Below are 265,851 nucleotides of genomic sequence, written 5' to 3' on the forward strand. Positions count from 1 at the left end.
CCAGCTAGCCTAGAGCTATTTATTTGCCCTACTTCTGTTCCTCAGCCCCTGTCTAAAGACACCGAATCCCATGTTTGGTATTCTGTGTAACATTTTCTTCAGAATAAGACCTAGAAAATAGAGACTTTTTTGGGGGGATGGGGAGAATGGGGGAAGGAGTATGTATATGAGTAAGGAAAGCACCATAGATGTGGGTATTTTATAGCTTATCTCAGACTCTAATATCCAAAGGAAGTCTTCCCTGCCTTCCTAGTGCAGGGACAAGATGATACATATTAATGCCCCATCATTACCATCCTCTTTGCTTATTATTGCTTTCTTCTGCTTCAGTGATCCTTAAGGAATTCTGGTTGATTGATTTGTTAAAATCAGAGAGGTGTTCTCTAGTTATTATCCTGCTGTTTATTTCAAGGGACAATTGTTTCCTCTTTAACATCACATCATAGCAGGGGGGAAAGGCTCCCCATTGCTTTATAACAATGTAATAAGTGAAAATTTTGGGCAAGGATAGTTTGCAGCTCAATTTATACAATAGTCCAAAGAGACTTTTTTGGAACATGATGATAGGCAGGGACCTTTCCTACATGTTTCAGTACCTACATACCTATTGCAAGAAGACAGTAGGTGAGACATTTCCTAAAAGTTGAAGCAGTAGCTTCATAGAGTCTTGGTTACTTTATTTTTTTTAATGCTTTACATTTGATACAACTATTAAAGATCAATTTTAAAAATAGCTTTCCAGTAATATATTTTAAGTAATATATATTTTAATATCTATGTAAAAAAGCAACAGTGGAAGACTGAATTTGTCATAGATGGTATGTCTGATGTAGGGCTTCACTGTTAAGGCACAAATTATTTCAAAGGAAATTACTCTAAAGACACTTCATTATTTCAAAAAAATGCAATAAAGGGGGATTGTTGGGGGGGGTGGGTTATTTTTTATTTTAAAAGAAAATTGACTTATTTACCAAAAGCTATATTTTCCCCTCTGGTGATAAGGTTTGTACAGACTGGTTTGGTAAATGCTAAACTTTTGTGTCTTTTGCCTTTTTTTAAGAAATTGTTAACATTGGAATTGAGGGTGTGTACAGAGAAGTTGGTGTCAACACCATTTAATAAGTCATATTTTTTCACAAATATAGAATAAAATCATTTTACATAAGAATTTTAAGTATTTGCAATAAATATATGTATATAGATTGTATGTATTCATATATTCTTATTTTTCATTTTATTATTAAGTAAAAGATGATTAAAAATGAAATTGAAACTGTGGAGTTTTTGGTGACTCTCAAGGTCTGCCGCATACAGTGGCATGGGAACGGTGTTGCGCCATGTGGGAAGGTTTCCAAAAGACAAATGAGGGATCTGGTGATAAATCAAGGTAGTGCAAATTAGCATATTGAATTCTCCTAGCTGGTGTGTCATCTTTTCTCTCCTTCTGCTGTCTCCTGACCACCTAAAGGTTCTGGGAAAGTGAAGAGAGCATTGTCTCTCAGTGTACCCATTGTTGTTTCAAAACAGAGAATTGTAAGGAGGGCTTGCTTTAAAGGGGAAAAAAGCTTCCCTCCCCCCACAGGGATTTCATTAACAAACATTCCCCCTCCAGCCCCCCCCCCATCCTCCAGCCCTAGAGGTATGTGGAGAAATAACCTCTTGAAGACACAGATTATTTGTCTCCTGTGTACTAACTAGTCCCTTTCTGAGAAGTGAGTTTCATAGAACCACGTTCCTGCTTGTTTGATCTGGGGAGGCCAAGAGGTAGGAGAACAGTGTGAAGAGAAACATTGATGTCTTGATTAGATTGTGTTTCAGCATTTGACTCCTGCATTTCCAGCACCTTTTTGTCAGGAAGGACAGTTATGAATATGAAGGTCAAGCCAGATGTTAAGAGAAGGTCACTGTAAAGAGTATGTTGGGGGGAGCAGAATGATACCTAGACGGCCCTTTCAATAAAGGCATATATCCTGGTTTTTTTTGTTTTTTTTTTAGGATAATACAGGGCTGAGGATGTTGTAGTTCAGTAAGAGTGCCTACGGAGTGTACAAAATAAAATTGATCAGGTTAGCTTTTCAAAAACATGTCTCAGTGACCCATGAAACTGACTATAGTTAGCTCCTCAAAAATACTCAGCTGGTTACTTTCACTGGAAAAAATGACATACTTTGAAAATGAGCTTCTGGATGCATACTTGAAGACACAACTGAGGTAGGGCACTGAGGTGTGGGGGAGGAGAGAGACTTTTTTGAAATTTTTGAGAAGTTTCAAACATCTGAATTACCCAACAGCCTTGGACACAGTTAAGCCATCCAAGAGAAAAGCACTGGAGATCTTAGACAAAAGCCAGTTACTTCTAAAGGAAATTGCTTCAGTCTCAGGGAACATCCACATCATCATAGTTCCCATGTATAATAGGCATAAAGGTGAAATGTGTTATGGCCATTTACAAAAATGGACTCCCCATTACTAGCACATAGTGCTATTTAAATGGGCCACCTGCTTCATGGGAAGTTCATATTGATGTGATGACATTTGTGCCTACAGGACCCGTTTGGTCTGCAGTTCAATGAGAAAAAACAGCATACTAGAACAAGGACAGGAGGGCTGGGCTGTAGTTCAGTGGCAAAAGCCCTTGCCTAGCAAGTACAACATCCTGGGTTTGATCCCCAGTACTAAAAAAGAAAACAAAAAAATAGAACAAGGACAGCTTACTTGTGGACCCCCAACTATCTCTTCTTCACAGTTTTAAGAACCTGTATTTGTTGGGGTTTTTTTTTTTACACTCTAGTCTTCAGCTGGTTCTCAGAAGTCAGACTTCCATCTGACTTGTTGAAACCAGTTTGTGCAACTACTTAAAAAAATTGCTATAATGTTTTATCTTGATCTACAAATGTTACTTTCCTAGTTCCCATACTTCTTGGCCTCCTGCTGAGTGCAGAGCACTAGTAAGCTCTGATAAGGCAGCCTAAGTAGAAGCTCAAACGGAAATTCAAAGAGTTTCCTAAGGTAATAAGCATACAACACATACTTAATTCGCGGCTCAAGGTGTAATCAGTGCTACATGTTCCCCAAAATTTCAGGCACTAGGCAAAACAGCAAAAGTGAAGAAGGGAAAGGCAGTGTCCCTAAATTAGAAACAGGCCATGTGGAAGTGAAGAACCATGTTAATAAGACCTACCTTTCTTGACAGCTGTCACTGGGATACATGCATAGGGGAGCAGGCCAAATGCAATCCTAAAATTAATTCTGCTCAGTATTCTGTTCAGTCAAACCTTCCACATAGCAGCTGGGGTGAGTAATGAAGCTTTCCTGTAGCTATTCAAAGCCAAAAGAAGTTAGGGGGGAATGGTTTGTTTTTAGGGTGTTTGTTTTGTTTTGTTTTGCCAGTTGTGGGGCATGAACTCAGTCTAGACACTGTCCCTGAGCTTTTTTTGCTCAAAGCTAGCATTCTACCACTAAGCCACATTCCCAGCCCAGTGGGATTAATTTATTACAAATCATCATCTTTGTCTTAGAGGTCAGAAGGAATTAGTTCCCTTTGAATTGTATCCATTTTTTTCCTCCATGTCTTGCTTTTCTATTCCAATATTGTAGGACTAGCCCTCTTTGCTCTCAAGTCAAAATTAGAAAAGCCTTTAGCATGACTTTCCCTTTTCACTTTAGTGGCTCAAATTCTAAATTTTGCTTTTCCAGACCTAGGCCTTGAACTTGGGGCCTAGACCCTATCCCTAAGCTTGTGTTTTGCTCAAGACCAACTGCTCTACCTGAGCCACAGCTCCATTTCTGACTTTCTTGGTTGTTGCTTAGAGATAAGTATCCTGGACTTTCCTGCCAGTGCTGGCTTCGATTTAAGATCCTCAGATCTTAGCCTCCTGAGTAATTTTAAATCACAGGTATAAGCGGCCTAAGCCACTGGTGCCCAGCTTTAAATCCTAAGTCTTGAGACTGAATAGGGAAGTTTTAAAGGGATACCTCATGGTAGATTGTCAGTGCTTACTCTTGATTTTTCTTTACCCGTTGTCTTTAAGTTGGATTCCCAACTTGGTTTCTGTATGCTGAAGTATCTATTTACCTTTCAAAGGTGCTCACTCAATGTATTTCACTTTCATGCAGTCTTGGCTCTGTCCTGGAAAGTAGGAGGGAGGAAGTCCTCTCTTTTCCTAATAACTTGGTGTCCTTCAACACAAGATTGGGTTTCTTTCGTAGAGGCTATGGAGACCGAGGAATGTATCCTCACTGTGCTTCCATGTCGCTTTCAGCCTTAACCCAAAAAAGAGAATCCCTGGCAGGTCGTTATGACAGACATGATGATCCTGAAAAGGCCACAGATGAGGCGGGCTGGAGCTACAGAGCGGTGCTGTGCAGCAACTTCAGACCCAGAAGAAGCTGATGGGTAGAAGTTAATTACTTAACCATCCTGATGTTCCTCTTGTAAAGCCTAGAGGATGCTTTAGGGAAAAGAAAATAAACCTGAGAGGACTGTGAATTGAGTAACATTTTTCTTTGTTTTTGTTTTGGGCCCACCTTACAGTGTTGAATGTTATATGGGCTTGAACTATCTCTTTCCATGAGTGCAATACAGAGTTTGGCTTGAGGTATCTTATGAGCTAAGAAATCATTTTCTGTTGCATGGTGACAGCTTTTTGCCACTAGTCAGTCAGTTGTACACTTGCCATCCGTTAAGTGATCCTGGAACTCATTGTTATGGACATACGTTAGGCCAACTTGAGGCAACACGTAATATCTTTATGTTTAATCAGGAATCAAATTAGCCCAATAAAGCAATGCACTTAAGTCATTATCTGAGGCTGCTGCCTTTGGCACACACCTGTAATCCTAGCTACTCAGGAGGCTGAGATCTGAGGATCACAGTTCAAAGTCAGCCCTGGCATGAGAGTCTGTGAGACTTTTATCTCCAGTTAACCACCAGAAAACCAGAAGTGGTGCTGTGGCTCTAAGAGGTAGAGCACTGGCCTTGAGCTGAAGAGCTTAAGAACAGCACCCAGGCACTGAGTTCAAGCCTCATGACTGAAAAAAAAAAATCTGAGGAGGGCTGAGAATGTGGCTTAGTGGTAGAGTGCTTGCTTAGCATTCATGAGGCCTTAGGTTCAATTCCTTAGTACCATGTAAACAAAAAATAATAAAAAATTGTAAACTTATCTGAAGAAACTTTAGGACTTATTTGCCACATAGCTTATGTCCTTTCTAAGGAGAGTATGGTATATAAAAGCTTGTCTTGAGCCAATTCTTTAAACTGATGAGTTTATTTTCAGATATGTAGAACTTGGGAATGATGATGTTGGATTTTTTTTAAACATTAAATATGCAATTCTTTTCATGTTAGGTTTTCAGGCAACAGCATTGTGAAAATTTCAGTAGTGACCCAAGCTGAATCTGTTTGTAATCACAGGAACAAGCTGAAGTTGAGCAGATGATTCTAGAGTCTCCTTTTTTTTAGGTGAGGAGATAAGTTCCAGGTTAGTTTATTCTCTGATAGTCATATACTGATTAAGGAGCAAGTTTGTTCTTGAGTAATTCACAAAACTTAAGGAATCCATAAAAGATCTAAAATGCACAGCAAAGGGAAATCTTGAAATTAAAGAGCTTTTCCTTAGCCATAAGTGCTTTGACCTATTTTGTTTTTCAGAATACATTTTAGTTCAGTGAGTCACTCCAGCCCACATTTCACCAGCACCAGAAGCAATCAGGACGGAGGAATGACTCCTTCCAGCAGTCTCGTTCACGTCGAAACCTCTGTGCACATAGGCCTTAGCACGTGGCAGAGGAACCTCTGCCTTTCAGCGCCTCGCTTCCTCCTTTCTTCCACTCACTTTCCGTTGTTCCTTTTAGTGCTCATATAGAGACTGCCTTCTTCACAGTTGAATGTATCATGTTTCTGCACTTGGATAAATTGTGTTTAATCTTAATGACTAGGTTTTTTTTTTTGTTGTTGTTGTTGAATAAAGGCATACAGTTTTGCTCTAAGGACTATGCCTTTTCTTTGACAAACCATACACCTGGCAGATGACTTAACTGCTTGTTGCTGGGCTGTCTGTGAGTCGTGGCTAATGTTGATTATTATGGAGTGTGCACATCCCCTTAATGAACACTGGAAGGGGATTCAGTAACTCAACCTGGGCCAAAAGATTTATCTTTCAAAAACAAAACCAGGTGCCACTGGCTCATACCTGTAATCTTAAGTTACTCAAAAGGATGAAATCTGAGGGTCATGGTTCAAAGCAAAACCATGCACAGAAGTCCATGAGACTTATCTCCAACTAACGAGCAAAAAACCCAAGTGTGGAACTGTGGCTCAAGTGGTAGGACCATGCTTGAACAAAAAAAGCTAAGGGACAGTGCCCAGACCAAGTTCAGATCCAGTACTAGCACTTAAGAGAGAAGGGCTGGAGTTATGGCACTGTTATAAGGACAATCGAATAGCCCAGAAGTTAAACCCTCATAGGTATGGTCAAATGATTTTTAATAGTCACTGAGGAAAGTGCAGTTTTCAACAAATGTGGGGAAAACTAGGTGGCCACATGAAAAAGAAGAAAGTTTGGTCCTGAATAAATGGCATACAGAAAAAAAATAAGTCAAATGGAAACAAGTTATAAAACTTGAAACAAAGAGCTTTATTACTGGGTTTGATGATAGTGGTTTCTTAGATATGGTGCCAAAAACAGTAAAAGAAAAATAGTCTTAACTTTTTTTATATCAGAAGATATTATCCACAGAGTCAAGACCCAACTCAGAATGGAAGAAAATATTTGAAAATTGTGTCAAATAATTCTGAATGTATAAGAACAATCAACACATACACAGGCCCTAGGGTGTGAGTAGATACTTTTCCAAAGTTGACATACAAAAACCAAAGTGTTGGGCTAGGAATATGGCCTAATGACAAGAGTGCTTGCCTAGTATACATGAAGCCCTGGGTTCGATTCCCAAGCATCACATATATAGAAAACGGCCAGAAGTGGTGCTGTGGTTCAAGTTGGCAGAGTGCTAGCCTTGAGCAAAAAGAAGCCAGGGACAGTGCTCAGGCCTTGAGTGAAAGCTCCAGGACTGGCAAAAAAAAAAAAAAAAAAAAAAAAAAGAATATGGAGAAATTAGAACATTGATCTCTGGTGGTGGAAATGCAAAATAATATGACTTCATAGTGTGTTCTCTCTCTGTGTCAAATGCCTGAGAGGAATGGGGGATTTGTTTTGGCTTATAACTTCAGCGTTCAGTCTGGGTCCATTGCCTCAAGACCATCATGAGGCGGAACATCACAGCAGAAACAGTTGCTGAGGAAGACGGCTCACCTCACAAAGGCCAGGAAACGTAGAGAAAGGAAGCTGTGGACTGTGGGGAGATACCCCACTAACCTACTTCCTCCAACCACACATTATGTCCTACCACCTCCCAAAACAGAGCCAGCAGCTGAGGGTCAAACCCTGAGGGCAGGGACTGGTGGGGGCTGCCCAAGTGTCAACCATAGCAGCCTGTGAGTGAGCTGGAAAAGAAGTTACACATAGAATTACCCTGTGGTTCAAAAACAAGGTTTTATTTTGTTTGTTTCTTATTTATGTGCCTTTTTAGGTGGGCTAATGGGGATACAAATGGAGGGACAAAGGGTGAACGAATACAACAGTGGTGTGCATTAGACACTATGTTGAAAATGAACTATTCAGGGCTGGGAATATGGCCTACTGGCAAGAGCCCTTGCCTCCTACACATGAAGCTCTCGGTTGGATTCCCCAGCACCACATATATGGAAAACGGCCAGAAGGGGCGCTGTGGCTCAGGTGGCAGAGTGCTAGCCTTGAGCAGAAAGAAGGCAGGGACAGTGCTCAGGCCCTGAGTCCAAGGCCCAGGACTGGCCGAAAAAAAAAAAGCAAAAAGAAAATGAACTATTCAATGTGTGGATGGGTATTGGAGGGGGAAACTGGGAATAAGGGAAGGGGTGACATTGTCCAAAGTGAAATGTACTCATTACCTGACTTACAAAATAGCAACCCCTCTGTACATCACCTTAATAGCAATGTAACAAAAGAATTATCCTGTGGCCCAGCAATTCCACCTCTGAGTGTGTGTGTGTGTGTGTGTGTGTGTGTGTGTATACATACACACACACATATATAGTGAAGGCAGGGACTCGTTTGTGCATAGTGTTATATATAAAATCACTCAGAGGAAAAAACAACCCAGATATTCAGGTTGAGCTCCTGCCTAACAGGCCCAGGACCAGAGTTCAAACCCCAATTCTTGTGTAAAGAAACTTCAGCAAAGTTTATGTGAGCATCTTTGCTGGTATAAAGGGGAAAAAGTGATCTTAGAGCATTAGGACTTCAATTTTTCTGCTGGAGTGTTGGGGTGGGGGAAATTCCCCCTTAGTGACGTATAAGTGATTATATTCTTCTTCCAGGAAAGACGTTAATTTTTGTCATGTATTGACTTACATCTGTTTCCCTAGTTTTTAGTTGTTGTGTTTTTTTGCCAGTCCTGAGGCTTGGACTCAGGGCCTGAGCACTGTTCCTGGCTTCTTTTTACTCAAGGCTAGCACTCTACCTCTTGAGCCACAGCACCACTTCTGGCTGTTTTCTGTATATGTGATGCTGGGGAATTGAACCCAGGGCTTCATGTATGGGAGGCAAGCACTCTTGCCACTAGGCCATATTCCCAGCCCGTTTCCCTAGTTTTTATGTCCTGCATTCTTGTTTGTAGTCTATTTTGGCCACACCAAAATGTTCCAGTTTTTTAAAGATTGTTTTGTTTTTTTAACAAAGAAGAAACCTCTTGTTTCCATTTCCTGGAACTTTCCAGTTTCTTTGTAATTTATCATTCTACATTAAGATTTTTGTTTTAGTGATAGTAGTAGCGGTAGCAGCAGCAATATTAGTAGTTTTTGTTTTTGTCGGTCCTGGGGCCTGAACTCAGGGCCTGGGCTGTGTCCTTGAGCCTCTCTGTGTCCAAGGCTAGTGCTTCACCACTAGAGTCACAGCTGCATTTCCAGCTTTTTCTTTTTATGTGGAACCGAACCCAGGACTCCATGCATGCTAGGTAAGCAATCGATCACTAAGCCACATTCCCAGCCCCTAATACTAATTTTTTGTTTGTTGTTTGTTTTGTTTTGCCAGTCCTGGAGTCTGAACTTTGGACCTAGGCACTATCCCTGAGCTCCTTTTTGCTCAAGACTAGCACTCTACCACTTGAGCCACAGTGCCACTTTGATTTTTTTTTTTTCTGTGACTAATTGAAAATAAGCATTTCACAGACTTTCCTGGACAGGCTGGCTTTGAACCACAATCCTCAGATCTCAGCCTCCAGAGTAACTGGGATTACAGATGTAAGTCTGGCTTAATGATATTCTTTAAGAAGCACTTTAGTCACAAAATGATTATAAGAATTTTAAGCCCGGGCTGGGGATATGGCCTAGTGGCAAGAATGCTTACACGAGGCCCTGGGTTCGATTCCCCAGCACCACATATACAGAAAATGGCCAGAAGTGGCGCTGTGGCTCAAGTGGCAGAGTGCTAGCCTTGAGCAAAAAGAAGCCAGGGACAGTGCTCAGGCCCTGAGTCCAAACCCCAGGACTGGCCAAAAAAAAAAAAAAAGAATTTTAAGCCCTTTTTCTGTTTTGATGGCTTAATTTTAGTTTTAAACAGCTCTCTTAAAGAATAATTGACATTTAACCAACTGCACAAGGTATACAATTTAATAACTATTCACGTGTTACCACCACAATCAAGGGAGTAAAATAAGCATGACTGCCAATATATCCTATGGCCTTTCCTGGCACCATCCAGTAATTCCTGGCATCCTTCAGTAATCGTTGGTCTTATTTTCTGATTGTATATGAATGTAGTCATTCATTATGTACTTTATGCTTTGCTTTCCCACAGCTCATATTATTTTGACATCCATCTGTGTTGACCTGTGGGTGAGCATTTCATTCCTGTTTATTGCTGGGTGGCACTGTATGAATATAGCTTACTTTATCCACTCACTTGTCAATGGAGTTGTTTTTAAGTCTTGCTTGTACAAATAAAGCTGCTTTTAAGTCTTTGAATAGACACGTATTTCCATTTCTCTTGGACAAGACTTAGGAGTAGAATAGCTGGATAATGTAGCAGACGTCTCTACTTTTTGTCAGAGTTAGCCCTATATGTTACTGTTTTTTTGTTTGTTTGTTTGTTTATTTGTTTTTTGCTAGTCCTGGGCCTTGGACTCAGGGCCTGAGCACTGTCCCTGGCTTCTTTTTGCTCAAGGCTAGCACTCTGCCACTTGAGCCACAGCACCACTTCTGGCCGTTTTCCATATATGTGGTACTGGGGAATTGAACCCAGGGCTTCATGTATACGAGGCAGGCTCTCTTGCCACTAGGCCATATTCCCAGCCCTATGTTACTGTTTTTACACAATATTGAAAGTGAATTTGTTCCCCCTTCCAATTGCAAAATTCAGCCATCATTGTCTGTTAATCTATGGATATATAAATATTAGGTTTATATTTTATAGCAGTTTTGTTCCCTTCTATCTTACTAAACTCAGTCATTTATGGCTTCTTTGAAAATTCCATTGGAATTTTTTTTTTTGGTGTGGGGAGGAGGGCTGAAGTCCAGGACTTTGCACTCTCTCAATTTGCTTGCACATGGCTGGTGCTCTATCCTTTGACCATGCCTCCAGCCAAGCTTTTGCTGGTGATTTGGGATGGAGTCTCTCAGACCTTTCTGCCCAGTGTGGCTCTGAACCCCCATCCTCCAGATCTCAGCCTCCTGAGTAGCTAGGATTACAGGCGTGAGTCACTGGTGCCAACTCGCTGTACTTCTGTTCACTAGCCAGGGCCAGTGTGGTAGGCAGAAGAAGAACCATTATGCAGAGTAACGCTTTCTGTCTTTGGAGATGACATTGTTATTTAAACAGAAAATCGAATGAAGGCAGGCACTCTGACTCATGCCTGTAATCCTAGCTACTCAGGAGGCTGAGACCTGAGGATTGCAGTTCAAAGCCAGCCTAGGCAGGAACGTCTGGGAGACCCATATCTCCAGTTAACCACCTGACGACAGGAAGTAGAGCTGTGGCTCAAAGTGGTAGAGTGCAAGCCTTGAGCCAAAAAAGCTCAGGGACAGCACCCAAGCCCCAAGTTCAAGCTCCACAATCGACATAAAAAGAAAAAAGATACACATACATGCCTGTATATAACACCTTTGAAAACCACGCTGGAGTGAGCTTGCTCTCTTCCGCCCTTCCATCTTGTGAAGATATCAGAGGCCCTGCCAGATGCCAGTGCCTTGAGCTTTGCCTTCCCTGCCACTAGCACTGTGAGTAAAATGCATTTCTGTTCTTGATTATTTACCCTATCTTAGATGTTTTGTTATAGTAACACAAAATGGACTAAGACAGCCCTGTCTCTTTCCTGTGTGCTTCACCACTACTTCTTTTAATATTTAATTGCAGATAAGGGCATTAGCTGGCAAATACATGCTGAGCATCAGCCATGGGCTTGGAGACCGGAAGGCATCAGGAAGAGGAAGAGGGGAGAGAGGGTGACGGCAAGCTTCCTTCAGTGTGACGGTTTCATGTGTCAAAGTCCAGCAGGTGCTTGTCCCTTGAGAAAGTAACAGCGCTAATTATTTTTGACAATTCAGTGGCATTTGCACGAAGCACCCGCAGCTCACAAAGCACATTAGTAAAGTTGCCACATCTCAGACGACTGTAGCTCAATCGCATTGCACCTGCCTTGTGTGTGAAAGGCCTTGGGTTCGATCCCACGCCTCCTGTAGAGACTCTCATCATGCTGATTGGGGATCAAGGGTCTGCAGTCACTCACATAGTCAGTGGCAGGGTCAAGGGCTGAACTCATCCCTCCACTCCGAGCAGGGGAGAGCCTGCCCGCTGGCCGTGGCCAGGGCTGGCCTGTGTGATGACCCCCCACTTCTGGTACTTCCATGTACCAGGGAGAAATCCAAGATTCCTCCAGGGGAAACAAAGCTCTGCAATTAGACTAAATATAGCTGGGAGAGGCTGCATCTCATTTGGACTAATTATCCTGTCACCCATCAGAAGAACAAAGAGTGAAGAAATTTCAAGCCTCATCATTTCCATTCCTTGTACTACTTGGGCTTTTATGTAAGCTGCCTGACCCCAGGGGCCTGGAGAGAAATGTTAACCGAGCAGACATGCTGGCTGCCTGAAAAATGTCTGGCTTGAGGCCGAAGACCAAGTTGATATTTTTGTGGATGATGATCATGCTTGTGTCTCTGGCACAAGGAATTCCACTAGAACTAGAGGGAGACGGGCCTGGTGTGAGCCCTCCATCCTTGCAATGCCCAGCTCAGAGGTGGAGGGCAAGGATAACAGATGGCCAGTTATGTAATACATCAATAACCCATTTTCCAAAGCCCTTCTTTCTTTTTTCTTTTTGTTTAGGTCCACTATGGAGACTCAAACTGGCTACCTGACGCTTTCACTCATTGGCTAGCACTCTACCAACTGAGCCATGCCTCCAGCCCCCCAAAGCTCTTCTTGTTTGTCCATCTACCAAATATTGAAGGCCGGGCTGGGAATGTGCTTAGTGGTGGAGTGCTTGCTTTGCATGCACGAAGCCCTGGGTTCTATTCATCAGTACCATATAAACAGAAAAAGCTGAAAGTAGTGCTGTGGCTCAAGTGGCAGAGTGCTAGCTTTGAGCAAAAAGAAGCCAGGGACAGCGCTCAGGCCCTGAGTCCAAGCCCCAAGACTGGCAAAACAAAACAAAACAAAACACATATTGAAAGCCTACTACGTTTAAGGCATGTGGGCAGCTATGATGCTCTAAGGAAACCAGAAGAGATTCACTGAATCCATATAACTTGAAACCCAAAGCCCATGCTAGAGAAATGCAGCAGAAGGAAAAGTTAAGCTATGACGGTTTGGGATCAAGAAGAGTTTCACCATTGAAGGCCCTTCCCTTGTGGCTGGCTCTGTATAGACATAGCATCTGCGCATGGGGCCAGAGGTGGTTGTACATGTACCATCAGAATCTTGGATGCTTAACAGCTGCTACAAGTTCTAACTAAAAGATTGCACTGGAAAAAAATGTTTGGCACAGTTTAGATCTGTTGTTGTTTTGTGTGTGTATGTGTGTGTGTGTGTGTGTGTATGTGTGTGTGTATGTTGCTACTAGGGCTTGAACTCAGGGCCTGGCACTCTTGGTCAACTTGTTTTCTTATGGCTGGTGCTCTACTACTTGAACCATGTTTCTAGTCCTGCATTTTGCTGGCTAAGTGGAGATAGAACCTCACAGACTTTTCTGCCTGGGTTGCACCAAACCACAATCCTCTACATATCAGCCTCCTAAGTAGTTAGGATCACTGGGAGCCACTAGCACCCAGCACGGTTGGTGCATAGTCAAAATCAAATCTCATTTCCAGCCAGTGAGGTGAACCAGCAGGAGAAATCACGGTGAAGTGCGTAGGACGTCCTCCCTACCTTCTGAAGGTATACACTGCATCCAGATGGCAGCTGCTTCCCAAGCCAGCTGAGAGACAAGCACTGCCTCCCCCAGAAGCTGGGAGGCGAGATGTGAGCTCGAGCCCAACGCGGCCCTTCTGGAAGGCAGTGGCGAATGAGAGGAACCCGCGCCAGAAGCCCACATGAGGATGAGCATCTGTGTTCTGTGAGAATCTAATAGCATACTTAGCATTTTTCATCATTTTTTTCCTTTTTTTCATTTGGTGGTGGAGTTTGAACTCAGGGCCTGGGGGCCGTTCCTGAGCTCTTTCGCTCAAGGTTAGTGCTCTGCCACTTTGAGCCACAGCTCCACTTCCACTTTTCTGGGGGTTAATTGGAGATAAGAGTCTTACGTCTTACAGATTTCCCTATTCAAGCTGGCTTCAAACCACTGTCCTCAGATTTCAGCCTCCTGAGTAGCTAGGATGACAGGTGTGAGCCACTAGTGCCCAGGGGTCATTTTCCTTGTTTCTACACCTTTGGTACATTCATTATCTCTTTCCATTCTCCCCTCCCTCCCCTTTCTGGCTTTATCTTATTTTACCTCATTATTTCTGATCCTTGGCTTTGTCCAAAACGTGATTGCTTTGCTAAACGTATGTGAGAAAAGCACCAATCAAAACAAGTCACTCTCGAAGTCTGGCCCACACCAAAGACCCAATTGGATCAATTATGCTCGCATTAAACTTTTAGCATTCTGCAGAAAGAAAAGAAAATCAAATGAACTGAAAACATGGGTTCAATGGCCTTGAGATGATTTGGGCTTATTTGCCTGTATTGGTAGACTTTTCTAAGGGTAGAAAAGGTCAGGTCTTTCTTTGGTTTGAATAACTTGTTTTTATTAGAGAATCAGCCAGCTATCATGAGTGAAGTCAGTGTGTAAAACACAGATTCTCAGCTTGATTCTCTCTGGGCCAGGAACACTGTGGTTCTGAATCCACGGGGTAGAAAAGCCCAGTCCACACGCCTTTTCTGTCGTGGGCATTGTCATGAAATTCAGAACAGAAAGACCAGTATTCTGAGATACTGAGACTTTCAAGCATGAAATGGGTTTCAGTCCTGTGGTGGCCCCAAACAGACGACTATGGACTACGCAAGCACCTCAGTTCATGGTTTCTGAGCCGTGGCCCAACTGGAATTGGGGCTTGGGAAGTCTGTGTAGCAGAGCTGCTGTGCAGTCTAGGATGTCTAGCTACTTCCTGTGATTAACTCAGCCTACAAGATGGCAGACACACCTCCAAGTTATAACAACCACATGTGTCTCCAGACATTGCCAAATGTCCCCTCGGGAACAAAATTGACACCTGATGACAATGATAGCTCTAGAGAAGGGGATGCAATATTACGCTCCAAAATAACATATGACATCTGGGGTGTGCGTGTGTGTGTGTGTGTGTGTGTGTGTGTGTGGGTGTGGGTGTGTGTGTGTGTTTGATGGTACTAGGGCTTGAATGAAGGGCCTCATGTTCTTTCTTGACTTTCCTGCTTAAGCCTGGCATTATTGAGCCACACCTCTACTTCCAGCTTTTGGTGTGGCTAATTGGTGATAAAAGGCCTACATTTGTCTTCCTGGGCTGGCTTTGAACTGCAATCCTCAGATCTCAGCCTCCTGAAGTAGTTAGGGATCATAGACATGAGCTACCAGTGCCTGGATGAAATCTTGAGTGTTTTAAACTGTTTAGGGAAAAATGATGTTTTAGAAAAAAAAATAGCAGGGTAACTCAGCCTTCATAGTTGCCAGAGCACTGTTCCAAGCTGTTATTTCTGCCCATCTATAAGCTTCAAAAGGGCAAGATCAATGTGTATGTTCTTTACTACTAGAATCAGAAGACCCGGCATAGCTCCTGAAACATAATGGGTGCTTACAGACATTTGTGGTTATTACTATTTAATTAGCAAACACTCCATTGCCAAGTACTATGACATGTGCACATATTCTCCCTAATTCTTTTTTTTTTTCCAGCCCTGGGGCTTGAACTCAGGGCCTGAGCACTATTCCTGGCTTCTTTTTCCTCAATGCTAGCACTCTACCACATGGGCCACAGCGCCCCTTCTGGCTTTTTCTATATATGTGGTGCTGAGGAATCGAACCCAGGGCTTCATGATTGCTAGGCAAGCACTCTACTGCTAAGCCACATTCCCAGCCCCTCTCCCTCATTCTTACAGCACTAACAGGAGAGGCATTGTCCTCACAATTCTCCCAATTTCCCTCCTTCCAAAAGACCCAGTGGCCAGATTACTTGGAGGTTTCTAGAATTATTGATGCTGCCCCGGAAACTCGATTCAGCAGCATGGCTCATCATTTTTCCCATCGGTGTTTGTTTACTTATGGTGCCAGCTCTGGGGCTTGAACTCGGCCTGGGCGCTGTCCCTGAGCTCTTTTGCTCAAGCCTAGTGCTCTGCCACTTCGAAACATAGCTCTACTTCTGGGTTGTTTTTGGTGGTTAATTGGAGATGAGTCTCAGGGGCTTTCCTTCCCAGAATGGCTTTGAACCACAATCCTCAGATCTCAGCCTCCTGAGTAGTTAGGATTACAGGTGTGAGACACTGGCACCCACCTCCCCATCAATATTTAAACCAGAGTAAGCAATGCCCAGGCAGCACAAATCCTCAGCTAAGATGGAAAAGGATTTGACTCACATAGCTAGAATCCTGCAAAACCAAGTCCTATCATTGGTTTCTCACTGAGGAATGCCTGCAGAGCGTATGATTTAGCTCACAGGGTGGGTAGTTTTACTGTATCTTCTCCATGACATAGATAGGGAAACTGAGGCCCAATGAGGCCAAAATCACATAGCAGCTATAGTAACCTAGGTTTGGCCCTTATGAGGTTGTTCTGACTCTGTATAGAGGCTGCCAGCCTGGTCTGCAGTAGCCCTGCTCAGTAGCCCAGTGCTACAGCAGTGCCCTGGGGGGAGGGAGGGGGAGGGGTCTGCGCTTTCCTTTGTGTAGCCTTGGAGGGGCCTTGGGAGGAGCCCAGTGTGGAGCCAACAGCAAAGGTGCAGCAGGAACACTGGAGTGAGGGGTGAACGGCAGGCAGGCAGGACAGGACAGGACTGGCCAAGTAGGAACAAGCAGAGGCCACACAAGCAAGACCAGGCAGAACCCAGAACCCAGGACGATCACCTCCCAAGGGGCCTGGTATGTGATAAGGCAAGGGCGTGGCTGGCGCCCTCCCCCTACCAGAAGAAGGTGGTGTGTGGGAGCATGTGTGTTGTATGTGCATACAAACACTTGTGAGGCAGAACTCTAGCTAGGCATAAAGGAATAAGCTAGTGTTCGTGCACAAATCCTTTTATTTTTTTTGTGTGTCAATACTGGGGTTTGTTGGGCTGGGGATATGGCCTAGTGGCAAGAGCGCTTGCCTCATAGACATGAGGCCCTGGGTTCAATTCCCCAGCACCACATATACAGAAAATGGCCAGAAGTGGCGCTGTGGCTCAAGCGGCAGAGTGCTCGCCTTGAGCAAAAAGAAGCCAGGGACAGTGCTCAGGCCCTGAGTCCAAGGCCCAGGACTGGCCAAAAAAAAAAAAAAAAATACTGGGGTTTGAACTCACAGCCTAAGAGCTGTCCCTTAGAGTGTTTTCTTTTTGTTTGTTTGTTTGTTTGATTTGGTTTGGTTTGGTTTGGTTTGGTTTTTTTTGTCGGTCATGGGGCTTTAACTCCAGGCCTGGGCACTGTACCTAAGTTTTTCTGCTCAAGGCTAGTGCTCTACCACTTTGAGCCACAGGGCCACTTCTGGTTTCCTGGTGGTTAATTGGAGATAAGTCTCACAGGGGGCTGGGAATGTGGCTTAGTGGTAGAGGGCTGGCCCAGTATGCATGAAGCCCTGGGTTTGATTCCTCAGCACCATATACACAGAAAATGCCAGAAGTGGCGCTGTGGCTTAAGTGGTAGAGTGCTAGCCTTGAGCAAAAGAAGCTCAGGGATAATGCCCAGGCCCTGAGTTCAACCCCAGGACTGGCCAAAAAAACCACCAAGAGTCTCACAGAATCTCCTCACCAAGGCAGGCTTTGAATTTCAATCCTCAGATCTCAGCCTCCTGAGTATCTAGGATTATAAGCAAAAGCCACCAGCACCTGGATCCCTTAGCTTTGTTTTGAGAACTTTTTTTTTTGGCCAGTCCTGGGGCTTGGACTCAGGGCCTGAGCACTGTCCCTGGCTTCTTTTTGCTCAAGGCTAGCACTGTGCCACTTGAGTGACAGCGCCACTTCTGGCCATTTTCTATATATGTGATGCTGGGGAATTGAACCCAGGGCCTCATGTACACGGGGCAAGCACTCTTGCCACTAGGCCATATCCCAGCCCCTTAGCTTTGTTTTGAAAAACATATTTTATTGTTGTTATTAAGGTGATGTACAGAGGAGTTACATAAGTCAGGTAAAGAGTACATTTCTTTTCTTTTTTCTTGTCAGTTGTGGGGCTTGAACTAAGGACTTGAGCACTTTCCCTGGCTTCTTTTTGCTCAAGGTTAGCCCTCTATCACTTGAGCCACAGGGCCACTTCTGGCTTTTTCTGTTTATGTGGTACAGAGGAATCGAATCCAGGGCTTCATGCATGCTAGGCAAGCTCTCTACCACTAAGCCACATTCCCAACTCCAACTCTTTCATTCTTTAAAAGATGGTATGCTCTGAAGCTGAGCATTGTAGTACATATCTGTAATCTCAGTTCCTGAGGAAGCTAACGCAGGAGATTCCTTTGAACCGTGGAGTTTGAGACTAGCCTGAACAGCATAGCAAGAGCCTGTCTCAAAACAAAAGCAAAACAGAAGCGGCAATGCATACAGTTGCATGGCCACTGGCATTAAGTCAGTAATGGGGCCGGAGGGGGCAGAGCAGGAGGCAGCCGGTTAGAGAGGCCAAGGCGTCTAAAGGTTTGTAACACAGATGGCTGGAGCCAAGATGCTGTGTGATTCAAGGAGAAAGAAGCCTGTGGGCACAGTGACCCCACTTTCTCTCCAGCGGGCAACCAAGTTTGGCTTGGGAGATCAAATGGATCTAAAACTATGTCCAGCCCTGTTTTTTTGCTAGCTGTTTTGAGATGGGGTCTCATTTCCTGCCCAGGTACATATCTGGGTACTTCCTGTCATGACTAGGGTAACAGGCATACGCCATCACACCAAGCCCTTGGTGGAGAAGGGGGGGGTCTCAGGAATTTTTCTGCCTAGACTGGCTTCAAACTATAACCCTCCCAATCTTGGCATCCCAAGGATTTAGGATTATAGGTATGGATCACTGAACCCTGCTCTCCCCTTTTTTCTCAGTACTAGGGTTTGAACTCAGGGAAAGCAGATTCTCTATCATTTAAGCCACTCCATGGCTCCTGCTTCCCTCCCTCCCTCCTCTTTCCTACTGTCCTCTTCCTTCCTTCCTTTCTCTCTCTCTGCATTTATAATATTCTCTTATGAGTTTATTATTATCTTAGGCTACAGAAACCAAAAGTCTAAGTACAGCCATTTAGGCAATACACAGGTCCAAGCTGAGGAGACAGGGCTGCACTGCTGGCCGGGGCATGCCCATGGGAATTCCTCAGCCTAGGGGACCACCATAGTCTTGTCATGACTGGAGGAAGTACCCCCCCCCCCATGGTGAGGGTGGGCCCCAACAGCCCAGAAGGCTCTGGGTTGAAGTTCTTGCAATACTAGTGAGTACTTCCCAATGCGTTGGGATGGTCCACTCTACAGACTGCAGGGCCTGGGGTCTGGGCACCCCAGCAGGACTCCTCTGCCAGCAGCCTTGCCAAGTCCTGTGCAAGTCCAGCAAGTGGCATTGGGGCAGTGCGGGGCGTTTGGGAGGAGTTCCTTCTACAGTCACTGGAGCAAGGATCTCTCCTTGAAGCAGCACCAGACCAGCCAGCGTTCACTTGACTCCCAGCTGTTGGAAAGTCTCTGTGTGAGTGTGACCCTCATGAATATGTGCCCTGATGGACAGCTCTCCCTTTAGCCTTCCACGAAGGGCACTTCTCCCTCTATACTTCCTGAAGGGCATTTCCAAAATGATGAGCACAAGAAATTGTGTGGGAGAGAAAAAATTTGCTATACATGGTCGTCTATGCCCATAATCCCAGCACATCAGGAATCAGGACAAGAATTGTGAGTTTGAGGCTAGCATGGGTCACGCAGCAAGAATATGTCTCAACAGAACAAAACAAAAAAGACACAAACAACAAAACCCAAATACCTGCCTGGCAAGCCCAAGGCCCGGAGTTCAAACTCTAGTACTACAAAATGAAAGAGAGAAAGAGAGACAGAGACAGAAAGAGGGAGAGAGGGAGGAGTTAAGGAGGGAGGGAGAGAAGGAAGGAAGGAAGGAAGGAAGGAAGGAGGGAAGGAAGGAAGGAAGGAAGGAAGGAAGGGAAGGAAGGAATTAAGTTAATAAATGCGCATCTTTCTGGGATTTGTCGGTGCATATTTTACTATGAATGAGAACACACACATTACTCTATTTGCTTTCTACTTTCTTCCAGTTGCAATGGACAGGCTTGGAAGAGAAGCTCAAATGAAGGCCCTTGTAGAATGCTAACGGCACTGCCTGGGCCCAGGACATATCCCAGCTGAGAGGCCATCTGCCCGCCCTGAGAATCTCCCCCTCCTCTCCAGAGTAAACGTCCTTAAAGTTTAATTTCATATTAAACCACTAGGGTCAGAGTGCAGATGAGCAGAGAGAAGGAAGGAAGCAAGATAGACATCCAGAGAGAAGCAAAAGAGCACCAGTGAGAGGCACTGCCCCTATGACGCTCCAGGTCTGAGTCCTAGTTCTTCTAGAAACCTGGGGCTTAGTTGCTTTGGTTGCAATTCTGTCCTCAAAAGGAAGCAATCCCGAACCGAAGCAAATCACACTGCCTGTGTCAACACAGAGCGCATTCTTGTCATTTTTAATGGTTAAGTGGCCATTTCCAAATGTTAATGTCTCAGAGCTCCGGCTCAACGGCTTGGGTTGTGGCCATACTATCAGGCGTTGGTAGGGTTGCTGAGGATGGAGCCTTTATTTTTCCTGCTCAGATAAGATCAAAGGTACACTGAGCTTTCAGCTCTTATGCTTTTTGCCAGATGCTTCTTCAGCTAATATGTAGGGCATTTGTCTCTCCCAGCCCCCACCCCACACTGAAACTGGCTTTTTATTTTTATTTACTTTAGCTTGTGCAATGGTTCACTGGAATTACTAGCAAAATTCTATGCAAATTAAATTGAGTCATGTGATAGGAGAACTGGCACAAAGTTAATGGTTATTTTCATTATTCTTTGCTGTGACTGAGTTAAAATGTAGGTAATTACGTATATTAAATATATATGCATATAGATGTGCACATATGTATATTACGTATGCATTTGTTTTTCCTTTTTTTTTTTTCTGAGGTTTTTAGTTTAGTTTTGGTGCCAGTTCCAGGCCTTGCACTTGATCTCATTTGGCTTTTTCTACTCTTGGCTGACATTCGACACTTGAGCCACACTTCCAGTCTGACATTGTGCTGGTTCATTAGAGATAGAATCTCTCAAACTGCCCAGGTTGGCCCCTAACCTTAGTCCTTAGATCTCAGCCTCCTGAGCAGCTAGGATTACAAGGGTAAACCATGGCTGTCCAGCCAGTACAGGTGAATGAAATCAGAGCCTTATACTACTCCTGAGCCACACTCCCAGCCCTGACTTTTTCATTATCTGCAGGGTGGCTCCTTCTCAGTCAGGCAGCTCCCCTAGGGTGGGTCCTAGAGCCATTCTCTCTTCTGTACTCACTGGCAGAGATGTTCTATAGTCTTGTGACTTTACTGTATCTGCATGCTGGGCGCTCTCAGACGCCTACAGGAACCTCTCCCCTGTACTCCGGATGCTGCCTCCTGGACATCTTCACTTCAAGATGGTCCCTTATCAACCCAATATGAATTCCTGTTCCCCTCCCCTCCTCCAAACTAGCTCCTCCCATTGCCTTTCCCACCTCTGTGACTGCTGACAGCACTCTTCCAGGAGAGAGGAGTTGTTACCGATCTCCTACCCTGTGCATCCAGCCCTCACACTGTTTTGGCATGGCTTTAAAACACACTAGCATTCTTACCACTTTCATCCTCACCACCTTGGCCTCCACCTCACCTCACCACCATCAAAGCCTTCTAACATCTGCCTACATGTACACACGGCCAGCTTCAGAATTTCAGGTAGGGCCTTGGCTGTCCTGGTCAGGAAGGTGTGCCCCACCCAGCCTTGTGGAGCTACAATAGCATGCAGCAGAAAAGAAGCCATGTCCCACAAAGAGAAGGAAGCCATGGATGGTGCCCTCCAGCAGAGCGCTTTGGTTTGCCCATCCCTTCCCATCACCAGCAAGAGGAGAGGATTACCTGGCTGCTTCTGAGTGATCAGGACTCCCACTGGACTGGAAGAGGGTCATCTGTGTGCTCAGTGCCTGTAATACTCGCTACTCAAGAGGCTGAGACCTGAGGATCAAGGTTCCAAGCCAGCCTGAGCAGAAAAATCCATAAGCTTCATGTCTCCAATGAACCACCAAAACCAGGAAGTGGTACTGTGGCTCAAGTGGTACCATGCCAGCCTTGAGCACAAAAGCTAAGAGACACAGCCCAGGATCCTGTGTTCAAGCCCCAGTACCAATGCACGTGTGCACATGCGTGCATGCACACACACATGTGTGTGCACGCTAAGTTGGTCACCAATGGCTCATGACTATAACCCTAGCTACTTAGAAGGCTGAGATCTAAGAATCATGGTTCAAAGCCAGCCCAGGTAGGAAACTTAGACTCTTATCTTCAGTCAGCAAGCTGAAGTGGTGCTGTAGCTCTCCAGCACAAAAGCTCAGGGACAGTGCCTAGGCTCTGAGTTCAAGCCCCAGTACTCACACACACACACACACACACACACACACACACACACACACGCTGTCTTTACCTTTTTCCAGTTCCTTCCTCCTCAATGACCCAAGTTGCTGTGGCACTAACCCTCACGCAGTCTCTGAGCATTCTCCTATGTATTCCCCCCCCCCTGCCTCCCCCTCCACCAAAATGCCCCCAGGCTCTTATCTCCCATGGCCCTCTTCCCCCTCCCTCCTCTTGAAGGACGATGGGGCCCTCTCATTGAGTTCACAGGATGAAAACCTGCCCCGCAGGCTTCATTTCCTTGTATAGCCTCCCCAGTTCTAGCTGCATCCGGAGTGGAGTGGAGTGGAGCGAGGCCAGCCATCTTCACCTCGGGTATTTCTGGACTGTCATCACACTTCCCCTCACTGCTCAGGCTGCGCTTCTCAACCCACAGAGGCTGTGAGCTGCCATTCAGGGGTGTGGCACAAGCCACGGCGTGAGTCTACCAAGTTCAGCCACATCTAGCCATAGACAGAGCTGGATTTGCTTGTGCATGGGTGTGCGGGTCCTGGGGCTGGAACTCAGGGGTTGCCCTTTAACTCTTTTGCTCTTTTTTGTTCTACCACTTGAGCCACTGCTCCACTTCCTGCGGTTTGGCGGATCATTGGAGATAATAGGGTCTCATGGACTTTCCTACCCTGGCTGGCTTTGAACCACAATCCTCAGATCTCAGCCTCCTGAGTATCTAGGATTCCAAGAATGAGCCAACGGCACTCAGCCATAGTCGGATTTTGAGCTATTCACCTCTGACAGCCAGACTTCGCCCTCTCCTGCTGTCAAGGGGGCCTCCCCCAGCTGCTGTCCTGACAACTGAGTGTCAATCTCCTCCGCTTGCATGCATCTGACTTAGGCCTTGAACACAAAGCTCAGGCTCAGGCTGCTGAGAACAAACAGAGCCCAGAGGTACCAGATGGCGACTACTGTAGACCTCATGGGTGATATATATATATATATATATATATATATATATATATATATATATATATGTACATATATATGTATATATGCCTCTCAAAATTAGTGAATACTGTGTACTTATGTAGTTGTTATTGTGGGTTCTAGTCTCACATTGGCTTTTGAGTTTGGTTGGTGTTCTGAAACAGGATCTCAATATGTTGCTGCCTTAGGCTGGCCTTGAACTCCAGGAAACAAGTGCTCTTCCTGCCTCAGCCTTCTGAGCAGCCAGGACTGTAAGTGTACGCCACTGCTCCTCGCTTATCATCTTGTAATCCACAGAAGAGAAAGGACCATAGAAAGATAGCTTTCTAATAACTTTTATAGTTTTTAATACATTTATTTTTTTTAATTGAAAGCTTGGGGCTGGGAATATGGCCTAGTGGCAAGAGTGCTTGCCTCGTATACATGAAGCCCTGGGTTCGATTCCCCAGCACCACATATATAGAAAACGGCCAGAAGTGGCGCTTAGCTCAAGAGGTAGAGTGCTAGCCTTGAGCAAAAAGAAGCCAGGGACAGTGCTTAGGCCCTGAGTTCAAGACCCAGGACTGGGAAGAAAAATAAACATTGAAGGCATATTAGTTGGGTGGCATTGTGCAGGCCTGTACTCCCTCTGTGGAAGATCAGGAGAAACACAGTCCAGACCAGCCTAGGCCTAAGAGCCCATGTGAGTCTATCTGCCCACACTTGCCTGCCGTGGATCCCTCAAAACCCTCTCTCCTCTCCTGCTGCCAAGTCGCGCCCGACAGCCACCTCCACACTACCCCCAAGCTTTCCTCCCGTCTCATCTCCCGCTTCCCCTTAGCAGTGTCTCCAAACTGCTTTCCAGTCAAGGCAGACGGGACTGGAGCACCACCTCGGCAGTTGCGGAGGCCTCTTCCAGCTCCTGCTTTCTCTGGCTGCTCTGAAACAGCACTGGTGTCTCACCGGCCACTGCTTGGCTTCGTCGTGGCCCACCTTTCCAGACCCCTGCTGGGCTGGATCTGTGCCCCATTCTTGCTCTGCTAGTGGGCTGTGACATGCCTGGCCTTAAGGAGTCCACACTGCACGACTCAGGGACCTCTTGTGGTATGCAGTCATGTGTGCTTTACCCCTGGTCTGCTATTTGTGCAGAGTTAGTGCTGCAGCCAGTCTAACCAAGTGAAGTCCACTTGGTTAGTAGCTCCCAGGGGCTGAAGAGTCTCCTCCTCCTTCTTCTTTTTTATGCCAGTCCTGGGGCTTGGACTCAGGGCCTGAGCACTGTCCCTGGCTTCTTTTTGCTCAAGGTTAACACTCTGCTGCTTGAGCCACAGCACTACTTTGGGCTTTTTTTCTGTGTATGTGGTGCTGAGGAATCAAACTCAGGGCTTCATGCATGCTAGGCAAGCACTCTACTGCTAAGCCACCTTCCCAGACCCTGAAGAGTAGTCTTATTTAAGGGGTGCAGAGTTTCAGCTAGAGTTGCTGGTGAAGTTCTGGGTATGGGCAGTGGTGAGTGATGGTTGCACATCAAGCAAATATTCACTTAGTGCTGCACATAAATGTTATGTTTGTATAGCTTGCCACCACTTTTAAAAATACTGAAAATGTCAGTGCAAAGTTGTTAACAAGGGCTGGGAATTAGTGGCTTAGTGATAGACTGCTTGCCTAGCAGGCATGAAGCCCTGGGTTCAATTCCTCAGTGCCACATAAAAAGAAAAATCCAGAAGTACTGCTGTGGCTTAAGTGGTAGAGTGCTAGCCTTGAGCAAATGAAGCTCAGGGACAGTGCCCAGGTCCTGAGTTCAAGTCATTGGACTGGGGGAAACAAAGAGTATGTTGCCCTTAAACTGGTGATAATGTAGAAGACAGTGGTTTTCTTTTTAAAATTAATTTACTTTATTGTTATTGTAGAGGGATTACATGAGTCAGGTAATGAGTTCTTTTCCTTTGGTATAGTGTCTTCTGTTCCCTCATTCTCTCCCTGGTCTCTCCCTCCTGTCTCTACCCATGAATTGTATAGTTCACTTTCATCAGTGTCCAGTGAGCTCCACTGCTGTACTTTTCCACCTTCCCCCCCAGCTCTGTACTCCCTCGACTCTTCCAAAGATGCACTCTTGAATATACCATACATAACGTAAAGAAGACAGAATCATCAACAACTAAAAACTAAGAAAATTGGGGGTGGGGGGATAAAAAGAAGTGTCTTGTTTCCATATCTCGGAGTTTGTTTTAGTATGTCTATTATTTTATATACTTGTGAAGAGGCACTTAGGCATTGTGCCTTTGTGTTTCTCACCTAAGCATATCCTCTGTTGATCTCACTGTGTGTGCATATCTAGAATCCTGTGTAATTTATATCCCAGTGCATTTTAGATCTGATTTCCACAAATCAGAGAGAACATGTGCCATTTGTCTCTGTGAGCTTGGCTTACCTCACTTGACATGATTTGCTCTAGTTCTATACATTTTCCTGCAAATGACATTATTTGTTCTTTCTAATGGCTGTGTAAAATCCGCATTGTATAGGTACCACATTTTTTTTTTTTGATCCACTCATCTCTTGTGGGCATCTGGATTGTTTCCATATCTTGGCTGTTGTGAATAGTGCAGCAATGAACATGGATGTGCAGGTGTCCTTATCTTATCCTGGCTGAGGGTAGATGCCCAGGCGTGCTTCCATAGGTCTTTTGAAGCAGCCTGTCTGCTCTCAAATGGAAGGTTCACATTCCTGGACATAAGCTCTGCTATCTGGCTTGACAAGCAGGGGCTCCAAAACAGGCCAGCACTCTTCAGTGAGTCCTTGACAGATCCCCGAGGACCCCATGTCCCAATCTCCTATTACATTTGCTATGTCAGTCCCCAGCCTAGATAATCACTGTCATATGCTGCTTCTGCTTGGTGCTGCCAATGTCGCTGGAGGAAAGCAACATGCCAGCTGGTCGCACTTTAGATTCATGCTCCTGACTCAATGGAGACTTTGCTTGGAAATCGCATCTTTTTCCCAGCTCACTTTGGATCCATAGTTCATTTTTGACTGTAATTCTTACAAATTATTTCTGCTTTCTAATCCTCCTCCTCCTCCTCCTCCTCCTCCTCCTCCTCCTCCTCCTCCTCCTCCTCCTCCTCCTCCTCCTCCTCCTCCTCCTCCTCCTCCTCTTCCTCCTTCCTTCTTTCTTCTTCCATGCTGATCTGGGGCTTGAACCCAAGACCTGGGTGCTGTCCCTGAGCTTTGTTGCTCAAGGCTAATGCTCTACCACGTGAGTCACAGACCCACTTCTGGCTTTTTTGTGGTTAACCCGAGATAAGACTGCTTCTGCTAGCTTCAAATTGTGTCCTCAGATCTCAGCCTCCTGGTTAGCTGGGATTACAGGAGTGAGCCACCAGCACCCAGCTTCTTTCTGCCTTTGTTAAGCATTGTTTTTCACCATCCTGATGGATGAACTCACAGCAGACAGCCTTCTCTTCCTACCTGCTAACTTCACAGTGGGGTGGGCCATCTTGTAATGGTATCTCCCCTCTTGTTTTGCTACCAGCTGATGGCCCAGTAGAACAAGGGCCTTTCATGTCCTTCTCATTTCCTATTTCAGCTCAGCATCAATGACCTTATTTTTATTTTTTTGCTAGTCTTGGGGTTTGGCTTCTTTTTGCACTCTACTACTTGAGCCACAGCACCACTTCCAGCTTTTTCTGTTTATGTGGTGCTGATGAATTGAACCCAGGACTTCATGCATGCTAGGCAAGAACTCTACCGCTAAGCCACGTTTCCTCATCAATGACTTTATAAGCTGGGGTTGTGAATAAAGTTTGCTTGAAAGATTTTGTTAGAAATTTTAACAACATTGCCTTGGAAGCCCTAGTAATGTCTCCTGCTAAAGTTGACTGTCCCCTCTTCTGCATACATTGATGTTCATCGTCCTTATAGCTACCAGCTTGGTGCTGTCTCTCTCCCCCTCTCTCTCCCTCCCTCTCTTTCCCTCCCTCCCTCCCTCCCTCCCTCCCTCCCTCCCTCCCTCCCTCCCTCATCCCCCCTCTCTTTGTGCATGCCAGTACTGGAGGGAGTACTAGGGCTTTAGATCTCACATGGAATTTTTGCTCAAAGCTGGCGCTGTACACTTGAACCACACCTCCACTTCTGGCTCTTTGCTGATTGACTGGAGGTAAGAGTCACATGGGGGCTGGGGATATGGCCTAGTGGCAAGAGTGCCTGCCTCGGATACACGAGGCCCTGGGTTCGATTCCCCAGCACCACATATACAGAAAACGGCCAGAAGCGGCGCTGTGGCTCAAGTGGCAGAGTGCTAGCCTTGAGCGGGAAGAAGCCAGGGACAGTGCTCAGGCCCTGAGTCCAAGGCCCAGGACTGGCCAAAAAAAAAAAAAGAGTCACATGGACTTTTCTGCCCGGGCTGACTCTGAACCACAATCCTTAGAATTCAGCCTCCTGAGTAGCTAGGATTCCAGACATGAGTCACTAGCTCCTAGCTAGCCACCAACTTCTTCCTTGCAAATATGCTTAATGGTGGGTGTACATCCTATACAGCACACACTTTGGCCTTGCTAACCTGCTCAAGTTGTCATCTCAACTCTCCTGTCTTTAAACTTTCCAAATACATCTCACTTTGACCCTGTGCTCTCAGCTTACTATCTGACCCCAGCTTACCTGGGCTCTTTCTGAGACCTCCCACCCTACCCCCACCCCCACCCCCAGTATGATCTCTGCACCATCCAAGTCTTTAGGGCATTGCCTGCCTTCTGACTGCCTCCCCTCCCCCACACTGGTCTATGATTTTTCTCCATCATTTGCTTCTCCTTCCCATGCCTATGCTTTCACCTACACATCGTGCTTTGTTCTCAGCCTGCTTTTCAGGTACATCTGCCTCTTCTCACCCGCAGCCTTCTCAGGGGAGAGCTCTCACATCTTCCCAAGCTTGAAGCCCTGGACAAGTCAGTCACTGAATTGTCCTCGCCTTGCCCCTCCCCCTCCTCGTCCTTTCTGCTCAGCTGCTGCCGCCCCCTGCCCCTCCCCCCCCCTTCCTGCTTCACTGCTCTGGGTTGGTCCCTAACCTCTGCTGCTGTGCGTTCTGCTAAAGCACAACCAAGAAGAACCATCACGGCGTGATCCCTGTGTCTTTGGCTCTCCTCCCACAAATCTTTCCCTGTGCACACGGTGTGCTGTTCTCTGGCCTGCCCTGGCTGGACCAGGGCTGGACCAGTGCCTGAGCACTCCAGAGGTTTCCCAGCTTGCCTCGCCTTCCCCATTGCCATCGCAGCCTGGGATCCCACCCTTCTCCACCCAGCGAAAGCAATGCACAGCAGGACACTTCCCTTCCTCGCCTGATGACAAGGCTTTTCCCCCCCTTTCAAAGGTCCTTCTGTTCCTCTGTGTTCTCTCTCCCTTGCTCTGCTCCATGCCTTCCTCCCACCTGGCACTCATGGAGCCTTGCTGTGTCCTCTGGTCCTCCTTCCTGTGGCACTCAGGCAGATGCTCAGGAAGCGCTGCGGGTCTGGGGAGAGAAGAGCTTTTCTCTTCAGATGAGGTGAGGAGATATGTCCTCTGTCTGGTTTCCAGTGACAAAAATTACCTTGGTCAGGACACTTCTTGGCAGTACAGGATCTTTGTTTTCCTTGGTTTCCAGCTAGCAGGCAACAGCTAGGGACCTTGGGGTCTCTGAATTGTTTTGCCACTCTTCCTGGCTGTCCCGGTATGGGGTTGTCCTCCACAGCCACCTTTTTACCCTTGCCTGGTGAAAGGAGTCCTGGCTAGCCCCTGTTGGTCCAAGGTGAGCCGTTTCTTCTTCTTTCTTCTTTTGTGTTGCTTCTAGGGCTTGATCTCAGGGCCTGAGCACTGTCCCTGTGGGTCATGGTGCTCAAACTCTGGGCCTGGCCACTGTCCCTGAGCTCTTCAGCTCAAGGCTAGTTCGCTACCACTTGAGCCACAGTGCCACATTCAGTTTTCTGGTGGTTCACTGCAAATAAGAATCTCACAGACTTTCCTGCCTAGGCTGGCTTTGAACCGCCACCCTCAGATCTCAACCTCCTGAGTAGCTAGGATTATAGGTGTGAGCCACCAGTGCCTGGCAAACTCCTCATCTTCTTATCTCAGCTTCCTGAGTTCTAGGATTACTGGCATTTCCCATTATGCCTGGCTCTTGTTTCTGATAGTTATTCCATGAGAGATGATGCATATAGATTTAATCTTATATTTAGTTTTATCTTAGGATAAAGCTCTCAGGATACAATTGGAAAGTCAAGGACATAAACATTTTATGACTTAAAAACTAGTAAAAAAAAAAACAAAAAAAACTAGTGTTGAAGCTTTAACTCAGTTCCTCATACTTACTCAGCTTGTGCTCTACCATATATATATAAAATGTAGTGCCGAGGAATCGAACCCAGGGCTTCATGTATGTGAGGCAAACATTCTACCACTAGGCCATATTCCTAGCCTGGTGCTCTACCATCTGAGCCATACCTCCAGCCCAGTATTTTGCTGGTTAATTGGAAATGGAGTCTCTTGGGCTTTTCTGCCCGGTCTGGCTTCAAATCATTTTTTTTCCCCTGTATTAGTCCTGAGGCTTGAACTCAGTGCCTAGGCACTGTCCCTAAGCTTCTTTTCCTCAAGGCTAGCACTCTACCACTTGAGCTACAGCTCCACTTCCAGCTTTTTCTGTTTATGTGGTACTGAGGAAATTAACCCAGGGCTTCATGCATGCTAGGCAAGCACTCGACCACTAAGCCATACTCCTAGCCCTGGCTTCAAATCTTGTTCCTTTATCTCAGCTCCCTGAGTAGCTAGGATTACTGGCATGAACCACCAGTGCTGGGCTACAATTTTATGACTCTTGATTCTTATCCCCATATTGCTTTCCTGAAAACATTGTCGAGATTTATAGATAGCAGAATTTCACTCCATTTTATTCCTAATTCCTATTCATGTTCAACAAATATTCACTTGCTGATAATGTGGGAGGCACCATTTATTTATGCTCTGAAGTCTCTTTTTAGAACTTGGCCCTTCAGAGTTTGAAGACATTAGCCCCAGGAAACAATGTACATCATTCATGACAGGATAGTTTGAAAACAGTATGTGCATACACACATGCACATGCACACACACACACACACACACACAAACACACATACACATACAATTGAGCTCTCTACACCTCAAGTCCTATATACTTTCTACCTGCCCAGCTGGTTCAGTTTGTATGTTTATTTTTTGGTAAATGCCTAGCTTAGAAATGACAGTTTATGCTTGTCCTTGACCCTTAAACATCTCTCTCATGACACATTTGGGCAGTAGAAGTGTGTAAAAGCTCTAGGACTTTATGACCTCCACAATTACACCAAATCCTGTTAAACAGTGAAAGGCTCAGTGGTGCTAGAGTTGTCCCTGCAGACTGTGGTATAATTAATAAGTGTGCAGTGGGTGGAACGCACTGCCCTTCCCTCAGGCTTTTCCTTATACTTCCTATCGACATTCCATACTGAGGATACCACTTCCCTTACTCTCCTGGTACCAACTCTCTCTTCTCTTTGACTGACTGTTAGCTCCTGCAAGAAGCTTTTTCAATCATCCTATATGTTGGTTATTTGTTACTGCCTAATAAAACCATCTTGAAAATGTTTAATATAAATTAATAACTTAAGGGCTGAGAATGTGGCTTAGTGCAGAGTGCTTGCCTAGCATGCATGAAGCCCTGGGTTTGAGTCTTCAGTATACCACATAAGCAGAAAAAGCCAGAAGTGGCATTGTGATTCAAGTGGTAGAGCATTAGCCTTGCACAAAGGAAACTCAGGGACAGTGCCCAGGCCCTGAGTTCAAGCACCAGGACTGACAAAAAAAATTTAATAATATCAGGCTGCCTCAAACCACAATCCTCTCAGAATTTGTCTCCTGCGTGACTTGGATTACAGATGTGAGCTAACATTGATTTATAATTTCCTATGAGTCTGGGGCTTATCTGGGATTTGTTTTGCTTTTCCTTTTTTTGGTGCCAGTCCTGGGGCTTCAACAGGGCCTGGGTGCTGTCTTTTGCTCAAGGCTAGTGCTCTATCAGTTGAGCCACAGCACTACTTCTGGCTTTTTCTGAGTAGTTTATTGGAGATAAGAGTCTCACAGACTTTCCTGCCTGAGCAGCTTTGAACTGCGATCCTCAGATCTCATCCTCTTGAATAGCTAGGATTATAGGCATGAGCCACTGGCACCCAGCTTATCTGGGTACTTTTTAAAGTGTAGGGTAACCTGGGTTGATGGTGTAAGATACCTCTTTGGCAGCTGCTTCTGGCTAACCTCTAGGGGCACACCAATTCTTCCTAATGGTGCCAGAATGGCTTCCTTCCATGGCAGTCTGGTGGCAAAGTTCCAAGATGGCAAGCTCTAATGTACAAGTGCTCGTCAAGCCTCGGCTTGTATGATGTGGGCCACTGATTCACTGGCCAAAGCAAACCACCACCAGGTCGAGGTCAGAGTCTGAAGTAGGGGCTGGGAATATGGCCTAGTGGTAAAGTGCTTGCCTCGAATACATGAAGCCCTGGGTTTGATTCCTCAGCACCACATATATAGAAAATGCCAGAAGTGGCGCTGTGGCCCAAGAGGTAGAGTGCTAGCCTTGAGCAAAAAGAAGCCAGGGACAGTGCTCAGGCCCTAAGTCCAAGCCCAGGATTAGCAACAAAAACAAAACAAAAATCAGAGTCTGAAGGAGAGGAAGCTATGTGAGTCATGTGATCATTACTCTAATGGGGTCCTGAAGTTGCCAAATGGATCTCATCCCTTCCACAAGTCAGATGCACACCACCCCTTGGCCCCCAGTCTTTCCCGGTCCCATCCAATCATGGCCCCAGGATCTCATAATCTGCATCGGGTCCCTGTGTGACCTTGGGGTTGTCTGATGCAGGTACTAAGTTGGCCAAGGACTAGTAGACTGACAAGGAACAAAGGAGATGCACAGCAAAGCTGCAGTGAGTCAGACACAGGTTGCTTTTTGGCTTCTGTTTGGGGAAGGAATGCTCCTGCCTGAGGGCGCTAGCAGCACCTTGAGACCAACACATTGCTTTCTTTGGTTCTTGCTGTTGCCCTGCAGACTTTTGCCTCCATGTTCTGAGAGATACATTTCATTCCAATAGGAAGTTGCTTCATCTATAGGAAAGCAGCATTTTCATTTTACTTTCTGTCTTGAGGAAGTTTGAGGCCCGCAGGGCACTGGTGGCTCACACTTGTAATCCTAGCTACTCAGGATACTGAGCTCTGAGGATCATGGTTTGAAGCCAGCCAGGGCAGGAAACCCCGTGAGACTCTGATTTCCAGTTAACCACACAAAAAAGTTGGAAGTTGGAGGTATGGCTTAAGTGACAGCCTTGAGTCCAAAAGCTAAAGGACAGTGCCCATGATCTGAGTTCATGGCCGAGCAGTGAAAGAAAGAAAGGAAGGAAAGAAGGAAGAAAGGAAGAAGGAAGGGAGGGAGAGAGGGAAGAAGGGAGGGAGGGAGAAAGGAAGAAGGGAAGGAAGGAAGGAAGGAAGGAAGGAAGGAAGGAAGGAAGGAAGGAAGGAAGACAAAGAAAATAGTTCACCTGATTTGTACTCAGAACAAGTTGAGAGATGGTTTTTCAAGCAGCATGTTGGGAGCTGAGGCAGATGACCTTAAGATTCTCGGCAGCCCCTTTTTCTATCTGCAGTTTCCAGCATGCCCCTCCTAAATCTCTCTGAGGTCTGCACAGAGGTGTCTAGCCTCAAACTTCATTTGCTCATCACCCGGAAGCCATGTCTTACTTTGAACCTCTTTCTTTTTAGACTTGGAGAGTCTCAAAAGATAGGAAACATTTTATTTTGCAACCCAGAACATCACAGACCTTCCAGGTTTCTTCTATATCTCGTTTACAAGCTGAATAGTTCCTTTTCCTTTCCAGTGGCTAAAGCTGCTAAGAAAACAAAAACAAAACTGTTTCTGTTTTTCTCCACTCTGCCTGGAAGCTTCCCTAGCTGGATTCCCACGTTCAGTACATCTGCTCCTGTCTTCCCAGGTACTGCAGGTGACATCTTGACCGCAAGGAGTTTACCCTAAATGCTCTCCCCAAGTCACTGTCTCTCCAGCCCTCTGCAGTGGCTTCCTCCTGCCTCCTACATCCTGCCTGCCGTCAGTGCTCTTCATCCCCACCACTGCCCCCCCCCCCCCCCCCGCTGCCCTCCTACCTCCCCAGCCCTGCATGCCAAAGCCAAGAAACGCCTACAACCGTGTTTGCTGTAGCTTTGGTTTCTTCTACACACCAACTTCTATATGGAATCTACTGCTGCCTAACAAATTACCCAAAATGTTTAGTCTTAAAGTGAGATTAGCAATAAATTAGAGCAATGACAACAATATTTGGACTCTGTCTCTGTCTCTTTCTCACACACACAGGTAACAAGTAAAGCATGGATATACTGGACAAACATGATATGAGATCATAGAATGACCATTTCAAGCTTAGGAATTATTTCTGAAAATTTCCAGTAAGTGTTGAATCATCGCTATCTGTGAGTAACTGAAATCTTGGACCATAAAACCACACTACTGTGGGAGGTCAACCGGGATAGAGTGGCCGTGATGGGCCTCTTCGGGCCTCTTGGGCCCGCCTGGAAATTGGAGCTGACCATTGGTGATTCATCCAAAGGCTTCTGGTCCTCTATTAGGCTTGGTGGGCTTCCTTGCTTGGCTTATTTGCCAAGATAGCAATGCTTACTGGTCCCATCACCCAGCCTGTGTCGTCACGTGTGCTGAGGCTTTCAGCTCAGTTACTGTGGGAACACACAAGGCATGTGTCCTGAGAGCTGTGACCCTGAGACCACTGTGGTTACAGTTGCCTCCAAAGACTCTTTTCTTCCCTTCTCCTGGGTTCCTGCAGCCCTCCGGGGCTCGGTTGTAATGCACTGCATGAACTCTCTCAACAAGCATCAGTTCTGTCATCATTCAACATTTTTTTTTTTTTTTTTGGCTGTGGGCTTGAATTCAGGGCCTGGCGCTGTCCCCAAGCTCTTCAGCTCAAGGCAGCTCGAGGCTAGCACTTACTTTGGGCCACAGTGCCACTTCTGGTTTTCTGGTGGTTAATGGGATTTAAGAGTCTCATGGACTTTCCTGCCAGGGCTGGCTTTGAACCGTGAACCTCAGATCTCAGCTTCCTGAGTAGCTAGGATGACAGGCATGAGCCACCAGCACCCTGTATCATTCAATTTCTTTTTGTGGAAACTGCTGTGTCATTGCCTATCCTATTTCCTATTTCCTAGCCTAGTACGAAAGGTGCTCCTTAAACCTTACTTACTACTCCGAGAGTCCAAGCAATACAGCCCAGAGCCCTGTAGTTTGTAGACATTGCAAGGGCTTCCTCCTTGGTGTTTCCTCTTCAATAACCTGAAGTAATGCATGGGTTGTGACTCTCAGGACTTTGACATTTTCAGGTTTCTTTTCTTTTCTGGCCAGTTCTGGGGCTTGAACTCAGGGCCTGAGCACTGTCCCTGGCTTCTTTTTTGCTCAAGGCTAGCACTCTACCACTTGAGCCACAGCACCACGTCTGGCTTTTTCTATATATGTGGTGCTGAGGAATCGAACCCAGGGCTTCATGTATGCAAGGCAAGCACTCTACCACTTGGCCATCTTCTCAGGCCCACATTTTCAGGTTTCTGAAGTCAGGAAAGGATGTTGGTAGGTGGGAATCTGGTTTATGGTGCCTTCCTCTATGTAGAGAGGAAGCCTATGTCCATGACAATCACACATAAAAGCTGCACCACTGCACCATCCAGCTCAAGACTGCCTCTCCTCACCTGTTACCAAGCTCATTAATTCATGTTCTGACGATGAGCCCTGGGTTTGAGGAAATTGTGACCTGATTGAGGAAACAGAAACAGCACATCTGAAACTGCCAACATACCAACAAATGCAAAAACGAATCAACACCTGCAATCGGGTGAATCAGGCTGTGGACAGGTTCGGATGGAGACACGGGAGGGTGTTCCAGATGGAAATGAGGTCTTGTGATGGTGAGAAGACCAACGGACAGGGTGAGCAATAAACACTTTGTGTGTGGCAGAGAAGTTCAGGGAAGAAGACAGAAATGGAGGAGCTGAGTTGGAGATTGTATGTGTACGTACATGTCTGTGTGCATTCGTGTGCATGCACACCGGTCCTAGGTCTTGAACTCAGGGCCTGGGCAGGGTCCCAGTTTTTTGCTCAAGGCTAGCGCTCTATCTCTTGAGCTACAGTTCCACTTCCTGAGTTGGAGAAATAAAGGAAGGGACAGACCTGGAGACCCTCAGCCAAACAAAGCCAACTGCAGCCAGAGCATGGCCTGGGCGCCTGGAATAGCCTAGCCCACTTCCTGTGAGGTGATTCCGGGAGATCCAACCGCTATAGCCAAGAGGCTGTGCGCTATGGAAGCCTTGTGTGTGTGTGTGTGTGGCGGGGGAGGGGGGGGGTTATGTGGTATAGAGGTAGAAAGGAGGTGGGATCCCCAAGTGCTCATTGTTATCAGGGAACGTTGGGGCTTGCGTTTCCCATGTGATATGTTGTGTGGTCACATCTATGGTGGTTCTTCCGGTCCCAGCTGGGACTCTGAATAATGACCAGGTAGCTGTCTCCTTTGTGTAATGCAGGCTCTACAGTAGCGTGGTGACCAGGCCAGGGACAGATGAGTGAGGGGAACCCGGAAGAAGGCCCTGCTGTGTGCAGGCTGAGTGAGCCGGGAGATGCGGAGACAGGCACAGACATGCTGAGGCAGGAACAGAGGAGGCGACCCCAGCAGATGCAAGGCAGTTCCTAACATAGAGAAGCAATGGAGGCAAACAAGGCCAAGTCAGCCAGCTCAGCCCCAGCCACCGGCCAACTCTCTCTTCTTTCCTCAGGGATAACAGGCAGCTGTTATTGCAAGGCCGTCCAAAGCTGTCTGGGAACATTCTGGAGTTAGAGCAGCTGAGTCTCCCCTTCCCCCAGCTCTGTACTAGCGGTAGGGGCAGCATGGTTGGTATCTAAGCCCCTTTACTCCCTGATTGGCAGAATTCCTTCACCTCCACTCCAGCCTGTTCTCTCTCCTGTTCTGACCTCCTCCCTCAACCAGAGCCTCCTCCAACAATTAACCTCCACAAATGGAAGACGTCTGAGTTTCCTACTCTGTCTGAACATTTAAACAAATTTGGTTTGTGTAAGTTGGGGTTCAGGTGTAGGCTTTTTTGTTGTTGTTTTCCAAATCAGATGATTAATGTGCAGATAGCTTGAGGCTAACAGTCCTCTTGAGCCAGCTCAGAAAGTTAGTCACAAAGAACGTGTTGATCTTTTCAGGCATCTGCAGATGCCACCAAGCCAGCCTTCATTAGTCTGGCAGGACTCCTGAGACATTCTTCTGTGGATACCCAGGCCTCTGAGGAATCTTTTGGGGTGCCACTTAGCCTCTGGCTTCATGAGATCTGCAGTGAGTGACAGCTACTATGTTATCCCAGTATCTACAAAGTTCTTGGCGGTAATAAGCCTTGCTTTCTATCCAGTCAAGCTCAACTTTCAGCTTCACACGCATGGACAGACTAGTTGAAGGACAGGGCTGCTGTTCAGAGTACTTTTTTTTTTTTTTTGCATTGGTCCTGGGGCTTGAACTCACGGCCTGGGCACCATCCTTGAGCTTCTCTGTGCTCACGGCTAGCATACTACCACTGGAGCCACAGCGCCACTCCCAGCTTTTTCTGAGTAGTTTATTGGAGATAAGAGTCTCACAAACTTTTCTGCCCAGGATGGCTTTGAACCCATAATCCTCAGCTCTTGGCCTCCTGAGTAGATAGGATTACCATTGTGAGCCACTGGCACCCAACAAGTTTTTATTTTTTTCTTTCTTCTTCTTTCTATAGTCTCATCCTTAGCTTGCTTTGAATTTCTAGAAAATGCGACATCACTACTGCCTTGCTTAGTATGATGCTCTTAAGATGTCTGATGCCATCTGTTTTCATTAACACTCCATAAGAGACTGCCCTAAAAGGAATGACTTAAAGTAAGAACCATTTTGATTTTTGTTGTTGTTGTTGGTGGTGGTACTGGGGTCTGAACTCAGAGTAGTGCTCTAACAGTTGAGCCACAACCGCCCCTCCCCTCAGCCTTTTTGGTTAGGGTTATTTTTAGACAGGGTCTTGCTTTTTGCCCAAGCTGGCCTGTGCCAAAATCCTATTAATGCTTCCCTCCTAGCTGAGGTGACAGACATACATCACCATGCTCAACTTTTCTTTCTTTTTTTTTTTTTTTTTTGCCAGCCCTGGGGCTTGGACTCAGGGCCTGAGCACTGTCCTTAGCTTCTTTTTACTCAAGGCTAGCACTCTACCATTTGAGCCATGGTGCCACTTCCGGCTTTTTCTGTTTATGTGGTGCTGAGGAATCGAACCCAGGGCTTCATGTATATGAGGCGAACACTTTACCACAAGGCCAAATTCCCAGCCCACCATGCTCAACTTTTCTTACTGGTTGAGATGGAGGTCTCTCAAAACCTTTTTGTTGTTGTCGTTGGTTGTGGTGCTTGAACTTTGGGCCTGGGTACTGTCCCAGAGCTCTTCAGCTCAAGGCTAGCGCTCTACCACTTGAAGCCACAGCACCACTTCCGGTTTTCAGGTGGTTAATTGGAGGTAAGAGTCTCATGGACTTTCCTGCCCAGGCTGGCTTTGAATCTTGATCCTCAGATCTCAGCTTCCTGAGTAGCTAGGATTACAGGCATGAGCCACCGGTACTTGGCTTCAAAAACTTTTGCCCTAGGTAGCTGTAAGGAAATACTTAAAGTACCAAGAAAAGAGCTGAAGGGCAAACTCTATAAACCAACAAGTTTTATTTGGGAAGAAACTTGAGTAAGGCAGCCAAATTGCTTTCAGCCTGGCTGAAGAAAAAGTGGTGCATGGGGCTGGGAATATGGCCTAGTGGCAAGAGCGCTTGCCTCGTATACATGAAGCCCTGGGTTCAATTCCCCAGCACCACATATATAGAAAATGGCCAGAAGTGGCGCTATGGCTCAAGTGGCAGAGTGCTAGCCTTGAGCAAAAAGAAGCCAGGGACAGTGCTCAGGCCCTGAGTCCAAGCCGAGAGACTGGCAAAAAAAAAAAAAAAAAAAAAAAAAAAAAAGGGGTGCATGCCCTGTCCCATTACAAATAGGGCCCTTTAAATATTAGGCAGAAAAAGTAAAGTCAGGTGGCAGATGGAATTGGGGTGAGATGGAGATGGGGTGGGTGAGCAATGTTATTTTGACTGAGGAGTTTCAAGGTCTTAGTACCATCTGTGTCCACCCTGGGTATCAGTGGCAGACATAGCCTTGGGCTCAGGCTTTCTTCCCAAACCACTGGTGTACTTCTTCAGGGGGCAGGGGTGGGGAGATGATTCAGCCAAGGTGAGCAGAGCAGCCATCAGGGGGAAAGGTGAGTACTTTCAGTTCAAGGCATTTTCCATCTCTAGCCTCTAACCATTATCCTCTTGATCTCTGCCTCCCAAGTGGGTAGAGTACAGGTGTGAGTCACTGTGCCCCTTCTTGGTGGTTATAGTTTTATGAGCTTCAGGGCCAGGTATTTGGGTGGGGTTTGACTGGATGGTTCCTCTGTTCTATCTGGCTTCAGCTGAGATCACTCAATAGCACTGATATCTGGACTGATAGCAAGCCAGATGTCCCACCATCAGCTGGAATCATCTAGGTCCTTTCCCTCGGTGCAGTTTCTAGACCTTTCCACCCAGAGAGGTTTTCCTCAGCAGCTTGGGCTTTAAAGCTAAGTGCATTCCTACAGACACTATAAGAGTTCTTAGGACCTAAGCTTGGAAGTCTCAGGACCTTAACACATTCTACTTGTTAAGTAATGTATTAAGGCCAGCCATGATTAAAAAGAGGGCTAAAAGAATTTTCACCATTTTTAATGTACTGGACTCCAATTTTCTTAACCTTTTAAACAATTTGAACTTATTTTTTGCCAGTCCTGGTGCTTGCACTCAAGGCCTGAGCACTGTCCCTGGCTTCTTTTTTTCTCAAGGTTAGCACTCTACCTCTTGAGCCACAGCATCACTTCTGGCCTTTTCTGTTTATGTGGTGCTGAGGAATCGAACCCAGGGCTTCATTCATGCTAAGCAAGAACTCTACCACTAAACCACATCCCCAGCCCTACAATTTGAACTTTTTATCTGAAGGCCTTGAAGAATATTATTATTTTTACTGTCAGTGTTATTTTTGTGTTCTTTCTCCGAGATGGTCACACTCTGGCAACTTGCCCAGGTTCATGTGGGCCCTCCATTATGTAGGTTTCTGTGCTCTTATTTTCATAATGTTTTGGATTACAGTTTCAAGGTGTGCGGGACCTCAATTATATGTATACTGGACAGTCTTTGCTTGTATTCAAATGACATTCCACACAGACAAAAAAAGCACTGAGGCCTGGAGACACCAGGAGGCAGAAACATTCCAGAAGTTTGGGTGGTATGTAAAGGTTGGAGATGCTAAGAGAGAGTAGAGATAGGCCAGGGCAAGATTAATGGATAGTCACACCCATGTGCAATACAGAGGATGCAATTTTTGAAGCTTTCTCCAAATGGAAAACAGATCAGAAGGAACAAGAGCACAAGAGGGTTACCTAAAAGGCTGTTGTATTAACCTAGGTGAGAGCAGCTAAGAGATTGTAAAGTCATTTATGAAGTAAAATCAGTGAGACTTAAATGATTATTGGATGTGGCAGGTAGGGAGAGGAAGGTTTCTGGATTGATCAGCTGGGTAGACAGTGGTGGTGAAATGTTTTTGACACGCAGTGCTTGAGGTAGCTCTAGGATATCCTGGTAGCCTTTGGGCTATGTAGAACTCAGGGAAGTGGTCCAAGTTGGAGATAATGCATTTGGGACTTGCTGATACAGGTGGTAGATGAAGACAAGGACGTGCAAAATGGCTGAGGGAGAAAAGAATGTGTGTTGAGGCAAGCTGAGGACAGGAACCTGGAGACTGATGGGCAGTGAAAGGGGTGAAAAGCAGAGTTCAAGCTAGGAAGCTAAGAGGGTTTCAAAATGTCACTGAAAGATGGAGTCATATGAGGAGGCAGAAATGGACTGAGGCATTTAGGATCAAATAAGCCCATTGACTGGTCATCATGGGTTGAGGAGGTGAAGATATGTATAGATGACTTTCAGGACGTTTGTGAAGGAAAATAACAGAGTAGTCGTCACTGGAGTACAATCATCTTCCTTTGTCTTTAGGGCAGGTCAAACTTGGACATGTACAGGTGACTAGGAAAATGACAAGTAAAAGGGAAGTGAATGGAAGATGTTCGAGAAGTGTTCTGAGGATTGGCAGTGATGAAACACAACAGAAATGGAGAGAAGCTAAGACAAGTGTACTTGCAGTAGTTAATTCCTATTCTAGCCCATATGGAAATGATGGTGTTTTCAACCAAGCAGGCAAACATGTCAAGCAATATCTTTTTTTTTTTTTTTTTTTTGGCCAGTCCTGGGCCTTGGACTCAGGGCCTGAGCACTGTCCCTGGCTTCCTTTTTGCTCAAGGCTAGCACTCTGCCACTTGAGCCACAGCGCCACTTCTGGCCGTTTTCTGTATATGTGGTGCTGGGGAATCGAACCCAGGGCCTCATGTATAGGAGGCAAGCTCTCTAGCCACTAGGCCATATCCCCAGCCCCCTCAAGCAATATCTTATTTTACATTTCTTCTTTTCTCTCAAGGACAGTGTTAGCATTTCCCTAGTCTCAGGTCCTCAGCTCCTCCCACACTAGCCCCCAGATCCACCCATACCTAAGGAGCCACTCCTACTCACTACCTACCTACTTCCCCTTTACCCTCAGAGAAGCTGCCACCTGGATAAGGTGCAGACGCCATGTAGCTCCCTCTCCCGTGGGAACTATGGCCCCACTAATAAACCTCCTTATGAACCTTCTCCTGTCTGTGATTATCTCCGCATGGTCCCCTGGGATGGCTGGGACATATCCTTTCAGACAAAATCAATGTTTTAGCCTTTCAATGCCTTCCCTGAACTGGATGCTCAGCAAATGGAAAAAGAAATAAAATTAAAAAAAAAAACTAGATGTCTTATACCTGTCTTCTGAGTATCTTATAGCATGGTCAGAACATAGTTACAATACTGCAACACATTCACACAATTCATGTGTGAAAGGTGATACAGGACTTAAAAAAAAAAAAAGAACCTGTTAAAGTTGATTATCAGCATTTCCTGTACCATATGCATTTAAAAATAGGGAGGGAGGAGGGAGGAGGAAGAGGAGGAGGAGGAGGTGGGGGAAAAGGAGGGGGGGAGGAGGAGGGTGTTCTAAAAACAGGCAGGCTGGCTGAATGCAGCAGGTGGCACGATCTGCCTTACCATAAGGTGCTAAAAAGCTGTGAAAACCAGACTCAAAGAGCCGCAGTGGCCCACTGTGGCGGTATTATCTGTTTCCCTGCGCTTCAGTGGTGCAGGACGGTACCGTTTTGAGTCTTTAATAATCTTGAGAAAAATGATCATTGAAGCCATTTAGCACTATCTCCTAGATTTCACATGGTCTGGAACGGTTCTATAAAAACTGGATCGTATTAAGGCCAAACGTACAGGTGCTGAGCTGCTAAACCTTGGTCACTCCCTGGCTCCTTTGTCCTAGCCGCTTACCTCCCAGGACTTTGCATTTTTTCCCCCTTCTACGAGGCTGAACACGATGCAGGCCCCCTCTCCCAGGAACCCCTCCGCGCGTCCCAGCGGAAGTAATCTCTCCTCTAATCCCCGCGCAGCATCCAGCAGGCTGCGGCTTAGCTCCGCACCGGTCGGCGGACCTGGCTGTTTACTCGGCTGCCTTCCCTCCTCAGTCAGGCGCTCCTCCCGGGTGGGTCACGCCCGGCCACGGACGCGCGCTCACCCGGCACCTGGGCCCAGTGACCCGCGGGGCGCAGGGTCGGGTGGCGCGCCCTGGCCCAGTCCACCTGGAAAGCCACCCCGGGCGGGATCCCGCGCCCCGGGCGCACCGGAGTGGTTCGCGCGGGGGTGCTCCTTTGCATTCTGTGCCCCGTGGTCACGACGGGCCGAGCGTCAACTCCAGCGGATACCTGTGGAGTTGAGTTGCGCCTCGGCCAAAGGAGGCTGGAGAGCCGCAGAGGCCCGGCGGGGGCCACACGCCGCGCGCGCCAGGAACCGGTGGGCGAGCCGGGGGCGGGGCCCGCGCGGGCCCGGGGGGTGGGGCCGCGAGGGCACTCGGCCCGCCTCCCGCCCCCTTCCTTGCCCCCGCCCCACCCCCGCTCCGGCGGAAGCCCCGCCCCCGCCGCGCGCTCGCCAGCGGCGCGCGCCCGCCCCTCCCGCGCCCTCCGCCCTCGCGCCCTCGCGCCCTCGCGCCCTCGCGCCGGGGGCGGGCTCGCTGCGCGTGCCGGGCCGGGAAGCGGGCGAGCGGAGCGCTGGGAACCTTCGCGGGCGGGGGGGCGGCTCCGGGGCCTGAGCGGGCGCCGCCGCCGCCGCCGCCTCAGCCGAGGGGGCCGGGCCGGGAGGAGGCGGAGGAGCCTGCGGCCGCCGGAGACCTTCCCGACGCCCCGGGCTCGGGCCGGGAAGAGAGCCAGGTGGGGATCCCGCGGGGGCCGCCGGGGCTGCGGGCGCGGAGAGCGGGGCTGGAGCCTCGCGCCCGTGGGGAGCGGGAAGGGAGCCCGCGCTGTGCCCGCGGGCCGCGGGAGCCCGCGGGGTGTGGGGCCGGGGGAGGCGGGGACGGCGCATGGGGAGCGGGGGGTCGCTGCCCCGCGTGCGGCCCTGGAGCCGCCAGCCGACGGGGCTCGGGGGGCGGGGGGTGTGTGGAGAGCCCGGGCGTCGCTGCGGGGCTCCGAGTCCTGGCGGGAAAGTGAGGGGGTGGGGGCGTCCGGGGCAGGGGGCGCGGAGCCGGGGTGCGGGCGCCGGGCTGATGCTGCCCGTGTGCGGCTCGCGGGGAAGGAAGGAGGTTCTCCGTGTTAGGGGCGAATGAGGCAGGTCCTGGCAGAGGGCAGGTGAGGCAGGCAGGCCCTGGCGGACGAAGGGAATTGACTCCAGGTCACCCCCCAAAACAATGTGTCCTGGGGCACCTCCTAGCGAACCTGTCCGCCGAGGTCACCCTGGAAAAGCGTCGCGTGCCGGGGTGAGGGAGGATGCAGCCGAGGGGTGAGTGATCGCGGTGAAGTTCCCGTGCCAGGCCTCGGGATTAGGGAGTCCTTCCAGCATTCTCAGCAAACCTTCATTGATTCGTCAAGGTGCTTGGAGAACCACGGGCAGCCTCGGGGCCAGGACCTATCCTCTGACACCCGTCACGCACTGTTGAGATGCTGACGATTTGGCTGTGTGGGCACGCGTGTAAAATACGAGGCAGCGTTGAGTGTTACATCTCATGCCCTATCCAGGTGTCTCCTTCATGGTTTTCCAGTACTGGGAAACTGGAGCCGTGAGTTTGCTTGGTTTGAGGATAAACCCAGAAGGTCAGAAGAAAGCGGAGAGGAGGAGTTTGGGAGTTTTGAAGGCTTCTTCTCCTGGTGACATTTAAAGGCGGGGATGGGGGAGTCCACAATATGAAAGAGAAAGTTCTTTCCCAACTAGAATCAAGTCTGTTCACTGCGAAATCCTCAGGACCGCCACAGCGGTCCAAGAAATGCCTATTCCGTGAATGAATGAATGAATGAAGCAAGGTTTTGCTACATTTTATACTGATGGCCATCAGTCACTCTGCCGTTGGAATGGTGCATGGACTTCCCCTGTTCCTCAATGAATCTTCAAGGTAATCCAGGGTTTTAGGACTAGGCATGTTAAAGCATTGCCTTCCACTTTCAAAGCTTGGACAGTGGATGGTTGCTTGGCATCATTCTGTTCTGGCCCCTCTCTGCCTTTCACTGTTCTTTCTCTAGGAAGAAGAGTTCTTTTGCCTAGGGAACACTTCTTTTTTTTTTTTTTCCATTTTTTTTCTGGTTCTTGGATCTTAGGTTTGTAGCCAGGTAATCTTTGTGTCTCTGTGCTTCAGAAAGGTCTGGAATTCTACCTGTCCTCTGCCTTGGTTGGACTTTCCATGCTGTTGTATTCCCTTGGTTGCAGTGCCTGTTGGGTTACTTTGTCTGCCAAATTAAAACTTGACCTTTTATGAGTTCTCTGAGGATTTTTATCAGACATAAGTGGAATTACCTTTGAAGGGGGTTGTGTACACAAGGTACTGCTGGCAAAGGTTTTCCGTTCTAAATTTTGCCTGAAACAGTTTCTACTTATAGTTAGAAATTAGAATTACAACATTAGAAATTAGAATTTTGAGTTGCCATTTTTTGTTCTCTCTCTCTCTCTCTCTCTCTCTCTCTCTCTCTCTCTCTCTCTCTCTCTCTCTCTCTCTCTCTGTTGGTTATAGAGCTTGAACTCAGTGCCTGGGCATTGTTACTGAGCTTTTGGCTCAAGAATAGCGCTGCAACTCCATTTTTGGTTTTCTGATGATTAATTGGAGACAAGAGTCTCATGGATTTCCCTGTCCTGGCTGGCTTTGAACAATGATTCTGAGATCTCAGCCTCCTGAATAGCTAGGATTAAAGATTTGAGCTTTCAGTGTCTGTGTGTGTGTGTGTGTGTGTGTGTGTGTGTGTGTGTGTGTGTGTGTGTGTGTGTTGGTACTGGAGGCTTGAACTCTGGGCTTTGTACTATGCTTTCTTCTCACAGCTGACACTCTGCCACTTGAACTACATCTACATCTCTCCCTTCCCTCCCCACCCCTTGGATTTTACTGGCTAATTGACAGTGGAATCCCATAGACTTTCCTACCTGGCTGTCCTTAAACCTTGATCCTCCAGATTAGTCTCCTAGTAGCCAGGATTGTAGGGCTGAGCCACCAGTGCCTTGTTTGCCATTTGTTTTATGTCTTTGACATCAATTTCTCAGGGCTTTTATTTTCTTGTGCAAAAAGTAAGGGTAATATGAATCCAAACTTGTCATAGTTAAGAAAGCCTTAAACAAACACATTCAGGGTTGGAGGCATGGCTCGGTTGATAGAATGCTAGCTAGTGAGGGAAAGTGTCAGGTACTGAGTTTGAGTCACTAGTCTTGGACACAAGACAAAACAACAAAAAAACCCCAAATAGACTCATTTGAATACTTTGCACTTCAAGGAAAAACCATTGTGTGTCTTCTAGTTCATATTCTGTGGATGTCTGGGGTCTGAAATCTTAGGTGCCTTGTTTCAGCCTCTTCAGTAACATTTTATTTAGATATTTAATTTACTTCAAAAGTTGACACTTGGAATATGGTTTACATATGTCCAAATGCCCAAATTTCCCAGTAGAATTTGGTGTTTTGAAAAATGTATATACTTTGTAACCACTCTCTAAGCCCCCAAGTAGAAACTTTGTATCACAAGAAAGTTCCCTGGACTGCCCCCAACTCTCCTCTTACTTATTCCTAGCTATACAAGCTTCAGGGTGGTGGTGTGTGTTGCACTGGTGTCCGGTGCCTCTGGTTCCTGGAGTTGTAGTGTCCTCTGTGTGGCTTGGAATCACACTTGTTTGTAAAATTCTCAACCAGACTAGAAGCCTCCTTGACCTTTCTTGTTTAAGGAAACTGCAGTAGTAGCTGTCTGTCTGTTATGCTCTCTGCAGAGCCTTCTTTATGCATAGGTGATACAGAATGAAAGGCATTAATGTCCCATTGTATTAATTACATTGTACTATCCATATTCTGCAACTTTTTCCTAACATTATTATTATTTATTTTTTTTTTGCCAGTCCTGGGCCTTGGACTCAAGGCCTGAGCACTGTCCCTGGCTTCTTCCCGCTCAAGGCTAGCACTCTGCCACTTGAGCCACAGCGCCGCTTCTGCCGTTTTCTGTATATGTGGTGCTGGGGAATCGAACCTAGGGCCTCGTGTATCTGAGGCAGGCACTCTTGCCACTAGGCTATATCCCCAGCCCCCTAACATTATTTTTTAATTGTATCATTATTTACATACATTGGTTGTACAAGGGTCTTTTCTTTTTTCTCTTTATTTGTATCTTCAAGTAATTGTACAAAAGAGATTCCATTTAGCATGTCTATGTGTTTGATGCATCTTGACCAGTGCTATCTATCCCTACAAAGGGGTTTCATTGCAACATTTCCATACATGAATACAATGTATCAGGATCAGTCTTACCACTTCTTAAAAAAAATCAACAGGGGGCTGGGGATATGGCCTAGTGGCAAGAGTGCTTGCCTCCTATACATGAGGCCCTGGGTTCAATTCCCCAGCACCACATATACAGAAAAAAACGGCCAGAAGTGGCGCTGTGGCTCAAGTGGCAGAGTGCTAGCCTTAAGCAAAAAGAAGCCAGGGACAGTGCTCAGGCCCTGAGTCCAAGACCCAGGACTGGCCCCCCAAAAAATCAACAGGTTTCATTGTTGTATTTTCATACATACAAATAAACTACATCAAAGGTTTTCATTCTCATTCGCTCTTCTAACAGATCCTTTTGAGATCTTTTCATACTCGAACATGGGCTCTACCCCAGTTGTCTTCACAATTTCCTACATTGTGTATATTATACTATATTGTAGTTTATTTAATTCTCTCTTTAATAATGGCCATCGCTCAGTGAATGGGAAGTAGAATTGCTAGGTTAGAGGGGTGCACATTTTAAAATTATAATTGAAGGAGATTTAACTATATTGCTGCCTAAGATATGGTCCATTTATTTTTTACTGCTGAACATATTCAATTGTAAACTTCAGTCACGGTTTGTGTATCTTTCACTTAGCGAGGAACAGGTTTCCTTGGACGCTAATTCTTTGGTAGGTGTATGTGTTGCAAATGCATCCGACTGGCCCTAGGCATTTCCTTTCCCTTTTGTTAACGCTATGTTTTGATGCATAAAAGTTTTAGTGTCATACTCATGAAAAACTTCTCGTAAGTGGCATATTTGTATATGTATGTGCTTTAAGAAAAATGTTCTCTAGTTCAGGGTAAGAATTATATATTCTTGTGCATTCTGGATGCTTTTCCCTTAGCAATATGCATTTAAGGTATATGTTTATGTTTATGGCTGGATAATTCACTCATTTCTTTTTCCTCACCTCTTTGAATTTCACTTTTTCTTCTGTCTTTTTAAAATTATCTTTAGTAGTACAGAGAGGTTACCATTCAGCACGTCATTTTATAAGTGCAAAGCATCTTGATCTCTGTCACCCCTGTCATCATTCTCTCCCTTCCCTCCCAGCCCTGGGACAGCTTATTTCTTTTTAGCACTGAACAATATTCCATTGTATAGAAGTACCAGTTTGTTCATTCATTCATTTACTAAAAGACATATTGGTTGCTTCTAGTTTTTGGCAATTTAGAATTAAGCTGCTATAATCTTCTGTGTGCAGGTTTTTTATAGACATTTTTAACTCACTAAGGGTAAATACCTAGGAGCACAATGCCAGATCATATGGCAAAAATATGTTTAGCTGTGTAGCAAACTGCAAAACTGGCTTTTAAAGTGACTGTGCCATTTTGCATTCTCGGTGCCTTTTAGGATTTGTGTCCAAGTACCTTAAATATACTTGTAAAATAAGTCTTTATCAGACTGTTCACAAACAGTTCATCTGGATTGAATTCGTATTCAACTTTTGTAGTTTTGGCTGTCTTAGTATTGTAGCAATTTTGATTTAAAGGCTCACCTGAGTGTACTTTTTTTGTTTTTGTTTTTTGGCGGTCCTGGGGCTTGAACTCAGGGCCTGGGTGCTGTCCTTGAGCCTCTTTGTACTCAAGGCTAGCACTCTACCACTGGAGCCACAGTATCACTTGACTTTTTCTTTTTTTTCTTTTTTTTTTTTGGCCAGTCCTGGGCCTTGGACTCAGGGCCTGAGCACTGTCCCTGGCTTCTTTTTGCTCAAGGCTAGCACTCTGCCACCTGAGCCACAGCGCCCCTTCTGGCCGTTTTCCATATATGTGGTGCTGGGGAATCGAACCGAGAGCCTCATGTGTAGGAGGCAAGCACTCTTGCCACTAGGCCATATTCCCAGCCCCTCACTTGACTTTTTCTGAGTAGTGCATTGGAGATAAGAGTCTCATGTACTTTCCTGCCTGAGCTGGCTTTGAACTGAGATCCTTAGAGCTCAGCCTCCTGAGCAGCTAGGATTTTAGGTATGAGCCACCAGCAGCCTGCTTGTACTTTTGATTTATTTTTGATACTTCTGAGGTTTTAACACAGGGCCTTGCACTTGCTAAGCAGGTGTTGTACTGCTGAGCCACTCTTTTTTTTTCCCCTACCGTTTTTGAGCGAGGTCCTGCTTCTTGCCTGGGCATGTGCCTAGTGTGTGTGAGATCCATTTAATTTAGGCTTCATTTTGTTGGTAGGATGTAGGTGTGTGTCACCACACTCAGCTCTCAGTTGAGAACTTTTTCTGCTCAGACTGGCCTTGAATGGCCATCCTTCCAACTTCAGCCTCTCAAGTAGGCAGGATTACAGGTGTGAGCCATTAGTGCCCAGCTTCTGATTTTGCTTCCTATATCTGTGCTAACCCTCACCTTCTGTATGTGGAGGTACTACAGGTGTGCCACTAACCTGTGAGACCTCAGTCTAGAATCAGAGATGCTAATGGTGGGCTGGAGGGTTGCTTTTGCAGGCCACTGGGTTAGTTTAGACCTATACGTAGACTGTACATCTAGGCTCTGGTCTTGGTTGTGAGTCTGTCTATCTTCCCACTCTTGTAAGTTCAGTGCATTACATAAGCTGTCGTTGTAGGCAGAGACTGGTAGCAATATATTTCAGCTTGCTTTCAGCTGCAGCCTCATGTCTGGCCTTCAGCAGCAAGTCTGGCTCAGATAGCTCTGGTTCTCTATCCTCCTTTGCTTTGTGATATTATTGCCTCACAGAAACTACTGATGAATATACTTGGTTCTGGACTCCGAATCCAGCAAACTTAGAGCTTCATCCTGCTCACAGTTTGTCAACCTGTCCTGACTCTGATTTAAATGGAGGCTTGTTTTTGAGCTTTATGTCTTTGATTTTTAGCTTAAAAATAAGTCTTTCCAAAGGGGTGACATTATCTGAAAAAGAAATATACTCATTACTGACTTATGAAATGGTAGCCCTTCTGTATGTCACCTTAGTTACAACAATACAGGAGGTGAGAATGTTGAGGGAATGACACTCATCAAGATGCATTGTATTCATAACCTGCTTTGTTACATGCCACTTCCTGTGTACCTAAAGAAGATTAAGAATTTTTAAAAAAGTCTTTCCACTAACATGTATTTGGAGTTCAGGGATGCCTCAAAGTGTCTGCTTCCTGGTTACATTGACTAGGAGACTTAATTGAGGAGGCTCCCTTTTCAACTTTATAGCCAGATTTTCCTCCCTCTTGCATTGGCCAGCCAGTGATAATCATGACATTTTACTCTTTCCCTGAGTGGAAATGCTTCCAGTGTTTTACTAGTAGATAGAGAGCTTCCTGAAGGTTTCTGGTAGATGTCTTTTGTCAATTGAAGGAAGTTTTCTTCTGTTCTCAGTTTGTGTTTTTTATTGAGTTTGAAAAATTTTTTTGGACAGTGAGTTGTTTTTATTTTTATATTTGTTTTCTATTTTTTGAGGGAAATGCTAAATCCTACTATAAAAGAGGAAGGAACAATGACAACCCAGAGTCTTTGGGGAAAGGGAAGAGACCTTCATTTATTTTTCTCATCTACCCCAACCCAACCACACAGCTGGGAGTGGGGAAGCATTGTGTGGACCTCTGTGAAGGATTAAGAACAGGCGAGTATTGAATTTTATCAAGGGAATTTGGGAGCATTTGTTGAAATTACCATTATTTTTATGCTTACAGTGTTAGAAGTAGAACAGACCTTTCTGTGTTGTAATTATCTGAGAAAGACTAGGATTTACTTGTGGATTCATTTCTAACAAAGCCTTTAAAGAAAACATATTTTGGGTTTGAATTTTTGTATAGCACTGTAAATAAGAGAAAACAAGAACAAAATGCTAGCTGAGTACCCATGGCTCATGCCTGTAATCCTGGCTAGTGAGGAGACTGAGACTTGAGGACCACAGTTCAAAGCTTGGGTAGGAACATCCGTGAGACTCCTACTGCTGATTAACCACCAAAAACCCTGAAGCGGAGCTGTGGTTCATGTGGAATTGTGCCAGCCTTGAGTGAAAAAGCCAAGCGAGAGTGTGAGGCCTTGAGTTCAAGCCCCAGACAAAACAAAACAAAGCAAAAAAAAAAAAAAAAGAGAGAGAGAGAGAATAAAGTGCTGCGATAATCAGGTAATCAGGTTTGAACTGTTCTTAAAACTGAGCTTCACTACAATCAGAGTGCTCTATACTTATTAGCACACTGTAATCATATGGTGCCTGATAACATCAGTATTGATAGCTATCATTTATTAGGCTGGTTTTGGGACAGGTATAGTGCTAACGCTTGATATGATTTATGTAATAGTTATACCAGCCTTGTGAACTCTGGGCACTAGTGAGGTGCAGAAATTGAATTAAAAAATTTATTGGAACTTAGAAACTGCTTCCAAAATTGTAAAAAGAAAATCTGGATTTCACATATATTTTTCCTGGTATTTATTTTTTAATCTAAAAGAGAGGCTGGGGGCATGGCTCAGTGGTAGAGCGCTTGCCTAGCAAGTACAAGACTGAATTCTAACCTCTAGTACTGAGAGGGGTAGGTGGCATATTGGAGGAAGGATATTGGAGAATTTTCCTTAAATAAGCAAGGCAGTTTTTCTTCTAGCAAGATTGGCTCCTATAAGTATTTGTTAGTGACTGTCTTAGCCTTCTATGTTAAACATCCAAGGAAGAACTTGGCAGAGGCTTTTTGCTGATTGGACTGTGAAGGATCTTTCCATGTAACCTGGAGCTGCCAGGGTTAAGAAGCTAGCAAACCGACTCAAAGGAAAGGAAGGGTGTCTAGCTCTTGGGTGCAGTGGAGGGAAATGGAAAGGTTCCCAAAGCTTCCTCTGTCTCTACTTGCCTGCCTCCACTGAGTTGTCTTCCTAGAACAGGACAGACCTGAAGGGACATCTTGTACTTTCCTTCAGACCCCACTTGCTGCACCAATCTTGGGACCTACCTTCTTTCCTTCTTCCTTGACTCCTGCACCACAGAGAGGGTGATGTGGCATTCTGGGGTGATAATGGGTTTTGGAGCCACATCATTGGCTAGCCATACACGTCCCTAGTTCCTTAACTGTGGGTTAAGTTACCTACCCACTTAGGCTTTCAATCTTATTTTCCCTTTTTTTTCTGTTGTATGGGGCTTATATTCACTGCCTGTCATTTGTTAGGCGGGGGTGCTCTACCACTTGAACCATACTTCAGCCCTTTCTTTGCTTTAGTTACTTTTTGGGTAGAGTTTATATATGTGTATTTATGTATGTATATATGTATGTGTGTGTACATACATACATACATATATATATATATTTGCCTGAGACCAGCCTTGGACCATGATCCCTGTGCATCTGAGATGACATGTGTGAACTACACCTGGCTTATTGATTGAAATGGAGTCTTGCTAAAATTTTTTTTCCAGGCTGGCTTTGAACTGTGATCCTTCCTATTTCTGCCTCCCAAGTAGCTGGAATTACAGATACAGATCACCATGCCTGACCTCTATCTAATTCTAATATCCATAATCCTGATTCAGTCCTTATGCCTGACACAGTCCGTGTGTGTGTGTGTGTGTGTGTGTGTGTGTGTTTAAAGTAGTGGTCTCAAAAATGAAAAGCATGCAAAATGTCCCTCTAGACAAGGTGTAGCAAGAAAGTATGAGCAACTAAGATTTCTTCCTATTTTATCCAGATGTTACACTTCATCTGTATGTCTGGATGAGTTGCAGTAGGCCAGGCACCTGCTTACTCTGTACTAGAACATATCACAGCTCATCTACACCTGGCCTAGTGTTGTTTCAAATTATATATATGAGCTGAATGAATGGTTCTTGCTAAATAGATAAGTAGCTTAATGAAATTCCCACAAAAAAACTGCACAGTGAAGTTTCAGGGTTGACTGAGGAATGAAGTGTAACACAAACACATTTGAAGAGCAAGACAGGCAGAGTGGAAAGTTCCATTATTTATGAGCTTATTCCAGTCAAATGCAAAATACAGGAGTGATCATCTGATCAACTGATATGCAGTCCAAAAACAAAAAATCCTTACAAGGCTGGCACCAGTGGCTCACACCTGTAATTTTAGCTACTCAGGAGGCTGAGATCTGAGGACTGTGGTTTGAAGCCATCTGGGGTAGGAAAGCCCCAGAGACTCTTTTTTTTTTTTTGCCAGTCCTGGGGTGTGGACTCAGGGCCTGAGCACTGTCCCTGGCTTCTTTTTGCTCAAGGCTAGTACTCTGCCACTTGAGCCACAGCACCACTTCTGGCCGTTTTCTGTATATGTGGTGCTGGGGAATTGAACCCAGGGCTTCATGTATATGAGACAAGCACTCTTGCCACTAGGCCATATCCCCAGCCCCCCCCCCCCCCCCCAGAGACTCTTACCTCTAATCACAGAAAAAACCAGAAGTGGCTCAAGTGGTAGAGCAAAAGCCTTGATCAAAAAGGAATTCAGAGACTGTGCCCAGGCCCAGATTTCTTGTCCCAGGGACCTGAAAAACAACCACCAACAAACCCAAAACACAACCAAAAACCCAAACAAAACTCTTACAATTATCAAAATGCTACCTATTTATGTTCATTGTTGAGTATATTCTTAAATTATTTGCTCTTGATTTTGTTTATTTGTTTTGTTTTTGTTGCCAGTCCTGGGGCGTGGGCTCAGGGCCCGAGCACTGTCCCTGGCTTCTTTTTGCTCAAGGCTAGCACTCTGCCACTTGAGCCACAGCACCACTTCTGGCTTTTTTTTTTTTTTGTCAGTCCTGGGGCTTGGACTCAAGGCCTGAGCACTGTCCCTGGCTTCTTCTTGCTCAAAGCTAGCACTCTGCCACGAGCCACAGCGCCACTTCTGGCCATTTTCTGTATATGTGGTGCTGGGGAATTGAACCCAGGGCCTCATGTATATGAGGCAAGCACCCTTGCCACTAGGCCATATCCCCAGCCCTGGCTTCTTCTTCTTTTTTTTTTTTTTTTTAAATCTATATATGTGGTGCTGAGGAATTGAACCCAGGGCTTCATGTATACGAGGCGAGCACTCTACCACTAGGCCATATTCCCAGCCCAAGTATTTGCTCTTGATATCATGGGCAAATAGTATCAATTGAGTTAAAAGCTAAGCTGCAGAAAATGAAGACAAACATGTTGATCTTTTTCAGTAATGTTTCAAGTTACATGCTAATTAATCTAATACTTCTTAAGCTTAATGATGAATTTTCAGAAGTTTCTTTTGAGATTTCTTTAGAGATAAGAGACAGAAATACCTAATTTTTGTTCTTCCTATTTTGGTAAAAGTAACTAAATAATACACAGACAATTAACTAAATAATACACAGACAATACCTTGGTGACAAACTACAGTGCTTTTGTTGGGGTATTGATAGAAAACTGAAAATTTCAAGTATTGACTGTTCTACCAAATTAGAGAGTCTGTGAACATTTCTGTATGTTTGGATAACATCACAAAGATTATAGTATTGGTACACTGTGTCTCAACAGTGAACTGTATCAAGAACTGCCTTTTCTCCCAGGCCACTTCTGGCTTTTTATGGCTAATGGAAGATAAGTCTCACTGACTTTCTTGCCCAGGCTGGCATTGAATCATGATCCTCAGATCTCAGTCTTCTGAGTACCAAAGATTAAAGCATGAGCCACCAGTGTGGGCTAATTTTATGCTAATACACTTTTATGTGTATGTATATAGGCTGACACTGAAGCCTGAACTCAGAGCCTCATGATCTTGCTTGACGTTCCCACTCAATGCTGGTGCTCTACCACCTGAGCCACACTTCCCATCTAGCTATTTTGTTGATTAACTAGAGATGAGTTTCTTGCATTTTTTCCGCATGCGTTGGCTTCAGACCATGATATTCATAACTCAGCCTCTTGAGCAGGTAGAATTACAAATGTGAGCCACAGTCCTACTCTGTTAATGTGCTATTATTATTGTGCTATTATTACTATTATGTGTTGGTACTGGGTCTTGATCTTGGGATTCTGCTCTCTTGCTTAATTTGTTTTTCATTCAAGGCTGGTGCTCTACCACTGAGCCACAGCTTCACTTACCAGCTTTTTGCTCATTATCTGGAGATAAAGTCTCACAGATTCTCCTGTGGGCTTGGAACCATAATCCTCAGATCTCAGACTTTTGAATAGTTAGGCTTGTAGGCAGGAGCCACTGGAGCCTGGACTGTTAATGTACTTTTGTTTATGTCAGTAATACATTTTTGTATGTGTACCCCTTATTTCACTTGGCATTGTGCAACTGCCCCATCTCAGTCCATGTTGTTTTTCTGTATAGTATTCTGTTATGTGACTGACTACACTGCACTTGCATTTTTCCATTCTGATGATGACATTTGGGTTGTTCGTAAATAGTACTCTTGTATGCGTCCCTTCAGGACATACAGTTTGAGTAGGGACATATCTGGGTTGGCTGTGTTTGTACATTTAAATTTATTAGACATTGCCTTTGCTATGCAAAGTGTGTCCTCATTGCCCCTTCACCAGCGATATTTGGGATTTCAGGTTACTTCATGCTTTTGCCAGTCTAATTAATGTTTCACACTTTTCCTCATTTGATGGGTGTGATTGGGTAAATTGTCATCTTTTGGTAAACTTTTTGTTAGAGAATAAAACAAATACTCGAATGTATACTGTATTGAATTATTATATGGCAAACACTCAGGTGAAATCAGCCCCTGGGGGGAAAATAGAGTCTGCCAGTATCTTGAGAAGTGTAGTCCCAGCCTTGGTCCCCCTTCTACACTGAGGGTACAGTAATCACTTTCTTTGACTTATTTATGTTTTTCTTCTTTTTGTTTTTGCCAGTCCTGGGGCTTGAACTCAGGACCTGGGTACTGTCCCTGAGCTTCTTTGGCTCAAAGCTAGCACTCTGTACTTGAGCCACAGCTTCACTTCCGGCTTTTTCTGTTTATGTGGTACTGAGGCATTGAACCCAGGGCTTTATGCACGCTAGGCAAGCACTCTACTACTAAGCCACATTCCCAGCCCTTATTTATGGTTTTATGTTCAGACTTGAGTTATGATCTTCAGCTCTTTATGTGTTTTCCGTTTTTGTTGCTGCTTCTGAGACTCACTCATGTGTTAAGTCAGACCTGAATTGTGGAAGTGCTGTGCGTGTCCTGGCACAGGTCCTGTGATGGCATGCTCGCAGGGCTTTTGCCTCTGACTTGTCTCTTCACCTTTCTAAAGCATCTTTTTTTAAAAACCAGTCCTGGGGCCTGAACTCAGGGCCTGGGCACTGTCCCTGAGCTTCTTTTGCTCAAGGCTAGCACTCTACCACTTGAGTCACAGCTCCACTTCCGGCTTTTTCTGTTTATGTGGTGCTGAGGAATCGAACCCAGGGATTCGTGTATCCTGGGAAAGCACTCATTCCCAGCCCTAAAGCATCTTCTGATAGAGGTTTTCTAAAACCTAGGTTAACTTACAATCTATTCTTTTTCGTTGTGCTTTTAATTTTTGGCTTGGAAAATCCTTCCTTTAAAATGCATTTTATGACCTCTCTGTACATTAGTTTGACAATAAAAATTAAAAAAAAAAGACAAAAAATGCATTTTATGGGCTGGGGGTTTGGCTTACTAGTAGAGCATTTGCCTAGCATGCTAAGACTTTGAGTCCAAGAGTACACACAGTCATGTAGCTGGGTATGGTGGTTTGTACCCAACTATTCAGGAGGCTAAGGTAGGATTTTAGGTTTGAGGCCAAGCTAGGCTACGTAGGTTTCAGGTTATCGAGGACAATATAGCAAGGTCTGCCCCAAACAAATGAACACACACAACACACACTAAGTGATATAATTACTGCAAACTGTAATAGAATCTTACTGTAAAAGCCATAAATAGGCACTTCACAGAAAAAGCACACATGGCCACCAAATGTTTGAAGAGATCACATTGTCTCTAGGAATCGAAGAAACACAAATCAAGACACAGTGAGATGACATCCAATACTCATGGAATCTGCAAAACCCAGTGTTGGAGGGGAGGCAGGCCGTCTCAGAAGCCCTGCTATGTCACCGACAGCAGCGAGCTTAGTTGAACTTTGAAAAAACAGATCTGCAGTTCCTCTTCTGTTGTAGACAAGGATAAACTTGCTCCAGTGCAAGGAGAGACAAGAAGAAAAGTGTTTGTAGAAGCCCTATTCCTTGTAGGAAGAAACTAAACAAAAAATCCACCCCCTGGAAGCCACCTCGATTCCATCAGCAGGAGAGTAAATGACTAAAACATCGTTTACGGCAGTCACAATGAATGAGCAGCAATGGGGAACAAGCATTTATTTTACTCCGCAATTTCTTGGTTTTTACCTCTCCAGCCATCACTACTACATGGTTTTGGAACATTTTTATCACCTTTAAAAAATAACTCTGTACCCATTAGTAGTAACCTCCTTGGAACTAATGATTTATTTTCTGTTGCTATAGATTTGCCTGTTCTGGATATTTCATATAAATAGGATTATTGAACATATGCCTTATTTTTTTTTTAGTACTGGGTCTTTAATTCAAGGTCTTGTGCTTGCTAGACAGATACTTAACTAGTGAGCCATACCTTCAGCAGGTCTTTTTTTTTTTTTTTGCCAGTTCTGGGGCTTGGACTCAGGGCCTGAGCACTGTCCCTAGCTTCTTTTTGCTCAAGGCTAGCACTCTGCCACTTGAGCCACAGCGCCACTTCTGGCCGTTTTCTGTATATGTGGTGCTGGGGAATTGAACCCAGGGCCTCATGTATACAAGGCAAGCACTCTTGCCACTAGGCCATATCCCCAGCCCTACAATTGTTATTTTTGAGGTAGGGTCTCACTTTTTGCCTGGTCTGGCCTGGACTGCAGTCCTCCTATTTTTGCTTTCCACTGAACTTGGATGATAGGAATATGATATGTGATCCTTTGTGATTTCTTCCTTTTATCACAGTGTTCTTACAGTTCATTCTTATTGTGCCATTTTATTCCTTTTTATGTTTGGGTAGTATTCCATTATATATACATATATTTATCATGTATGCATTTCCACAGCTGATTTGAAAATATTGTAACACAAATTTTTGAAAACAACTTTTTCTTTTTTAAATAACTTTTAATGGTTACTTTTTATTTATTTTATTAATTTTATGTTTACTTGTTACCAAGAAATCGAGCCCAGGGCCTCATGCATGCAAGGCAAGCACTCTACCACTAAGCCACATTCCCTGCTCGAAAAATGACTCTTTTTCAACTTGGCACATTTATTAAAACTGTATTCACCATAAATGTAAATATCTCTGGACTTTCAGTTTGTTTCATTAATTCACTTTATGTCCTTATACTAATACTATATATGATGTGGCTTTGTGGTAAGACTTAGTACATTCATGGATTTGATTTGCTAATATTCTATTGAGTTCTTTTGAACTTACCTGTGTTTATAACACTGGTTTGGAGGTTTTATTTTTTTGGCCATTCCTGGGCCTTGAGCTCAGGGCCTGAGCACTGTCCCTGGCTTCTTTTTGCTCAAGGCTAGCACTCTGCCACTTGAGCCACAGCGCCACTTATGGCCATTTTCTATATATGTGGTACTGGGGAATCGAACCCAGGGCTTTATGTATACAAGGCGAGCACTCTACCACTAGGCCATATTCCCAGCCCCGGCGGTTTCTTTTTTGTGCTGCCTTTGTTTGATTTTGGTATCTGGTGATGGCTGGGAAATGCTTCCTTGTGTTTCATTTTCTGAACGAGATCTTAGAGATTTGGGTCTAGATACTCCCTTTCCAAAGTTAAAAAAATAATTACAAATTCAATCTGTTTATTAGCTATAGGGTCACTCGGTATTACAGATGTTGACTCACATCCGTAATTCTAGCTACTCAAGAGGCAGAGATCAAGAGGATCCTGATTTGAGGTCAGCCAGGGCAAAAAGCCCGACTCTCAAAAATAACTGGAGCGAAGATGGCTGGGCACTGACAGAGCACCTGCCTACAAAGTGTTAGGCCTTTAATCAAACCCACAATCCCACTCCCAAATTAAAAAGTTATGTTTTTTTAGCTAATTATTTAAGCTTGGGTAATTTGTGGTTTGTTTTTTTTTAACAATTGGTTAGCTTTATATAACTTGCTATATTTATGGCTTTTGATAAGATTTTTCCATAGTCTATATATTGTGATGTTAGTAGGTTCTGTACCCTTTCAGTAGTGACATTAGCAATTCAGACCCTTTGTTTTTAACCCTTATCTTGCTTATCACTTCCACTGATCTTTATTGATTGAAGAACCAGCTTTTGGTTTCTTTGAGTGGTCTCTTTGTGAATCCTAGTTTAAGTACTGTTTGGTCAGTTCCTATGAACCTGTTGATGTTTGTTTGCTCTAAGATAAGGTCTTTCTTGGTGTTTGTTTCAGGTGCCCTTGAAAAGAAGGTATGTTTTGTCACTGTTAGGTGAAGTGTTGCCGAGTTAGTTATTTACGTGGTTGGAGGGACTGTTCCCCCATGTCCTTGTCTCTGCATTTTCCCCCTCCCCTCCCCGCCCCGCCCTCCCCCCCCCCCCCCCCCCCGCACTCTGCAGTGAGGTTGTTTCACATAAAATGTTTCTAATATAATTTGATTGTTTGGTCATTTTTAGCATTTTACCCTGGAATCTTCTGTTGTTGTTGTTTATTTTTTCCAGAGCTGAGGACTGAACTCGGGGCCTTGCACTCACCAGGCTCTTCCGCTGAGCCAAATCCCCAGCCCCTACCCTGGAATCTTCTGTTTTGGGAAAATTGGGGAAATTTGCATACAGTAAGGTGAATGCAGTGCCTTGAATCTACCATTAGCAATGGTTTCTGTGTCCTGAAAATGCCTCTGTGCTCCATCTACTCAGCCCTTATCCCATGATCACTAAACTTCTAACAACCACCTACACTTCTGCTGTCATAGATTTGCTTTCTCTGCAAGGTCACAAAACTGGGATCATGCAACATGTAGCCTTTTTCAGATTTTTTTACGCTTAGCAATATGCATTTAAACTCCCTCCGATTTGTTTTACGCCTTGCTACAGTCTTACATGTCTGGAAGACATGTCTTACATGTCTGCTTTATTATACATTCACTTACTGAAGGGCATCTAAAAAGAAAGGGCACTTAAGAAGAAAGCTAAGTTAAACAAGGTTTGGCGTGGACATACATGTTTAGTTCAGTTGGGGAAATGAGTAGCATTGCAGTTGCTGGAGCATGTAGAAAGATGACGCTCAGCTTTGTGATAATCACCTGGAGTCTCCCCTGCGGCCCTCAGTGCATTCTCACCAGCAGCAGTCCAGTGTTCTCTTCTTGCTCTACATACTTCTCGCTTGATATAATCAGTTTTTAGGATTTTTGCCATTCTGATATAGATATGTAGGTATCTCTATATTGTTTTAATTAGTGATGTTGAGCATCATTTCACGTGCTTAATTACTATCTCTATATATTCTTTGGTGAGTTATCTGTTCAGATCTTTTAATCTTTTTTTTTTTTTTCTTTTCTCTTTGGACCAGTCCTGGGGCTTCAACTTAGGGCCTGGGTGCTGTCCATGAGCTTTTTTGCTCAAGGGTAGTGCTCTATCATGTGAGCTACAGCTCCACGCCTGCCATTTTTGGTTGCCTATTTGGAGATAAGAGAGAGGTTCACAGGCTTTTCTACTCTGGCTGGCTTTGAACCAGGATCCTCAGATTTCAGCTTCCTGAGTAGTTAGGATTTCAGGTATGAGCCATCGGCACCTGGCCTTTTTGTTCTTCTTCTTTTTTTTTTTTTTAATTAGGCTTTCTCCTTATTAATTTTTTTGTTTTGAGATCCTTTCCATAATTTTAATACAGGTTCTTACTGGATACATGTTTTAAAAACAGGTTCTTTCCCCATGTGATCTTTTTCATTCCCCTCATACGCTCTTTCCAGAGCAGTTAATAAGTTCAACTTGGGCTTAGGACTTTCAGCTGACTCGTGGGAAATTCCAGGTTCAGTCTCTCAGATTTAAGATGCTTTGCTTACATTCTAATAGCTAAGCTTGTGTTCTTTATGTTTTGTAAACTGAAGTCTGTGCTGTGGCTCTTTAAGTTGGGTGGAAAGAAACAGCTGCCTAAGTGGGGTGATCCATTAAAGATCAATGTTTAAATAAATATGCCTAGTGGATCTATTTCTTTGTATGTCTGCAGGATGACCTGCAGGAAAAGGGGGGTGGAGAGTTCTGAGGTCATGAGGTCATAGGATTTTATTTGTTCATTAATGTGGACAAAGATTTTTGGCAGTAAAATGGGAAAAAAGGGTGGATATGAGAGTGATTGTGAGGAAGGAAATGGCAGGGCTTGAGTTAGTGTATGAAGGGGATGATGAGAGGTACTGGTTTTCTCTGGATTGTGGCTAAGAAAAGGCAGAGTGCCAGGGGTCCACGTAGAAGGAAGTAGGAAGTGTTGATCTTCAAGGTCATCTTCAAGGTTAAGAGTGACCTGGGCATATAATCCTCTGTGGTAATAGTTTTATATTCTTTTTTTTTTTTTTTTTTTTTGGCCAGTCCTGGGCCTTGGACTCAGGGCCTGAGCACTGTCCCTGGCTTCTTCCCGCTCAAGGCTAGCACTCCGCCACTTGAGCCACAGCGCCGCTTCTGGCCGTTTTCTGTATATGTGGTGCTGGGGAATCGAACCTAGGGCCTCGTGTATCTGAGGCAGGCACTCTTGCCATTAGGCTATATCCCCAGCCCAGTTTTATATTCTTGTATGTGGAACTGTTAAAAGCATAATTACAATGATGTAGATATTGGGATACATAAAGCATTGGCCTAGGAAATCATTTATAGTCATCTTAGTTTATGTGTGACTGTATGAGGATTTATGCAAGATGGATTACAAGATTGGTTGAAATGAAAAGACTTGATATCTTAATTCCCCCAGGACCTGACCTTAGACAAAGATTTGAGTGTGCGTGTTATATTTCAGAGGTTATCCTAGATAAAACTGGTAGAGGAGTGGGAAGTGAGATAGGAACCTGAAGATAGAAAATAAGACATTTGTTATCACACTTGTTACCAGTGTGGTAACTGGAGTTTAGTCCCACTAGGAATCTTGGACGCTGGGCAAAGCATGTGTTTCAGAGGGCTGAGGCAGCAATAGTACATAATACATCCCTATATACATACATATACATCAGTCATTGCTTAAGACTGTTTTTTAGGGGGGGCTGGTAATGTGGCTCAGTGGTAGAGTGCTTGCCTAGCATGAAAAGCCAGAAGTGGCACTGTGGCTCAAGTGGTACAGTGCTAGCCTTGAGCAAAAGATGCTCAGGGACAGTGCCCAGGCCCTGAGTTCAAGCCCCAGGACTGGCAAAAAAAAAAAAAAAGTTTCTAGGGATGGTAGGTTTATAGTCTAGCAGGTTTGGCATTTGGTAACAAAACAGACTTCAGAGGTTAGAGAAAACCCCTCAGATTAATAAATCAAACAAAAACCTAAAGCAGTTGCAGGTACCGTGTACCTGGAGCTGGTAAAGCCTGAGGGGAGCAGGTTGTGCTTCTCACTCCTTTCTCAACACCCTGCAGGATGGTTCCAGCATTTCCAACTCATTTCCTACAGGCCATCATTTAAACATTCTATTTCAGACTTAAATGAGTTGATCCTGCAGTCATTAGGACTTGTTCCAGGGGTCCTTTTGAACATCAGCTCCTGATTTATTAGCCAATGCCTTCATACCAACAAACTTCCTACCAGAGGCTGGTATCTTAACCCCAAACCAAACTGAGCAAGTAACTTTTCAGCAACAAACTCATGAAATACTAAAAAAAAAATTTTCCTAAGTTCAACCTTGTCAAAATGCTCTGAAAAGATTCTATGAAGTGAATGAAGAGAGTGAAAGAAACTATTTTCGGAACACAGTTTTGATGAGAACTTGTATCCAAATGATAGAAATGACCTAGGGAAATCAACCAGAAGAAAGCATGAGTTATCTTTTAGTTCTGTTTTGATTTATCAGAGTTTGATAGTTTTTCTTATATTGATCTTGTACACAAAATAGGTAGAGTAATACCTAAGAATTGTGCTTTTGTGCAGTCATTATATATTCAATGTAAATTATGTAGAAATTGAACTATGTAACTTGAGGGTAGGGATGGGATGGGCACAAATGGGGGAGAATGATGGAGGTGACATTGATTAAGAAGCATTGTACTCTTAACTGACTCATGGAATTGTAACGTCTGTAAACCACTTAAATTAACAAAAAATATCATTTTGGGGGTGCTAATGCAAACAGTATTGTAGTTTTACTTTTATTTTTAAAAATGAACTTATTATTATAAAGTGATGTATAGAGGGATGATAATGACATGAGTCAGGTAATGAGTGCATTTCCTTTCCTATAGTGTCTTCTGTTCCGTCACCCTGCAATTTTATTTTTATTCTAGCACTGAACTTCAAATTCCACTTGTTTACTGGTAGTATATAGGAAGGCGAAAGAATTTTGTGTTGTATCTTGAAACCTTACTATAACTGCTATTAAGTTTAAAGATTTTTTTGGGGGGGGGGAAATTTTTTTTTTTTTTGCCAGTCCTAGAGCTTGAACTCAGGGCCTACTCTCTGTCCCTGAGCTTCTTTTTGCTCAAGGCTAGTAGCACTCTACCACTTGAGCCACAGCACCACTTCTGGCCTTTTCTGTTTATGTGGTGCTGAGGAATTGAACCCAGGGCTTCGTGTGTGTTAGGCAAGCCCTCTACCACTAAGCCACATTCCCTTGCCAAATTCTTTGGAATTTTCTGTGTAGATAATTATGTCAACTGTGAACAGTTTTCCTTCCTACTGACTTATATACCTTTGTACAAGTTTTTTTTTTTTTTTTTTTACACTTCTGTTGCCTTCATTATGAGATTGCCTTTTGGATAGGTGGGGAGAATTTAGAAGCAGAGAGGAACATTAGAATTTTCCCCACTGTATCCGTTTCACTTTTCTTTTCTCCTCTGTGAGCAAAGTAGAAGGTTTCTCCTGGATTTTGTGTTGGGTCCCACAATGCTCAACTTGGGGGTTCTGGACTCTGACTACAAGAGAAAAGTGGTAAATCTCCCATCTATTCAGTGGTCCCTCGAATTCTGTATTCTTAGTCCTCCTACTGATGCTTACTTCAGCTTCCTTCTGCACAGACTCTGTAGTTGCATGCAATGTCCATGGGTAAGTTGGTATGTGCTCTGTCTTACCAAGACATTGCATCAGTCAGTGCTCTGCCACTGCTGCCCGGGGACCCTATGAGTGTCAGTAACTTCCCTGGCATTTCTTGGTTACAGAGGTTCATTCAACTGAAGGCAAATCTGCAGGTACAAGTGCAGCTGTGAGAATATAGAAGCCTGCCTTCCGGGGGGCTGGTAAAGGTCATGCTGGGGAAAGGGAGTGTGGTGATGCAGAGGCAGCACCTGCAGCCTCCATAACTGCTTCCTCACTGGCCTCTTGACTGACATGTTTCTAGCATCTTTCCGTAAGCTGGACTCTGGACTCGCCTTCCTCATTGTGTGTGTGTGTGTGTGTGTGTGTGTGTGCGCGCGTGTGTGCACGCGCGCGTGCCCCTACTGGGGTTTGGCATCATGCTCTCACTTGGCTTTCTCAATCATAGCTGTTGATCTACCATTTGAATCATACCTTCAGTTCCAGTTTTTGCTTTTTCTGGATACTTGTTGATAAGCATCTCAAGGATTTGTCTGCCTGGGCTGTCTTCCAACCATAATCCTCAGATCTCAGCTTCCTAAGATTACAGGTGTGAGCCACAGGTGTCCAGCTACCGCTTTTTATTTTAATTTCTGAAATTATACTTGGTGAGATGTTTGTATAAAAGAATAATGATAGAATCCAGGATTCTACAGAGAAAATAGTCAAATTAGGAATAAAGACAGCCTTGTACTTTTAGCATTATAAACATATCCATAAGTTCATTCAGTCCCGACTGTTTAATATTTAAAGGGACAGTGATTTACCTTTTCTGCAGCAGTCTCCCATGTTGATTTTTTTTTTTGACGCTGTCTTGAAATATACACATTTAACCTGCTTTCCTGTTAGTTTTACAACAGGCACTTGGTTGACTTGTGAGATTACAGTGGTTCGTTGTGTCTTCTTGTCTCCAGGATGATCGAGGAAGGTGGGAACAAGCGGAAGACCATGGCAGAGAAGAGGCAGCTGTTCATAGAAATGCGTGAGTCTGGGGGGAGGGGAGAATGAGGGAGGAGGTAACAAACAGTACAAGAAATGTACTCAATGCCTAAAGTATGAACCTGTAACCACTCTGTATATCAGTTTGGCAATAAAAAAAAAAGAATAAACTTTTCAGAAGTTATGAAACATTGGTAAAAGCAAACTAAAGGATGCATGATCGAATGTTCTAGAAACAATATATCAAAGTGTTATATACTGTTAGCTTTGGGGGAAAATGTATGGAATATTATGACATCCATAAATAAATATGAGAAGTTTTCTGATAATCATGGCTTCAACATATATTAATCACAAGTCATCTGTAACACAATTCTGGATATAATTAAGGAAAAGTATTGTCAAATTCCTAAGAAAAAAGAAATAAACGACATTACAGACCAAATGTGGCTAGCCCTAAGGCACTGTAATATTCAGTATATATATATATATTTTTTTTTTTTTAAAAAAATAAACTCGTAAGGATTTTTCCCAAGCGAATAAAAAAAAAAAAAAAGAAAGAAATGCGTGAGTCTGTAGTTCCTGGTCTCCTTTTCCTCCCTGCTGAATGTATATGCTGTTGTTTGTTTTTGATGAAGTCATAGCTTTAATCAGAAGTTTTACAGTTTGAATCTTTAGAGTGGATGAATGGAAGTTAAAGTATCATGGAACTGGAGGACAACCCCAAAGCAGAGGATGTATTTTCATGGAATTGACTTGAGTTACTTCCTTAAGCATGGTCATGCATACTAAGACAGAAATGTAACCTAGAGAAAGAGTGATTTTTTTTTTTTTCCTGGTCCTGGGGCTTAAATTCTAGGTGCTATCCCTGGGCTTCTTCTTCTTCTTTTTTTTTTTTTTTTTTTTTTAGTTCAAGGCTAGCACTCTACCACTTGAGCCACAGCGCCATGTACAACTTTTTCTGTCCTCATATCTCAGCCTCCTCAGTGACAAGGATTACAGGCATGAGCCACCAGCACCAGGTGATTTTTGTTTTTTGAAGTCATACCATTTAATTTAGACCTCTTGGTATAACTGTTGTTACCATGAGCTTGCAGGTAGTGGTAAGTAGTTAATTAATATATAAATTGCCTTCCACTAGATTTCAGTCCTAAGATAGAGGGGCTAAATATCAAGACAATACCTAGAGATATTGAGAAAAAAGAGAATGAACAATGGTACCCAATTTTGAATCTTTTAAAAAATTATATTCTTGGGCCAAGGGTGTGGCTCAAGTAGTATATAGCTTGGAGGCAAAACAAGCCAGGCACTGGTGGCTCACACTTGTAATCTTAGATACTAGAGGCTGAGATCTGAGGATCACAGTTCAAAACCAGCATGGGCAGGAAAGTCTCTTAAGAAACTCTTTATCTCCAGTTAACCACCAGAAAACCAGAGTGGATTTGTGGCTCAAACTGGTAGAGTGCTAACCTTGAGCAAAAGAGCTCAGAGACAGCACCTAGGCCCTGAGATCAAGCCTCATGATATCAACCCTCCCCTCACCCCTCAAAAGAGCCCAAATAAACTCCTCAACGTAAGGGTATTACAAAATTAGTACTGCATGGATTAAGCAGGATAGAGGAGGCAGATTCCAGTCTGGGTTAGTCTTTGAGAATTCTAGATTTCTGCACATCACAGTATGAAAACCAAAGCATAAAGTCCCAGGAGATGTTCACATCTCTCAGTATACTTCAGAGCTGGAGCTGTACAGGCTTAGTCATGGGTGGCAGAGTTGTTGTCCTGTCAAGTATAGACTAGAGACCTACTTGTTAGAGATGGTGGAGAAGGCGTGTTGGCATAATGACTGGGTGATCTTTAAAGACTTTTGTAGTTCTGAGTCTGTAATTGCTAGTCATCTGTGCCAGACACTTACTCTACCTCACTCAACTTCAAGGAAATCAAATCACAGTACAGCTGAGTTCACATCATAAATGAGTGTTGGAGCTGATCCTCAGATCACTGAGGCTCTGAGTCCAGGCTGTGCAGTCAGATTGCCTGGTTTGGATCTTGGTTCTGTCTCTTACTGGCTATATAACCTTAGGAGTCAGTCTCTGTTTCTCTGCCTCAGTGTCCACACATGTTCATACTGCATTCTCACCCTCTTATTCTTCCCTACTTTCTCCAAACAAAGAAGCCTCAACAATTTCCTTGTTCCATTTTCATGAAAACAATTTATTTCATCAATATTCATCTTCCCCACTAGTGTATATTTTTCTTACTTGGGTAGGTAACTGTATCACTTTTACAGACAATTTGGCTCTACCTTTTTCTTAACCCAGTACACTGGATGGAGCCTCAGCTTAAAGGGTTGGGGGGAATGGCAGACTTTCTTGTCTTGCTTTGTATTTAACAGGAATGTGTCTAATATTGCGAAGAATGATATTTGCTCTAAGTTTTGTGGTCTTTATAGGTTTAAGGAACCTGTCTGTTTTAATTTTCTCATGTGTTTCCCTCTTTTTCTAGAATGCTGTGTAGCCCAGGGAGATCTCCAATTCCAGATTCTCTTACCTCCTGAGTGCTGGGGTTACAGAATATATATACCACTCTACCTGGCCATTTACATTATGAATGACATCATTTAAATCATGATGCTCAAAAACTTTCAGGGGCTGGGAATGTGGCTTAGTGATAGAGTGCTTGCCTCACATGCATGAAGCCCTGGGTTTGATTCTTCAGCACCACATAAACAGAAAAAGCCAGAAGTGGTGCTGTGGCTCAAGTGGTAGAGTGCTAACCTTCAGCACAGAGAGGTCAGGGACAGCGTCCAGGCCCTGAGTTCATCCCCAGGACTGGCAAAAACGAAAACAAAACCTTTCAGAATTTAGATTATGGATGTTCAACCTATATAGGCAGCCTCTTTACTAGTATTCTTTTCTTCTGTGGTGTCTATTTTATTGTGTATTAATGTTCTTACAGTAGCTTCTTTCTGGTTGGCATACCTAATATACTATAAATCAATTTTTCCATCTTTCTTTTGTGTTGGCACTGGGGCTTGAGCTCTAGGCCTCTCCCTCAGCCTTTTCTTTTCATTTCTGACATTCTACCCCTTGAGCTACCCCTTCACATTTGGCTTTTTGTTGGTTAATTGGAAATAAGGGTCTCTCAGATTTGTCTTTCTAGGTTGGCTCCCCTTCCTTGCTCCCTTGCTCCCTCCCTCCTTTACTGTATTACTGGGATTGAACCCAGGGCCTTGTACATGCTAGGCATTTCCAGTCTAGTCTTAATTTTAACTGCTAGGACTTCTGGCTTCATCCCTAATCCCTAAGGTTGTTATTCCTACTGCTAAGAAAAAAATAAGGATGCCTTTTATGTTCCTTTTTTTTTTTTTTTTTTGCCAGTCCTGGGGCTTGGACTCAGGGCCTGAGCACTGTCCCTGGCTTCTTTTTGCTCACGGCTAGCACTCTGCCACTTGAGCCACTGCGCCACTTCTGGCCTTTTCTATATATGTGGTGCGGAGGAATTGAACCCAGGGCTTCTTGCATGCGAGGCAAGCACTCTTGCCACTAGGCCATATTCCCAGCCCCTTATGTTACTTTTTTGAGCTAATACTTTTTGAAGTTTTTTTTTTCCCTTAGAAATGCCTTCAAACATTTTCAGACAATTTCAGAAATGTTACAACTACTAAGACTATGTCTTAGTTTATTTTCTGCTGTTATGAGAAAAGGTTTATTTGGGATCATGGTTCTAGTCCAAGGTAAAGATGTCACATTTTGGGATGGTTCTCTTATTGGAAGGGAGCTGAGGTGGCTCAGGGCATCCTGTGGCAAGAGACAAGAAGCTCCTATGTGTATCTTCTGGAGTCTCTGGGCTCCACCTGATGACCTTATCTAGTGATAATCACCTTTCAGTCTAAATGCCATAGTTAGATTAAGTTTATACAATGCTAATACTTCACAGTGAGAATTAAGTTTCAGCCTGAGTTTTGGAGGGGATAGTCCCTATTCAAACTGTAGCAGTCTGTTGGGTCTGCAGTCTCCTCCTCTCGTCCTCACTCTTCCTCCCCAGTTAGAATTTTTTTTCATCTCAATACATTCACCTTGTTCTCCTCTCTCCCATTGGTTCATGGTCACCTCTACTAAATCCTGTGGCTCTCAGAGCATAATGTGGATCCTCTGCCCTACCTGAGGAAGGCTAACGGGGGCTCTTATACACAGGAAAGGAGCTTTCTTCCCCACTGCTTTATCCTTTCCTTGTCACCCTGGCTTTGCCATGTCTAAAATTGTGCCTGTAGTTTGGGTTTATATAACAGTTCTAGTTTCATGTGTTTGTAATCCTCAGTTAAGTATTTCTGGAGCTAGCTTTGTTACATCCTAGGTTCAGGCATGGTTTCTCCCTTTGTGGGACCTAGCTGGAAACAGAAATAGGAAGGATAGAACAGTAGGAGCTGTGGTGGGAGGAGTGGCTGGAAGATGTGAGGTCCAGGCTGTGAACCTGGTGACGAGGTAAACGAAGAGCTGTGCAGAGTTCCCCCAAAGGTCCAGAGGTGAAAGAGCTTGGCACTTGTGGGTGAATCTGGTTATTAGACTGATAGGAATTGAGTATGAGGTGAAATTGGAAAGGAATGCATGAGCTAGACCTTTTAGTTGAGCTGAGTAATTCCTTGTTTCCTAAAACTAGCATGATTATAAAACTCTCTTGGGGCATTTGTTGAAAATGATTACTAGTATCTCTGTCTCCCCCCCCCCCCCCCCCCCGCTTTGAATATGCTCTCACTTTGCTGCCTGCAAAGTGAGGCTCAAGGGAGCTTTCAGTGGCTTGGACTACTGTATAACCCATTGTGTCCAACTTCTCCTTAAGTATTTGATGCAGTAAGTATGGAGTAGGGCTGGCAGTTCAGTGTGTTTAACCTAGCAACCAAGCAGTAGTTATATTAATTAACGCTGAGAGTCGTTATCTTCCATTCTGATTACAGTAGTAGATATTGTGTCATCACCACTGCCTTCTAGCAATACATACACATGTGCATACATTGGCTGATACTGTCTTTTTAAAAACTAATTAATTAATTATTTAACATTAAAGATCTGTGATAAATACAGTAAAAAAATCATACAGATCAGGTTGGGCACAGCAGCACACATTTATAATCTTAGTACTGGGGAGGCAGAGATAGGAGGATGAAGAGTTAAAGGCCAGTCTAGGCTACATAGCAAGGCCCTGTCTCACACACTCCATCAAACCAAAATGTCATCGGTTGCATGCATTCTTTTTTTTTTAAATTTAATTTATTTATTAATTGAACACAATTTTTTTTGACAAGGTGTTGTGCAAAAAGGGTACAGTTACGTAGTAGGGCAGTGTGTACATTTCTTGTGATATCTTACGCTCTGTTTTTCTTTCCCTTCTCTAGGTCAGGTAGACAAATATACAATATACAATGTATCAAGAACATATACAGTAGCCATGTGGCCACGCCCAAGAAAATTTGTCTAGGGCTTTAAATGTAATGTCGATATTAGACAATATGTCGACAGTAGTCTTATATGAACGTACATACATAGCTTTTTTTTTTTTTTGGCCAGTCCTGGGCCTTGGACTCAGGGCCTGAGCACTGTCCCTGGCTTCTTCCCGCTCAAGGCTAGCACTCTGCCACTTGAGCCACAGCGCCGCTTCTGGCCATTTTCTGTATATGTGGTGCTGGGGAATCGAACCTAGGGCCTCGTGTATCCGAGGCAGGCACTCTTGCCACTAGGCTATATCCCCAGCCCCATACATAGCTTTTGAGCTATTGTATTCCCCTGAGAGGTCAATTTTTTTTTTTTTTTTTTTGGCCAGTCCTGGGCCTTGGACTCAGGGCCTGAGCACTGTCCCTGGCTTCTTCCTGCTCAAGGCTAGCACTCTGCCATTTGAGCCACAGCGCCGCTTCTGGCCGTTTTCTGTATATGTGGTGCTGGGGAATCGAACCTAGGGCCTCGTGTATCCGAGGCAGGCACTCTTGCCACTAGGCCATATCCCCAGCCCTGAGAGGTCAATTTTTGACCTTTATATGTTGAGTAGTTGTTTGGTTTTAGTTACATACTGTTGGGTCGCTGCCCCAATCCTGTGGGAAATACCATTTGACAAGCAGTTTTTGGTTTCACAGACCTGGTCTCTACTGTCCCTCCATCTCCCTTTCTTAACAGTCTTATATCAGGGAGATCATGCCCCTTTGTTTTCTGTGTTCTAGGCTTGTCTCGCTCAACATTATTTGTTCGAGTTCTGACCATTTCCCTGCGAATAACAATATTTCACCATTCCTAATCGCTATGTAGTATTCCATTCCATATTTTTTGGATCCATTCATCTGTGGAGGGGCATCTGGGTTGTTTCCATATTTTGGCTATTGTGAATTGTGCCGCGATAAACATGGAAGTACAAATGTCTTTTTGATATCTTGGGACTTGCTGTTTAGGATAGATGCCTAGGAGTGGTATGGCTGGGTCATAGGGTAGGTCTATATTGAGCTTTTTGAGAAACCTCCATACTGTTCTCCAAAGTGGTTGTACTAATTTGCACTCCCACCAACAATGGAGAAGGGTTCCTCTTTCCCCACACCCCCTCCAGCATTTGTTGTTGCCTGAGTTCAGAGTATAGGCCATTCTAACTGGGGTGAGGTGGTATCTCAGGGTTGTTTTTATTTGCATTTCCTTTACTACCAGGGATGTTGAGCATTTCCTCATGTGTTTCTTTGCCATTTTTATATCTTCTCTTGTGAAGTCTCTCTTTAGCTCCTTTGCCCATTTCCTAATTGGTTTATTGGGCTTGGAGGGGCTTAGTTTTTTGAGTTCTCTGTAGATGACAGATATTAGGCCTTTGTCTGTTGCTGTGCTGGTAAAGATCCTTTCCCATATGGTTGGCTGTCTTTCTGTTTTGGTGGCTATGTCCTTAGCTGTGCAGAAACTTTTTAATTTGTAGTAGTCCCATTTGTCGAGTCTCTCCCCTATTTGTTGTGCCCCTGGGACTCTATTCAGGAAGTTCCTTCCTGTGCCTATAAGTTCTAGCGTCTTTCCTATTCTGTCCTTCAGTAGTTTCAAGGATTCAGGTCTGATATTGAGGTCCTTGATCCATTTTGAGTTGGTATTGGTGCATGGTGATAGGCTTGGGTCTACTTTGAGTTTTCTTTTTTTTTTTTTTTGGCCAGTCCTGGGGAGTGGACTCAGGGCCTGAGCACCATCCCTGGCTTCTTTTTGCTCAAGGCTAGCACTCTGCCACTTGAGCCACTGCTCCACTTCTGGCCATTTTCTGTATATGTGGTGCTGGGGAATCGAACCCAGGGCCTCATGTATACGAGGCAAGCACTCTTGCCACTAGGCCATATCCCCAGCCCCTACTTTGAGTTTTCTGCATATGGCTGCCCAGTTCTCCCAGCACCAGTAGTTGAAGAGGCTATGTTTATTCCATTGTATGTCCTTAGCTCCTTTGTTGAATATCAGCTGACTCTTAAGAGTGCGGTTTTATTTCTGGATCTTCAATTCTAATCCATTGGTCTTCCGATCTGTTTTTATACCAATACTAGGCTGTTTTTGTTATGATGGCCCTGTAGTAGAGCTTGAAGTCTGGTATTATGCTACCTCCTGCACTGCTTTTTTTGCCTAGAATTGCTTTGGCTATTCTACGTCTTTTGCTGTTTCATATGAATTTATGGATTGCTTTCTCTATTTCAGTGAAGAATGCGACTGGGATTTTGATAGGGATTGCATTAAATTTGTATAACAATTTGGGCAATATGGCCATTTTCACTATATTGATTCTGCCTACCCATGAGCATGGGAGGTCTTTCCATCTCCTTGTGTCTTCTTTGATTTCCCTTATTAGATTTTTATAGTTTTCATTAAATAGGTCCATCACGTCCTTGGTTAAGTTGATCCCTAGGTACTTTATTCTTTTTTTGGCTACTGTAAATGGAATTGTTTCCATAATTTCCTTTTCTGTTTGTATATTGCTGGTGTACAGAAAAGCTGCTGACTTTTGTGGATTGATTTTGTATCCTGCTACTTTGCCAAAATGGTTTATTAGGTGTAGGAGTTTGGGGACTGAGTTTTTTGGGTCCTTCAGATATAAGATCATGTCGTCTGCGAATAGGGATAACTTGATTTCTTCCTTGCCGATGTGGATCCCTTTGATGTCCTCCTCTTGCCTTATTGCTATGGCTAGGGATTCCAGCACTATGTTGAAAAGAAGTGGGGAGAGTAGGCATCCTTGTCTTGTTCCTGAGTTTAGGGGGAATGATTTAAGTTTCTCTCCATTTAATATGATGTTAGCAGTTGGTCTGTTGTATATGGCTTTTATTGTTTTGAGGAATGTTCCATCTATTCCTGTTCTCTCCAAAGCTTTTAATAAGTATGGATGTTGTATTTTGTCAAAGGATTTTTGGGCATCGATTGAGATAACAATCTGATTCTTGATTTTAGTTCTGTTTATGTGGTGAATTATGTTGATTGATTTACGGATGTTGAACCATCCTTGTGACTGTGGGATGAAGCCTACTTGGTCATGATGTATAATTTTCTTGATCAGTTTCTGGATCCTGTTAGCTAATATTTTATTGAGGAGCTTTGTGTTTGTCTTCATTAGTGATATTGGTTTGTAGTTCTCTTTTTTTGTTGGGTCTTTGCCTGGTTTGGGAATGAGTATGATATTAGCTTCATAGTATGAGTTTGGGATTTCTCTCTCTGTTTCTATTTCGCGGAAGAGTTTGAGGAGTATTGGTATTAGCTCCTCACTAAAGGTTTTGTAGAATTCATCTGGGCCTGGGCTTTTCTTTGTTGGGAGGTTCTTTTTTTTTTTTTTTTTTTTTTTGCCAGTCCTGGGCCTTGGACTCAGGGCCTGAGCACTGTCCCTGGCTTCTTCCCGCTCAAGGCTAGCACTCTGTCACTTGAGCCACAGCACCGCTTCTGGCCGTTTTCTGTATATGTGGTGCTGGGGAATCGAACCTAGGGCCTCGTGTATCCGAGGCAGGCACTCTTGCCACTAGGCCATATCCCCAGCCCACGGGAGGTTCTTGATTACCTCCTGTATCTCACTGTAAGTTATTGGTTTATTTAGTTGATTTATTTCTTCTTGGTTCAGTTTGGGCAGTTTATACTTCTCTAAGAATTGATCCATTTCTGTAAAATTTTTGTTTTTTTACTGAATAGAGGTTCTGGAAATAGCTCCTTATGATTGTTTGAATATCGTGTGTACTTGTTGTAATTTTTCCGGTGGAGTCCCTGATTTTACGTATATGAGTCTCTTCTCTTTTTTTTTTTTTGTAAGTCTTGTGAGGGGTCTATCAATTTTATATATTTTCTCAAAGAACCAGCTTTTAGTCTTATTTATTTGTTGAATGGTCTTTCTATTTTCAATCAGATTTATCTCTTCTTTAATCTTTGTGATCTCTCTCCTCCTAGTCGTTTTAGATTCGGTCATTTCTTGTTTCTCCAGTTGTTTTTGTTTCATCGTGAGGTTATTCACCTGCTCTGCTTCCATTCTTTTAATGTGAGTGCTGAGGGCAATGATCTTACCCCTCAGTACTGCCTTAGCTTTGTCCCATAGGTTTCTTTGTGATGTATTTTCATTGTCATTATGGCTTATGAATTCATTGATTTCATCTTTAATTTGGTCTGTGGCCCATGTGTTGGATAACAGTGTGGGGTTTAGCCTCCAAGAATGTGTATAGCCTCTGTGGTAACTGTTGTTATTGAGGGTTACCTTTAATCCACTGTGATGAGATATAATACATGGGATGACATCAATACTTTTGTATTTGCTGAGGTTCTTTGTGGGGGCTATGACATGGTCTGTTTTGGAGTATGATCCATGGGCTGCTGAGAAGAAGGTGTATTGGGTCTCTGTAGGCTGGAAGATTCTGTATAGATCTGTCAGATCCATTTGGGATATGGTGTTATTTAGGTCCCCAGCTCCCTTGCTGATCCTCTGGGTGTTGGATCTGTCTCTTGGAGAGAGTGGGGTATTAAAGTCTCCCACTATGATTGTGTTTGCGTCTATCTTGTTCTGTAATTCTGTGAGAATTTGCTTGACATATGTGGGGCCTCTTTTGTTCGGTGAGTATACATTTATCATCGTGATGTCTTGATTCTGGATTTTTCCTTGTATTAAAATGTAGTGTCCTTGGGGCTGGGGATATGGCCTAGTGGCAAGAGTGCTTGCCTCGTGTAGATGAGGCCCTGGGTTCAATTCCCCAGCACCACATATACAGAAAACGGCCAGAAGTGGCGCTGTGGCTCAAGTGGCAGAGTGCTAGCCTTGAGCAAAAAGAAGCCAGGGACAGTGCTCAGGCCCTGAGTCCCAAGCCCCAGGACTGGCCAAAAAAAAAAAAAAAAAAAGTAGTGTCCTTCTTTGTCTTTTTGAGTTGATTTTAATGAAAAGTCCAGCTTGTCTGAGATCAGGATGGCTACACCTGCCGTTTTGGTAGGTGCGTTTGCTTGGAAGATCTTGCTCCATCCTTTCATTCAGAGCCTGTTTTTGTCCCTTGCTGTAAGGTGGGTCTCTTGTAGACAACAGATGCCAACTTTTTGTTTGCGGATCCATTCTGCCAGTCTGCTCCTCTTTATTGGAGAGTTTATACCATTTATATTCAAAGAGATCAAGGATAAGAGTGTTTTTTCTCCTTCCTTTTTCTTGTTGGCCTGTTTTTTCCTCTTTTTTTTTTTTTCTTGTCTTTAGTGAGCTGCTCTTTCTGTTTCTGTTTCTATCTGTGTCCTGTATGATCTCTGTTGGGTGGGATTCCCCTCTTAGAATTCGCTGTAGGGCTGGTTTTTTATTCATATACTCCTTTAGATCCTCTTTGCTATGGAAAGATCTTGTTTTCCCTTCAAATGTGAACTCCAATTTCATTGGATATTTAATCCTAGGTTGCATATTGTTGGCCTGTAGAACTTGGATGGTGTTCTTCCACTCACTTCGCACTTGGTAGGTTTGTGTGGAGAGGTCTGCTGTTATTCGGATCCTCTTTCCATTGTAGAAAATTTCTTTCTTCGTTTTGGCTGCATTCAGAATTTGCTCTTTATTCTTGAGATCTGAAGTCTTGAATATTATGTGCCTTGGGGTTGCTTTTCTGGGGTCTGGCCTGCCAGGTGTTCTATAGGCTTCGGTTACCTGGATGGGGTCCCTTGTGAGATTGCGGAAGTTTTCTGCAATAACTTTATTGAAAATATGATGAAGCCCTCTGCTCTGGTACTCGGCTCCTTCTTCTATTCCAATTATGCGCAGATTATATCTCTTGTCTTTGTCTGTTAGTTCCTGGATTAGTCTGCCCTGAAGCTTCACCGTTTCTTGGAGTGTGGTAATTTTCTGGTTGTTATTGGCTGCTTCATCGTCCAAGAGAGAGATTCTGGATTCCATATGGTCAATTCTTTGTGCTGTGGATTCAATTGCGGAGTTTATGGATGTCAAAGAGCTATTTATGGTTGTCAGATCAGCTCTGATCGTGGAAATTTCTTCCTTTAAGGAGTTGTATTTTAAATCTATTTTTTCATGCATTTCACTTCTCAGGATGTTAAGGTCTTCTTTAACGGAGGTTTGCATTGTATCCATTTTTGCTTCCATTTCTTTCTTGGAGTCCTGGATGTCCTTCAAGACTTCCACTTTAAACTCCTGGAATTGTTTTCTGATTTCGTTTCTGACGTTTTCCATCATTTCTGTTAACATGGCCTCATTTGCTTTTTTGTTCTCCATCTCTTCAGTTGTGCTGCTTTTTGGAGCTGGCGAGTTGGCTTGCCCTTTGATGAACTGTGTTATATTTCTTTGTGATTTGCGCATCTGGAGATGTGTGGGTGGCTTCCGTGGTTTGGTTTTGTGCTGCTTCCCGCTGCTCTGTCAGTGGGAGCCTTGTGCCCTGGTGTCCTGGCTCTGGGTTTGGGTTTGGCTGTTGAACCTTGCTTCCCAATGGGTGAGCGTGACCTTCTCGGTTGTTGCTGAGGTGATCACTCTCCCTGCACTTGGGGGCCGGTAGATTCTGTGTCTTTCTCTGCGGGACAGTGTCCTGCCACTGTGCTGTGCTGACCCTAGCGTGCCCCTGTTGGGGGTTTGCTGTTCGCTGATTCAGCATGGCGTGGAGGCTTATCTCTTCTTTGGTTCTTTTTTCCACTCTGTATCTTGGTCAGAGGAGCTCACCTCTCAGGCAGTTCGTCTTCCTGTGTGGACCGCTCCGGGGCCGGTGTTGTTGAGGTGCAGCCCACCCACTTGTGCGAAATGCGCCAAACTGAGTGGGCACGGGCTGATGGAGAGCTCTGCCCTCCTGTGTAGGCGTGCCTACCAGAGCGGGTGCTGCCGCTGTGGCCCCGCCCACCTGAGCAGGGTATGCCTACCAGAGCGGGCCCTGGGTTGTTGGGTTGTGCTTGCGCCCTCCTGCAAGTCCGCTGTGGGGGGCGGTATGTGTGGGGCCCAGTGGGATCAACTGTCTGGGCGAGGGTTAGCGCCCTCAGACTGTGCCTCCGCTACGAGGGGGGGGCGTGATCAGGCCCAGGTGTTCCTGCTGTGCTGGTATTGCCCACCAGCGCCTGTGATTTTAGTTGTAAAAGTCCGCAAGGTCCAGGCCCTCAGGTGGGGCTTGCACTGACGGCCGTCCCCCGGCCCCTGTTGGGAAGGGGGGAGGGCCGGTTCAGCCAGTTATGGCTCCTGGGCGGCCTTGGGGCTGCTCCACCTTTCCCCTGCTAAACTCCTGTGACTTCCCAGAGCCTGATGGGAGCTTCCCACCTGATTTGGGGGTTCTTTGTTCCCTTAGGGGAGGGGGAGGGAGGGAGATCTAGCTTCTTTGTAGGGTTTGGGTCTCTGATAGCTGGTCTCCCGTTAGGGGAGGGGGTAATGGAGGACTCACTGGTCCTGGATTGTGTGTGTGTCCCGCAGGTTGTGGTGGCATCCCCGGCTCTCCCCTTCTGCACTGCTGGGTTCCCCAGCCGCTTACGTCCATTCCTGGTGTGGACCCGAACTTCCCGTCACCGTGTGTCTTGGTCCGCACTCGCCCTGGTGTCCGTGGAGTCCCGCTGTCTGGACTCTGAGCTCCCGGCAGTTGGTCTGCCGATCACTGGGTCCCCTTTCCCAACCTGGCCCTATTCGGGCCAGGGTTGGCTGGTGGGGGGAGGGTGCCCCGTAGATTCTCCGGCTCCATGTAGGTTTTCGGCTCTTCTTTTTTTTTTGTTCCTTTTTGTTTTCCTGCGTTTCTCCACTGCTTCTGGCTACTGGTTTTGCTGGGTTCTTGATGGGATGTTGGGTGCTGGAGTTCCCAGCTCGCTATTCAGTTGGAGCGAGTCGGGGTGCCTCCCTACTGTGGTGGCGCCATCTTCCCGCACCTCAATTGTTAGGTTTTTAAAGTAGGTAGCCAGTAAAGTAGAACGCCATGTGGTATTCAGGCAGGAGAGAAAAGTTTATTACGGAACTGCTGGCCTGTGGCCAAGATGATGCATGGTGGGAGAGAAGGGAGAGAAGGGGCCACAGCCATCCAGCCTCTAGGGCAAGGGTGGGGTGTGTGTCTGATACTGTCTTAATATTATTTATTATTTATATTTCCTTGCTTATAAAAAAAAGACTTTGATGTTGATCTGGCTTCCATATTGTCATTTCCCAAGAATTATTTCCAGCTCTGAAATCAAAGGAGGTGTTTGCCATCACCAAAAATAGCATCTGAGGCTGTATATCTTCTTCAGCATTTTAATAGAAGTTCCTTTTCCTTGGTGGAAATAATGTTTATGTGAAGTATAGAAAGCTGTCAATGACAATTAGCAAGAGGCCGTCTTAGGGGCTGCAGGCATAGTTTAAGCAGTAAAGCACCTACTGAGCAATTACCAAGCTCTGAGTTCAAACCCCGGTAGTACAACAAAAAAGAAAAATTATTTGCCAGGCACTGATGTCTCAAAATTGCAATCCTACCTAGCTACTCAGAGGCTGAGGATGGAAGGGTAGACAAGTTCATGAGACCCCTTTCTCAGTCCATAGCTGAACATGGTGGCTTCTGTCATCCTAAACTATTGTGGATACTGGGATTGGGGTGATGGCAGCTCAGTCTTGATTGCTCACTGCTGGTGATCAATGTCTCCCCTCCTCCCTGCCTTTTTTGGTGCTGGTCATGAGGCTTGAACTAAGATCCTAGATGCTGTCTTTGAGCTTTTTTGCTCAAGGCTAGTGTTCCACCACTTGAGCCGTGGTGCCGCTTCAGTTTCTTTCTTTTCTCCTTCCTTCCTTCCTTCCTTCCTTCCTTCCTTCCTTCCTTCCTTCCTTCCTTCCTTCCTTCCTTCCTTCCTTCCCTCCTTCCTTCCCTCCTTTTTGCTGGTTAATTAGAGATCAGGGTTGGCTGCAAGCCACAGTCCTCAGACAGATTTCAGCCTCCTGAGTATAGGCATGAGTTATAGGCATTAGCCAGAGCAATGCCTTCTGAACTGTGCTGTAGTCTGGCTTTTTGCTGGTTGATTGGAGATTGATTGAAACTTTTGTGTTTCAATGAACTCTATCAAGAGACTAAGATAACCACTATAGTAGAACCAGAGAAAGCAGTATACAACTTATTATAAGACAACTGAATTAAATAGTGGAAAAAGTGCTGCTAAAAGGAAGAGATTTATTTTTGAGATGAATATATATATATATATATATATTTGTGTGTGTGTGTGTGTGAATAGGGCATATATATATATATATATATATATATATATATATATATATTTGTGTATGTGTGTGTGTGAATAGGGCTTGGACCCAGGGCCATTACATGTGCTAGGAAAATGCTCTACCAGTGGGACATCCCTCCAGTCCTTATATTTGCAATGGTTTTTGATTTATTTTGTTTTATTTGTTTTGTTTTTGTTGCCAGTCCTGGGGCATGGACTCAGGGCCTGAGCACTGTCCCTGGCTTCTTTTTGCTCAAGACTAGTACTCTACCTCTTGAGCCACAGCTCCACTTCCGGCTTTTTTTTTCTGTATATGTGGTGCTGAGGAATAGAACTCAGGGTTTCATGTATGCCAGGCAAGCACTCTTACCACTAGGCCATATTCCCAGTCCTGGTTTTTGAGATAGGGTCTTATAAGCGTTACCTGTGCTAACCTTTGAACTTGTAGTCCTCTTGCCTCTACCTCCAAAGTAGCTGGGATTACAGGCATATGCCACCACATCTGGCAGAAAATATTGTAAATTGATTGTGGTAATTAATGATGGCACAACTTGATGTATAAAGAACCACTGAATTGTTTACTTTAAAGTGGGTCACTTGTTAAAGTATGTGAATTATATTGAAGTGTTTGCGTTTCAAAAAAACAAACAGGGCAGTATGAGATTCTTATCTCTAACCATAAAAAAATTAGAAGTAGAGCTGTGGCTTAAATGGTAGATTCTTAGCCTTGAATGAAAAAACTAAGAGACAAGGCCCAGGTCCTGAGTTCAAACTTGATACCATCACATACACACATAAAAATATCTTAGTTGCTTATATTCTTCTGTACAACTTTCCACAATTATAAGAAGAAATAAACTTTCTAACCTTTACTAAGAAAAGAAACTAGACCTATGTAACAAATGTAAAATGGATAGAAATTGTGAAAACTAGACGATGGAGGATATATTTTTAATCCTAACATCAAGGTAAAAGATTAAAGTAAAACTAACAGAAATATTTTATTTTTGATCAGTGAACACTACTTTCATTTAAACCCTGGAAAAATCCTTGAGCAATGCCTGTAAATATTGGTGGAAGATATTACGTGCCAGTTTACTTCCCCTTGTTGGGTCAGACGTTGCTGCCAAATCTCATTAAAGCAAAGTAGATGGGATAAGAAATGCATATTGCTGGCCAAGGCTGTCTAAAGTGACTTTGAAATTCAAGGAGACTCCACTTACAGCAAGTCCTGAAATTTAAACAACCTCTGATTTATGGATGTGTAATTTTAGGCTTTGTTCTGGTTGCTATGACTGTATTACTACCTCAAACTATCATGGGTTTTCTTTTACATTTTCTGGGTGTAGACTTAGAAGACGAGTTTCTAGTGCTGACTTCTTGGCTTTGCTTCTTGATGTCCCAGGTCTCAGCTAGAGACTGAGAAGCTCAGGGCTTCCCAGGGGCTCTGCACAGGACCCTCCCTGGTGGCCTTTCTTTTTCTGTCATCTGAACTCCCTCACAGAATGGCACCTGGGAAATCTGAAGGAGTGAGAACAGGGGCAAGCTGTGCTCGGTTCCATAAATCACTTCTGAATTATAACGACAAAGCAGTTGGATTGTCTCATTCAGGTGTTCAGAAACCAGCATTAGTTCTTGTTGAAGAGGAATAATGTGCTCGTAGAATATATACTGCTTTGGAAATAACCATCGTGGCCACTTTTAGAAACGTCCAGGACACTGAGGCTGAGACTATATAGAGCCTGGCCAAGTACTGTTCTGTTTGTGGCCTGGCTGAGATGGAATTTAGCTTTTGACTCTAGTTCCCACGTCACCCTATTCCCATTTTCTAGTCATGTGGGTTCATTCACTCAAGACAAGTCTTTTCCTCCCCTCAGAGTTTTCTTAGCCTGGCAGAGGGGATAACGTAGGCAAAACCCTATTCGAATTCTGGCATATATCAGAGGGCAATTTCTAACCCTTCCTCCCTCTGTTTTTGTTTGATTAGAAGGCCAGTTGACTGTTGAACACTGTTGTAATGTAATGGAACCATACTTCTTAGCATTGAAAAATTGATTGGTAAATCCAGTTGAACATTTTTATTTGCCCTTCCTTCAGGTGCTCAGAATTTTGATGTCATAAGACTATCAACTTACAGAACAGCCTGCAAATTACGATTTGTCCAAAAGCGTTGTAATCGTAAGTAATTTCTTGTTTCTTTGAATGATGGATATTATAGGCAAGTAACACATATTTTATAACACAATACTTTAGTATCTTTTAGTCATAGTGTTAGATTTCAAGTGAATTTTTAGTGTCTTAAGTATTTATAACAAAATAAACTTTGTAATAGGAAGATCTTTTTTTTTTGGCCAGTCCTGGGGCTTGGACTCAGGGCCTGAGCACTGTCCCTGGCTTCTTTTTGCTCAAGGCTAGCACTCTGCCACTTGAGCCACAGCGCCACTTCTGGCCATTTTCTGTATATGTGGTGCTGGGGAATTGAACCCAGGGCCTCATGTATATGAGGCAAGCACTCTTGCCACTAGGCCATATCCCCAGCCCATGTAATAGGAAGATCTTGTCATTTTAGTCCTGTATCACTCAAAAGGTTTTAATAAGCTCCAAATCCCTACATGTTAGGCTACCAGTAACTGGTAACTAGTCAGAAGTTTGGAGGTGCAGAATAAAGCTTATTATTGGGTTCTTCTTGTTGTTAGTATTAATGCAATGTGGGGTTTTGTGTGTGTGTGTGTGCGCGCACGCATGCGTGTGCGTGTGCATGTGCATGTACATGCTTGAGTGCCGGTTCTGGAGCTTGAACTCAGGGCCTGGGTGCTGGGCCTGAACTCTTTTTTTTTTTTTTTTGTCCTGGGGCTTTGAACTCAAGGCCTGAGCACTGTCCCTGGCTTCTTTTTGCTCAAGGCTAGCACTCTACCTCTTGAGCCACAGCGCCACTTTTGGCTTTTTCTGTTTATGTGGTGCTGGGGAATAGAACCCAGGGCTTCATGCATGGCAAGCACTCTATCACACCACATTCCCAGCTCAAGGCTAATGCTCTGCCACTTGAGCCAGAGTTCTACTTCTGGCTTTTTGGTGATTAATTGGAGATAAGACTCTCATGGACTTTACTGTCTATGCTTGTTTTGAACTTCTTTCCTCAGACCACAGCCTCTTTTTTATTTTATTTTTGCCAGTCCTGGGGCTTGAACTCAGGACATAGGCACTGTCCCTATGCCTCTCTGTGCTCAAAGCAAGCACTCTGTCACTTGAAACACAGCTCTTCTTCTGGCTTTTTCTGTTTTTGTGGTATGAGGAATTGAACCTGGTGCCTCATGCATGCTAGGCAAGCACTCTACCACTAAGCCATATTTCTATCCCTCAGCCTTTTGATTACCTAGGATTACAGGTGTGAACCATTTATTAACTTGTGGAGGAAAAGAAAAATTAAGTTTTGATAATAGTGAAATAAGAATTATTTTTTGATTAACTTTATTATATAGATATAAATGAACCTTTTCTATAAGTAATTGCTGTCACGTGGATTATAAAAAATAAAGTATATATGTGTGTATTTATAATCTTTTTTTTAACTTCCATGAAGATAAACCTGGCTTAAAACACAAATACTGTTCTTTCTTCATGTGTGTATATATTGGTACAAAATCATCTTAAATTATGGGAAGGACATTATCTTAGGAATTGAACAAGTGCTACTGGGCACTGGTGACTTAACCTGTAATCTTAGCTACTCAGGATAATGAGATCTAAGGATGTGGTTCAAAGCCAGCCCAGGAAGGAAAGTCTGTGAGCTTTTATCTCCAATTAAACATCAAGAAGCCAGAAGTAGAGGGGTGCCATGGCTCGCACCTATAATCCTAGGTACTCAGGAGGCTGGGATCTGAAAGGATCACAGTTTGAAGCCAGTCCCGGCAGGAAAGTCCATGAGACTGTTATCTTCAATTAAGCACCAAAAAAAAGCCAGAAGTAGAACTGTTTCTCAAGTGGTAGAGCACTAGCCTTGAGCAAAAAAAAAAAAAAAGCTCAGGAACAGTACCCAGGCTCTGTGTTCAGGGCCTATGACTGACCAAAAAAAGGAAGAAGTGGAACTTTGGCTCAAGTAGAGGAGCCAGTGCCCGCCTTGAGTGGAAAAAGCTCATGGATAATGTGTAGGCCCTTGTTCAAGTCTCAGTACTGGTGCGCACATGCACGTACATGCACACAGAATTGAAAAACCACACTCGGAGACTCCGTTTTGTTATTTATTGTAAACAAGTAATGTGAACATACCTTTACATCTCTGACTTCTTTCAGGCTTTCAGGCTTTAAAGTTCTCTAGCTTAAAATTCTCTCCAAAAGAGTTTATCATGTCACTGTAGGTTGAAATTATGTCTTTCTTCATGATTTCCTAAAGCATTACTTTTCAAATTATGGGTTACGATCCACTAATACTTCATGAGATCATTTTGGTGGGCTGTAGCCATAATCTCAAGCATGTAACACAAGAGAAGAGAGTATTGAAATGGAACCTATGTGGTTAACAAAAGTGTTTTTTGTGGAACTTTATTATAACTACATCTGTGCATATGTATACATGTTTATAACACACATTCACATGCATGTACATGCGTGTAGTCATGCGTGTGTGTGATGATTTAAATACATTTCTGTGGGTTGTGGCCAAAATGTTTGAAAACCACTGCCAGGGCAACTCTTGTTTTTATAATCTTCCCTTAATTCTTGGGAGACAGTGGTTTTATATATGGAGTGCTGGGAGCCTAAACTATATGCTAGTGATATTAGGAATGTAAAGCAAAAAATGTATTGTTCTAAAATTTTTAATTTTTGATGTTTCTCATGTGATTCTGCAATCTACCTGAAGTAGATTTTTGCATGTGGCTATACAATATATGGAGGACTTAACCTTCATTTTGATCCATCTCTGTGTTCCATTGTCTTTACTCTGTTCACTAAAAGTATTCTCTCTCTCTCTCTCTCTTTCTCTTTTGCTACCAAAGAATCCTCTCATATTGATGAGAAAAGTGCAAAACTGTTCTTGGTAGTGTTCATAGGTGGGGGACTTGCCCATGACCCTTGTGTGTTCCCTGGGTCTGTTTGTGTGTCCTTGTACCAATTTCACACTGTTCCAGTGACCAGCATCATTACTTTACTATTTGTTTAAAATTCCACATGTGATCCACCACACCCATCTATCTATCTTTCTGTCTCTCTCCCTGTCTGTTGTCATATCTAGCTATCTGCCTATTCATCCATCCATTTTGCAGTGCTGAAGATTGAACCCAGCGCCTAATGAGTTCTATGGAAAGCCTTTCTTTACGTTAAATGTATTTACTTGTTGGTAAATTTAGTTGTTCAGTTGTATGCCGTACTTTAAACTTATTTATAGCTTATTTTCTTTGTGTTATAGTTCATCTTGTTGATATCTGGAACATGATTGAAGCCTTCCGAGACAATGGCCTTAATACACTGGACCATACCACCGAGATCAGTGTGTCCCGCCTTGAAACTGTCATCTCCTCCATTTACTACCAGTTGAACAAGCGCCTTCCTTCTACTCACCAAATCAGCGTGGAGCAGTCCATCAGCCTCCTCCTCAACTTCATGATTGCTGCGTATGACAGGCCAGTACCTCCCATTCTCACTTCAGGTTCAGGATACCCATCTCTTCACTGTTCTCTCATATGCTCTGCTTAGGTGGTCAACCTAGAGCCAGTGCTAAAACAAATTACTCGGCTTTAGTCCTTTCTCCAGAGACTGGTCAGCAGTGACTGTCATGGGCGTGTCACATGTTTAAGCTCTGTGGCATTCTGGATAATCACAGTGCCTCAGAAATGATGCTTGGCTAAGTTATAGTAACTTACTAAAGCTGTTCTCTTTCCAGTGGAATTCGTCTAAGTTTTGAATGTGATTAGAAGCTTTTTAGATAAAATTTAAGTCTAACCTTTCATTATTTGGTAGCATTAGAGCATGCAGGCCTTTGGACTACAGCATTTGTTTTCTCTTTATGAACTTTTAGCAACCTCTCTTTTTTAATAACTTAAAGTTTTTTTTTTTTGTTTTCTTTATTGTCAAAGTGAAGTACAGAGGGGTTATAGTTTCGTATGTAAGACAGTGAGTACATTTCTTGTTCCACTTGTTACCTCCTCCCTCATTTCCCCCCTCCCCTTCCCCCTCCCCCCCATGAGTTGTACAGTGGGTTTACACCAAATGGACATGTAAGTATTGCTTTTGGTACCATTTGTCTTTTTATCCTTTGTCTCTCGATTTTGATATTCCCTTTCCTTTCCCTAGTTCTAATACACGTATATGCAGTATCCAGAGTACTCAGATGAGATACAGTGATAGCAAGGGTACAACCACAGTAAGGGAATACGAGAGAAACATAAAGTATTTTTCAATTGTTATTATAAAGGTGATGTCAGGTAAAGAATGCATTTCTTTTTGGACATTGTCACCCTTCCCTCCCTCTCTCCCAGTTTTTCCCTCCTATCCCCAAGGAACCTCTCTTAAAATCCTTTAATGAAGAACATTGTCTGGTAGATCTTACAACAGGAGAAGAAAACTATTTAAATGTACTTCAAATCAAAATGGAAATAATTTTATTTGTCATCATGAGTTAGTATTGTAAAAAAATAAACCAAGTGAACCCAAAAAGGATAGAAGCATTGAGGATAATAGCTGTGTTCTGGGAACTAAGAATTCATTTCTGATACCTTCTCTTTTGTTGGCCATTTGGTCTGAATGGATTAATTTCTCGCTTTTCTCTCTACAGAGAAGAAAAAAAATGTATGAGTTCATATATTTGTAAAATGCTAGTAGTTATATAGTAGTGAAAAGTATGAGAATTAGTGACAAAATTGAGCTGTGTTGGAGAGATAAGTGAGAATGTTGAAAGAAGTAACATTTATGAAGACTCATTGTAAGCCAGGTGCTGGTGGCTTATGCCTGTAATCCTAGCCACTCAAAAGGCTTGAGATCTGAGGATGGCAGTTGGAAGCCAGCTTGGTCAAGAAAGTCCATACTCAAACCACAAGAAAACTGGAAGTGGCGCTGTGGCTCGAGTGGAAGCCTTGAGCAACAAAATAAGCTCTGGGAGAGTGTGTAGGCGAGTTCAAATCCCAGGACTAGACACACAAAAAAGAAATGCATAAGAAGACTCCAGCTCAGTCAATGGCTGGTCACAGAAGTGTGTGCCTGTCATCCCCAGTAATATGGGAAAGAACAAGTTGGATGATGGCAGCCTAGGCATAAAACAGTATCCTTCCTTGAAAATACCCATTGCAAAAAGGAGGTAGAGGTGTACTTCAAGTAGCAGCATGACTGGTTTGTAAGCATGAGGCCCTGAATTCAATCCCCAGTGCTTCCAAAAAAGGGAGGGGAAAAAAAAGGAAACAATTGTTAAAGTCAAAAATAAAAACTATGCGACTAAAACATGATAAACAGGAATTAAAAAGTTACGTTCAAAAAAGGGAAAAAAACAACTTATATTCAATAATCACACCAAATAAGTTAAATACTGTAGTGCTGTAGTCCACTTGGGCTTCTGTAACAAAATAGCATGAAGTGAATGTGTGTTTGGCCTATTTGGCTCACAGACAACACTTTGCTATACAGGGTGGGAGGCCCAAAAGGTCTCTCAGCTCTCTCTTATAAGAGTACTGTTCTTATTAATGAGGATTCCTTATCCCATCACCTCGACGTTAGGATTTAACATAAAAATTTTGAGGGTACAAAAACATCCAGAACGGGGGCTGGGAATGTGGCTTAGTGGTAGAGTGCTTGCCTAGCTCCACATAAATAGAAAAAGCCGGAAGTGGCTCTGTGGCTCAAGAGGTAGAGTGCTAGCCTTGAGCAAAAAGAAGCAAGAGACCAAGACTGGCAGAAAACAAAACGAAACAAAACCAAAAAAAACCAAACATCCAGATGAAGCCAAGAGCTGGTGGTTCACATCTGTAATCCTAGCTTCTCAGGAGTCTGAGAATTGCAGTTCCAAGTCAGCCCAGGCAGGAAAGTCTATGAGACTCATCTCCAATAAACTATTCAGAAAAAGCTGGAAGTGGCACTGTAGCTCAGGTGGTAGAGAACTAGGCCTGAGCAAAAGAAGCTCAAGGACAGCACCCAGGCCCTGAGTTCAAGCCCCAGGACCAACAAAAAACTAACAACAAAAACCCCCATCCATTCCACAACATATGGCTAGAGAATGAAGGAGAAGGAGGAGTGGAAAGCTGGTGGGAGGGAGAATAGAGAGACCAGATCCAGGAGCAGAAGTTGCACAGATGTCCTAGGGTGTGTGTAGAGAAAACATACAAGAAGAGACGAAGAGAATTAGCTGCACAGTCAGATGAAGGCATCTGAGTTGATAAGCACACTAAAGAACCAGAGGAGCAAACTCACAGTAAGGGGTGCAGGACCTCATTGGGTGGGTTTGGTGATTTTCAAGTCTGTATCTTTAAAACTTTGACATGGATGCCAGAATATATGGTCATGTCCAGAATATATTGTCATGTCTTTATTAATCTTGAAATCCGCATATAATAGGAACTTGTCTAGCTTTCTAGAAATTTAAAAATGGGCAAAAAGGAAAAGATCTGGTCATCAGAATTTTGTTTTTGAAAATTAGAGAGCATTTTGTTGTTAAATACTTCAAATATTAGTAATGATCTTTTCTTTCATTATTTTGTCCTAGTACTGGGACTTGTTCAGGATCTGGGTGCTGTCTCTGAGCTTTTTTTTGCTCAGTGCTAGTGCTCTACCACTTGAGCCCCAGCCCACTTCTGGCTTTTTGGTAGTTAATTGGGGATAATAGTCTCATGGACTTTCCTGTCTGGGCTGGCTTTGAACGCTAATCCTTAGATCTCAGTCTCCTGAGTAGCTAGGATGTAGAGGTGTGAGCCACTGGAGCCTGGCAAGATTTTTGTTGTAGTTAAGAAATGACAAGAGAAATAATTTTTCCAAGTCTGTTGGTCTTTTCTTGACTCCTCCCTTCTCCCTGAGACCAAAGGGAGAAGTAGTTAGGAGTCTGGAGAAACTCCTGTTTAATTCTTCAATTCTACTGTAGTCTGATTAAGTCACTCCTCTCAGCAAGTAACTTCCTGCTGCTGGAACCTTCAAAGGCTCCCTGTGGTTTGTCAATTAAGCGCCTTCTTCTCAGTGGGCCTGACTGTGCCAGTCCTTAGCTCTGTTCACACCTAGCTCTAAGTAAGCCCCTCTAGGCCCTTCTGTTTTTCCAGTATGACATGTCCATTTCTCCCTTTGCATTTCCCTTTCCCCTATCCCCACCCCTGCCCTACTGCCTAGGATTACCCAGTCTCCTTTTTCTTCCTCTGTTCAAATCTTTTATCTCTCTCAAGGTTCCCCTTTACATTTTTATCTGTGTAGTAACCAGACGTCTTATCATCAGGACCATTTTCATCCCTTTGATGACCCACAGATCTTGTCTGTGTTGTTATTTTGTCTTTCAGTTGTATAATGTTCTGAACTGCTCCAGGAGTCTATAAATAATAAGACTGGAAGTCTGTGAGAACAGAGGCTGTACTTTATATTTCTTTGAATTCCTTAATGAGTACAGCACTGAATTCTTAATGAATGTCTGTAAGGTTGAGAGGGGAAACAGCAGGCATTCTGATTGTAATAAAACTAAATATTCTGAGTTGATTTTACTTGATTAAACTGCTGGACATTTTTGCCAAGTAGATTGTCGATTTGCAGTTGATTATTGCATAATCCATTTCCTGTGAAGTTTCATAAATTAAGATTAATTGGAAGAATCTGTTTTGGAAAACCGAAGAGAAATGCTCTTATTCCTGGTAGCAACATGTGATAATTGGTCTGGTAACAGTGTTTTTAAAGTGGAACTCTATTTTCATAGAAGTATTCATGTATGGCTGGCAACATCTACATTTGTTTGCTAATGATGTAGAAACAGCTTGTTTTCTTAAGTGAAAAATGTCCCCCATAGTCTTGTGTTTATTTGAATCACAAACTGTGTGTGTGTGTGTGTGTGTGTGTGTGTGTGTGCAGGCACGCACACGTGTGTAATGGGGCCACTGAACTCAGGGACTTCCAATCTTGCTTGACTTTTTCAGCTCAAGGTTAGCACTCTACCACTTGACCTACACCTCTGCATCCAGAATATCAAACCTTTATTGGGCCTGGGATAGCCAAGTAAAGTTATGTAGATTAGTTTGAGTAGCAAAAGATAGGCCAACTTCATTTCTCCGAAATGAGTAAGTACTTCCCTGTCAGTTGGCGCAGGTACCCACCTGTGAATTAGGGCTTCACAGTGTCTATTCACAGTGACTCACTGTCTGCTTAGCTTGGCGTGGAGCTAAGAGGGTGTTTTCACAGGGTTGGGTAATAAGGACCATCTTTAGCAGTCTTGTGCATAGTTTATTGTCAGTTTGTAAAATGATAGGTCTGTGGAAATGAAACATGGGAAGCAGTCTTGCTGCTTGTGGGGAAGATGTGTGCCCTGCAGGGCATCTATGGGTGGGGTTCAAATAGCAAGTTTATTTCCTCCATTATTCTCAACAAATATTACCTGGTTCATCCTTTCATTTAGTATCACTGTTCATTGTGTTACTTAAAAAAAAACACAACAACAACTGTAAAGGTGATGTACTGAGGGATTACAGTTATGTAAGTCAGGTAAAGAGTACATTTCTTATTTTTGGTTGTGGGGCTTGAACTCTGGGCCTGGGTGCTGTCCCTGAGCTCTTAAGTTCAAGGCTAGTGATCTACCACTTGAGCCACAGCACCACTTCCAGTTTCCTGGTGGTTAATTGGAGATAAGAGTTTCACAGATTTTCCTGCCCAGGCTGGCTTTGAACCACAACCCTCAGATCTCTGGCTCCTGAGTAACTAGGATTTCAGGTGTGAGCCACTGGTGCCCAGCATGTGTAGATTTCTTTATGGACAGTGTTAATCTTCTCCTTCATTTTCTCCCATTCCTCCTCCCCTTACTTTTTTTTTTTTTTTTAATTATGCAGGTCTTGAGGCTTGATGTTGGTCTGGGAACTGTCCCTGTGCTTAAGGCTAGTTAGTGCTCTGTCATTTGAGTTATGACTCCAAGTCTAGCCTTTTTGGTGGTTAATTGGAGATAAGAGTCATATGTACTTTTCTGCCCTGTCTAACTTTGAACCGTGATCTTTAGATATTAGCCTCTTGAGTAGCTAGGATTACAGGCATGAGCCACAGATACCCATTGTGTTGTATTTTACCTGCTAGTCAACTCTGCAGATTGGATAGGCCAGATTTTTAAGTGAGATTATTTTTGGTAAAGCCAGGTTAAGAAAATAACCTTTTCTAAATCTTGCTTGAAGAAAATTGGTTCCTCTAGGAACTTGTACTTGACTTTGGGAGTAGTAAAACATGAGTGTTTGTGACATTGAATCTGTCTTGGCTAGAGGCAGTTAAAGGTTCAGTTTGAAATGTCACTTGACCAACATATATTAGATAATTTCAGATGTCTGGTGGGAGGGGTCAAGAATGAATTCTTCGAAGACAAAAGAATCAAATTGTGGGGTATTAGCTAAGTTTACTGCAGTTTTCTTTGTGTGTCCCTAAGGAAGAAGGCTGGAGCTCTAAAGAAGCATTAGAAAAGTGAATAAACAGTTTTTTCTCGTGCTATGTTTGGGGCCAGTTAACTGTACAGCAAACTGCAGTTATGCTTAAAGTAGACTGAGGGGTTTCAATGCCAAGAGAAGGATCTACAGCCAAGAATTCAGTGCTAAACTTTGGCTTATGGGGCAAATAATGGAGAGAGAAAAGTAAAAAAAATCACATGATCTAATAAAGTAAGATTTTAAGAATACCCACCCCTTGGGGCTGGGAATGTGGCCTAGTGGTAGAGTGCTTGCCTAGCATGCATGAAGCCCTGGGTTTGATTCCTCAACACCACATAAACAGAAAAAGCCAGAAGTAATGCTGTGGTTCAAGTGGTAGAGTGCTAGCTTTGAGCACAAAGAAGCCAGGGACAGTGCTTGGGCCCTGACTTCAAGCCCCAGGACTGGCAAAAACAAAAACAAACAAAAAAGCACCCCTTTACTCATTTTGTTGGTTCTTTATGACAAATTATATTTAGACCTTAAAATAAAATAAGTATCTTTAATTGTCTTTGAACTGTCTGTTTTTCATTTTGCATACATTTTCACTTGTGTTCTTATTTCCTTTTGAAGTGACTAGGCCTTTCGATAGTAGAAACTGTTGTTCATGATGGTATGCAGAGTAAGTGTAGAAAATTGGTTCATAATTAAAGTCTTAAGTTTAGATCCCATCCTTGGGATGTACAGTTACATACTTACAGATTCTTAAACCTGAAGACTCAGCATTTCTGGTCTGTAAATTCATCTCCCTCATATTCATTATGATCTTTAGTTCTCAAATATTTCATCACTTTTTTTTTAATCAGCATTTACAACTCTTTCAACTTACATGGGGTTATTTTTCCTTCTTGGGTTTCCCACTGCCATTTCATAACTCTATGACACTTAGAGCGTATCTGAGAGCGCACACTGGCAGAGAGGAGAGCTAATTTTCTGAATCATAAGACTGTCTGACTTAGCTCCTAAATCCCTCAGAATTTCTTGGGAGATAGAAGCCTCCTTTGCTCTAAATGGGTGATTCTTGGTAGGTTCCTGGATACTTCAGGATGGGGCCTGGTTGCTAAGGGAGTCACCATGAATTAGAGTTGAAACTTTGAGTCCCAACCCTTGGGATTTGAGAGGGGCTGAAGGTATTTGCCAGGCATTCAGTCAATCGTGCCTACATAATGAAGCTTTCACAAAACCTGAAATAACTGAGTGTGGAGAGTTTCTGGGTAGCTGGCACACCTGCAGAAGGCATGGAAGCTCCTGGCCCTTTCCCACATACCTCAGCCTGTGCATCTCTTTCATCCAGCTGTTCATCTGTGTCCTTTGTGAAAAGTCCTTTATGAATAAACAGGCAAATATAAGTGAGTCTCTGAGATCTGTAAATTAATCAGACTCATGGGAAGGGAGTTCTGGAAAGCTCTGATTTAGTAGACTGTGTAGTCAGAAGTGTGGCTTCTGAAGTGGGTAGGGGGGCCAGAGGCCTTCAGCCTGAGGGACCTGATACCTTCCATCTTCAGGTAGTGTCACAAATGAATTGAATCAGGACATCTAGCAAGTACCTGCTGTGGAATGGCCGATGGGAGGGGAGACAGCACCTCCACCCATTTGGTGCTAGAGTGAGAGGGCAGAGGAACTGTCCCTCATCCCTGTCCCCTGCTCACCCCATTTCCTCTCCAGATTGCATTGAGTCACGGCAGGATTTTGATCAGTTTAGGGAGAGTTGATATTGTTGACATTTTAACAGCAATGAACATGGTGTACCTGTAAATCTTCTTTGATTACTTTCACTAGTGGTTTATAGCTTTTAGCATGCAGATGTTTAAGATTTTTATCAATGTAAAGGCCATGTTAGTCGAGATTTATATCCGTTCTTCTATATTTGAAAATTAGACTCCGCTTCTTGAGTAGCTAAGATGACAGGTGAAGCTCAGGTACCAATCATCATGTTTGTTGAGTTGAGGATCTCTCTTTTTGCCAGATTTGTTCTTAAACCAAATCCTCCTGATCTCCACCTCCCAAGTAGCTGGGATTACAAGTGTGAGCCAGCCTCTATTGTATTCTCTCTTTCTCTTCGCCTTTCCCCTTTTCTCTCCTCTTTCCTTTCCTTTCCTTTTTCTTTTCCTTTTCCTTTCTTTCACTGCTCTTGCGTCTTGAACTCTCTGAGCTTCTTTTGCTCAAGGTTGGTGCTCTACCACTTGAGCTGTAGCTCTACTTCCAAACTTTTGTTCCTTCCAGGTTTTTGCTAGTTAATTGAAGATAAGAGTCTCAAAAAACTTTCTTGTCTGGGGTGGCTTTGTGATCCTCTGATCTCAGCTTCCTGAGTAGCTAAGAGTACCTAAGCTATAAGCACCTGACTTAATTATGTATTTTCTGTCTTTTCCCCCCTTTTACTTAGTGTAACTAGAGATTTATCAGTATTAACCATCCACCCAAAGAATCAGTTTTTGGTTATTTTGTTAATTTTATTGATTTTTGTTCTTATTCATAGTTTCCCCTCTAGGGTCTTAAGTTGGATGCTTTGATGAGAGCCTTATATTCTAGTATAAGATTTATAAAGTGAAAAGCTCTAGCCTTACTTCTCTCCTTAGGCTGCCTCCATTGGAGGCAATGCTGTTTTTGAGTTTTTGGTTTTGTTTTTTGAGGTACTGGGGATCCAACCAAGGTTCTCATGAATGCTAGGCAAGCATTCTTATCACTGAGCTATACCCAGTTCAGGAGGAATTTTTCTTTTTGACCAGTTCTGGGCCTTTAACTCAGGATCTGAGCACCGTCACTGGCTTCTTTTTGCTCAAGGCTAGCACTCTTGCCACTTGAGCCACAGTGCCACTTCTGGCCTTTTCTATATATGTGGTGCTGGGGAATCGAACTCAGGGCTTCATGTATACAAGGCAAGCACTCTTGCCACTAGGCCATATTCCCAGCCCCTGGAGGCAATGCTGTTATTTACTCACATCTTTCTTTTTGCAGCTGGTTTGTGCATATCCAAATAAATATGAGAATACAACTTTTCCCTTCTTTTTAAACATAATTGCTAGGAAGCATTCTAACAGTTATTTTGTTCATTATCTTGTTTTCTTTTTTAACTTAATTTTTCTTTAATAGAACTTTCATATATTATTTGTCATTTCTTTTTTACAGTATCATAGTCAGTCTTCGACTAGCAGACAAGAATGTTTTGAATAGTGCAAGACGTGAAATAACCAATCCTTGAATGTGCACATTTGACATCATTTAGGTGTCTTAAGTGGGAACGTTGTTTGGGGGAAAGAATAAAAGTTTTCTAACTCTGGCTTAGCAACTTTTTCCACACGTAGGTAATGTGTTGTCTCCATTGATCAGGGCTCAGTTAGCATAAAAAGAAGGAAATAATTGTCTTTCTACAGTTCTTTTGTTTAGTCTGTTGAAATAACTCCAGACACACTGAGACTTACTTTTTTTGTCAGAATTTTTTAAAAAAAATAATAATTCCTTTCTCCCAGGGGCACAACAGATAGGGGAGAGACTTGACAAATGGGACTACTACAAAATAAAAAGTTTCTGCACAGCTAAAGACATAGCCACTAACTAGAAAGACAGCCATCCATATGGGAAAGGATCTTCACCAGCACAGCAACAAAGGCCTAATATCCATCATCTACAGAGAACTAAAAAACGTACCCCCTCCAAACCCAGTAAACCAATTATTAAATGGAGCTAAAGAGAGACTTCACAGGAGAAGAAATAAAAATGGCAAAGAAACATATGAGGAAATGTTCAACCTCCCTGGCAGTAAAGGAAATGCAAATAAAAACAACCCTGAGATGCCACCTCATCCCAGTTAGAATGGCCTATACTCTGAACTCAGGCAGCAAAAAATGCTGGAGGTAATGCGGGGAAAGAGGAACCCTTCTCCACTGCTGGTGGGAATGCAAATTAGTACAACCACTTTGGAGAACAGTATGGAGGTTCCTCAAAAAGTTCAGCATAGACATACCCTATGACCCAGCCATACCACTCCTAGACATCTGTCCTAAACAACAGGTCTCAAGATATCAAAGACATTTGCACATCCATGTTTATCGCTGCACAATTCACAATAGCCAAAATATGGAAACAACCCAGATGTCCCTCTACAGATGAACGGATCCAAAATATGTGGTACCTATACACAATGGAATACTACATAGCGATTAGAAATGATAAAATATTGGTATTCGCAGGGAAATGGTCAGAACTTGAACAAATAATGTTGAGTGAGATAAGCCTAGAACACAGAGAACAAAGGGGCATGGTTTCCTTGATATATGACTGTTGTTTTTTTATTTGGGGGGTTGGGGGACAGTAGAGACCAGGTCTATGAAACAACAAACTTCTTTTCAAATGGTATTCCCACATGTTTGGTCAGTGACTTTACATTATGTATCTAAAATCAAACAACTACTAAACATATAAAGGTAAAAAATAGACCTCTCAGTGGATCACAATAGCTCAACAGCTATGTACACATGATCATATAAGACGAGGACAAGCAAAAACAACTCCAAGAGAAGGACATAGGAGGATTCTACTGTTGACGTTATCTTTAAAGTTCTAGGTGAATTTCCTGTTGCATACCCTATGTGGCTACTGTATATGATTTTGGTACACTGGATATTGTATATATGCCTGCCTGATCTAGGGAAGGGAAAGAAAAGTGAGGGTGTAAGATATCACAAGAAATGTATTCACTGCCTTGTTATGTAACTGTATCCCCTTTGCACAACACCTTGTCAATAAAATTTAATTAAGAAAAAATAAACACACCTAAACAAAAATTCCAGGCACCTATGCTGAATGTTGCCACATTACTAACACAGTATTTTGAGGCAATGTATGTTGGGGAAAATATTTAGCAAGAACTCTGTGTTCTTCATAGCCTCAGGACATCCCTGGCACACCCTGCCAGCTCTGGGCAGAGCCGGTTTAAAAAATTTTTTTTTCCTTTCTTTTGGTATCAAAACCATTGGTACCAACTACCTTAGAGTCAGCAGTTCTGAAGGAGGCATTCTTTCTGCAAACACCTCCCAGGTGTGTGTTTCCTCCAGACTGCCTCAGCATTGTGGGTACAAAATCCTCAGAACCCTTACTAGTGCTTCTGCCTCTGGCTTGACTTTTACCCACAAATGGTACTGCACCATTTTTCCAATCCACTCTCCTTAATGTAATTAATGATATTTTAGTTGTTGACTTTTCTCATGTAAATGTGGTACGTATTTGACATGAAATATTTCTCATCATTCCCAGGTGCCATATTGCCTTATATGTAGAACATTGTCTTTATTTTTCAAAAACAATCTAGAAATTATACACACATATATTTATATACATACTTACAAACTATTTCAACTTTAGCAGATTCAGGGTTTCCCTGGTATGCTATTGATAGATGCAGGGAAATAGCAATAGTTAAAATTTTAAGTGTACAAAGAATTGGTACATGTGGCAGTTTTGTTATTGAGAATCTTCTGGCTTGTAGCCCATCATCTTCCTGAGATACAGGGCTAGTCTGTATGCTATGAGGGCCGTAAGTGAATATGAATGGGATGATATTTGCTTTTCAAAACCAAAATAGTGTAGCTTCCTTTGCAAAGTTATACATAAATATTCTCTTAAGTTACTCTGAAACTTTATAAGCACAGCTTTATAAACAAGCACACAGACGCATGGTTAACTTACATATGTATGGTAGTGTTAACAACCAGCTAGTACGGTTTTTACCTACATTGAGATCTGGGCATAGCTGAAAGGAGGGAGGCAGGGAGATTTGGCAATGTCATCTAGGTTCAGCTGGTGTGTAGCATATCTTTTGTCTTTCTAGTTCATAAGAAAAAGCATTAACATTACTGTCCCTTCTTTTTCACTAGTTCCAGTGGTATCTGAGAAGGTGACAGGCATGACAGACATGATTAAGCTCTCTAGAATAAACACTGACAGCATGACATAAAGGTTAACAGGAAAAGCACAGATAATGAATGTCTTAGAAACTCTCCAGGCCTTGCACTCTCATTGGGCTTTCTTGCTCAAATGATACTCTACTACTTGAGACATGCCTCCAGTCCTGATTTTTTTTTTTTTTTTGGCCAGTCCTGGGGCTTGGACTCAGGGCCTGAACACTGTCCCTGGCTTCTTTTTGCTCAAGGCTAGCACTCTGCCACTTGAGCCACAGCGCCACTTCTGGCCATTTTCTGTATATGTGGTGCTAGGGAATTGAACCCAGGGCCTCATGTATATGAGGCAAGCACTCTTGCCACTAGGCCATATCCCCAGCCCCTCCAGTCCTGATTTTTGCTAGCTAACTGAAGGTGGAGTCTTGTGGATTTTTCTGCTTGGGCTGGCTTCAAACTGTAATCTTCCAGATCTCAGCCACCTGAGTAGCTAGGATTGCAAGCGTGAGCCACCAGCTCCTGGCTATATTATGAAGTCTCTATAGCACCGAACACTCTATTGTTAGTACATACCAAACTTGTTATAATGTTCTTAATATATCCTTCAAAGCTTGATATAATATCCTAAATCATTTTACTAGTTTTTTAATCTTTGGGTTTCAAATTTGATTGCTTTTTTGGTTCTAGATAGTAATTACTATAATATCTTGATATTATGTATCCATATATATGTGTGTGTGTATATATATGTGTGTGTGTGTGTATATATATATATATACACACACACACACATATATATCCTTGATATATATCCTTGGGGGGGAAATCCTTATATCAAGATATAAGGATTCTGAATCATATTCGCACCAGGTGACTCCTCATTTTTTTTTTTTTTTTGGTGGTGGGACTTGAACCTGGGGCCTGGGCACTATCCCTGAGTTCTTCAGCTCAAGGCGAGTCTTCTACCACTTGAACCACAGTGCCACTTCTGATTTTCCAGTGGTTAATTGGAGACAAGAGTTTCATGGACACTTTCCTGCCCATGTTGGCTTTGAACCATGATCCTCAGATCTCAGCCTCCTGAGTAGCTGGGATTTCAGGCATGAGTCACTGACACCTGGCACTCCTCAATTTTGAGTACTTATAAATACTTTGCCAGGCGTGATGGTACACACTGGTGGTCCCAGCTAGTTGGAGGTGGAGACAGAAGCACTGTGAAGTTTGAGGCATCCAGAATGAAGATCCTTGTATATGATACAAAAGGGCTGGTGTATAGTTGAAGTAGTACAGTGCTGGCCTAGCCTAGTGAGGTGGGGGTGGGGTGGGGTGGGGTTCCATTTCCAGTACTACAAACTAACCAGAAGACAACGAGCAAACAAATAAACAACAACAATAAAACTCCACCAAAACACTTCTGCTGTGGATTTAATGGGTTTAGTTGATAGGAAACTTAATTCAGGTCCATTCATTTGGCTTCTGCCTCCAAGCCAATAGAAATCATGTTACCTATGGTTTATCAAATTAGCTAAAACTAATGTCTTTCCTCTAGCAAGGGTGAAGTCGTAATTCTGCAATGGAAAAAAAAAATCCAGGGTTACAAATGTGGTATTGTTGCAAAATATAAGAGGAATGGCTTGGGTGATACATTTGACTGCTTTGTGGTTCCAGATAGCAATTATTTCTAATATTTATTTTGCAGTGAGGGCCGAGGCAAGTTGACCGTATTTTCAGTTAAAGCTATGTTAGCAACCATGTGTGGTGGAAAAATGCTGGACAAATTAAGATGTAAGTATATCCATATTTTTTGAAAAATGTTTTCAGATTAAGTCTTTCAAAACATTTTTAAACTAATGCTTTGAGAATTTTGGATGATGGTCTATTGAGCTCTTTTGGTTTGGGGTGGGGTGGGGTGGGGGTGGGGGTGTCTTCCTACACTGCCTTTGCTGCAGCTGGCTATGACTGTGTGAGTTACGCCACCTGCTGTTGGCTGACTTAATTTAAATGAGAGCCCTGAAGAGGTTCAGTAATGATGTTGACATTTTGAAAATACTCTAACAATATTTATCATATTATTAACATGTGCTTGAAGATGATTATACATGGAGCATTTAGTTGGAAAATTAGCTTAATTGCTTTTGCCAGGTTCGTCAAGTTTAGTCTTTTTCTTAATTCCATTCATTGTCAGGTAATATTTGCTATGATTAAACTCTTCCTGTACTTAGAGGCAGACTCAGACATAAGTTGATAGTCTATTTTGTTGTTTTAATTTTCCTTTAGTTTTTGTTGTTATTATCATTTCTGTTTGGCCACTTTGGCATATTGCTATTCACTACGTACTATGGAGGATGGTTAGATGAAGTCAAAGATGAGGAAGTTCACAACCATTTAATTTTTCTGCTTATGTGTTTTTTGTTTGTTTACTCAATACTGACTACTCAAGGTAGGGTAAGCATTTTTTTTTTTTGCCAGTCCTGGGGCTTGAACTCAGGGCCTGAGCACTGTCCTTGGCTTCTTTTTGCTTAAGGCTAGCACTCTGCCACTTGAGCCACCTCGCCACTTCTGGCCGTTTTCTATATATGTGGTGCTGGGGAATCGATGTATATGAGGCAAGCTCTCTTGCCACTAGGCCATATTCCCAGCCCCTAGGGTAAGCATTATACTGGATGTATTACATATATTCTCTGGTAGAATCTTGAAAATCCTTATAAGCAGCTGATGTCATTTCTTCATTTTATAGAGGAAGCAGAGCTGGGATTTAATCTAAATTCAGGGCCAGCCCTAGTGGATAAATTGTTTCTCATTTTCCGCTATGCTTACACTGTATCAAGAGACACACGTGATTATACTGTGATGTTCAGATGCCTGACATAGTCCCCAGAGAGTAAGATATTGGGTGTCAGATTTCAGGGAAATAGAACTGAAGTTATGGGTTTTAATGAGATGTTAAAAAAATATATTTTTTTGTCAGTTGTGGGGCTTGAACTCTGGGCCTGAGCACTGTCCCTGAGCTCTTCAGCTCAAGGCTAGCACTCTACCATTTGAGCCACAACCCCACTTCTGGCTTTTCTGGTGGTTATTGGAGATAAGATTATCATGGCCTTTCCTACCCAGGCTGGCTTTGAACTGCGATCCTTAGATCTCAACCTCCTGAATAGTTAGGATTACAAGTGTGAGCCATCAGCGCCCAGTCAAGATGTGTAGATATTCGCTTTTGAGGAGTTGAGCTGTCCATCCTGCAGCATTTCCTGTAGGCTAGAGTTTGATGATGGCTTCCTTATGTTGTTCCTTTGTGTACTACTTTTTCCTCCTTTAACTGAGAAGTAGAGAGGCTCAATCATAGTCAAGTTTGGGGGCAAGATTATTTCCTATAGACATTTGCTTCCTGTACATGTCACCCATGTCATTGAAAATTGGAAATGCAGATTGCTCACTAGATTAGACTTAGACATTCTGAAGAAATATCTTTGGTCAAATATTTGGTTAGCTGTTGTCTTATTTATTTTCATTTCAAAATCAGCTGCAATGTAGTAACATCAAATTATGGTTTTACTTAAAATACTGAAGTTCCTCCCCCTACATTATTTCAAAATATTCTTTCATCTTTTTCTAGTGTAGTATGGTGTTTTTCTGAAGAAGATAATTTAATACAGATGAAATTATGTTTTATTTTGGTACAAAAAGTTGGAATTTTGTCTATTTTTAATGATGATGATGCAGATTTAAAATCTATATACCATCTTTATAGTCGATCAATGGAGAGTGTGGCCAAAAATAGTTGGAAATGGGTTCTATAATTGCATATTTGAGATGACTTAGGAGTCCTAAGTTTCTGTTATTAAATATGTTAAACATTTACTCACATTGTGTGCTCACACAGCATACAATGAGTACTTAAAAATTTGCCAAATAGTAATTATCAGTTAAGTACTAAATGACTACAGCTCTCTGTAATTGTTGAGTAAAAAGGTGGAACTTCTAATATGCAAGACATGGAAAGTGTCCAAGTGACTGCAGTTGTTGTTTGCAGTGACTTTGGTACTAGGCATCACAGGGCTTGAAGAATCCTAGGCAAGTACTCTAGCTTCTGATCGTAGTTTGTTTGTTTTTTAAACAAAGATTTGAACTTCTTGAAGTGGCACAAAAGTATACATGCCAAGGCAAATTAGGAGATGTCAGGTGTTAGGGATGCTAGACCACTGCACTTGTACATGGACGGATGGGATATGACTGTCCAGAGTCTCTCATCAGGGCTGGGGATATGGCCTAGTGGCGAGAGAGCTTGCCTCGTATACATGAGGCCCTGGGTTCAATTCCCCAGCACCACATATACAGAAAACGGCCAGAAGTGGCGCTGTGGCTCAAGTGGCAGAGTGCTAGCCTTGAGCGGGAAGAAGCCAGGGACAGTGCTCAGGCCCTGAGTCCAAGGCCCAGGACTGGCCAAAAACAAAAACAAAAACAAAAACTGATGGCCAGAGTCTCTCATCACTAAGCACCATGTGTATCATTTTAAACATGGTTTAATCTACTTAAAACAACATTTAATGGGTTTCATTTTTACTTTTTCTTTCTTTTTTTTTTTGCCAGTCCTGGGCCTTGGACTCAGGGTCTGAGCACTGTCCCTGGCTTCTTCCCGCTCAAGGCTAGCACTCTGCCACCTGAGCCACAGCGCCCCTTCTGGCTGTTTTCCATATATGTGGTGCTGGGGAATCGAACCGAGAGCTTCATGTGTTGGAGGCAAGCACTCTTGCACTATAGGCCATATTCCCAGTCCCCATTTTTACTTTTTCATACATGCATTTAATGTACTTTGATTCTCTTTGCCCCTGCCCAGTACTGATCATTGCCCAACTCCACTGGTCTTCTACTTCCCAAGTGGTCCCATTTTTTGTTCTGTTCTGTTCTGTTCTTTTTTTTTTTTTTTTTTTTTTTTTTTTAAATATTAGGGCCTTGTGCTTCCTACGCAGGTGTTCTACAATTTAAGTTGCATCTCCAGCCATCCTTCCCCCTCCTTTTATTTTCTTAATATAGGTTCACATTTAAGAGAGAAGATGTTTCTGGGTCTTTCTGAGTCTGGCTTATTTGATTTAAAACATACTGATTTCCAGTTCCATTTTTCTATAAATGACATAATTTCACTCTTCCTTATGGCTGAATGAAACACATTGTGTATATACTACAACCTTTATCCATTCATGTGTTGATGGGCATTGAGGCTGATTCCATAACTTTTGCTATTGTGCATATTGCTGCAGTAAACATGGCTGTGCAAGTATCTCTCCTGTGTGCTCACATATATTCCTTTGGGTATGTGCTCAGGAGTGATATGGCTGGATTTTATGATAGGTCTATTTTTAGTTTTTTGAGGACCTGCCATACTGATTTTCATAATGGCTGGACTAATTCACATTTCTACCAGCAGTGAATAGGAGTTCCTTTTTATTGAATCCTTGACAGCATTTGAGAGTTGTTTTATTTTTTTCCTTCTTTCCCTTCCTTTCCTCATTTCTTCACTCCCTTTTTCTTTCTTTCTCTCTCTGTCTTTCCTTCCTTCCTTCCTTCCTTCCTTCCTTCCTTCCTTCCTTCCTTCCTTCCTTCCTTCCCTCCCTCCCTCCCTCCCTCCCTCCCTCCCTCCCTCCCTCCCTCCCTCCCTCCCTCCCTCCCTCCCTCCTTCCTTCCTTCCTTCCTTCCTTCCTTCCTTCCTTCCTTCCTCTTTTCTTGTTTTGAGGAGGGAGGATACTGGCGTTTTAACTCAGGCCTTCCTCTTGCTAGGCAGGCACTTTACCACCAAGTCACACCTCTATCCATGTTTCTTCCACACCTGTAATCCTAGCTACTCAAGAGGCTGAGATCTGAGCAGTTCGAAGGCAGCCTAAGCAGAAAAGTCCCTATGAGACTCTTATCTTTAGTGAACAACTGAAAAAACCAGAAGTAGAGCTATGGCTTAAAGTGGTAGAGTGTTAGCCTTGAGCAAAAGAGCTCAGGAACAGCACCCAGGCCCTGAGTTCAAGCCCCAGGACTGGCAGAAACAAAAAGCTAAGGGAGAGTACCCTGGCCCTGAGTTCAAGCCCCAGTACATACACACAAAAAAATCCAAACATGATGATGATAGGTAAGTAGCATTATATTGTCCATAACACAAAGGATTAGAAATTGTCTGCACAGTTACATTTAAGGAGGTTACATTTTGGGGGTTCCACAGGGGAGAAAGGCCTGTCTTTCAATTTGGATGCTGTTGGAGAATTGGCATACCTTCTTTCAGAGATGTATAAGTAGCAAGAGAATTGAGGGAAAATGAATCATGATCTGGGAAACAATATCGGAAGGGTATGGGGCTTTAATTAGAGGACTAATATTTTTTTTCCTCCATGTTAGAGACAGAACCTAGTGCCCTGAACATGTTTGGCAAGTATTTTACCACTTCCAGTCTTAGGGTTGTTGTTGTTTTTTTTTTTTTTTTGCCAGTCCCAGGGCTTGAACTCAGGGCCTGAGCACTGTCCCTGGCTTCTTTTTTTTTTGCTCAAGGCTAGCACTCTGCCACTTGAGCCACAGTGCCACCTCTGGCCTTTTCTATTTATGTGGTGTTGAGGAACCCAGGGCTTCATGCATACAAGGTGAGCACTTTACCACTAGGCCATATTCCCAGCCCAGTCTTAGGTTTAAAAAAATTTTTTTTTCATTAAATTTGATTGTCTCATGTACTTCTTTGTTTAGATCTTACATGTATATATCACACTTAGATTATTTATTATGCTTCATTTAAGATTAAAAATTAGCAGTCATTTTTGCCGTTTTCTTTTAGATCAGAGAAACACATTTAACAAAAGACTAGTACCTTAAGAAGTAACAAGTTTCTTCATTAAACTTTTAAATTTTGATGTAAAATATTTCTCTTACTAAATGAAAGTGTTGTTTTTTTTAACAGTCTGAGCCAATTTAATTATAGTAACCTTTTGGTCAGTTATGGGGCTTGATCTCAGGGTCTGGGTGCTGTCCCTGCAAAGCCAAGGCTCTAGGGGCCCTTTTTCCACATCTGTCACCCAGAGCATCTGCAGGAAGCTGAGTGGGTGCAATTGTGTTAGGCCTCACTCCCCCACCACATGGTCTGTGTCAAGCAGCGTGCTGGACTTCAGTCACTGGTGAGAGAAATGAGAGGGAGTGAAGACCCCATCTTAGTAAGTTAGGCGTGGAGGCATGTAAGACCAGAAGTATAAAGTCCAGACCTATCTAGGCAAAAATTTAAGTCCCTATCTGAAACATAACCAAAGCAAAAAGGTCTAGGGGCCTGGTTCAAGGGTAAAGGATATAACAGCAACAACAAAACCCCCCAAAGAAAACCAGCCATATATACATATACAACCATATATATTATACTATATTATATATGGCAGTGTCATTCAGGTATACTTGAAAATAGTGGCTTTTTTTTGTGGATGGGGTTGGTTAGTTATGTCACCCCCTAGCTAGCCTGTCACTCACTCACTTTTACTTTGAGTTAGTGGTAGATTGTTGATGTGTGTTTGCACACGTATGTTTTTGTGATTATGAAGTCATGTATTTGTATGTTTATGCACTTGGTAGCTAAAGTTTCTGGTCCGGAGTACTTCCATTACCTGTTTGTGATCAAGTAGCAGCAGAAAACATGACTAATAGAGGCTTAAAGATATTGAGATTTATTTTCTCATGTAAAAAGTAAGTCCAAAGGCTGGTAAGTGGCAAGTTGGTATGGTGACCTAAGGATATTGTCAAAGACTCCAGTTCCTGGCTTGCTGCTCTGCTCTCTAGCTTTTTTCCTTAGGATCACAAGCTGACACTCTTCTGTCGCAGGCCTTATGCACTCCTTCCCAGCAGAGAGGGCAAAGAACTGCCTCTATAAGAAAGCAGATGGTTTTCCATCAGTCTACTCAGAGCTACAAAGTGCAAATGAGGTTAGGAAGTCATTCTTGAAGAGGACACAGTACCACTCTGACTAGTAGTCAGGGTTCACTTGGAGATGGAGGCAGAGGTACGGAGTGGGTGCCTTGAAGTGTCTGCCACATCCCATACTGACCCTTTGTTTTCATTCACATTTAATGGATGATCGTCTTCTTTTATTGCAAGAACAGCAGCTAGCTATTAAAAAATCGAATCACTTAGGCTCTTCCTGTGCATAGCATCAAGTATTCACATTTGTGGTAACATTTCCGTGCTCTCAGGATAGTTCCACTTAAAAATGTGCTGATTCACCCAAATGACTTTGGATGAAAATGAAGTGTGGTATCTTTCACTTGGGGTTGTCAGGATTTTCCTAAAGTAGAAATTTAATAATCCTATTTTTAAAAATTTCTCTCTTCCTCAATCCCATTTGCCATCACTGCAACTCCTTGCACTGGAAAATCTTGGATTTGAGTACCTGTCATATGCCACTACTGCAGCTAAGACCACCACATTCAGGGATTGTTTACAAGGTTTTCTAGGTCCGTTCTTCCTCTTTTTTTTTTTTTGGCCAGTCCTGGGGCTTGGTCTCAGGGCCTGAGCACTGTCCCTGGCTTCTTCTTGCTCAAGGCTAGCACTCTGCCACTTGAGCCACAGCGCCACTTCTGGCCATTTTCTGTATATGTGGTGCTGGGGAATCGAACCCGGGGCCTCATGTATACGAGGCAAGCACTCTTGCCACTAGGCCATATCCCCAGCCCTCGTTCTTCCTCTTTTAATCACCATCATTAATACTCCAATTTTTTTGAAATCTAGTTTTCTACACAAAAGTTTTCAAGCCATGTCCAAATTGCTGTAGTTTTTCCAAATTTTCTTTCTAATCTTATTCAATCTTTATTCTCAGTATAAGTGATCTGTCGTAGTCAGAATGTTGGTCCCTACATGGCCTGTGTTTCTATCAGTTCCCGTAACTGTTTCACCCTGCAAATCCCACTCTTCCATTGGTGATCCTAATCTGACCCCAACCTGTTTCTACTTCATCATCCAAGCCCTGTTTCCGCACAACTTTAAATTTCTTTTAGAACTTCCTAGCAATTCTGTTATCTGATTGTCAGCATACCTACTTCTGTCTTTATTATTATTATTATTATTATTATTATTATTGCCAGTCCTGGGGCTTGGACTCAGGGCCCTGGCTTCTTTTTGCTCAAGGCTAGCACTCTGCCACTTGAGCCACAGCGCCACTTCTGGCCATTTTCTATATATGTGGTGCTGGGGAATCGAACCCAGGGCTTCATGTATACGAGGCAAACACTCTTGCCACTAGGTCAGTCATATTCCCAGCCCCTTCTGTCTTCATTTTTTCTTCTGTTGCTTCTGTTCTTCTGGGTGAACCCAAGACCTCATGCATAGTAGGCAAGAACTCTTTTTAAAAGAAGCATAGTAGTTTGAAAAATAATTAAGGCATATTTGTTTCTCAAGTTGTTTTTAGCTTTTGGTTATTTTTCTTATTTTCTCCAACTCTGGGCAAAAGGAGGGAACTAACTGGAGATGAGAGCACTGCATGAAGACTTAAGAAATAGTAGTAGTGTTTGAGGCTTCCCTCCATCATCTCAGCCAGTCTTTATGTAAAAATAGAATTTTATCATGTCACAGTATCTTGGAATAGGAGAATGTATATGGATTTTTATTTTTTAATTTTTTTTTTTTTATTTTTGGCCAGTCCTGGGCCTTGGACTCAGGGCCTGAGCGCTGTCACTGGCCTCTTCTTGCTCAAGGCTAGCACTCTGCCACTTGAGCCACAGCGCCCCCTCTGGCCATTTTCCATATATGTGGTGCTGGGGAATCGAACTGAGAGCTTCATGTGTAGGAGGCAAGCACTCTTGCCACTCGGCCATACTCCCAGCCCTGTATATGGATTTTTAAAAAATTCTATTTGGAACTCATTAAATGGAATATTTTAAACATCTTGTCAAATGTTTTCTCTCACAGGTATACAGCTATATCATTAGTAAACAAATATACAAATTTAGTACAACTGCATATCTCCTTTTTTTGTGCTGCGTATCTTCTTACCAAAATGCTAATATATCTATATATACTCAAACATGAACATATGTGTATAAACACAGATACTAGGTGGTAAAGACATGCTGCTATGAATTTTTCTTGGAAGAAAGTTTGGCATAAACATTTTAATATTGTAAAAAAGAGTGTTATGTGGGCACACTGATCTCTTTGGCTTGAATTTTAGGTGTAATATTAACATATGACTGACATTCATTGCTTTATTTTTAGGTGGGATATTAAATGATTGGGATTGAGGATTTTTGTCAGCAAAATAGCTATATAGTGCTAATAAGAATGAGAGTAGTTTTAATATTAGTTAAAAACCATGGTAACTTTGGGTATGTTTACATGGCACTGTTTTAGGGGTGTGCAAATAACATAGAGCTGTTTGCAAAAAGCTGACATTTTCTTATAGTTTGACATTATTTGGTTTTGTTCTCGTAGATATTTTCTCCCAGATGTCAGATTCCAATGGCTTAATGATATTTAGCAAGTTTGACCAGTTTCTGAAGGAGGTTCTGAAGCTCCCAACTGCTGTCTTTGAAGGGCCATCTTTTGGTTACACAGAACACTCGGTCCGCACCTGTTTTCCACAGCAGGTAAGGACATCCTGACAGAATTCAGGACTGGGGGAGCACTCACTTGCCCCTCTACTTTGGAACAGGTCGGCAGATGGCTTCCAGGTTAGGCCATGAAGTCCTGAGTAGGGGAGGAAAAATAACTTTGGAGGAGGGGGTGGGTGAAGAAGAGGGGAACAAATTTACCTGAAAGCTCTTTTGGGGGAGAAGTGGAGATCTTTTCTGGGGAAAAAAAAATGTAACATTTGAAATATGTTAAAGAACAGGTATTGGTACCAGGCTACCCTCTGTTCTTAATTATAGAGAAATGCATCTAGAGAGAAATAGGAAAAAAAAGAAAACTGGGGTAGGAATGTACATTGTTTATTTTTTTATTATAGTGTTTGTTATAACCATTATTGTGCAATGAAAACTAACAAGAAATACAAAGAAGGTGATCAACTCAAGAGCAAAACGAAAACGAAATCAAAAGAGGGGGAAAGAAAATCAGCCTGCCTTTCACAGTTTTTGTTGTTGGGTTTTTAAAAAACCGAGTCATAGAATTTAAGTGCTAGAAATTGTCTTCCAACAGCTGTTAAATTTTTTTCATCTTAGAACTTTTACACTAGAAACGATTGAAAACCCCGAAGAACTTTTGTTTATGGTCATTACATCTGACAATATTTTCATAATTAGAAATTAAAATTGAGAAGTTAAAAATCTTATTCCATGTTCACATAAATAGCATTTTTGTGCAAGCAAAATTTAATGAGGAATGTACCAACACTATATATTTTTGCAACTCTAATTTTAATTTTGGTTCACTAGAACACAGATGGGTTCTTCCATCTGCTTATCCATTTAGTCTGTCCTGATGCATTGTTTTGGTTAAAGTGTGGCTTCACACAGCTACATAACTGAAAAAAAGGAATCTTTTAATCACTTTTTCAGATCATTATGGCTTGTATGTGGCCTCTGGAAAACCCCACTGTACGCACAAGAGAACAAGATAGAAAGGCAAACAATGTCTTAGTATTATCCAAACAATTTGACCTCATAGACTCCCTGAAAATGTTTAAGGATCTCCCAGGAAGTCTCAGACCACATTTTGTAAGCCATGTTTTTAGCCCTTGATAGAGGAGTAAAACAGAAACTGACATGCTAGGTATTTTCACCAAATGCTAGAGTAAGGGGAAAGGCAGAACCCTAGGGAGAAGCACATCCCCCTCCCCTTCCAAACCTTATACCTCTGGGGAATTCCTGGATCTAGAGTATTATTTGAAATGGATCATCTTCTGAGATATCAAAATAAGATTTTTGTTTGTTTTTGGTCTGAGTCAGGAACTTAAACTTAGTACCTGATGCTTTCACTCATTGGCTAGCACATTACCAACTGAGCCAAGATTTTTTTTTGGGGGGGGGGGCCAGTCCTGGGGCTTGGACTCAGCGCCTGAGCACTGTCCCTGGCTTCCTTTTGCTCAAGGCTAGCACTCTACCACTTGAGCCACAGCGCCACTTCTGGCCGTTTTCTGTATATATGGTGCTGGGGAATTGAACCCAGGGCCTCATGTATACGAGGCAAGCTCTCTTGCCACTAGGCCATATCCCCAGCCCAAGATTTTTTTAATTTATTTTTTATTTATTTATTTATTTTGGCCAGTCCTGGGGCTTGGACTCAGGGCCTGAGCCCTGTCCCTGGCTTCTTCTTGCTCAAGGCTAGCACTCTGCCACTTGAGCCACAGTGCCACTTCTGGCCATTTTCTGTATATGTGGTGCTGGGGAATTGAACCCAGGGCCTTGTGTATACGAGGCAAGCACTCTTGCCACTAGGCCATATCCCCAGCCCCCCAAGATTTTTTTTAAATCTTGAAATTTTTGTGTTTTTTTTTTATATAGTTTGTGAACGAAAACTTCCTAGAGAAAGTGGCATTAAGATTTTAAGTGGTGGCAGGGTGGGGGGGGATTGGAGAGGAGGGAAGGTGGGAGAAAAACGAGGGAGGAGGTAACAAGTTGGACAAGAAATGTACCCCTCTGTACATCACCTTGACAATAAAAGTTTAAAAACAAAAGATCATAAGTGGAGCTGGGTGCTGCTGGCTCATGCCTTGTAACTCTAACTACTCAGGTGGCTGAGATCTGAGGACGGCGGTTTGAAATCAGCTGTGGTAGGAAAATCCATGAGGCTCTTATTGCCAATTAACCACTAAAAAGGCCATAAGTGGAAGCTGGGTGCTGGTGGCTCATGCCTGTAATCCTAGCTACTCAGGAGGCTGAGGATCCCGGTTCAATGCCAGCCCTGGCAGGAATGTCCGTGAGACTTTTATCTCTACTACCAGTACCACTAGCACTGTGGCTCTAGTGGTAGAGCACTAGCCTTGAGCTGAAGAGTTCAGGGATAGCTCCCAGGCCCAGAGTTCAAGCCCCATGACCAACAGACCAAAAAAAAAAAAAAGGCCAGAGTGGAGCTGTGGCTCAAATGGTAGAGCACTAGTCTTGAAGAAAAAACTCAGAGACAGTGCCTAGGCCCTGAGATCAAGTTCCAATACTGGCCAAAAAAAAAAAAAAAAAAAGTTTGAAAGTGGGTTTTGAAAATGTGATTTTTAATAAATACATAAAGATCTAGGAATGTTATATTTATAAAGCATGGGGTGCATTTTAACTTTTGCTCTCTACCTCTTACTAGTTAACACAAAACTTGGTAGCATCTTTTATCAGTGGTCTAAAATGGACGCTTGGTTTTCCTTTGGTGGTCATTTCATGTCCGTAGTAGGAGGTGCTTTCCTTGGCTGATCTGTTCAAATGCTAGGTGGCCTTCTGGATTTAGTGATGCTGGCTCGTTCTCCCAGACTCCATCCGGGTCTCAGACAGCCGAAACATAGACGCCTGAGATGGGCTGAGGCCAACTTGAGCCTGGCTGTCAGCCCACAGCTGTGTGGAGAGGACTCCATGATAACGACTCCTCAGCTCCTTCTCTCCCTCAGTGTTGGCCCTGTGTTTGACTTCCTCAGCTTGCTGCATCTTTTCCACATTCTTCCTGTTTCATCTATACCTCTCTTTTTTACTCCCTATCTACTAGTTCCTTCTTCAGAGATTATTTTCAGTCAGGGTGGCTTCCAGCCACAGGAGTGGATTCTCACCGAGGTCAGAAGACACAAGGGAGTGGAGCAAGTGTGTGTGGCCTCCTTCTGGCTTGTGAGGAAAGGCTCTGTGGTGGGGCAGTGACAGCCCTGTCCTGACTAAGCCCCATGGCGCCTGCCCTCACTGCCTGTTAGTATTCATTGCATGAATGGCAAAATCAGAGTTATTTCGCAAGCAGCTGGCTTTATTCAATATTATCTTTTCTGTTGTTCTTTTCCTGGAGGGGGGGCAGTTTTGAAGTTTTATTGTGAAATACCCTGTTGGTGAGACACAAGTTAGTTGAGAGAGAAAGAGTGAGAGGAAACTCTGGGTGTCCTTTTGGCCTCATCTCAGCCCCCACCCCACCCTTCAAATGGTGGGCTCAGGGCATGGAAAAATGCCTCTTTTGGGGCTGAGTGGGCCCTGTGTTGCCCTTCAGAGAGCACTTAGAGCACTTAGAAGTGAGTCTAACAATACATCTAGACCCCTACCTGGCTGCATTGCCCTGTGTCTTGGCTCCTTATTTCTTTCCATGGGACTTGGAAAGGTGTTTTATGACTTGGAAGAAATAAAGAAAAAAATCTGCTAATTTGAAGTACTGTTGAGAATCTATTCTGTCTCACTACAGAATTCTCATATCTTGTCTTTCTTGGCTTTTCTAATTTTCTTTGTATGGGACACAGGCATGTCTCTGTTTTACATACAGTAGTAGCTTACACTCTGAGATGCAAATAAAGAGAGCCCAGGGAAGTGTTTTCTATCCAGGAGATGGAGGTTGTACTCTACAAGCTCACCCTTACCATAATTCTCCAGGGCTTTGTCACAGAAGATACACAACTGCCATAGCCTCTATTTTCTCTTCTGCAGATGAGGGAGCTGTTAACGGGGATCTAAGAATGTTTGCTTTATTATTTACTTCAGCAGTTATTTGTGAAGTGCCCATTTTCCCAGGTACTGTTGGTATTACTGGAAAAATGGCAGGTAACCAGCAGACACCGTAGATGGGGGCTTATTATCAGATGTGGAGTGTCTGGTTCCCCCTCTAGATGGCAGAAATGGTGACTGGCTGGACATGAGAGTTCTGGTCCTGGCTCTGCCTGATTTAAGTAGGACTGTTACCAATCACTTAAATGCTTTGCTGCTGCTCCTCCTCCTCCTCCTCCTGCTCCTTCTCCTCCTCCTCCCCACACCCTCCCGCCCAGCTTCTTCCGCTCAAGGCTAGCACTCTACCACTTGAGACACAGCACCACTTTTGGCCTTTTCTGTTTATGTGGTACTGAGGAATTGAACCCAGGGCTTCACACATGCTAGGCAAGTGCTCTACCACTAAGCCACATTTCTAGCCTTCTTTGCTCCTTATCTGGAGGACGAAGATACTTAAGACCTAACCTGTTTACTTTATACAGTTGTTTTGGAGCTGAAGTGAAATAAAACGTGTGGAAAATTATTTTCAAACAGTAATTGTGTGTCATAATGACGGCAGCAATGTAAAATAATTGCTTCAGTATTTCACATACTTCATTAGGAGACTATGAAATGATGGGAGTTTAGAGAAACTTGCAAGATACAAAGTGTATTTTCTTTCCTCCTCTTTACAGAAGAAGATAATGCTGAACATGTTCTTAGATACAATGATGGCCGATCCTCCCCCACAGTGCCTTGTCTGGCTACCTCTCATGCACAGGCTTGCCCATGTGGAGAACGGTGAGCTGAATCTTTCATTCCATTCTGGTATAGGAACTATTTGCAGTGTCCTTTCTTTGCCTTTATGAATGAAAATTATAAAGTTGCTGAAACTCCATCCCTTCAGGTTGTGGTTTTGACTTTCAAAAGAGGAATACTTATTATTTTTTTTTTTTACTGAAAGGGCAGAGGCTTATTACTTAGGGTTCTGAGAAATAACACAGGTCATAAAACATGATGATCCAGACAAAGTCCTGAGATTGCAGGGCTTTTCCTTTTATTTTGTTTTTATGAACCTCAATTAATTACACAAAGAGATTTCTTTTCTCTTGGGGGGCCGGGAGGGAGGGGTGTGGGTGGGAGAACTGGAGTGTGAACTCAGGACCTTGTACTCATTCAGCTTGCTTGCTCAGCTGGCACTCTACCCTTTACAACATATCTCCAACCCTGTTTTTTGCTGGTGAGTTTGGATATGAAGTCTTCAGCTTTTTTTGGCCCCAGTTGGCCTTGAAGTTTAATGCTCTAGATCTCAGCCTCCTGAATAGCTAGGATTATAGGCATGTACCAGTTTTGTCAGTCCGGAATTTCATTTTGGTGTGTGTGTGTGTGTGTGTGTGTGTGTGATCAGACTCACCCATTCTTTCACTCTCCTTCATCCTCCCTCTTCCCAAACTGCACTCACCATGCTTCATTCTTACATTTTCACACATGTACCTGAAGTAGTTGGACCATGTTCATTCTTCTTCATCCTCTCCATTTTCCCTTTCCCCTCCACTAGTATCTACATCCTAGACAAGTCTTTAAAACAGCTTATTATTATTATTGTTGTTATTTTTACCAGTCCTGGGGCTTGAACTCAGAGCCCGAGCACACTGTCCCAGCTTCTTTTTGCTTAAGGCTAGCACTCTACCACTTTGAGCCACAGTTCTCCTTCCGGCTTTTTCTGTTAATGTGGTGCTGAGGTCTTGAACCCAGGACTTCATGCTAGGCAAGCACTCTACTGCTAAGTCACATTCCCAGTCCCTAAAACAGATTATTTTTTAAGCAGGATTTTGGAAGGAACATTTAGTTACTGAATTACTATAGTATTATTATTCCTTGTGGGGCAATGTATTTATAGCCATAAGTGTTTTAGTAGTTTCACATGTAATTAATTTTCACAAAACCATTTTGTATCTGCTGTGAGAAGCTCATTTGACAAAATGCATTGTTTCCTACATGACTGTATTACTATGACTGTGTGTTGTGTGTCATCTATTGATCTCATTTTAATGGGGTTGGTGCTATTATTTGTCCTTAGAGATGTTACAAAATGCCTAGATGTTTTAGATCAACATTTGTCTATATATTATTTTGTCATTATTTTATCTAAATTTATTTGTTTTTTTGTTGTTTAGGCCCTGTATATGTATTGAAATAATTATCCTAAACAACAAATACTTATTTGCATATGTGAAAGTGGCATTGTTGTATTGGATTATGAATCTTAAGTGTAGAGAGGATAGGAAGGTAACTGTTACATGATACACTTTACAAAAATAATACTGTTACCAGGACCTGAACAGTCTTTATCTTATTAGCAAGTGGCCCAGCAACACACTGACCTTTATCCTCCCAGTCCTTGCTTCTCACCTCCCCTCCCACCCCCATGTTCACTGGCTCCTAACTGGCTTAGAGGAGAACGGAAGAATGGCATGAAGCCCTATCTGTTCAATCAAATGTATTGGGGTACATTTGATTCCTTGATACTAATATGTCTATATAATTTAATAGGAAGCGAAGCTATCACTTGGAATTCTAAACATATCTCTTATTATCCCAGAATAAATACTTAGAATTACAAACACTAGCTGCGTTGATGTTGGCTGGGGAAATTCTGAGCACACAGCTCTTTGCATTTGGGTCCTTCCTTGGAAATACCTTGCTGACAAGAAGCAGACAGTGTAGACTGCTCTGTCTGCAGTGTGGGTCCACATCGGCTTTTAGATTAGATTTGGCTCCTCTGTCCTGACCATTCTCCAGATGAATCACTTCTCTCCCTGTTCTCTCCCTCCTGCTGTCAGTCTTCCATCCTGTGGAGTGCTCGTATTGCCGCTCAGAGAGCATGATGGGCTTCCGGTACCGATGCCAGCAGTGCCACAACTACCAGCTCTGCCAGAACTGCTTCTGGCGTGGCCATGCCAGTGGCCCGCACAGCAACCAGCACCAGATGAAGGAGCATTCCTCTTGGGTAACTGCTTTGTCTTTCTGTGTCCCTGTGCCCCGTCTCGTGTGTCACAGGCCTGTCCTAAGGGATGTCCCCCTGGGAGGAGTGCTGTCATGAAATCTGAATGCCAGCATCGACACAGGGTTTAACCCCTAGGGATTTTCAACATTACCTCCTGGGAAAAGGTCCCTTTTATTCAGTAGAGTGGAATGTCACAGTGCTTCCTTTCAAACAAAATAAAAAATACGTTTCTTCTGACTTAAAAATTGTGCAAGGGATGTCCCTTAAGCAAGAGTAGGGAATCTTTTTTTCTGCCTTTGGCCACTTGAATATTTTATAACAGTAGTTCAGGCCATGCAAAATTATTAATACCAGCAGACAGCCATGGATGGGCCCACGGGGAACTATTACATGGATCAAATGATTTCTTGAGCCTTGTGTGGCTCACAGGCCAGGTGGTCCCTACCCTGAAAATCATGCTTATTTTGAGCTTTCAGTAAGGTTTTCTTTATTTCAACCAAAATTTTGGGCTGGGAATATGGCCTAGTGGTAAAGTGCTCACCTTGTATACATGAAGCCATGGGTTCGATTCCTCAGCACCACATAAACAGAAAAAGTCAGAAGTGGTGCTGTGGCTCAAGTGGTAGAGTGCAGGGACAGTGCTCAGGCCTTGAGTTCAAACCCTGACTTGCAAAAAACAAAACAAAACAAAATTTTATCCACATTGGTGGCTCTTCAGTGATACAAAGAAATGGTATAAAATAAAGAGGTATATTTTTGCATCTCATGTTGAGGAAACTGTTGTATTTTCTAACCATTGCACATTATTGTCCTTACCTTCAGAAGTATTTTTGTTCATTTGTTTTCAGCAATATTTGGGATTGAATTCCGAGTCTAGCACTGGCTAGGCAGATACTTGATAGGGTAAGCCATATCTCCAACCATATTTTTGCACTGGTTATTTTTGAGATTGGATCTTTCTTCTTTTCCTTCCCCTTTTCCTTTTTCTTTCTTTCTTTTTTTTTTAAATTTTGCCAGTCCTGGGGCTTGAACTCAGGACTTGGTGCTGTCCCTAAGCATGTTTGTGCTCAAGGCTAACACTCTAGCACTTGAGATACAGTACCACTTCTGCCTTTCTCTGAGTAGTTTAATTGGAGAGAAGAGTCTCGCGAACTTTTCTGTCCTGGCTGGCTTCAAACTTGGATCCTCAGATCTCAGCCTCCTGAGTAGCTTAGATTACAGACCTGAGCCATTAGCATCTGGCAGGATCTTTCTTCTTGTCTAGGTATACACCTGGACTGTTGTCTGCCTATTTTAGGCTTCCCATCGCTACTGACACACCACCATGCCCAGCTTCTTCTGTTAAGATGGAGTCTTGTGAGCTTTTCTGCTTGGGCTGGCCTGGAATCTTTTACCATTCTCAGCTAGGATAATAGACAAGTCTTCTGGTGCCTCCACAGAAGTATTTTTTTTAAATGAAAGTATTTAGGTGGTGTTAATATTTTTTTAAATGTAGTGGTTGTAAATCATATACTAGGCTTATTATTATTTTTCTTTTCTTTCATGGAGAAATAGCATGCTTTTCTTTCCAGAAAGTTGCCCTGACCTTTGTTTTAAAACCTTGCTTTTGGGGCTGGGGATATGGCCTAGTGGCAAGAGTGCCTGCCTCATATACATGAGGCCCTGGGTTCGATTCCCCAGCACCACATATACAGAAAATGGCCAGAAGTGGCGCTGTGGCTCAAGTGGCAGAGTGCTAGCCTTGAGCAAAAAGAAGCCAGGGACAGTGCTCAGGCCCTGAGTCCAAGCCCCAGGACTGGCAAAAAAATAAAAATAAAACCTTGCTTTTAGTTTTGGTTGAGGGATGGTTGGTTGGTGTGCTAAATAGTAGAAGGATATGTATGCCAGAATATAATTAGGAATTCAGATTCTTATACCTGTAATCATACTAGACTTCAAGTAGTAAAAAACCTATAACTAAAGGACTTCCCTCTCCACTTGAAATTTAACAAAAAAAAGGGAATAAGCTCATTTCAGGGATTAAAAAATAAAACTTTAACACATATATTTAATTCTGCATTTCTGAGGTTTTATAGATAAATAGGTAAGCTTTGAGTTAGAAGTAAGTATAACATTTTATTAAACTGAATATCCTCTTTGGTCTTGTGAATTCCAATGCTTTTGTTTGGTTGACGGTAATTTTTCAAATCATTTTTTAAAAAACTTGTATCGTTTCCTTCTCTTTTTCCCTGAAATAAAGAGAAGTTACAGATTTTCCATTTTTTTCCTTATCTAAATTTAAAGTAGAAGTGTTCCAGTGTGCTGTTGTTGATGATTGATTCTCCATTGTCTCTTATTTCATGTCTTTACTCTTTACACTAAGATTGATTTGCTCAGCTATCTTTCCTATTTATTGAATTTTCTGGTAGTGTTTGTCCTGAAATTTTCTTTCTAGATGTTGGAGAAGGAGCATTAGGAAATTTGTGTTCCTCTTCTTGTTGTTTTTTTTTTTTTTTTTTGGCTAGTCATGGGGCTTGAACTCAGGGCTGCACAGTGTCCCTGGCTTCTTTTTGCGTAAGGCTAGCACTCTACCACGTGAGCCACAGCGCCACTTCTGGCCTTTTCTATCTATGTGGTGCTGAGGAATCGAACCTAGGGCTTCATGTATACGAGGCAAGCACTCTTGCCACTAGGCCATATTTCCAGCCCTGTGTTCCTCTTCTTATTAGTTTATACCTGTGCATGTAGCTAGTTTATAATCCTTTCAGTAGTGGGGATTTTACATGTATTTAAAGATAAGTGACTGAATACTGCTTTATGGTTTCTACAAAAATACCTTTGTTATACTCTTGGAAATTTTTTCATTGAGTTACACATTCTGACAACTTCCCAAATAGCAAGTGAATATTTGTTTGGTCCTTATGCTAGTCTGTGAAGTAGATTGTGTTTGTCGTTTTTATGACAGTTTTATTTTATTTTTTTCTGTTTTATGAATTCTTTTAATTTTGATATAGTGACTTAAGATTCTGCTGTGGGAGGAGGAGATTGAGTATGATTAGCTTATATAATTTTGAAGCTAGCATCATAATGTATCAGTTCTGGATTTTGGTGGTGTTTTAGGAAGTAGAGCTGACTCCGTCTTGACTAGGGAAACATGGTAGGAAATGTTGAGGAGAGCTGACTTCATCTTGATTCTTAGATCAACCTGACCCCAAAATTCTGCTTCTGTAAATGGCTTGCTTATTAACTTGTTCGTTGCTTGCTCCACCCACTGTGTCAACCTCCTATATTTATGCCACGCTTGCTTAACTTGTATGTTGCTTGCTCTACCCCCTGCGTCAAGCCTCTACATCTGTGCTATGCTTTTACCTTTGTAAACCCCAATTTGAGGACTGCTCGGGGTCACGGTGTCAGCTTCCGAGTCTGTACTGTGACCCTGGCTGGTCAGCCTGCTCTTTTTCACTGTCGCAGTTTCAGCTCCTCAGTCTGTGCTGTGTTTCTGGCTGGTCAGTTTGCCTTTTGCTTCCCCAATAAATCCATCTTTTTGCTTGAGACTGTCTGTGAGTGATGGACTTTAGGAGGGACATGGAATCTCCTCCCTCGAACCCTGTAACAGGTGGGTAGTTGATGCATACAGCCAGTGCATGTATCTGTCTGTAGGAAATTTGTTTTCAAAATCCAGACTCTGCATGTGAAGACTCCGGCCCTTTGAGGAAGATGTGGGTGAATTTTTTAGTCTGAGTATAAAGAAATTTTCACCTGACCAAAAAAGTGTATACACAGGTTTCTTAGGGTTGAATTTGTTTTTTGTTATTATTTGTTTTGTTTTGCTTGTCTTATTTTGGAGGGGCATTCAGGGACTCTAATGTGCTAGGGGACTGCTCTACCACTGAACCCACTCCCGAGGCCCTGTCATCACTATACTAGGAATCTCTGAAGGTTTTTCACTGTCTGAACTCGTCTTTTGAACAAATAAATTTAGAGCTTATAATCTATTAGTGAATTTACATTTTAGGTTTGATTTGTATACTTTCATACCTGGAATTTATTGTTTTTTTCTAAAATGTTCTGTTTCATATTAGTAAGTTTGTAGTAATACAACACTCTTACACCTCATCCATTGAGGTGTTTTCTGTTTTTCTTTTTGGTGCCGTATTGGAGCTGGAACTCAGGGCCTGGGTATTGTCCTTGAGCTTTTTTGCTCAAGGCTAGTGCTCTATCACTTGAGCCACAGCTCCACTTCTGGGTTTTTGCTAGTTAATTAGAGATAAGAGTCTAATGGGCTGGCTTAGGTGATTCTCAGACCTTAGTCTCCTGAGAAGCTATGATTACATTTGTCAGGCACTGAGGCCTGGCTTCATTTAGGCCCAAGGAACCATATGGTAATATATCTGAGATTCAACCTGTTGACTCATCATGAATTCATTTAAAAGATGCTGTTTCAGTACCTACTTTGTACCAGACACTGTAATGGGTACAGGGATACATCCAACACACACACACACACACACACACACACACACACACACACACACACACCCCAATAAGCAAAACAAAAAAGCAAACAGAGATTCCTACTCTTGTGGAATTTAAGCTTTAAAGAGAATGAAAGCAAGTGCTAGGAGTTGCTGGTGTCATCATTTTCTTATTTTTCTGGACATCTCACCTCCCTTTATCTGTGTGGGACCATGTGAATAGTCCTCACCAGTGGAATGTGGCTAGTGTGATGACACATGTCTTCCAGAACAAGACAGGGAACAATTGGCCATCATCCCCACCCTTTCTGCTACCTTAGCTGGAAGAATTCCACTAGGACCCAAAGGAGTGTGATACCATAAAATAAAAGAAAACTGGATTCTCGAATATCAACCTGCTTGACTGGGATGGAAGTGTGATACAAACTTCGTATTGTCAGGTATGGTGATGCCTGCTAGTAATCCTTGCTACTGGGGGTTTTGAGACAGGAAGATCACACACTTAAGGATAGCCTGGGTGACTTAGTAAGACCTCACTTCAAAATAAAATTAAGGCTGGGTGCCAGTGGCTCATGCTTGCAATTCTATGAGACTCTCAATTTACAAAAAGCCAGAAGTGAAGGTGGCTCAAATGGTTAGAGAACCAGTTTTTAGTGAAAAAGCCCAGGGTCAGCATCCAATTCCTGAGTTCTAGCTTCAGTACTGGTGTGCATGTGTGCGCTGCACACACACACACACACACACACTGAAAAGGGACTAAGGGTATAGCTCAGGTTGAATGCTTGTCTAGTGTGCATTATGCTCAGGGTTTGGTCCTCAGCATCATATTAAAACCAAACCAAAAAACGTTGTGAAGTCTTAGTTTGGGCTATAACAGTACTAGAAGTATATTTCATGGAAGTATTTCATGAAGCATATTTCATACATTAACATGTATGGCACTGGCTTCTCAGGTGGCACACTGATGACCTGAGGGCAAAGGGGAAAGCCAGAAGCGCGATCTACAGTGTTGAGCAATTTGACAAGTTGATCATCTGTGATAACTTGGAAGGCAGCCTCACCCTAATGGAGTCAAATGTTAGAAAGGATCAGAGAGTGATTCTTTGAGAAGTAAGATATTATAAGAAAGAAATGAGCTTAAGAAAGAATTAGCTAATTTGTAAGCAAAAAGGGAATAGAGGGACACTCTGACAGTGAAAAGAAAAGCAGGCTGCTTCTGGACCATAGATTCTTCTAGAGTAAGCTAAGAGCTGGGAACACCTTTAAGTAATGAAAGCCTAGAAAACATTTTCTGGTGATAAAAGCAAAGCAACTAGGCTTGAGGTATGGATCAGACTCTCAACTGCCCCCCTCCCCCATCACCTTGAACTCACCTGCAGAACTTCTGATTTATTAGTCAGAGGTCTATGAATCCTAGACATAGACGTTTTTAAAATTGTCATGTGGCTCTGTTGTACAGTCACGTTGGGGCCTTGTTTCATGTGGCCTCCAGGTGGCTTCTGTTGAATGCAAGAGGCATGGAGAAGAATGAATGAATGCAAGGCGTGTGAGTTATGGAAAAGAACTGTGCGGTTACTGGCATATAGATCTGATGGAAAAGGACAGATCAAAGGTCTACCACGTTTCTGATATTGGCAAAGAATCCATGAGCCCAGACTGATGATGCGTTTTTGTCTTCCTTCCTTCCTTCCTTCCTTCCTTCCTTCCTTCCTTCCTTCCTTCCTTCCTTCCTTCCTTCCTTCCTTCCTTCCTTCTCTCTCTCTCTCTCTCTCTCTCTCTCTCTCTCTCTCTCTCTCTTTCTTTCTCTTTGCCTATCATGGGGTTTGAAATCTGGGGCCTGGGAGCTGTCTTTGAGCTCTTCAGCTCAAGGCTAGCACTCTCTCACTTGAGTCACAGTGCCACTTCTGGTTTTCTGGTGGTTAATTGGAGATAGGGGTCCCATGGACTTTCCTTCCTTGGGCCAGCTTTGAACTGCCATCCTCAGATCTCAGCCTCCTGAGTAGCTAGGATTATATGCGTGAGCCACCGGTGCCTGGCCTGATGAAGCTTTTTGACTATTTGAGCTGTATACCACTTGAAAAAACTGATCACTTGCCCTGGCAGGGTGGATTGGTGTGTTGTGGCTCTACAGTCCCAGCAGGAGGCCATGCTAGAGCCCACTCGGCCAGGAGGATGGAGAGTAGGGAAGATCCTCTGGCCCCTGCCTTCCATCTTATACTGGGACTGGGATAGGAGGGTGCTTTGAGTTCACCAACTTGCCTTATTGTCCTGATGAAGACGGTGCCATGACCAGCGATCCTGGATGCTGAGTTTTTCTTTTTTGGGTGTGTGAGGTGTGGTAGGAGGAATTGACTGTACCCTATGTATAGAAAATGGGAGCAGAAAGATTCTTGATGGTGCTCACTAAGTGCTCACCAAGATCGGTATTTTCCTTTTCTTCCTGGATATAACTAGATTGTAACCCATCCTCTTCGCAGTCACATATGACTATGGGACTGGGTCTCACAAGTTCTCAGTCTAGGGAGTTTAAAGCTGGTGTGCCTTCACTGTCCTCTCTGGCTTTATCCTTCCCCTGCTGATACCATTGGCCCAATGGAAATGTCTCCAAAGGAACTCCCTTAATGGAAGGAATCTGGCTTTCTGAGTGTGTGGAGCCAAGCAGAGCTCCTCTGCCAAATCCTTCTAGGACTTTGATGATTAATCAGGAGTATAGAAGTGAGGCAATTAGAGATTGAGTACAGAAGTCATGTGGGCATTGTTAGAAAAGACTTGGACAAAGACTTAGATGTCTGCCAGAAGACATGTGGAAAACAGCTGGAGTGTTCAGTGTTAGAGCTTTAGGGCAGGAGTGTGCGTGTGAATTCAGAGAACATCAAGGAAGCCAGTGCAGACATAGAAGAATGAACCAAGAAGGATTGAAGGAGAGGAAGTCAAGCATCCACCAGCCCCTGGCCAGGCATTGTAAGGACTTTTACTCTGAGTGAAACCAGGAGTCTGTGTAGTGTTTTGAGTACAAAAGTAACAATTTGATTCATTCATGTTTTAAAATGACCTGTCTGGATGCCTAGCACAAAGTAAATAGTAATTAAAAACAGTAATTAAGAATTTGGTAGGATTTTATCAATAGAAGTAGTAAAAGGTGTTGAATTGTGGTATGTTTTATTAATTGGGATAAGGGGCTTGGTGTAGGCAGGGAAGGAGAGGCCAGGGGAAGGTAGAAGAGGGGAGAGAATGGGAGAGAGTCTAAGACTGCCCTAAGGGCCAAGATGAGGAATGCTGTGGATGAAACACACATGGCTAGAAAACGATGCACTGTGTGCATCACTTGTTGGTATCAGTATTTGAATTCAAGGCTTTATGTTCTCACTTGGCTTTTCCAATCATGGCACTTTCAGTCCTAGCTTTTTGTTGGTTAACTGGAGATAGGAGTCTCAAGGAATTGTCTCTCTTGGCTGGCTTCAAACTTCCACCCTCAGATCTGAGCCTCCTTAGTAGCTAGGATTATAGACATGAGCCAGGATTATAGGCTTGAGAAAGGGTCTTGCTATGTAGCCCAAGCTGGCCTTGAACTCAGAGTATTTTTCCTTCTGCCTCCCAAGTACACCATCATGCCCATCTCAGGGGTTCTGTTTTGGTCATGTTAAATTTAAATCTCCATGTGGAATTGCCAAGTAGATCATTGTATATGAGTGTGAAGTTTAAGAGAGAAGGCTAAGGTAGATGTAGAAATTTGGAAGTTATAGGCTTATGTTTAAGGCCATGAAGCTAGATGGTAACATGGAATGAATGAAGATAGAGAAAATGAAGGAGGGGGAGGAGATTATTAAAACAAATAAGCATATGATTTATATTGTTTTCTTTAAAAGATTCAGATGTGAAGGAAGATTTTTTTTCAAGTAAACTATTTTGGGTGTACTTTTTTATTAACCACTATTAAACCCTAAACTTCATTTTTCTCGGTCTGCATATACTTGCTTTTCTGATTCACTTTCGATCAGCCTTCTACTATCTATCTTCCCCTCCTCTTCTCTTCTTTTTTTTTTTTTTTTGGCCAGTCCTGGGGCTTGGACTCAGGGCCTGAGCACTGTCCCTAGCTTCTTTTTGCTCAAGGCTAGCACTCTGCCACTTGAGCCACAGCACCACTTCTGGCCGTTTTCTGTATATGTGGTGCTGGGGAATCGAACCCAGGGCCTCACGTATATGAGGCAGGCACTCTTGCCACTAGGCCATATCCCCAGCCCTCCTCTTCTCTTCTTGCTCTCTGTCTCTCCCATTGTGGTAAAGTATACATGATACCAGATTCACCTTTTTAACCTTTTTTGGGTTTGCAGCTCACCAGCAATGATCACATTTCCATTAGTGTACAATCCTTACTACTGTCTAGCTCCAGAACTTTTTGTCTGCCCAAGTCCCATCCGTCTGTCCATCCATCCGTGGCCCCAGAAGTGGGCGAAGGCTCAGAGGCCTCTTGAATCCGGAAGTGCCTTCTGGGACCACTGCCCTAACTTGCCCAAGCATTCCCAGAGCCTGAGGAGCTGTGGCTTAGCCTTAGTTAGTGATCTGAGTGGAGGAGTGGAGTGTGCCCTGTTACTACATGAATGAATACACGGCCAACGCCGCCTCTGCAGCTTCGTGTCATTTCTAGACAGATTTGCTTAAATAAATCTCGTAAGAGATTTGGGGGGAGTAAATTATATGTGTGCCACCTCAGGTTAAAAGTCCAGGGAAAGCCAGGCACTTGTGTAGTTCGCACCTACAAAAGTCCTAGAATAGCTGGGTGCTGGTGAATGAGGCCTGTAATCCTAGCTACTCAGGAGGCTGAGATGTAAGAATCATGGTTCAAAGCCAACCAGGGCAGGAGACTCTTATCTCCAATTAACTACCAGAAAACCAGAAGTGGTGCTATGGCTTAAAGTGGTAGAGCACTAGCCTTGAGCAAATGAGCTCAGAGACAGTGCCTAAGCCTGAGTTCAAGCCCCAGGACTGGAGTGTGTGTGTGTGTGTGTGTGTGTGTGTGTGTGTGTGTGTGTGTGTGCGTGCGTGCGCATGCGTGCGTAGGAACACCCAGAACCACAGAATAATACCTACAAGAAATTAAGGGAAACTACACTAACTAGGAACAAAACCTTGTTCCGGGGTTAGAGATGTTATGGGGTTCGAGGGAGGGGATTCCCCATCCCTCCAAGAGTCCACCACTCAGAGACAGTATCAAGCAAAAAGATGGATTTATTGGGGAAGGAAAAAGCGAACTAACCGACCAGGGATGCAGCACAGACTCGGGAACTAAAACTACGCCCCTAAAGAAGCAGGCTGGCCGGCCAGGGCACCAGTGGAGACTCTGGCCCCGACAGGCCAGGGACATGGTGCAGACTTGGGAGCTGCCACTGTGTCCATGAAAAGTGGGCTGACCAGCAGGGACACGGTGTCCATGAAAAGTGGGCTGACTGGCCAGGGACACAGGGCAGACATGGGAGCTGCCACCATGACAGTGAAAAGCGGGCTGACCAGCCAGGGACATAGTGTCCATGAAAAGCGGTCTGACCGGCCAGGGTCACAGGGTCTCTGTAACCACGCAGATATTGCATGTAAATATATAGGTCACGAGTCCAGCACAATCATCCCGTAGGGTCAACAGGTGAGACAAAGGAGTGGCCAGACCTGTGAGGTTGGATGTGGTGAGAGAACACGTTCTACAGTGTGGGTGGTTGGACTTTGTACAGCCCATTGTGGCAGGACAGAGAATTTCCTCTGAGCTGTGTCGAGGTTCTCCTGTGGGCGGGCCCACGCGTGTCGGGAATCTTGCGTGGGACGGCCCACGCGTGACCAAAAACTCACGGGTCTGTACTATGCGTGATAGAGACTCGCGTGGGTTGCCCACACATGACAGAATCCCATGTGGGATGCCCACGCGTGATGGAAAAATCTTGCGTGGGCTGGCCCCCCACGTGTGACTAAAAATGTGTGACGGAATCTCTCGTGGGCCATGTCAGGTCTCTCCCTCAACTGTTTGTCCATCCGTCTGTTCCTCCTGGACAGAGGAACACGCTGAGGCACACAGGCTCTTCGACCTTGGACTTGGGTGGAGGCTCAGAGGCCTCTCAACCCAGAAGTGCCTTCTGGGACTACCACCCTAACTTGCCCAAGCATTCCCAGAGCCGGAGAAGCTGTGGCTTAACCTTAGTGATCTGAGTGGAGCGAGTGGAGTACTGTGCTCCATTACTACACATGAATACACGGGGGTCTCGCTTGGGCAGGCCCATGCGTGACTGGGATCTCACTTGGGTTGCCCCACGCCTGACCATGTCATGGAGCGTTAGCTCAGGGCCTGGGCACTCTCCCTGAGATCTTTTTTTTTTTTTTTTTGCCAGTCCTGGGCCTTGGACTCAGGGCCTGAGCACTGTCCCTGGCTTCTTCCCGCTCAAGGCTAGCACTCCGCCACTTGAGCCACAGCGCCGCTTCTGGCCGTTTTCTGTATATGTGGTGCTGGGGAATCGAACCTAGGGCCTCGTGTATCCGAGGCAGGCACTCTTGCCACTAGGCTATATCCCCAGCCCCTCCCTGAGATCTTTTGATCAAGGCTAGAGCTTTATCTCTTTGAGCCATAGTGCCTCTTCTGCTTTTCTGGTGGTTAGAGATAAGAGTCTCACCACAGGCTGGGAATATGGCCTAGTGGCAAGAGTGCTTGCCTTCTACACATGAAGCTCTCGGTTCGATTCCCAGCACCACATATATGGAAAACAGCCAGAAGGGGCGCTGTGGCTCAGGTGGCAGAGTGCTAGCCTTGAGCAAAAAGAAGCCAGGGACAGTGCTCAGGCCCTGAGTCCAAGGCCCAGGACTGGCAAAAAAAAGTCTCACACTCTTTCTTGCTTGGGTTGCCTTTGAACTGCAATCCTCAGATCTCAGCCTCCTGAGTAGCTAGGATCACAGGTATGAGCTAACAGAGCCTTATGAGTTTGTTTTCTTTTGAGTCTTAAAATTATATGTTGAATTTCCTTAATAGGTACTGGGTCACTGAAATTGTCTAGTGTATATTGGGGAAATTGTGGTAGCTGGTATTTTTTTTTTTTTTGGCAACTTGGTCCATATCATCTAAGTTGTCAATTTACTTGATTATAGAGTCCTTGGTGTTCCCTTATACTTTTGTTGCTTGTAAGATCTGTAGTGATATTCCATTTTAATCCTGATACAGGCAATTTCCTTCTTTTTCTCTTATTTTTTATTAGTCTTCCCTGTTACGGGGTTCAAGGGAGGGGATTTCCCGTCCCTCCAAGAGTCCACCACTCAGAGATAGTCTCAAGTAAAAAGGTGGGTTTATTGGGGAAGCAAAAAGCGAACTGAGCCCTGAGTTCTGGAGCCTCCTCTGAGCCTCCCCCCCCCACTTCCGGGTTTGAGAGGACTCTGAGCCACAGCCCACTTCAGGGGACGCAGGGACCGATGGAAACTCAAGGACAGTTCCCAGGCCCTAAGTTCAGGCCGCCTGTCTTTTTGCTCAAGGCTAGCAGTCTACCACGAGCCCCTTCTGGCTTTTTCTATATATGTGGTGCTGAGGAATCGAACCCAGGGCAAGCACTCTACCATTAGGCCATATTCCCAGCCCTCATGGCTTTCTTCATGTGCCAAGAATGGCTTCAAACCCACACCTCCCCTCATTCCCTGCTTCTCTTCTTCCATTCAGACCTGTAGCTGTCCTAGCTTACACTTTACAAAGATAAAGCTGGCCAATGCTCACATAGTTACTCCATGTAGGGGGATAGGGAGAGTTGAAAAAACGAAGAGCAGTATTATCCTGACACGTTGCCCTAGACACAGTAGAATGCCTTAGTGGAGGCACTTATGTAACGAGTTGGTAATAAGAAAATTTCACCTTTCTTCCAGCAGATGGCAGACTCCATCTCTGAAGGTGTTAACTCTTTCAAAATCTCCTAAAATGAGGAATTAGGGATTTATTTAGCAGACACTATTAAGTAAATGTTGCTTGAATACTAATGAGCAGCTTATATATGTATAGTTGGGGGCGTTAGTGGTAGCAAAATTAAACCGTTTGTTGGAAGGAGTCAGCAGACTATGTTGCTATAAACCAAGAACAGTTAAGATTATGGCTTTATCCTTGTCAGAAGCAGTATTTAATTTGTGACTAGCTTCTGTCTCCTTGTATCACTGGAATTCTAAAAGATAATTTCACATATGCTCAATGAGGAAAGGTATGCTTACTGGTGTGCCATAATTAAATAACTGCTTTGAACATGGAGAGCTAGGCAGGAGGGTTCCATTTTTTTTTTCTTTTAACTGTAAGACAACCTTCTCACTTGTAGCAAGCAGGAGCTTGCTACAATAACAAAAAAATGTATGAAATCTGGCCCTTTTCCCCAGTGCCTGGTTCTTTTTAGGAGGCCATGTTCCCCTTTGGCTGCTGCCTCTGCGTCTGTGGTGGAGTCACTCGGGAGCAGCCGTCTAGATGCCCTTCCCAGCCCCTGCACCTGCATCTCATCAGTGCCTTCCACATGCAGCCCCTCGAGAAGGTCGGCAAACTGCCTCACTTTCCATTCCTTCTCCAGGGTTTCTTTCACCCCCTCTGCACTGAGATCTGGCTCCTCTTTGAGACCTCTACCCTGCAGTCCCTGCAGACATGGCTGTTTATCCTCTTTCCCTGTCATATGTATTTAAGGGTCAGAGGTGAAATCATTGGTCAGGTGACCATGTGACTGGTCATCTCAATGAGCTGGTGCAGAGACCACATGCATCAGCCCGATTACCCTCTCCGCCCTGGTATTCTGAGGCTGCATAACCTTACCACGGATTTGGTGCCTTCACACACTAGAAATCGATGGTCTCGATTCAGTGAGTCAGACGTCCAGGCAAGGATGAAATGTCTGGATTTTCTGCTCCAGATCTCATGGAGCTGAAATCAAGGGGTCAGCTGAGGCTGTAATGTCATTACTTCTGAGGTTTGGGAATGCTGCCAGATCACTCATTGTAAGCAGAGTTAATATCATTGCAGCTGTGAAACTGAGGTCTCCATTTTCCTTCCAGTGGCTAGTGAAGGGTGACTTTCCACTCCCAGGGGCGGCTTGCAGTCCTCTCCTTGTGGCTTACTCAGAAGATTTGCAGCGTGGGCATTTGCTTTCTTCCAGGCCAGCTGGAGTGCAGCTCTCTAATTTCCTCTTCTGCAACCTGCCAGAGAAACATTGCTTTTAAAGGACTCACCAGGTTAGACCAAACCCACAGAGGGCAGTCTCCTCTTTGCCATATATAATATAGCATAATCGAAAGAAGGAATGGCTCATCAGGTTCTTAAGTTCTGCTCGTACTTCACAGAGGAGCATTTATACAAAGAGAGGCCCAATCCTGAATTCTGTCTATACTAGCCATGGTGGTTGTTTTATTTCTTGCTTCTCAATTTGCCACGTCTAGAGCATTATAGCATGGCTCTCTTAGTTTAAAAAAAAGTTGAAAAGCAAGCAACTTACTGCTTTGGGGCTGCTGTTGATTGAGCTCTTTTTTTTTTTTTTTTTTTGGCCTGTCTAAGCACTGTCCCTGGCTTCTTTTTTTGCTCAAGGCCAGCACTCTGCCAATTGAGCCACAGCAGCACTTCTGGTCATTTTCTGTATCTGGTGCTGGGGAATTGAACCCAGGGCTTCATGTATATGAGGCAAACACTCTTGCCACTAGGCCATATTCCCAGCCCTGTCCTTCTCCTTTTCTAATTGCAGTTGTCTCCTGACAATGTAGGGTCCCGCCCCTACATTGCATGGGTCAGATCAGTTGGTTCCAGATCTGTGTCACCTCACCAACGATTTGAGTGTCTGTGAAGGCAAACCTTGTAACACCCTGGCTATGGAGTTTCTTAATTTCCTCAGTTCTGATGACAGCCTCCACTGAGCCTCAGTCTCGTTCCACCACGATACCCTGGCAGTCTGGCCACCTCTCACTGCTCTATTTCCCAAATCTCTGATGTACATGCCCCTGTCTCTGCTGACAGCTTATCATCCATCTGATCCGTGCAACTTCTCCCTATTAACCTAACAGCTCCTTCCAGTTTCTGACCCACTAACATGCCTGCTTTTTCTATTAGTCCTCTTGTTGTAGGAGTGCAACTGACTCCATCTTGACTACATGGTAGGAAATGTTGGGGGGAGTAGATTAGGTCAACCTGACCCCAAAATTCTGCTTCTGTAAATGGCTTGCTTAACTTGTTTGTTGCTTGTTTTACCCCCTGCGTCAACCCCCTACATCTGTGCTACACTTTTCCTAAACCCAGCTTGAGGACTGTTAGGGGTCACTTCTCTGATCACCAAGCTTTCCCTTCCTGTGCAATGGTTAAAGGCACATTCTTTTGAACATTCTACCCTGACGTTGTTATGCCAAGTCGTGAAACGACCACCAAGAAGACCACCGAGACTCAGACGTTCGGAAATGCAAAAGCAAGGCAAGGCTTTATTCAAGCGGGCCGCAGCCCGGGCCTCGTCCTACCCACCGACACAGCGGAGGTTAGGAGGAAGCCCCGAACTGCGCTTGTACAGCGCTTATAAAGGCAAAAAACAAAGTTACATCAATCAGGTGTTCAAGCAAGACAAAAAACAAAGTTACAGCAATCAGGTGTTCAAGCAAGCAAGATTAGGACATGGGTACAAATCTGATTGGCTCAGGGCTCAAGACGTTCTGGGCGGTTAGAGTTAAGCATTCCCAGGCGGTTAGAGTTCTTGACCGGCTGGGCCCTAATAAGCTTGCCCTGGGTTTGCTCATAGTTTAAACAGACAACAAAACGGGGGCTGCCTGAAAATGGGGTTTACTTCAACTCTTCATTCCCCCCTTCAACGTCTTTATTAAGAGAAAATGCCCTTAGACAGGGGCACCATAACTTTCTACTGCCAGGTCTGTTCACTGAAATAAATGAAAGAAGACCCAAGGAAATGGGACTGTGGGCTCTGATCATTGACTAGAACTCCTAACATTGTTTAAATAGCTACTCAGACCCAGGTGCTGGTGGCTTACATCTGTAATCTAGCTGTCTGAGATCCGAGGATCTTGGTTCATATTTAGCCTGGACAGGAATGTATGTGAGACCTTTATCTCCAATTAACCTCCAGAAAACCAGAAGTGGCACCATGACTCAAAGTCTTAAAGCAGTAGCTTTGAGCAAAAGAGTGTAAGGATAGAGCCCAAGCCCTGACTTCAAGCCCCATAATCAACAAAAAGAAAAACAAAAGCTACTCAGGAGGCTGAATTCTTAAGACCCTGGTTCAAAGCCAGACTAGTAAGAAAAAGTTTGCAGGACTCTACAGTTAATCAGCAAAAATGTCCGACGGGAAGTGTGACTTAAATGGTAGGGTGCCAGTTGTGAGTGAAAAAGCTGAATTAGAGTTGCAGGCATTGAGTTCAAGTTCCAGTACTGAAAATGTTGATGCTTCAAAAGCTACCATTAGGAAAATGAAAAGACAGCCCATTGAATAATTTTCAGATCATGTATCTTACAAGGGACTGTGTCCAAATTTTTGAAGAACTTGTAAAACTCAGCAGCCACAACTACCACCCCCTCCCCCACCCAAACAACCCAACATAAAAGTGGGTGGGGTGATGGCTGGAGGCCTTGGGGAAAACAGGGGGAATTGTTGTTTAGTGGGTGTAGCGTTTCAGTTCTGCAAAATACAAGTTCCAGAGACTTCTTTCACAGCAGTGTGATATACTTAACAATACTGAAGTGTATGTTTAAAAATGTTTGAGGGCCTGGAGGAGGTATGTTTGAATGGTAGGTGAAGAAGCCCTAAATCACATTCCAACACTGTTCCTACCCTAAATGATTAAGATGATGAGTTTTAAGTTATGTGTGTTTTGTTTTTATTGTGTGTGTGAGTGTGTGGGGGTGTGTATGCATGTGCATGTGTGTATGTGTGTGTGTGTGTGTGTGTGTGTGTGCTGGCCCTAGGGCTTGGGCACTGTCCCTGAGTTTAAAGGCTAGCACTCTACCTCTTGAGCCACAGCTCCACTTCTGGCTTCTTGGTGGTTAATTGGAGATAAGAACCTCATTGACTTTCCTGCCTTGATCCTTCAAACTTTGGTCCTTAGATCTTAGCTTCCTGAGCAGCTAGGATTATAGATATGAACCACCACCTCCTGGCATTAACTCTCTTTTTGTTTTTGTTTGGTTTGGTCATGGGACTTAAACTCAGGACGATGGGCATGGTGCCTGAGCTCTTTTGTTTAAGTCTAGTATTTTACCACTTCTAGCCACAGTGGTCTCTGGTAGTTACTTGAAGTTACATGAGAGTCTGATGGACTGCCCAGGCTGGCTTTGAACAGGGATCTTCAGATCTCAGCCTCCTGAGTGGCTAGGCACTAACCACCAGTACACAGCTAACTATGACTTTTTTTTTTCCAGTCCTGGGGCTTGAACTCAGGGCCTGAGCACTGTCCCTGGCTTCTTTTTGCTCAAGGCTAGCATTCTACCACTGGAGCCACAGCACCACCTGGCTTTTTCTATATATGTGGTGCTGAGGAATTGAACCCAGGGCTTCATGTATGAGAGACAAGCACTCTACCACTAGGCCATATTACCAGCCCCTAACTATGACTTTTAAAAAGAATAAACTTGAGAGTCCACACATTTCTTCCAAGATATGCAAACAGCCAGTAAGCACATGAACAGATGTGTATCAATATTAGGGGAATGCAAATCAACAACACATGAGATACTGAGCTTGATGACTCAGATAGATCTAATCTCAGCTCTCAGTAATCTGAGTCAGGAAGATCCTAGTTCAAGGCTAGCCTGAGTTACATAGTAAGCCTGTCTCAAACATGAGATGCTACTTCACATTCACAAGGGTGATTAAAGTAAAAAAGAAAGACAGTAACAAGTGTTGACAAAGATGTAGAGGAATTAGAATCCTCACCTTGCTGGTGGAAACATGATATTGTGTGGTCACCTTGGAAAATAGCATGTTAAACAGTTATTACTATGTGACCCAGCTATTCTAAATATATAGAATTAGAACTCTTATTTTCACACCCCAGTTAGAGGGTTTTGGGACTTGGAGATTAGTAAAGTACATATGAGGTCATATGAGAGGATGAACAGAATCTGTACGAAATGAAACTTCTTTATTGACCCAAAGGCCTCCCTCTGAAACTGTAGACTTTCTAGAACTATCTGAGGTTATGGAGTAGTGGTATCCTGGCACCATGTATCAGTATAGGATGTTTGAAATGTTGCTCTTCTGAGTCTCTTGAGTGTTGCCCAGTTTCTGTTCTGATTTTTGGCTTCATTATTTATCCTTAAAACCATTTATAGCTCCAACATGGCTGAGTTTGAAAACAGAACATTTGAAATGGATCCAACTGTTTCTAAAGATGGATGTGCTTATCAAAGAAATAATTGGTGTGTTGTTCATGAAGCAGTAAGCAGGTTTTTCCACTGTAGCCTGAAAATCCTTAGAGCACACAGACGGCAGGGAAGTTTTATAGGGATGGATGGCCCAAACCAAGCAGTTCTTCATGAGCAATTTCCCTTAGCTGTCATCACTCATGCATGCACAGCCTTCTCTTCAGCGTTAGATTTTTGTAGCTCTTCCAGGTGGCCACCAGAACTGAGCTGGAGAGAGAGAGTCTTCCCAGCTTCCCTGTGTGACCAGGCCCTGTGACTCGCTCTCTCTCTCCATCTTCTCAAGTATATTGTATATTCATTATATTCCACCCCCATATGGTGACAATAAAATGTCCAGTTATGAAACATTCATGTGTTACTTATCCGTGACACCTTTGGATCACCTGTGATAAACCAGTTTTTTCTCCTGAGCTCTTTTAATACTGCAGCAGCCTCCCCGCCGGATGTCTGTGCCCGGCTGCTGTTCCTACAGTTCTTCATTCCAGTCTGTGCTTCTTAGGTTCCGATTCCTACACTTACCCTGTTAGTGGACATTTCCTTATTGAAGTCTTACTGGCTTTTCTGTCATACATAATTCTAATAATTTCTAGTTCACTTTTTTGGATATATAGGTTGATGATTTTATCATCTCTAGAATACAATAACCTAACTAGTTTCTGATAGTTATACCTTTCTACGTTTGCCTCTTTGTATTGCCAAGAACTTGTAAAGCACTGCTGCCCAACACTGGTTGAAAGGAATCATTTGGCCTACTTGTTAAAATTCCCAGCTCTGGGAATCCTAGCTGCCCTGGGTTGAACCAGAGGAGTTGCTTTATTTTTGTTTTCAAACAAGTGCCTAGGAGTTCGTTATATTCAGACAAGTTATACACACACTGTATCAGAGCAGGGCTGAAGAACAGTGAGGAGGGTGTCCTTTGCTGAAGTTTGGTGTCTGTACCACAATGTGATGTCACTTGACTGCAGGCTCCATTCTCTCCTGACCTGTGGCAGTGTTTGTAACAGCCGGGTACAGTCAGATAGGTGGACAACATTTGCCTTGTTTTTCATTCAGTAGCACTCAGTGCTTGTGAAGGCGTAGGTCCTGGAAAGTGTACCAGACATGGAAGCACAGGGAAGGGTCTCGTTTTGATTTTTTAAATGCAGAGACTCTATGTAGCCCAAGCTGGCCTCGAACTTGTGATCCTCTTGCTTCAGCCTTCCCAGTGCTGGAATTACAGATGTGCATCACCGCATTTGGTGCTCAACCCCCTTTCTTGGGATCTTGGCTGTCAGTGAGTTCACTTCCCTGTGACTTGGGTACTCTTCTGCTTTAGCTGGCTATATGTTTCATTTTCCCAAGCCTGAGTTATTGGTCCCAGACCTATCTTGTTCTCTCCCATTATGTAGCCTGTCAGTGCACTTAAGTGGCAGACAGCTATCCATGCTAGAGGGCTGGCAGCGACTTCCAAAACAAAGATGACTTACAACACACTAAAGTTTTATCTTGCAAAGTAATGTTTTGAAAGCTTTTATAGTTATGTCTTTGGTGTGGCATTTTTATTTATATCTTGCACTCACATTCAGCACTACGACAGTATGAAACTATTTGTAGTTGCCTGACACACTGTATTTTCTTTCTTTCATGTTTTCTATTCTGCTGGTCTAGCTGCCATTATCTCCTCTCCTGCCTGTCCTCCCAGCCTTCCCCTGCTAACTTCTCTCTGTGTCCTTTTAAGAATTAGCTTGGTGGTGGCTTCTTTTCCTGGTCAGTTAAACTGATTTATGTTTCTTGTTGGTCTGGTATATCACACTGAATACCTCTTTCAAAGCTCATATTAGATCATATGAGAATCAGCACTAGATAATTTGTTTCTCTCTGTGTGTATTCCAATAGATCAGTAGTTCTCATTATGCTATTCATCTTTATGTGCCCATCACCTGGTGTACAGTGTCTCTTAAACTTCCAAGGAACAGAAAAATTTTCATTTTGTACATTCTTTTCCAAAGCACAAGTCTGTGAACTTATCCAACGAATTTTACAAAGCACCAAAGTTGTTGCACCAAAAAAAAGCTAACTCTATAAGCTCTATAAGAATATAGCTGTTACCCAGGCACCAGTGACTCATATATGTAACCCTAGCTACTCAGGAGGCTGAGATCTAAGGATTGCCATTTGAAGCTAGCCTGGGCAGCAAAGTCTGTGAGACTCTTATCTACAATTAAACACCAGAAAACTGCAAGTGACCCTGTGGCTCAAAGTGGCAGAGTGCTATGCTAGCCTTGTGCAAGAAAAGCTCAGGGACAGTGCACAGATCCTAAATTCAAGTCCCAGGACCAGCACTAAACAAAAACAAAGAAAGAAAGAAAGAAAGAAAGAAAGAAAGAAAGAAAGAAAGAAAGAAAGAAAGAAAGAAAGACAGAAAGAAAGAAAGAAAGAAAGAAAGAAAGAAAGAAAAAGAAAAAGAGAGAAAGAGAGAAAGAGAGAAAGAGAAAGAAAGAAAGAGGCTGCCTTGTGCAAGAAAAGCTCAGGGACAGTGTAAACAAAAATAAAGAAAGAATAGAGGAAGGGAGGCAAAGAAAGACCGTAACTATAAAAACTAGCTCACACCAATTCAGAGCCAGCCTAGGCAGGCAATTCTTCCATATTCTCATCTCCAATTAGAATTAGAGATGTGGCTCAAATGATAGAGTGTCAATTGTGAGCATAAAAATGCCCACTCACCCTCCACATACACACATGGCCAAATGTGGTAATGCATGCCTATAATCCTAACTATTCAAGGGGTAAAAATCAGGAGAGTCATGATTTGAGGTGAGCCTTGGCAAAAGTTAGTAAGAGTCTATCTCAACAAACAAGCCAGGCTTGTTGATACATACATGTCATCCCAATTACACAGGGAGGTATAAGTAGAAGACTTGTAGTTGAGACTAGCCCCAGGCAACAAAATAAAAAGTAAAACATAGAGCAAACCTGAGATCCTACCTGAAAAATAACTTTTAAAAGGCTATAGTTGCTGGGTGCTAGTGGCTCATGCCTGTAATCCTAGCTACTCAAGAGGCTAAGATCTGAGGATTGTGGTTCAAAGCCAGCCCAGGCAGAAAAGTTGAGACTTTTATCTCCAGTTAACCACTGGAACACCAGAAGCGGTGCTGTGGCTTAAGTGAAAAGCACTAGCCTTGAGCTGAAGAGCTCAGGAACAGCACCCAGGCCCAGAGTTCAAGCCCCACAACCCACCAAAAAAAAAAAAAAAGGGGGGGGGGCTAGAGGTGTTGCTAAAGTGGTGGATCACTTGCTTTTTTTGTGTAAAGGCTGGAGTTCAAACCCTAGTATCACTAACACTCCTCAAAAAAGGAATCTATTAAATTAACTTTAACATATTCAGTTAGCATCTCTCCTGGTAGTTCAGTAGCAGTTAAGACATTTGAGTAGAGGGTTTATTTGCACCAACCTAACTGCTAACTCTAGCAACTTGATAGACTGGCATAATTAATCATAGCCTCTTTTCCCCAATAACAGTGATATGCATACTAGATTGGACATAGATTGGACTTCTGGCTTTTTCTGTGTATGTGGTACTGAGGAATCCAACCCTGGGCTTCATGCATGCTAGGCAAGCACTCTTATTACTAAGCCACATTCCCAATCAGGAATATTGACATTTTAAAATGGAACAATCTGATGTAAAAATAGGGCTGCAATTGAATGTACTGGAATAAAGTATTCAAAATAAATTCAATGTAGGAATTAAATATAAAAATGAATGACAGCTAAGGTAAAAATTAGAGAATTGGAAGTAGATGTGAAGAAAATACACAGGATACAGGATAGTGAGCACAGACTCAAGGAACTAGGAAATGTGAAAGGCAGTTGTAGGATAGAATGGAAAAACCAACTGAGAATTCTGTGCCTACTTAACCTATTCAGAGCAAAAAAGAACCAAAAGGATCTTCAGAGAAAGTCTCAACTAGTTTGTCACCAATAAAACCACTGCAGGAGGAATAAAGGATATACTTTGAGGAAAATTAGATTGAAACAAGAAGGAAGAATTGCAAGAAATGATGCATGTGGTGGAACTCATGAATGTGAATAAATTTAAGCCTCGGGTATAATAATCATTGGCTAATGATTAATTTTGGTGGGCTTCAAATAAGATGCAATACTATTGAACAGCTATGCTATGAAACCAGTTGAGGCATGATTAGATTTTAAGTTAGTAAATGAGGCTGGAGATGCCGATTAAGATGTAGTTAAGGGTTTGTGTTAAAATAGACAAGATTCCTGACTTATCTGGAGATTTAAGGATCCTCCACTGGGGGATATTTTTCTGCTTGAAATCCTATCAGATGACATGGCCTGGGGCTCAGCGTGAGGTGGGCTGGGGTTGTGGTAATGGGGGGGGGGGGTTGTGAAATGACAAGAATGGCCTCAAAGGCACCCATCCCGAGCTTCTTCCAGTAGGCACATGTGCTCCCCGGTGTCAGGACCTGTCAGTGTGTATTCTGGCAGAAGAGTGTGCTCTGGAAAGAATTACCTTGAGGCAGATTGAAAGTGCAGAGATCTGACTTCAAGAAACTCTATTTTTCAGAGTATCTTAATACCTGCTAGTGATTATGTGAGGGAAGCAAGGTCTGGGCCTGGCTCAGGAACACCTGGTGTGACAGTTGCAGCATAGGTTGCCTCCCTCCACCCACACTGACATCTTCTTAATCTGGAAGGACAGTTTCACTGCCCCCACTCACTTTGATGTGTCCCCAGTGTGGTGCTTGGTGTCCTGACCCTGGACCATTTGTGTCTGTTTCTCTCGAGCACCTGCTGAGAGGGCCTACTGTTCTGGGTGCCTTAGCCAGTATTCTTTCTGTAAGTAATGTTACCTGATGAGAACAAAAGATGCCACATTGTGAACTTTACCTGAGACATTGAGCTGTGTTTTGTGCACCTGCAAAGTCAAGACTGTTAATGCCCAGTTCATAGACATGTCAAATCATAAGGGTTGTTGAATAATCTTAGATATGTGCAAAAAGCATCTAGCAAGTCCCTTGAGATTAATTAGGTTATTTTTTTAATGATGACTTTTTATTTTCTTAGCATACATTAGTTGTACATGAGTGGGGGGTTCATTGTGAGATTTAAGCAAATGCACACAATGTATTCCTATCAAACTCACCTGCTCTGTCACTCCCTTACCCCAGCCCGTTTCATTGTTGCATTTGCACACATGCAGACAAATGACTTCAACCATATTCACCCTCTTGGTTAACTCTCCAGCCCTCCTGCTGCTACCCAAACCCTCAACAGAGCCTTTCATGACATGCATTTTTGTTTTAGTATATATTAGCCAAACCAGGGGGTTCCTCCGTGGTATTTCAGAAGTGCGCGTATTTTGATCAGAATAACTCCCAACCCCCATTTGATCTATAGCTTTCATTGAGCCACTGCCACCCAGATGTACAGGAACTTTTAATTTCACAAATCCCCATCTATTCGTTCTTGTTTTCTGAGCAGTTGCCCTGTGCTTTCCTCTGGTAGATTTAAAGTTACAGGTCATTCTTGTGAGTTCTTTAATACATTTGGAGTTGCTTGTTGCACAAGGGAAATGGTAGAAATCAAGTGTTAATCTTATCAACTGTCACCTCATACCCGCTATAATAGTTACTCTTTTTTTTTTTTTGGCCCATCCTAGAGATTGAATTCAGGGGCTTGGGTGCTGGACCTGAGGCTCTTTGTGCTCAAGGCTAGGGCTCTACCACTTGAGCCACAGCACCATTTCTTGCTTTTTGGAGTAGCTTATTGGAGTTAAGAGTCTCACGGGGACTTTTCTGACTGGGCTGCTTTGAACTGCAATCCTCAGATCTCAGCCTCCTGAGTAGCTATCATTATAGGCTTGCTCCACCAGCACCCATATGGCTACACTTTTAAAATGACAAAAGTTGGTGAAGATGTCAGGAAATTGGGATCTTTGTCAACTGTTGGAGGATTATAATAGGATGTGACTTTTATGGAAAATAGTATGGTTCTTGGAAAATTTCTTAAAAAAACAACCACCACCCATATCTTAAGATTCAGCAGTTCTTCTGGATATATATCCAAAAAAATTGGAAATAGGGTCACAGAGAGGTGCAAATGTGCACTCACATGCCTAGCATGATTGTTAGCTGTGTGTGGAGATATTGCCATTTGAATTCAAGGCCTCACACTCATGCTCTGCTTTTTAGCCCATGGCTGTTGCTTTAACACTTGAGCCACACCTCCATTTCTGATGAAGATAAGTTTCTCAGGTTATCTGTGTAGCCTGGTCCTAAACTGTTATACTCAGATATTGGCCTCCTGAATACTTAGGAATTAGGCCTGGGCTATTGACACCTGGCTTCTAGCAACATTATTGAGTATAGTGTAGAGGAAGATACAACCCAGGTGTCTATCTATGGCTCCCAAGCTGGGTGGAGAGGGTGACAGGCAGGTGTTTAATAGGTTTATAGTTTCAGTTCCGCAGGTTGGAAACATTCTGGACATTTTTTTCACACAATGATATGAACTTGCCTGCCACTACAAAACTGCATTTAAAAATGATTGAGATAACAAATTTTGTAATGTATATTTTACCACAATTTCAAAAAACATTTATGCTTAGTTACTAGGTGTAAAACTATGTAATAAGGAGAAGTAAATAACAGAGATGCATAGAACCATTATGGAGACGAATCTAAAATTGGCAAAAGATGTTAAAGAATGCACAAATACATGGAGAAATGTACACATTTGTGTTCAATGAGTAAAGATGTCAATTTTCTGCCAAATTACTTATAGATTTAATCAGCTTTCATTGAAATCCCAATGTGTGTGTGTGTGTGTGTGTGTGTGTGTGTGTGTGTTAAATGACAAACATTCCAAAATTTAAGTAATATGAGTCAAGAGTAATTAAGGGGCTCAGGTACTGTTGATTCCTGTCTGTAATCCTGGCTACTCAGAAGGCTGAGACCTGAGGCTCACAGTTTGAAGCCAATCTAGACAAGAAAGTCTGTGAGACTCTTACCTCCAATTAGCTACCCCCCTCCCCCCAAAAAAGCCAGAAGTAGAGCTGTGGCTCAACTTGGAGCAAAAAAACTCAAGGCATCAACCAGGCCCAACTTGAGTTCCCACCCCAGTACCAGCACCAAAAAAAAAAAAAAAAAAGCAATGAAGGGGGATTGTCAGAGAAAGACACCTGTATAACTTGCATGGCTCATTTGCAGCAACTAAACCACCATGATCTTTACAGGGCAGAAAAAGTATCTGCCTACTAGTTTTGGCTAAAAGATCTTGAGACAGTGATTTTCCATATAGGATAAAACTGAAGTCTTTATTTAGAAAGGTAAAAACTACAAAACATTCAATGTGGGGAATATCCTTATCACTCTAGAGAAAAGTATTTTTTTAAGATAAAAAGGGCACAAGGTATAAAAGTTTTGAAAAATTACTAATTTTGAATGGTCAATATTTAGTGACTATCAAAAACATGGAGAAGCAAACCTCAAAGAGGAATTGTTGGCACAATGTAACTTTCTCACAGTTAAAATACAACAACAGTAACAACGAATTCTCACAGATCAGAAAGATAATTTGATGCAACCCTATGGCAAAGATAGTCAAGTTTTTCACAGAAACAGCACAAATGGTCTGTGAACACAGGAAAATATGCTCAGTCTTTCTAGTTATCAGAGAACTAAAGTTAAAACCACAGTGCTGTTTATCACCCGTGGGCTTGGCATATGTTTAAGTATCTGGCAATAACAAGGGTTGGCCAGAATGTGGAGTTTGGGGGTCTCTCACATAATTGAGGGGAGTGGAAATTAGTGAAACCACTTTGTAAAACAAGTTGGCAGTAGTTAGTAAAACTGAATGTGTATAACCATATGACTCATTAATTCATTCTGGGAAAATTCTTGTACAATAACCACCAAATATGTGTGTTTACATGTGGAATATGTGTCTACATATATGTGTACATGTATATATATATATACACAGCATATATACCTATACAACCCCCCACATGTATGTATGTGTATACACACGTATCTATATATACACATTCCATTAAGTGTATCTAACATATATACACATATATAGATACATATGGAAGTAGGTTTTTTAACATTTCTGAACAATGTATGTGTATATGATATGTACATACTTGCTAAAATAATAAAGTCAAAGAAATAATTGACACATAATCCAGATTGTCTAGAGAGGAGGAGCTGTGGTGGAAGGGATATATCAGGATAAGACTCACAAGGAAGCTTCAAAATGATAGACATGTTACAGTTCCCCGGCAGAACAGTGGTTAGATGAGCATTGTGACTTTTATAGATTTTATGAGTTTTAAAACTGTATGTGCACATTGTGTCTAGCCTTTAGTATATTTTATTCATTCATTCATTATTTTATTTATTTAGTGCCTGTAGTAGGGCTTGAACTCAGGGTCTCATGCTTACACTTGGTTGTTTGGATCAAGGCTGGTGCTCTACCACTCGAGTTACACCTCCACTTCCTCTTTGACATATTTGAAATATGCCGATTTAAAAGCCCCATGAAGAAAGAAAGAGAGGAAAGAAGGGAAGGGAAGGGAGGGGAGAAAGGGAAAGGAAAAGGAAAATGCTAGAAGATTGAAAATCATTGCCTAAGACAGTTGAGAGCTTTAATTTTCTAAGTTAAGGCCTCCTCATTGAAGGTGCAAGTCATGGGAAAGTGCAGACCTGAAAGAACATCTTGACCATAGTAGCTTAATGAAGTGTAGGAGTATCAGTTCCTAGATGGCCCACCCCCTTCTTCATGCCTTTAAATATTTAATCAATTGACTGCCGAGTCAGGGGCGTGGTCCCAGGGGCTGAATAGGCAGACCAGTTTGTGTTCCTGTCTTGGTGTTGATTGCATTTTTACATCTTAAAATTTTTTTAGAGCCAGTTGCTGGTAGCTTATACCTGTAATCCTAGCTACTCAGGAGACTCGGATCTGAGGATCACAGTTCAAAGCCAGCCCAGGCACAAAAGTCTCTGTGTGACTCTGAAAGTCTCTGTGTGACTCTTACATCCAGTGACCCACTAAAAAATGGTAGTGGAGCTGTGGCTCAAAGTGGTAGAGCACTAGCTTTGAGCAAAAGAGCTCAGGGACATTGCCCAGGCCTGGACTTCAAGCCCTACTACCAACACACACAAAAATTTTAATTGTTGTTATAACAGTGATAGTTACATAAGTCGAGTACTTTTATTTCTTTTTGGACAATGTCACCCTTTCCCTAGCTCTCTCCCATTGGTAGCATTTTTTTACATTCATCCTTGCAAATGGTTACCTAAGCCTCCCAAACAAACACTATCAAAATTCACTTTGATGGGGCTGGGGATATGGCCTAGTGGCAAGAGTGCCTGCCTCGGATACACGAGGCCCTAGGTTCGATTCCCCAGCACCACATATATAGAAAACGGCCAGAAGCGGTGCTGTTGCTCAAGCGGCAGAGTGCTAGCCTTGAGTGGGAAGAAGCCAGGGACAGTGCTCAGGCCCTGAGTCCAAGGCCCAGGACTGGCAAAAAAAAAAAAAAAAAAAATTCACTTTGAGTCCCTATCAGAATCAGTCCTTGATATTTTCACAGAAATCACTAATTATATGTCTCACAACTTAATTGAATGCCTAACTTAAAAAAATTCAGGTGCTGTCCTTTCTGGTCTGGTCCTATATTTAGTTAATAATATAGTTCTTAATTTAATATATATTCCAATGTTGGTTTTTGTTCCCTCTTCACATGTATCAGCCTCTGCTTAATATACTGTAATTACTTGAAATTGACCTTAATGTGTTGATTTTACTTTTATAATCTAAGTTTATGAGGATTGAAATTGAATCTGATCTTAAACCTTAATGTAAGAAGCCTTTTCAAGAGTATCACAATCATGCTGCTAAGAATATTAAGGGGTGCAAAGGCAAATACTTATTTTAATAGTCATGTGGTTATTTTAGTGCCTCTTATGAAAGGTACATTTGAAATTTGTGATTTTGCGGTTTTTATTGGTTAGGATGGAGCTAAAGTAGATTTGTCTCACATAGACTGTATGCATCAGTGGCCCCGGATTCAACAAATCAGGAAATTAAGAGATCATAGTTGTACTCTTTAATTATAAAGATAAGTTGATATTCTTCTCTCCTTCTCCCCCCCCCCCCGGGGGGGGGGCTTGAACTTGGGACCTGAGCAATAATCCTGAACTTTTTACTCAGGCTAACACTTTACCACTTGAGCCACAGCTCTACTTCTGGGTTTGTTTGTTTTTGAGGGGTGGGTACATTTCTTAATGGGAGATAAGAATCTTACAAACTTTTCTGCCCAGGCTGGCTTTGAACCACTATCCTCAAATCTCAATCTCCCGAGTAGCTAGGATTACAGGCGTGAGCCACTGGGCACCCGGCAGGATGTTCTTTTTAATTTCCTTTTGTTTTCTCCTACTTGCAATTAAAAAAAAAAAACCACAAACCAAAACTGATGTGATATCATTAGGCAAAAGCAATTTAGAAAATTCTAATCACATAACATTCTGTTATATAACTGCTCTGGAAAGGCAAAGATGAATACAACATGGCTTTTCCTGTCACGAGCCCTAATCTAACAGAGATAGGAAAACAGACTGTAGAAGGGCGAGTGCCGCAGTAAGGGGAAGACATCTCTGCCCTGTGGAGCAGTGAGTCTCCATAGAGGAAGGTGACACTTGCAAGCAGGTTTGAGATGGGGACAGAACATTTACAGTCAGACAGATTGGGGCAGGCATATAGCAAGCTCCAGGCGCCTAAAGTGACATTGTGTATGAGATAACTTTGAGTTTGTGAGAGAAGAGAGCCTGATAGGCGTGTACTCATGTGGGATGTGATGGCGTGTCCCTTTCAAGCGAATTTTCTCAGCCTGAGAAAGATCGTAATCGGAAGAGCGAGGCTTGCTCTCAGAGGCAGGGCCGAAGATGGGCCAGAGGGGAAGAATTCATGTCACGTCGTAGCTATTTGTTGGGCAGAGGGAAGTGGACAGCCCGTAGGGGAGAAGTTCAGGACTTGGGTTTTGTAGTTTTGTGTGATTGGCCGGAAACTAGGTTATAGCTAGACTTTTCCAGAATGTAGTGTGTCTGAGTAGGTAATTTGGAATCAAAGCATGTGTTTGAAGATCGTGATATTATTCAATCATTACTATAAACAAAAAACAATTACTTTACATATTTTTTATTTACTCCAGCAAACAGCATAAAAACAGCATAAATTAAGTAGTGAATGGTACATGCCTGAAATCCCATCACTTGGAAGGTTGAGCCAGAAGGATCCCAAGTTGGAGGCAGTCTAGGCTACATAGCAAGACCAGGTTTCAAAACAAAACAAAACCAAATCAGATGGAGATGTGGTACTGATGGTGTGGTAGTGATGAGGCCCGTGGAAGCCAGCAAGCTGCACTGTCCAGTTAAAGTGTCACCATGTGTATTACAGACACATTAGGATGAAATAGTTAAACTTTTTGTAGTAAATATTCTACCAAAATATCAGATGGCAGTGTTATTGAAAGAGATTTGGGGACGACATATTCTAGCTATAAAAAGAGCATCCTTTAAATTGGATCTTTAAGGGAGTTGGGGGCACAGTTCATTGGACAGAATGCTCTGGGTTTGCTCTTCAGCACCCCTCCCCCTAAACATAAAGGTGGATAAGGGCTGTGTAACTTACTTATTTTTGTGTACATTTACTATTCAATCTTTTTTTTTTTTTTTGGCTAGTCCTGGGGCTTGGACTCAGGGCCTGAGCACTGTCCCTGGCTTCTTTTTGCTCAAGGCTAGCACTCTGCCACTTGAGCCACAGCGCCACTTCTGGCCATTTTCTGTATATGTGGTGCTGGGGAATTGAACCTCATATATACAAGGCAAGCACTCTTGCCACTAGGCCATATCCCCAGCCCTACTATTCAATCTTGAAGTGAATAATTTTTAGGATTTGGTGTTTCCACCTTCTACACCAATGTGTTAGTGTGTCACCTGACTGTTGTACCTTTGTTTTGTTTGTTTGTTTGCCAGTGCTGGGGCTTGAACTCAGGGCCTGGGCACTGTGTCCCTGAGCTTCTTTTGCTCAAGGCTAGCACTCTACCACTTGAGCTACAGTGCCACTTAGGGCTTTTTCTGTTTATGTGGTACTGAGGAATCCAACCCAAGGCTTCATGCACGCTAGGCAAGCACTCTATCACTAAGCCACATTCCCAGACCCACTTTTGTACCTTTGGACTTTGTCACTTGGAATCATGGGGTCAGATGCTGATTGCTTGAATATGTGTGTGTCCTCATTTGTATCAGCCTACATAGCCCAGACATCTGCCTTAATACAAATGCTCTCCTTTCTGTTTATTTGGGAGTTGTCTTACATTTAGAGATGTAACTTAATTGATTTGCTAGTATCCATAAGCCATGTGCCCTTAGCTTACCTTAGCCTTTTAGTATTCTAACATCTTGCCAGAAATGAACCAGAAGTATTGGAAGAAGATGTTCATGCAAAGGGTACAGAGGGATGTACAGAAGGGAAGTTAGCATTAATGTGATAGTCAGATATCATAATAGAAACAAGGGAGGAATAACAGAAATGAAGGGGCCACCAGTGTCATTGGGACCACTGCAGGCTCCTTTCTGCAAGGCCCAATCATGTTGATTAGAATGAAATCCGACTTGTATATAATCTTTTATAGGTCTTTATCTTTTTAAGAGTTAATTCCTTATTTCCTTGTTTTCTATTTTGACACAGAAATCCCCTGCAAAGAAGCTGAGCCATGCAATTAGTAAATCTTTGGGGTGTGTGCCCTCCAGAGAACCCCCACATCCTGTTTTTCCTGAGCAGCCAGAGAAACCACTTGACCTTGCACATATAGTGTAAGTATATGTCTGGATGTGGACCAGACTGGGAATGGGGGTCTTGCAAAATTTTCCTTTGGATCAAAACTTAATATCACCTAACATGAATGATGGACTTTCTGGGTGATGCTTTTCTGCTGGGGAACTCAGAATTTAAGCTCTCATTTCTTTAAATCACTATACATATCTACACGGAAACCTAGCTCCTGGTTTCTGAAGCCTAAATAGTATAGCAGTCTCCAGAAGCATAAATGGACCGAAGAATAATTTTTTGGGCTGTTGAAGTGGGTTGCCTTTTGTGATTTGTGCTTCCTACAAATAAAACTAGTAATTCTGTCTCTGTCTCTGTCTCTTTCTCTGTCTCTCTTCTGTCTCTGTCTCTGTGTTTCTCTCTCTCTCATGCTAAATAAAGCAAAATTAGAGGGAACAAAAACAAATAGACACATACCAAAAGGTTAAAAGGAAGAGAAGCAACCAGTGAATGAATGACAGGCCCCAGTCTCTAAACTATTTGTTCACTCTGAATTAAGTGATGACAATAAGTTTATTCTTCTGGATAAAGCTGGCAGATTTGGAATCAATACTCTTCAACAGGTGTGTGGAAATTTTTCTTTGCAGTTCACTTTCTTTTCCCGGCCTAATACAAGGTAGTTTGACTATATGAGCTATTTTGATCTTTTTTTTCTTTCCTTTCAATAATTCAAAAACACTATTTTCCTTTGGTCCAAGACTAAGTCTTAAACTGTAACCTTTTTGCTCTACCAACTGAGCTATGCCTCCAACCCTTCAAAAACACTTTTTATATTTATTAAAAATCATACATGCATGTTGACCATATATTCAGTAATTCAGAAAAATTTATAATAAATACTATATACTATATAAATACTGCTATGCTATATTTTCATCTGTGTCTGGGATTTAAATCTAATAATTGCCTCCCGATGCTAAGTTATTATGAAAATAATGCCATTTCTGATCAGTTTTAGACATTATTGAATGTAATTGACCAAATTCATTTTTTACTCTTATGTATCAACCCATCACAGTTTTTCATATCACCATTTTTTTTTGGGGGGGGGGCAGTCCTGGGCCTTGGACTCAGGGCCTGAACACTGTCCCTGGCTTCTTTTTGCTCAGGGCTAGCACTTTGCCACTTGAGCCACAACGCCTCTTCTGGCCGTTTTCTATATATGTGGTGCTGGGGAATCGAACCCAGGGCTTCATGTATATAAGACAAGCACTCTTGCCACTAGGCCATATTCCCAGCCCCATATCACCATTTTTAAATAACTTGTAATCGCAAGTAATTTTCTTATAACTCTTTCTTATAGCTTCCTTTAACTTCCACAGCATAAACTAAACGTGCATGCATACACACCTACCTATCTACCTTGCCTGTTGTTTTATTACCAGACAGACTTTCTTATGCTGCTTTTTAAAAATTCATGCTTTACTTTAAATGCCCCCGACTATGTCCCATCATATCATTTGACTTTTGTTTATAAGATAGTTTTTGTCATTGAATTTCTTAACCATTTCCAGTTTTGGTTAGTAATTTCTACGTTGGATGTTTTAAAAAAAATTTATGCCTGCCTCAACAGGTTTTCTTCTTTTTGTTTTTATTTTCCTCTTACACTCTAAGGTATCCCTCTTACACATGCCTTTAATTCATCTGGTATGGATTTTTATGTATGCTGTGATGTATTCAACTCTCTCTCTCCTCCCCCTCTGTATTTGAATAATAACTTTTTCAGCATGATTTGTTGGATAATTATAATTTTTTATCTTTTTTTATTTCAATTGTTATTTTAAAGGTGATGTTCAGAGGGGTTACAGGTGCATAAGTCAGATAAAGAGTACTTTTCCTTTTGGACAGCGTCATCCCTTCCCTCACTCTCTCCCAGTTTTCCTTCCCATCCCCATCTACAAGTTGTATAGTTCATTTTCAGCATAGTGTCTAGTGATTACTAGATAATCTGTCATTTCCCACTGCCTTGTGGTACCACCATTGTAAAAATGAAGTTTCTGTGTATTCACAGGCTAGTTTCTGGGCTCTTTATTCTTTTCTGTTTCTATATATTGTTATACTATCTTAATTACCGTAAAGATTTAATATCTTTTCCAGTAGTATCTCATCTGTCTTTTTTTTTCTTTCAAATAAACTTTACAGTCAGTTTACTCAATTTCCCATACAAATTTTGTTGCACGGTATGTAAGTGTATATGTATCTGTCTGTCTGTCTCTCTCTGGGGATGTTATTCCCAAGATTTTTTTGCTCAAAGCTAGCTCTCTACCACTTGTGCCACACAGCTCCAATTCTGGCTTTTATATGGACTTAATTGGAGATAAGCATCTCAGGGACTTTCCTGACTGGGCTGCCTTCAAACCACAGTTATCAGATCTCAGCCTCCTGAGTAGCTAGGATTACAGACTTGAGCCGCCGGCACCAGGCAAGAGACTTTTATGTTGGAGGTTTATTTATTTAAAGATCAAATTGTAGAGAATTGACCACTTTACAATATTAAATCTTCCACGCCACCAATACATTGTGTCTTTTCATTTACTTAAATAACCTTTTAAGCCTTTGAGTAAAGTTTTATAGTTGGACATAGAAAGGGCTTATATATGTTGGATTAATTCTTTTGTGTTTGAGACAGTTTCTCACTGTATAGTCCAGGCTGGCCTCCAACTTGAGAAACTCTTGCCTCAGCTTCTTAATTACAGGTAATGGGGTTACAGCTATGTACCACCACACTCAGCTAGATCAATTCTTTTCTACTGCACTGACACATTAGGAAATTGTTACTGTAGAACAGGCAGCAATTGATGCATTCGAACCTGTGGCAAGTTCAGAATTAAGAAAGGAGTTTGAATAGCTGATTGGTTGAATCATAGAAGGTAATACAGAAAACTAGATTTAAAAAATCACAAGCCCTTTCTTAGAAATGGTGATAATAAACCTATCAATTATCTCAAGGTACTGCTTAAAGACAATATATATGAAAATGCTTCTAGGAAACTCATGTCATGTCAAAAATAACTTCATATTTTTAAAGGTCTTTTCCTTAAAACAAGATAAATCAGATGATGAAAATGTAAGTTCCACAAAGGCTAAGACTTTGGCTGCTAGTCCATAAAATTTTCAGTGCTGAGCCTAGCTCCTGGAGCATGATAGGCACTTAAAATATGTTGAATGAACAAATGAGACTCTAGCAGATGACTTCTACATGTTTGTTTTTCTGTGTAGTTTTTTTCTCCTTTCATGTAATTTTTGTCTATACACTTTCCAAAAGCCTCCACTAGATGTCAGGCATACCTCCTTGGGTTTCTTTCTGCTGGAGTTGACACTATTGTGTAAACAGGTTTTTCAAATAAATATCAACCCTTGTGTTCACATTTTAGCACTCTAGCAAGCTTTCTTCTCAGTTTCTGAGAGAAATTAGTTGCTTCCTCTTTTTTTTTTTTTTAAGAAATTTAGTTGTACGAACAGGTTTCAATTTCAGAAGTCAGGCTACAAGCACAGTGCATCTTTTTTTTTTTTTTTTTTTTTTTTTTTGGCCAGTCCTGGGCCTTGGACTCAGGGCCTGGGCACTGTCCCTGGCTTCCTTTTTTGCTCAAGGCTAGCACTCTGCCACTTGAGCCACAGCGCCACTTCTGGCCATTTTCTGTATATGTGGTGCTGGGGAATTGAACCCAGGGCTTCATGTATACGAGGCAAGCTCTCTTGCCACTAGGCCATATCCCCAGCCCCTAGTTGTTTCTTTGTTCAAAACACTTTTATATACCTTTTAGCTCTGAATGTCTCTGGTAGACTTTTTTGCTCTTATAATTCAAACTGTTATTTCCTAGGATTTACTTCTCCAATCACATAGTCCCTAAGCCTGATTACTTTCATTTGCTTTAGTCACCATTATACTTCAGTTTATGCTTATTTCTGAGAGAGAACAAAACTTGCTGATGTTGGCTTCATGTCTGTATTCTTAAGTTCCAGCAAGAAAGAACAGGACCGTGGCTTTCCACATACCCCTGAGATTTATCTACTCTCCTGTCTGACTACAAGCCTGTCACATGTTCTTCCTTTTTCCTTCCCAAAACGCTTTGTGTATATTTATTTTAAAGTGTACATTTAGGAAAAAATGGCTGAGAAAATGTATAAAAATCATTGGTGTTTATACAACACCAATATTTACATGGCCCCTTAAAAGATCTCACTTTCTTGCCCTAAAAATTGTACTCCAGGCTGAGCACTGGTGGCTCATGCTTGTCATTCAGCTACACAGGAGGCTGAGATCTAAAGATCGTGGTTTGAAGCCAGCTCAGGCCAGAAGAGTTCCAGTGAATCTCTTATCTCCAATTAACCACTCAAGAACCAGAAGTGGCACGGTGGCTCAAAGTGGTAGAGCACTAGCCTCAAGTGAAAGAGCTCAAGGACAACTCCAAGGCCCTGAGTTCAAGCCTCACAACTGGGGTTGCGGGGTGAGGGGAAAATACTCCAACCACATCTATACTGTTCCTAAAAGTCAAGAATTTTTTTTTTTGTCAGTTATGGGGCTTGAACCCAGGGCCTGGAGTCCCTGAGCTCTTTTACTCAAGGCTTATGCTCTACCACTTCAATGAGCCACAGCTCCATTTCCGGTTTTTCTGGTGGTTAATTGGAGATAAGAGCCTCTGTGGACTTTCCTGTCCAGGTTCTAAACCATGGTCCTCAGATCTCAGCTTCCTGAGTAGCTAAGATTACAGGTGTGAGCCACTAGTGCCCAGGAAAAGTCAGGAATTTTAATATGTTATTCTTACCTCTTTCTTTTCTTTTTGCTAGTCCTGGGGCTTGAACTCAGGGCCTGAGCACTGTCCTTGAGCGTTTTTTCTTCCTTTTGCTCAAGGCTAGCACTGTACCACGTGAGCCACAGCACCATATCTGGCTTTTTCTGTGTATGTGGTATCAAGGAATCAAACCCAGGGCTTCCTGCATGCTGGGCAAGCACTCTACCACTAGCCAAACTCCTGGCCCCCTTGTCATCAGTTTCTGTACGGTCCCTGACTTATGTTTTTAAATGACTAAAGATAATTTTTTAAAGTATAATATTTTGTGAAGTGGAAAAATACATGAATTCGTGACTGTTTCTAATAGAGGTTGGGCCATAGTCATACCCACTCATTTGCCTCTGTTTGTGGTTGGTGTCTGTTGCAGAGGCAGAATGGGTGCATAAGGCTGAGAGCTCGTGGCTCTCAAAGCCTGAAGTATTTATTATCTGGCCCCTTAGAGAAAACGTTTCCCAACTTCATCTGTTCAAGAAGAGTGGAGAAAACCTTTTTGCATTCCTTTTTCTGAATGTTCAACATCTTTGATGCGATGGTCCACCCAGTAGAGAAGGTTCATTGGTACATTGGTGCCTCCTGTTGGATTCCCTAGGTTTGTTTGTTGCGTAGAACTGATCAACCTCTCAGTGAAAGAACTTTGTTGTTTGTTTCTCCATGTCTTTGTGTGCATATAAATATATGATTCAAACAGCTATGCCAATTTTCTCCATACTCTGCAGCAAAACAGACTTAACAAACACAATTGAAAAATACTGTTATTTAAATTCTAAAAATACAGTTAAAGCAATTCTTTAATGTTGTTCTTGTTCTCTCTTAACTGTTCTAACTTAATACTTACACTCTGTATACATTACTTTGATCTGAGGAACATGTTGTCTTCCCCCTACTTCTACTAACATCAAAAATTTTTCTTTGTGAATTTTAAAATTAGGCTTTAAACACTAGAGCTTTTGGTGGTTGTGAACTCATGTAACACAGTAAATCTGCCTACTGTGTTCTTATTCACCATGAGTTAAAATGGATCAGTAGAAATCTTCAGAGCAGGAATCAAATAAGGCCATTTGTAACCCAGGTCTGACTTCTTTTGTATATTGTTTAATTATTGAAGCATATTTTGGTGACATTTGTTTTGAAATACCAGAAGAGTCTGGGGTTAGAAATGGCTTTTGTGACAAGGGTGCTGTCTGGTAAATTGTTCTGAACCAGATCATTTGCCTGATGTTTGCTTGCGACCTTGTTTTATAGCCATGTTTGTTTATTTCAAAGAGTTATTGAGTTTATTATATTCCCAAACAAACTGTCAGATGCTGCAGAATGTATAATGCTGCCAGTCTTCTGTATGTGTGTGTTGCGCATAGGGCTCTGTGTCTGGTGTAGGTGGAGCCTCTGTTGAGGACACAACATGATCTTTCCTTCCAGTGCTGGGTGGGGCTGATGCACGAGTCACTCCAGAGACTAGCTGATTCTTGAGTCTGAACCTATTCAGAAGATTGTAATTTTCAGCTGTTTCTGATGGGTAAATACTGTATTTTTATTCTTAAATCATAATTCTCTGCTATTCACTCTATCTCATATTTCGTTGTAATGATTTTGTAAATGGTATCCTGGGTGACATAATCTATTCACCAGTGATCCATCAGGCACCTGAATCAAGCCTGTATCATTTACCTTCTGGGCAAAGAACAGTTGATTTTTTTCAATTCTTCTGCTCATACAGCCTTAGAGCATCATGACTCTTAGGTTCCTACTTTTGGCTTCACTCTGCTAGGAGATAGATCAGCTGAGGAATATGAGGTCCCTAAAAGCCATCAGCTACAGGAGGTCCTGCACTGGTTGTTGACCATTTCGGTATGAAGGTTCCCAAATTATTCACTTCTGAGCTTGAAAATACTACTAGATCATGCTTCATCTACAGTAATCCTAGAAATATAGTAAGAGTGTTGATGTGGGAGAAGCATGCATATGCCTGATAATACACATATGTAATGGGGGGGGTGTGCACGTGCGTGCAATAGAGAGGAATGACTATGTCAATATCAACTATTGTGATTGACTTATGTGCAGTAAGGAGAATCTTGCATTGTTTACTACAACAAAACTTGGCTTAATCCTAGGAGGGTAATTGTTTACAAGTGGCTGTGACTCTGCTCTTCTGAGTTTAACCGTACCCTTGGAATCTTCTCATCCTGTTTGCCACTGCACTCCCACAGAGCACTTTGCTTTTAAATTCTAAATCTCATGTGGCCCTAAATCCTCATCCCTTAGTTGTTGTTGTTTTCCAGTCTGGAGCTTGAACTCAGGGCCTGGACATTGTCCCTGAGCTCCTTTTGCTCCACACTAGCACTGCACCACTTGAACTACAACGCCACTTCTGGCCTTTTCTGTTTATGTGGTACTGCGGAATCAAACCCAAGACTTTGTGCATGCTAAGCAAGCACTCTACCACTAAGCTACATTCCCACCACTGTTGTTGTTGTTGTTGTTATTATGTTAAAAAAAAATACACCAGGCTGGGCATTGGTGGCGCATGCCTATAATCCTAGTTACTCAGGAAGCTGAGATTTTAGGACTGTGGTCCATGAGAATCTTGCCTCCAAGAAACTACTCCAAAAGAAGCCAGAGGTGGAGATGTGGCTTATGATAGAGAACAAGCCTTGAGTAGCCTTGAGCAAAAGAAGCTCAGAGACAGAGCCCAGGCCCTGAGTTGAAGCCCTCCAGGACCTACACCCACATCATCATCATCAACATCATCATGGTTATCATCATCATCATAATGCATACCAGGTACAGTGGCTCATGCCAGTAATCTTAGCTATTTAAGAGGCTGAGATCTGAGGATTGCAGTTTGAACCAGCCTGGGCAGGAATGTCTGTAAGATTCATATCTCTAACCACCAACAACCCAGAAGTGGAGCTGTGGCTCAAGTAGTAATTATATATGTGTGCTTGTATGTATGTATATATAATAATTATATACAATATATAAAATATATCATTACTAATTGCATTAACTGTATTAATACATATATTGATGTAATTGTAATATTATATAATTATGCAATTATATAATATATATAACGTTTAGTTAAATTTTAGCATATAGTTCAAAACTGTTAAGTGTAATCACATTGTTGAGAAACAGACTTCCAGAATTTTTTAAATTTTGCAGATATAAAAATATCCTCATTAAAAAATCATGCCCTTTCCTCACTTCCCATAACTACTATTCTTCTGTCTATGAACTTGACTACTTTAGATATCTCACAGAAATGGAACCGTGTGCCTTTGTCTTCCATGTCTTGCGTCTTTCTCATAGTATAGTGTTCTCCTCAAGGTCTGTCTCTGTTACAGCACATGACAGTATTTCCTTCCTTCTTAAGATAGAATAATACTCCATTGTATATATTCATTTTGCTTATCCTTCTGTCAATGGGCACTTGAGCTGTATTGCTTTTCTCTTGACTTTTCTGAATAGTGTACTATAAGAATGGCTGTGCAAATTATCTCTTTAAGACCCTGCTTATGGCCAGGTGTGGTGTTTCATACCTATTATCCCAGCCCAGGATTGTAAGGGAAGGTGTTGAGTCAAGAGGATCTCAGGTTCTGGTCTAGCCTGGGCAACATAAATAAAATATCTCAAAAATAAAACAAACCTTTTTTTTTTTTAATATACAGAAGTACTTAAATTTTTTTTTCGGTGGTACAAGGATTTGAATGTGGTCTTGTGCTTGGTAAGCAGGCCTCTGCCACTTGAACCATGGCCCCAGCCTATTTCTAATTTCTGAGGAGTCTTCATATTGTTTTTCATAGAGGTTGCACCATTTTAGCATCCTACCAATAGCGCACAAAGGTTCCATTTACTCCCACACCCTCACCAATACTTACTTTATGCAGTCGCATCTTGTTTTGGTAGTAGCCATTACCATGGATGTGAAATAATATCTCATTATGACTTTGATTTACCTTGTCTTCTTTGTGTGTGTGATAGTTTTATTGAAGTCTTAATTTATGTACTGTAAAATTTTCTCACTGTGAGAGCTAAAATACTTTTGCTAAATTTACACAATTTCATAACCAATGCTGCTATCTAGTTTTAGAATAATCCATCATCCAAAACGTTCATTTGTAGTAAATCTCAGCTGCCGCCTCCAGTCCTAGACAATCACCAGACTATAGTAGTTCTTCCTGGTCCACAGAGGGTGTGGGAAGAGGCCAAGTGAGTGCCCGGGGCTGCAGATTGTGCCGAACCTTGTGTACACATTCATTTCTGATAGTTTAATTTATAACTGAGGACTCTAAGAGATTAACTGTAAAAATGGACCAAGTACAACAAAATAATTAACAAAAGTGATGTCAAATTATGAGTCATTTATTTCTACGACTTTCCATCTAATATTTTAAAATCATGTGTAACTGAAACAAAAAAACATAGTAGCGGGGAATGGCTATGGTTCTTGTTCCTCTGCTTTTGGTTTTTCTAGATGCTTCATTTAGACAGAATCAGATTTTGTTTTGCTTCTAGCTTCTTTTATTTTCAGACTGTTTTTAAGGTTTATCCATGCTCTTTTAAGTACACATAGTTTTTTGTTTGTTTGTTTTTGCTGGTCCTAAAGCTTCAACTCAGGGCCTGGGTGGTGTCTCTGGCCTTTTTTTGTTCAAGGTTAACTCTCTCACTTGGTACATAGCTCCACTTTGGCTTTTGGATGGTTAACTGGAAATAAGAATCTCACAGACTTTCCTGCCCAGGTTGCCTTCAAGCCAATAGCTGGAATTACAAGCATGAACCATTGGCATCCAGCTCTAAGTAGGTTTTTTTTTTTTTTTGGCCAGTCCTGGGGCTTGGACTCAGGGCCTGAGCACTGTCCCTGGCTTCTTTTTGCTCAAGGCTAGCATAGCACTCTGCCACTTGAGCCACAGCACCACTTCTGGCCATTTTCCATATATGTGGTGCTGGGGAATCGAACCCAGGGCTTCATGTATAAGAAGCAAGGACTCTTGCCACTAGGCCATATTCCCAGCTCCCCGTGTGACTCTTAACTCCAGTTAACCACTAAAAGGCGGAAGTAGAGATGTGGCTTCAGAGGAAGAGCATCTGTGTAGCATGCACAAAGCCCTGAGTTTAGTCCCCCATCATCAAAAAGTAAAAAGTAAATGAAAAAAGAAAAGCCAAGTGAGAGCAGGAGGCCAAACCATCACACGTACAAAAGATTTTTTTAATGCTAAAAGTTCTGAACACACTGTGTGTGTGTGTGTGTGTGTGTGTGTGTGTGTGTGTGTGTGTGTAAGGGAGGAAGAGATCTTGTCATGTTAACCAGGATAGCTTTGAACTCATTATCTTCCTTCCTAATCCCCGTGAGTGCAAGGATTGTGTGCTACCACACTGAGGTTTGAATATGAATTCTCTGTCAGTTACATTTGTAATATCTATATGTCTTTCATTTTAATGGTCTTTTAAAGAGTAAGTTTTTAATTATGAGGAAGCCCAATTTATTATTTTTTGTTTTTATTTTTGAGTGTTAAGAAATCTTTGTCTAAGACAAGAACAAAGTTCAACAAAATGAACACTAGGGTGTGAGTACCTGAAAGAGGTAGGGTAGGGTCAAGAAAAAAGGGAGATGAATGAAGAGGAGAAGAGGACAAGAATGCAGTCAAGAATTCAATACAGCAGGGCTCCAGTGGCTCACACCTGTAATCCTCACTACTAAGGAGGCTGAGATCTAAGGATTGCAGTTCAGAGCCTGCTGGGGCAGGAAAATCGGCAAGACCCTTATCTCCAACTAACCACCAGAAAACTGGAAGTGGTGCTGTGGCTCAAAGTGGAGGAGCTCTAGCCTTAAGTAGAAAACCTCTGGGACAGTGTCCAGGCCCTGAGGTCAAGCCCCATGAGTGACCCCTTCCTCCTCCCAAAAAAGAATTTAATATATAGAAAAACAAAGGAGGAGGTAACAAGTTGGATAAGAAATGTACTCACTGCCTTATTTATGAAATATAACCTTGCTGTACATTACTATGACAATAAATAAATTAATTTAAAAAAGAAAAAAAAAGAATTTAATATATACCCTACAAAATTAAGAAGAGTGAGGGAAGGTAGGGCTCCCAGTCAAATGTTGCTTCCTCCTTGATGTTTTCCTGAATGTAGAGTAGACTTATGTTTCTAGAAGACTGTAAGCCTCTGCTTTGTAGCTTCAAGGGCCAGGAGTATAGATACATCCTTAGTTCCTGGAAAATCCTAGGTGTTTGTGGGACTAAACTTCACTGATGTGTGCTTCTGATAAATGGAGCACAATTGTAAATTCTGGTTGAGGGTGAAATTTGGCAGCTTTTCCTGTAGTTCCTCTCTTCAGGGCTATATTATAGGACCCTTGCTTGTTTCTTTTTTTTTTTTTGGCCAGTCCTGGGGCTTGGACTCAGGGCCTGAGCACTGTCCCTGGCTTCTTCTTGCTCAAGGCTAGCACTCTGCCACTTGAGCCACAGTGCCACTTCTGGACATTTTCTGTATATGTGGTGCTGGGGAATCGAACCCAGGGCCTCATGTATACGGGGCAAGCACTCTTGCCACTAGGCCATATCCCCAGCCCCGACCCTTGCTTGTTTCTATCACATGACTTTGCTCCTCTTACTAAAGCTTTGGAAGGCAACCAAAGAGAGGTTGCTCAGGTTGTAAAAGTCTGTATTCTTTATGAGCTTCTGAAGTCAAGCCTTCTTTTACTACTTGAAAAGATCAATAAGGTCATAATAAGGATCTTCTCCTGTAATGCAAAGCAGTTTTTTGTCTTAACTTTTTTTTGGCCTTACACGGTGTTAATAGACTAATTACATATGTAAAAATTAGAAATGTTGACTCTAGGCATTAATTGTTAAATTGTATTGAATAATCTTCCTTGATTTTTTTATTTTTTCAGTACAATATCTTTTGGAATTTAAGGGATTTTTATTTCCTCTTCAGTCATTTCTTCCATCACCACTACATGTTTAATTCTGTATAAATCCAGCTGTTATTTTTTTTCCGTGTGATTTTTATTTTTTTTTTTTGCCAGTCCTGGTGCTTGGACTCAGGGCCTGAGCACTGTCCCTGGCTTCTTTTCGCTCAAGGCTAGCACTCTGCCACTTGAGCCACAGCGCCACCTCTGGCCGTTTTCTGTATATGTGGTGCTGGGGAATTGAACCCAGGGCTTCATGTATACGAGGCAAGCATTCTTCCCACTAGGCCATATCCTCAGCCCCAGCTGTTATTTATTTATTTTTTTCACTATTTTCTATGTCCTTCTTATCTTTCTATGTTTTTATCACAAGAAAAACATTCTTTTGGGGCTGGGATATGGCTCAGTGGCAAAGCGCTTGCCTAGCAAGTGCAACGTCCTGGGTTTGATCACCAGTACCAAAAAAAAAAAGAAAGAAAAACATTCTTTTTTTTTTTTTCTTCAGCCAGTCCTGGGGCTTGAACTCAGGGCCTGGGTACTGTTCTTGAGCTTCTTTTGCCACTTGCCACAGCACCATTTCTGACTTTTTGTTTATGTGGTACTGAGGAATTGAACCCAGTGCTTCATGCATGCTAGGCAAGCACTCTACCACTAAGCCACATTCCCAGCCCAAGAAAAACATTCTCGTTAAGGGTTTATTGACATGAATACTTAATATGTTCATCTTAAGAAATTGATTTAACTATTACTGCTGTTATCTTTATGCAACTTTTTAAAAATTCTTCTAATTCTAGGGCTTAAACTAAAGGCCTGGATGCTGTTACAGAGCCCCTGTGCAAACACAGTGTTTCTGAAAGCTAGAAAGTCTTACCTGTTAGGCACTGATGGCTCACACTTGTAATCCTAGCTACTCAGGAGGTTGAGATCTGAGAATCAGCGTTCAAAGCCAGCCCAGGAAGGAAAGTCCATGAGATTCTTTTATTTTTATTTTTGTTGTCAAACTGATGTGCAGAGAGGTTACAGTTTCATACGTTAGGCATTGGATACATTTCTAGCATGAGATTCTTTATTGCCAATAAATTTCCATAAAGCTGGATGCTGAGCTATGGCTCAAGTGGTAGAGCACTAGCCTTGAGCAAAAGAAGCTCAGAGACAGTGCTCAGGCCCTGAATTCAAGCCCCAGGGCCAGCACAAAATAAATAAATAAAATCTAAATCTGCCAGATATGGGAGGAAATTGAACTATCATGAACTGAAAGCAAAAAACCAACTTATATTAACATTATAATACATTCATTTTGCACATAAATGAAGTAAATAAGTAGAAATGAATGGTATGATGCTACACAAAAGAATACATATGTTGAGCATCTTTCATGTTTCTGCATAGATTTATGTTGTTAATATTATGCTTATCTGATCGCAAGGGCATTCTCAGTTATAATCTCTTCATTTCAAAGTCCCACTCATATTCACCAAGTTGTCAGGTAGGAAGCATAAACATCTTATTCCTGACCCTTTGAGAAAGTTGGCAGTTAAGAGTATACCACAATTAATTATAAACAACTAAGGCTCAAAAGAGAACTTCCTCACCACAAACCTATCATTGTCATGGGTTTGAAACCACAGTTTATACCATAGTTTCAGCCTGAGAATTGAAACTCAAAAATTGGATTTATTGATATTTTTATGGGGTGATGGTCCCAGAAACATGTCAGAAGCAAACCTATATTGTCTGTGGAGGAAAACCACTAAAACCCTGAGTCAGACAATGCATACAGATAAAGTTCCAAGGAACTTGAAAAAGTTTAGGCAACAGATAACCATGGGTGGGCCCCAGGTGGATAGCAGTAGAGGTAATGAGAAATGACCAGATGCATAATCATTGATTATATCTGGGCTGATAAGTACAGATTGGACATGGGATCAGTAAAAGAAGTCACTTTGTTTTGAACAACTGGAAAGATGGAAATGACGATTACTGTACATACATAGGATAACTTTGAGTTGGTAGAGATCTCCATCTAAATGAAGATATCAGGTAGGCATTTATGTAAGGCTGGGATGACCATGCAATGCATATGCTTTGGGAATTGGTATTTTGATGGAAAAACAACAATCAAAACATTACTAATGTCTTGTTTTTTTAGATGATTATTTAGTAGTAGATTTTGTCATTTATTTTCTAAAGTATAGTGTTAAGGCACTTTAAACAATTTGAAATACCTGAATCTTATTTTGGTCTCTGTGCTCTGATCATATTACATTTTGGTCAGAGATGGTATTCTTTATGATAGCAATTTTTGGTAGAGTGGAGAGGTTTCTTTTATGGCTTAGTATCTGAAAAGATTTTTCAAAATATCCCCTGTGTGCTTAAAAATATTATCACATTGTTGAGTTCAGGGTTCTCCATATTCCCATTACATCAAGCTTATCAGTTATGAGTGGAGAAAAGATTAAATTCAGTTTTAAAAATAAAACTGCATAACCAGGCACTGGTGCCTCATGCCTGTAATCCTAGCTATTAAAGAGGCTAAGATCTGAGGATAATGTTTCAAAGCCAACCTGGGCAGAAAAGTTCATGAGACTCTTATCTCCAATTAACCACCAGAAAGCCAGAAGTGGTGCTGTGGCTCAAGTGGTAGAGCACTAGCCTTAAGCTGAAGAGTTCAAAGACAGCACCCCGGCTCAGAGTTCAAGCCCCACAACTGACAATAAAAATAAAAATTAAAAATGCGTGAAATAGTTGCATGGGACTGTGGCAGCTGGCCTAATGTTATAGAAGAGACTGTTGTAAAGTTTTCCATTAAGGGCATTAAACACATAAGAGCAGCTTTTAAACAGTTGCACAGAAATGAAGATGACATCCTCTAGGTACTTGTGTGCTGACTCAGAGAGCCTTTAGTGACAACAGAGACACTGATGTCACAGACATAGACATGTTAAAGACTTTGGAGGATACTGAATTATGAAACTGAGAAAAGCTGAATCTCTAAAAATTTTGTGGGTTTTAAATACTACTGGTTGCCATAGAAGGAAGGAGAGAGATAGGATATGATAGATGGGTAAGTGCTGGCAAGATTTTGGTGTGTTTTTTTCTTCTTAAAAATACAGGGGAAGCCGGGCACTGGTGGCTTACACCTATAATCCTAGCTACTCAGGAGGCTGAGATCTGAGGACCACAGTTCAAAGCTAGCCTGGGCAGGAAAGTCAATAATACTCTTATCTCTAATAAACTACTCAAAAAATCTGGAAGTGATGCTGTGCCTTGAGCAAAAGAAGCTCAGAGAGAGCACCAAGGCCAAGTTCAAGCCCATGAATCACCTAAAATAAATAAATAAATAAACACACACATACATACACACACATATAGATACACACATACAAACACCCATATGTTGTAAGGCAGTCTTTCCCAAGAGCAAAGACTAACTTGACCATGTAATCTTTTAAGAAAGGTCTAAAACAATTCAAATTGGATGCCTTATTGAGGTGGGCAGTGAAATAACTATGGAAGAAAAATTGCTAGTGGCTCCACAAGTTTGCTACCATCAATAGTAGTGACCCCCTCAGTGTTCTTCTAACACACCAGGAAGGTACTGTCAGCTCCCTGTCTACAGCAGCATTCTTCACCTGCCTGCCAATGTGTCTATGTACTGTTTCCCCACTAGGGATGGTAGAAATAAAGCTGAGAGGCTAGTCAGGCCACAATGACAGGGTGTGTGTGTGTGTGTGTGTGTGTGTGTGTGTGTGTGTTATGAAGTAAGCTCATAGCCTTGGTAGACACCAGGGTAACAGTGACCTAGGAAGACCTCATTATCTGTTGGTCAATCCTTCCATAGTATTTAGTCTTATTAACTAGTTTTTGTTTTTTCAGAGCTAATAATTTCATATAATTAGGTTATTTCTGCATCACTTGAGAAACTAATGGATACTTCATGGCTGTCTTAAATATTTGATAGTTGTGTTGTTCTGTTGGCAGAGCTAATGAGTGAATGGATGTATATTTGAACATAAAGCAAACTAGCCTACCTTGAAATGTTTGTAATGTTTGAAATTAGGAATTTTGTGCCCTCCCGCTTTATTTCTCTTTTGGAAGTTGGTTTTGGCTGTTCTACATCCCTTGCTTTCCCATGTGCATTTAGAATGAGCTTGTCAACTTCTGCCTTGATTTTGATCGAGGTGTGTGGGATCCGTAGGCCACTGGAGGAGAGTTTTGCTATCTTAGCAGCTTTAGGTCTTCCAGTCTGTGACCATGATGCATTTTTTTCCATTTATTTAGCCTGTCTTTAGTTTCTTTCAGTGATGTTTATGGTTATCAGTATACATGTCTTACATTTGGGCTAGATTTGTTCTAGGCATTGTATTCTTTTTGCTGTTCTTATAAATGAAATTGTTTTCTTGATTTCATTTTCAAGTTGTTCACTTCTTTTTTTTTTTTTTTTTTTTTTTGGCCAGTCCCGGGCCTTGGACTCAGGGCCTGAGCACTGTCCCTGGCTTCTTCCCGCTCAAGGCTAGCACTCTGCCACTTGAGCCACAGCGCCGCTTCTGGCCGTTTTCTGTATATGTGGTGCTGAGGAATCGAACCTAGGGCCTCGTGTATCCGAGGCAGGCACCCTTGCCACTAGGCTATATCCCCAGCCCCAAGTTGTTCACTTCTAATACATAGAAATACAACTGCCTTTTTGTGTGTGATCTTGTGTTCTGAAGCAGTGGTGAAGGTTAGCTGTAGTAGTCCTTTTTGTATGGATGTTTTTAATCAATATTTTTTTTGTTATCTGCAAATAGAGATTGTTTTTAAGAGTCTTCCTTTACTCTTCCTGTTTTTATTACCTAATTGTTATGGTGCAACTTCACTTTTATTCCTTTTTTTCCCCCCTCCCTTGACCATGGGTCTCACCATGCAGCCCAGGTTGCCATACATTTGTGATCCTCCTGCCTCCACCTCCCAAGTCCTGGGTATGCAGGCGTGTGCCATCATTCCTGGCCCCAAGATGGATTTGACAGGCCTACTTGACCTGACAGGTTCAGTACTCGTGAGCAGGGGTTCTGCTTGCAGATTTGCAGGTATTCTCTCCTATTTAGTCACCATGACTTCTCTTACTCAAAGGTTTTCACCATCACAAGTGACCTGTCTGCTGTCCTCCTTTGAATTCCCTGTCTAGACATATGTCCCACTTAAAATTCAGTTCGAGCCAGCACTTGGCCAACGGGCACTTCTGGGTTTCATCTAATATGTTGTTTGAAGTAGATGAGAATGGTAAGTAGAATCATAAACTTTCAGATATGAGTGGGGCTTAGTCATTATTGGACAAGGTGTGCTATATTCCTACCGTGTTCTAGTCATGGTTTGGGTGTGCATAGTGACTACAGTGAGCTACTGAGATTGTCAGCTCTTGAATGAGACCAGTCAGCAAATAAACTCTAGTTACACGGAGTGGCACAATGTGCTAAATTCTGTAAAAGAAAACCCTAGAATACCACGAGTGAATGTAGCAGGAACTTTCCACTTAAATTGTGCAGTTAGGAAAGGGTTGCCAAACGTGTGTGAGTGTGTGTGTGTGTGTGTGTGTGTACTTGTACACACACATGCACCAGCCAGTATTGGTGCTTGAACTTAGGATGTGGGCTTTGTCCCCTAGCTTTTCTTCTCAAGACTGGCACTCTACCACTTAAGCAACAGCTCCACTTCTGATTTTTGTGCATTATATGGTGATAAGAATTTTATGGACTTTCCTGCCTAGGGGGCAGCTTATGGTTAAAATAATACTGTCCTTGACCATGAGAAATCAGACAAATGTTAATAGCAATAAAATGGTTCTCTGGACACCAGTAACCCATTCGGAAACTGTTATATCATTTAAGGAACACTAACAAATTAAGAGTGAGATATGATAGGGATGAAAACCAAGAGCTGTTTGTTTACTAGATAAAATAACAGCCATAGCATCCCTGAGTGGCAAGGACATTCTTATCACCTGACTGTCCTGTCAGAGTGTCTCTCGCATCTGTCAGCAGTATATACTGCCTGGCTCTTTTGTTTCAGCTACCCTCCGATGAGCTGCCTTGATGAATTAAGGAGCTCTTTGCATCAAGGGGATAGGTGGATCCCACTGTCCTGCATTTTTTCCCTCTTTGCATTTACTTCTCTTTGGATAAAAAAAAAAAACAAAAAACCAGAGCCATCTCCCTGGCTGGCTGAGCAGACAGTACCATAGGCTACTTTCTTGTCTAGCTTGTAGCAGTTATGAGAGGGCTTTGGAGAGGAGAGGGTGCATCTTAAAATCCACACCAGGATGGATTCACCGACTGGGTTTAATTGGGTTACTGATTTGTAGCAAGACGTGGATTCTTTTGAAGGTGAGTGTGTTTCATTTTTAAACGCCCAGAGTGTTACCTAATGTGCTGCACCTGACTTGGCTGTGTTTGCTTTGGGGACTTGCTGGAAGAGTGTAGCCCTGTGTGTTGTACCTGCTCTTTCCCAAATGTTCTGTGAGACAAGCTTCCTTGGAGAGAAGAGCCTTTGTCATGTGTTGGTTATGTTTCCTTAGAGATAGCAGTATAGTGCCAGATCCCTAGAGAAACAAGCAGCATTTGTCACAGAGCACAAAGGTTTGGTTGCTTTTCCTTGCCTTCATGTTCTTGCTGCTTGGGCTGGTGATGATTTGTTCCATCTTACCAAATCCCAGAGCATCCAGAACTTACCAGGTTCACTATGCAAGGGCAGCCCATTCTGTCTTTCCAGAATGGTTAAAACACAGCACATTCTTCAGACCTACATATTTGTTTCCATTTTTGAGGCGATCTCAGCAGTGATATACCCTGCCAACATCAGAAAATGAAATTGCATGTTGTTCTCCACTTAGCCCCCTGCGAGCAGCAACTTGCTGAAGCAGGTGAGTTTTCTTAAACACAGGAGTAGACATCTCTGTAAGGTAGCAACAACTTCCTCTTCTGTTTAGTAAACAAGGAAGGAGTCATGATGGAAAAGACCTTAAAACAATACATTCCTGTTGATTTGGTTATTTGTTTACTTGACTGCTTTTACTATGTAGTAATTAAACTGAACAACACTATTAAATACTAATTTGTCCATCATTTGTATTTGATCATTTTCTGGAGCTTGAGAGAGATACCTAGCTTCCTCTACATCTCTAGATGTGTCTAATGGTAAAAGTACAAAAAGTAGTGTGAGAAATCTTTCCTTCCTGAAAACTGCTACAAGAATAAGGCCCACATCACAAATGGCTGTGTTGAACTGCTAGAAATAAAAATTTAGCCAGGTGCTGTGGCTCGTGCCTGTAATCCTAGCTACTCAGGAGGCTGAGATCTGAGGAAAGCAGTACAAAGCCAGCCCAGGCAGAAATGTCCGTGAGACTGTCACCTACGGTTAACCAAAAAACTGAAAGTGGTGCTGTGGCTCCAACTGGTAGCACACTAGCCATGAGCAAAAGAGCTTAGGGACAGTGCCCAAACCCTAAGTTCAAACCCCATAACTAACCCTCCCCCCCCCAAAAAAAAAAAGGCTGGGAATGTGGCTTGGTGGTAGAGTGCCTGCTTAGGATGCATAAAGCCCTGGGTTCGATTCCTCAGTACTACATAAACAGAAAAGGCTGGAAGTGGTGCTGTGGCTCAAGTGCTAGAGTGCTAACCTTGAGCAAAAGAAGCTCAGGGACAGTACTCAGGCCCTTTGTTCAAGCCCCAGGACTAGCAAAAAAAAAAAACAACTCAAAAAAAAGAAAGATTGGCCAGGAGTTTGGCCTAGTGGTAGAGTGCTTGCTTAGCATGCATGAAGCCCTGGGTTTGATTCCTCAGCACCACATACATAGTAAAGGCCAGAGTGGCGCTGTGGCTCAAGTGGTAGAGTGCTAGCCTTGAGCAAAAAGAGGTCAAGGACAGTGCCCAGGCCCTGAGTTTAAGCCCCAGGACTGGCAAAAAAAAAAAAGAAAAGAAAAGAAAGAAATTGAGGTACATGTGTCTGTTAATAATTTTTATTACTTTTAACATTAAGTTGATGACAATATGTTTAGCTTTGAACATTTTCCTATTGTTTAATTGTTATAAATGACCAGTGAAACAAAATATACTTACTAGGAAATCAGACAGATTTGTTATAAATATATATGTATTACATTTTCTGTACCAGTGATTATTTTTTAACCCTCACAATTTTCCAAAAGATGGTTTGTCTAGCAGATAACATGCTAGAATAATAGGAGACAAATGAGGAACAGAACTTCACCCTACCCAAACAGGTTAAGATGGTTATACTTGCCATAGCTCCTGTCACTGTTCTTTGACAAAATAATAGAATTGAACGTTGAAAAGAACCTTAGACTCCTCTGTTCTCCTTAATATTTCACCAGACCCATAACATGGTAGTACAAAAGATCAATGTAAATCTTTCTATTCATAGTGAAATAATAACATAAGCTGGATCCAGAAGTGCCTGAATCCTAGACACTGCCACCTGACATTTTTCTTTCTTTTTCTTTACTTTTATTATATCTAAGTAGTTATGCAAAGGAGTGAATTCAACCTCTCTCGTTTTATGGGTACAACACCTGTTAGTGTCACCTCTCCCGTCCTTCTCCCCTGTCTCTGACACTTCTGCAAATCTCTTTTTTTTTGTTTGTTTGTTTTTTGGCCAGTCCTGGGCCTTGGACTCAGGGCCTGAGTACTGTCCCTGGCTTTTTCCCGCTCAAGGCTAGCACTCCGCCACTTGAGCCACAGCGCCGCTTCTGGCTGTTTTCTGTATATGTGGTGCTGGGGAATCGAACCTAGGGCCTCGTGTATCCGAGGCAGGCACTCTTGCCACTAGGCTGTATCCCCAGCCCCTCTGCAAATCTCTTAACTGGTAACTTCCTAGGGCTTTTTCATACCCTTTTTTTTTTTTTTGTACTGGTCTTTGATTGTATTAAATGAAATAATTAAGTCATAGTCTTTGTTCTAAATTATTTTAGGCTGTTAATGTTTATTGACAAGTTGGATTTGTTCTCAAAACTATAATACACTAAGCGAAAGTAGCAGCTGTCCAGGTGAAAGAGTTGCAGGACTGTGAAAGTGACCTTAACTTCTACAGTTAAAACATATTCTGGAGAAACTAGCAAGCTTGTGCACAATTTTAAAATCATAGGGCAGAGCCTGGCGCTGATTGGTTATACCAGTAATCCTGGCTGCTCAGGAGGCTGAGATCTGAGGATTGTGGTTTGAAGGCAGCTCAGTGTGTGAGACTCTTTTGTTTTGGTTTTTGCCAGTCCTGGGGCTTGGACTCAGGGCCTGAACACTGTCCCTGACTTTTTTTATGCTCAAGGCTAGGACTCTGCCACTTGAGCCACAGTGCCACTTCTGGCCGTCTTCTACACATGTGATGCTGAGGAATCGAACCCAGGGCTTCATGTATACAAGGCAGGCACTTTTGCCACTAGGCCATATTCCCAGCCCTGAGACTCTTATCACCAATAAACTCCTGAGAAAAAGTCAGAAGTGGTGCTGAGGCTCAAATGGTAGGACTGTAGCCTGAGCAAAAGAAGCTTTTAGGGCCAGCGCCTAGGCCTTGATTCAAGTTCCAGGACCAGAAAGAAAAAAAAAAATCTTAGGGCCTGGGTAAGCATCTTGGCAGCCCAAAGGACTTTCTGCGGAAGAGATTCTGTCCAAGGGCCCAAGGGTAAGGGGACAAGAGGAAGCTCCCCATGCAAGCTTCAGAAATGTCTGTGCTTGTTTCGTACACTCATTAATTGGCAATGTGATTATCTGCATATCTTTCTCCATATCTATATAATTAGGTCAATGACAAAAAGATAATCTTATCTTTAATGAGTAAGCAACTAGAAAGTGTGTCTCTTGTCCTTTTTGGGGGGAGGGGAGTGCCAGTCCTGGGGCTTGAACTCCGGGCTTGGGTACTCTCCCTCAGCTTCTTTCGTTCAAGGCTAGAACTCTACCAGTTGAGCCACAGTTCCACTTGAGGCTTCTTTTGCGGGGAGGGGAGTGCTTAATTGAATATAAGAGTCTGACAGACTTTCCTGCCCTGGGAGGTGGGGTGGGGCTTCGACCCATGATCCTCAGATCTCAGCCTCCTGAGTAGCTAGAATTATAAGCATGAGCCACCAGTGCCTGGAACTCTTACCTTTTGATTAAGCAGTAAAGCACTACAGAATACAACCTCAGTATTACTGGTGGGGAGAAGGAGAAGTAGTAAAGCATTGGGATAGCTCAGTGTAGAGTACTTGCTTAGAGTACTTGTGCAAGGCTTTAGGCTCAGTCCCCAGCACTACCAAAAGAAAAAAAAAAACCCAACATTTTAAAAACCACCTTTTCAGACTAGCAAAGTATTTTCTACCTTCTACATACATCACCTGTCTGCTTCTCTCTCCTCATCTTTTTTTCTTTAAAAAGCATATCTCATTAACCAAGAAAGAACCTTTCAAATTTCTGAATCTTTCAAATTTCATGGTTGGTATCCATTTTGGTATGGAACTCAGTAGCGCCCAAGGTTACTTTGCTGAGCTATTTATTTACTAAAGGAACACTTGGACCAGCGGTGACATCATCATTCAGCTGGTTTCAGATATCAAAGATCAACAAAGCCCATCTGATGATGGTGCTAATTGTACTTTTACTTATTGTATGTATATGCTGGTACCAGGGCTTGAACTCAGGGCCTCATACTCTTAATCAGCTTTTTTTTTTTTTGCCCATGACTAGCACTCTACCACTTGAGCTATTCTAGTATTTTGCTAGTTAATTGGAGATGTTTCAGGGGCTGACTTCAAACTGCAATTCTCCAGGTCTTAGTCTCCTGAGTAGCTAAGTATTAGCTGCTATGAGTAGCTGGTGCTAGGCTTATCTCTTATAATTTGTATCATTGATGTTTACTTCTTACTTGGAAGTGTTCTTTCCAGCTACTTCTTCAGTGAGGCGTTTTTGGGTGTCTGATACCTTCCAAGATTGCATTACAGTGATTCAGAATAGTTTTCAGAATGCAATGTAATCATTACTTTTTGGCTTTGAATATTAGAAAAGACTTCTCTAAATGTGTGCCAGAGATAATCTCTGAACATGCTATCTACCGAGATACATAAAGACTTTTGTATCATCAGACAAAACAAGATGCAACAAATCATGAAATGTTATCACATAAATCCATGTTCAAAGAATTGCATATTTTCTTCTATTGTTATTTTTTCCATAAGAATGTCAGAAAGGAAATTGAATGAAGTTGTATTTTAATATTGAAACAAACAAGGTAACTGTATTAGTTCTGAAAAGAACATGAAAATGCCCTTATCTTATTTTGGGAATGGATTACCTCTAATAATACACTAAAGAAACAAATTCCATTGTGCTCCCAGGGCCAGTGGTTTCTGGTGTGGGTAAGTAGGAACAGCTCTTCAGCTGACATGGTTCCTACATAAGAATTGAAGTTTGGCACTAAGAGTAAGCTAATCTCTCTGTTCTTTTTCATCATTATTTATGTATTTAGTAAAGGTGATGTACAGAGGGGTTACAGTTATATAAGTAAGGAAATGAGTATACTTCTTTATGAACAGTTTTACCCCCTCCCTCATTTTCTCCTGTCTCCCCTCCTACTCCTCTCCCCCACAAGTTGTAAAACAATTTGTTGGTTGTATTTCATTGTAGCTAGCATTGATAGTCATGAAAGTTTACTTGTCTGGGAGACAGGTAGTCAGATGACTAACTTGGAATTGAAAAGCCTAGGAAGGCATATTTTTGTTCTGAATCTCTTAGCACTTGTCACCTAAAGGAAGGACTATAAAACAATAAGCATTGTACTACGGCTTAAAAATCAAGAGTTCTAATCTGGGAGCCAATAACTCATGCCTGTAGTCTTAACTACTCAAGAGGCTGAGATCTGAGTATCTCAGTTCAAAGCCAGCTTTGGCAGGAAAATCCATAAGACTTCTCATTTCCCCTCTAAGAAAGCCAGAAATGGAGCTGTTGTTCAAGTGGTAGAGTGCTAACTTTGAGAAAAAAAAAAAAGAGCTTAGGGACAGTGCACAGGCCCTAAGTTCAAACCCCAGGATTGTCACACAAAAATTCAAATTGCCATCCCTGAGTTCAAACTCCAGGATAGGTGCATGCACACGCATGCACACACATACCTGCTAGGCACCAGTGCTCATGCCTGTAATCCTAGCTACTCAGGAAGCTGAGATCTGAGGATTGTGGCTCAAAGCCAGCCTAGGCAGGAAAGTTCATGAGATTCTTGTCTCTAGTTAACCCCCAGAAAACCAGAAGTGGTGCTGTGGCTCAAAGTAGTAGAGCACTAGCCTTGAGCTGAAGAGCTCAGGGACAGTGCCCAGGCCCAGAGTTCAAGCCCCACGACTGACCAAAAAATAAATACATAAAAATCAAGAGTCCTAAATCTGTTCCCTGCAAATTACTTTCCATTTCAGCTCTTCTTTATTTAAATAGGAAATCATTTTTTTAAAGTTCCTTAACCAGGAATGAAATTGCTATTAAAAGCGGGGAGGGAGACTTGATAAATGATGGAAAGACTAGACAACCCTCTTCAACCTCTAGGTTCTCTGGCTCTCCTGAGCCTTTATTTGAATGTACTGTGAAATAATAAAGGAGGCAGCTCCTTAACATTCACCAGCATTGGTAAATGTGACCTCCACAAAACCATCTTATGTAATTAACTCTTCTCTCAAAGGCAAAGGAAAACTGGCAGCTAAACAAGAGAGAGGGACTTTCTGGCTTTACTTTCCTGCTTCTGATGAACCAGTCTCTCTGAGAGGCAGCTCTTGCAGCGTAGGAGAGGAAGTGAGATTTCCCAGGAGGAGTATTTGGCCACAATCACGTGGCTCCAGATGCAAGAAGGAAACCTTTTGTGGCTGACCCCCATGGGGAGCGAGAGAGTTGGAAAATGGCTGAAGCAAAATAATACTCCTTTTGATGAGTTTGGATTTATTTGTTCGGGACTCTCACAAGATGAAGAAACTTATAATTCCCCAAACCAGAAGCTGAGAAGACGAGTTACATTTGGATTAGGCTATCAAAGGCCACATTCTAATTAGGGCATAGGAACAAAAATTCAATTCTCTGTTAAGATTCTAGAAAGGAGTAATACAAGCTTGCTTCAAAGTCTTATTCATGAATTTGGCATTTAACATTTAAATGTTTTGGTTTAATAGTTTGCAAACAAAAATGTGACGACAATGAGCTGTAACTGAGAAGTGTGTACACTTCAGTGTTGGTGACCATTGTGGGGTACAAGCATCTCATAATTCTGAGGAGAAATTAACTCAATTAAAATAAAGTGGTATACAACCTCCCCATCTGTCCAAGTGGCACTGGGATTTCGGGGACATTGCCCCTGTACTCATCCCATCCAGGCTTTGGTGCAGACCCTCCACCTTCAACTCAAGTCTACCTTGGGACAGCTGGTAATAGCATCAGGGGACCCAGGGAGGGCCATGCCTTCGCCTACACCCTGCCCGTTGACCCGGGTGCCTCCCTGGCAACATCCCCAGGGATCCTGAATGGGCTGAAACCCCATGCTTTGAGGACTGGGGGCCCAGCCCCCAAATGACCCAGCTGCCAAATGACCTTGTCCTCCCTCTTTACCCCAGGCTGGCACAAGTGTGCATGTGCTGTTCTGGGCTTTCATATTGCAAATATAAAGACGGGGAGGTGAGGTTGGTTCAGTGCTATCCTGGCTAGATAGCCATACCCTGTCTCCAACAAACCAAACTGTGTGCAATGGTTCAGACCTGTTATATAAGGCAGAGATTGGGAGGATTGTGGTTCAAAGCCAGTCCTGGCAAAAGAAAGTTACTGAGATCTCATCTCAACTAATAAGCTGGATAAGGTGATACGTACCAGTTTTCCAGATCTGGAGGCTGTGGGTAGTAGGATCATGGTCTAAGACCCAGGCTAAAACTGAGACCCTACCTGAGAAAAAAATAACAACAACAACAAAAACTAAAGCAAATAAGCACAAAAAGCTGGGAGGAGGGAGCTAAGAAGGTGGTTCAAGTGGTGGAGCTTGCTTAGCCAACTCAAGGCTCTGAGTCCAAACTATTACCAAGAAGGTTAAGTAGCAGAATTCATATCTTTGTACACCAGAAGCTACAAAACAGAAACACTTAATATTCCAACCTGAAGTAGTATCTTTACAGTTCGTTGCAACACCTAGAATAGGTCCTGTGGCTTTGTGAGAGAGACAGAGACAGAGAGACAGAAAGGGGGGGGGGGGCAAGCTCCTTGTTGAAGTCACTTAGGCTTGAATTCTGTGTCCAGTCCCCATGGTTCCACCATGCTTGTCTGGAATGATGGTTGATTCCTTGCCCTTACCATTCTTTCACTGGTGCTGGGACCGATTAATACAATGTGATAATGTCTTCTTTTTCAGCCCTCCTCGCCCTCTGACTAATATGAACGACACCATGGTTAGCCACATATCCTCCGGCGTGCCCACTCCCACCAAGAGGTAAGGATGTCTCATGCCTCAGTGTTGGGGACAGGTCCCTGCCACTGATTGGCCATGTCTGATTTTCCTCAGAAGCAAGGCCCAAGAAGCAAGGGGTAGAAAAGATAACCGTCCTTCCCCCTCACCCCCTTACATTTCTTCCAACCCTATTTCCTGCTTTCATCCTCCCCTTTCTCTGCTGACTCTTACACACAGCTACTGAAGTTCGGCTTTGACCAGGGCCTTGGTGGAAACTCATTGTGATGAGCAGTGAACAGGGTGTCAGCAGATTATACACGTTTGAGCTCTTTATTGACATTAAAAATATTTTAACAATCATAAGGTTCAACAAATTTGCATTTGATTTGAATGTTAGAGATCACTTCTGCTTCCCTGTAGACTATGTAAGTTAATTAGTCTCATATGAAATATTCTCCTGAGTCAATCTATATATGATTCATTACCATTTAAGTTGGAAAGCTGAAGCCTGTAACTCTTAGTTATACAAAGAGTCCTTCAAGGGACAAGAATTCTGAACTCTTTTCTCCTCTTTATTTAATTTTCTCTTCTCCAAGATTCTCTTAGGCAGGGCTTGAAAGAACTGTATTAAATGGCATACGTCTGTTTGATTTAAGCTGTCCTATGACCAGAGCACTGCAGAAACTCCCTCACGGGCAGAACCATTAAGGAATTTCTTTCAACAGCCATCATTCATAGAGGAATAACCACAAAAAGACCTCCCAACTCTCCCAGCACATCCTTACTGGAAAACAAACAAACACTTTGTGCTGTATGTGCTGAGCTCTTCTGATTAATTCAGCTGTAGAAATGTCATCTTCTTAATAATCATTTGATTCAATACTTGCCACTTAAGACCAACAATGTTTGTTCCTATTGGCTAAAACTCCTGGAACAACATTTGTCAACCCTGCCTGGTGAAAGGAATCTCCTGGGGGACATGTTAAAAATACACATTTCTGGGACCATGTTAGACCCAGTGAATTAGTTCCTCCAGGGAGAGGATGTGAGAGGCTGCATCTTTAACAAGCATTCAAGGTGGTTCTTATCATCAGACATGTTTGGGAAATAACCTTAGCAGGAAGCAAAGTAGCCAGCTGCAGGGCTGCCCTGGAACAGAGTTCCAGGGGACTGAATAAATCAGCGACCTGGTGGTACAGCTTTATCTACTTGGGGAGACTCAGGACTCTGACCAGGTAAGAGTACCTGCTTATAGCCTTGTTAGGACACTTTTGGAAGGGAAGCAGCCAGGCTGCCCCCTTCAGGCAGAGCCCGGTGGTGCAATTATGCTGGGAGTGAGGGGCGGGCCCCACAGGCTTTTGAGCCAGAATCCCTGTGGTTGGATCCTGGCTCTCGCCTGATCTTGATCTTATCTTCCATTTTTATTATAATGATAGTATTTATCTTGTGGGATTTATGCAAGTGCTTAATATACTGTTTGTGTGAATGTTTAATATATATACTGCCTTTATTGTTTTGGCGGTGAGTGAAATCAGAGCCCAGCAGGGAGGTAGACAAGCCCTAGCCAGGAATGTTGTCCTCTTAAGGACATCACAGAGCAGCAGCTCTCCCAGCGCCTGGGCATAACAGCCATCCCTGCTACCCTCAGTTTTAAGGTTTTTTTTTTTTTTTTTTTTTTTTTGCCAGTCCCGGGGCTTGGACTCAGGGCCTGAGCACTGTCCCTGGCTTCTTTTTGCTCAAGGCTAGCACTCTGCCACTTGAGCCACAGCGCCACTTCTGGCCATTTTCTATATATGTGGTGCTGGGGAATCGAACCCAGGGCCTCATGTATATGAGGCAGGCACTCTTGCCACTAGGCTATATCCCCAGCCCTCAGTTTTAAGTTTTTTTATGTTAAATATCCACAGCAATCAAGGAGTTTCTTTTTGAAACCCAGGAAGATAGATGATTAGAAGCATTCGTTTATGTTAATTTTAGGAGCACCATCTACTAAGTAGGAATTTATGTCGTCTAAGTTCTTTTCCATTTACTAGGTTTGTCCCTCCGAGTCACCTGACTACATGAGGTACATGAGGGCTGGAAGTGTCAGGTACCAGATGTGAGTCATTCGGTAGCCCCAACTGAGTGTAGCTGCTAGAGGTAGGGCGAGAGAGTGCATCTTTCTGATAGGGTTTTATTGCATGGGCAGACTGGTAGAAGGAGCCCGGGAGCTGTCATGTCACCATCAACCCCATAACCTTAGATTTGCTCTCTTCCACCCCAGTTCTCCCTGTGATTGTCATTTCTAAAATGATACCTGTCATTATTTCAAGCGGCTTCAGAAAATCCTGGATTAATTTCACCTAGCCTGTTGTTCAGGGTAAAAGTAGTCCTACAGCAGTTGTCATAGTCTCTCTAGAGGCCATCAGCAGACTGAAGATGGCCAAAGCACAGACCAGAAAGGAAGGCTGAGCTCTGCCTGCAACTTACTAAGAAGAGAAATTGGTAGCAATAACATTTTGGAGACGTCCAAGCAAATGGATGAGTGGTAATGATTTAACAGACTAGAGAAAAGAAAATTCAGACTAGAGACATAGCTCAGTGGTAGAACACTTGCCTAGCAGGCACATCATAGGTCCAATCCCCAAAGGGAGAGAGAATGAAAACCTAGGCCGACAGAGAAGATGGTAGAAAGCTGTGGGGGTACAGAGTGGTTGGCCACTAGTCCCTGGACAAGTTAGAGGTACTGAGGAGACATAGCCACAGGCTTCTTCTCTGAGTGGTCCCTCAGCAAAATTCTGTTCAGTTTCTTTCAGTTTCCTCCTGCCAGGTCATGTTTGGCTCTCTCAAGAGTCCAGTGGTGCTTCCTAGCCTGTATTGTTCCATGTATGGAGATGTGTAAGGCACCACCTTAGGTGGGGAGCAGGTTAACTATCAGACCATGTATGGATAGGCACTAATTGCTAGAAATCTTAAGGACAAGATGTTAACATTTAGAACATTTTACCTCAGCATATCCTTCACAAGAAGGAGAAGTAGTTTTTTTTTTTAATGCCACAGTGTAAACATTGTATCTGAACTGTGCAACATAACCACTGTTATCTTGAGTTGCATTGCAATTGTGTTAAAATGGCCTCTGACTGAGAGCCATGGTTGAGTTTAGCAAGTTATCTACAGGATAGAATAACAGCAGAATGAAAACCACAATCCTCTGGCTTTTTAGATTGAAAATTACAGAGGTGTTGGGAAAACTGAGAAAGGAGACAAAATGAAAGCCAGAAAGTCTTCATACCTCCTGTCTCTTTGGCCCACTGACTCTCTTCCTACCTAGGGGTGGTAGGGAAGTACAGTTTGATTGAAAGGCAAGAGGGCCTCGGGAAACAGCCAGCTGGTTTAAATTCTTCATGACATGGTCTCTAGGTCAGCACAGAATTTTTTTTCCAGAATGTTTTTTGAAAGACAGAGAAGCAGAGTAATTGAAAATTAACACATAATTGGAAGAAGCTGCAGGGTCCTTGGTGTTGGCAGATTCCCAGAGTTTCTCTAGGCCTGGGCAAGCCTCCAGATTTCAGCCACTTCTAGGTTGGGATTTGATTCCATTTCCATTGCAACATTTAAGATACACTGTTCAGTTCTGACTGACTAAGATTAGTCCATACTTCAAAACCTAAGTTTGAAAAGGTGAAGCTCATGGAAGTGGAGTAACAGGTCAGCCTTGAGCAAATAAGGTAAAGGAAAACACTCTGGCCCTGAGTTCAAGTCCTAGTACTGGCATCAAAAAAAGATAAAAGGTAACATACAGATCGAAAGTCAAACTATCCTCTTATTAGACTCGAGAAATTCAGAGCCAAGAAATTATATTTTGTAAATCTATCTTTTATGACTCCTAAATGCCTCAAGGTAGAAGATTATAACATCTGATATACAGCAGGTGTAGGAGGCCTTTCCACCATCTTCATTAGCAGTGTCTTCTAATCACTGCAGCAGCAAAAATCAAAAGGAACAGAGTTTGACTCCTGTGGAACTTAGACTATCGGATATGCCGATGAGTCTGTTTCCTCACTTCCATATCCGTGGGCTCTGGTGGGGACGATGGGCATGGCTGAGCCTGTGTGTTCCTGGTACAGTGGGGAGCCTAACAGGGAGACTCTGATTCAGAGAACAGCTGAATTAGAACCTGGGAGAAGGACCACATCCACTGAGGAAAACCATATTGGTGAATAATTGTTCTTTAGCACTAGAGGCCGTTTTCATGCTTTTAGCAAAGGTCTTTGGAGGTCAGTCTCCTACTGTTGAAGACTTTGAAACTGTGGTTGCTAGATGTACTCCAACTGTTTGAATAGAAACAAAAGCATTGGAAAACATTATTGGCTTAAATTCCATTAAAATCACTGCACTCATACCCATATTCTGTACTTCAGTTATCCTACAGTTGTGAAACTTGATTGAGGTACCATGAGGAAACTGCCATTCACTGTGGCCTGTTAGAATGTTACCCAAAGGTGGATTGTGCTCTATTCCACAGAACAGAGTAAGTGGGATTTCAGTGCCCTCTACAGTGGCCCAGCCAGTAACTTCCTGTGTGAATGGCTTAGATTCAAGAGCTCTGCCAGCCCCTCCCACTGTTGTGGAGGTTTACTTCTCTCACTGTTGCCAGCTGTGTGCCCTCAGCCATGAGAAGAAACTTGGTGGAGCAGCAGGAGTGTGGGCTCTGAGGCCAGATAGGCCCGGGCCAGCATCCAGCTTTGCCACTCATCTGTTCTCTGAATTCTTTCTATGTACCTCTTTCAAATTAGTTTATTAGTTCACAGGCACCATTTTAGGAAGTGTGTTCATCTGTTTAAAGATGCATCCCTGCTTTCATGTAGCTTCCACTCAAGTACAGAAGGCAAAACCCAACCATTTTATAACACAATAAAAGTGGTGGTAAATACCATAAGGAAAAACAGTGTAAATGCAGTGGAGGGTTAGATTTTCGAGTGGATGGTCAGGGAAGGACTCTGAAAAGGTGGCAGCTCATCAGGAAAACTAATCTCGTAAGAGAAAAAAGAGCTCTGAAAGAGGCAGGTGACTAATGTTTCAGGCTGAGGGGATAGAAAGAGGGAAGAATTCAGAATGGAAATGGACCTGGTGTTTTCCTACAGTAGCTGAAAAGTCAATGTGACCAGAAGGGTAAGTGGTAGGAAGCTAGTGCAGTTACCCAAGAGCCAAATCATGTAGGGGATAGGATCTTGGTTTTTGAGAAAATAGTTTTGCAGGGTGCTATGGTTTATACCTATAATCTCAGAATTTCAGGCCTCCAGAAGTAGAGGTAAGAAGATCAGCAGTTTGAGGGCCAGCCTAGGCTACATGGTATGGCCATGTCTCAAGAAAGCCTGTGTGTGTGTGTGTGTGCACATATATATTAATGTTCTTAAATAAATGAATAGGTTGTATGCACATAAATAGTACAGCAAGTTACTATATACTCCTTTCTCTGTTTCCTCTAATAATAACATCTTAGGTTGACTTGGTACAAGTCACAACTTAAAACCAACATTGAAACCAGGCACTGGTGGCTCACACCTATAATCCAAGCTACTTGGAGGTTGAGATCTGAGGATCAACCTTTGAAGCCCAACCCAGACAAATTTGATAGACTTTTATCTCTAACCAACAAAAAGATCCAGAGGTGTGGATCAAGTGGTAAAGTGCCAGCCTTGAGTGAGAAAAGTAACCAAGAATGTGAGACCCTGCCTGAGTTTAAGCCTCAATGCCAGCGGAAGGAAGGAAGGAAGGAAGGAAGGAAGGAAGGAAGGAAGGAAGGAAGGAAGGAAGGAAAGAAGGAAGGAAGGAAGGAAGGATTAAATTAAAGGATTTAATTCTAGGCTTAAGTCTTATTTCACAGACTCACCCACTAAAGTCCCTTTTTCTGTCCCAGGGTACCAGGTCCCATTTAACTCCTTGTATCTCTTGGGTCTTCTTTGGTCATGACAGTTTCTCAGTCCTTTCTTTTGTTTGTTTGTTTTAGTGTGTGTGTGTGTGTGTGTGTGTGTGTGTGTGTGTGTGTGTGTGTGTGTGTGTCCTTAACAGTTTTAAGGTCATAAAAACATGCCATTAGCTATCCTTCAGAACTTTCTCATGGTTAGACTGGTGTTTGGGCTTTGTGGAGGTGAGGTGGCTTCTCAAATCCTAGGAGTACATGCAGTCAGCATGACTTGCCATTGGTGGTGATAGCTTTGTTCACCTGTGCTGGATAATGTCCATCAGACTTCTTCATTCTTTCCCTGAAGTGAGTCAGTAAATACAGTTACCATTCAAAGCAATGTGAAGGAGGTTATGCTCTACTCCCTAGAGAGGGAAGTACTGTATCTCCCATTTCTTTATTATCCAGTCATTTACATATATCAAATAAGACTCACATTTATTTTCTACTCTGGACCGTAATTTAATTCCATGTTGTTTATTTGTTGCTCAAATTGTTTTAGTTTTGGCCATCTCTCAGGTTGGCTACTGAGCCTTTTGATGTGCATTTTTCTGTTATTTACTTTTTTCTATTTTTAAGACTTCCTTACTTTTTGTTAGTGCAGCATACTTTGGACTCTCATATTTTCCTTGCACTGGCCTAGAATGAGACCTTTCTCCAAGCAGCCCTGGTTCCTTTTATTGGCTAATGACATTAGAGATCATTATCTGTGCATGCACATACACACACACACACACGCACATCCAACATTATCTGTCCATCTGTGTCTGCATCAAGCTTTACATGAGTTAAGGGAAATGTCTGGCTCCAGTCCAGGATCAGTTGTTCCCTCTGGCTGTTATCCCTGGGTTATGTGTAACTTCCCTCTTCAGTGGCGAGAACCTGACTCCTGTCATACATTTACCTATTTGTTCAGTCCTAGTAGCATGAGTAGCAGTATCAAAATTACTAGTTAGGACCCTTGACTTATTTCCTAAACAGAAATGTTGGGGTATAATTTATACACCCATTCAAAGTATACACTTCAGTGGTTTTAGTATATGCAGTTGTGCGACCATCACCACAATCCATGTTTGAATACCTTCCTCATCACCTCAATGTTGATTTATTAATAAAAGTCACTCAATGCAGTTTGGAGAGTCAGCTGGTAGAAAAAGTGTCTAGTCAAGAGACCATTGGTGTGGCATGAGACATGGTGAGAACTGCTGTAAGTTATGGCGGCAGAAGAGGTGGTAGAAATAGAGCCATTGGAGTTGCTAACAGTTTGAATATGGATGTAAGGGAAAGAGCCTGTTAAGAAGTCTCCATTTTGGATCTAATGGCTAGGAAACTGGTGGTGAGGTAGTAGGAGACTCAAGGACTTCTGATCAGGCAGTTCTATTTTCTGCATCTTCTTTTCACCCCTATCTAAACTGAATCTATCCTGTTAACCTACAAATCTGTTGATATTGCTCCTTTTTTTGAAATTTATTTTTTAAAAAGGTCACATCTTGGCCTCAGTCATCTCCATCCTTCCTCCCTCACCTAGCTCCCTCTACAGATCTCTCCTTCCCATTTCAGAAAAGTAGTATCTGTAGTGTCTTCAACATCTATTTTACCATCCTCTTTGGAGCACACCCCAACCAGTCTCATCATCCATCCTGCTGCCAGAAGTATGCTGGTCAAGGAAACCAGTGACGACCGTGGCACTAGCTCCCATGGCCAGCACTCAGTGCTCGTGTTTGGCATAGGGGGCCTCTCCCTTCTTGAAGCATGTTTGCACTTGGACAGATATAAGTCTGCTAGAGGTTACCTTGAGTATTACTGAAGAATAAAGAGGTCACCCTGTTCTTGTCATTTCTCAAAAACAAAGCCATATCAAAAAGTTAAGTAGACCACAGGAGGTTGGAGAAACAAGTAAAATGGTACGGCTGGAAGCAGTCAGATCCAGGTAGGGTTTTCTTCAAGGTGACCTGGTTGCTTCACAAAGAAATGTCATAAATAAACAAGGAAAGGGGGAACAGTTGCAAATTAAAATCAGAAGTGTAACTGAGCAAGGTGGTTCCTGCCTGTAATCCCAGCACTTGAGATGCTGAAGCAGGAAGATCTCAGATTCAAGGCTCGCCTTCATGACATAGCAAGATCTTGTCTCCAAAAATCAAAACAAATAAAAACCCAGAAGTCTATTTGCCAGATATAAACACAAGAGAAACACATACCAAATGCAAGTGGGAATTTTGTTTGGATCCTGATTTTTAACTGGAAAAGGCCTTTTTAAAATTTGAAGAAATGTTTAGGTGGCTGAGACATTGAAACTCTTTGTTAGTCTTTTTAGGCAGAGTAATGATGTTGAGGGTGAATAAAATGTTTTCACTGTCATACAGATGCATAGCCACAAAGATTCTCAGGTGAAGTAATTGCCTGAGATATTCTTTAGCCACTTTTCCTGGACAGAAACCTGGGAAAAGAAGAATACACTAAAGATGACTGACAAAATGATGTTTGTTGAAGTTTGGTGATGGGTTCATGAGAGGCAATCATGAGATGAGTCTATTCTTTTTTTTTTTTGCCAGTCCTGGGCTTGGACTCGGGGCCTGAGCACTGTCCCTGGCTTCTCTTTGCTCAAGGCTAGCACTCTGCCACTTGAGCCACAGCGCCACTTCTGGCCATTTTCCATATATGTGGTGCTGGGGAATTGAACCCAGGGCTTCATGTATGTGAGGCAAGCACTCTTGCCACTAGGCCATATTCCCAGCCCGAGATGAGTCTTACTCTTTACAAGTTTAAAAATATTTATTTAAAGTTAAGGGGAAAAACAGACCACATGTTTAAGGACCTTCCATATATCTGTAAGAGAGAGCCACACAGTGCTGTCATACAATGAGATAGAGTCCTAGTGAATTCATGCAAGTACTGTTACTCTGGAGACAAATGCTCACGACACTTTCCTTATAGGAAATAAAAGTAGTCATCTAGTAGCACGTGGAAGCACTGAGTATTTGTGCTAAATGCTCATATTTGTATTTGACAGGCACAAACTTTAGAAGTATAACACGAGGGGTCACTTAGTAATATGAAATAGGTCGGTACAACTGAACAAAGTCTCCTCTTAATCAGAGTCCAGACCCCATGGGTACTGTGAAGTGTAGTTGTTTACTTGTTCTTCTAGTGGATTTTTCCTAAAACATGATTCCTCCCTGTAGCCTTGGATCTAGACAGAACTGATGAGCAGGGGTCTTCCACAAAAGCTACGGGCCAAAGACTGCTGTGGTCCTTTTCAGAGGACTTGTGAGCGGCATCTGTGGCTCAGGTCTGTAATCCTAGCTACTCAGGAGGTTGAGATCTGAGCATCACAGTTCAAAGCCGGTCCAGAAAGTCCACATGAATCTCTTATCTCCAGCTAACTAACAAGAAAAGCCAAAAGTAGAGATGTGGCTTAAATGGTAGAGCACCTCCCTTGAGCAAAAAAGCTGAAGAACAGAATCCAGTCTTTGAGTTTAAGCCCCAGAACTGGGGTGGGCACCGCTCACACACACGTATGCATGCGCGCACACACACACACACACACACACACACACTTGTGGAATGGATTACCAATGGACTAACACCATATTCCATTGTGCTTTGTAGCTTAAAAAAAAATAGTTTCCTTACTGAAGGGCAGAGTAGGAAAGACACTAGAACTTATAGGCACAGGAAGGAACTTCCTGAATAGAGTCCCAGGGGCACAACAAATAGGGGAGAGACTCGACAAATGGGACTACTACAAATTAAAAAGTTTCTGCACAGCTAAGGACATAGCCACCAAAATAGAAAGACAGCCAACAATATGGGAAAGGATATTTACCAGCACAGCAACAGACAAACAGTCATCTACAGAGAACTCAAAAAACTAAGCCCCTCCAAGCCCAATAAACCTATTAGGAAATGGGCAAAAGAGCTAAAGAGAGACTTCACAAGAGAAGATATAAAAATGGCAAAGAAACATATGAGGAAATGCTCAACATCCCTGGCAGTAAAGGAAATGCAAATAAAAACAACCCTGAGATACCACCTCACCCCAGTTAGAATGGCCTATACTCTGAACTCAGGAAACAACAAATGCTGGAGGGGCTGTGGGGAAAGAGGAACCCTTCTCCATTGTTGGTGGGAGTGCAAATTAGTACAACCACTTTGGAGAACAGTATGGAGGTTTCTCAAAAAGCTCAACATAGACCTACCCTATGACCCAGCCATACCACTCCTAGGCATCTATCCTAAACAGCAAAATCCAAGATATCAAAAAGGCATTTGTACTTCCATGTTTATCGCGGCACAATTCACAATAGCTAAAATATGGAAACAACCCAGATGCCCCTCCACAGACGAATGGATCCAAAAAATATGGTACTTATACACAATGGAATACTACATAGCGATTAGGAATGGTGAAATACTGTTATTCGCAGGGAAATGGTCAGAACTCGAACAAATAATGTTGAGTGAGACAAGCCTAGAACACAGAAAACAAAGGGGCATGATCTCCCTGATATATGACTGTTAACGAAGGGAGATGGAGAGACAGTAGAGACCAAGTCTGTGAATACTGTATATGTTCTTGATACATTGTATATTGCATATATGTCAACCTGACCTAGACAAGGGATAGAAAAACAGGTCGTAAGATATCATAAGAAATGTACACACTGCCCTACTATGTAACTGCACCCTCTTTGCACAACACCTTGTAAAAAAATTTATGTCCAATTAATAAAAAAAAATAGTTTCCTTATCATGATTTGTTTTCTTTCTATTTTTAAGTTTGCTCATTTTAATCCATGTTCATTTCTCCCTGTCTGTGTTTGTGTCATGCTTCCGTCATTCCCAGGTTACAGTATAGCCAGGACATGCCCAGTCCCCTGGCCGATGAGCATGCGCTGATAGCCTCCTATGTGGCCCGCCTGCAGCACTGCACACGGTTGGTGGTAGAGCAGCAGCACCAGGCGGGTGGCCAGGGGGAGGGGGAAGGAACAAGAGCTGTGTTAGGTGGGGTTACCATGGGGAGAAAATTCTGTACATGGGGTGTTCCTGAGCAGCTGCCAGCTGTGATTGGCAGAGTTAAAATAACTACTATAGCATTGACTTCCACAAGAGAATGACTCTTGCCAGCTTGGCACTCACCTCAATATAGAATAAGAATGTCACCTCTGAAGCAGGCCCCACAGGTTACACTGGAAGTGTATATGTTCACCTCTTACCTGAGAGACTGACAGTTCCAGAAATAGATTATTCTGGTGTTCTTCATGTGTCTTCTTCCTGTCCATTCATACCTGAACAATGAAGTCTTTCTACTGACATTCAAAATTGAGGGCTAATCACACTGTCCCAAAGTGAGATTCTCATTCTCTCTAATACCATCACCCTCTTCACCCTTTATGTCTTCACCGTGCCCTGTCTGTCACCAGAAGTCTATCATTGTTGATTGTTTAAACCAGTGATTTCAACAATGTTTGTGAGATCCTTGCCACCTAAGGGGCTTCTTACAAACTGTCTACTTCTCCATATACCAATAATTAGCTATATCCCAGTAGTCCCACACACCTGACCCAGAAACAACTGTGGTAGTGCCTCGCTGTTTTTATGGGACTATAACTGATCTGATACCCTCAGTAGACTAAGAAGTAATACTCTTATATTCAGGTAGATCCAAAGGCTGTGCCCACCCACCCACCAGCCCACACCCACCCCCAACAACCTTCTTTCCTCAAGCAGAATGACAGATCAAATGCCAGTGATCTGAAGCCATCCCTCCCCTCTACACAGTGCCCGAGAGGAGCCACATGCCAACTTGGTAAATCCCTACTTTAAGATTCTTATTTCTAGAAAGGAAAACCAGAGTTTATACATTCTTCAAGCCAGGGACTGGAACTTTAAGTTTTAATTTTAGTTTTGACCATCTCTGGCTCTGGCTCCTTCGAAAGGTCATTTGAAACCTATTCCTAGTCCCTATCATAACAGAGGAATGACTTAACAGTCAGTGGGGAAAGCAGACTGTGAAAAGGGTTGCTTTGATATTGTGGCCCACCCCATTCCCCTGTAGTCCTCCGGGCATGACTAAAGAGCGACATTCCTTTAGGACCCTCCTTCAGCCCTGGAGGACCTCAGAGGCCCTAGATGGTGGGAGGGAGGAAAGGCCCAATATATGCACACGGAGAGCCACACCCAGAGCAGCTTCTTGTCCCCAGATGGATTCTGGTCCCTTGTCCCAGCTTCTTGGTCTCTCGGAACAAAGTTGTTCTAACCCACAGAGGATAAATGACTTTCTGTCAGTAAGGACAGTTGTCCAAGGGGGATTGAAAGTTTCCATGGTAAAACAGTAGCAGAACATTGAAAGAGACCACAATCCAATTATTTCACCCTACACAGATTTATAGTATATTTAGCTGATTCTCAAGTCACATGCTTTAGGCTCTAGGCTCTCTGAGCAAGAACCAGTGTCCAGTGGTCCCAAGACAGTAAGACGAGTGGGTCAGTCAGTGTTGCATATCTTCTTGATGTATGGTCTAAGGAATTAACCGCCCCCCCCAACTTCCTTGATGAAGTCCGAAATTTCCTGGAAAATTCTGAAAATGTAAGTCAACTCAAACAGAAGAATAACGAACATTTCTAAGTGTCTTCAAATAGTTTTCATTGGCCTTGAGCCGTGTCATCTACACTTGTATATAAGTGACCAGGAGGGCCAACCTTCACAGGAGACACAGTGTGCCAGGGGCCCTATTGTGTCCTCTGCTAGCCACCATAGGTCTCACTTCTCAGGGGGCCATCTCCCCCCATGGTATTATCCACTTGTTTTGTTAATTGTTCATTTTCATGTGTTTGGTTTTTTTTTCCACTTACAAGATAAAGATATTCTTTTGTTTCAGACAAACACCTCTAAGGCACAAATATAGATGATCTCTGACTTGGGACCTTGACACTTGAGTATTAAAGCATGCTCTTAGGACAAGATCTTCTTTGGAGGAGACCATACCGAGACCATAATTATACTCCTAAAATTATAAAGTATTGACAGATGCCGTGCTAAAAACTCCAACCCAGAGGAAAATAACTAAATTAAGCATACTGAATTAGCCACATACATAGTGAATTTCAGGCCTGCCTGAACTTTAAAAAAAAAAAAAAAAAAAAAAGGCTGTAGAGATAGAAACATAGAAAGGTTATTTTTAAAAAAAACCTAGGGGGAAAAAGTGGTTGATTCTATACAAAGAAAAAGTCAAGAAGACCTTTATTGATTTAACTTTAACCTTTCCACATTCCCTCTCATTTTAATAAGATTTGGTGATTATTGAACTCATGTCTTTAAATTCTCACATTTTATTTGTTATGTTACCAAATTCTTTCTTTCTTTCTTTCTTTCTTTCTTTCTTTCTTTCTTTCTTTCTTTCTTTTTTGTTCGGTGGTGGGGCTTGAACTCTGGGCCTGGGTGTTGTCCCTGAGCTCTTCAGCTCAAGGCTAGTGCTCTACCACTTGAACCACAGTGCCACTTCTGGTTTTCTGAGTGGTTCATTGGAGATAAGAGTCTCATGGACTTTTCTGCCCCAGCTGGCTTTGAAAAGCAATCCTCAGATCTCAGCCTCCTGAGTAGCTAGGATGACAGGCATGAGCCACGAGCACCCTGCACCCAGCTCAAGATCAAGCCTTTTTTTTTTCCCCTAACTTCAGTGACCTTGGGCCAAGATACAGCCAAGCCCCAGCAAGCCCTTCTGGTCCCTGCTGTTGTCCTAAAGCTTCTGCTACACTCAGAGAGAACTGTGGAACCATAATCCCTGTTAATTGGGACTGCCCTCATGTGGGTACACAGTGGATGGCACAGGGCACTACATTAAAGGCGGTTATATACATAGAGCTAGCCAGTTACTCCAGAACCTTCTTTCACTCGGGTGCCATTATTTGATATCCATCACAGTGGGCCTTCACATTGTCATGTGATTGATCCTCCTATTGCGGGTAGACTAAACAAGGTACGGGCATGACTGCTCATACCTGTAATCCCAGACAGGAGGATTGAGAGTTTGAGTGCAAACTAAACACAGTGGCTTCCCCTCTGGCCCAGGCTCTACCTAAGCACACTCTTCCTCGGCCTTTGTTTTTAATCTGGTTGTAGTTTTCTCATTGGTCTTTTGAATTCAAGATCTAGGTCTAAAAAGGCATGAGCAATTTTTTTTTTTTTTTTAGGTAGCGTTTTCCTTGTTTGTCTCAGCTTTTGTGGGTGTGCTGTCTTTCTCAGCCGGTGCCTCTTCTGAGGGGGGTGGGAGGGGGCGCATGGAGGATGCGCTGCCGAGGCCCTGCAGCGTCATCGCTTCTCCAAGCCCCCTTTGTCTCAGGGAAACGTATCCGTGGCCAGGCCTCCATTTCTTGATTACTATGCTTACTTACAAGCGTTAGAGATGTGTTATAGACGCCAGTTGAGTTTTTGTCTCCTTAGCAGTGTTCTGGACAGTCCTAGCCGACTGGACGAGGAACATCGGCTCATCGCTCGCTATGCTGCCCGACTGGCTGCAGAAGCAGGAAACATGGTAAGTGAACAGAAGATCCCAGTCGATAGCAGAAATTACCATTGTTCTGTTGCACCAATGATATAGAAAAATGAAGAAGAAAATGAGTTACTTAAAAAATACAATAAAGTAGGAGCTGGGAATATGGCCTAGTGGCAAGAGTGCTTGCGTCATATACATGAAGCCCTGGGTTCGATTTCTCAGCACCACATATATAGAAGTGGCACTGTGGCTCAAGTGACAGAGTGCTAGCCTTGAGAAAAAAAAAAAAAGAAGAAGCCAGGGACAGTGCTCAGACCCTGAGTTCAAGGCCCAGGACTGGCAAAAAAAACAAACCAAAACAGTAAAGTAGTCAAGTACGGGAGGTTCATGCCTGTAATACTGGCTACTTACAGGCTGAGATCTGAGAATTGTGGTTTAAAGCCAGGCAAGGCAGAAAAGTCCATGACAGTCTTATCTCCAGTTAACCACCAAAAAGCTGAAGTAGAGCTGTGGCTCAAGTGGTAGAATGCTAGCCTTGATCACAAAAGCTCAGGGACAGTTCTTAGGCCCTGAGTTCAAGCCCTTGTACTGGAACCAAAAAGAAGAAAGAAAGAAAGGAAAAAAAGAAAAGGAAGGAAGGAAGGAAGGAAGGAAGGAAGGAAGGAAGGAAGGAAGGAAGGAAGTGAGTATAATAAAGTTACCATGCACTGGTGGCTCATAACTATAATCCTAGCAACTCCAGTGGCTGACATCTGAGGATCATGGCTCACAGCCAACCAGGGCAGGAAAGTTTGTGAGAAGACCCAGAAATAAAACCATACAATTGGGCTGAGAATGTGGCCTAGTGGTAGAGTGCTTGCCTAGCATGCATGAAGCCCTGGGTTCGATTCCCTAGTACTACATAAACAGAAAAAGCCAGAAGTGGGGCTCAAATGGTAGAGTGCTAGCCTTGAGCAAAAAGAAGCCAGGGACAGCGCTCAGGCCTTGAGTTGAAGCCCAGGAACTTGCAAAAAAAAGTTGCTTAGGAAAAGTACCTAGGTCCTGAGTTTATAGCCCTAGGACCGGCAAACACACACACACACACACACACACACACACACACACACACACACACACACACACAGAGCTAGCCATTGCTGGTGGCTTACACCTGTAATCCTACTTATTCAGAGGCTGAGATCTGAGGATCATCATTCAAAGCCAGCTCAGCAGGAAAGTCCGTGAGACTCTTATCTCCAATTAACCACCAGTGGTTAATGGTAGACTGCTACCCTTGAGCAAAAAAGAGCTCAGAGACAGCTCCCAGACCCCAAGTTCAAGCCCTGTAGCAGACAAAAAACAAACAAAAAACCCATACAGCTATAGATGGAATACTTAGTTATCCACATGCAGAAGACAGAAAGTAGACCTCTGTCTCTCATAGTGCATAAAAATCAACTCCAAATGAATCAAACATCTTAATGTAAACCTTGAAACTACTATGGTGGGGCTGGGGATATGGCCTAGTGGCGAGAGAGCTTGCCTCGTATACATGAGGCCCTGGGTTCGATTCCCCAGCACCACATATACAGAAAATGGCCAGAAGTGGTGCTGTGGCTCAAGTGGCAGAGTGCTAGCCTTGAGCAAAAAGGAAACCAGGGACAGTGCTCAGGCCCTGAGTCCAAGGCCCAGGACTGGCCAAAGAAAAAAAAAAAGAAACTACTATGGGAAAACATAGGGAAGACTCTGGAAGACATAGGTATTTCCTAAATAAGACTCCAGTTGCCCAGCAAATAAGAGCAAGAGATGACTGCACCAAATTGAAACATTTCTGCACATCAAAAGAAACAATTACCAGAATGGGAAGACAGTCTACAGAGTAAAGAAAATCTTTGCCAGCTATTCAGGGGACAGAATATACAAAGTGCTCAAGAAAACTAAACAGCAAAAGAACAATAATTAATGGGCAAACAAACAAATAGTTCTCAGAAGATATACAAATGGCTAACAAACACATGTAGAAATGATCGGCATCCTTAGCCATCAAGGAAATGGCAGTTTTTTAAAGGGATAAAATTTATCCTGTGACCCTGCTGCTCTGCTCCTAGATATTTATCCAGGAAAAATTAAAATATCTGTTGTCAGAGCCTTTGGAAAAGAATCTTTATAGTAGTTCTAATCATATTAGTTGGGAAGCCCAGATGTATTTATCAACACATGAATAGACAAACAAAAGTAGTATATCCATACAATGAAATATTACTTAACAACAACAAAAGAACAAAAGACACGAAATGGGTGAATATAAAAAAATGTGTGAAAGAAGCTGAACACAAAAAGCACATTGTGTTTTATTTCACTGAAATGAAATTCTAGAATAGGAAAACTAACTTGTGGTGATGGAAATCAGAGAGGTGTGAAGGATTTTTCGGGGTTGATGGAAATGCTTCACATTTTAATAGAGCTGTGGTTGCATACATGTGTACTTTGGTCAAAACTGATGAAATGGCACACCTACGATCCAAACTTGAGGCTGGGAATATGGCCTAGTGGTAAAGTGCTCGCCTCGTGTACATGAAGCCCTGGGTCTGATTCCTCAGCACCACATATATAGAAAAAGCCGGAAGTAGGCGCTATGGCTCAAGTGGTAGTGCTAGCCTTGAGCAAAAAGAAGCCAGGGACAGTGCTCAGGCCCTGAGTCCAAGCTCCAGGACTGGCAGAAAAAAACAAAACAAGCAAAAAAAAAAAAAAAAAAAAAAAAAAAAGGATCCAAACTTTGCATGTTAATTAAAAGAAAAAGGACCAAAAATGGTGCATGTGTAGGTAGGATGGAAATGAGAGGTTTGCAATTTATTTCTTACAGTTTTTAGATATCATACCAAAGTATTTCTTCTTTTCTTTCTTCCTTGTCAATTCCTTTCTTTTCTTACATATGTTATCAACTACTCTTCCTCACAGCCTGTACATTAAGTTTATTTGGAAAACCTTACTTCTATTGCTGTGCCAGATGGGTCACTGTGGTGGACAAGTGATTCCTGCCCTCCAGGAACTAACAGTCTAGTGGCAAGAGAAAGGAAGGGAGGGAGAGAGAAATGAAGAAAGCCAGCCTATAATCCTAGCTACTCAGGAGGCTGAGATCTGAGGACTCCAGTTCAAAGCCAGCCTGGGGCAGGAAAATCCATGAAACGCATCTCCAATTAACCACTGTGGCTCAAGTGATAGAGCACTAGCCTTGAGCACAAAGAAGCTCAGGGACAGTGCCCAGGCCCAGTGTTCAAGCCTCGAAACTGACAAAAAAAAAAAAAAAAAAAAAAAAAAAACAAGGAAGGAAGGAAGGATTGATTATACTGTGAGGCTGGGCTTGTCCAGCAGATGAGGACCGGGTCCCCTCTGGGCAACTGTTACTTGAGTTGAGATCTGAAAGTAAGAAGAGAATTCAGTTTCCTGAAAACCAGAACCAGACAAGCCCAACAGATGTTTTTGATGCCACTGCTACCCTGTCCTGTGCTTGGGTTTTAATTGTCCCTAGGTTAAAACTTTTTAGGTGCAAGGTGGAGATTGGAAGTGAGGCTCCCGGAGCCTGGCCCTGGTGAAGGTATGCTGTGGCAGACTGCTGAAGGAGAGCACAGAGATGAGATAAAGCCAACGGTCTTGCTTCTACAGTCTTTCTGGATAATTTAAACCTTAGACATGTGAATTCTTTTTTTTTTTTTGCCAGTCCTGGGGCTTGGACTCAGGGCCTGAGCACTGTCCCTGGCTTCTTCTTGCTCAAGGCTAGCACTCTGCCACTTGAGCCACAGCACCACTTCTGGCCATTTTCTGTATATGTGGTGCTGGGGAATCGAACCCAGGGCCTCATGTATACGAGGCAAGCACTCTTGCCACTAGGCCATATCCCCAGCCCACATGTGAATTCTTGATAGGTGCATTTGTATTACTCTCTACTTTGAGAAACACTGAGATGGATTGTGTGTGTGTGTGTGTGTGTGTGTGTGTGTGTGTGTGTGTGTGTGTACGTGTACTAGGGCATAAATTATGGCCTGGGCATTGTTCCTTCACTTTTTTGCTTACAGCTAGTATTCTACCACTTGAGCCACACTTCCATCTTTGTACTGGCTAATTAGAGATGAGTCTCCTTTCCAGGCTGGCTTCAAACCATGATCCTCAAATCTTAGCCTCCTGAGTAGCTAGGATTTAGATGAGTGCATGCCCAGCTGAAAATTTTAATACAGACTTCACCCCTAGGGGCCTGACAGGAAAATACAAACCTCAGGAGGCTCTCACAGAACCTGAGAGCTAGTGTTCCCACAGAGGAACCAAAGATGAACTCATATGCTTCCATAAAGTTAGATATTACAGTTTTGGCTATAAAATAATGGTTTAAGATTTCAAAAGACCTAAAAGGAGGCATGTAAAAGACAACAAAAGAAGACTTTAAAATACATGGGCTGGAAGAGTGATGCTGAGGTAAGCGGGGTAATCCTGTCTGCCTAGCTTGTGGGAGGCCCTGTTTTAGTCCTCTAACATCAAAACTAAGACCAGCAGAACTCGAACAAATAATGTTGAGTGAGACAAGCCTAGAACACAGAAAACAAAGGGGCATGATCTCCCTGATATATGACTGTTAAGAAAGGGAGACGGAGAGACAGTAGAGACCAAGTCTGTGAATACTGTAAATGTTCTTGATACATTGTATATTGCATATATGTCAACCTGACCTAGACAAGGGATGGAAAAACAGGTCGTAAGATATCATAAGAAATGTACACACTGCCCTACTATGTAACTGCACCCTCTTTGCACAACACCTTGTAAAAAAATTTATGTCCAATTAATAAAAAAAAATAAAAAAAAGAATAACAAGGAAAAAAAAAAACTAAGACCAGAGCTGAAAATAAACCAGACAGAACTTAGAGATTCTTTTTCCAGTTAATAAAAATTTTTAAAACTCAGTAGATGTATTAAATATGTCAGACACAGCTGAATGGAAAATTTGTGAGTTGGAAAATGTATGTAGGAAAATTTCCTAACACAGGATTTGGGAAATTTGAAACAGCATGTTCAGAGATAGAGGACAGAGAGTCAACAGTCATCTAATTGGAATGTCAAAAAATGAAATAGATGTAAGGTAAAGAGTTAATGGTTGATATAAACCCTCAAGATTAAAACATTGCAGTCAGTCTCAAAATGGATAAATGAAAATAACTGCACCTCAGATATATCAGTGCAGCTGCAGAATACAAAGAGATCTTCAAAAGGCAGCCAGAGAAAAACATAACAGTACTAGCCAGGCACTGGTGGCTCACACCTTTAATCCTGGCTACTTGGGAGGCTGTAATCTGTGGATCATGGTTGAAAGTCAGCCCTCGCAGGAAAGTCCTGAGACTCTTATCTCCAACAAACTACTCAGAAAAAGCCAGAAGTAGCATTGTGGCTCAAGTGGTAGAGCACTAGCTTTGATCACAGAGAAGCTTAGGGATAGAGCACAGGCCCTGACTTCAAGCCCCAAGACCGGAAAAAAACAAAATCACAATGCCTCAAAGGATTGGCAAGATTTATCTACAGCAACAATAGAACAGTTTCTTCACAATGGGAAAAAAGAAAAAATGAGCCAAGAGCATGATGGTACATGCCTGTAAACCCAGTACTTGGAGACTGACATAGAATGAATGAAAGTGGGCTACCTAGAAAGACGATCTCAAAAATAATATTATATAGTACAACTGATTACATCTATTATTGATTATGTTTTATGGTAAAACTAAGAATTTTCTTTGTTTACTGAGAAAATAAATAATTAAGACATCTTTAGGAATCAAAAAAATTTTCTTTGTGGGGGAAAAAAGGTAGTTAAATATCTTTAATGTACCGACAGCAATGAGTTAAAGTGTCAAAAGGAAAATGACTTGACAAATATTGAGAAAGGTCATAAGATTCATGTGGGGCTGGGAATGTGGCTTAGCAGTAGAGTGCTTGCCCAGCATGCATAAAGCCCTGGGTTCGATTCCTCAGCACCATATAAACAGAAAAAGCCGTAAATGGTTCTGTGGCTCAAGAGGTTCAAGTAGAGTGGCAGCCTTGAGGAAAAAGGAAGCCAGGGACAGTGCTCAGGCCCTGAGTTCAAGCCCCAGGACTGGCCAAAAAATTTTTTTTTTACTTTGTGGCAGCCACTTTTCTAAATGCTTTGTATATCTTAGCTGATTCTTTGAAGCAATCTGTGAGAAAACTAAGCCTGAGAAAAACTATGTAGAGCTGGGCATTGTAGTACAAGCTTGTGATAACAGCACTTGGGAGGTTGGGAGCAGGAAGATTGGAAGTTTGAGGCCAGCCTATGCTATATAATGAAACCTTGTCTACAAGAAAAGAAAAGAAATATGAAGATATTTTGGTTGCTTCTCCAAAAAAGTAATATTTCCCCTAGGGTTTACTAAGATTTCAAAATTCTTCCTTTTGAGACTCTAATGTCAGGTCACATTATCTGACTCTGACATTGCAACATAAAGGTTAGTGAAGTGGACCAGAATAGAGAAAGAAGTCTGGTGGAGGAGGAAAAGACTACAGAATTAGTGAATCCTAATATGTGTGCCCTGAGCCACAGCCGTACAGGTTATTTTAGAAATTAAAACTTGTAAATAAGTGTGTTGAGAGGGGCTTCACTGACATTGAATTTTAATAAGTATACTTAATGCCGTAAGATAGCCTTGATGACCATACACAGGGCCTTCAAAATGCTTGAAATAAAAACAGCAAAGCCTTTTAACCCGAGATCCACATCTCCTTAGCTGTGGGCCAAGATAAGGATGTTTACAGCCTGGTTTCTGATGGTTCTCTAATTCTCCTGAAAACCGTCATTGTTAAGCTGGTCTGGGACCAGTGCTGATAGGGTTCCTTTCATCTTCCATTTATTTTGCCAAGTATGGTTATCTTATAAAATATTGGGCCTCTCAGGAAGAATTCCTCTTGACTAGATTTCTGTTGAACACAAGGCTCCTAATCCTCTAATCTCACACCGGTACAAGTGCTTTGCATAAAGTGGGTGTAGTGCTCAAAAGAATTTATTTATAGCCTGCCAGATAGGTTTTGTATTGATTTTTCTTCACAGACCTCCCTTCCACAAAGAAAGACCTATAAATCATCAGAACCTTCCAGGGCACACCACGTGTGCTCCCCAGTCCTCCCACTCCACGAGTGCCCGTCCAGCGTGGCCAGGCAACCTTGGCTGGCACACTTCTTAGATGAGCCAGGGGACTGAATTCAGCGTTCCCATGTCCCTAGGTTTCTTATTGAAAGCAGAACAAAGAAATGTTAACATGCGGCAGGCCATAGTTGTAACAGCAGATTCTTGGTTTCATCTAAAGCATCACCAGCCTTGGATGTAATCAGGGGTCTGGTTTACCTTTGAAGTGTTTTCTCCTAATGAAAACTTTAAAACTCCTTATAGAAAGGTGGAAGGAAGGGGAAAGAAATCAACCTGCCTCTCCATTGAACATTTCTGAAGTTTTTTTCTAGTCACTGCAGCCTTCTTTGCCCCTCATCTTGGCTTCTCCCGCACTCCTAGCTTCCTAGGCTTACGAGATCAGCTGTCTCTGTGTGGTGTTTTACACTCCTTTACTGATTTACTGTGAAACCTGGCCATATACTACCATGTAAGAAGCATTTATAAAATACATAGAGTGTATAGATTCTCAGGTTTGCCACAGACCTGCTAAGTAAGAACCTCTGGGCTTAGGGCCTATTGATCTTTACTGGGGGGGGGGGGGGGGGGAGGAAAAGGAAATGATTCCCAGTCTTCTGATTTACAGCTGGCTTGGGAATCACTGCCTTAAACAGTGTTATTGGATTTCTAAGAGAGGTTAATACTCCACAGCGCTCCACTTAGCCTCCAGGAGGCCGGATGGTGGCAAACTGCTGTGGGTACAAAGATAGTCTGGGAGCTGCCAGAAGCTTCTCTTTGGGACTCATCATGCCTGGTTCAGGAGCATCTTCTCTGCTTGTGGAAATACAGAAATGCACCTCGCTGGGTTACGCTATGCCATCTTGCCTTAGATTTGTAACATCTTCCTGAAGGGATCTTGTATCTTACTTACCCCACATTCTCAGAGGTGTCTTCATCTCCTGGAAGGTAATGGAGCTCAGCGAGACTACCAAAACCAGAATTGAGAGGCACCTCGTGCTTCTAGAATTAACAGGCCACCTCACCCCATCCCCCAACCCTGCTTTGGGACCTTTTATTCTCAAATATTAAAGCTTTCCTCTTCCAGGGAGGTCTTCTGGTCCCTAAGGTTTTTCACCTGCTCTGGACTGGATCTATCCATCCAGTCCTTCAACCTAACACTTGCAGCCATTGTTAGGCATTTGATTATTATTTAACATTCAAGTGGTCTCTGATCTTTTGTCCCCCAAACCTGTCTTTCTTACACTATTAAGACATTTGAGAAGTGCTTTTTTCCTCCAACCATTTTGACCTAATAATAGAATTAGAAATAATAACCACCATTCTGAGAGCCTTCTGTATGGAGAACCCTGGGCCAGATGGTTCAGAAAGCTGATGTCTGGTCCTCAAAGCAGCTCTGGGGACAGCTGTGGTTCCTGACATGATTGTACAGACATGCAAGTGGAGCCACAGAAAGGCACAATTCCTGAGCCCAAGTCCTCAATTAGATTTGAGATTTAAATACATGTTTATATGGTTTCATGTAGGAATGTGGTCTCTTAAATACACTTGAGATCACTTTCCATATTTACACAGTTAGACACAAACAGTAACAGTGGGTTGTTGTTTTTTTGTAACTATCCTTGGGCTTGAACTCAGGGCCTGGGCACTGACCCTGAGCTTTTTTGGTCAAGGCTGACTGGCATTCTATGTCTGGAGCCATATCTCTACTTCTGGCTTTTTAATGAGTAATTGGAGATAATACTGTCATGGACTTTCCTGCCCAGGCTGACTTTGAATGGCAATCCTTAGATCTCAGCCTCCTGAGCAGCTAGGGTTACAGGTGTGAGCCACCAGAGCCCAGCTTGTATGTTTATTTTTCATTTATTTTTCAAGCATTTGTTCATTTCTTTGCTTGGGCAGTTCCTGGGTTTGAACTCAGAGACTCACACTTGCTAGGCAAGTGTTCCCTCACTTGAGCCACTCCCCCAGCTAGCTCTATTTTGTGTTCATTGGCTACTGTATTCTTAAAGTGGAGATTTGAATCCTACCCACGGTATTTCTCCAAAGATACACAAATAGCCTGTAAGATCATGAAGGTATGCTCAACAGAGTTACTAAGGAACTACAAAATGTATCTACAATGAGTGTCACTTCATACCCACTGGGAAGACTGATCAAAAAGATAGACAAAGGTTGATAAGAACATAGAGTGCTTACTATATGACCCAGCGAGTCCACTTCTAGATATATGCCCAAGAGAAATAAGAACATATCTCTCCACAAATGTTATTCAGAGTAGCTAAAAGTAGAAGTAGCTAAAAGTAGAAATAGCCCAAGTGTCCATCAACTATTAGATAGACAAAATATGTGTGTCCATATTGTAGGATATTATTCAGCTATAGAAATGAGTGAAGAGTGGCTAGGAACGTGGCTTAGTGGGTTTGATTCCTCAGTACCACATAAACAGAAGAAGCTGGAAGTGGCGCTGCGGCTGAAGTGGTAGAGTGCTAGCTTTAAGCACAGAGCGGCTCAAGGACAGAGACCAGGCCCTGAGTTCAAGCCCTAGGACTGGCAAACAAACAAACAAAAATGAAGTACTAATGCATGGTACAACTTAGATGAATCTTGAAAGCATTTTGCCAAGGGAAAGAAACCAGATATGAAGGCTGCATAGCAAGTGATTTCATTTATTATATGTACTGGACAGAATAGCCAACTCCCCAGAGACAGGGTCAAGGGTGAATGTTGGGGAGTGGAAAGTGGGGATAGAGTCAGACTGCTAACAACATGGGGTCACTTTTGGGGTGAGCTAAAATGTTCTGGAATTAGATAATGGTGGTAGTTTCACAACCTCATAAATGCACTAAAAGCCACTGAATTACACATAATAAGATTAAATTGTGTGGTACATAATTTTTGAAAACAAAACTTAACTCCCAGGAGGCTCATTACTACAAAAAGCTAATAAGAATTGGAACCCTCATACATTATCACTGAGATTCGAAGAGGTGCAGCCACTTGGAAAAGTTTGGATCAAGGGCTGGGAATATGGCCTAGTGCCAAGAGTGCTCGCTTCGTATACATGAAGCCCTAGGTTCTATTCCTCAGCACCACATATATAGAAAAAGCCAGAAGTGGTGCTGTGGCTCAGGTTGGCAGAGTACTAGCCTTGAGCAAAAAGAAGCCAGTGACAGTGCTCAGGCCCTGAGTTCAAGCCCCACGACTGAAAAAAATAAAAAGTTTGGATCAAGTAGTAGAGCTCCTACCTGCAGACACAAGGCCCTAAATTCAAACCCTGATACCACCTAGGGGTAAAAAAAGTTTGAAGTAATAAAAGGAAGTGTTTGGCAGTTCTTCAAATGTTAAGTATAGTAACCATATAACTCAGCAATTCTAGACCAGTGTGTTTATGCAAGAGAAATAAAAAATATTAAAACAAAAACTTGTACATGAAAATATAAAGCAGCTTCACTTGTAATAGCCAGAAGCTGGAAATGATGGATAATACTCAGCAATAAAAGGAGAAGAACCTGTGTTTCCTAGAGATGAACCTAAAAACTCATAGCAGATGGAAAGCAAAACCAAAAACTGTGTAATATGATTCCATTTAGGTGAAATTTCTAGAAATGGCAAAACTGGGCAGGAGGAACATCTAGTTAGAGGTAAGAGCAGCAATTTGTGACAGGTAACACAAGGGAAGAATTTGGCACTAGTAAAGTTCTAAAACTAGACTGTCATCATTGGTTGTACAGCTGCTTAAATTTACTAAGACTCACTGGTTTATATACATAAAATGGGTGGATTCATGGTATGTCAGTGAAAAGTCTGTTTTTAAAGAAAGTCTGTCTTAGACTCTGGATGTTTGAATTAGGAAAACCTGCTGTCTCTCCACTACAGACACGCCCTCCCACTGATGTGAGCTTTAGCTTTGATGCCAACAAGCAACAGAGACAGCTTATTGCAGAGCTGGAAAACAAGAACAGGTAAGAGCACAGAATTCCCGCCCACTTCTCAAGGCTGTGAGTATCTCATGTGAGTATCTGGTTCTCAGTCTCTGGCAGACTTTGACCACACAGGAAGATCCCAGCTGAGTGAATAGTGGCCCAGGTCCAGGAAATGTCCAGAAGTTTGGTGCATATCTGCATGTTATTGATTCTGATTTCCCAAAGCGCCAAGCCCTCCTCCCCTCTATGGATCCTTTGTCCCAGGGCCCCTCCCTCCTGCCAGTGTGTCCCCTTCCACAATTCATTTCTCCAGTCTGCTTCCCAGCAGTATTTTGCTCTGTCTAGTCATCCTGTTCTGGCCCATTACTCTACTTGTGCCTGACTGGTTGCGGGTGGGGGGAGGCCATTTAAAATGCCTTGTAAGGCATTGCAGTCAGACAACACACCACTGTGCAAGCAAAGGTTGAAACCAGGACAAGGAGAATGGGCCTAGTGTAGCCTGCATGAGAGAGGGAATTTGCCTGTGGTTAGGGGAAGGCAAGGAAACTCGGGGAGGGGGAGATGCAGGGAGGCTCAGAGCAGGTCAGCCAGGGCCTGCCCTAAAGGCTGTGAGGAGTTCTGTCCCTCTCCCGAGAGAGGGGCCAGGCAAAGAAGGTATTCAAGTTACCTTTCTGCTTTCCTGGGGATTTTCAAGACAATGGTTTTATGACTTTTTGTCCATTTCATCACACCTTGGTCATTTAGAAACGATCCAAATAAGATTTGCACAGGAGGCCTGGTGAGGGAATTAACCTGTGAGGCCTGGGAAGCGTGGAGCAGCCATCTTTCTTTCACCATTCTCCCTAGAGAGATCCTACAGGAGATCCAGCGTCTGCGTCTGGAGCACGAGCAGGCATCCCAGCCCACGCCCGAGAAGGCCCAGCAGAATCCCACACTGCTGGCAGAGCTGCGGCTGCTGAGGTAGGTGGTGGCGCTGCACGCCTGTCTCTGAACGCCAACTAGTAGATGAATGTAGCCAGTCCAGTTTGACTGATTTTAAGAGCCCCCATCCTCAATCCACTGAGAACTTGAGCCAGCAGGACAGAGCCAGGCAAATTCCTAGCTCCCTCAAAACCCTGGACAAGCCCTTGAAGAAGGCTATTGTGCTGCAGTTCTGAGTTGTTAAGTGTTCTGACTGGAGAGGTCTGGTGGGAATAGTGCTTGACCTTTCCTGGGAGTGGATTCTCCTGGTGCTTCATGACCCCAGCAGGACTCCATGGAAGAGTGCTCCCTTCCCTACCCCTTCTACAGCTTGAAGCCAAGACAGTGGCCGTTTCCCACCTCTTCCTAAGTATAAAGTGACTCGAGGCTCAGGAGGTGGAGGAGGCAGAGCAGGGTCAGCTCTGGTGTGAAGCCCTTTGGCAGGAGCTGGGGAAGCTGCTCTGCCCTCAGGGCCTTGTTTCCTGTCCCCCCCCCTACACACACACTTGTGTACCCTTGGTAGGTAAAGGTACTGTGGAAGACACACGTGGTGGCTTGATTCTCACCACAGCTCTACGTCCCCACACAGTGCTTGATGTTGTTGCAGTTGCTTTGTAATATGCTGCCATCTGAGCTTCTGCACAGCTGGACACCATTGCTTTTCCTTTCTTCTTTTTCAGCTTTCTTTGTTTAAGTTACGTAACCTCAGCCATGATCTCTTTTCTTATTGACTAGAGATTACTGTCTTCCCATAAGTATCCTACTGTTTAGGTTTATATCACCAATAAGAATTTAAGCTCATGAAAATCATTAGAGGTGTAGGGATTCTCCTAAACATTCATCCCAGGTTCTCCGTGTAGTTGGGCTGAAATTTTGGTTCAGTCTCGCACACTTGGGACATTGGCGTGGTTGCTGTTATGTTAAGAAGGACAAGAAAATATGCTGAGGTGGACAGAGGACTGGCAGCATAAGATACATCTCCTTTCTTTTCTCCACTCAGCTCAGACAGAAGTGACTTTTTATATCTAGGAAAGCAGAAACTGTCAACTTGGAGTCTAAATGTTGCTAGAACTAAAGTTGCAGAAACTATTCAGATAATCTAGAAGGATCTGAAAAGTATCATAGATTTAGTTGGCCCAGGCAGAGTCCAGAGATGTCAGCAGGAAGCAGGAGTTTCTGCTTGAGAGAGCAGAAAGCAGACACTTTCAGGAGCATCCACATCCTGAGGAGAAGAGACCGGGCATTTCCTACATGTGCTATGCAGGCTTTGCATCCTGCCATTCGCCTTCCGTGGATTACATAAAACTTTCCAGAAGAAAACAGAAGAATTTCTTTAGGATTTTGAAATAGAAAAATAATTCCTTAAATTGCAAACCCTGAAAGAAACTGGTAAACTTGTCTACATGAATATTAAGAACTTTTGTTTATCAAATAGCACATGCAATATCCATTTTGTAGGTATTTGACCCTCATATGGTTTTGACCAGTCTGTGTGAGTACAGGAACTGCCAATTTCCAGCCAGTACAGCACGATGAAGCTTTGTTTCTGCCGGGCTTCTCTCCTGGACAGGCAGAGGAAAGATGAGCTGGAGCAGAGGATGTCAGCGCTGCAGGAGAGCAGGCGGGAGCTGATGGTACAGCTGGAGGGGCTGATGAAGCTGCTCAAGGTAAGAGCGGAGGGATCGCTGGTGCCCTCCCTTCACCCACCTCGGCTTCTTCTCCATCCCAGACTCAGCTCCCACCTCTGGTGCAGTCAGAACAGGATGAGGACAAGGTCTTCACTGTACGTCTGGAACCAGTCCCCATAAAGATAGCCTAATTAGGTCTAAAAGTCATTGAAGCTAGTGTAAAACTGATAGTAAATAGTGATGTTATTGAGGAGTTGCCTTTTTTTTTTTTTTTTTTTGCCAGTCCTGGGCCTTGGACTCAGGGCCTGAGCACTGTCCCTGGCTTCTTTTTGCTCAAGGCTAGCACTCTGCCACTTGAGCCACAGTGCCACTTCTGGCTTTTTTTTTTTTTAATGTGGTGCTGGGGAATCGAACCCAGGGCTTCATGTATACAAGGCGAGCACTCTTGCCACTAGGCCATATTCCCAGCTCACCTTTGTGTTTTAAACTAACCTTGACTTGCTCAAGATAATTGATTTTCTTGTTTTATAGTCTTGAGTTGAGATTTTTTTTTTTTTTTTTTTTTTTTTTTGGTCTTGACTCGGTCCTGGTGTTTGGGATGCTTTCTTTGCATGTATGTGTTCCTCTGTTAACCCTGTTAGCAGAATTCGCCTTCAGAAATATTTCATGGAATGATGAGAAGGTGCTTGGCTATGATTTATAGAAAATGTTTCGCCAAACTGAAAGGAAGTCAGGGTGTATCTCCCCTAAGCATCACGGACTGTCCTGCCTCTCACCTGTACCCCTGTAACCTTGGGCTCGGTCGATGCTTGTATTCAAGGCCTACGCAGAATGAGTTAGTCCATGCAGTGCTAACCCAAACCTCAAGCTTCTTTACATTTCTAGCTATTACTTCATCATTTATAATTTCAATAAAATAAGACACTGTTACCCCATTTTTTGTAGATTTTGTAGGATCTCTTGCCAAGTTTTTGTTTTCTTTTTTCTCTTTTTCCTTTCCTTCCTCTTCCCACCAGCAGTACTGGAGTTTAAACTCGGGGCCTATGCTCCGGCCCTCTATCCCTTGAGCCAAGCCACCAGCTTGACTTTTTGCTGTTTAATTTGAAATGCAGTTTTGAGAACTTTTCTGCCCAGGCTGGCCTCAAGCCATGATCCCCTGGATCTAGGATGATAGGCATGCGCCATTGGCGTGCAGCTCTGCCAAGTTCTTAAATGCCTTGTCATTTCTTTACCTGACAGACTATTAGCCATGCAGACTGGGAAGAATTTGCCAACACAAGCCTTGAAAAGTTGTTTTTATCCACTGAATAGAACTCAAAGCAGAAAATCTGATGTCTTTGTCTGTTTTCCTAAAACATAAAATTGCAGCATAATCTTAGTATGTTATATACAATCCTCAACCACCATACATAGGAATCAGTGACTCCCACTAAAGTCTCAAAGGTGTTTTCGTGTATTAAAAAGTACACTTAGCTAAGTGCCAGTGGCTCACACTTGTACTCCTTGCTGCATGGGATCCTGAGATCTGGAGGATTACAGTTAGAGCCAAACCAAGCAGAAAAGTCTTCCAGACTTCATCTCCAAAATAACCAACAAAAAAGCCAGGCTTCAGTTGTGGCTTGAATGGTAGAGAGCATGGGTTGGGAATGTGGCTTAGTGGTAGAGTGCTTGCCTAGCATGCATGAAGACCTGGGTTCAACTCCTTAGCACCACATAAACAGAAAAAGCTGGAAGTGGCGCTGTGGCTCTAGAGGTAGAGTGCTAGCCTTGAGCAAAGAGAATCCAAGGAGAGTGCTCAGGCCCTGAGTTCAAGCTCCAGGACTGGCAAAAAAAAAAAAAAAAGGTAGACACCAGCCAAGCAAAGAAGCTAAGCTGAGCCAGTATGGGGTCCTAAGTTCAAACCCCAGTACTAACCCCCACAAAAAAGTACATTTTCTGCCAAGTGTCATGGCACACATCTATAATCCCAGCTACTTTGGAGGTTGAGCCAGAATGATCCTCAGTTTGAAGCCAGCTCCAAAGGTTAGGGAGACCTTGTCTCAAAAATGAAATGAAGCCAGGCACTGGTGGCTCACACCTATAGTCCTAGCTACTCAGGAGGCTGAGATCTGAGGAAGGCGGTTGAAAGCTAGCCCGGCAGAAAAGTCCATGAAACTCTTCTCTCCAATTAACCACCAGAAAACTGGAAGTGAAGTTGTAACTCAAGTGGTAGAGCACCAGCCTTGAGTACAAAAGCTAAGGAACGGCGCCCAGGTCCTGAGTTCAAATCTCAGTACCAGCACAATACATAAAATAGAAACAAAATAAAAAAACCAAAAAGCTGAAGGCTTAGCTAACTGACCTAATAACACACACACACACACACACACACACGAATACGTTTGCCATAATAAAAGTACTCTTTAATGTTCTAATTTTAATTTCAAAGGACTGTCTTTCTTTCATGGATGTGTTCAGTCTGTTAGCATTTAATTCCCTCATAAAACAGCTGTAAGCAGTTAGTCAAATGGACATTCAGAGCACGTGATCTGGGAGGCTCATAAATTAAAACCCATCACACAGGCAATTTCCATTTCACCAGGAGGTAGTTTAAGTCCACCTCCACTGCTTCTGTAAAATATTAAGTGCTTTATCTTTTTATCTGAAAAAAATCATCATGTTTATTAATTCATTCAGTGAGTCTTTTTTTGAACAAGGCACTGTAAAAATTAATAGCCTAGTGTTTTTTTTCAGTGTTTGGTGAATAGTGGTGATGAGACTTGGTCCCTGTCACCAAGGGATCTTCTGTTAGTTTATTTTTCCTTTAATGATGTAATGTCAGGTAGCCGTGTTTTTTTGTTGTTGTTGTTGTTTTTTGGCCAGTCCTGGCACTTGGACTCAGGGCCTGAGCACTGTCCCTGGCTTCTTTTTGCTCAAAGATAGCATTCTGCCACTTGAGCCATAGCGCCACTTCTGGCCGTTTTCTATATATGTGGTGCTGGGGAATTGAACCCAGGGCTTCATGTATATGAGGCAAGCACTCTTGGCCACTAGGCCATATTCCCAGCCCGGTAGCCATGTTTTTGTGCACAGGTTTTCCTTATGTTTTGTCTTCTGGTTAATGAATATAAAGATAACCTCTGACTCAAATATCTAATCTAGTAATGGTTTGTGTTGGTGTTTCTGTTTCTAACTCTTGTTCTCAGCCTTTTCCACTTTATTTTTTTGGTTTTCTGATGCTTTGGGGTTAATTTGCTTAATTTTCTGTGTGGCTACTGTTGTCGGTTTGGAGTGGAGTGGTTTTTCTGTGTAGTCAGGTTCTCCTGGATTTCATAGCCTCTTGCCTCAGCCTCCTGACTACTGAGATTACAGGTGCCTGGCCTGACAGTGCTTTGGCTTTCAGCCCTATTTGCAAATGTTCACCTAAAGTGAGAATATAAGTTTTTGTGTAGATGACATTTGGTATTACTTTGGCCACCTGGCCAGACTTCCTCCATGTGGCAGAGATTCACATGTTTTTAGGTGACCTTAATACTTGTAGGTTTGCACTTTATAATTAAGCTATTATGGCCCCCCTCTAAATCAAGCTGGCTCTGTCTTTTATCATCAGTCAATGTTTGCTGGCCCCAGCTAACGAAGTGATAACCAAGTTCTAAAACCTTGTATCTGATCTCTTTACTATGTTGACAGAGCCTTGAAGTCTTTATCTGAGTAACTTTTGTGCATGTAAGTTACAGAACACCATCCTAGCTGACACTTCACTAGCCCTCCTGACCTCACCTGTGTGTCCCTTCACATCATACTCCACGTCCTGGCACAGGATTCCTTGCAGCATCAGCACATGTGCAAGCAGGAAACATTGCATTTGTAAATTCCCTAGTCTATTAAAGCAAAGCAGTGGTGTCTCCAATACCAAGACTAGGGTTGGAATCATTGGGCTAGGGAGATGTCTTAGAAATAGTTCTGAGCTGACCTGCTGTCCCCCGATAAGATTTCAGCCTGTGAAGACTGGCCTGTCCTATCCCACTAAAGTAAGGAGACTGGGTCTGTGCTTTCCCTAGATAATTGGCCCTTGATTTCCCCTGTGTTTCCCCCCGCCCCCCCGATGGTTTGCTTTTCTATTAGGTCTAAGTGTCCTCATCTGCTTATGTAGAACACTATTTATTTATTTTTGGTCAGTCATGGGGCTTGAACTCTGGGCCTGGGAGCTGTCCCTGAGCTCTTCAGCTCAAGCCTAGCACTCTACCACTTGAGCCACACAGCACCACTTCCAGTTTTCTGGTGGTTAATGATAAGAGTCTCATGGTCTTTCTTGCCCAGGATGGCTTTGAACTGGGATCCTCAGATCTCAACCTCCTGAGTAGCTAGGATTACAGACATGAGCCACTGGCTTGTATAACACTTTTGTTAGGTTCAATTCCACATACCTTATATGGTTTGGGGCTATATAAGCTTTCAAAGCATTTGGGGCTGCTGGTCTTTGAGACTTGAGTCACCAGCAGTCTTCTGGCTCTCCAATGAAGACTCATAATTTGGCCTTTTAAGTGGTGGCTTCTCTGCTTCTCACAATTGAGTTTTCTTACACCACCACCATCTCAGTTTCCATCCCAGCACAGGGCCAGCATTGAAAACACATTTTTGTTTGTTTTCTGGGGTTTTTTTCTTTTTCTTTTTCTGGTGGTATTGGAATTTGAACTCAAGGCTTCATGTCTAATTACCACATACCCTGCTTTTCTACTAAAAGCACTAACTTTTTGCCCAGGTTACCCTCAAATTGTGATTCTCCAGACCTCTTCCTCCTGAGTAGCTGAGATTATAGGAGATAATAACTATGCTCAGTAAAAGCACAATTTGTAGTGCTGGGTATATGGCCTAGTGGCAAGTGTGCTTGCCTCGTATACATGAAACCCTGGGCTCAATTCCCCAGTACCACATATATAAAAACTAGAAATGGCGCAGTGGCTCAAGTGCCAGAGTGCTAGCCTTGAACAAAAAGAAGCCAGGGACAGTGCTCAACCCTGAGTCCAAGGCCCAGGACTGGCAAACACACACACACACACACATACACACACACACACACATACACACACACACACACACACACACACACACACACATTTGTAAAATGTCCAGTTGTTTTCCTGTGGCTGTTTCTTTGCCGGAGGAGTGTTAGTGGTGTCCGGCCGCAGTGAAGTCTGCTCAGGAAGGAAGATGAGTCTCACTGCAGCACTAACACCTCCTGCCCAGAGCCAGGCTGCCAAGGTTGAAAGGCAAAAGCTGCAACTTCTTCAGGCTGACCTGAGAGGGTGCCGAGAGCCTGTGTCTGACTCCTAGGGGTGAGGTTGCCTCAGTCATGGCAGCTGGCTTTCCTAATGAAAAACACATTTCTGGGCTGAGCCAGTCTCCTCAAGGGATCTCTTGGTGCTCATTTAGTTCCTCGCCCATGCATTTCCAATTGCTGGACTAAATGTTATTTCCCCCAGCCCTCTCCATTCTGCAATTCCTTTGCTCTTCCCCAGTCATTGTCCTGGTATTCAGAGCTGCACAACCCACAAGACAGAGCAGGACCCCTATCTAGCCTCAGTCCTCAGACCTATGCTCACAGGCACCAGCTGCTGTCATGGATCCAATTTTCATAGAACCCTTGCAGTTAGGTTGACATTCACATACTGGGATGGAGCAGAGGCTTCCTGACCACAGTCACCCAAGAGGCAGCACAGAGAGAGGGAATGAAGAGACCCATTAAAGAATGACATGGGCGTTGGCATGGTACATAGTGCCTATAATCGCAGCTACTTTGGGAAGGAAGGAGTCAGATTGAGGGCTGGGGATTTGGCTTAGTGGTAGAGTGCTTGCCTAACATGCTTGAAGCCCTGGGTTCAATTTCTCAGTACCACATAGACAGAAAAAGCCAGAAGTGGCACTGTGGCTCAAGAGGTAGAGTGCTAGCCTTGAGCAAAAAGAAGCCAGGGACGGTGCTCAAGCCCCAGGATTGGCACACACACAAAAAAAAGTAGGATTGAGGTCCCAAGCCAATCTGTTTAGATGCCAGAGACCCTATCTGAAAATACTAAAAGCAGTAGGATCAAGTGAAAAAGCACTTGACCAGCAAGCACGAGGCTGGAGTTCACACTCCAGTACTAAAAACAGTGACCAAGATGCAAAAATCTAAGAGTGAGAAACCCAAGTGTTTATGTTCTCCTTGGGGTTTTTCTACCATGTCTGATGGTGCATTCATCTGCTCAGTCAGCTGTATGTAGCAAAGATTGGCTCTGCCTACGCTCAATATAAGACTCTAGAAAGACAGAAACCTCATCTTTGTTTCCAGTGCCTTGTGCACAAGAATTAGTTACTAGACTGTGTTGCATTAATCAAGTTTGAGAATTACTTTGGGCTTGTCGGTTGTGGCACTTGAACTCAGGGCCTGGGCACTGTCCCTGAGCCTCTGGCTCAAGGCTAGCTAGTGCTCTATCACTTGAGCCACAGTGTCACTTCCGTTTGGGAATGGTTAATTGGAGGTAGGAGTCTCACAGGGACTTTTCTGTCTGGGCCAGCTTCAAGCCGTGATCCTCAGATCCCAGCCTTCTGAGTAGCTAGAATTACAGGCCTGAGCCACCAGATATCGGTGTGGAATTGCTTTCTTATTGGTTTGATTTGATTTGGTTTGGGGGTTTTTATTTGAGGCAGGGTCTGACATTACCCTAGGTTGGCCTGGCCTGGCCTGGCACTCAAGATTCTCCCACCTCAGGCTTCCCAGTGCTTTATAGTGGTGATGTATACCACCACACCCAGCTAGAAAGTGCTTTATTGAAAGGCCTTCTGGAGTCTGGAAACATGTCCAGTTTATTGGAAGAATTTGGGCATATGTGTACATCCTTGAAAAATACAACAAAGCAGCCAAGTAGTTGGGAGAAGAGACTAGAAAAGATCCCTTGACCAGGTGGAGGTTAGAACAAGTTCTCAAAGGAGGGCTGGAAGCTCTTGGCACATGTGTGGAGAGCCACGTGCCTAGAACTCTGATTCAGTGGCTCTAAGGTAGAGCCCAAAATTTTATCTCTGACAAGTTACCAGGTAATGCTGACGCTGATGTTGATCGCGCTGGTCTGTGCTCTCCACTTAGAGAGCAGATGGCCTAAACAAATGAACCTAAATACAGTGAATCTTCTGAATGGTGAATAGTTAGGAATTTAAATCATGCCTCAGCTTTCTCTTTCAGTTTATCTAAATATTTGTGATTGAAGGCAAGCCAGGCTCTTGAGGCCCTTTTCTTCTGTGAAAGAGGAAGTAGGTCTAGGTAGTTTTTAAGGTTCTTTCTTTTCGATTCTAGTTAGCATTGGCTGGGCAAAGGCCTACCAAGTGCTGTATCCCAAGTGCTCTCCTAGCCTGGTTTGCTTGATTCCTTCCATCATTTCTTCCCAACGTGTGATGATGGACATTAATTTCTCTCCTCTCTCCTCTGCCTTTTTTTTTCTTCTTCAACACCTCCAGGAGGAAGAGCAAAAGCAGGCAGTAAGTGGACTTCAAGTCTCCCCTGATCTCTTGCTCCTTTGGCATGCTCTTGTGTTCCTCATATAAATGTCCCCTACCTTCCCCTTCTCCCTGCACCACATACTCTCTGATGAATTGGATATGTGTATACCCCTCAGCAGTTTCCTCCATAGTGTAAAATGGCCTAAAAGTCTGGGTCATACTAACCTAATGGAGCATGTTTACTTGAAAGCAGAACTTGTCGAATTATTTTCAAGTACACATTTGCTGTGCTTTTTTAAAATATGCATGATTCCTTGGGCTACTGTTGCATTTTCCTGTTTTTTCATTTTCTGATGTTTTGTGTCTGGAGCAACCTTAATTGCTTAAAACAACCATCGGGGTGGTAGGGGTTACCTCAGGTCTAAATGTGATTCCGTGAATGGATGTGCATGAAAACAAGTAGCTCTCTCAAAGCTGCTGAGGACAGCTAAGAGACCCTCCAGAACCTGATCCAGGGAGAATGTGGGGTGTCCTGAACTGCATGGCTATCGCATGGTCTTTGGGGAAGGTTTATATTTTTTTTCCCCAGGAGCCTCTAGCCCACACAAGAAAATTAAATGAGGTTACTATCCATAACTATAACCTCTTTTGTTGTTGTTGTTGTTGTTGTTGTTGTTGTTGTTGTTTATGGGGCTAGAACTCGAGGCCTTGGCACCGTCCCTGAGCCCTTTTGCTTATGACTAGCACTCTACCACTTTGAGCCACATTGCCACTTCCATTTTTTCCAGTAGTTAACTGGAGACAAGAGTCTCACAGACTTTCCTGCCTGGGCTGGCTTTGAATTGCAGTCCTCAGATCTCAGCCTCCTGAGTAGTTAGGATTACAGGCATGAGCCACCAGCTCCCAGTTTTGTAACCTCATTTTTAATGTGCCCTAATAAAGTTTGTAAGGCATACAATTTCACACAAGCTAAAGAAAACTATGAAATGTTGAGTTCAAAAATATTTTTTTTTACAAAAACAAATCTATCAATTTTTTTAAAAAAAATTAAGAATAGGAATATAGGGCTGGGAATGTGGCTTAGTGCTTGAGGGCTTGCCTAGCATGCATGAAGCCCTAGTTCGATTCATCAGTACTACATAAGCAGAAAAAGCCATGAGTGGCACTGTGGCTCCACGGGAAGAGTGCTAGCCTTGAACAAAAAGAAGCCAGGGACAGTGCTCAGGCCCTGAGTTCAAGCCTCATGAATGACCAAAAAAGAAACAAGCAAACGCAAAAACCAACACTGTACTTAATAATGGCAAGAGTAATGGAATCATACAGTACATGGAGAGCAGAAGAAAAGAAAGAAACAAGTAGTGAGGAGAAGGGATGAGAAAGGAAGAGAGAGAAATGGTTATTAAAAAGGTTATTAAAGGTTATTAAAATCAGCTCACTGCTCAGAAATTTCAGTAGCTATTTAATATACTACTGTTGGTTTTGTTTGGTTGTTCCTCTGGCTCATACAATTCCTTTCTGTCTCTTCAGTCTACCACCTTTCTGCATCAACAGGATGGAAGACAAAGCCCAGCCATTAAATGCTCCCACCAAGAAGTGATGCGGATCACTTCTACTCCATTTCATTGGCCAAAGCAAATCACAAGACCACACTTAACTCTGAGGGGGCTGGGAACCATAATTTTCCACTTTGCTTAGAAGTAGCAGAGAAGCAGATGTTAGTAATGCCTTCCACAAGTAAAATGAGTGAGTAGGAAAGAGAAAAGACTACTTAGCTTTCCTCCTCCCTTCTTCCAACCACTTGCCTGACAATCTCTTCTGTCCACATTCAGTGGGCCTCCTCCTGATCCCAGCCACTTAACTGCCAGCCGCCTGTGCTCCTCTCCCTTCTTCATCCCTGTGAAACTACTTGCTGGGAATTTCAGCAGTCTCCAAGACTACATGTCTTGATCTCTCTGGATGTGCAATTCAAGTTCTGTGCACCCACACAAATTGGAAACTCCTTTGATCCTACCTGAGACTTACCACTTAGTAGAGAGCCGGTATTTGAACAGTAAATCTTCTTATAGACATTAAAAAAAAATTTTTGGTATAACGTGACCCAAGAAATAGGAATTACCACCACTGTGACATTATTTCTTGGGCCAGTTTAATACTAGCCCTGAGCAAACAACATATTTGATCAAGCGCCCTTTCATTCTGTGTGAGGGCGTCATCCTCCTAAAGTTGGCAAAATGAGAAGCTAGACTGCTGCTGAAGCCTGCCTCTAGTGAGCCCCTTTGTGTGTCATAGGGATTCTCCGTGGCCAAGGTCCTGAGCGCATGCCCTCACAGTCTCCTAGGACTACCCATAGCAAAAATGGGTAAAATGCTTTGCCTTCAGCTTTACCATCTCTGGCGTGACAGAAGAGATGTTGCTTCACGGATCTAGGTAGAAACAGCTCGGTCAACCTTGTAGGCATACACAACCTCGTAGGATCTGCCTGAGGCCCCTCTCTGAGGCCCTCCTTCAGTCTGAGTGACTATGTAGCTCAGTGCCGTTTTTCACTAGTTCAGCTGAAAAGAGTATAAATCTCTAGAGCTAGACTTTCTGCTTTCATCCCTGTCATTGCTGAGCAAGAGGGGTAAAAAAAGATTTTTTTAATTTTTAAAAATTTTTTTGCCAGTCCTGGGGCCTGAACTCAGGGCCTGAGAACTGTCCCTGAGCTTCTTTTTGCTCAAGGTTAGCTAGCACTCTACCACTTGAGCCACAGCGCCACTTCTGGCTTTTTCTGTATATGTGGTGCTGAGGAATCGAACCTAGGGCTTCATGTATACGAGGCAAGCACTCCACCCCTAGGCCATATTCCCAGCCACAAAAAAGGTTATTTAATAGAGTTAATTTGTAACTCTTTCTTCCTCCTAGGTTCTGATGAGGATAGCTTTAATCTCTTTCCTCTCAAAATGTACTACCTTAAGTGGATAATAAAGCAATTACAAAAGACTTTTTAAAATGAAGATTCTACTAGATGTGCTTCCCCAAATGGGCTTTATAAATCCACTCTAGAGGACTTTTCACATAGTTCATCTTCTTGTATCTTTTCAGGGATTTATTAATTTCTGACACCAGGCATTAGGGTTCTCACACCAAACCTTCTCCACTTCACTGCAGATACCAATTGTCAGTCCTGCAGTTTCATTCATCCTGACACTATGTAGGCATAGTCCACAGTCAAGATAAAGAGTTCATTTCATAAGATGGTGCATACTTCAGATGCCAGTTAAGAGTAGCAAGCCCCTATGTTAGTCACATATCCTGTATGATTTTTACTATAGAGGATACAGATGAACAGCCACATGAAGAGATGCAAGGGCAAGGCCCAGATGGGTTCCAAGTTCTCTCCCTGTGACACTGGAGGACACCACCTCCTAGCATGTGGACGTGTTCACAGCCCAATGTCCCTTTGTTCTGAGTTGATATGGAGGTTCTGTTACATATGCATGATTGATTAAATAATTAGCCTCCCTTCCCTCCCCAGAGGTCTAGTGGGGACTACAACTTACAGCTCTCTGATCATGCCTTGGGCTTCCTGGAAATTAGCTCCTGTCCTGAAACTATCTGAGGTCATCCAGCCATGGATCATCTGGTCAGCATATAAAAGATGACCATAGGGCTGGGGATATGGCCTAGTGGCAAGAGCGCCTGCCTCTTATACATGAAGCCCTCGGTTCGATTCCCCAGAACCACATATACAGAAAATGGCCAGAAGTGGCACTGCGGCTCAAGTGGCAGAGTGCTAGCCTTGAGCAAAAAGAAGCCAGGGACAGTGCTCAGGCCCTAAGTCCAAGGCCCAGGACTGGCAAAAAAAAAAAAAAAAAAAAAAAAAGATGACCATATCACATTGGTTTTAGAAACTTGTGCCAGCCACCTGGGATGGAAGACCAAATGCAGGTTTATTTTTCCACAGTATCACCTGAATATGTTGGCTTTTTAGGAACTTGAGAGGAATGGATGGTGATTGTGACTTTATAAGCTTTGCTACTAGAGGAGGGAAAGACTTGTTATGGGACCGTCCTTAACAAGAATAAGGCCCTGGTTCATGCCTCAGCACCAGATAAAGTTTTGATCCTGGCGTTCTGTCTTCAACCTCAGCACTTTCCCAGTGCTTTGAGTAGCATTAATAATCCACCTGGGAATTCTTCTTACCTTTCTCCTTCCTCCTACTGAACTTCCCTCTCAGATCTGAGGCTCTGCTCCTAATTAGAACAGAGTTGTCTCATTGTTTCGATAAGGCTATTCAACCTATGGTTTTCCTTATAGTTTAAGTGGCTTGGGAATTAGATGATATCAATGGAGTCTGGGTAATCAGGCCCAGGATCATTGGCAGACTGTAACTAGAAGCCTTGTTGGCTTTCTCCACTATTGTATCCCCAGCCGCTAACCTGTCCTGTTGTGCAGCACATACTCAATAAACATTCACTGAATGAAAACTAGTATTAACCCAACAATATGAATGAATGGTAGTATTAGTTGTAAGGAATGTAAATGGTTCCAGTACCAGTGATAGCAATGATTCTTCTCAAGATGCTCTCATATATCCTTTCATATATCCAGGAGACTGAATTATAGCCCAGATGTAGCCTCTAAAGAAGGAATCAGACAAACAAATCTCAGTGTTTCCAAAAGAATAGTAACACCAAACTAATACATTAATAGTATCATTTTGTCTAAGGAACAGATAGTGGTTATATAGCATAAAATCTTTCACACCAATAATGTATAAATTGCAGGGTACGTATAGTTATATGTCGGATTTAAAAAATATTTTAGTCATTTCTCAGTAAAACCCAATGCTTACAGTCAGAAACATGTTTGTGAGATTCACCAGCATCTTACAAGGACACATTAGGGCAACCACATTCTGATGAGGACCCTACTGGCATAGGGTATATAGCATACTGGGCTCCATTCTCCAAGCTAGATCAAACAGTATACCAATGATAGAATGGAAGGACTCCATGCTTCACTTCAGAAATATCTCAGGGCCAGCCACTAATGGCTCACACCAGTAATCTACTTAGGAGTTGAGATCGTGGTTCAAAGTCAGTTTGAGCAGGTAAGTTCATGAGATTCTTATTTCCTGTTAACTACCAAAAATCTAGATGTGGAAGTGTGGCTCAAGTGGCATTAATACTTTACTAGCTAAGGACAGCACCCAGGCCCTGAGTTCAAGCCCCAGTACCAACACAAAAAGAAACACCTCAGGGCTCTGTTTTCCCCTCAGATTGCCTGTAGGGTAGTGGTCCAGATGGTAATGTAATATAGAGGAGTCTTGGGATACCTGCAGAGACCACTGCTGACCCTGGGACTTCTTTTTACATCAAGTGGAGTCTTGCCTTCTCTTGTTCCCTTTCTGATTTCCAAGACCCATACAGCCTTCTACAACTATGACAAAGAAAGCCTAATCTGAACCGGTTTTTAGATGCCCCAATTTCTGTTCATAGTTCCACCAAATAAGGCCTTAGAGGAAGAACTCTAAGTATCTAGTTAGATGTGACCTGGGTGTGTGGTGGGGGGGGGGGGGGGGAGTGGTAGGGCCTCCTTTTGATTCTTCTGTCTTCTATGCTCCCTTTTCAGATCAGTCAGTTATCTCTTTTGGATTTGGGCTCTCTCACCTAGAACTTAGATAGGTTGACCAGTTGCCTCTCTTGAGACAGCAAGACATTGTATGCCTGTGAGGGTTCCCATGACATTTATGAATGCCAGCCTTGTAAGTTTCAGAGAAAATAAATGGAACTAGAAGCATGGCTAAAGTGGTAGAGCATAAAAGCCAAGCAAAAATGCAAGGTCCTGAGGTCAAGCGCCAGTACTTACTCTGACATGCATGCACACATGTGTGCACACAAATTACATAGCAATAAACAGAAAAAAAGATTGTTGGTAAACTCTGGATACTGGCATGCCTCATGGTCATTTCCCTTCTCGATTCCCTTAGCCTTTGGACACCTTTCTTCCTTCCTTCCTTCCTTCCTTCCTTCCTTCCTTCCTTCCTTCCTTCCTTCCTTCCTTCCTTCCTTCTTCCTTCCTTCCTTCCTTCCTTCCTTCCTTCTTTCCTTCCTTCCTTCCTTCCTCTCTCCTTCTTCTTTCTTTCTTTCTTTCTTTCTTTCTTTCTTTCTTTCTTTCTTTCTTTCTTTCTTTCTTTCTTTCTTCCTTCCTTCCTTCCTTCCTTCCTTTCTTTCTTTCTGCCCTGGGGCTTAGACTCAGGGCCTGAGCACTGTCCCTGGCTTCTTTTTTTTGCTCAAGGCTAGCACTGTACCTCTTGAGCCACAGCACCATTTCTGGCTTTTTCTGTGTATGTGGTACTGAGGAATCGAACCCAGGGCTTCATGTATGCTAGGCAAGCACTCTACCACTAAGCCACATTATCAGCCCTGGACACATTTCAATTGGGAACTTAAGTTAAAACTCATAGGCTCTTTTCCCATCTCACACTTTGACACAGAAGCCTGAAAGACAGGGTTTCCAGTCAGTCATTTATTCAGCAATGTTTTACTACATGTATTTAAGATAGTGAGCTTGGCTTTTCAAAGGCCGGGCCTGTGGACACCTACCAGACATGTTCATTCATCAGCCTTAGCACCTGTGCTTACTATAGAGTCCCAGCAGTTCCTTATGTTGTTTCATTGTTTTGCACAGAGCGATGGCTGTTTTTGTATTTAAGATAGCTTTATTTCACTCCCTCAGAACTACTTGAACACCTGCAAGGAGTTTATAGTCTGAGAACATGAAGGAAAAAAAATAGCATCTGAGTCTGGGCAGCGTCCCCAATGCTTTCCATCATCTAAGATAAGCTAGTAGATTTCCTCACTTACATTTTTATTTCCCTGCTCTATTGTATATCTGTCTTTTCCTCTCCTGACTACAAGGCATATATGAAAACTGTCCAGGAGATTTCTCTGCACAGTAAGCTGAGGGAATTTCCCTCTACAGGAAGAATATGAAGTTCCTAGGTCACATTATCTCCCCTAGAACATCACAGTCTGAATCTCAGCAAAGTATCAACAGAAAAAATGAGGGAGGGTCTGGGGATATGGCCTAGTGGCAAGAGCGCTTGCCTCATATACATGAAGTCCTCGGTTCGATTCCCCAGCACCACATATACAGAAAATGGCCAGAAGTGGCGCTGCGGCTCAAGTGGCAGAGTGCTAGCCTTGAGCAAAAAGAAGCCAGGGACAATGCTCAGGCCCTGAGTCCAAGGCCCAGGACTGGCAAAAAAAAGAAAAAGAAAAAGAAAAAAAAATGAGGGAAAGATGACTTCTAGGTTTGAAGCCTAAGAACTTGGGAAACTGAGGGGCCCCATCTGAATGAGTGAAAAAGGGCAGCTAACGTAGGTTAAAGGGGGCCTGGAGCCACGTTGCCGCCTGTGAGTTACATGGACTTGCCAGGCAGTCAAGCTGAAAGGCCTCGGAGGTACAGCTGAAATCCCAGTGGGAAAAGATGTCAATTTGGAAGTCTTCAACACAGCATCAGGGTCAAAAACATGAGCATGAGCCTTAGGGAAAATCCAGAGTAGAGGAAGGAAGAGTGGGAAAAGGATTATGCACTCCCGTGGAAGTTTCAGAAAAAGGAGAAAGTAAATAAAATAAGGAACTCTTCAGGTGTGACAAGAAGGAAATTGTCAGCAGCTTTCAGAAAGAAAACTTTCTATAAAGTATTAGAATACAGATACTGAGAAACTCCTGCCTGTCCCAACCTGGACTCTGTGAAGGAAGTTAAAATCTGCCTTCGTGAATCACCTGTGAATGGACTGTCCTAATGGAACCTTGTTAGGCAAAATCTTACTTCTTTTCTATATGAACAAGTGCACAGTCTTTACAAACTTCACTTTTCTCGCCTGTAAATATCTAATTCTGCAATTCTTTTCTCTTTTTCTCTTTGGTGCAAGTGATTAAAGAAAGACTTTAAACCCCAAAGGGTCTGTAGGAATCTGGTTAGATTCCTTTCACTATTTTGTCCTTTGTGACTTTGAAACCTCTGGACCTTAGTTCATTGTCTAGGTTTTATGTCATAACCAGCTTTTCCCCTGGGGTTTATTTATGCCATTCTCCTATTTCCACTTTTTTTTTTCCAGGAAAAGCCCCCTGAGAAAACTCTGGATACTTCCTGCTGTCCTTCTTTTTCTTTTTCTTTTTTTCCAGGCCTGGGGCTTGAACTCGGGGCCTGGTCACAGTCCCTGGGACTCTTTTGCTCTACCACTTGAGCCACAGCCCCACTTCTGGGCTTCTCTGTTTATGTGGTACTGAGGAATCGAACCCAGGGCTTCATGCATGCTAGGCAAGCACTCTATCACTGAGCCACATTCCCAGCCTGGTGTCCTTCTTTGACTTGTCCCTGTCCGTATGGTCATGTGTCTCACAGGAGGACAGAACTCCTCAATACTCTGTCTCTTTCTCTATGAGACCTCACTTGGCATGAGATTGTTTCTGTAAGCCTTCACTGTGAGAGCAAAGGCTCTCCTCAAGTCATGAAGCTCTGCTGGTCCCTTAGGCCACAGGGTTTGTAGCTTAGCCTCAGGTGGTTGAATGTGAAGTCCCTCAGCATAGAGTTCGTAAGTGAACAGAAAATCTGCTCAGCTCCCTGGGAGGAAGCATGGCATTAAAGGTATCATTGATATTTTCTACTCTTCTCCACTTACTGCTAATCATCATTTGGCAAGTGGAGTCACTGTCATTTGGGGCTACCATATGGATGCCCTACTGTTTAAGATAAGAAAAGGGTATTTTATAAAACCAGAGGTTATGTACAGAGGCACTAAAGTGGTGCCTGTGATCGTAGTCATAGCAGATATGGTTGAACATACAGACAACCTCAGCCATTAGGAGGCTGAGGCAGGAGGGTCAAGAGTTCAAGGTTAGCCTGGGCCACATAATCCTATCAAAAAAAACCCCCACAAAAGTATCATGAAAACACTGCTGTTAGCCACATGGCTAACAAGTGTTTTGGTTACTACGTATTATCATTACCTTAGATGCATAGAAAATTTGTTCCCCATTTCAGATTTTTGGCTTCTGTGTCTTAAGCAACTCAGACCTCAGGAAACCAAGAGAGAATCTAAGAGATTCTCATGCCTATGGCTGTCCTGGAGACATCTCCCAAATGGACAGGAGCTGGGATAGGCTGCTACTGGCTTTTGAAGATTCTAACTGAACCTGAGGCTACTAGTAGCTTCCTTCTCCTTCTTCCCCTTCCTTCCACAGTAGCACACTACTGGAAGACAGCCCTAGGCAGGGCTGGAGATGGAGCTCAGTGGAACCACCGTTGCTTAGGGTGCACCAGGCCTTGAGTTCCATCCCAGACACACACACACACTCTCTCTCTCTCTCTCTCTCTCTCTCTCTCTCTCTCTCTCTCTCCACTGCAACATCATGTGAATTGGAGTTAGTGTGAGCCAGGTTTTTGTCACTACTGACATTTAAGGCCAGATGATTCTCCTCAGTGGGCAGTTGTCCTCTGCATTGTAAGTTGTGGAGCAGTGTCTTAACCAGAGTGCTCCACTCCCAAGCTCCTTGCCGAGAAAACTTTCTAAAGAGCTAAGCCCAGAGATTCTCTGTGACACCTGCCTGAGGCTCTGAGGCACTTCACTCTCCCATTCAACGGTGTGGACTTGGCCCGGATGGAAGAATATTTCTATTCCCCACCCCCTCAGAGCACTCTCTTCAGATCCTTGCTCTGTGACTGTCATTGTCAACAGCTGGTTGACAGAACAAGGGGTTCTGACACCTTCTGCTCCAGCCTTCTGCTCTTCCCTCTCAGTCACCACAGGCTAGTTAGATCTTTCTCTCTTCTTGCCTCCAACCTCTGTCCAGACTTCATTCTCTCCTCCATATCTGCCACCTGGTTTATTAGAAATGCCTCTGACTAGAGCCCCTGTGTCCTGTTTCTTGTTCTCTTCTTCACTTTGTGCAGAGCTGGATTCCTGAGCACCACCCAGACTCCCTCTTATCGTTGCCTGTAGCAAGGGACAGCAAGCTTCTTACAGGGTTAGGGGATACTCTAGGTTTAGGGGGGGACAAGCTGAAGATATTATATGCGTACTTGCAACCATTTAATATGTAACATTTACTAGGCACTGGAGGCTCACACCTGTAATCCTAGCTACAAGAGGCTGAGGTTTGAGGATTGTGGTTCAAAGCAGTTCAGCCAAGGGAAGAAAGATTGTGAGATTCTTATCACCAATTATGTACCCAGAAAAGCAGGAAGCGAAGCTGTCTCAAGTGGTAGAGTGCTAGCCTTGAGCAAAATGGTACAAGGACAGTGCCCAGGCTCTGAGTTCAAGCCCCAGGATCTGGTGGGGTATGGGGCAGAAAGATGTAACCATTTGAAAGTGTAAAATCCACTCATAGCCCTGGGTTGTAAAAATAACACAACAGGTGGTAAGCTCAGTTCACCATGGGCTATAGTTTGCCCATTTGTGGCCTATAAAACAAATGTGCTGATTTCTCAAAGCCGCTGGATGGACATTGCCTATATTTTCTGCCAACCTTTAAATCTCCAAGTGTGGTCCACACACACACAACACTCCTGCCTCGAACCCCATCTTGGCTTTGGTTTCTGACATCCAGTTTGGGCATCTGATTTTCATTCTCTGGAGTTTTCCCTCACTGAGGCCCCTGGCCATTTCTGCTAAGTAGCATTGAAATCCTGCAGTGAGGACTTGACAGGGAGACCGTCTTCAGGTGGAGCTGGGAAAATCCGCAGAAACAAACACCAAGAGTAATTTGAGTCTTAGAATTTATGAGCTTCCAGAGTGAAAGGTTTAAATTTCAACTTCTTCTACTCTTTGAATTTATGGTGAGTTTTCGTAGATTGTTCTTTATCTCAGGAATTCGACACACCTTTCTCCTTCTACTAAGAAAGGTAACTAAACACCTTACCTTCCACCCTTTCAAGTCTTGGAGTAAGATTTGTCTTTTATATAATTGTGTGTGACTTGGGTAGAAACAGAGTCATGAAGATTGATATCCGTAACCTTCTACCTGTAGCCAACACTTGTTTTGATGATCTCAGAACATGAGGAGCCACCATGTGTGCGTCCTGTGATTCCTGTCGTGGTGTGGGATCAAACAGGTGTCAGCCTCTGTAGAGATCTCGTACAGATTTACCAGTGGCCTCGCCCTTCCAGCAGACACATGATAGATATATGGGTGCTAATGCAAGAGCAGAGCAACTCTTCAGCCCCTCTCTCAGGTGTTAAGAAGCCAGGTTTGTCTTTCAAAGGCTACACAGGTATAGACTTGCAGGTAGACACCTTGCTGAGATGGGAAGCCTTCAGCCACGCCCTCCCCTGCTTTTTCAGCCCCATGGAAACTGAGTCCTGCTCCTTGCTCTCTGTCACTGGCTCTTTCTCATCTCATCTGCCCTGTTTTTCTCTGTGTGGCTCCCACCCGCAGTCCTGACTCCCAGCTGTCTAAGGCGGTTATTTTCTCATCCTGAAGCAGACTGTTCTGCTTTGCCCATCCCTTTCCCACAGTTGATGGGTGACCACATCTTCCAAGCACAGCCACCACAAGCACCGGCTCAAAATAGTACACAGGCTTTTACCTCTTCTTGAAGAAGAAATCTCCTAAGTATGTTCCTCATCTATCCCGATCCCCACACACTCACAGTTAACTTACATTTCAGACTTGATATGTTGTTGTTGTTTTGTTCTTATTTTTCTGAGGGACTTTCTGGAAATCAGCAGCAAAGAGGCCAGTCTGTTTAATTTAAATATGCTGCAGCAAGTGGAGGTAATTGTCTACACAGTCCATCTGCTACCTGGCAGGTGTCCATGAGTTCGGGAGAGAGATGGAGACTGAAGTGTCCTCCATTCTATTGCCATGAAAACAGCCTGGCTGTTTTTGTTAGTGGAGGTGGGGGCTGTTTTGATGCCCCACAGAGGACATTTGCTCTTATCATCTGACTTTTTGCCTCAGGCTCCTCTGGGCTTGGTTACCTGACTATAATATATACCAAGGAGGGGCTGGGAGTGTGGCTTAGCGATAGAGTGCTTGCCTAGCATGCATGAAGCCCTGGGTTTGATTCCTCAGCACCACATAAGCAGAAAAGGCCACAAGTGATGCTGTGCCCCAAGTGGTAACGAGTGCTAGCCTTAAGCAAAAAGAAGCCAGAAACAGTGCTTGGACCTTGAGTTCAAGCACCAGGACTGGCAAAAACAACAACAATCCAAAAACAAAAACAATATATGCCAAGAAGCTAAGAAAATCCCTACTTTAGTCAGGTGTCAGTGCCTCATACTTGTAGTCTAGCTACTCAGGAGGCTGAGATTGGAGGATCATGGTTAAAAGCCAACCTGGGGAGGAAAGTTCATGAGACTCTTTATCTATAATTAACCACCAGAAAACCAGAAGTAGAGCTGTGACTCCAGTGGTAGAGCTCTAGCTTTGAGAGAGAAAAAAAAAACAAAACAACTTAGGGACAACGCCTAGGCCCTGAGTTCCAGACCCAAATCCAGCGCCACAAAAAGAAAAGAAAGTTAATCCCTACCTGTTCAATTGATGAAGGAAGAGAAGGAAATACTAGGTATGGTTCCCTATAAGCCAGGCATCATGCTGAGTATTCCCAATGATGGCCAAGAACAGTGCCATGTCGTTTTCTGCTGATTTGTTTGTGACCTATGATCTCTCTAGGTTTCAGTCCCCTCAAGTATAAAATGAAAGTTGCCCTAAAGTAGACTATTTTTCTGGAGGCCTGAGCCCTCTAAAATTTATTCATAATTCCCACACACTTTTCATGGAGCCTGATGCATAGCTTTCTCCGGTTCTCAGAGTCTGCTGATTTGAGAAGTGAAGAGCCAGCAGCCTAGATTGCTTCTCACACTAGAATGTGACTCTAGCTCTACATTTACAGAAGAATTGTTTTCAACCACAAGAGACCTCTGTATTCAGAGAACCTGAGTTAACAGGACAGTCATTGTGTTTAGTTACTGGTTAGACACATGACTGGCCTGTACTGTGTTCAATCCTGAGTTATGGGTTGTATTAAAAGATGCCACTGTTCTCATGTCCGGAAACCTGAAAACAGCTTGCTTTGAAGGTTCTGTCCTTCCTCAAGCTGATCACACCTGTCCTGGCAGTCAGAACCCAAGGGCTCACAGAGGTTTAGGCCTATCACCAGACAGCTTGTCCCGTCACTTGGAGCCACTTGACCAGCTCCTCCACCTTTGCAGATGTCTGCGTGGCTTGGCTTTCCATAATCTCAGGGTGCTGTCTGGGTGTGCTCCCAGCCTCGTGCCATGTTGCTTATTCTGGGTGGATTTGTGCTGAGTGACGCACCTGGCAGTCTGCCTGGTGAACTAAGGTCCAGCTGTGCTGTGGAGACAAAGGCACAGTATGGTGTAGTGCACCAGCTCCGTTTTAGTGTCTGACTGTTCCATAGATGTTAAGTGGCCACTTACTATTTCTGAGCCCCAGAAATAATAAGATGCATGGTGTACAGTGATGGGAAACAAGGTCAGCCAGGCACCAGTGGCTCACGCCTGTAATCCTAGCTACTTGGGAGGCTGAGATCCCAGTTCAAAGCCAGCCCGGGCAGGAAAGACCGTGAGACTTTTATGTCCAGTTAACCACCAGAAAACTGGAAGTGGTGCTGTGGCTCAAATGGTAGAGTACTAGGCTTGAGCTGAAGAGCTCAGGGACAGCGCCCAGGCCCAGAGTTCAAGACCCATGACTGACCCCGCCCTCCCCACCCCCCAAAAAAAAGAAGAAGAAGAAGAAACCAGGTCTCTGTCTTTTAGTTCAGACCCCATCAGTGACCACTCTACATCCCTAAATGTTCTCCCAGGTGGTGGAGGGGATGCACTGGGATTGTATCTCGCACTTTGCAGCTTCCCTCCTTCCTCAGGAAACAGAAACACTAAGTCCTGATAATCACTGACATAGAGAAACGGAGACTTTCAGTGGTAGGACAGGGGGATGGACTCAGAGCCCCTGATTCTTCTTAGGTTGTCTATCCTGCCTATCTTCTCTAGGTCTCAGTCACCCCAAGTATAAAGGGAAAGTTGCTCTAAAATGGGCCTAGGGCCCAAGCCTTCCAAAATTTATGTATAATTTCCACACACTTTTGGTAAGTGAGCCTTTTTCCTGGGGTAGTTGGCCTCTTGGAGATGGTTCTAATCCAAAGTCTTCCCCTCCACACAACTGCCTGTCATATATGGCTAGTATTGTGTGTGTGTGTTTGTGTGTGTGCACGCACACGTGCGTGTGCGCACATGCTCATGCATGCCAGTACTGGGCTTGAATTTAGGGCTTCACATTTTTGCTTGGCTTTTTCACTTAAGACTGGCTCTCTACCACTTAAGCCACAGTTTCATTTCTAGCTTTTTGCTAGATAATTAGAAATAAGAATCTCTCAAATTTGTTTGCCCAGGCTTGCTTTGAGCCTCCGTCCTCAGATCTCAGCCTCCTGAGTAGCTAGGATTATAGGCATGCACCCATTTTAAAATAAGTAAACCTGGTACATGAATTACCTATTACATTATAGCAACTTACCCTAAAACCCGTAGTGTAGAAGAACAAGATGACCTCACAGCTCCTGGTTCCTGGCCCTTCAGCTTCATCTGACATGGATGCAAGTGTACTGTCATCTTAAGCCTCACAGATTCACCTAGTCCTAGACAGGTTCAGCTCTTCACGGCTTGTTGGGATAAAGGTCTCCATGCAGTGCTGCTTACGGCTAGAGCTTCTCTTGATATCTCTCTACAGGATAGCTTCCAATGTGGCTGTTGGTCTTATCAGAGTCAGTAAGCAGAGAGAGAGAGAGAGAACAGGCAAAACAGTGGGTCTTTTATAACCTCACCCAGAATGGCTCCCATTCCCTTCGTCTGATTCTCTAGAAGCAAGCACTAAGTAGGCCCAGCCCCACATTCCAGTGCTGGTGATTATAGCAGGATATGAATAGAGAGGTCATTTGGGGCCATCTCAGTCAGACTACCACATTAGAGTATTCCACACAAAGATGTTCCAATGATACGTGGATTGATTTCTCTCCAGAGGTTCTTGCATTCTCTGGCTACTTTGCAGAAGAAACGTGATGCCTCTTGTTGTCACTTCACAAATTCTTAGTCAGCACTTACCTGTGCTGAGCACAAAGATGTACAAGGTGGAATTTAACAAGCAAGATGGTCCTGGGATAGGAAGGGTGCTCTGTGGGGGCACTTCAGGAAGAGGCAGTCCCAGCCTGGGGGAGGAGGCAGGGAGGGGACTGCTATGCCTGGTGGAGAAAACACAGCATCCTTTCCTCAGATCCAAAGACCTGTTGCCAGTCCTCTTGCAGTAGAGTGAGTTGATACCCCTTCACCGATGTGTTCCTCAGAGACCCTAGGTGTGCGATATCGGTGGACTGTGCCAAGTGTCCTTGACTTGTCCAGGATGCCAAGCTGGCAAGAGTTCAATGCCAGCTTGGTTGTTAGTCTTGTTTTAATCCAGGAAGATCATAGTCAGGGGCTCAGATGTGAGGCCTGGGGGGATGGGGGGGTGGGAACCTTGCTTTCCCATTAGCCTTTGTTTTGTGCTTTAGGCAGCTGTGAACAAAGACAAATTTCAAGAATCTAGTTTGTCTCTTCTTCAGAAGGCTTGTTTGTTGGGGCAGTGACCCCGTGCAGGGTGGGTGTTCAGTGAAGGTGGCAGTGGGGTTTCACTTTCCCATCCTGGGGTTTTTGTTGTTGTTTTGGGTTGTTGTTCTAGGTTTTTTTTTGTGCCAGTCAGTCCTTGGGTTTGGGCTTGAACTCAGGACCTGGGCAGTGTCCCTCAGCTTTTTTGCTCAAGGCTAGCGCTCTAACCCTTTGAACCACCGCTCCACTTCCAGCTTTTTTTGAGTAGTTTATTGGAGATACGAATCTCACAGGTTTTGCTGCCTGTGCCGTCACGATCCTCAGATCTCAGCCTCCTGAGTAGCTAGAATTACAGGCGTGAGCCAGTGGTGAATGGCCCATCCATTTTCGCTCCATGTGTCTGGCCATCTCTCGTCTCAGACCTCATCGTCACTTTCTGTGTTCTTCCAAATCTGACCCAGACGCTGGGGACATTTGCGAGGACGGACGCCTGGCCTTGTGTGTAATGCTGGTGGCCCTCTGAGGGATGGCAGGTAACTGTCATTTGGTGAACTGAGCTTGAATTTTTTTTTAACTGGATCTAATTTTTATCCTGAATTCTTACTCTGTTTATGCTACTTGCTTAATCCTGACATTTCCTGGCTAAATCTTGAGTTGGTCCCTCAGAAATCCTGCCCCCTTCCGGCATGTGAAATTGTGCAGTATGCCAGGGACTGTGCCCTCAGTAGACAAGGGTCTCCATTTCCACCTTGATGAGCACTGGGTCTTGGGACCATATTTTCCCGTCAGGTCCTTGGTTGGGCCGGCCTGATTCATACAGGCTGTACCCCAAGCCCCATGGTGGGGCACAGGATTCCATAGGCTCCCCCAGTGCCTAGAATCCACATGCCACCGCATTGAGGCTCTGACTCCTATGAGAAGAGAGACAGCCCTGCTCACAACCCCTCTGTCACCACTAAGCCACTGTCAGCAGTCCACTGTGGAAAAACCATTGGCGGCTGGGGAGCAGGGTAGTCTTTGCACCTTCATCTTGTTCCCGCTGGTCCTGGGCTCTGCAGTATCCACCACTTTTATGATCTCTTATATGCTGTGTTGTCAGCTTATAAGGCTTTCCAACAGAACTTCTACACACTCCCTCCCTTCTCTCCCCAGCTTCCTGACCTAGATTGAAGTGGGGCTGAAATCCTAGGTCTTTCTGCTCATGTGCAGAAGGCACCACTTTGAAACTTTAAAGCACATGTAGTCTGGCCACTGTTGTTGTCCCCTGTCCTGTTAAAGATGACCCCAGAGCAGAGACGGATAGTGACTCTAGGGAGGGAAGCCCCCAGAAGACAGTGATTAATATGCAGTCACATTAACTAGCCAAAACAGGACTCGTGATTCACGTATAAACTAAGGAGAAAAGAAAAATACCTTGAAAAAGTGAGTAATGATAAAATGGAACCACTAACAAAACCAGAAGAGAGTGTTATACAAAACAGCATAGTTAATCGCTGATAGAAAATTAAACAAGGGCTGGGAATGTGGCTTAGAAGTAGAGAACTTGCTTTGCATGAATGAAGGCCTAGGTTCGATTCCTCAGTACCACATAAACAGAAAAAAAAACAGAAGTGGCTCTGTGGCTCAAGTAGTGGAGCACTAACCTTGAGCCAAAGAAGCTCAGAGACAGTGCCAGGCTGCCCAGGACTGGCAAAAACAAAAAGAGTTAAATGATAATAAAATACTTTCTACAACAATAAAAGATTCCACAATGGGGGGGGGGCATATTAATCTACGTTAATAGGCTGTGGCATTTTTCTACATTTAGCTATTGAACAGTGGCCATTGTATATTTATGTATGTTTTGGGTGGACATGTTTTCATTTATCTTGGGGGAATACTCTGGAGTGGAATTTGCTGAGATACCTGGTTAAATTTAAGTTCAACATTTTAAGGGACTGCTGAAATTGTTTTCTGAAATGGTTGTACCTTCACAATCTTTCCAACAGCATACAGGAGTCTGGGTTTCTCTGAATCCTGTCAGGCTTTTCAATTATGGCTATTTTGGTGGGGGATACTGTCCTCTATTTCCATTCCCAATTCCCCTCCTGACTTATGCTAAGCATCTTTCATGCAATTATTAGTGTGCTTGTACTTCTTAGAAATTTATTATTGTTGTTATTATGGTAATGTAGAGAAGGTGTACTTCTTTAGCTAAATGCCTTTCAAATCTCTGCCTGTTTTGTCATTGGGTTGTTTTCCTTACTATTGACATGAGTTCTTTAGGTGTTCTGAATACAGATTCTCTATCAAATCTAATTGCAAATATTTTCTCAGTCTGTGGCTTGTATTTTAAATTTTCCTTCATACTGTCTTTTTTTACTATAGTTTTATTAAAATATAAATATTTATACCATATAGTTTGCCATTTTAAAGTATAAAATTTAGCAGGGTTTTTTTTGGGGGGGGGGGAGGTTGTTGTTGTTTTGTTGTGTTTTTGCCGATTCTGGGGCTTGAACTCAGGGCCTGAGTACTGTCCCTGGCTTCTTTTTGCTCAAGGATAGCACTCTACCACTTGAGCATCTTCCAGCTTTTTCTCTTTGTGTGGTGCTGAGGAATTGAACCCAGGGTGTCATGCATGCTAGGCAAGCACTCTACCACTAAGCCACATTCCCAGCCCCTAGTGGTTTTTAATACAGTCACCAGGTTGTACAACCATCACTACCACTGGTTTTAGAAACACTTCATCAGCATACCCATGTGACAGTTATTCCTCATCCTTCTCAAACTCCCACCCCAGCCGAGACAGCCACTAAGCTACTTTCGGTCTCTGGAGTTTGCTTATTTTGAGCATTCCATATAATAAATGGAATCATATATGTGGTCTTCTGTGACTGGCTTCTTTCATTTAGCAAAATCTTTTCAAGATTCACTCATGCTGTAGCAGCATACATCAGTACCTCATTCCTCCTTATTGCTACATAATGTTGCATTGAGTGGATATAGCACACTTTTTCTTTTTTACTTTTTTCCTGTGCTGGCACTGGGGCTTGAACTCAGGGTCTGGACGTTGTCTCTTAGCTTTTTCACTCAAGGCTGACACTCTGCCACTTGAGCTACAGCTCTGCTTCTGGCTTTTAGGTGGTTAATTGGAAGTAAAAATCTGCTTTTTCTGCTTTGACCTGTGATCCTCAGCTGTCAGCCTCCTGGGGAGCTAGGAATAGCTAGCCTCCTAGGAATATAGGTGTGAGCCGCTGGCTCACTGCTGCTGTATCACACTTTAATCGTCTACTGATTAGTGGACATTTGAGTTACTTCTAACCTTCAGCTATGCTGAATGATGCTTCAGTGAACCTTTGGTTGTAGATTTTCATGTGAGCATATATCATTTCTCTTGGGGATCTATATAGCAATGGATTGTTGGATCATATACTTTGGTGGGGGGCGGTTATTAGGGCTGAACTCAGGGTCTGGGTGCTATCCCTGAGCTCTTTTGCTCAAGGCTAATGCTCCACCACTTAAACCAGAGCTCCACATCTGGGTTTTTGGTGGTTAACTGGATATGGGAGTCTCATAGACATTCTGCCCTGGCCGGCTTGGAACTAGGCTCCTCAGGCTCAGCCTCCTGCCACTTGCAAGTCACTGTAGTTTAAATCTACATTTCTTTAATGTCTAACAATGTTGAACATCTTTTCATGTACCTATTAGGCATTTATATGTCTTCTTTGGAGAAATACCTATTCAGGTCCCTTGCTGTTTTAAAATAAGGTTATTCATCCTTTTATTACTGAGTTATTAGAGTTCTTTGTATGTACTAGAGGCAAGTCCCTTATTAGATACATAATTTCAAATTTTTCTTCCTTTGTGTAAGTCATCTTTTATTTGACTCACTCCTCTTTCTTTCTGTTTGCCTTAGTGGAGATTAAATACTGGGCCTTGTGCATGTTACCAGTTAAGCCACACCCCCAGCCCATTGCTTTCAGTATTTGTTATTTTGAGGGTTTGGTGTTTTTTGGTCGTTGTTGTCTTCTTCTTCTTCTTCTTCTTCTTCTTCTTATTCTTCTTCTTCTTCTTCTTCTTCTTCTTCTTCTTCTTTCTGGGGCTTAAACTCAGGGCTTGGGCACTGTCCCTGGGGTTTTTTGTTCAAGGCTAGTACTTTATCCCTTGATCCACAGCTCCACTTCCAGCTTTTTGGTGCTTAATTGGAGGTAAGAGTCTCACAGACTTTCCTGTTTGGACTGGGTTGGGACTGATATCCTCAGATCTCAGCCTCCTGAGTCGTTAGGATTATAGGCATGAGCCATGGCAGCTTTTATTAGGGTTGTTTTGTTTGTTTGTCCTAGTCCTGGCACTTGAACTCATGGCCTTCAATTCACTGTCCCTGAGTTTTTGTGCTCAAGGCTAACACTCTACCACTTGAGCCACAGTTCTACTTTGGGCTTTTTTTGGGGGGGGTAGTTAATTGGAGATGAATCTCATCGCTTTTCTGCCTGGGCTGGCTACAAACCAAGATCCTCAGATCTCAGCCCCCTAAGTAGCTAGGATTACAGGCATGAGCCACCAGTGCTTGGTTTTTTAGTAGTTTTTTAGATAGAGTCTTGGTAACTTTTGCCAGTGCCAGTCTTGAACTGTGATCCCCCTATCTCCACTTACCAAGTAGCCAGGATTGCAGGTATGCACTGTATGCCCGTCTTTTCATTTTCTGATAGTCCTTTGGAGCACAAGAGTACTTAATTTTAAAAGTTAGTGCCTAATCCAAGAGCATTAAGCTTTCCCTCATGTTATCTTCTAAGTTTGTTCATTCTTTCTTTCTTTCTTTCTTTTCTTTTTTGCCAGTCCTGGGGCTTGAACTCAGGGCCTGGGCATTAACCCTGAGCTTCTTTAGAAGCTCAAGGTTAGCACTCTACCACTTAAGCCACAGAGCCACTTCTGGCTTTTTCTATGTATGTGGTACTGAGGAATCGAACCCAAGGCTTCATGCAAGGCCAGTTAAGGCTGCGTAGCAAGACCCAGTACCAGCAAGCAAATAGACCTATGTGGTGGTGGCTTATGCCTATAATCATAGCTATTGAGGAGGCAGAGATTGGGAGGAGCAAAATCCCTAGCAAAAAGGTAGATCCTCCTCAAACAACACAAGCTGCGTGTGGTGATTCGTGCCTATGATTCCAACTGCGGAAGTGAAAGGATTGCAGTCTGAGGTTGGCTCTGGGCACAAGCAAGACCCTCTCTGAAAAAAAATCTCCTTAGCGCAAAAAGGGCTGGAGACACAGCCCAAATGGTAGAGCATTTGCCTAACAAACACAAGAAATAAAGAAAAACAAGAAGGAGAGGAAGGGAAATCATTTTCAATTGCACTGAGGGGAGGCGTTGTGCGCACATCCTGCCAGCCCTCTCCAGGCTGATTGTTACCTGTGGGGCTTCAGGGCTCGACCTCCAGGAGGACCATTGTCCTCATTTGAACTCATTTCCACACTTGGGCTTGCACAGAAAACCCAGGCTGTTGATGCTTGCATAGTATTTCATTCTGTCTTTCTGTCTGTGTGTCTGTCTCACTATCATCTGTCATATTTTCTCGATCCATTTGTCAGCTACTACATATCTGAAATATTTCCTTAATTTGGCTGTTATGAACAGTATTGCAATGAACATAGATGTGCAAGTATGCAGGTGCCTTTATTGTATTCTGTCATTCAGACTTTCAATTATATGCCCATGAATAGTATCACTGGATCACTGTGTAGTACTGTTCAGTATTTTTGTTGTTGTTGTTTTGTTTTTAATCTCAATATTGGAATGGGATAACAATTTTCAACAAGAAATGTACTCATTACCTTGCTTATGTAACTGTAACCCCTCTGTAACTCACCTTTACAATAAAATTAAATTAAGAAAAAAAAAAGGAAAGAAAACCCAGGCTGTGTGCCACAGCAGAGGTGCAGGCTGAGTGAGCCGCCTTTGCCCTGTCTTTTCCATCTGCCTCCCCTAAAACTATCCCAGACTTTCACAAGGGAGGGTCTCCTGTGTCCTATGGCCGTTCTTCCCTGGCCCTGGGTGCACGTGACAGAGTGCTGCAGGTGCTGCGTGACAGCCGGACCCACCACCCAGGAGCACGGCGGCCTGTGGGAGCCGCTGCCCCTGCAGTGGAAGGAGATTCCAGCAGCTGCTTCCGGCGAGGATGCAGCCTCTCACTTTAAGTCCTTCCATAAAATGCATCTGTGCAGTGAGAGAATACGGAAAGGTGTTGGCACACACATGTGAGGGTGTCTGTGTGTTATTTCGCCCTGGTGGGAGTCAGCCCTTCTTGGGTTGGCTGCTAGGCCCAGTCTGTCCACCTAAAGGCCTCTGCCTTTCTTGCCAGCGGCTTCTTTCCCACCTTCTCATGACTGACTGTTCTCATGCTGCCTTTCGTCCCTCCTCTTCCTTTCCTTCCTCTCCCCAGTCCTGGGGGTCTCCTAGTTCCCTTCTTTTAAACACAATCGTGTACCGTGGCTCAGACCCTCTTCTTCAGAGAGGCTGGAGACCCGAGATGACTTGTTTTCTCTCCTCTCCTCCCAGGCTCAGGCCTCGGGGTCCCCACACACGTCGCCCACGCATGGGGGCAGCCGCCCCATGCCCATGCCTGTCCGTTCCACGTCTGCTGGCTCCACCCCCACACACTGCCCACAGGACTCTCTGAGTGGAGTCGGGGGAGACGTGCAGGAGGCCTTCGCACAAGGTGAGTTCCCGTGAGGGGTGTGTGTATGTGTGTGTGCTGGGCTTTACACGATTTACATGATGAGTTCATCTTGGCCTTGGCTATCAGATTTATGGGATTAATAAGTTGTGTGCAGCCCCTTCTCCGGAGATGGGCGGATATTCAGTGGGAGGCCATCAGGCCTCCTGTGTGTACAGAAGATAGTGCTCCCAATCCTGTGCTCTGTGCTGGGATGAGGGAAGGGCCTTGCACTCCAGGCTGTGCTTCCAGGAGGAATTGGATGGAATAAAGGCATGCACTTGGCGTGGACAGGAAAAGTGATAGTGTACCCAGGGCGGCTGAAGGTCAGTAGCATGCAGTTGCCACGGCCATCCGAGGAGCGAGACACCTGCCCTCCTCGTGTAGGGGAAGGATGTCTTGGAGGGGTCTGGGAATGTGGAGTGGGGTCTTGGGGAGCTCCACCGAGGCTGGGGAGCACCTTGAGTGAGGCACGCCCTGCATCCCCACCTCCACGAGTGCATCGCCCACACGGTGACAGAGTCTACTCTCTGGCTGGAATGGGGGTGGGCACCGGGCTCCTGATGTGTGGGGAGCAGATGGACTTGCGGTGGCCCCGTCTCCCTTCAGCTGTTCTGCACCTGGGTCCCAAGGCACCTGCCCAGCTCCCGCTGTGCCCACCCACCTTCCCCGCCGTCTGCTCTGCCTCCATAGGAACCCGGAGAAACCTCCGCAATGACCTGCTGGTGGCTGCTGACTCCATCACCAACACCATGTCGTCCCTAGTGAAGGAGCTCCATTCAGGTGAACCCCAGGGCTGCCGCCGGCCTCCTCCCTGCCCCTTCGCGCCCACACAGGCGGACTAGCACCACCCAGGCACACACCCCACCCCACCTCACCCTCGCTGTGCAGCTTTCCTTGCAGGAACACACACGAGCTCCTCCCCGAGCGCACCTCCCATGACCCGTGACCACAGAGCGACAGTGACACGGTTAATATGTCTAGTGGGCACATCCGGTTCTGGATGTAGGAAGTTGGTGTGTGAAGGGCAGCCAGGCCCCCTCCTCACTCCCTCGTCACCCACCCACTTTGTCCACAGTGGCTCTCCCTAGGCCGAACCCGGGCTCGCTCTGAAGCCGTCCTGGATGCCAGCGCGTCGCCACGCCACGCCGGGCTCTACCTGCTGCCCTCCGCTCTCTCCTGTTTCATTCACCTTTGAAACCTGTCCTCTCCTTTTGTTCTCCACCAGGCTCTGGTTTCACCTGAAGTTCCTGACCTGCTGCTTCCTGCTCTTCCTGCTCAGTCTTATCTGCCTTCTTTCTCCATCTGTCCATCACTCGGGCAACACAGCAGTGACTTCTCAGAAACCTCTGCCTTGAGGCCTTTTCCCCTCACACAAAACCCAGGAAAGAGAGAAAACCAAAGGCCTTTCCTGAGCCATCCACCGCCTCGCATCTCCACACCAGTGGTAGAGTCACCGACACTTAGAAACCGTTTGCCACGTGCCATGTAACTGAGTGCGTGGGCTCCCCTCCTCATACCAAGGGCCCATCTCTGTCCCTGTCACCTAACAGTGCTTGCTTGTAAGTAGCTTAGCAGGATGAGTAAAGCACAGCGCAGTTAGGCAAGCCTAGGGTGGTTTAACAGGGGAAAGCGTCTAAACTTTAATGTTGTCCTGGGACCAGACCAAGGTCAGGCCCACCTCTGCTCTCTAGAAGAGAATACACACGTGGGGCCTGGTTGGTTCTTGCAACTCAGGTCAGGAACTCTATGATGCCCCTTCCCCATCTGGCCCGGTTTCTTGAATCTCCACAAAAATCCAAGACACACACACACACACACACACACACACACACACACACACACACACACACACACGGTGATGGCCTTTGGGGGTGACTTCATAGCTTATTGGAGGGTTCTCTCCCCACAGTCCTCCTTGATAGGCCGCCCCCCCCATGTCCAGAGGGAAGTCCTTTAGGGGATTTCAGGCCATGGAGGTAAAGTACGCCTATGCATGGTAGCCACTTGTTAAGGTTTATGCCAAATGAGTGGCCGTGCGCTTGGCAGGCTGGGAAGAGCATGTGACACCCTTGAAAGTAATTTGGACCTCAGTAAACAAAACAACACCTACAGCTTCCAGCAGCTTCTCAAGCATTAGGTGTTGATGGGGACAAGTCAGTAAAGTGTAGTAGGAAGGGATGGTCGTAACAAAACTGTGTAGTGTTACCAGGTGCTTTAGAGATCACATAGTCCACTTTCTTTGGAGATGTGACGAGCAATTATGAGAAAAAATGATTTGTCTGAAGTCACACAGCCAGAAATAAGAAACTTAGATCTCCAGAACCTGAAGCCAGTGCTCCAACCCATCCCATGATAGACGTCACCCCCCAGGGTTCAGTGAGGGCTCTGGTCTCTGACTCTGTCCTGTCACCAAGCAGTGAAGCCCCTGGGTCAATGTAGATTAAATCCCTGGAAAATGTAGAAACAAATGTATGCAAAGGGCCGGGGGTGTTTTGTGCTTGTTGCTTTGTTTTATTTTAAGACGATCTCACTATATACAGGTTGGCTCAAACTGGCAATCTTCCTGCCTCTGCCTAAGTACTGGAAGTAGAAGCACTACCTCATCTGGCCAGAAAAGCCAGTTTCTCTGTGAGCCTTGCCCATACCAATACCAGCTCATAGTTCACTTGATCCTGGCTTCCCAAGGTTTTGTTAGAATGAAAAGATACTCTGATTATCTTTTCACATATATATTCATACCTATAGCTTTCCCTCCTCATCTTTTTTTTTTTTTTTGCCAGTCCTGGGTCTTGAACTCAGGGCCTGAGCACTGTCCCTGGCTTCTTTTTGTTCAAGGCTACCACTCTGCCACTTGAGCCACAGCGCCACTTCTGGCCATTTTCTATATATGTGGTGCTGGGGAATGGAACCGAGAGCTTCATGTATACAAGGCAAGCACTCTTGCCACTAGACCATATTCCCAGCCCCCCTTCCTCATCTTTTTAAAGATATTTTAAATTATGGAATTCTAGAACTCAAAAAGGTCTTAGAAGTCATTTAATATGTAACTTGCTGCCCTATGTAAAAGTCCCTTTGCGTATTTACAACCGGCTCATTCATGACCAACTGGACTCACTCGAAAGTTCTTCATCGGAAAGTAAGATCAGCGTGTTTGTAGCTGATGTCTCCTTGCCTCCCTAAAGCTTCCCTCTTTTCAAGTGCTTGGTGCCGTGGTATCTGATGCTTCTCCTCATACCTCTTCTTCCCCGTCCCCTCAGCCATCCTGAATATGACATGGTTTTTTACTGCTGTCCTGTTAGGCATACCATGAGATGTTCCCACCCAGTGAGCCCCTGAAGCGGTCCTTCTGTGTCACGGGGGCTTGTCCTACAGAGCAAGGATCTCCACTATCTTTTGGTGGGTCCTGGGAAAGCGCCTCTAGATGGCATGGGCACTGTGCCACATGGGAAACAAATGCAGGCATTTTGAGTTTGCTCTCAGCTAAAATATCTAGTGTCTTTAACAGAAGCTGGTTCTAATCTAGGTATTCCTCCACCATATACTTTTATGGTTGCTTTCTTGAACCTGAATGCAAGATATTAGGTGTCTCCCTGGTAGATATCACCTTTAAAGAAAAGTCACCCAACCCCTCTCTGGTCATCAGAGAAGCAGCAGCAAAGTGGGTGACACCAGGCTGCTCTGCTTCGTGTGCACTCAGGGTTCCTGGACTTGCATAGTGCTGGGGCAGGAACCTCACCAGGCACAGGGCAGGGGGGCGTATGCCTCCTGGAGACCGCAGGCCGTGAGTTAGCTCGCTCCAGCCACACTGCCTCCGTTACCCTGCTCAGCCTTCCTCCACGCTAGTGCTGGGCAGAAGGCTCACTGGCCTCCTTGGACTTGTTTTTACAGCAGAGGAAGGTACAGAGGAAGAAGAAGAGAAGATGCAGAATGGGAAAGAGAGAGGTAAAGGCAGCTCAGCAGGACCTGTAGATTGAATAGGAGCTCAAGCTATCGATTGGTAGATGCTTCCCCTTCCCCTTTGGCTTCCTCCCTCCTTCCTGCTGCACCTTCCCTATGCCTGCAGCCCCGGCACCCCCTTCTCCTAGCTCTCCCCTGATGCCCAAGGTTTGCCTAGGCGTGGTCAGGTCAGCTGATAACACCAGCTTCCTGATCTCTCTGTACCGCTTCAGGAAGTAGATACTAGCAAAACTCAAATCATTGCCCCTGGCCTCAAGGAGTTTATAATCTAGTTAGGAAAACAAACACTAAAAATAAGTGGCAGCCGGAAAAAAAAAAGTCGATCATACTTTAAATGTAAATAATAAGAGTGTCCAGAAAGGAAGGGATTATCCAGGGTAAAAGAGCCAAGTGGTTTTGTAGCTTCCTGGGACATAAAGGCAAAAAAGAACTGTGTGCAAGGGATAGATATTTTATTACACATAGTTGTGTAGGAGGAGGGCTGGGCTAAATGATTTTCATGTGTGATCTCCCTTAATCCTTAACAGCACTATGAGGTGTGCATATCCTAACGCATTTTAATAATGAAGACGTAGGGACTTCATGGAGTTCCCGAACGGCAGCGACTGGGCTTGAACTGGGTCTTTCCATCTCTGTCCTTTGGTGTCGTGCTGAACAGATAACAGAATTCTCTTAGGATTGAGCGTTGTCTGTAATTTTGATCATACATTAGCACCTCCACTGCTGGATTCCTCTAGTACATAATGCCCCGAGGCAGAGCTTTTGGTCTCTTTGTTGGTGTTGTTTTCCCTATGCCTGTCACTTGGTAGACGTCAGCCAGTGAACCTGTCTAAGGACATGAACGGAGAGATAAGAAATGGAGCGGCCTCAGGAGGGAGAGGGACTCCTGGCCCGGACACAGCCTTTTCCTCTGGCTTTCCTGCCCAGGGCCGGGGGGGGGGGGGGGGGTGTTAGCCAGAGCTCACAAGTATGGATAGCTGGACTCGTAACAAGTGGCAGAACCTGGGTCTACCCCAGGAATGTCCAACTCCAAGCCCCGTGCCTCAGTCTGAGCAGAATGGGTCCACGCATCTGGGGTGGAGAGTGGTGGAGGGGAAGGCGTGCGGAAGGAGGGGGTGGGGGGAGGGAAGCCAAGCCCGGTGGTGGCACTGAAGCATTCTTGGCCCATGGAGGCTGGTGTGGATAAGAGAGGGAGGTCTTGGAGTCTCAGGGAAGGGATTTATCAGGGAGGAGAAGACAAACCTCCCACAGATGCCAAGCCATCGAGTGAGCAGGGAGCCAGGGCGAAGTTGGCAGAATTGGGCAGGGCAGATGGCACACCAGCCCCCACAGCAGGCACCGGAAGTAGAAAAAGGGGTGCCATCTACCAGAAGGCAGATACCACTGGTGCTCTGGGCAGGCAGGCAGACAGGCTACCAGGCAAGGAGGAGCAGGAGGAACTAATAGATAGATGTTCACTTCCACAAATACATGCCCCAGACCTGCACCCAAGTGCACACACGTTGACCAAATCCCAGCTTTCCTGTGGAATGTCCTTGGCTGAGGATGTAACAGCAGCTGGGCTGGCCTCCCCTCCCCTGTGCCCTTCCTGGCCCAGGAGCCTCTCAGCTTCCCCAAAGCAAACCCGGGACTCTGCCCAGCCACCCAGGCCTTGCCCTGGCCATGAACCACGGCTTCCGGTGCTGGGTGCTGGTTTGTGTCTCCTGAGGAGTTGGGATGGGTTCCTTTGACCACATGGATCTCTGGCCTGGAGACTTTCTGTCTGTGCACCTGACTTGCCCTGTTTGCATATTTTGTCTTGCTGCTTGCCTTTGGCTTCTGCTCAACCTTGTCCAATGCACACACCAGAGCATCTGTGTGTCTCTGTGAAGCCTTTGTGGGACTCCCTACACTTCTGTGTCTATGGCTTGGGGTTGTCATCCCTGAAGGCAAGACTATTAAAAGCTAGCTGGGGTGAGAAATGTGTACTTAAAAGAAAAAAGTTTGATTCTCAATATAGCTTGGGTCCTGTAAGTACAGTGTCGCTCTCAGTGTGGACATCCTCACCGGACCAGGCATTTCTGTGGCAGCCTTCTGAGCCTCCGCCGTGATGTAGGCAGAAGTGTGCTGTGAAAGGGACCTAGCACTAGCTACAGTCACTGGGCTTGCATTCAAGAGACTACCAGCCCTTCAACGGGGATGAATTGTGCCTTCATAATACAGACAACGGGGTCAGCTCTTGTCCTGGGTACATGGTCTGCTCAACACAAAATCCATGAGCTGGATAATCACTGACCAAACTAGAACTCCCGCCCCTGTTTCCCCCTGCTCACACTCCACCATGCTACCCTGACTCTAGCTAGCTAATCCCAGAGGTCGCTGCTGCATTGGGGTACCCTTCATACTGTGCATCTGCCTGCTCCCCACCCCCAGTGTAACCCACGACCACACAGATAAGGCCTAGACCCCTCCCATTCTGCCTAAGCACCTACACACATCTCGGCTGCTCCAGTGCCTTGTTCTACACTCCTGTGTCCTTCGGAATCTCCTCTCCCAGAACTGCCTTCCCAGCTCGGGGCTCTAGTCTAGTTTGCACACTGCCTGAACTCTGGTGCATGTCTGAATAGCAGGGGTCCTGGGTTCAGGCACACCCAGGCCCTGAGGGTCTGGTGTGAGCAGGAACAGGCCTGAACAGGCCAGAACAGAAGTGTGTGTGGGAAGGAAATTCTTCCCGGTCACCCTGTTCACTTCCAGAACCAGGAAGAGCCTCCCGCACAGGCGCGCCTTAGATCCCTCCCGCTGTTTGCCTTCTCAGAGGCGTCTGTCCCCATGGCTGAGTTGCTGTAGGTGACACCGCTCTTACCTGTTATCACACCCGGTCAGGAGAAAAGTTGATAAAGGGCAAAGGCAAATCCAGAAATCTCTGGGCTGGGGGTGGGGGGGTCAGGAAGCCCCTGGAGGAAATCCTGGGGCTGAGAAGAGCCTGGGTGTGACCTTGCTGTTGTTTCTGCCCATGCTGCCCAGGTTAGCCGAAGAGCGGGACACGGGAAGCTCGGGTGAGTACCGCGTGGCCTCCACCTTCCTTCTGGAACGCCTCCCTTCCCCACACCTCCATTCTCCTGAGCCACGGCTGTCCTAGCCAGCTAACCTTAAAGTAGGGTGCTTGAAAGAGCCCCAGTGCACCTTTGCTCCGCCCAGCCGTGCCACCGCGCCAGCTTTGCCCTGATGCCAGGCTACGACCTGTCAGACCTGCGTGTCTGTGGGCTGGGCACGCGGCAGAGGGCCACCCAAGGGCGGCCGCCTCCCTCGCACTGTGTGCCACCGCTGCTCCCGTCCCCACAGCCGCAGACGCCCCACGGCAGAGCCCTCGCCCACAGACAGACCCAGCTTTCCTCTCTTCCCCAAGGAACGAAGGAACCAAGCGCAGCCATCCCCAGGGGCCGAGATCCCATTTCTCCTTCCCAAGACCTCCACTCTGGTCCCAGCTCTCACACCTTGCCATGTGACTCCCTTCTCTAATGGAGGGACCCAAGGGCGGCCAGCGCTCACTTCCAGGGAAGCATCCCTTTGAGGGGGCCACCCTGAGACCTTCCTTCTTAGTTTTTGTTTTTTTGTTTTTTTTGCCAGTCCTGGGCTTGGACTCAGGGCCTGAGCACTGTCCCTGGCTTCTTTTTGCCACTTGAGCCACAGCGCCACTTCCGGCCATTTTCTATATATGTGGTGCTGGGGAATCGAACCCAGGGCTTCATGTATACAAGGCAAGCACTCTTGCCACTAGGCCATATCCCCAGCCCCGACCTTCCTTCTTAGGTTCCTCCTGCCCTGCCACTCTGACTTCTTAGTTTGAAAAACTAGTCATCTTCGGTTCCAGATCTCCAGTGCAGGAAAACTGGGACTGCAGCCCCACAATCCAGAAAGGAACTTCCTCAGACCCTGCCACCAGGCATAGCCTCTGGGCATTCTCACCCCTGGCTGTACAGCCCTCGGGGGCCATGCCAACTCCTTCCCTCCCTCCCTCCCTCCCTCCCTCCTTCCCTCCCTCTCTCACTCCCGCCTCCAAGGCCTGGGATGCCTGCTAGTGGGCAGACGGGCTGCGGAAGAGGGGCTTCCCCTCAACTTCTGCGCACGTGCAAGCCAGGCACCTTGGTGCGGCAAGGCCTGGCTGCCCGGCCAGCTGGGGAAGTCAGGAGCTGACTTGCCTTCCTGCAGAGCCTGCCAAGTCTCTCTGTCCCCAGGGCTGAGGGGCTGGGTAGGAAGGAGGTGTGTGAGGGCCTACCCCGAAAGCAAGGCCCACGCCCGCGAGGAGCTCAGTGCCAGAGCTGGAATCAGAGCTGAGCCGTCTGCCTCCAACTCCTGCCCTCTTTGACCCACATCAGGAGCTAGGAGAAATCAACAGGAGAATGAAAGGAAATGCAGCATTCTGAGAGCTGCAGCCTGCAGCCCTCCTCTGATGGTGGGCGCTGTCGAGGGCTTCCATCCTGCCCTCTTGGCCTGCCCTTCTCCACAATTCTTCCCAAGAAAATCCACCACACTCCAAGCCTGGCATTGAGAAGCCAGTTCTTCTCTTTCTCTGGAGACATTGTGTGACCCTGAGACATCTCCCATCAGGATAGAGAAGGCCCCTCACCCCAGCTTTGAAAGGCTGAGCCGCTCCCTGCAGATCCGCTGGCTCAGAGCTAGTGCCCGTGACTAACCGTGAGTCTGTCCTGCGCAGGCACAGAAGACAGAGGAGCAAGCTGGCACAACAAGACGAAGGGAAGGTCTTCCCCCAGAGGCACATTCCTATCCATCTATCCACTGCACACCTGGACTGGGCTTGCAGGCTGCCAGACATCATCACCCCGCCGCCAGAGAGAGGGGAGCCAGGCTGGTGGGAAGCGGGAAGGGACGGCCCCCGGCCACGGCTGGTGGGCCTCCCCTGCCTATCCCTGCATGCACTTGCTGCTTTGTTCCTCCCCTCAGGGCATGGTTCATCTCTGCATCAGGAATTTACCAGGAGATTGAAAAAAAGAAAAGAAAAAGCACTGAATTCTGTGTGTGTGTGTGTGTGCGCGCGCGCGTGTGTGTGTGTGTGTGTGTGTGTGTGTGACCTGATGAATCTCTTCGCACCCAGTGGGCACGTGGTACACTCCCCCTACTGTAGGGGCACAAGTTTCCTCCTTACCTCTGACCTTTAAAAGCCAACAGGTCCTCTTCCGGCTATGCAAAGAAAGCTGCAGGACCTGCGCAGTGCTACAGACATTCACACCCTGGCCACAGTGCTAAAAATAGCCGCCTTCCTTTCTCACACTGCGGTGGCTTCCGCCAGCCAGCCCCAGGGCCTTGCCGGCTGTTTTGCTGCTCAGTCTGCAGCCCGGCCCCGGGGTGGAGACGCAGCTGTGTGCAGAGCCATGCACGGCCGCCAGGGGGCGCAGTCCTGGCCATGCTCCGGTCCCGCCCTGGGGGCCTATGCGGGACCGGACACCCCCCAGACACACGTGATCAAGGCCAATTCACCGTGATTTTCATTTATTTTCTTCGGCTCCCTGGGCTCCAGGATGTTATTTTTAGTGGAAGAGCTGCTATAAATATTTATAAAGGGCAGTGGCTGGAATGAAGTGAGAGGCCCCTACAGCTGGCTCTGCAGCATCTTCCCCCACTCCTTCCCTCCGCCTGCAGACCCCAGACCCCCATCTTTAAGGTGCCTTGGGCTCCACACATGGGCAGAGTCCCATGAGAACCTCCTAAAGGAGCAGTTGGGGAAGAACAGAGCGGATGCCGACTCCTTCCCTCCACCGTCCCGTCCTATTCCCACCTTGGACGGAGGTCAAGGCCCAGTTCCTCATCCTAGGTTTGAGGGGCAGGTACACGGGATGCTGCACCCGCGGGGACAAGGAGAATGGAAGACATGCTGGCATTTGCTCAGCAAGTGACAAGGTCATAGAGGAGCAGGAGGTCGGGAGAGTCAGCAGAGACTTGGGTTGAGAAAAACTATGGAGGAGGGGGGTGGAAAGGGACCAAGGGTCCTGGCTTTCCTTGAAGGCGAGCAAGGAACAGGGATGAGCATACCACCACATGGGGAGCTGCAAGACCAATGGTGGGAGTGGGTATGAGGGTCTGACAGCTGCTGTGCGCTTGTGCCCTCCCCTGAGGCGAGGGCAGAGCCCCTCAGATAGCTCCTGGGCGTTCCTGGCTTCTTCCTGAGCAGTATGGGTCAGAGGAACGGTGCAGACGCTGGGGCTGCTGGCGTGTGGTGCATAGCGGGGCCTGCCCACCGCCAGCGCGTGGCCGCCTTGTGAGCAAGTGCTCCTGTTCTCTGCCAGCCTCTGGGAGGAGGGGCCGGGCTTCCTGCCCAGTCACTGCTGACCAGCACCAGAGCCGAGGTGAGAGCCGCAGAGGTGGGACATGATGCGTGCCTTTGCTCCCTAAGTTATTCTTGACAGTTGTTCTCCTGAACAGCTAGCTAGATTGTCCGTTATTATCTGAGGCCCCTGACCGTATTTTATGACTTCTTGGCACGAATTAGCAAACCAAAATTTACATCAGAAACCTGAAGCGGGTCCCTTCCCTCTACTGACCCGGAACATAGGTCATTGTATGGCACACGCCTTCTTGTTTGTTCTGTGGCCGTTTAGAGCCTACTTTGAGCAGATGATCTTTTGAAGGACAGGTACTGGCAGCCTCTTGTGGGCCCCAGGGGCACCCAGCTGCTCTGCAGCCCCCTGCCCTGCTTGCTGCTGTGTGGTGGCTGTGAAAACCTCTGGAAAGGAACCAGATGCACCCTGAGTGTGGAGGAAGAAAGAGCCCCCAGGCTTCTGGGTTTTGCATCCCAGCTATCCTGAGCTTCGATTCATTCTCACGCTGCCCCCCCCCCCCCCTTTGCTGGCTTTGTGTTCTCCCTTGGCAGGCTCCTCTCCTCGGTTTGCTCCTTGCTCCCAGGTTGGCCAGCTCAGAAAGGTGCGGTTACCATGGCAATGCCTGGAGCCATCTGAATTCCTGCGGCACCTCCTGCCAGTGAAGGCTCTGGAGGAGCCCTGTGGTGGGTTCTAAGCCCAGCCTGTGTGTGCTCTGGGGGGGGGGGGGGCGTTAGGGGCTTGTTTGAGGCTGGTGAGTGGGAGGTGGGTGGCCTGCCTTTCTTGGGAAGGGATCTATAGCTGTAAACTATAAACACATAGTCCTCAAGCCCCTGGCCAGCTTCTCTGTGTGTGGAGCAGAAGCTAAATGAGCTCCCGCCCTGGGGCTCTTCAATAATACACGGTCAGTGGCTCTCAGATGAGCATGCGCCACAGTCTCCTGGAGGGGTCAGCTCAGACCTCCAAAGGCTCTGACTCAGTAGATGGGCTGAAGCCAGGGAACCGACAGCTCTGGATGCCTTGGGTCTGCAGAGCACACCAGGAGAACTCCCGCCCTGCATTGTTATGTGGGGAAAATCATCTGTACAGGACACCATGGCCAGTCAGAAAAAGTCCAGAATCCGTTCTAGATGGGGGGAGGAGGGGACATGAAGGAGAGAGATAGAGTGCTTTGAATGCCATTTATTGACTGAGGTCCCTTAGGACCTCAAAGACCTCAAACATGGCTCACACAGGTGGGGCAAGAAGACAAGGCCATTAAACTACAGAGAGCAGCGGCACAGATGCCCAGCTGCTGGGCAGGGTCATCTGTGAGTCTGCATTATCCGTAGTAGGGGTGCTAATGGCCTAAGACGTGGGTGGGTGTTGCTGAACAACCTGCAGACTCCACCCGCTGTGCGCACATTCCTTGGCTTGAGAATGGCAGGTCCGCCGCCCAGCAGCCGGTCTGTGGAGGCTGTTCTCTGCGGGCAGTGCGCTTGGCATCCTCTTCCGCACCAGTCTCCCTCCCCTCGGCCCCCAGCAGGCGACAGCTGGGATGAGAGCAGGCTGGAAAAGCAATGGGCACTGCATTTGTCGACCAGCTCTAGAAGGAAATATTTATTCCCCAGTTCTGAAAAAGGTTGAGATGGATAACCAGGGCCTTCATTTTAAAATTCACAGAGGCCATGAGAAAAAGACTTGCCAGAGGGGCTGGGGATATGGCCTAGTGGCAAGAGTGCTTACCTCGCATACATGAGGCCCTGGGTTCAATTCCCCAGCACCACATATACAGAAAATGGCCAGAAGTGGTGCTGTGGCTCAAGTGGCAGAGTGCTAGCCTTGGGCAAGAAGAAGCCAGGGACAGTGCTCAGACCCTGAGTCCAAGCCCAGGACTGGCCAAAAAAAAAAAAAAAAAGACTTTCCAGAGATAGGGCAGCCCTTGAAGAGGGCAACACCAGCTTCCTAGTTCTGAAATGACAGGGAGCCCATCACTGCTAAAGATAGGAGCTGGTCTGTCATCCATTCAAGAAGATACTTGGGGGCTGGGAATGTGGCTTAGCAGTAGAGTGCTTGCCTAGCATGCATGAAGCCCAGGGTTCGATTCCTCGGTACCACATAAACAGAAAAGGCCAGAAGTGACCCTGTGGCTCAAGTGGTAGAGTGCTAGCCTTGAGCAAAAAGAAGCTCAAAAGAAGATAGTTGGCAATGCAAGCTGGGCCCCAAACCAGTCCTGGCATCTTCAGAGGCCTCGTTGAAGCCAAGGCCTGAAGTTAAGGTTGAAGTCTAGCATAACTGCGAGTAAGGGGTGGGCTTGGAGAAGCTGACTGCCCTTGACTCAGATGCAGTGTCAGCCGAGGCCACTCAAGGGAAGATAAAGACGCGATGGGCACTATTCCATGGGCTCTAGTCTTTGGGCAGAGGCAGGGCAGAGGCAGGCTCTGAGGGTGTGAGTCATGGTTAACAGGCACCCCCCCCCCTTTCAGATGTCTCTGAATTAATAAAGAGGTAATTACCATTCCTAATCAACTATAGGCCAAGTCCACTTCAGAGTGCTGAACTGGAGAGCAGACCGCTAGCCCCTGCTACCCAGCGCGGCCTCCAGCCATGGCTGTGTTCTCAAAGTCTGTAGGCTACCCCTGCAGGAGGGTGGCGAGTCACGCACATCACAATGAGCCCGGTGCACTTGCGTGCAGATGCATACACACCACTCCACAGTCCTCTGCCTCCAGCAGTGGAGGCCACGGTCTCTCCATTTGCCACGAGAACGGAGCTTTGTGCGGAGCCTGGTGAGGCGTCCACGCTGCCATGCCTGAAGGCCTCGTGTCTACACAGCCTTCTCACTCAGTGCCTGCTCGTGAGCCACGCCGTCTCCACCGCGGCCTGATCTCCAAGCCTTCACCAGTCTCTTCCCACCGGGATAGGCGGTTGTATATCAGGTGTTGTTTCTAATAGCTGGTTGAGGTCTGAAGCCACCGAGTTCCCTCCACTGTTCCCCAAATCCAGGGCCTGGTGGCCACTTAGGGCCTAGGCCCTGTACTTGCTTTCCATCCTTTAACCACTCCATCTTCTACCAGGTCCCATGGCCACTGGGTGGGAGGAGTCCTGTTCTGCTTCCGGGCTCCCAGAAGTTGTGCCAGGATGCCAACCTCGCCTGGGCCCCTGGCCTTCCTCGGGTGGCCTTGCCCCTCCCAGGGGCGTGGTCTTTGTGACGGGGAATATGCCTCCTGCTGCTGGGGAAGATGCCCTGAGGAGAGGAGGCTGGGGGTCAGTGGCAGCTCGTGCCCAGACACCTGGGCGTGGCCCCTGGCTGGGAGGAGGCCACACCCTCCTCCGAGGCTCGCCCTCCCGCGCTTGGCAGCTGGGTGGTTTGCCCTACTTTCCTCATTGCCTAGACAACCATCCTGGGTTCTCCCTTCACCACCAGGCCCAGCCTGGGAGCGCAGAGGAGGAGAAGCGAGGGCTGGGATCTGGGCAGGTGGGAGAGCCGGGGCTCGCCCAGGTAGTCAGACCCATTTCCCAGCGGGCATCTGGGGCTTACGGTGCTGGCTTCCTTGTCCTGTGAACACCACAGATTGTCAGCCCTGAATGTGGACCTGATTATGATATTCAAGCTTGGCCTTGGCTCCTCCTCCATCTACCTCTGAGGCCCAGAGGTTCTTAGTGCCCTATCTACCCCCAGCCGGGCTCCCTGCACCCTCCGAGGGGCCGATGGGATTTCTTGGGGCTGTGAGAGGTTCAAGGAGGCCGCTTATCTTCCTACTACCTTCAGCCCCACGGCAGTCAAAGGAATTAGATTGGGGTCACTGGGAGGCCTCTAGGCCCACACTCTGCATGGGTGGGGTATAAAGCTAGCAGTGGGGAGGGCCTTTGTTTAACAGTTCTGTTTGCTGAGGCCCCTGTGCTGCCCCCCCCACCTGCCCACGCCCTGGGTTCCCTGCCCCCACTTTATGACTTCGCTTGGGTCTAGCTTTGCCTGTTGTCTCTAGGAGAGCCACATCCCCAAGACAAGGTCATACCTGTTCAACGTGGTACACAAGCAACACCCCCCCCCAAAGGGCCCCCTCACTTAGCACACCCTCACACGCCCAGCACAGGAACTCACTCAGCTCACACATCAACCAGTGCCAAGCCCCAAGCCTGGAGACCACTGCCCAGGCTTCTGGAGAGGCCCAGAGGACTGCGGACTTCCTGAAGAACATGGGGCGGCTTTAAAGACACCCAAAGGGTTAGAGCGCTTGCCTAACATGCTCCAGACCATGGGTTCAATCCCCAACACATCTAGGAGGAAAAAGTGGAGGAAAAGCTAGGACAGGAACAGCAAGATAATTACAGGGTAGTTTTTTGGGGTTTTTTTAATGCTGGCTGTTACCACTGGCCACTCGAACCAAAAAAGGCTTTGCTCTGAAAGGGAGGGGACCAGCACACACTTAAGTGCTGGTGAGGTACCGTGTGCTTCCGTATGCTGTCTTAATGTCACCTGTTTACAAAGCTGCCATACAGGCTATGGGTTCCTAGAGGAACGATCTCCAAGGTCAAGTATCTTGCCTGAGATCACAGAAAATAAGCCCCATGACCCCAGTCAAGCTGCTAAGAAAGTACAAGACAATTCCCAGGGGATGAGGGGCATGGAGATAGTGGTCGAAGAGCGGTGTTGATTCGGGCGGCATAACAGGAGCCTGGAGTGTCCACTTCAAAAGCCACGGTGGAAACTGGGTCTCACACACACACACACACACACACACACACACACACACACACACACACACACACACCTGGAATCCTGAGGCTCGGGGCTAAGGCAGGAGGATCACAAGTTCAAGGTCAGCCTGAATTACATAATGAGACTTTGGTTTGTGTGTGAGTGTATGTGTGTTGTTTTGTTTTTTTGCCAGTCCTGGGGCTTGAACTTGGGGTCTGAGCCTAAGTGCTGTCCCTGAGGTTTTTTTTTTGTTGTTGTTTGTTTGTTTTTGCCAGTCCTGGGGCTTGGACTCAGGGCCTGAGCACTGTCCCTGGCTTCTTTTTGCTCAAGGCTAGCACTCTACCACTTGAGCCACAGCGCCACTTCTGGCCATTTTCTGTATATGTGGTGCTGTCCCCAGCACCCAAGGCCTCATGTATATGAGGCAAGCACTCTTGCCACTAGGCCATATCCCTGAGGTTTTTTTTATCTACACCAGTACACTAGCGCCTGAGCCCCCGCTCTACTTCTGGCTTTTTTTTTTTTTTTTTTGGCGGTTAATTAGAGAGAAGGGTCTCAGGAGTTTCTAGCCTAGGCTGGCTTTGAACTGAGATCCTCAGCTCTCAGCCTCCTGAGTAGCTTAGGATTACAGGTGGAAGCCACAAGTGCCTAGCTTGCTAATAACACATTTTAAGTCTTGGAACAACCAGGATTTTGTCTCGCTACCTAACCCCGCTTTGCGCTCCGCAGGCCGCAGCCCCAGCCCGCATCGGCCTCAGAGAGTTGGGTTTATTTCCCCTTGCAGGCTCCACGAGACCACAGCCACCCGGAGAGGAGACAGAGGCAGTGGCCTGGGTGCCGCCATGGGGCGCATACCGGCTCTGCCCTGGCTTCACGGAGTCCCCACAGCCGGCTTAGCACCGCCATCCCCTGTGGCCGGATGAGGCAACTCAAAGGAAATGGCCCAGGGCTCGAAGCCAGACAAGCTGTCCCCAGAGGTGTCCCCGAACCCCTGAGAGACGCCGCCATGTCATGGTCTGTTTTCCATCACGGTTACAGAACACAGGGACAGGGTAGTTTATTTAGAAAAGAAGTTATTCCACACATGGTTCTGAAGGCCAGAAGTTCAGGACCAGGCAGCCGCCGCTGGCCAGGGCTGGGTGCGGGGACAACATAGTGAAAAGCAGGGCGCGCAGGCCTGTGTGAGAGCGAGCAGGAGGGGCCGCCTGGCTTCCTCACAACCAGCCTTGCTGTAACTAATCCAGTCCCCAGAGAACTGCATTAATCCCTCTTAGCAATCTAATCACCTCTTAAAGGCCCCACCACCCACTAACATTGTTACATTGGGGACCAAAATGGCAATGTGACAAACCACAATCAAACCATAGCATCCCTCCATGGGTGGGGGAGAGCTCCATCTCTGGGCCTGGCCCCATCCTTACTTGCTTCCACTGTTCATATAAATTTAACCAACTCCCCCACGCAGGAACAGAAGAGGTGAAGGTTATCAGCTTCTGGTTAAGCTAGACTGTGTGTTTGTGGTGGTGGTACTGGGATTTGAACTCAGGGCCTTGTGCTTGCTACTAGGCAGACGCACTACTGTGTGAGTCACATCCCTAGCCAGGCCCACGGTGCATCAGGAAAGACTCATGCAGACTGATATGCACATCTGGGATTCTCCACCCTGGTTTTGCGGGGCCAGATTGAGGGGTCTCCTGTGGGGGGGGGGGCACCCTGTTCATCTGAGGGATTAGACTTGCGTGGCTCCACCCACACCCTCACCCCAGGTCTGTGAGGGGATCAGCAGTTGGCACCCTTGGTCCCAGTAGGCCTGTGATATTCCCACAGCCACTTAGGGTTAGTCGGAGAGTCACAGAACTTGACGGCTCAGGAAAACAGCCAGGGTGGCAGAGGGGCCAGAGCCACCCAGGGAGGGTGCGAGCCGCCGCAATGCGTGCTGGTCCTGATGCGGTCTGCGTGGCTCCCTGGGCCTGCGGCTGGGATCATTCTCGGGACAGGGTGTCTGAGGACGGACCTCCTGCAGGGGGCTCCCTCGGTAGCCCAGCTTCAGGCTAAGCCTTCATCTCGCGCTCCCTGCCTGGTCACCTCCAAAGCGCCCTCACCAACTGACAGCCACGCTGCCTCTGGCGACCAGGCTTTCCCACCACCACACAGTGAGTGACACGAATGTCACATGTCACAAGCGTGGAATGTTCCAAATCAGTGCAGCCAGGAATCCCTCTCCCCACTCCCCGACTCGGCGGGAAGGGGAGGCTAGGGCTTGCTTGAACTCAAGGTCTGGGCGCTTTTCCTGAGCTTTTGCCTCAAGGCTTACCCTCTTCCACTTGAACCACATCTCTGGCTTTCTGATGGTGAGTTGGAGATTAGAGTCTCACAGCGCGTGCCTGGGCTGCCTCTGAACCGCAGTCCTCAGATCTCAGCCTCCTGGGTAGGCAAGATGACAAGTGTGAGCTCTCTCTGCTTTTTGTAGGTTCCCCTGCAAAATTAGATAAATAGACTTTCTAGCTTGTGTCCACGCTGAGCACCAGGTTCGGGGGGGACCAGGGTGTACCCCTGCAAGGTAAGGCCTGCTAAGCACCAAACACCAGCACTTAGCGGTGCCGAGGGAAGGAAAGCCTGGGGGGGGGGGGATTCTCTGGTAGGGTCCACCCCAGGAACTACCCTAAGACACCTTGCTGAGGAGGGAGGCGGGCATCTGAGGGTCTCAGGTAGACCTGGGGTCACAGGGGATTGTGGGAACAGCAAAGCCAGCTGGTCTAACTTTCCCCAGGAAGGGGGGGCGGGGAGAACCAACAAAACAAAACAACAAAAAAACCCAAGTCTGAATTTCGCTGTGAAATCTCCTGTTGCATCAATGTTTGCAGCTGGTATAATTTCTTCTAAAACCCTCCCAGGCCAAGCAAAATACAACTTTGGCACACCCAATTTTTTAGACCCCCTTCCCCAACTCTGCCTCCCACAAAGATAGGCTGGAGGCATGGCCCAAGTGGGAGAACGCTTGCCTAGCAAGTGTGAGGCCCTAAGTTCAAACCCCAGTCCCGTCAAATAAAAAGAAAAGTGCAGCCCACTGCTAGCGGCCTGTAGTGCCTCGCACCTTAGGAATGTGCTTCAAAGCCAACCCAGAAAGAAAACTTTTTGAGGCTTCATCTTCAAACTAATTAGCAAAAAAACAGCACTGGAGAGCTGGTTCAAGGGGTAGAGAGCCATGCCTGCCACCCCAAGGCCCCGAGTTTGCTGGGGAGATAGCAGGGGAAGCCAGAAGCTCTGTCTTCGCTTTAGGCCACCCCACGCCTTGGACCTACCCCATCTCAGCACCAGCCGCCATCTGAGCCACCAGGGCCGGAGCCCGTGGTTGGTGCTGCCGGCCTTTCACCCTTTCCACTGGGGAAGTGGAACTAGAACCCCAACCTTCTCCCCCTGAGCAGGGGGGTCGTGCTCTGCCCTCATAATTTTATAGCAAATCTATGAAGAGATGTATTTGTTTGCTTTGTGTGTGTTGTGGTTGGTTTTGTTTTGACACATTGGCTCAAAATAAGATTGACCCTTTGGAAAATCAACCCGCCAGAGCCATTTACGGAGCTTCAGCTCGAGGGGCTTAATTGAGAACAGCTGAGCCCACTGACGCCACAGGCTCTGGACGGAAAGGGACTCAGAACCAGCGCGTGCGCACACACACCATTGCGGCACAAAGTAAGATTACATTGGCGCCACGGTGCCTGTAGGTGTGCCCTGTACCTGCCCCGCCTCAGCTCTGCCCCTCGCCCTCTGGCTCACGGCCAGAGGGACCTGTGGCCCCTAGGGATGTTTGCATGTGGAACAGCTTTGATCCCCCAGTCATCGGAGGAGCCGGGGCTCCTCAGGCTGGCCCGGCTTCCTCCGGGACCTCCCCAGCCTCTGCTTCCCTGGGTAGTCATGCGGTTCATGGAAAAACATGGGGTCTGGGGCAGACATGAATCCCGACACTGTTCCTTTCAAGGGTCACCTCAGTGCCAGAGGCTGGTGGCTCACGCCTGTCATCCCAGCTACTCAGGAGGCTGAGATCTGAAGATCACAGTTCAAAGCCAACCCGGGCAGGAAAGTCTGTGGGACTCTTACCTCCAATGAACCACCAGAAAACCAAAAGTGGAGCTGTGGCTGGTGGGAGAACGCTAGCCTTGAGCTGAAGAGCTCAGGGACAGCGCCCAGGTCCCGAGTTCAAGGTCCACAACTGATTTTATGTTTTAAAAGTCACCTCAGACAGGGGAAACAAGGCCGACACTCCAGACATCACAGGCGCCTGGGACTGTGCTGGCCACATAGCAATGGCCAGCCACGGACTGCGCTTGCTCCCCCCGAGACCCCCCAGACGCTCCCCTCACTCGGCCTGGCTGGACGGGGACACAGCAGCCTTGGCCTGTGTCACGGGTGGGAGGCCGCAGTACTGAGCGTGGATGACCCACGCCCGGGGCCCCCGGATCTCGCCCGTGGAGGCTTCCCAGATGCCAAGCATGCTCCAGCACGGGGCATCGGCTGCTCCAGAGATCAGAGCGTGGGGGCCTCAGGACAGAGCAACAGCTGCGCCCACTGCAGCCTCTCGGAGAGATGCCCGTGGGGGTGCGGTCTGGTCTACAGTGCCGGGGAAGGACCAGGACAGGAGGGCACCCACAGACCTCCCTCCCCCCTCCCCAAGCCTGGCTGGCCTCATTGAGTAGGGCGACCTTCTCCAAGCCTCTGGGCGACCAGGGTCTCGTCCCCGGCTTTTCCCAGGGTGAAGTTGCCTCGATGAAGGAAAGTGTCTCAATGTGCCCTGCACCGGGGTTCTGGGCACCATGAGCTTTCATGGGGGAGAGGGGCTCTCCGCACACGAAGCAGGCGTGTTCTTCATCTCCTGCACCCTGGAAGACAGCAAAGAATAAGGCAAGGTGCTCACCCTCCTTCCTGGCCAGCCACGGGGGTTCGTGGAAACACGTGGCCTCGGGGAGATGTCAGCATTTGAATCCTGACACTCTTGTCAAAGGGAGTCGCCAGCCCAGGCCAAGGTGAAGCCGGCGCCAAACGAGCTGGCTCCGCCCGCAGGGAGCTTCTGTCTCTGTGCCGGAGAGGGGACCGGTGGTGTGTTGTCAGGTGGAAAATGAAAGTGGAGACCGGGGGTGTACTAAAGGAGTAGAGAGGGCCCCACAGTCTCAGACCAAGCCCTCCCTGGCATGTGTATTTATGAGGCGCCATATAAATGTATGAAAAACAGAAAATTGGGTTAATTACTTAGCAAACTGCCTTTATTAAAAATGAAAAAGGGCTGGGCCCTGGGGGCTCACACCTGTAATCCTAGCTACTCAGGAGGCTGAGATCTGAGGATCATGATTCAAAGCCAGCCTGGGTAGGAAAGTCTGTGAAACTCTTATCTCCAAGAAATTACTCAGAAAAAGCTGGAAGTTACACTGTGGCTCAAGGGGTAGAGTGCTAGCCTTGAGCAAAAGAAGCTCAGGGACATGGTCCAAACTCAAGAGTTCAAGCTCCAGGACCAGTCTGAATCTAGCCAACCAGAAGTCAGCATTTCTGAAGTCCCGCCCCTTTGATGAATGACAAATTACACCCACCCACCCCCAAGGTTGGGGAGTGCAGGTGCTGGGCAGGTCTCAGGTATGGTGGACCATGTAGGGCCTGCAGGATCTTTGGAGCAAGGACTCTAGCAGCTGCCAACAGACTTGAAATGGCTCCTGACTCCTAACGTAAAGCATCATGGATTTCCTGTGTCACTCGGTGGTTGTCAGCAGGGCAGGCCTGTGTCTGCCTGGCCCCCAGGCTGCTTTGGGAAGTCCAGGTGCTCGGGACAGTACAGGGGAGGGGAGGAGGAGAGATGCTAAGAGAGGAGTTCTTATTTTACTGAGCACCTACAACAGTCCACACGTCCCAGGTTTCTCATCGGAAGAGCAGCCGCCCCACCACCAAGGCCCCAGGCTTCTGCCTGTGTCCCTGGAACATCTTAAAATTGGCTTTACACAAGCAGCATATCCCTTCAGGGCCTGTTTTCCAATCACATGGCTCTGCTTCTCTTGTTTATGGTAAGGAAGGGAGAGAGGGAAAGAAGCAAGCAGGCCAGCAAGCTGGGCACCAGTGGCTTATGCTTATATTTCTATTTGGGTTTTTTTTTTTTTTTTTTTTTTTGGCCAGTCCTGGGCCTTGGACCCAGGGCCTGAGCACTGTCCCTGGCTTCTTCTTGCTCAAGGCTAGCACTCTGCCACTTGAGCCACAGCGCCACTTCTGGCCATTTTCTGTGTATGTGGTGCTGGGGAATTGAACCCAGGACCTCATGTATACGAGGCAAGCAATCTTGCCACTAGGCCATATCCCCAGCCCTCTATTTGGTTTTTTGTTTGTTTGTTTGTTTGTTTTTTTGCCAGTCCTGGGGCTTGGACTCAGGGCCTGAGCACTGTCCCTGGCTTCTTCTTGCTCAAGGCTAGCACTCTGCCCACTTAAGCCACAGCGCCACTTCGGGCTTTTTCTATATACGTGGTGCTGAGGAATAGAACCCAGGGCTTCATGTGTACGAGAGGAGCACTTTACCACTAGGCCATAGTCCCAGCCCTGATGCTTATTGTTAGGTTTTTAAAGTAGGTAACCGGTAAAGGAGAATGCCACGCGGTATTCAGGCAGGAAAGAAAGTTTATTACCGAACTGCTGGCCTGTGGCCAAGATGATCCATGGCCGGAGAGAAGGGAGAGAGAGAGAGAGCGACCCCCACCCAGCCCTGCTTTATTTAGGGCAGGGGCAAGGGGTGTGGCCAGGTGGATTAGGAGGTGACCTCAGGGAAAGGGGAGGTAACTGCCTCCAGGTCTGCAGGTTACCCAGGTAACTGGGTGGAGACTTAATGAGGTGGGGGCATCTGCATGTAGCCCTCAGGGAGAGGACCTAACACTTATAATTCTGGCTCCTCAGAAGGCTGAGTCTGAGGATCACAGTGGGTAGGAAAGTCTGTGAGACTCTCATCTTCAACGAACCAGCGAAAGGCCGGAAGTGGAGCAGTGACTCAGTGGTAGAACACTGGCCTTGAACAAAATGCTAAGAGACAGAGCCCAGACCTTGAGTTCAAGTTCCAGTACCAGCACAAGGAAGGGAAGAAGGGAAGGAGGGAGGGAAGGAAGGAAAATCTGGAGGGGAGGGCAGTGGTGTAGGACGGAGGTTGAGGAATCATTGGAATCAGTGGGAAGTGGGGTCTGGCGTGGGTGCCCAGGGGCTTAGGAAAGAAACTTCTGCGGGCTTCTAGGGAGGGAGGAGGCCAGCTCTGGAAACTCCAAGCTGCTCGGCCTGCCTTGGGAGGAGGGGGCGTGGCCACACTGCGGGGAAAGGAGGGTCCTGCGAGCCTCACAGCAGGAAGTTGGGACCCACTCTTGCCCAAGCCGGCAGAGACAGGCCTGGATCCACGGAGGACTTGCCTCTTAACACACCTGCGCTAGGCCTGCTGGAGCCAGCTGACACCCCAGAGCCTAAGACAGCTCCTCCTCCACTCCCTGGACCTGAGGCCCCAGGCCTGGAGCTCCGTGGTGTGTGTTGGGGGTACATTGAGGCGGGCACTGAGGAGCACAGGGCCATCCTTCCCTTGGCTGTTCCAGTGGACCCTAACAGCTGGCCTCAGTGTCCCCTCTAGGTCTGTGCCCTCAGGAACATGGGTTCCAGCGGCCCAGGGCCCCACCCCTACATCTGGGCCTCCTTCCCCCCCCCCCACCTGCTCCCTGCCTTCTTCCTGCCTCCAGTCTCCCTAATTGTAGAATGAGAGTCTTGGCCTCCAGGGAAGGCTCCAGGTGTCTGGGGGCCCTGGCAGGTTCCCCCGCTTCTCCTTGAGCTGCCCTGGGGGGTGGGACGGGCAGGGTGGGGGGGCGGGAATGAGGCAATGATAGCTGGCTCAGACTTGCCCAAGGCCAGAGCTGAGAGCACCAAGTTCCACAGCCAGCGGGGACACAGGTGGTCAGGGGGCTGGTCCCCCTCCCCCGGGGCACAGAAGAGCCCGGGGAGTCCCCTGTGGGCCCAGGGTGGGGCCCCGCAAGTGACTGCTGCTCTCTGGTCCAGACCGCTCAGGGCCTCAGTGATCTCACCTTTAAAATGGACACAACAATGGCTAGCCTGGCTGCCCTCGGATTTGGGATATAGGGTCTCGAACTCGCCCTGCCAGGGGAATTCCTTCACTCCTCCATCTCCCTGGGAGCCCCGGGAGGGGGGTCGGGAGAGGTGACTAACCATGTGATTGAGCTGAGGGCTGGCTGGTGCCAGGCGCCATCGCGGGCATCCAGGACGATGCCACGTCACGTCACTCCCCCAACAACCCTGTGAGCCAGCAAGACCTCCACTCCGGCAAACACCTCCCCTCACGGCAGCTGGCGCGTGGGCAGCCCACCCGCCAGGCCGCGTCTGCTGAAGGAGAAGCCCTTGCCCTGCCCCAACACCGCCCTGCACCGTGTGTGTGTGTGTGTGTGTGTGTGTGTGTACATCAACCTAGAACATGATCTAGCTGGACTTCTGACTGCCCTGCCCAGTTCACTGTGTGACCTTGGGAGACTTAACTTTTCTGGTCTTCTCTACTCTGCTTTGTCTCAGGGGGCTGAGCTGTGTGCGCGCACACGAACTGGTGCTGAGACTTGTTGTTGTTGTTAGTCCTGGGGCTTGAACTCAAGGCCTGGGTGCTGTCCCTGAACTCTTTTTTGCTCAAGGTTAGCATTCTAGCCCTGGGAGCCACAGCCCCATTCTGGTTTGTTTGTTTGTTTTTGAATGTGTAATTGGAGATAAGAGTCTCATGGGGACTTTTCCGCCTGGGCTGACTTTGAACTGCAATCGTCAGATCTCAGCCTCCTGAGTAGCAGGATTAGAGGCGTGAGCCACTGGTGCCTGGCTTCTGTGAGACTCTTCCTTTCCTCACGACCTAATGTGGCTCCAGCCATTGGGACAGGGGCATCTTGGGAGACATCACACACGCCCCTTGCTCCATGGGGGCCTTTGGATTTCAGTTACCTTTCTCCCACCTGCTGCTGGCTCCTGTGAGCCCCCCCCCCCCGCCCCCAGCAGTCCACACCTGGCCTGCATGCCCTCGAGGGCCACATCACTCCCGCTGTCAGTGTCCCCTGCAAGCGTTCCCTGGTGGCTGCCAAGCTCCTGGCCGGAAGTAGCTCCACCACCTCAGCCCCTGACTGGCTGTCTGGCTGAGAGTCCCTCCCCCAGTTGGCCCCATGGCCTCTGGGCTGGACACAGGACAGGCCTGTGGTGCTGTAGAGAACAGGGGAGCAGAACCAAGGTGTTTATCGGCTGGTGGTGGGACGATAGCTCCTGGGGAGGACTTCCCTTCCCAGAGGGGCGGGCTGCCGGCGAGAATGTGTCTAGGGATTAGCTGTCTTCCTCCCTCCGAGCTCTCACGAGGTTGCTAGGTCTCCCAGACGGTCCCCACGCGTGACTTGCCGATGGCGAGCCAGGCATGGAACTCTGTGTGGCTAGTTGGAAGACTGGGGCTTAAACTGAGGGCCTTGCACTCTCACTTCATTTTTTTTTTTTCCCCTACAAAACTGTCACTCTGTCACTGGAGCCACACCTCCATTTCCGGATTCTTGCTGGTTCACTGGAGATAAGAATCTCCGCATTGTCTGCCAGGGCCAGGCCTCGAACCGAGATTCTCAGATCTCAGCCTCCGGAGTCGCTAGGATGACAGCTCCGCCTAGCTGAGGGGCATTGGGTGAGTATTGTTTTTGAACTCTTTGCCGCACTGAGGGGTGGGAGCCAGGCCCGCGTGTGAGCTGGGGGTGGGAGCCAGGCCCGCGTGTGAGCTGGGGGTGGGAGCCAGGCCCGCGTGTGAGCTGGGGGTGGGAGCCAGGCCCGCGTGTGAGCTGGGCCGGCCTCCACCGCCAGAGTCACGCAGAGCTCCCTGTCCGTGCTCCCTTGCTCCTGCTCTTCTGGCTGGGGTGGAGGGGAGAGAAGCCAGGTGGGGGGCGGAGCGGGGCTCCTCCGGTGGGGATCCCCAGTATGTCTGTGTCTCAGTGAGGTGCTGTGAAGGACTGGGCCCCAGGGATCCCCGTGTGGCCCCTCATGCTGTCCTCGGCCCGGGCCGCCCAGGGAGCTCCCTGGCTGTGCTCCCTGTAGGGACCAGCTTCTCCCGCCTTCCCCGCCTTCGCCGCCCCCCTCCCCACCCATAGAATCCCCGCCCTCCCGCGTGGAACTGGCCGTCTAAAGAGAGAACAGGGCGGCGTTTCTGCAATTCGGTTGACGAGGCTTTGCTCTGAGGCCAGCAGGTTAAGGAGCGGAGGGCCGCCTCCAGCGGGCGCCCTGAGTCTTCGGGCTGTGCGCAGCGCATCCCCACCGACCACGTGGGAGGGCTGGGAAGCGGGCCCTCCCCCCCGCCCCGGCCATCCTGAGCCTCCCACCAAGCCACTCGCAGCTTGCTGACACGCAGGGACAGTGTGGCTAGGAATCCACGCTCCTCGGGAGGATGGAGGCTCAAAGCCAGCCCAGGCAGAAACGTTGGTGAGGTGCCCTCTCCGATGAACCAGCAAGAGGCTGGGCTGGAGGCATGGCTCAAGTGGTGGCACATTAAGCTGAGTGAGAGCGTGAGGCCCTGAGTTCAAGCCCTGGTAAAGCGCGCACACGCACACGCACGCACACGCACACACACACGAGCTGGAAGTAGCAAGTGTTGGGTGGGCTGAGGAACAAACCCCTTTCTCCTCAGCCCCTCTGTCTGCTCTCCGCCATGACTCACCCATCGGGTTCTCTCCTGGCTTCGGTGTCTCTTTTGTCCCCTTTGTCATCCTCTCGCCTTCTCGCCAGCTTCTCTGGGGTCTCGGGCTCCACCCTCCTCCCACCCAAGATTGCCATCTCCTCGTGACTCAGCCACGAGACCTGCCCCTGGCCATGGTTCTCCAAACATTGTTCAGTATGAAAATAGCACCCTGAAATTGCATTGGGAAGCGGGAGGGGTAAGGGAAAGTGGGGGTGAAGGCGCATCGGGATACTTGCTATCGATGGAAATGTCACAGTGACCTGCACCCGCTTTAAATTCACGAGTGTATGTGACTAGAGGCAAAGGGGGTTCACCCACTCCACGAGGACATCTGCACCCCACTCCGCTTTTACGTCACCACTCCCGGCCCCCCGCGCGGGCTGTCACTCTAAGAGGCCCCGCCGCGCCATCTCTGTTCTTCTGTCGCAATGGGTGTTCCCTTGGAAAGGTGGCTTACGGCTTCCCCAAGCCCCCGGCCAACCTGGACCCACAGATCTTCTGGGCCCCTCCCGTCCCGCTCTGCTTCCTAACATGACTTCCAAGTCACTCCGAGACTCTTTCCCACGGAACCCTAGCAAGTGGACCGTGGTTCATTTGCCAGTCCCACCACGCTCTCCCGACTCACCCTCTAGGGTGAGCTGGTTCACTTCCCCAGCCAGTTACAAATAGTTAAAAGCAAATAGTTAAAAGCTGAAAACCCTTCAGTGGTCCTTCAGCGTGTGTGTGTGTGTGTGCGTGCACGCTGGTCCTGGGGCTTGAACTCAGGGCCCTGGCACTGTCCCTGGGATTCTTTTTGCTCAAGGCTAGTGCTCTACCATTTGAGCCGCAACTCGACTTCCAGCTTTTTTTTTTTTTAAAGTAATTTACTGGCGATAAGGTGTCACAGAAGCCAGGCTATGGTGGCTCATGCCTGCAATCCTAGCCACTCAGGAGGCTGAGATCTGAGGATCGCAGCTCAAAAAGTCCATGAGACTGTTATCTCCAATAAACCACTCAGAGAGAGCTGCAAGTGGTGCTATAGCTCAAGTGGTAGAGTGTTAGCCTTGAACAAAAGAATCTCAGGGACAGACAGTGCCCAGGCCCTGAGTTAAAACTCCAGGACTGGCCAGAAAAAAAAAAGTCTCATGTACTTTCCTGCCTACCTTGGCTTTGAACTAGTTTCCTCAGATTTCAGCTTCCGAAATGGCCATCTGTGCACAGCAGGCCCTTTGGCTTTAACTTATGGCACACCCACCTAATGGAATACTGCTTAGCAATAAAAAGGGACGAGGGCTGGGAATAGGGCCTAGTGGCAAGAGTGCTTGCCTCCTACACATGAAGCTCTCGGTTCGATTCCCCAGCACCACATATATGGAAAATGGCCAGAAGGGGCGCTGTGGCTCAGGTGGCAGAGAGCTAGCCTTGAGCAAAAAGAAGCCAGGGACAGTGCTCAGGCCCTGAGTCCAAGGCCCAAGACTGGCAAAAAAAAAAAAAAGGGACGAGCTATTGATATGCCAAAATCAGGATGAATCTCCAGAGAATTATGCTGAATGGGGAAAGATAATCCCAAAAGGTTGCAAACTACATGACCCCACTTATTAACTTCAAAGCAGTGATGACATTATGGAAGTAGAGAAAGATTAGCACTGTCCAGGATGGGCACCAGGGCAGCTGTTAGAGGGAAGCATGAGGCTAGACCTTGAGGCTTCAAAGTCAAGACCTTGCTTGTGACATGACACTTGAATTTTATGAGGTGTCATCACTAGGGGGCATCTGGGTAACAGGTATGTGAACTACTCTGACTTTCTTCCTAAGTCTACTACTTTGATTCATCTTTAAAACAAGGGTCTCACTGTGTAGCTCAGGCTGGCCTGGAGCTTTTGTTTCTCCTACCTTAGCCTCCTGAGTGCTGGGATTATAGGCATGAACCACCACACCCAGCTGTCTCTAGTTTTCTTTACGACTACATGTGGAGCTACAATATCAAACTAGAATTCCTAGCCAGAGCAATAAGGCAAGAGGAAAATAAAGGATTCAAACAGGGAAGAAAAACATTTTCTCCATTTGCCGATGATACGATTCTATGCTTACTAGACCTTAAAAACTCCACCAAGGACTCCTAAAACTGATTTTTTTAAACCCTTCAGAAATTTAGCAGGATACACAAACAATATTCAAAAAATCAGTAGCGGGCTGGGAATATGGCCTAGTGGCAAGAGTGCCTGCCTCATATACATGAGGCCCTGGGTTCGATTCCCCAGCACCACATATACAGAAAACGGCCAGAAGTGGCGCTGTGGCTCAAGTGGCAGAGTGCTAGCCTTGAGCAAAAAGAAGCCAGGGACAGTGCTCAGGCCCAGAGTCCAAGCCCCAGGACTGGCAAAAAAAAAAAAAAAAAAAATCAGTAGCTTTTCTACATACCAATAATGAACAAAATCCAGAATATAATTCTCAATAGCTTCAAAATCAAAAGAACACTTAGGTATTAATCAAGTGAATGATTTGACCTGTGCAAGGAAAACTGGAAAGCCTTGAAAAATGAAGTTGAAGAATACCAGCAGATAAAAAGGTCTCCCATGTTTGTGGATCCACAAAACTACTATCATGAAAGTGGCCATGCTTCCATGTACAGATTCAGTGCAGTGCCTATCAACATAGGTAATATAGAATTAGAAAAAAAAATCCATAAAGACCCCAAATAGCAAAGGCAATTCTAAGTAAAAACAGCACTGCTAGAGGTAACACAATACCTAACTTCAAATTATACTGCTGAGCCACAGCAACTAAAACAGCTTGGTACTAGCACAAAAATAAACCAAAAGCTGGGCACCTATTGCTCACACCTGTAATCCTAGCTACCCAGGAGGCTGAGATGTGAGGATGGTAGTTCAAAGCCAGCTTAGACAGGAAAATCCATGAAACTCTTATCTCCAGTTAAACCATAAAAAAATCAGAAGGGAATCTGGCCTCCAATGGTAGAGTGCTAGACTTGAGCATTAAAGATGAGGACAGCGTCCAGGCCCTGAGTTCAAGCCCCAGGCCTGGCATATCAAAAAATTTAACATCCAGAACACACAAAGAACTAAACACATTAAACAAAGAACAAATAGTCCAAGTAATAAATGAGCAAGCAAATGAAATAAATCTCAGAAGAAGAAATATGAATGACAAGTAGATACACAAAGGAATGTTCATCATCTTTAGTTATAAAGGAAATGCAAATCAAAACTACAGCAAGCTCCCACCTCACCTCCGGCACGCTGCAAGTCAGTAAGAAAGCAAACAACAAAAACGCTGGTGAGGATGGAGATGGGAAGGGAATCCTCAACACCATTGGTGGGAATATAAACTAGTAATGGAAGTCAGTGTGGAGTCCCTTAAAAATACTAAATATAAGTCAGCCACTGGTGGCTCACACCTGTCATCCTAGCTACTCAGGAAGCTGAGATCTGAGGACCACAGTTCAAAGCCAGCCCCAGCAGAAAAGTCCATGAGACTCTTAGCTCTTATTAACCACCACCAATAAACCAGCAGTGACGCTATGGCTCAAAGTGGTAGAGTGCTAGCCTTGAGCAAAAGAGCTCAGGGACAGCACTCAGGCACTGAATTCAAGCCTCACAATGGGCAAAAAAGAAAAAACAAAAACTAAAAATAATTTTCCATATTCTTGGTGAGAAGTCACAATGTTGTCTCTAAGTTTGCATATTTTTAAAACAACTTCAATTTCCCAAAAAAGAAAAGTTACAATTATGGTTCAAAGTTCTTACCTGGTTCTGAACCATTTGTATTCATAAATGGTTATCAGCATGATGGCTGCCTTCTATTTCTTACAAAAAGAGTATTTTGGGCATTTCTCCCACGTCTGATGAATAGTTGGCTAAGGTAACTGATTCCTTTAATGTATGAAGCTTCTTAATTTGATGCAATTCTACTTGTCACTTCTTGCACTTACATCCTGAGCTATTGGAGTCCAATTCAGAAAGTTGTTGCCTGTGCATATATCTTCCAGTCTCTTCCCCTAAGTTTTCTGTAGTAGCTTCAAAGCTTCAGGTCTTACATTAGCAACTTTGATCCATTTTGCAAAGATTTTTGTACAATGTGAGAGATAGGGATCTAGTTTCATAATGATGTGGGTTTTTTTAATAGCAAAAACAGAAAAAAGATCAAGTCTGAGTCAGACTTTTCGACTTCATGTCTTCACTAGGAGTCCTCCCCCCACCCCCGGTCTCCCCCCCATCTCCTCCGCGCCCCCCCCCCCTTACTGGGAATGGAATCCAACGCCTCAGGCAGGTAGGCAAGTATTCTACCACTGAGCTATACTCCCAGTCACCTCATTTTCCTTTGGCTTTCATGACCTTGGTGCTTTTGAAAGATGTAAGCCGGTTCCTTTGTAGACTCCGCCTTCCTTGGAGTTTGTCAGATGCTTCCTCACGATACAGAAGCTGGGTGTGGGGGCACATATATGGAATCTAAGCACTCAGCCAGCTGAAGCAAGAGGATTTTAAGTTTGAGGCTAGTCTGGCTTACAAAATGAGACCTGGTCTCAAAAAAGAGGAATAATGGGGCTGGGGATATGGCCTAGTGGCAAGAGTGCCTGCCTCATATACATGAGGCCCTGGGTTCGATTCCCCAGCACCACATATACAGAAAATGGCCAGAAGTGGCGCTGTGGCTCAAGTGGCAGAGTGCTAGCCTTGAGCAAAAAGAAGCCAGGGACAGTGCTCAGACCCAGAGTCCAAGCCCCAGGACTGGCCAAAAAAAAGAAAAAAGAAAAAAAAAGAGGAATAATAATACCAGAACATTATAGACAAGCTGGGAACTGGTAGCTTATGCCTGTAGTCCTAGCTAACTCAGGAGGCTGGGATCTGAGGACTGCAATTCAAAGCCAGCCTGGGCAGGAAAGTCCATGAGACTCTTATCTCTGATTAACCAGCAAAAAGCTGGAAATGAAATGTAGAAGAAGAAATGGAAGTAGAGCTGTGGTTGAACTGGTAGAGTGCCAGTCTTGAGCAAAAGAGCTAAGGGTCAGTACACACACACACACACACACACACACACACACACACACACAAAAGAACATTACATGCAGGATTCTATACTGGTTTCATTGCATCTTGTTAGGTGGCATACTGTTTGGATTTGGTCCATTCCTGGTGATATTATCTTTGAGTTTTAGCTACTTAATTAAAATAATGAGCACCAGCCTGGCACCATGTCCCCACTACTCAGGAACCTGAGACCTGAGGATCACAGTTTGAAGCCAGCCTGGTCCGGAAACTTTGTGAGATTCTTATTTCCAATTAACCATCAAAAAAGCTAGGAGTGGAACTGTGGCTCAAGTGGTAGAGCCCCACCCTTGAGCAAAAAAGCCAAGAAACAGCACCCAGGTCCTGAGTTTAAACCCCAGTACTGGCCTTGGCGCGCACACACACACACACACACACACACACACACACGCATACACACATGCACACACACACACACCAATAACAAAAGCAAAAGAGAAGAGAATTTAGAAATGAAGATCTGGGTACTAGGTGTGCTCATTACTGTCGGGGTTTCATTGCCTCTCGGTATTCTAGGGGACAGATGAAGGCGATCTAGTTATCAATGTATATACCCTCCTGCACATGTGTGTACCTGCGTGCATGTATATGTATACACTGAATTCATAAAAAGATACATTTTTTGTGTGCATGCCAGGACTGAGGACTGAACTCAGCCTCTCACTCAGCTTTCTTGCTCACGGCTGGTGCTCTACCACTTGAACCACACCTCCAGTCCAGCATTTTACTAGTTAATTAGAGATAGTGTCTTGGAGACTTTTCTGCTTGGGCTGGCTTGGAACTAGGATCCTTCAGGTCTCAATTTCCCGAGAAACTAGGACTGCGGCTAGATACACATCTGCATCCATCTTTATGTTTATGTGTCGCTAGGCTGCTACTGGGGTGAGGGGCAGGGCCTGTGGTGCTTGCTGGTGGGGAGAGGGGGAGGGGGTGGAACCAGCAGCTAGAACTGAAAAGGAAATCCAGTAAGAAGGTAAAAAATGAGCCTGGTGCTGGTGGCTCATACTTGTAACCCTAGCTACTCAGGAGGCTGAGATTAGAGGATCACAGTTCAGAGCCAGCCCAGGCAGGAAAGTCCGTGAGACTCTTATCCCCAATTAACCACCAGAAAACCAGAAGTGGTGCTGTGGCTCAAAGTGGCTGAGCACTAGCCTCGTGTGCAAAAGCTCAGGGACAGTGCCCAACCCCCTGCCCCCACAAAAAAATGGTAGAAATGATTGAGTGCAAAGCCCACCAGGCACTTACAACACCATACAGAAAGGATTTGTCTGTGAACGGTGACAGTGGCATTTTCTGGGTGACAGGGAGCTTCCATACTCCATCTCCCTGCTGATGCTTCAGGCTTCCACGGTGGACACGCAAAGAAAGCCCTTGAGCCCCGTTGCTCCATGGAGACCCAGGAGCTGAGCTGAGTAGCTGCTTTCGTCTGCAGAAAGGGCTATGGAGTCTCAGCCCCCAGGAAGGTTTGATCCTGCCACCAGGAAATCGGTTCTCACCAAAGGGGACTTCTCTCCAGCCCCCACCTGGCAGCTTTGGGGAACAATGAGCCAGGACGGTTCTTGCAGGGAGCCAGGATCAGGCTACTCTGCCAGGAAGTGAGCTCTGGGCGGCCCTGCCTGCCTCCCCCTGCACGAACGGTGCTCATTGTGGATGACCCATTTTTGCCCGCCATTGAGGACTTGATGCTGGTGGTGGCTGAGTTTATCAGCTAGCCACAGGGGGCTAGTGTTCTTTGTTGCTTTTTTTTTTTTCCAGTCCGGGGCCTTGGACTCAGGGCCTGAGCACTGTCCCTGGCTTCTTTTTGCTCAAGGCTAGCACTCTGCCACTTGAGCCATAGCACCACTTCCGGCTGTTTTCTATATATGTGGTGCTGGGGAATCGAACCCAGGGCTTCATGTATACTAGGCAAGCACTCTTGCCACTAGGCCATATTCCCAGCCCCGGGCCTAGTGTTCTTATGGAGATGAAATGCCCAGAACATTGGCTGTTTTCAAGTGGACAAGTCAGTCCACCAACACTGTTGGACAACCACTCAGTCAGGTAGGAGGACACTGGAAAGTGCACGGTGTGAGGGGGAGGTGGGTAGGGACCGTAGGTGGCCATGACTGTAACATACTTACCCAGAATTCCTTGCTTTGAGGAACCCTGCCCCTACCTCCGAGGGTGCTGGCCTGTGTCCCCTGTCAATGGTGCCACTTGCACCACTTAGAAGAATGGCCTGTGACCCATGCTGTAATTTAGCATGGTGTTTAAAAAAAAAAAAATACCAGAGCCACTGAAGTAATCCTTCAGACTGTTCTGCTAACAATGGCCTTGGGAATGAAGGGGGAGCACTGAAAAAGAAACGGAAAAGAATCGGGGGTAATTGTGGGTCTTAAGCCTGGAGGCACAAGGCTGGGGATGGCGCTGGTAAGGGATGAAGGGCCTGATGGCGTCACCACCTGGGGACACCTGGGAACTTCTGAAGGAAGGAAGAGGGTCATCCCCTGGGACTCTGAGCCAAAGCCTGCTGGTCATTATCTTGCAGAGCTGTGTGGAGTTTGTTTACAGGAGGAGGGAAGGATGCCAGCGGAGTGGGGAGCAGATGTGGATGATGGAGGGGGGACTGAGCCCATCCTCTGCAGCTGGCATACCAAGGCACCCCTGGGTTTGCCTGTTCCTCATCCCCAACCCCGACTTCCCAGTTCTGTAAACTCTAACACAACCATGACCTCGTGTGTCCTCTACTGTTGTCTGGGATGCTGTCACTTGCCGTGGAGAGACAGACCAATCACATCTCACAGCTCTCCCTGCAAGGAAGGTGGCCATGCCGCCATTTGCCACCCACGAAGACTCTGCTTTGACAGCGATCCAAGATGTAGCTCTCTTGGTAGGTTGCAGGAAGGGACAGTACAGTGGCCGTGGGCCTCTTCTGGTAGGTTCGTGAGGAAGGGACAGCAAGAAGACAGAGGAGAGTCACTCGGGTAGTGACGACACAAGCAGGGTGGTAGGTGAGCCAGGCCTGTGGGCCAGGGAGGAGGAGGAAGGCAAAGGCATCAGGGACGGCTCGAGGAGAGGCTGGTGGGAGGACGCAGGTCCTTCCCCACCGAGCAGTGGGCAGGGACTAATGGGCACAGTCCCCTGCTGGCACCCCTCTGCAAGGAAAGGAACAGCATGGGGGGTTTGCAATCTAGTCGGTAGGTTTAATTTCCAAGTGCACTGTGCTCTGTTTTGCTTTATTGTGGAGAACTGCATGCAACACAAAATTTATATTTTAACCATTTTAAGCATGCAATTTAGTCTCAGTGCAATCATACCTATCCACCATCTCTATCATCTCCAGAACTTAAAAAAAAATCTTCCCATACTGAAATTCTTTTTTTTTTTTGCATTTCAATATTTTTGAGGGTTTTTTTTTCTTATTTATTGTCAAAGTGATGTACAGAGATATTACAGTTTCATATGTTAGTTAGGCCTTGGGTACATTTCTTGTTCTGTTTGTTACCTCCTCCCTCACTCTCCCCTCCCCTTCTCCCTCTCCCCCCATGAGTTGTTCAGTTGGTTTATACCAAATGGTTTTGCACTGAAATTCTTTTGTCCAGTGAACATTCACTGCCCTGCTCCCCTCCCCGTCCTGTGCCTAGAAAGTCTATTCTATTTTGTCTCTGTGGCTTCAGTTGTTCTAGGTCGGTCTTCATGTAAGATTGTGACGTATTTGTCCCTCGTGACTGGCTTATTTCACTTAGCATAATGACTTCACATTCCATTCATATGGTAGCATGTGTCAGAATTTCCTTCCTTTTCAAGGCTGAGTAGTATTTCATTGTAAATACTATATTTTGTTTATCCACTGGTGAACGTTCAGGTTGTTTCTACCTTTGTGCTATGAACCTTAGTATAAAGATATCCATTGGAGTCTCTGCTTTCAATGTTTTTGGATATATATACTCAGCAACAGAATTGCCAGGCCATGTAATTCTCTGTTTTAAGTTTTTGGTTTTTTGCATTTTGTTTTTGTTTTGTTTTGTTTTGTTTTTGTCCATGGTGGGGCTTGAACTCAGGGGCTTGAACTGTCCCTGAGTTTTTCTGCTCAAGGATAGCACTCTACCACTTTGAGTCACAGCACTACTTCTGGTTCTTTTGGTAATTAATTGGAGTTAAGTGTCTCATGGACTTTCCTGCCCAGGCTGGCTTCAAACTCTAATCCTCAGATCTCAACCTCCTGAGGAACTAGGATCACAGGCATGCCCCGCCTGTGTTTAAGTTTTTGGAGGACCCATTATACAGTTGTCCAAGAAACTTGGTGGTTCTGATTCATTGAGATTTGAGGTTAATACTACAAGATAACCTATTCAGGCTGATAGTGTCCCTTAGGTTAGCTTAGCCAGGAGTCCAGTGAGGCCTAGTGGTGTATAGCCGAGCCCGCAGGCTCCAGTCTAAAACGACCCCACTGTGGAGGGAAGTGGGGAAGACTAACCAGCACCGGTGCCCTTCCTCAAGGGACCAAACACATAGAGCCTAGGTCTGAACCAGCGCAGCAGAGCTACATGGTTACTTCTCACTAGGCATAAACTCCTTGACATGGACCTTTCTGACCCTGACAACACAGGGTCAGTCTTTTAAGGCTCCCACTGATGTCAATCTAAGTAGCCTTACCGAACAGAAGCTTATGTTTGCCCTTCTTGGCCCTGAGCACTTTAGGTTAAGAGCAACTGATGGGCTATCTACCATAGGGACTTGAGAGCCATCAGAACCTGACCTGTCTGCCTCTTCCTGCCTGTGTGGCTTGGATATTGGGCTTTTTGTTTAATTTGTTTAGGGTGCCAGGAATTGAACGTGCGGCTTCTCCAATATGAGGCAAGGGCTCTACCACCCTGTAAGCTCCCAGCCCAAGCCTCAGGTCTCAGTGGAGAATGGACGCATTCCAACCTACCAGACAGGCGGTGAGGAACGGGACGGTGTCTTATCTGGTGCCTGGCACATACTAGACATTTCAGTGGCTGCTCCTCTTTGAGGACAGTGTCTTAAAAGCCACTGGCAAAGGCAGAGGTGCCTTTTGCATAAACCAAGCTGGGAGCACCATTTAGAGGGGTTGTGGACCCCCATTTAGATGCAGGAGGCCTGCCATTCACATACCCAGTTCACCAGTCAGTCCACTGAAGGCCTCCCATGTCCTCACAGAGGCCAGGTCTCTGGAAGCCGCCAGAGGGTGGCTTCAGCAGCCACTTGAATGAGGGTGACATTGAAGACTTCCTGAACCATTGCCTGGAAGTGCCTTGGGGTGGGAAGGCACGAGAATGGGGTTGTGACCGGCTTCCTGAAGGTAATCCTGTTTTCTTACACGAAAGAGCATCTCTGCCACCCAGAAATGGGATGCAGATGGTGGGGTGGAGGGGATGGTATGGGGACAAGGGACAATTAGGATGAGCTTCGGTGCCCATCAGCAGTGCCCCCCCCCCTCCGCAGGTGGGTTCGTGGGAGCTGGGGTGGGGGTCCCAGGCTCTGGAACAGCTCTGAAGGGCTGTGTGGAACAGGGATGCAGGAGGAGCCAAGCCAGGGCGTCCTAGAGGACAGAGGTGGGCAGAGGGTGGTCGTGCAGGTGGCATTAGCCAGAGATGCCCCCTCCGCAGCTGAGAAGCCTGGAGCCCTGAAGAGGCTATGTATGGAGGCCGGTCCTGAGAACCACCCCCACCGTGGAGGGGCACGCCCCTCAATGTCATCTGCTCAACCTCCTACCCTAGGAGGTCTCTCCGTGGGCCCCCCACCCCGACCCCGGGCCGGGGAGGATCCTGCTGCAGCCTCCGGGGCGGCCTGGAGGCCCCGGCGCTCCGACCTTGGCCCTGTGGCGCGCGCCGCGGCGACGGCACCTGGCTGGGGGCTGCGGCGGCGGCGGCGGGGCTGGCGCTGCTGTCCCCGGCCCCGGTGCTGAGGCGGCAGAGCGCAGTGGGCTCTGGCGGAGGCCGGGAGAACTGCAGGGCGAAGGCCGCGGGGGCTCCGCGGGCGGCGGGGGGAGGCACTTGACACCGGCCCGAGGAGAGGAGGGGCCGCTGTCCCTGCGGCCAGTGCTGGATGCGGGGACCCAGCGCCGGAGCCGCGCCAGGTAGCGGGGCGCCCCGCGGGGAGGAGCGGGGAGGCGGCGGCCAGGCCCCGGGCTGGGCAGGGAGCCCCGGGGCCCCGAGGGGTCGGCGAGCGTTGCCCCACGGCGGGGTGCCCGAGTCCCCGCGGCCCGGCCGGCCGGGGCCTCCGTCCGGGGGCGGCTCGCCGCGGACCTCCGCAGAGGCCGGGAAGTCGGGCCGAGGGCGCTAGGACCGGCCGCGCGCCCGGGCCGCTCCCGCCGCGGCGCCCCGGGGGCCCCCAGGCCGGAGCTGCCTCCCGGGCCGGC

The 265,851-nt window shown here is 44.7% G+C and overlaps 1 protein-coding gene across 3 annotated transcripts; it reads left to right on the forward strand.

Annotated features, from left to right (window-relative positions):
- The first annotated feature begins 42,597 nt into the window (after positions 1 to 42,597).
- Dtnb (dystrobrevin beta) lies at positions 42,598 to 237,710 on the forward strand. Of its 3 annotated transcripts, XM_048353293.1 has the most exons (20): positions 42,598 to 42,798; positions 43,793 to 43,970; positions 64,375 to 64,442; positions 81,115 to 81,195; positions 84,422 to 84,635; positions 98,208 to 98,293; positions 106,934 to 107,088; positions 111,762 to 111,867; positions 113,910 to 114,076; positions 144,668 to 144,792; positions 170,894 to 170,971; positions 181,720 to 181,809; positions 185,320 to 185,407; positions 196,401 to 196,486; positions 197,294 to 197,407; positions 198,978 to 199,074; positions 228,605 to 228,764; positions 229,455 to 229,544; positions 235,725 to 235,756; positions 237,415 to 237,710. In XM_048353293.1, exons 2-19 carry the CDS (start codon positions 43,903 to 43,905, stop codon positions 235,727 to 235,729), a joined length of 1,878 nt encoding a protein of 625 aa, XP_048209250.1. In that variant the 5' UTR covers positions 42,598 to 42,798; positions 43,793 to 43,902; the 3' UTR covers positions 235,730 to 235,756; positions 237,415 to 237,710. The 3 variants fall into 3 exon arrangements, with proteins under 3 accessions (XP_048209250.1, XP_048209248.1, XP_048209249.1); XM_048353291.1 differs by lacking the exons at positions 235,725 to 235,756; positions 237,415 to 237,710 and adding an exon at positions 232,653 to 232,883; XM_048353292.1 differs by lacking the exons at positions 43,793 to 43,970; positions 235,725 to 235,756; positions 237,415 to 237,710 and adding an exon at positions 232,653 to 232,883.
- The last annotated feature ends 28,141 nt before the right edge of the window (positions 237,711 to 265,851 follow it).

The sequence above is a fragment of the Perognathus longimembris genome, chromosome 8 (assembly GCF_023159225.1).
Source record: "Perognathus longimembris pacificus isolate PPM17 chromosome 8, ASM2315922v1, whole genome shotgun sequence".
Lineage (NCBI taxonomy): Eukaryota > Metazoa > Chordata > Mammalia > Rodentia > Heteromyidae > Perognathus > Perognathus longimembris.

Excerpts from the sequence above, each read along its gene's own strand:
- Dtnb (XM_048353291.1), top strand. The coding sequence starts at position 43,903 with ATGGCCATCAGTCACTCTGCCGTTGGAATGGTGCATGGACTTCCCCTG. Across the intron at positions 81,196-84,421 it reads TGTCCAAAAGCGTTGTAATC|TTCATCTTGTTGATATCTGG; the intron begins GTAAGTAATTTC and ends TTTGTGTTATAG. Across the intron at positions 144,793-170,893 it reads CTTGACCTTGCACATATAGT|CCCTCCTCGCCCTCTGACTA; the intron begins GTAAGTATATGT and ends CTTCTTTTTCAG.